The sequence below is a fragment of the Bos taurus genome, chromosome 18, assembly GCF_002263795.3.
Source record: "Bos taurus isolate L1 Dominette 01449 registration number 42190680 breed Hereford chromosome 18, ARS-UCD2.0, whole genome shotgun sequence".
Classification (NCBI taxonomy): domain Eukaryota; kingdom Metazoa; phylum Chordata; class Mammalia; order Artiodactyla; family Bovidae; genus Bos; species Bos taurus.
The window spans coordinates 60,758,040-61,045,759 of record NC_037345.1 but is presented as its reverse complement, the minus strand read 5'-3'; the positions used below and the strand labels follow the sequence as shown (position 1 = coordinate 61,045,759).

The window sequence follows — 287,720 nt, the reverse complement described above, 5'->3', positions numbered from 1 at the left end:
ATCTCCTTCTTCATCTGCTTTTTTGGTGTGTTTTGGGTGTCTCGGCGGCCCTCACCCTCATGGTGCCCTACTACCTGATTCAGCTTGAGAAGCCCCTTGCCGCAAGGCTTTCATCTATGTTGGGTGGAACTCTGCCAAATATGTCATGGCTGTTGGCACCCTCTCCATTCTTTTATACAGGTCAGTGTCATGGTTTTCTCCTCACCTACTGTCAGATGCTCGGGTATCCCCGGCCCTTGGGACTGAGAGATGAGAGAGAAAGACATCTTGCCCCAGGTAGACCAGGGAGCAAAAGCCCTGGTCCCTCTTGCTTCTGCACCTTCTCACACATTCCCATTTTCTCTTCCAGCCTTCTGAGTATCATGTTTATCATGTCTCAGTTGACCTATGCAATGGCAGAGGATGGGCTCCTTTTCCGGGGACTTGCCTGGATCCCTGTCCCACACCGATTGCCCACACCATCATTATCCGCACCACCTATGCCCGCATCATGTTCCACACCGTTGCCCCCACAGGAACCCCATCATGGCCGTCTTGGTTCCTGGAACTCTTGCAGGTGAATAAACAAAACTCACCCTTTTAAAATCATACTTCTTAACTTGTGTATTTCCAGTGGTTTCTAACTCTTCCCCCACCGTCTTTGCTCCTCATCCCAGCGGTCATGGTGTTACTCTTCGACTTCACTGACCTAGTGGGACCTCATGTCATTTCAGTCCCTGCTCGCTACTCCCAGGTGACATTTTCTGTCCTTGTCCTCAGGTGAGACCCCATGACACCTTGACTGGGGGGGCGGTCTTTGACTTGTAGGGTTGATGGGGAGGGATCATCTTCTACTTCATGCTGCCTCCTCAACGTCCTGTACCATTGATTGGGGAAAGAGAGGCATTAGACAGACTGATGTTGGATCAGCAGTAGGGGCTGTTACTAATATTGCCTTTAATATTTCAAATTCAGGTATCAACCAGCCCAGAACGGAAGCAAGAAGGAGAAAACAGAGGAGGAAACTGAGACGAAGCCTGAAGTTGAAGGAGGTCCTTTGGAATCTGAACCTGAAGCAGGAACCTCAAACATTCTACAGAGTCTGTGGTTCCCTCCCAGCACCATCCCCACCCGGAAATCTGGGCAGATTGTCTATGGATGTGCCTCCCTGGTTGGTGAGCAGTGGGATTTCTCTTTGGTCATATTCTGAAATTGACAGGATGGTACTGGAGTGTGTATTTTGTCAGTTGAGGAGTCTTGGAGATATGATGGCTCTTTCTGATGTGGGCATCCTGGGGAGGGATGTGACCTAAGGCCCTACATCTCTTCGTCTTTTGAGTCCAGCCTGTTCTCCACCTTGACCCTTACAGTTCTTCTGCTGATAATCCTGAGCCTGATCCTGTACCGTTGTCCAGCCAGGTGTTCTCTGGAGACCCCGTGCTCACAACAGTGGCTGTGCTGCTGCTGCTGCTCATCACTGGGGTCACGGTCATCATCTGGAGGCAGCCCCAACCCCAGTACTCTTCCGTTCAGGGTAGGTGACCTCATGTGCCCAAAGTGTCCACCTCGAGTGAAGGAGGTCTGCGTGCTTTAGGTCTAAACATCCTTTGCTGGACAGGCAATGAGGGGATTTGCTGAAACCAATGGACTGTTCCCTGATCCACACTCAGTGCTTTACAAACTCAGTCTCACTAAGCACTGAGCACACAGTCTGAGTAGAACTGGAGTTTTCCTGCCCACAAGGGTAGGGTCTCCCTTTCAGACATCTGGGGTGTGTTCAGGAATGAACTGACTTTGCTCACAGGTCCCTGCTTTGCCTGCCCTCTTCCTGGTGAGCACCTTTATGAATGTTTACTTAATGATTCAGATGACCACTCGGACCTGGGCCCAATTTGGCATCTGGATGGCGATTGGTGAGTGGTTTTCTGGGCTACAGAGGCCTCTGAGTGACGGAGTCCATTATTTTCTTACTACCTCTCTCCTAAACTGTGTCAGACACCATGATAGGAGCCCTATTGGCATCTGTAAGTGAGGAGAGCACCTACTTTCCCTTCTCACTGTCTCATTTCCCTACTAGGATTTGCCATATACTTTGGATATGGGATCCAACACAGCCTGGGGAGAACAATGATCAACAGCCAGCAGCCTCCACTTCTCAGACTTAACAGAAACATCCCTAGTCATGAATTGTCTTAACTAGAGGACATAGATGCTGTGTGGAAATCCCTCCATGCACTGGAAGATCTGCTGGTCGAGGGGCACTGTGAGCCTCTATGGTCGTGAAGGTGGATGCATTTACAGCCGTGTATTTATTGCTAGTGGACAAAGTGACTTTAATGCTGTAAATGCTGATGGAAACATTGAAAAGCATAATACACATCCAGAAAAGTGAATTTTCATGAAAATGTACAAAAATGTAACCAGAACCAGAGGAAGAAATAAAATATTAACTTGAACATAAGCACGGCCTCCTTGTGCCTGTTTCCAGTGAAAACACATAAACTGTCAATGGAGGAAACACAGGTAGCCATATATTGTGACAAGAAAGTCAAAGTCGCTCAGTCGTTTCCGACTCTTTGTGACCCCATGGACTATACAGTCCATGGAACTCTCCAGCCAGAATACTGGAGTGATCAGCCTTTCCCTTCTCCAGGGAATCTTCCCAACTCAGGATGGAAACCTCAGGTCTCCACATTACAGGCGGTTCTTTACCAGCTGAGCTACCAGGGAAGCCCAAGATACTTAGAGTGGGTAGCCTATCCCTTCTCCAGCAGATCTTCCTGAGCCAGGTCGAACAGGGTCTCCTGCTTGCAGGCAGATTCTTTACCAACTGAGCTATCAGGGAAGCCCATATTATGACAAGAGTTGCACTTTAGGGGTTTTCCTGGTCATCAGTGGTTAAGACCTGGCCTTCCTATGCAGGGGGTGCCCTTTGATCCCTGGTTGTGGAACTAAGATCCCACATGCCTCATGGCCAAAACCAAACACAAAATGGAAGCAATAAAGACTTAAAAATGGTCACATAAAATATATATATTGAAAAAAAATATGGACTTTATAAGCTCTGTCAGAAAAAAAAAAAGCAGTATGAGAATATGTTTAAAGTCATGACATTAAATAAAGCTGATTAGATTTTCAATTTTTTTAAAGTGAAATTCTTTCTTTTAAATTCATTTTTAATCTCTTTTTCTTATTTTTTGGTCACGTTGCACAGTTTTTAGAATCTTAGTTCCCGACTGGGGACTGAACCTGGCCAAGGCATGAAAGTGCGGACCTAACTCCTAGACCTCCATTGAATACCCTAAGTGTAACTCTTTTTCTTTTGTTTTTAATATATATATTTTTTATGTGGACCATTTTTAGAGTCTTTATTGCTTCCATTATTGTGTTCTGGTTTTTTGGCCATGAGGCATGTGGGATTAGTTCCACAACCAGGGATCAAACGGGCACCCCCTGCATAGGAAGGCCAGGTCTTAACCACTGGACGACCAGGAAAGCCCGCTAAAGTGCAACTCTTGTCATAATATGGGCTTCCCTGGTAGCTAGTTGGTAAAGAATCTGCCTGCAAGCAGGAGACCCTGGTTCAACCTGGCTCAGGAAGATCTGCTGGAGAAGGGATAGGCTACCCACTCTAGTATCTTGGGCTTCCCGGTAGCCTCAACTAGTAAAGAATCCGCCTGTAGTGTGGGAGACCTAGGTTCCATCCCTGAGTTGGGAAGATCCCCTGGAGAAGGGAAAGGCTGATCACTCCAGTATTCTGGCCTGGAGAGTTCCATGGACTATATAGTCCATGGGGTCACAAAGAGTCGGAAACGACTGAGCGACTTTGACTTTCTTGTCACAATATATGGCTCCTGTGTTTCCTTCCATGTGACAGTTTATGTGTTTTCCACTGGAAACAGGCACAAGGAGGCCGTGCTTATGTTCAAGTTTAATACTTTATTTCTTCCTCTGGTTTCTGCTTACATTTTTGTACATTTTTCATGAAAATTCACTTTTCTGGATGTGTATTATGCTTTTCAATGTTTCCATCAGCATTTACAGCATTAAAGTCACTTTGTCCACTAGCAATAAATACACGGCTGTAAATGCATTCCACCTTCACGACCATAGAGGCTCACAGTGCCCCTCGAACCAGCAGATCTTCCAGTGCATGGAGGGATTCCACACAGCATCTATGTCCTCTAGTTAAGACAATTCATGACTAGGGATGTTTCTGTTAAGTCTGAAAAGTGGAGGCTGCTGGCTGTTGATCATTGTTCTCTCCCAGGCTGTGTTGGATCCCATATCCAAAGTATATGGCAAATCCTAGTAGGGAAATGAGACAGTGAGAAGGGAAAGTAGGTGCCCTCCTCACTTACAGATGCCCAATAAGGCTCCTATCATGGTGTCTGACACAGTTTAGGAGAGAGGTAGTAAGAAGAATAATGGACTCCGTCACTCAAGAGGCCTCTGTAGCCCAGAAAACCACTCACCAATCGCCATCCAGATGCCAAATTGGGCCCAGGTCCGAGTGGTCATCTGAATCATTAAGTAAACATTCATAAAGGTGCTCACCAGGAAGAGGGCAGGCAAAGCAGGGACCTGTGAGCAAAGTCAGTTCATTCCTGAACACACCCCAGATGTCTGAAAGGGAGACCCTACCCCTTGTGGGCAGGAAAACTCCAGTTCTACTCAGACTGTGTGCTCAGTGCTTAGTGAGACTGAGTTTGTAAAGCACTGAGGGTGGATCAGCGAAGAGTTCATTGGTTTCAGCAAATCCCCTCATTGCCTGTCCAGCAAAGGATGTTTAGACCTAAAGCACGCAGACTTCCTTCACTCGAGGTGGACACTTTGGGCACATGAGGTCACCTACCCTGAACGGAAGAGTACTGGGGTTCTGGGGCTGCCTCCAGATGATGACCGTGACCCCAGTGATGAGCAGCAGCAGCAGCACAGCCACTGTTGTGAGCACGGGGTCTCCAGAGAACACCTGGCTGGACCAACGGTACAGGATCAGGCTCAGGATTATCAGCAGAAGAACTGTAAGGGTCAAGGTGGAGAACAGGCTGGACTCAAAAGACGAAGATGTCAGGGCCTTGGGTCACATCCCTCCCCAGGATGCCCACATCAGAAAGAGCCATCATATCTCCAAGATCTCCATCATATCTCCAACTGACAAAATACACACTCCAGTACCATCCTGTCAATTTCAAAATATGACCAAAGAGAAATCACCACTGCTCACCAAGGGAGGCACATCCATAGACAATCTGGCCAGATTTCCGGGTGGGGATGGTGCTGGGAGGGAACCACAGACTCTGTAGAATGTTTGAGGTTCCTGCTTCAGGTTCAGATTCCAAAGGACCTCCTTCAACTTCAGGCTTTGTCTCAGTTTCCTCCTCTGTTTTCTCCTTCTTGCTTCCGTTCTGGGCTGGTTGATACCTGAATTTGAAATACTAAGGCAATATTAGTAACAGCCCCTACTGCTGATCCAACATCAGTCTGCCTAATGCCTCTCTTTCCCCAATCAATGGTACAGAATGTTGAGGAGGCAGCATGAAGGTAGAAGATGATTCCCTCCCCATCAACCCTTACAAGTCAAAGACCGCCCCCCCCCCAGTCAAGGTGTCATGGGGTCTCACCTGAGGACAAGGACAGAAAATGTCACCAGGGAGTGAGCGAGCAGGGACTGAAATGACATGAGGTCCACCAGGTCAGTGAAGTCGAAGAGTAACGCCATGACCGCTGGGATGAGGGAGCAAAGACGGTGGGGGGAGAGTTAGAAACCACTGGAAATATGCAAGTTAAGAAGTATGATTTTAAAAGGGTGAGTTTTGTTTATTCACCTGCAAGAGTTCCAGGAACCAAGATGGCCATGATGGGGGTTCCTGTGGGGGCAACGGTGTGGACAATGATGCGGGCATAGGTGGTGCGGATAATGATGGTGTGGGCATCGGTGTGGGCAGGGATCCAGGCAAGTCCCCGGAAAAGGAGCCCATCCTCTGCCATTGCATAGGTCAACTGAGACATGATAAACATGATACTCAGAAGGCTGGAAGAGAAAATGGGAATGTGTGAGAAGGTGCAGAAGCAGGAGAGACCGGGGCTTTTGCTCCCTGGTCTACATGGGGCAAGATGTCTTTCTCTCTCATCTCTCAGTCCCAAGGGCCGGGGATACCCGAGCATCTGACAGTAGGTGAGGAGAAAACCATGACACTGACCTGTATAAAAGAATGGAGAGGGTGCCAACAGCCATGACATATTTGGCAGAGTTCCACCCAACATAGATGAAAGGCTGCAGCAAGGGGCTCTCAAGCTGAATCAGGTAGTAGGGCACCATGAGGGTGAGGGCCGCCGAGACACCAAAACACACCAAAAAGCAGATGAAGAGGGAGATCATGACAGCCAAGGGCATGGACCACTGAGGATTGCTGGCTTTTCTCCCTTCTGGAGAAGGTATTGGGTCAGTAAACACCAAACTCACTTTACTCTTCAAACTTCAAAAGCAACCTAACCTTCTACCCACCCCTGTGTCCAAGGGCAGCCCATTCTGTTCCCAAACCCCAATGGGACACACGATGCCCATGTTACCTGCATTGACAATGCCAGCAAAACCAACAAATGCGTAGAAACATGTAGCTGCTCCCTGGAGAATTCCATCAAAGCCAAAAGGCACAAACCCTCCAGAACCCAGAAGGCCCAAGCTATGGTGAGAGAAGCAAAGAGGAAGAATGTGGGTGAGCTGTGTTCAGCCATCTCTACTGGGCTCCTCCCTTAGTACCACAGGTCCTGGGCTCCAGGACCACGCTTGGACAATCACACCAGGTCTCATTAGTCCCCAGCATATTCCCAACTCTGCACACCACACACACATGCATTAATACAACCAAGGGTGCCCTCCTAACCTGTAGGCATCACCAGATCCAGCTGCAGCCAATGTGTAGTCCTGTTCCGTGAGCTTCCAGTTGTGCAAGTCTCCCTTAATGAAGCCAGAGAGGATGATGAAGCTGAGGACCAAAATGTTCAAGCCTGTGAACACTTTGTAAATCAGGGTTGACTCATAAACTCTCAGAGCCAGGAGTCCTGTGGGAAAAATGGAAAATGAGACAACAAAATAACTAAATCCAGCACTCCCCTAGCAATCCATTGGTTAAGACTCTGAGCTTCCACTACAGGGAGCATAGGTTCAATCCCTGGTCTGGGAGTTCCCCATGCATTGCAGTGAGGCTAGAGAAATCAATAACTAAATCCATAGAGACAGAAAGCAGATGAGTGGTTGCCCAGGGCTGGTGGTTGGTGGTTGGTGGCTGTGGACAGATGGACAGTGACTGCTCAGTGGGTACAGGGTTTCCTTTTGCTGTAATGGAAACGTTTGGTACTGGATGGGGGTGGTGGTTACACAGCACTGGGAATGTACTAAGTGCCGCTGAATTGGACACCTGCTGATGGATATTTTCTTACTGTGACCATCATCTCACAATATCCATGTCTATCAAATCATCTTAAACTTTTACAATGCTGTTTGTCAGCTGTTGTTGTGGTTCAGTTGCTCAGTCATGTCTGATTCTTTGCAACCCCATGGACTGCAGCACTCCAGGCTCCCCTGTCCTTCACTATCTCCCACAGATTGCTCAAACTCATGTCCATTGAGTCAACGATGCCGTCCAACCATCTCATCCTCTGTCGTCCCCTTCTCCTCCTGCCCTCAGTCTTTCTCAACATCAGGGTCTTTTCCAATGAGTCCATTCTTCTCATCAGGTGGCCAAAGTATTGGAGCTTATGTTTTCGGCATCAGTTCCTCCAATAAATATTCAGAAATGATTTCCTTTAGGATGGACTGATTGGATCTCCTTGCAGCCCAAGAGATTCTGAAGAATCTTCTCCAGCACTACAATCAAAAGCCTCAATTCTTTGGTACTCGGCCTTCTGTATGGTCCAACTCTCACATCTGTACATGACTACTGGAAAAACCATAGCTTTGACTAGATGGACCTTTGTCAGCAGTGATGCCTCTGCTTTTTAATATACTGTCTAGGTTTGTCATAGCTTTCCTTCCAAGGAGCAAGTGCCTTTTAATTTCATGGCTGCTGTCCCCATCTGCAGTGATTTGGGAACCCAAGAAAATAAAGCCTCTCACTGTTTCCATGTTTTCCCCATCTATTTTGCATGAAGTGAATTATATCTTCCCTTGTAGCTCAGTCAATAAAGAATCTGCCTGCAGTGCAGGAGACCTGGGTTTGACCCCTGGGTTGGGAAGATCCCCTGGAAAAGGAAATGGCAACCCACTCCAGTATCCTTGCCTGGAAAATCTCATGGACAGGGGAGCCTGGTGGACTGTACTCCATGGGAAAGTGTTGGGCACGACTGAGTGACTAACACTTACTTAAAGCTGGGAAAAACAATAAAATGGTTAAATTGACATGAATTTCCTCTCAGTTAAAAAAAAAAACAAAAACACATAGCTTTGATCTCAGTACAGAGGAAGAAACTTGTTGGTGTAGGTAAATGATTACCAGCTGGGGTGATTTTTTGCTCTAAGAGACATTGGCCCTGCCTGTTGACATCCCAATTGTCACAGTTTTGGGGTTGGGTGTCACTGGTACCTAGTACATAAAGATCATAGATGCTACTCAACATCCAAGAATGATTTTTTGGGGGGTACCCCTCTTGGCATGTGAGATCTTAGTTCCCTGACCAGGGAATGAGCCCAAAACTTCATCAGTGAAAGCACAGTGTCCTAACCATTTGACCACCAGGGAATTCCCCCAACAACATTAAAAAAAAAAAAAAAACAGAAAATGTACAGGACAGCAGCCCACACCAAAGAATGATCCAATCTAAGTTACCAATAGTCCAAGGGTAGAAAAAATGCTCTCTGTCTTGCCTTCCTCTCTTTCTTATTCCAAACCCTTTTTCCCAGTCTTAATTCCCCACCCTTCTGCCACCCTAAGCCTTCCCCATGCCAGCTCCCCCTCCATACCCTGTTCTTCCCTTTCTGTCTCTGGTCCCTTCTCACCTGTGAGCAGCAGCACCAGGCCCAGGGCAAGAAAGTCTGGAAATGAGGCCAGGAAGTAGGACATTTGCAGAGAGAAAGTTCCCTCTAATGCCTCAGAGATGTGGTTCCCAATCAGGCTGTCAAAGATGGAGCTCCAGGCCTGGGCTATACAGGCAATGGCTGCAGCAACAGAAGAAGGAATGTTTACAAGCAGACAGAAACTGAGCCCCTATTATGCACCATGTGAGATATTTGGGGCAGGAGGTGAGCAAAAATACACCTGATCTCAAAGAGTTTCTTCTCATGGGGTGGACAGGGGAGACCCAGGTGGTTCACAAAAGGGCCAACTATTTAATATTCTAGAAGATAGAAGTGATGGAAAACAAAGAAACACAGGTAAATGAGACTAGGAGGGACTAGATCAGAGTTGAATTTTTAAGTTGAGGTGTAAGGGAAAATCCAGGAAGGCAACAGCTCAGCAAAGACTTCACTGTGGTCAGAGGATGAGCCTAGGGATGTGCTTCCCTCTCACCTGCTCCCTACAGTTCCCTTTACTCTGGTTTCTCTGTCCATCACTTAAGGAAAGCAGGACAGACCTGCGTGCAACGAGGTTGTGCAGTTTTCCTGCCACCATTTCCCCTCTCCCAACCCTGCCCCGAAGGTGGATAACAGAGTTCTGATGAATGAGTGAAGCCCCCACTCATCTCTCCTACTTTCTCCATCTTAAGGCCCACTTCTCCCCACTCCCCATCATCTCACCAGTAATTAAATACAGTAAGAGGTTCCAGCCAGTGATGAAGGCGTACAGTTGTCCCATTGTGACATAGCTGATGAAGTACACAGTACCAGGTTTTTCTACTCCAGCTGCCAACTCAACATAACACAGCCCAGACAACAGAGTAGTCAGGCCGGCCACCAGTAAGAAAAGGATGATTGCTGGTCCAGCTACGTATTTGGCCACTCCTCCAATCAGGATGTATATGCCAGCTCCCAACATGTTGTCCAAACCTATCACCACCAGGTCCAGGGTGTTCGGAGGAGGGGTCTCAGAACTCTCAGGTTCCTCCCTGAACTGTGGCTTCCTGCGGACCAGCTTCTGACCAAACTGGCGAAGATACTGACCCAGCATCGTAGACATAGTTGAGGGGGCTACGATCTGCTGAAAAAGCAAGGCATGAAGTCATCAATGATGTCCATCTGCCCTTGACCCTGGAAGCTCAATTCCACAGAGGAATGGAGGGATGGGGAGCAGGTGGTAAAAGGACACACTGGGCAAGTTCTCTCTGTGGGAACTTTGGTTTCTTAAAATAAAGAAGATTTTTAATGTTTCAAGATTACTCGAAGATTTGCTTGAAGAGAAGTGAGGGGTACAAGAATATGTCTTCCCAAATGTGCCATTTTAACTCAAGGATTCTTTATGAGCTAAAGGTAATTAAGACCCAAAAGGCTTGGGAAAAGCTTCCTGTCACTCCCTTGTCTGTGTGTGTTAGTTGCTCAGTCACGTCTTTGCAACCCCAATAGACTTCTCTGTCCATGGGGTTCTCTAGACAAGGATACTGGAGTGGGTTTCCATGTCCTCCTCCACGGGATTGTCCTAACCCAGGGATTGAACCCAGATCTCCTGCATTGCAGGCAGATTCTTTACCATCTGAGCCACCCTTAAGCCACTCGCCAATATACAAATATTGTATGGTTCCATTTCTATGACGTATCAAGAGGATAAAAGCCATAGAGACAGAAAGTTGAATGGTGGTTTGCCAGGGGCTCGGGTTAAGGGGGAAATGGGGAGGTATTGTTAAATGGGGCACAGTTTCCATTTTACAAGATACAAAAGAGCTCTTCAGATTGGCTGGACAGCAATGTAAATACACTTAACATTAGTGAACTGCACACTTAAAAATGATGTAGGTGGGAATTCCCCGGCAGTCCAGTGGCTCGGAGTGAGAACTTTCACTACCATGGACCTGCATTTGATCCCTGGTCGGGGAACTAAGATCCAAAGAAGCATGTGGGTGTTGGGGCTGAATTTTGAAAAGAATGGTTATGATGGTAAATATGATGTCATGTATATTTTACTACCTTTTTGCTGTTGTTATTGCCAAAGATAAATAAGAGACCAGCTTCAAAGTGTTGCTGGGTGTACAAACCTTAAGGTGATTGAATACAAATCAACATAGCATTAACTTGAGCAAACTCGGGAGATAGTGAAGGACAGGGAAGCCTGGTGTGCTACAGTCCACAGGGTCGTGAAGAGACAGGCATGACTGAGTGACTGAACAACAACCTACCATCATTACCTACAGACACCAACATCTGCTGTTATGCAAGTCCTTTACAGTTCCCTCATATCAGCAGATGAGGAACTCATAGATTTAAAAGGCAGACGGTATGCAAGAGACTGAAGTGGGTGGCCCATATATCATAAGCCCTGTATAAAGATAATCTTCACTATTGTTTGAGCATCATTCAAAAAAAAAAAAAAAAAAGTGAGTGATACAGAGCCTGCCTGCCAATGCAGGAGATGTAAGAGACGCTGGTTCGATCTCTGGGTTGGGAAGAACCCCTGGAGGAGGAAATGGCAACCTACTCCAGTATTCTCGCCTAGAGAATCTCCATGGACAGAGCAGCCTGGCGGGCTACAGTCCATAGGGTCACAAAGAGTCAGACATGACTGAAGTGACTTAGCACACGTGCAAGAACCTCCAGGCACTGATCCAACCTCCCCTCCCGCTGGCCACCCCCCACCACTGATTCTCACACAAAACACAAGAGCTCCCAGCTCCTGTTTTCATCTGTAAAATGGGTCTCTCCACCCTCAGGCTGGAGCTGGACTGACCCCCTCCACTCTGGGGTTGCAGAGGTCTCTTTAGGAGGATGTGAACTCAGCACCCAGTCTCCTACAGAAGAGGGTGACCCAAGACTTACTGGATCCTTGGAGCAGAGCCTGGAGCACTGGGTCAGTCACGGAGGCTGAGGGTAAGCCGTGCGGGGCTGGAGCTGAGACATCTCCAAAAACTGAAGCAGGGAGTCCTGAGCACAGAAGACAGTCCTCACCCCTGGGTTGTTGGGGTGGGGGTGGGGTTGGGCGGGCGGGGACCATCTGTTCTGTTGCTATCAGCCCTGACTCCTCTGTGGTTACCCTCGGGGGAGGTTCTGAGAGGGTTTTGGTTTTTTTTTTAAGTAGTTAAAATGATTTTTTGTTAATTAATTAGATTACTGATTGGTTGTGCTTGGTCTTTGTGGCTGCGTGCAGGCTTTGTCTAGTCACAGCGAGTGGGGGCTACTCTGCGGCGGTGCAGGAGCTTCTCACAGCTGCGACTTCTCCTGTTGTGGAGCACAGGCTCTGGGCGGGCGGGCTGCCCTAGCTGTGCCTTGTGGCCTCAGTAGTCCCGGCTCTAGAGAACGGGCTCAGGAATTGCAGGGCGCAGGTTTAGTTGCTCCACACCATGTTCAATCTTCCTTGATCAGGGATCAAACCTGAGTCCTCTGCAGTGACAAGCAGATTCTCTACCACCAGGGAAGGCCCTGAGATGTTTTCTTTGTTGTAGTAAAGTACACACAACAAAATTTACCGTTTAATTCATGTTAAGTGTCCAGTTCAATCATGTTTTGTGTGTGTGTGCTGAGTCACTTGAGTCACGTCCGACTCTTTGCAGCTCCACCAGGCTGCTCTCCGTGGGAGTCTCCAGGCAAGAATACTGGAGTGGGTTGCCATTTCCTCCTCCTGGGGATCTTCCCAATCCAGAGACTGAATCCAGGTCTCTTACATCTCCTGCATGGGCCCCCGGGTTCTTTACCACTAGTGCCACTCGGAAAGCCCCTCAGTCATGTTAGGTATATTCATATTTTGTGCAACCAAATTCCAGAACATTTTTCATCTGTCAACGCTGAATCTCTATTTCTATTAAACAACAATTCCTTCTTTTTCCTTTTCTGGTTCCTGGCAATCACCATCTACTTTCTGTCTCTGTGAATCTGATGATTCTAGAGCCTTCACTTAAATGGAATCACACAATACTTCTCAAGTATAGTCACACTTATTTTACTGAGTATGATATCATGTGTCAGAATACCCTTCCTTTCTAGTATGATCAGTGGGCACTTGGGTTGCTTTCATGTTTTAATTATTGTGAAAAATGCTGCTATGACCATGGGTGTACTCTCAGCTCTTTTGGGTATATCCTCACAGGTAGAATTGCTAGATCATAAAGTCCTAAGATTTTTATCTGCTTGTGATGGAGAAAATGTTCACATATTGAATATTTTCAATGGGAAAGTCATTTGGCCTATACATGGTTCATCTTGAACTGTGTGTGAACTAAAACAGCCTGTCTAACCCTCACAGCTCATCTGCTTTAACCATTGAGTTAAAGAGCATCTGGTTTGAAGATAAGAATGAGCATCTCCCTTCTCATGGCGTCCATGTTAACACTCCCTCCAAGATAAGGTTCCCTTCCCGGATACCAGGGCCCTGCTGTCTCACTGTCTACATACTAAGTCTGTTTCTTTTTGAAACCTGAAAGAATACACCCTGTCGTGTGTGATGTATGTTCTCTGTTGGATGAGGCATAAGACTGTGCCGGAAACCATGCTTCAGTGGGATAGTTCTGAGAATTCCCTGGCAGTATTCTGTGTGTTCACTGCAGTGGGCATGGGTTCGATCCCTGGTATGAACTAAGGACCCTGCACACTCCCCTCCTCCCACACGCCATGCAGCAGGGCCAAAAAAGAAAAGAAAACCAGAGCAGTTCTTCAGAGTTATTTAAGAGGCTGCCTCCCAGGCTATAGTGCTCAGCTTGGCTCAAGTAAAACTCTTTTATTCCTGTTAGATTGTATATTGATTCTTTCCATGGACACTTGAACTCATTTGATCATAAAGGACCATGAGACATGTGAGCTGTAAGACTTGGGACCCGACTTACAACCCTGCTCCCTCCCAGTCCTCTTGCTGGATACCCACTGTCTACACATGACCTGAGACACTCCAGTGTGGGGGAACACACAAGCCCAGCTGGACCCCAACCAGGAGAAGGGGAGCTTAACGACTCTGATGTTAATTCAAGCAAAGCAAACATGGAACCAGCATCGCACCTGCACCCAGCCTTGCACAAAAGGATGGAAGAGGGTAAAGGGGGTGTGACTTGGACTGCTTCTTCAGGGAGCTCTGTTTGTTGGGAGAGCTGAGCACAGAGATGGAGAAGGAAAACGATGCAAGAGATCAGGAGCCCTGCTCCTCCTGGAAGGAAAACCCGAGAGTGAGAGGGAAATGTTGCAGCTTTGGAGGATGCTAGTGAAGTGGTGACTATATTCTGACCCAAGTCAAGTGACCCACATGCTAGAACACTGGGCACAAACCAGCAAAAGGAGACATAGATGCAGTACTTGATGGACTCTCACATTTGCTTCTTTTTTTAACATTGAAGTATAGTTGATTTACAATATTGTAAGTTTAAAAGAAAAGAAAAACTGCTACACAAGAAGAAAGAGGCTTAACCTATTTCAGAAAGTTTTAGTTTGTTGAGTGAGGATGCACTTGAATCCCCAGAGTTGGTTAAAAAAAAAAAAAAGTCTAGTGTTCGTCGTTCAGTCGGGTCTGACTCTGTGAGTCCATGGACTGTGGCCTGCCAGGGTCCTCTGTCCATGGGATTCTCCAGGCAAGAATACTGGAGTGGGTTGCCATTTTCTTCTCCAGGGGATCTTCCCAAACCCTGTATTTGAACCAGGGTCTCCTGCATTGCAGGCGGAGTCTTTACCATCTGAGCCATTTCTGTGTTTCTTGTTGGCTGGGCAGGGTCTTCATGCTGTGGGAGCTTTCTCCATTTGCAGTGATGGTGGGGAGGCTGCTCTCTAGCCGCGGTGCTCAGGCTTCTCTTGTTGGGAGCACAGACCCTAGGGTCACAGGCTTCAGCTGTGGCACAGGGGTCTAGAGCACAGGCTCAGTAGTCAGGGGGATTACTAAAAGAAGACATTGGAGATACAACGGATGCAGAAAGAAGCCTTCTCGGAGCCTCCCTTATCAGACTTAAAGCAGAAAGTTCTGGTAAGTACAGCTGCCAGAAAGTCCCTCTCTGAGGAGAGGCTGTGCCCAATGGCTCCCAAGAGCCCAATGGTGAGTAAAACTAGGACAATAATCGTGGACACAGTGGGGGAAGGAGAGGGTGGGACACATTGAGAGAGGAGCATGGACACATACATGTGATCATATGTAAAGCAGATGGCCGGTGGAAATTTGTATGATGCAGGGAGCTCAGACCTGATGCTCTGTGACACCTAGAGGGGTGGGATAGGGTGGGAAGTGGGAGGGAGGCTCAAGAGGGAGGGGACACATGTCTGCCCATGGTTGATTCATGCAGATGTATGGCAGAAACCAATACAAAGTTGTAAGGCAATTATCCTCCAATTAAAAACAGAGACATTTGCATTTTTTTTTTTTAAATTTTGCTCTCTGGGAGTTTTCTAGCCTGAAGAAGCTGGAAAGACCACTCATACCTGCAGACACAAATACTATTACAAAGCGTCTCATCTCTGATTTCTTAATTTATTTGTCTTTCCCAAAGAAATCCATTTATTCTTCCCATAAAAGCTATTTCTTCCTACACCCCTCTACTAAGTTAGGCACAGAAGCCTGCAGCTTTAATCACTTAGCAAGTTATACTTTCGTTGTCTCCTGCATATAATCCTTCCTCCTGGTAATTTGTCTTTTCTGTGTCTTTTTTGCAGACTTCAGTCAAAAAACCTAAGAAGATAAAGTGGGGAAGTGTTTCTGTTCCAAGAGCAGCAAAGTTTAACTGTTCCCACAATATGATGTTGCTACTGAATAAAATGTGTGGCCAGGTAAAGGAAGTAGTGGACAGAATTCAGGCATTTAACGTTGCCATAGAGACGACTATGTGCCAGGAACTAAAATAGGCATCAGAGACTAAGAAGGAAAGAGCACTGCCCACTTTACAACAGGGGGCATTGGAGACAGTTTATCTGAAATCCATTTCACACATCATATATTTTTTTAATTTTTAATTGGAGGATAATTGCTTTACAATGGCTTATTGGTTTCTGCCACACATCGTCATGAATTAGCCATAGGTACACGTATGTCCCCTCCCTCTTGGGCCTCCTCTCCCACCTCCCACCCCATCCACCCCTCTAGGTTGTCACAGAGCACTGGGTCTGAGCTCCCTGGGTCATACAGCAACTTCCCATTAGTGATCTATTTTACACCTGGTAATGGAAATGTTTCTTTTTTTTAATTAAATTTATTTATTTTAATTAGAGGCAAATTACTTTCAATATTGTATTGGTTTTGCCATACATCAACATGAATCCACCACGGTGTACACGTGTTCCCAATCCTGAACCCCCCTCCCACCTCCCTCCCCATACCATCCCTCTGGGTCATCCCAGTGCACCAGCCCCAAGCTTCCTGTATCCTGCATCAAACCTGGACTGGCAATTCATTTCTTATATGATATTATACATGTTTCAATGCCATTCTCCCAAATCATACCCCCTCCCTTTCCCACAGAGTCCAAAAGACTGTTCTATACATCTGTGTCTCTTTTGCTGTCTCCCATACAAGGTTATCATTACCATCTTTCTAAATTCCATATATGTGCGTTAGTATACTTTATTGGTGTTTTTCTTTCTGGCTTACTTCACTCAGTATAATAGGCTCCAGTTTCATCCACCTCATTAGAACTGATTCAAATGTATTCTTTTTAATGGCTGAGTAATATTCCATTGTGTATATGTACCACAGCTTTCTTATCTATTGATCTGCTGATGGACATCTAGGTTGCTTCCATGTCCTGGCTATTATAAACAGGGCTGCGATGAACATTGGGGTACACGTGTCTCTTTCAAGTCTGGTTTCCTCAGTGTGTATGTCCAGCAGTGGGATTGCTAGGTCGTATGGCAGTTCTATTTCCAGTGTTTTAAGGAATCTGCACACTGTTCTCCATAGTGGCTCTACTAGTTTGCATTGCTACCAACAGTGTAAGAGGGTTCCCTTTTCTCCACATCCTCTCCAACATTTATTGCTTGTAGTCTTTTGAATCTCAGCCATTCTGACTGGCGTGAAATGGTACCTCATTGTGGTTTGGATTTGCATTTCTCTGATAATGAGTGATGTTGAGCATCTTTTCATGTGTTTGTTAGCCATCTGTATGTCTTCTCTGGAGAAATATCTATTTAGTTCTTTGGCCCATTTTTTGATTGGTTCGTTTATTTTTCTGGAATTGAGCTGCAGGAGTTGCTTGTATATTTTTGAGATTAATTCTTTGTCAGTTGCTTCATTTGCTATTATTTTCTCACATTCTTAAGGCTGTCTTTTCACCTTGCTTATAGTTTATTTTGTTGTGCAGAAGTTTTTAATTTTAATTAGATCCCATTTGTTTATTTTGGCTTTTATTTCCAATATTCTGGGAGGTGGGTCATAGAGGATCTTGCTGTGATGTATGTCGGAGAGTGTTTTGCCTATGTTCTCCTCTAAGAGTTTTATAGTTTCTGGTCTTATGTTTAGATCTTTAATCCATTTTGAGTTTATTTTTGTGTATGGTGTTCGAAAGTGTTCTAGTTTCATCCTTTTACAAGTTTTCCCAGGACCACTTGTTAAAGAGATTGTCTTTTCTCCACTGTATATTCTTGCCTCCTTTGTCAAAGATAAGGTGTCCCTAGGTGCGTGGGTTTATATCTGGGCTTTCTATTTTGTTCCATTGATTTATATTTCTGTCTTTGTGCCAGTACCATACTGTCTTGATGACTATGGCTTTGTAGTAGAGCTTGAAGTCAGGCAGCTTGATTCCTCCAGTTCCATTCTTCTTTCTGAGGATTGCTTTGGCTACTCGAGGTTTTTTGTATTTCCATACAAATTGTGAAATTATTTGTTCTAGCTCTGTGAAAAATACCATTGGTAGCTTGATAGGGATTCCATTGAATCTCTAGATTGCTTTGGGTAGTATACTCACTTTCACTATATTGATTCTTCTGATCCATGAACATGGTATATTTCTCCATCTGTTAGTGTCCTCTTTGATTTCTTTCACCAGTGTTTTATAGTTTTCTATCCTTCTCCAGGATAGATCACATCCTGGGCCATAAATCTAGCCTTGGTAAATTCAAAAAAATTGAAATCATTCCAAGCATCCTTTCTGACCACAATGCAGTAAGATTAGATCTCAGTTACAGGAGAAAAACTATTAAAAATTCCAACATATGGAGACTGAACAACACGCTTCTGAAGAAGCAACAAATCACAGAAGAAATCAAAAAATAAATCAAAATATGCATAGAAATGAATGAAAATGAAAACACAACAACCCAAAATCTATGGGACACTGTAAAAGCAGTGCTAAGGGGAAAGTTCATAGCAATACAGGCATGCCTCAAGAAACAAGAAAAAAGTCAAATAAATAACCTAACTCTACACCTCAAGCAACTAGAAAAGGAAGAAATTAAGAACTCCAGGGTTAGTAGAATGAAAGACATCTTAAAAATTAGAGCAGAAATAATTGCAAAAGAACAAAGGTGATCATAGCAAAAATCAACAAAGCCAAAAGCCGGTTCTTTGAAAGGATACATAAAATTGACAAACCATTAGCCAGACTCATCAAAAAACAAAGAGAGAAAAATCAAATCAATAAAATTAGAAATGAAAACGGAGGGATCACAACAGATAACACAGAAATACAAAGGATCATAAGAGACTACTATCAGCAATTATATGCCAATAAAATGGACAACGTGGAAGAAATGGACAAATTCTTAGAAAAATACAACTTTCCAAAACTGAACCAGGAAGAAATAGAAAATCTTAACAGACCCATCACAAGCACGGAAATTGAAACTGTAATCAGAAATCTTGCAGCAAACAAAAGCCCAGGTCCAGACAGCTTCACAACTGAATTCTACCAAAAATTTAGAGAAGAGCTAACACCTATCCGTGGAGAAGGAAATGGCAATCCACTCCAGTACTACTGCCTGGAAAATCCCATGGACAGAGGAACCTGGTAGGCTACAGTCTATGGGGTCGCAAAGAGTCGGACACGACTGAGCGACTTCACGTTCACGTAACACCTATCCTACCCAAACTCTTCCAGAAAATTGCAGAGGAAGGTAAACTTCCAAACTCATTCTATGAGGCCACTGTCACCCTAATACCAAAACCTGACCAAGATGCCACAAAAAAAGAAAACTACAGGCCAATATCACTATGAACATAGATGTAAAAGTCCTTAACAAAATTCTAGCAATCAGAATCCATCAACACATTAAAAAGATCATACAGCATGACCAAGTGGGCTTTATCCCAGGGATTCAAGGATTCTTCAGTATCCGAAAATGGAAATGTTTCAATGCTCCTCTCTCAATTCATCCCACCCTCTCCTTCCCCCACTGTGCCCACAAGTCTGTTCTCTATGTCTGTGTCTCTATTGCTGCCCTACAGATAGGCTCATCAGTACCACCATCTTTCTAGTTCTATATATATATGCGTTAATGTAGAATATTTGTTCTTCTCTTTCCGACTTACTTCACTCTGTATTAAAGGTTCTATGTCCATTCACCTCATTAGAATTGAGTCAAATGATTTCCTGTTTATGGCTGTGGATCATACCATTTAATTGGTATAAATACTGGACCATTCTTCTGCCCTGGGGACTGCCCCTGGGACTGCCAGGGAAACCCCTGAAGTACAGCTCTTGTCACAATATATGGTTACCTCTGTTTCCTTCCCCTGTGACAATCTATGTGTCAACATTCTGGTTTTGGCTGATTGTGTTTCCAGTGGAAATGTGAATCTATCCCTTATGTTCACGATGAGCTGTAGTTGATCTAGAGGCTTGATGACTTTCTGATTCAGCTTTTCATCAGGACTGTGTTCCAGGCGGTGTTCTGTGTTGCCTGTTAACAGCACTGGGTAACACGGGATATCTGGCTGTCCCCCAGCGGTAAGGGAAGAACAGCAATCAGGTGATATCAGCCTCTTCCATCAAAGTTTCATCCAACAGTTTCAGTCTCCATTGTTTCCCAAGTCTGTATTTCAGTAGACCTTGCAAGACAGTGAACATGCAGAATTTTCCTGTTCATCGTCTTCTATTTTGAAATTCATTTAGCAACTTTGCTGCTCAGTTTCTTGACCTCCATCTCCCCTTCTCTCTACTGCAGCTGCTCATTCCCACAAACAGTCCTCTACTTCATGATTACCAATGTCTTCCATGTCCATAATCTCCGTTTCAAGCATTATTTTCTTCAGTAACATCTTTTTATTTTTACTTCTCTAGTTTCACTTCCTGTCTTTTAGTTCCACCCAGCCATAACCATTCATCAACCAACCATTACTTCCCAACCCTCTTTCCTCACTTCTGGCAATGCAGGGTTTTTATTTTTCCAATTAAAGAACTTTTCCTCATCAACTCTACTATGTAATTCTAAGAGTCTGTGACAGAAAAGTAAAGTGCTTATTACACAGTGTGATATATGTCTCAGTAAAGCTGGCAGGGGGAGAACGCAATGGCACCCCACTCCAGTACTCTTGCCTGGAAAATCCCATGGATGGAGGAGCCTGTTAGGCTGCAGTCCATGGGGTCGCGAAGAGTCAGACACAACTGAGTGACTTCCCTTTCACTTTTCACTTTCATGCACTGGAGAAGGAAATGGCAGCCCACTCAAGTGTTCTTGCCTGGAGAATCCCAGGGACGGGGAAGCCTGGTGGCTGCCCTCTATGGGGTCGCACAGAGTCGGACACCACTGACGCGACTTAGCAGCAGCAGCAGCAAAGCTGGCTGGAAAGATGAAAATGACCATTTCTCTTCCTCAGTAAAATAATCCATTTTATGTATTATTATTCTCTTTTTCTTAAATTCTCCTTCACCTGATATTAATATGGCTATGCATCTTTCTTGTGTTATTGTTTGCACAGAGTATCTCTTCCTTTCCTTCTGCTTCCAACCCATCTGCTTTCTCATATTTAAAATGCAACTCTTTTTAAAATTTACATTTATGTTTTTTTCTTAATTTTTGGCCACATTGCACAGTTTACAGGATCTTAGTTCCCCAACCAGGGAATGAACCCTGACCAACCATGGCCGTGAAAGTGCTGCGTCCTAAATCCTGGACCTCCAGGGAATTCCCTAAAGTGCAACCTTTTTTTTTTTTTTAATAAGATTTAAAAATATTTTTAAAGTCTTTATTGCTTCAGCTTTATGTTTTGTTTTGTTTTGTTTGGCTGTGAGGCATATGGGATCCTAGTCCCATGACCAGGGACTGAACCTGCACCCCCTGCTTTAAAATGTAAGTCTTAATCTCTGGACTGCCAGGGAAACCCCTGAAGTACAGCTCTTGTCACAATATATGGTTACCTCTGTTTCCTTCCCATGTGACAATCTATGTGTTTTCACTGGAAACAGGCACAAGAAGGAACTGCTTATGTTCAAGTTAATACTTTATTTCTTCCTCTGGTTTCTGGTTACATTTTTGTATATTTTTCATGAAAATCCTCTTTTCTGGATGTGTATTATTCTTGTAAATGTTTCCTTCAGCATTTGCAGCATTAAAGTCACTTTGTCCACTAGCAATAAATACACGGATGTAAATGCATTCCACCTTCACGTCCATAGAGGCTCACAGTGCCCCTCGAGCCAGCAGATCCTCCAGGGCATGGAGGGATTCCACACAGCATCTCTCTCCTGTGGTTAAGATGACTCAGCACCAGGGATGTTTTTGTCCAGTAATTGGGAGTTGGAGGCTGGTGTCTTGCTCAGTGTTCTCCTCCAAGTTGTGTCGGATCCCATATCCAAAGTATATGGTAAATCCTAGTAGGGAAATGAGACGAAGAGAAGTAAAAGCAGGCGCTCTCCTCACTTATAAATGCCCAATAGGCCTCCTCTTATGGCATCTGACACAGTTTAGGGGAGAGGTGGTAGGAAGAGGATTGGGTTCAGTCAACCAAGAGGCCTCTTGACTCCAAAAAATCACTTACCAATCCCCATCCAGATGCCAAATAGGACGCTGGTCCAAGTGGTCATGTGCACCATCAGGTAAACTTTCACAAAGATGCTTACCAGTGGGAGGAAAGGCAAAGCATGGACCTGTGGGCAGTGTCAGTTCATCCCTGAACACACACTAGTCACTGGAAAGGGAGATTCTATGCCATGTGGGTGGGACAAGTTCAGTGCCATTCAGGCTGTGTGTTCAGTGCCTACTTAGATAGTGCATGTAAAGCACTGAGTGTGGATCAGGGAAGGGTCCATAGGTTTCAGCAACTCCCCTTCTTCCCTGGTCCAGCAAAGGAAGCTTAGACCTAAAGCACGCAGACCTCCTTCACTCAAGGTGGACACTTTGGGCACATGAGGTCACCTACCCTGAAGTGAAGAGTAGTGGTGTCCTGGGGCTGCCTCCAGATGATGGCCATGACCCCAGTGATGAGCAACAGCAGCAGCAGCACAGCCACTGTTGTGAGCACGGGGTTTCCAGAAAACACCTGCTGGGCCACTGGGCCAGGATCAGGCTCAGGATGGTCAGCAGGAGAACTGCAAGGGTCAAGATGGAAGACAACAGGCTGGACCTGGAAGACAAAGATGTCAGGATTCGGGTCACACCCTTCCCTAGGCTACCCACATCAGGAACGGACATCGTATTTCCAAGACTCAATAGACAAATATACATTCCTATCCATCCTGGGAATTTCAGAATATCACCAAAGAGAAGTCCCACTGCTCAGCAAGCAGGAAGGCACATCCATAGACAATCTGGCCAGATTTCCAGGTGGGGATGGTGCTGGGACAGAACCACAGACTCTTTAAAATCCTTGAGGTGTCGGCTTCAAGTATAGAGTCCAAAGACCTTTCTTTGACTACAAGCTCCATCTCAGTTTCTTCCTCTGTTTTTTGCTTCTTGCTTAAATTCTGGTCTGAGTGATACCTGAATTAGAGGTATGATGGCAACATGAACAGCAATCCCTATTCACCCAACATCACACAGCCGAATCCATCTCTTTTCCCACAAAAGCAGAGCAGGACATTTAGAAGGCACCGTGAAGCAGAGAGGATTAGCCCCCATCAATCCCCACAAGCCAAAGACCCCCAGTCAGGGTGGATCGGAGTCTCACCTGAGCACAAGGGCAGAAAAATCGACCACCAAGTTAGCAAGCAGGGACCGAAGTGACATGAGATCCATCAGATCACTGAAATGGAAGAGTAACGCCAAGACCCCTAGAAGGAGGGCATAAACAAGGTGGGGGGATGGAGTGAGAAACAGCTGGAAATATGCAAGCCAAGGAAGATAATCCAAAGGGAGTGGGTTTTGTTTATCTACCTTCAAGGTTTCCAGAAATCATGATGATCCTGATGTGGGTACATGTACGGGTGTTGATCTGGGCAAGGACTCAGAAAAGGAGCCCGTCCTCTGCCATTGTGTAGATCAACCAAGACATGGCAAACATGGTGTTCTGGAGGCTGGAAAAGAAAACAGAGGAGTGAGAACGTGCAGAAGCATGAGAGACCAGGGCATCTGCTCCCTCGTCTACATGGGGTAAGGTGTCTTTCTTTTTTGTCTCTCAATCCCAAGGGCTGGGATACCTGAGCATCTGACAGTGAATGAGGAGAAAGCCATGACACTGACCTGGATGAAAGAGCACAGAGGATGCCAACAGCCACAGCATATCTGGCAGGGCCCCACCCAACATGGAGAAAAGCCTGTAGAAAGGGGCTGTGAATTTGGTAGTAGGGCACCATGAGGGTGAGCGCTGCTGAGACACCAAAGTGTCACAAAGTGTCACAAAGCAGATCAAGACTGAGACCATGATGCTAATGGGATGGACCGCTGGGGATTTGGGGCTTTTTCCCCTGCAGGACTGGAGGAAATACTGGGTCAGGAAACACACCAGAGTGAAAGCACAAAATCCTCTTTCCTGTTAAACCTCGAAAAGAAACCCCTATGCCCAAGGGCAGCCCAATCCATGCCCACAACCTGGATGGGACACAGGGTGACCATGTTACCTGTAGTAACAATGGAATCAAAACCAATAGACATGTGGAAACATAAAGCTGCTCCTTGGAGAATCCCATCAAGGCCAAAAGGCACAAACCCTCCAGAACCCAGAGAGTTGAAGTTATCATGAGAGAAGAAGCAAGAAAGAACGTGGGTGAGGTGTGTTCGGCCATGTATACTGGATTCCTCCTTTAATTCCTTCTCCTGCATTGCTGGAGAAGGCAATGGCACCCCACTCCAGTACTCTTGCCTGGAAAATCCTATGCACAGAGGAGCCTGGTGGGCTGGAATCCATGGGGTCACTAAGAGTCGGGCACGACTGAGCGACTTCACTTTCACTTTTCACTTTCATGCATTGGAGAAGGAAATGGCAACCCACTCCAGTGTTCTTGCCTGGAGAATACCAGGGACGGGGGGATCCTGGTGGGCTTCCGTCTTTGGGGTCGCACAGAGTCAGACACGATTGAAGCGACTTAACAGCAGCAGCTCCTGCATTGCAGGCGCATTCTTTACTGTCTGAGCCACCAGGGAAGCCAGAGATCTCTTCAAGCCCCACATTCCCAGCTTCAACATCTGGAAGTTCTTGTTTCACTTACTGTTGAAGCCTAGCTTGGAGAATTTTGAGCGTTACTTTGCTAGCGTGTGAGATGAGTGTAACTGTGTGGTAGTTTGAACATTCCTTGGAAATGCCTTTCTCTGACATTGGAATGAAAACTGATCTTTTCTGGTCCTGTGGTCACTGCTGAGTTTTCCAAATTTGCTGGCATACTAAGTGCAGCACTTTCACAGCCGTGATTAAGACTATCCCCAAGAAAAGAAAATGCAAAAAGGTTGTCTGAGGAGGCCTTAGAAATAAGTTAGAAAAGAAGAGAAAGGCAAAGGAGAAAAGGAAAGATAATATCCATCTGAATGCAGAGTTCCAAAGAATAGCAAGGAGCGATTAGAAAGCCTTCCTAAGTGATCAATGCAACAAAAAAAAAAGAAGAAGAAGAAGAAAAAGGAAACAATAGAATGGGAAAGACTAGAGATCTCTCCAAGAAAACTAGAGATACCAAGGGAACATTTCATGCAAACATGGGTGGGCACAATAAAGGACAGACACAGTATGAAACTAACAGAAGCAGAAGATATTACAAAGAGGTGACAAGAATACACAGAAGAACTGCACAAAAAAAGATCTTCATGACCCAGATAACCACGATGGTGTGATCACTCACCTAGAGCCAGACATCCTGGAGTGTGAAGTGAACTGGGCCTTGGAAAGCATCACTACAAACAAAGCTTGTGTAGGTGATGGAATTCCAGCTGAGCTTTTCTCCTCCACCAGTTCCTGGAAATTACCCTTCTCCTGTCTGTCTTGATGAATGTGACTACTTCAAATACTCCATTTAAGTGGAATCAAAGAATATTTGTCCTTTCCTTCTGGTTTATTTCACTTAGAAAATGAGTTCATGAGGTTCCTTCATGTTGTAGTATGTGTCAGAATCCCCTTCCTTTTTAATGATAAATAATACTCTATTATTTGTGCCTGCCACATTGGTTCATCTATTTCTCAGTCAGTGGGCACTTGGATTGCTGTCATGCTTTAGTTATTGTGAATAACGCTGCTATGAACATGAGTGTACAAATATCTCTTCCAGAGTGTGCTTTCAATTCCTCTGGGTATATCATCAGAGGTAGAATTGCTGGACCATGGGTTTCTAAGGTTTTTATCTGTTGGTGATTGATGAATGGAGAAAATGTTCAAATATTGAGAGGAGGTCAATTTGGCTTATACATGGATCAGCCTGAACTTTATGTGAACCAAGGTGCATTGTCCAACCCTTACAGCTCATCTACTTTAACCCCTGGGGTAAAGAAGATCTATTTTGAGGATAAGGATGAGTAACTCCCTTCTCATAGGCTTCCCAGGTGGCTCAGTGGTAAAGAATCCGCCTGCCAAGCAGAAGACACCAGTTTGATCCTTGGGTCAGGAAGATCCCCTGGACGAGGATATGGCAACCCACTCCAGTATTCCTGCCTGGAGAATCCCATGGACAGGGGACCATGGCAGGCTACAGTCCATGGGGTCACAAAGGGTGAGACTTGACTTTGTAAACACACACACCACTAAGACAGGCTTACTGATTGATTCTGAAAGAATTGAGAGAATTCTGGCTTTTACAATTCTAAGAATAAAGAAATCTCTCAGGGGGTTTCCGACTAAGTGGCCATGAATTTGAACAAACTCCAGGAGATAGTGAAGGACAGGGAAGCCTGACGTGCTGCAGTCCATGAGGTCGCAAAGAGTCTGACATGACTTGGCAATTGAACAACAACAACACGATTCTACAGAAATTCGGTACCTAGTTTTTTCCACATTGTCCAATCTCTCTGTGCCTTAATAACCTCTACCCAATCAGACCCATTGAACAAATGACAAAAGCCGTAAAGCTATAAATGCTTTAAAATATGCGATAGACCAGGCTCCAGCATTAGGCCATCCTAACTATAAATTACCATTTTCACTCTTTGCTCTTGAAGATAGAAGATTCCCCCTGAGCATATTAACTCAGAGACATGGTGACCCATATGGACCCATTGGCTATTCTGCACCCGGAGTTAGATTTGTAACCAAATGCAGGTTCAGCCACTTGCTGCTCAACTGCCAATAAATCATGGGGCAAGCTTTCATTGAGAAGAAAGGTGCTTTATTCCGAAAAGCCAGTGATCTGAGGAAAAAGTGGACTTGCATCCATGAGAGTTCTGCTCGCCATGACCACTTTAAAGGGAAACAATCTCAGTTAGTCATTAAGCGAGGAAGTCACGGTCATTTTTCCATTGGTGCAAGCCTGCTGACTTCCTCTTTTCTCCAGTACACTGTCTTGCTCGAGTGACCCACCTGCAATCGGAGATTCTCTTGCTTGTGTGGTCCACCTGCTTTTTAATAAGGGGAAGCGAGGGGAGGAAGTCAGTCATTCTTAAACCAATTTTTTGGGGGCTACACCATTGGGCATGCAGGGTATTGTTCCCCAACCAGGGGTTGAACCCATGCCCTCTGCACTGGGAGGGTGGAGTCTTAGCCACTGGACTGCCAGGGAAGTCCGTGGAGTATAACTCTTCATATAATTCATCCTCACCTGAGTTTCCTTCCAATGGGGCAGTCTCTGTGTTCTTGTTAGAAATAAGTGCAAGAAGGTGCTTCTAATGTGCCCATAATAATTTATTTCTTCCTCTAGTTGCTGCTTACATTGTGGTACTTTGTTTGTTAAAATTCATCTTGCTGCACACTTATGAAGCATGCACTTACAAGTATGTATAGTATGCTTTTAAAAGTTTACCGAAAATTGCACAATGGTCCAGTCACTTTCTCCACAAGCAACAAATACAGGGCTTTAGATGCCTCCACCTTCACACTCCACCAAGGCTCACAGTGTCCCTTGCACCAGCAGATCCTCCAGGGCATGGAGGGATTCCAGGCAGCATCTACCTCCTGTGGTTAAGATGACTCAGCACCAGGGATGTTTTTGTCAAGAGTCTGGGAGGTGGAGGCCGGTGGCTGGTGGCTGTTGATGATTGTTCCCTGCCAGGCTGTGTCGGATCCCGTATCCAAAGTATATGAGAAATCCTAGTAGGGAGATGAGACGATAAGAAGGAAATTTAGGTGCGCCCCTTGCTTACAAATGCTCAGTAGACCTTCTATGGCATCTGATACAGTGTGGGGAGAAATCGTAGGAAGATGCTGGGTTCAGTCATTCAAGAAACCTCTTTATTCCAGAAAGCAACTTACCAAAGGCATTCCAGATGCCAAACAGGGTCCAGGTTGCAGAGGTCGTCTGCATCATCAGGTAAACATTCACGAAGATGCTGACCAGTGGGAGGACAGGCAGAGCAGGGACCTGTGGGCAGAGTCAGTTCATCCCTGAACACAGCCCAGACGTCTGAAAGGGAGACCCTACCCCACGTGGGTGGGAGACTCCTGTCCTCCTCAGGCTTTGCATTCAGTGCTTACTGAGATTGTGTATGCAAAGACCCGAGTGTGGATCAGGGAAGAGTCCATTGGTTTCAGTAACTCCCCTCATTCCCTGCCCAGGAAAGGATATTTTGCCGTCAAAGGACACAGACTTCATTCACCCAATGTGGACACTTTGGACACATGAGCTCACTTACCCTGAATGGAAGAGGAGAGGGGTCCTGGGGCTGCCTCCGGATGATGACCGTGACCCCAGTGGTGAGCAGTAGCAGCAGCACAGCCACTGTTGTAAGCACGGGGTCTCCAGAGAACACCTGGCTGGGCCACTGGGCCAGGATCAGGCTCAGGATGGTCAGCAGAAGAACTGCAAGGATCAAGGAGAAGAAGAACAGGCTGGACCCAGAAAACAAAGACGTCAGGATCTCGGGTAACATCCCTCCCTGAAACCACCAATATCAGGAAAGGCCATCATATCTTCTAGACTCCTCCACTGACAAAATACACACACTCACTCCATCCTGTCAAGTTCAAAATATGACCAAAGAGACTTCCCAGTGCTCACCAAGCAGGAAGGCACATCCATAGACAATCTGGGCAGATTTCTGTGTGGGGGTGGTGCTGACAGGCAACCACAGATTCTTTAGAGTCTTTGAGCTTCCTGCTTCAGGTTCAGAGTCCAAAGGATTTTCCTTGACTAGAGGCATCATCTGAATTTTGTCTTCAATTTTCTCATTCTTGCTTAAATTGCAGTCTGGCTGGTACCTGAATTCGAGATATTATAGGAATATTAACAGCAGTCCCTACTCATTCAAAAACAGGCATCCTAATGCACCACTTTCCTGCCTTAGGCAGAGCAGGAGTTTAGAAGGCCGAAGGAGGTGGCCAGTGGGGGCTGGGGGTGGGGGGGGGGGGTTGGTGAGGCCAAGATGGCAGAGGAATAGGATGGGGAGACCACTTTCTCTGCCACAAATTCACTGAAAGAACATTTGAATGCTGAGCACACTCCACAAAACAAATTCTGAACGCTGGCAGAGGACATCAGCCACCCAGAAAAGCAGCCCATTGTCTTCAAAGGGAGGTAAGACCAAATATAAAAGATAAAAAGAGAGACAAAATAGTTAGGGACAGAGATCTGCCCCAGGAAGGGATTCTTAAAAGAGAAGTTTCCAAACACCAGGAAACCCTCTCACCGGTGGGTCTTTGGGGGAGGTTTGGAATCTCAGAGGGCAACAAAACCTAGAGGAAAAATAAATAAAACCTACATGTTATGTCCCTAATGGCAACTCCCAGCTGAGAAGTACCCCAGATGCTTTCCTCCACCACCAGCAAGGGGCGGGGTTGGGGCAGTGAATGGGGAGGAGCAGGCTGCATTGTTTAGGGTAAGGACCAGGCCTGAATGCCTTGAGGGCAATCTGAGGGAGCTAAAATGAGATACTAACCTAAACTGTGGGATAGCCAGAGAGAGAGAGAGGGAAAATGGGAGAGAGAGGGAAAATGGGGGAGAGAGAGAACTATCCCGCGAAAAGCCCGAACATAAGGCACTGCCGGCCTGCTCACAGAACAAAGGACTGAGCGAATACCAGAGGAGAGCTAGCTGGCTGCGGACCTGGCCATCCCTAGCTGGAGGCAGGTGGGGGGCAGCCAGAGCCGGAAAGAGGCAATCTCAGCCCCAGAGAGGGCATCCCCTACCAAACTGCGAAAAGGCTTCCAGTTTCTAACCAAGACTTCCTGAGATTCTCGGAGGTTAACATCCGCCAGGAGGGTTGCAGCCAGAGCTCAGCTCCCCAGAAAAGACACACCGCACACCGGAGATGGGCGTGCCCCAGAAATAGAGAGGCTAGGACCTGGGAGGTGATAAGATGCACCATACCTTAGGAGAGTGCGCTCGCCAAGCACCTGGTCACCTGAGCTGCTCGGATCACGGAAGGGCACAAAACGCGGGCCCAACCGAGTCTGTGCCTTTATGGAGTACCGGAGAAGCTGAACCTGAGCAGCTTAGACCTGGGAAGTGCATGCAACCCAGGGCCTGCTCCCTGCACAGCAACCTGAAGCCTGAACAGTGTAGACTGGGAAAGCTCACACGCCGTGAGCAGGGGCAAACCCAGTGTGTCTGGGACACTGTGAGCACTCCCCACACACGCCAGTCATATTTGTTTGCAGTGTTCCTCCCTCCCCACAGCACGACTGAACAAGTGAGCCTAAACAAGAGACCACCTTCGCCCCCTTGTGTCAGGTCAGAAATTACACACTGAAGAGACCTGCAAACACAAGAAAATTACTGGAGCTAATCAATAACTATAGTAAAGTTGCAGGATATAAAATTAACACACAGAAATCCCTTGCATTCCTATACACTAACAATGAGAAAACAGAAAGAGAAATTAAGGAAACAATTCCATTCACCATTGCAACGAAAAGAATAAAATACTTAGGAATGTATCTACCTAAAGAAACAAAAGACCTATATATAGAAAACTATAAAACACCGATGAAAGAAGTCAAAGAGGACATAAATAGATGGGAAAATATACCATGTTCATAGATAGCAAGAATAAATATAGTGAAAATGAGTATACTACCCAAAGCAATCTAGAGATTCAATGCAATCCCTATCAAGCTACCAACAGTTACTTCACAGAACTAGAACAAATAATTTCACAATTTGTATGGAAATACAAAAACCTTGAATAGCCAAAGCAATCCTCAGAAAAAAGAATGGAACTGGAGGGATCAACCTGCCTGACATCAGACTATACTACAAAGCTACAGTCATCAAGACAGTATGGTACTGGCACAAAGACAGAAATATAGATCAATGGAACAAAATGGAAAGCCCGGAGATAAACCCACACACCTACGGACAGCTTATCTTTGACAAAGGAGGCAAAAATATACAATGGAGGAAATACGATCTCTTTAACAAGTGCTGCTGGGAAAACTGGTCAACCACTAGTAAAAGAATGAAATTAGAACACTTTCTAAGACCATACACAAAAATAAACTCAAAATGAATTAAAGATCTAAATGTTAGACTAGAAAATATAAAACTCCTAGAGGAAAACATAGGCAAAACACTCTCCAACATAAATCACAGCAGGATCCTCTATGACCCACCTCCCAAAGTAATGGAAATAAAAGGAAAAATAAACAAATGAAACCTAATTAAACTGAAAAGTTTTTGCACAACAAAGGAAACCATAAGCAAGGTGAAAAGACAGCCTTCAGAATTGGAGAAAAGAATAGCAAACAAAGCAACTGACAAAGAATTAATCTCAAAAATGTACAAGCGGCTCCTGTAGCTCAATTCCAGAAAAATAAATGGCCCAATCAAAAAATGGGTCAAAAAACTAAATAGACATTTCTCCAAAGAAGACATACAGATGGCTAACAAACACATGAAAAGATGCTCAACATCACTCATTATCAGAGAAATGCAAATCAAACCACAATGAGGTACCAACTCACGCTGGTCAGAATGGCTGCTATCCAAAAATCCACAAACAATAAATGCTGGAGAGGATGTGGAGAAAAGGGAACCCTCTTACACTGTTGGGGGGAATGCAAACTAGTACAGCTACTATGGAGAACAGTGTGGAGATTCATTAAAACACTGGAAATTGAACTGCCATAGGACCCAGCAATCCCACTGCTGGGCATACACACTGCAGAAACCAGAATTGAAAGAGACACGTGTAGCCCAATGTTCATCACAACAGTTTATAATAGCCAGGACATGGAAGCAACCTAGATGTCCATCAGCAGACAAATGTATAAGAATGCTGTGGTACATATACACAATGGAATATTACGTAGCCATTAAAAAGAATACATTTGAATCAGTTCTAATGAGGTGGATGAAGCTGGAGCCTATTATACAGAGTGAAGTAAGGCAGAAAGAAAAACAGCAATACAGTATACTAATACATATATATGGAATTTAGAAAGATGGTAACAATAACCCTATATGAGAGACAGCAAAAGAGACACAGATGTATAGCAGAGTCTTTTGGACTCTGTGGGAGAAGACGAGAGTGGGATGATCTGAGAGAATAGCATTGAAACACGTACATTATCATATGTGAAACAGATCACCAGTCCAGGTTCGATGCATGAGATAGGGTGCTCAGGGCTGGTGCACTGGGATGACCCAGAGGGATGGGATGGGGCGGGAGGTGGGAGGGGTGTTCAGGATAGGGTATAAGTGCAAACTTATAGCTGATTCATGTCAATGTATGGCAAAAACCACTCCAATATTGTAAAGTAATTAGCCTCCAATTTAAAAAAAAAAAAATACTTGAAGACGATGAACTGCCATTGAGTCTTTAGGAACGTAAGTGCCCCAGTCAGGGTGCAGTGGAATCTCACCTGAGGACAAGGACAAAAAACGCCACCAAGGAGTAAACCAGCAGGTGTCCAATCGACATGAGGTCCACCAGATTACTGAACTCAAAGAGCAATGCCATGATCCCTAGAATGAGGGCACAAACGAGGTGGGGGTCGGCAGTGAGAAACCACTGGACATACCCAGATAAGGAACGGGATCAAAGGAAGAGTGGGTTCTGTTGCTCACCTGCGAGAATTCCAGAGGACACGGTGGCCATGATGGGGGTCTTCATGCGGGCATGGGTCCGGGCAAGTCCTCGGAAAAGGAGCCCGTCCTCTGCCATTTCCTGGATCACCTGAGGCACGGGGAACAAGGAGCTCTGCAGTCTGGAAGGGATGGTGGGAACACGGGTGGGGATGTTGAGAAGGAGGAGAGACCAGGGCTCTGGCTCTCTAGTCTACATGGGGTAAGGGGTCTTTCCCTCTCTTGTCTCAATCCCCAGGGCTGAAACACCTGAGCATCTGAACAGTTCATGGAGAGAAGGCCTTGACACTGACCTGTATAAAAGAAAACAGAGGATGCCAACAGCCACGACATATCTGGCAGGGCCCCACCCAACATGGAGGAAAGCCTGCGGAAAGGGGCTGTCAGGCTGAATCTGGTAGTAGGGCACCATGAGGGTGAGAGTCGCCGAGACACCAAAATATGCCAAAAAGCAGATGAAGACCGTGGACATGATGCTGATGGGGATGGAGCGATGAGGATTTGGGGCTTCTTCCCCTGCAGGGTGGGTGAACATCTCGGGTTAGGAAAACACTGATGGCACAGCACAAAATCCACTTTCCTCTTGAACTTTCAAAAGGTTTTCAAAATCTTCTATCAACCCCTATGCCCAAGGGCAGCCCAATCCCCTGATGGGACACACAAGGACCCAGTTACCTTTAGTGACAATGTCATCAAAACCCACAAACGAGTAGAAACATAGAGCTGCTCCATGGAGAATTCCATCATAGTCGAAGGGCACAAACCCTCCAGAACCCAGAGGGCCCAAGCTACAGTGAGAGAAGAGGCAAGAAAGACCATGAGAGAGATGCGTTCAGTCATCTCTACAGGACTTCACAGTTAATGCCACAAGCCCTGGGCTCCAGGACCTCGTTATCCAGATCCACCAGCCCAGACCTCTTTAGTCCCCGCCAGATTCCCAGCTCTGCACCAGCCCCAACAAGCATGACAAGGACCAGGAGCACCCTCCTGACCTATAGATGTCACCGGATTCAGACGTGTTCAATGTGTAGTCCTGTTCCGTGAGCTTCCAGTTGTGCAGGTCTCCCTTAATGAAGCCAGACAGGATGATGAAGCTGAGAACCAAAAGGTTGATGCCTGTGGATATTTTTCCAACCAGGACTGACTCACGAACTCCCAGAACCAGTACTCCTGTGGGAAAGATGGAATATGAGACATTCCAAGATAGCCAAATCAAATCCATAGACATAGAAAGCAGACTAGTAGTTGCCAGAGGTTAGGGGGCTGTGAGATTAAGATGGATAGTCTGTCTTTGCTCGCTGGGTACTGGGTTTCATTTTGCTATGATGAAAATGTTTGAAGCTAGATGAAGGTGATTGTTATATGTCTTGAATGCCCTAAGTACCACTGAATTGCATACTTTAACATGGTTAGTTTCTTACTGTGGCCATTATCATATAATATGGGCTCAGTCACTCAGTCGTGTCCGACCCCTTGACCCATGGACTGTGGCCTGCCAGGCTCCTCTGTCCATGGAATTTTCCAGGCAAGATTACTGGAGTGGGTTGCCATTTCCTACTCCAGTCACATAATACACACATCTACCAAAGCATCATGATGTTCACCTTCAGCTTACATAATGTTGTATGTCAAGTATATATCAATAAGGCTAAGGAAAAATAATAAAATGGCCAATTTTATTCTATGTTAATTTCCTCCCAATTGAAAAAAGTCTCAGGACAGAGAAGAAATTTGTCACTCTAAATAAATGATTCTCAGCTGGAGGTGATTTGGGTCCCCAAGGGACATTTGGCAATGTCTGGAGACATCCCAATTGTCACAATTTGGGAAATATGAATCACAGGTGTTTAGTAAATGAAGTCCAAAGATGCTACACACCTGACAGTGGTTGATTAAGAAAATCCTGCAGTGCCTGCATCACGCCCCAACACCAAAGGCTGTTTCAGCCTGGAAGGTCAGTAATGCCAAGGGTGGGAAACAATGCTCTACATCTTGACTTCCTGTCTTTCGTATCACAGACCCTAATTTCTAGTTCCCACAGATCTGCCACCTCATGCCTTTCCCACCCTAGTTCCCCCACCGCCCCACATCCCAGTCTTCCCATCCTAACTTGGATCCCTGTCTCACCTGTGAGCAACAGCACCAGGGACAGGGCGAGAAAGTCTGGATACTTGGCCAGATAGTAGGGCATATATGGAGAGAAAGTTCCCTCTAAGGCCTGAAAGATGTGGTTCCCAATCAGGCTGTCGAAGGCGATGCTCCAGGCCCTGGCCACGCTGCCCGTGCCTGAAGCAGAATGAGAAGAAACATTCATTGACAAATATAAATTGGACCCCCCTACACGCCAAGACCCCTTTGTGGATCACAGCCTTGTCGGGGTGAAGGGCTAGCATAGCTCAATAAAACTATGAGCCATGCCATGCAGGACCACTCAAGACGGACGGGTCACAGTGAAGAGTTCTGACAAAGCATGGGCCACTGGAGAAGGAAATGGCAACCCACTCCAGTATTCTTGCCAGGAGGACCCCATGGACAGCATGAAAAGGCAGAAAGTTATGACGCCCGAAGAGAAGCCCCCCAGGTCAGAAGGTGTCCAACATTGGAAAGATGGAAGTTAAAAAGAGAAGGGAGCGGGAGAGGATGAGATGGTTGGACAGCATCACCGACTCAGTGAACACGAGTTTGAGCAAACTCCAGGAGAGAGTGGAGGACAGAGGAGCCTGGTGTGCTGTAGCCCATGGGGTTGCAAAGAGTTGGACACAGTTTAGTGATGGAAAAACAACAACAAATACACAAAGTCATGTATGTTGGGGAAAAAATACAAAATACCAATTCTCAGAGAGCTTCTTTTCATGCAGTGGGGGAAATAGACCCAGATAATTCTAAAATAGGTTAACTATTTAATGTTAGTGGGAGATCAAAGTTATGCAAGAAACGAGGGAAGTGGGAGCAATTTGTCTGGGCGATGAGGATTAAAATTTTAGTTCAAATGCTAATGGAAACTCTTTGAAGGCAACCGCTAAGCAGAGACTTCAGTATAGTGAGGGGATAAGCCTGTGGGCCATGCCTCCCTCTCACCCACTCCCTACAGTGTCCTTGCCTCTGGGTTCTTGATCCACCATTTAAGGACAGCAGGGGAGAGCTGAGAAGAATGAAGTTGTGGACTTTTCCTGACGTTATTTCCCTCCTCTCCTCACAGAATGGATGACACAGTTCTCATACACGACCGAAGACCCAAACACCCACTCCTGGTCTTCCGAACTTCAGCCCCACAGTTACCCCCCACCCATCCCCTTACCAATGACATAGGACAGTATGAGGTTCCAGGCAGTGATGAAAGCCCACAGTTCTCCCATGCTGATGTAGCTGTAGAGATACGCAGAACCGGTCCACGAGACCTGTGTCCCAAACTCGGCATAGCAGAGCCCAGACAACACAGAAGACACAGCGGCCACCAAGAAGGAGATGATGATCGCTGGTCCAGCGATGAACATGGCCACTTCTCCCACCAGGATGTACACGCCGGCCCCCAGGGTGCTGGCCACACCGAAGGCTACCAGTTTCAGGGTGTTCAGAGGAGCCGTGGGACTCTTAGAATCATTAGTGGGCTCCAGGAGCCGCCTGCGGACCAACTTCTGACCAAACTGGCGGAGTTCCTGACACCGCATCCTAGATGGAGTTGAGGAGCTGTGATCTGCTGAGGAAACAAGACACAAAGCCATCAGCAAGGTCCACCCGCCCTTGGCCCTGGGAGTCCAATTCCACGGAGCAGTGGAGCGATGAGGGGCAGGTGGTAAAAGGACACTTGGGACAAGGTCTCCATCTCTGAGCTTTGGTTTCTTCAAACACAAAGAAATCTTCTCACATGTTTCAAAGTTACTGGAAAGGCTTTTTAAAGAGAAGCGAGGTGGAGAGGATTAGGTCTCCCCCAAAATGTGCCACTTGGAATATGGATTGTTTGGTGTGTGTATATGCTCACTCCTGTCTGACTCTGAGACCCTGTGGACTGCAGCCCGCCAGGCTCCCCTGTTGTGGGATTCTCCAGGCAAGAATGCTGGAGTGGGTTTCCATAATCTCTTCCAGGTTATCTTCCTGACCCAGGGATCAAACCCGAGTCTCCTGTGTCTCCTGCATTGGCAAGTGGATTCTTTACCACTGAGACCCCTGAGAAATCCCTGGATTGTCTTGAGTTGAGGTCAATTAAGACCCGCAGACGTAAGAAAAGCTTTCTCTCTCTCCTTTAACTGCTCAAGTGTACATGTACAAGCAGAAGCATACGTCCATTTATTGTGCCTCAGTATGCAGCCTTTAAAAAAAAAAAAATTGAACATTTGTGGCAACCATATGTTGGCAGATGATGGTTAGCAATTTTTCTTTTTACAAATACAGTGTCCTAAAATTACAGAATCTGAAGGAGTAAGGAAACCTGGAGCCTGGCAGGCCATAGTCAAAGGGATCGCAAAGAGTCAGACAAGACTGAGCGACTAAACAACAACAACAGGATTGGCGAAGCTTGGGAGAAGTTAGAAGGGGGTCATTTAGAATGTGAGGAGAGTTAACCTCAGTCCATTTTCCCATTTGGGGGCAACAAAGATCTAATTGTAAGATAGCATTGTAATCTAGAGACCCAAGTTTTAGGCCACTTTCCAACCTCCAACTTAAATAAAGGCCATTGTTAAAGCAAACCTGAGTTTTCCCTTTCTTGGCCCATCATGCCTACAAAGGGAATCCTCCCGGGTTTAGCTTCCCTGGGGGCTCAGAGAGTAAAGAATCTGCCTGCAGTACAGGAGACCCAGGTTGATTCCTGCGTGGGGAAGATGCCCCAGAGAAGGGAATGAAAACCCACTCCAGTATCCTTGCCTGAAAATCCCATGGACAGAGGAGCCTGGCGGGCTACTGTCCATGGGGTCGCAAAGACTCGGACATGACTTCATGACTAAACAACAGCTACAACAAAATGGGAATGATTTGCTAGTGGTGGTGGTAGGTGCTGAGCCTTGACTCCAGGCGTGGTTCTCTCAAAGTTGATGAGGAAGCTCTGCTTCGGTGGGGGACAGGCTGGGGGTTGTTGTTTAGGCAGAATGAGAGAAACGGGGAGAGGGGCAAGAAAAAGATAACTGGGGCTCCTTCACTGAGCAGACCTAGATCAAGGCCTGGAGGTCTTGAAAAGAGAACAAAGCAGAGAGTGAGAGCAAGTTCTCCTGGGAGAGGGAGAGTCAGAAGACTCCAGCCAGCAGTTTGGTGGAGACATGCAGTTTACCTTGAATTCCTGGGTTTCAGCCCCAAATGATCTTGGAGAGAGAGAGAGAGACAACCGTGAGCGCTGGCTTAGTTCTCTGCACAAGAATTGGGCTGCCGTCTATGGGGTCACACAGAATCAGACGTGACTGAAGTGACTTAGCAGCCACAGCCACAGCCTGGATGAAAACCAGGAACCCTAGTCACCAGTCCATCAGGGGCTAGAAACTAGAAACAAGGTTCTTCTGGCTCTAGTCCCCAGTTAAAAAAAAAAAAAAAAACATTTCTCCAGGAGGCAAAAACTAAAAATATGGTAAAAGTGTATTACTGGTATTAACTGGAGACACAGCTCAGTCATGAAGGAGGACACAGAGGAACAGTTTGTTTAGTTAAGACAGAAGCCAGGCAGAGTTCACACACATAAGAAAAGCTGTGGGTGTCCTCCCAAAGGAGGAGGAGCCCCATAAAGAGATTGTTAAATCGTCTATGTAGGGCAGTTCTTCCCGTCTTTGTTTACCTTGGCCAATTACCTGATTTTTTTTTCCACACCTGACCTGCCCTAGGACCCTCCCTGACAGATGTGTGCAGCTTTTTTTTTCTATATGGATTCCAGCAGACAGGCCTGTAGGGCCTGGACATCACCTATTATGAGATGGCACCCCTCCTTTTTGCCCCCTCAAGGAGACTTTCTGCACATGTGTGGTGCCCCAAAGATAGAAAATATGTGACCTCTTGTTCTTTTACACACACAGAGTTTAGCCCCTTTCTGTCCCTGCCATGATTGTTATAGTAACATGTCCATAGCAAGCAAAGTCCAGCTATTTACCCTGTTCCTGCTGTCTGAGGAGGCCTTACAAATAGCTGTGAAAAGAAGGGAAGTGAAAAGCAAAGGAGAAAAGGAAAGATATAAGCATCTGAATGCAGAGTTCTAAAGAACAGCAAGGAGAGATAAGAAAGCTTTTCTCGGCGATCAATGCAAAGAAATAGAGGAAAACAACAGAATGGGAAAGACTAGAGATCTATCCAAGAAAATTAGAGATACCAAGGGAACATTTCATGCAAATATGGGCACAATAAAGGACAGAAATGGTATGGACCTTACAGAAGCAGAAGATATTAAGAAGAGGTGGCAAGAGTACACAGAACTGTACAAAAAAGATCTTCATGACCCAGATAATCACGATGGTGTGATCACTGACCTAGAGCCAGACATCCTGGAATGTGAGGTCCAGTGGGCCTTAGAAAGCATCACTACAAACAAAGCTAGTGGAGGTGATGGAATTCCAGTTGAGCTATTTCAAATCCTGAAAGATGATGCTGTGCAAGTGTTGCACTCAATATGTCAGCAAATTTGGAAAGCTCAACAACGGCCACAAGACCGGAAAAAGTCAGTTTTCATTCCAATCACAAAGAAAGGCAATGCCAAAAGATGCTCAAACTACCACACAGTTGCACTCATCTCACATGCTAGTAAAGTAATGCTCAAAATACTTCAAGCCAGGCTTCAGCAATATGTGAGCCGTGAACTTCCAGATGTTCAAGCTGGTTTTAGAAAAGGCAGAGGAACCAGAGATCAAATTGGCAACATCCGCTGGATCATGGAAAAAGCAAGAGAGTTCCAGAAAAACATCTATTTCTGCTTTATTGACTATGCCAAAGCCTTTGACTGTGTGGATCACAATAAACTGTAGAAAATTCTTCAAAAGATGGGAATACCAGACCACCTGACCTGCCTCTTGAGAAACCTATATGCAGGTCAGGAAGCAACAGTTAGAACTGGACATGGAACAACAGACTGGTTCCAAACAGGAAAAGGAGTACGTCAAGGCTGTATATTGTCACCCTGCTTATTTAACTTATATGCAGAGTACATCATGAGAAATGCTGTGCTGGAGGAAGTACAAGCTGGAATCAAAATTGCCTGGAGAAATATCAATAATCTCAGATATCAGATGACCCCACCCTTATGGCAGAAAGTGCTACTGCTGCTGCTAAGTCGCTTCAGTCATGTTCAACTCTGTGCGACGCTATAGACGGCAGCCCACCAGGATCCCCCGTCCCTGGGATTCTCCAGGCAAGAACACTGGTGTGGGTTGCCATTTCCTTCTCCAATGCAGAAAAGTGAAGACTGAAAGTGAAGTCGCTCAGTCGTGCCCGACCCTCAGCAACCCCATGGACTGCAGCCTACCAGGCTCCTCTGCCCATGGGATTTTCCAGGCAAGAGTACTGGAGTGGGGTGCCATTGCCTGAGCGCTGAAGAACTGATGCTTTTGAACTGTGGTGTTGGAGAAGACTCTTGAGAGTCCCCGGAGAAGGCAATGGCACCCCACTCCAGTACTCTTGCCTGGAAAATCCCATGGACGGAGGAGCCTGGATGGCTGAAGTCTATGGGGTCAGTGAGGGTTGGACACGACTGAGCGACTTCACTTTCACTTTTCACTTTCATGCATTGGACAAAGAAATGGCAACCCACTCCAGTGTTCTTGCCAGGAGAATCCCAGGGATGGGGAAGCCTGGTGGGCTGCTGTCTATGGGGTCGCACAGAGTCGGACACAACTGAAATGACCTAGCAGCAGCACCAGCTTGAGAGTCCCTTGGACTGCAAGGAGATCCAACCAGTCCATCCTAAAGGAGATAAGTCCTGGATGCTCATTGGAAGGACTGATGCTGAAGCTGAAACTCCAATACTTTGTCCACCTCATGTGAGGAATTGACTCACTGAAAAAGACCCTGATGCAGGGAGGGATTGGGGGCAGGAGGAGAAGGGGACAACAGAGGATGAGATGACTGGATGGCATCACCAACTAGATGGACATGAGTTTGGGTAAACTCTGGGAGTTGGTGATGGACAGGGAAACCTGGAATACTGTGATTTGTGGGGTCACAGAGTCGGATACGACTGAGCAACTGAACTGAACTGAACTGTCATTTCCATCTCCAAGTGCAAACAGAAGTCTAGTGTAAATGTCTAGCCTGGACCTCACCTGCCTCGTTCCTCAGGAAATGTAAACAGAAGGCTAGTTGTAGATGGAGTTCTTTCTCCTGTTCATCTACCCTTCGTGTGTCTTCTTTGCATGGTCCAGACAGAGAACCTAGGAGGATAGAGTAAAAGAGCAATGAAGTTTAAATGCTTCAACAATATGATGAGGGCTTCCCTGGTGGCTCAGATGTAAAGAATCTGCCTGCAATGCAGGAGTTCCCAGTTCGATCTCTGGGTCAGGAAGATCTCTTGGGTAGGGAATGGCAACCCACCCCAGTATTCTCACCTGGGTAATCCCATGGACAGAGGAGCCTTGAAGGCTATAGTCCATGGGGTCACAAAAGAGCCAGACACAACTGAGTGACTAAACAACAACAAATATATGTATGTATGTATGTATGTGTATATATATATATATATATATATATACACACACACACACATACATCTGTATTCACACATGCATACAAAGGAATACTACTTAGCCATTAAAAATGAAACAATGATACTTGCAGCAGTATGGACCTAGAGATCATCATAGTTAGTGAAGTAAGTCAGAGAGAAAAAGACAAATACCATATGATATCACTTATATGTGGAATCTAAAATACAACTCAAATGAACCTATCTATGAAACAGAAAGAGACTCACAGATGTAGAGACCAGACATATAATGGCAAAGGGAGAGGGAGAAGGAAGGATTGGGAGTTTGGGATTAGCACATGCAAACTATTCTATATAGATAAACAACAAGGTCCTACTGTATAGCACAGGGAACTATAATCAATATCTTTTGATAAACAGTCATTGAAAAGAATATATCAATATATATGTATATCTGAGTCACTTTGCTGTACAGAAGAAATTATCTCAACACTGTAAATCAACTACACTTTAATAAAATGAAAAGAAAATAGTTCAAATTGAAGCAGCCAATAAGTGAGAGACTAAATTTAAAAAATAAGACATCTAAAATAGGCATTAGGGATTTAGTAGTAAGGAGCACTCCCCCCTTTCACAACAGCAGGACATTTGGAATCCAACCCACATATATTATATTGAAAAAACTTCCACATTGGTTTTAAAAAATCTGACTGTTTAAACAACTGTAATATAAAAGGAGAAAACATACAGAGTTTAAAATAATATAAGGACAGAAACTTTAGCCATGAGAATGGCATGTCTGATATCATATTGTATAGAATTTTCTTCTTGTTTAGTCACTCAGTCATGTCTGACTCTTTTGTGGCCCCATGGACTGTAACATGCCAAGTTCCACTGTCCATGGGGTTTCCCAGGCAAGAATACTGGAGAGGGTTGCCATTTCCTCCTTTAGGGGGTCTTCCTGTCCCAGGGGTCAAACCCACGTCTCCTGCTTTGGCAGGCAGGTTCCTTACCACTGATGCACCAGGGAAGCCCAGTAGACCACCCCAACTGACAGGCAGTCTCTTCCTGTTATGATTCATGAGAGAGTCACTCAGGTCCAACGTCTGCTGCTTTCTCCCCACCCTCTCATCTTTTCAACATAATTTCCCATGTTTTTAATTCATCTCACGGTGACTGCGGTAACTGTCAGAGGTATGTTCACATTCCTGTTCTTTTTCCTTTTTCATTCAACAGTTACCCTGTTTTTCCAAATGAGTGTCCTGATCATTATCCTTTCTCTAACTTCCCTGCCCTCTGACCTCTATCTCTCAAATACTAACATCTTTTCATTTTTATGTACTTCCTAAAGTGTCTGAAATTATTACTCAATTCTATAACCATCGCTGAGTTTGGGTGCTTTGTATTTACGTTATATGTGAATATTTTACATTGATGTTGAGTTCACTGTGACCTGTGATTCACAGTTGATAACCTGCCCTTCCCCCGCCCCTACCCCCTCTCCCCCCAGTCTTCAGCATGTTAGTCCTCCCATCTGTGCCTCCTCTTTCTGCCTCTTTTCTGTCTCAGATGGAAACATTTCTTCATCTCACTCTGTCTCTCTCTTGCCTTCTGCCCCCTCCACCATGCATCCTGCTTTTGACATGAATTCATCACTGTGCCTTGGGCCAGTGGCTTTCATGTCTTGGTTGCATTTGGAAACCAATCCAAATACCAAAGCCAGGCTAGCCCTGACAGAATGGAAACTAAATCACAGGGGAGTCGAGAGAAAATCATGTGACCTGGGAAGAAGATGAAAAAATTCCCAATCATGGTATCGTCAAAGATTCTTCCATTATGAGGGGACCCTCTCAGGAACACACACACACCACGAGTTTTCTCCATTATCTTGTAAACGGAAGGAGTCTAGAAATAAATGTAGTTTTTTCATGTTTGTTGATGTTCTTACTTTTTGGACTTCCCTGGTGGCACAGTGGATGAGAATCCTCCAGCTAATGCAGGGCACATAGATTCGATTCCTGGTCTGGGAAGATACCACGTGCCATGGAGCAACTAAGCCTGTGCTCCACAATTACTGAGCCTGTGCTCCACAACTACTGAGTCTGTGCTCCACAATAAGAGAAGCCACCGCAAGAAGCATGCACACCAAAGCAAAGAGTAGCCCCCTACCCACAACCAGAGAGAAAGCCCACATGCAGCAACTAAAACCTAGTGTGGCCAACATTTTAACAGTTTTTAAAAAATCAAATGTTTTGTAAAATTTGCCAGTGAAACTATCTTTTCTGTGTTGAGAGGTTTCTTATCACTGATTTAACCTCCTTACTTGTTTGTTATTGTATTATTTATTTTATCCTGATTTTCTTTTGATATGTTGACTGTTTCTAAAAATTTGGTCTGTTTCTTCTAGGTTATCCAATTTGTTGGCATATAGTTTTTCATAGTAGTTTCTTATAAGACTGTGTATACTTAAAGTATGATTTATAATTTCTCTTCCTTTATGATTTTATTTGAGTGTTCTCTTTTTTAATTTTTTAAAAAAATTTATTTATCTTAATTGGAGGCTAATTACTTTACAATATTGTAGTGGTTTTTGCCATACATTGACGAGTCAGCCACGGGTGTATTGCTTTACAATTTTGTGATAGTTTCTGCTATATAAAGAAGTGAATCGGCTTTGTTGTTGTCCAGTCACTCAGTCGTGTCTGACTCTGTGCCACCCCATGAACTGTAGCCCACCAGGCTCTTCTGTCCATGGGATTCTCCTGGCAAGAATACTGTAGTGGGTTGTTATTTCCTTCTCCAAGGAATCTTCCCAACCCAGGGATCAAACCAGCATGTCCTGCATTGGCAGGTGGATACTTTACTGCTGAGCTACAAGGGAAGGAAGCCCAGTGAATAGCTATATGTATACATACGTCCCCTCCCTGCTGGGCATCCCTGCCACCCCATCCCCCATTGCAACCCTCTAGGGCATCACAGAGCTGCAAGCTGAGGTTCCTGTGCTCTCTGCATGTTCTGTTTTGCACATGTAGTGTATATATGTCAATCCTAATGCCCCAGTTTGTTCAACCCTCTCTTTTCCCCACTGGGTCCACATGTCTGTGAGCTGTCAACTCACAGGTGTCAGAATGGTCACCATTGGAAAATCTACAAACAATAAATGCTGGAGAGGATGCGGAGAGAAGGGAACTCTTCTGCACTGTTGGTGGGAAAGTAAACTGACACAGCCACTATGGAGAACAGGATGGACATTCCTGAACAAACTGGAAATAAAACTACCATATGACCCGGAAATCCGCTACTGGGCATAAACCCTGAGAAAACCAAAGTCAAATCAAACCAAATCACAAAGATACATGTACGCAAATGTTCTTTGCAGCCCTGTTTACAACAGGCAGGACATGGAAGCAACCTGGATGTCTATAAACCGATGAATGGATAAAGAAGATGTGGTACATATAGGCAATGAGGTATTACTCAGCCATAAAAAAGGAAGAATTTCAGTCACTTGTAGTGAGGTAAATAAACCTAGAGTCTGTTATACAGAGTGAAGAAACTCAGAAAGAGAAAAACAGATATTGTATATCATGCATATGTATGGCATCAAAAAAAAAAAATAGGAAAGATCAACCTATTTGTATGGAAGGAATGGCGACGCAGATGTAAGAACAGACTTGTGGACACAGTTGAGGGAGGAGAGGGTGGGACAAACTGAGAAAGTAGCGCGGACGTTTATACACGAGTATGTGTGAAACAGATAGCTCGTGGAAGCCACTGTAGAACACAAGGAGCTCAGTCTTGAGCTCCATGGTGACCTAGAGGGATGGGGACATATACATATAATTATGACTCAGCCTCCTTTGTAAGGCAGAAACCAGCACAACATTGTAAAGTGATTATCCTCCAAATAAAAAAGTGTAAAAATTAAAAAAATAAAGTATTATTAAATTTGGGGGGAGAAAAAAAGAGAAACAGATGACCTCCCAACTGCCTGGAGGGAGAGAGGACTAATCTTTATTCTGAATCAGAAACAAGAGACTGTGTTTTCAATTCTTTGGGACATAAAATGTCTCCCCATTACACTGCTCTGCAGGGCTAGGCTGATCCAGTGAACACGAGTTAAGGTCAGGGGGGTTCTGTCCATTTTACTCTATGGTCCGAGTTTTTCGTTATGGTTGAGGGCAAGCATTCAAAGAGTCAGGAAGCTATGATTAGCATCTTGGCCCCACGAACACCTCTCTGCCCTTGAACAAGTCATATACATCTCTGGACCTACGTCTCCTTCTTGTTCAAATGCTGCTGATAAACCTTCAAACCCTGTCGTTAGGAACATAAAATGGTGCAGTTGCTATGAATAAAGTATGGTGGTTCCTCCAAAAAAACAAAACTGAAACTACCATCATGATTGGCCAATCCCACTTCTGAGTGTACACCCAAAAGAACTGAAAGTGAGGTCACAGGAGACGTTTGCATACCTATGTTTTTAGCAGCATTGTTCACAATAGCTGAAAGATGAAAGGACCATCCACGAAAAATGGATAAATAGAAAGTGATGTGTGCATACAGAGGAATATTATTCAGGAATAAAAAGACAGGAAATTCTGACCCATGCTACAACAGGGACAATACCCTTGTGGACAAGAGACTTGAGGACAATATGCTAAGTGATAAAAAGCCAGTCTCCAAAAGACAAATGCTGTATGGTTCACTTCTATGAAGTACCTGATATAGTCAAATTTACACAGACAGAAATAGATCAGTGGTTTACTAGAAACTGGGTGACAGGAAAAATAGGAAGTCATTGGTAAATGAGAATCTGGTTTCAGTTTTACAAGACGAAAAGAGTTCTGCAAATTGGTGGCACAGCTGTGTAAATTTACCCAATATTGCTGAACAGTTCATTTAAAAATGTTGAAGATGGCAAATGTATGTGTATTTTACCACAATTAAAAAAAAAAAATGATGCCAGTGATAAACAGGAGAGCCAGCTTCAGAGAGACGCTGAGCGTACAAAACTCCAAGGTAACTTAACATGAAACACCAGTGAGTCGTCCTCAGCTCCTAAATGAGGCATCAGCAGACATGGAGGGCAGAAAGGAGACAGGAGACTGAAGGCAGTGGTACCCAAATCACAAACTCTATGTGAGGGTCATCTGAATGTTGAATGAGCACCAGTCTAAAACCAGTCAAAGAGCCTTTGGACATAGATCCAATCTCTCCCAGCCCCTCCCCTTCTCACACAAACACAACAGCTCCCAGATCCTTCTACCTTCATCTGGAAAACGGGTCTCTCCACCCTCAGGCTGGAGCCGGGCTGACCCCCTGCACTCTGGGGTTGCAGAGGTCTCTTTGGGAGGATGTGAACTCAGCACCTAGTCTCCTACAGAAGAGGGTGACCCGAGACTTACTGGATCCTAGGAGCAGAGTGTGGAGCACTGGGTCAGTCAGGGAGGCTGAGGTTAAGTCGCGCAGGGTAGGAGCTGATGTTTGTCCAAAAACCAAAGAGGGAAGTGCCCGAGCACAGAAGACAAACCTTAACCTCTGGGTAGTTGGGGTGGGGAGGAGGCTGGGAGGACCGGAAGCTTCTGCAAAGTTCCTGTTAGCCCTTAACACTTCTGTGGTTACAGTCAGGGATTTTCAAAGATGTTTTTTTAACTGTGGTAACGTACAACGGACATGGACATCACCAGATGGTAAACACTGAAATCAGATTGATTATATTCTTTGCAGCCAAAGATGGAGAAGCTGTATACAGTCAACAACAAAAAAAAAAGACCAGGAGCTGACTGGCTCAGATCATGAACTCCTTATTACCAAATTCAGACTGAAATTGAAGAAAGTAGGAAAAACCACTAGACCATTCAGGTATGATCTAAATCAAATCCCTTATGAGTATACAGTGGAAGTGAGAAATAGACTTATGGACCTAGATCTGATAGATAGAGTGCCTGATGAACTATGGAATGAGGTTCGTGACATTGTACAGGAGACAGGGATCAAGAACATCCCAATGGAAAAAAATGCAAAAAAGCAAAATGGCTGTCTGGGGAGGAGGCCTTACAAGTAGCTGTGAAAAGAAGAGAAGTGAAAAGCAAAGGAGAAAAGGAAAGATATAAACATCTGAATGCAGAGTTCCAAAGAATAGCAAGAAGAGATAAGAAAGCCTTCCTCAGCCACCAATGCAAAGAAATAGAAGAAAACAACAGAATGGGAAAGACTAGAGGTTTGTTCAAGAAAATTAGAGATACCAAGGGAACATTTCATGCAAACATGGGCTCGATAAAGGACAGAAATGATATGGACCTAAGAGAAGCAAAAGATATCAAGAAGAGGTGGCAAGAATACACAGAAGAAGTATACAAAAAAGATCTTCACGACCCAGATAATCATGATGGTGTGATCACTGACCTAGAGCCAGACATCCTGGAATGTGAAGTCCAGTGGGCCTTAGAAAGCATCACTATGAACAAAGCTAGTGGAGGTGATGGAATTCCAGTTGAGCTATTTCAAATCCTGAAAGATGATGCTGTGAAAGTGCTGTACTCAATATGCCAGCAAATTTGGAAAACTCAGCAGTGGCCACAGGACTGGAAAAGGTCAGTTTTCATTCCAATCCCAAAGAAAGGCAATGCCAAAGAATGCTCAAACTACCGCACAATTGCACTCATCTTACACGCTAGTAAAGTAATGCTCAAAATTCTCCAAGCCAGGCTTCAGCAATATGTGAACCATGAACTTCCTGATGTTCAAGCTGGTTTTAGAAAAGGCAGAGGAACCAGAAATCAAATTGGCGACATCTGCTGGATCATGGAAAAAGCAAGAGATTTCCAGAAAAGCATCTATTTCTGCTTTATTGACTATGCCAAAGCCTTTGACTTTGTGCATCACAATAAACTGTGGAAAATACTGAAAGAGATGGGAGTACCAGACCACCTGACCTGCCTCTTGAGAAATCTGTATGCAGGTCAGGAAGCAACAGTTAGAACTGGACATGGAACAACAGACTGGTTCCAAATAGGAAAACGAGTACATCAAGGCTGTATATTGTCACCCTGCTTAACTTTAACTTCTATGCAGAATACATCATGAGAAATGCTGGACTGGAAGAAACACAAGCTGGAATCAAGATTGCCGGGAGAAATATCAGTAACCTCAGATATGCAGATGACACCATCCTTATGGCAGAAAGTGAAGAGGAACGAAAAAGCCTCTTGATGAAAGTGAAAGTGGAGAGTGAAAAAGTTGGCTTAAAGCTGTACATTCAGAAAACAAAGATCATGGCATCTGGTCCCATCGCTTCATTGGAAATAGATGGGGAAACAGTGGAAACAGTGTCAGACTTTTTTTTTTTTTTTTGCTCCAAAATCACTGCGGATGGTGACTGCAGCCATGAAATTAAAAGACGCTTACTCATTGGAAGGAAAGTTATGACCAACCTAGATAGCATATTCAAAAGCAGAGACATTATTTTGCCAACAAAGGTCCGTCTAGTCAAGGCTATGGTTTTTCCTGTGGTCATGTATGGATTTGAGAGTTGGACTGAGAAGAAGGCTGAGTGCTGAAGAATTGATGGTTTTGAACTGTGGTATTGGAGAAGACTCTTGAGAGTCCCTTGGACTGCAAGGAGATCCAACCAGTCCATTCTGGAGATCAGCCCTGGGGTTTCTTTGGAAGGAATGATGCTAAAGCTGAAACTCCAGTAGTTTGGCCACCTCATGCGAAGAGTTGACTCATTGGAAAAGACTCTGATGCTGGGAGGGATTGGGGGCAGGAGGGGAAGGGGACGACAGAGGATGAGATGCCTGGATGGCATCACTGACTCGAAGGACGTGAGTCTGAGTGAACTCCGGGAGTTGGTGATGGACAGGGAGGCCTGGCGTGCTGCAATTCATGGGGTCACAGAATCGGACATGACTGAGCGACTAAACTGAACTGATACTGTGTTATTGGTACCTACCACATTGGCTTAACCATGCTTTGGTCAATAAGCACTTGGGTTGCTTTCATGTCTTAGTTACTGTGAATAATGGTGCTGTGAACACGAGTGTACACGTCTCTCCCCAAATGTGATTTCAACTCTTCTGGGCTTATCCTCGGAGGTAGAATTGCAGGATCATATGTTTCTAAGATATTTTATATTCTGTGATGGAGAAAATGTTCACATACTGAGATATGGGGAAGTCAGTTTGGCTTGTCTGTGGTTCAGCCTGAACTTTGTGTAAACAAAGACAGCCTATCAGACCCTCAAAGCACATCTGCTTTAACCTTGAGGTAAAGAAAACTTTTCGAAATATTAAAAGCAGAAAGGGAAAAACAACAAATAACACACAAGGGGATTCCCATAAGGATAACAGCTGATCTTTCAATAGAAACTCTTCAGGCCAGAAAGGAATGGCAGGACATACTTAAACTGATGAAAGAGAAAAACATACAACCCATATGACTATCCAGCAAGGATCTCCTCAAATATGAAGGAGAAATCAAAAGCTTAACAGACAAGCAAAAGCTGAGAAATTCAGCACCAGCAAATCAGCTCTTCAACAAATGCTAAAGGATCTTCTCTAGACAGGAAACACAAAAAGGGTGTATAAACTAGAACCCAAAACAACAAAGTAAATGACAACAGGATCATACTTACCAATAATTACCTTAAATGTAAATGTGTTGAATGCCTCCAACCAAAAGACAAAGACTGGCTGAATGAATACAAAAACAAGACCCCTATATCTGCTGTCTACAAGAGACCCACCTCAAAACAAGGGACACATGCACACAGAAAGTGAATGGCTGGAAAAAGATATTTCACACAAATGGAGACCAAAAAAAGAAAAAAGCAGGAGTAGCAATACTCATATCAAATAAAATAGACTTTAAAACAAAGGCTGTGAAAAGAGTCAAAGAAGGACATTACATAATGATCAAAGGGTCAATCCAAGAAGAAGATATAACAATTAAAAAGGTACATACATCCAACATAGAAGCACCGCAATATGTAAGGCAAATGCTAACAAGTAGGAAAGGGAAAATTAACAGTAATACAATAATAGTGGGAGACTTTAATATCCCACTCACACCTATGGATAGATCAATTGAACAGAAAATTAGCAAGGAAACACATACTTTAAATGATACAATGGACCAATTAGACCTAATTTATATCTATAGGACATTTCACCACAAAACAATGAATTTCATCCTTTTCTCAAGTGCACACGGAACCTTCCCAAGGATAGATCACATCCTGGGCCATAAATATAGCCTTGGTAAATTCAAAAAAAATGAAATCATTCCAAGCATTTTTTCTGTTCACAATGCAGTAAGACTACAGGAAAAAACAAAACTGTTAAAAATACAAACATATGGAGGCTAAACAACATGCTTCTGAAGAACCAACAAATCACAGAAGAAATAAAAAAAATAAATCAAAATATGCATAGAAAAGAATGATAATGAAAACACAACAACCCAAAACCTATGGAACTTAGTGCTAAGGAGAATGTTCATAACAATACAAGCTTACCTCAAGAAACAAGAGAAAAGTCAAATAAATAACCTAGCTCTACACCTAAAGCAACTAGAAAAGGAAGGAACGAAGAACACCAGGGTTAGTAGAAGGAAAGAAATCTTAAAAATTAGGGCAGAAAGAAATGAAAAAGAAACAAAGGAGATCATAGCCAAAATCAACACAGCTAAAAGCTGCTTCTTTGAGAAGATAAATAAAATAGACAAACCATTAGCCATACTCATCAAGAAACAAAGGGAGAGGAATCAAATCAACACAATTAGAAACGAAAATGGAGAAATCACAGCAGACAACACAGAAATACGAAAGATCATAAGAGACTACTATCAGCAACTATATGCCAATAAAACGGATAGCTTGGAAGAAGTGGGCAAATTCTTAGAAAAGTATAACTTTCCAAAACTGAACCAGGAAGAAATAGAAAATCTTAACAGACCCATCAAGCACAGAAATCGAAACTGTAATCAGAAATCTTCCAGCAAACAAAAGCCTAGGACCAGATGGCTTCACAGCTGAATTATACCAAAAATTTAAAGAAGAGCTAAAACTTATCCTACTCAAACTCTTCCAGAAAATTGAAGAGGAAGGTAAACTCCCAAACTCATTCTAACAGGCCACCATCACCCTAATATCAAAACCAGGCAAAGATGCCACAAAAAAAGAAAACTACAGCCCAATATCACTGATGAACATCGATGCAAAAATCCTTAACGAAATTCAGCAAACAGAATCCAACAACATATTAAAAAGATCATACATCATGACCAAGTGGGCTTTATCCCAAGGATGCAAGTATTCTTTAATATCCACAAATCAATCAATGTGATACACCAAGTTAACAAATTAAAAGATAAAAACCATATGATTATCTCAATAGATATAGAGAAAGCCTTTGATAAATTTCAACATCCATTTATGATAAGAATCCTCCAGAAAGCAGGAGTAGAAGGAACATACCTCAACATAATAAAAGCCATATATTACAAACCCACAGCAAACATTATCCTCAATGGGGGAAAAAATTGAAAGCATTTCCCCAAGAGTCAGGAACAAGACAAGTGCCCATTCTCACCACTACTATTCAACATAGTTTTGGAAGTTTTAGCCACAGCAATCAGAGAAGAAAAAGAAATAAAAGGAATCCAGATTGGAAAAGAAGAAGTAAAACTCTCAATGTTTGCAGATGACATGATCCTCTACATAGAAAACCCTAAAGACTCTACCAGAAAATTACTAGAGCTAATCAATGACTATAGTAAAGTTGCAGGATATAAAATTAACACACAGAAATCCCTTGTATTCCTATACACTAACAATGAGAAAACAGAAAGAGAAATTAAGGAAACAATTCCATTCACCATTGCAACAAAAAGAATAAAATACTTAGGAATAAGTCTACCTAAAGAAAGAAAAGACCTATATATAGAAAACTATAAAGCACTGATGAAAGAAATCAAAGAGGACACAAATAGATGGAGAAATATACCATGTTCGTGGATTGGAAGAATCAATATACTGAAAATGAGTATACTACCTAAAGCAATCTACACATTCAATGCAATCCCTATCAAGCTACCAATGGTGTTTTTCAGAGACCTAGAACAAATGATTTCACAATTTGTATGGAAATACAAAAAAACTTCGAATAGCCAAAGCAATCTTGTGAAAGAAGAATGGAACAGGAGGAATTGACCTGCCTGACTTCAGACTATACTACAAAGCTACAGTCATCAAGACAGTATGTTACTGGCACAAAGACAGAAATATAAATCAATGGAACAAAATAGAAAGCCCAGAAATAAGTCGACACACCTATGGACACCTTATCTTTAACAAAGGAGGCAAGAATATACAATGGAGAAAAGACGATCTCTTTAACAAGTGGTGCTGGGAAAACTGATTAACCACTTGTAAAAGAATGAAACTAGAACACTTTCTAACACCATACACAAAAATAAACTCAAAATGGATTAAAGATCTAAATATAAGACAAGAAACTATAAAGCTCCTAGAGGAAAACATAGGCAAAACACTCTCTGACATAAATCACAGCAGGATCCTCTATCACTCACCTCCCAGAGTAATGGAAATAAAAGCAAAAATAAACAAAGGGGACCTAATTAAACTGAAAAGCTTTTGCACAACGAAGGAAACCATAAGCAAGGTGAAAAGACAGCCTTCAGAATGGGAGAAAAGAATAGCAAACAAAGTAACTGACAAAGAATAAATCTCAAAAATATACATGCAGCTCAATTCCAGAAAAATAAACGACCCAATCAAAAAATGGGTCAAAGAACTAAACACACATTTCTCCAAAGAAGACATACAGATGGCTAACAAACACAAGAAAAGATGCTCAACATCACTCATTATCAGAGAAATGCAAATCAAAACCACAGTGAGGTACCATCTCACACCGGCCTGAATGGCTGCTATCAAAAAGTCTACAAACAGGAAATGCTAGAGAGGGTTCAGAGAAAAGGGAATCCTATTACACTGTTGGTGGGAATGCAAACTAGTACAGCCACTATGGAGAACAGTGTGGAGATTACTTAAAACACTGGAAATAAAACTGCGATACGAACCAGCAGTCCCGCTGCTGGGCATACACACCACGGAAACCAGAATTGAAAGAGACACGTGTACCCCAATTCATTGCAGCATTGTTTATAATAGCCAGGACATGGAAGCAAGCTAGATGTCCATCAGCAGATGAATGGATGTGAAAGCTATGGTACATATACATAATGGAATATTACTTGGCCATTAAAAGAGTGCATTTGAATTAGTTCTAATGAGGTGGATGAAATTGGAGCCTATTATACAGAGTGAAGTAAGTCAGAAAGAAAAACACCAATATAGTATACTAACACATATATATGGAATTTAGGAAGGTGGTAACGATGACCCTATATGCAAGACAGCAAAAGAGACACAGATGTAAAGAACAGTCGTTTGGACTCTGTGGGAGAAAGTGAGGGTGGGATGATTTGAAAGAATAGCATTGAAACGTGTATATTATCATATGTGAAGTGGATCGCCAGTCCAGGTTTGATGAATGAGACAGGGTGTTCAGGGCTGGTGCACTGGGATGACCCTGGGGGATGGGATGGAGAGGGAGGAGGGAGGGGGCTTCTGGATGGGGAACATATTTGCGTCCGAGGCTGATTCATGTCAATGTTTGGCAAAAACCACTACAATATTGTAAAGTAATTAGCCTCCAATTAAAATAATTAAATTAATTTAAAAAACAAGAAAGCCTATTTTGAAGATAAGGATGAGCAACTGTCTTCTTACAGGTCCATGCCCTGGAAGGTAAAGTTCCCTTCCTAGACACAAGGGTCCTGTCGTCTCACTGTCTGTGCACTAGTTTGTCTCTTAAAACCTTGAAGGAGAGCACCTTGTCATGCGTGGTGTTTGTTCTTTGGTCAGACAAGGTATAAGACAGTATTGAAAAAGGTGCTTCAAGAAAGCAGTTCCTCAGAGTTATCTGAGCATTTGTCTCTAGAGTATAATCCTCAATTTAGCTCAAACAAAATGTTTCCCTATTCCCATTACAGATTGTTTATTGATTATTTCTTTGGCTGCTTAAATTTTTGATCACCAAGGACCCTGCAAAGTAGGGGCTGTGAAACTGGGGGTCCCACTCAGACCCTGCTCCCTCCCAGTCCTCTTACACTTCTCAACTCCCCACAGTCTGCACATGACCTGAGACACTCCAGTGTAGGGGGACCCCAAGCCCAGCTGGACCCCAACCAGGAGGAGAGGAATTTAACATCTGATATTAATTCAAGCAGCACAGCATTGAATAAGCATCGCACTTGTGTTCAGCCTTGCACAAAGGGGTGGAAGAGGGTAAATGGGAAGGTGTCCTCCTTGTCTTCTTCTTCAAGGAGTTCTGTTTGCTGAGCACACAGGCAAGGAGGGAAACGGGATGTAAGAGGTAAGGAGCTCCAGTCTTCAGGAAGGAAAACCAGGGAGCGGGAAGTGGAGTGGTGAAGGGAGTGGTGTGGGGTATTGGTGAAGGGTTGACTAGATTCTGAAATCTATCAAGTAACCCCTAAGATAAGACCCTGGACACAGACCATCAAAACAGGACTTAAATGTAGTAGTTGACTCTTACACTAACTTCTTTATTTTTTTATTGTACAAAAAAGATCTTCATGACCAAGATAATCATGATGGTGTGATCACTCATCTAGAGCCAGACATCCTGGAATGTGAAGTCAAGTGGGCCTTAGAAAGCATCACTATGAACAAAGCTAGTGGAGGTGATGGAATTCCAGTTGAGCTATTTCAAATCCTGAAAGATGATGCTGTGAAAGTGTTGCACTCAATATGTCAGCAAATTTGGAAAACTCAGCAGTGGCCTCAGGCCTGGAAAAGGTCAGTTTTCATTCGAATCCCAAAGAATGCTAAACTACCGCACAATTGCACTCATCTCACACACTAGTAAAGTAATGCTCAAAATTCTTCAAGCCAGGCTTCAGCAATACGTGAACTGTGAACTTCCAGATGTTCAAGCTGGTTTTAGAAAAGGCAGAGGAACCAGAGATCAAATTGGCGACATCCACTGGATCATGGAAAAAGCAAGAGAGTTCCAGAAAAGCATATACTTCTGCTTTATTGACTATGACAAAGCCTTTGACTGTGTGGATCACAATAAACTGTAGAAAATTCTTCAAAAGATGGGAATACCAGACCACCTGACCTGCCTCTTGAGAAATCTGTATGCAGGTCAGGAAGCAACAGTTAGAACTGGACATGGAACAACAGACTGATTCCAAATATGAAAAGGAGTTCATCAAGGCTGTATATTGTCACCCTGTTTATTTAACTTATATGCAGAGTACATCATGAGAAATGCTGGGCTGGAAGAAGCACAAGCTGGAATCAAGATTGCTGGGAGAAATATCAATAACCTCAGATATGCAGATGACACCATCCTTATGGCAGAAAGTGAAGAGGAACTAAAAAGCCTCTTGACGAAAGTGAAAGAGGAGAGTGAGAAAGTTGGCTTAAAGCTCAACATTCAGAAAACAAAGATTATGGCATCTGGTCCCATCATTTCATGGGAAATAGATGGGGAAACAGTGAAAACACTGGCTGACTTTATTTTGGGGGGGCTCCAAAATCACTGCAGATGGTGATTACAGCCATGAAATTAAAAGACGCTTACTCCTTGGAAGGAAAGTTATGACCAACCTAGATAGCATATTCAAAAGCAGAGACATTATGCCAGGGTCCAGCCCCGGTGGATCCAGGGAATTCGAAGCCAGGACGGCGTCTGTGAGGATCAGGAAACAATTGCTTAATTAAACGTTAATTAAGGATATAAAGAGTGGTTAAATAAGGAGAGCTCAGTGAGGAAATTCAGTGGAGAAAAGAGGCTGAATAATTCAGCCAGAAGGTGAGAGAAAGAACGACATGGGGAGACCAAGTTTCCGTGAACAAGGCCCACACTTTATTTTCCAAAGTAGTTTTTATACCTTAAGTTATGCATAGAGGATAATGGGGGAAGGGGTAGAGTCATGCAGTAAGCCAGGCTTTCTTCCTGCAAACTTATCATATGCAAAAGTTTAGGTGATTTGCATCATCTTCTGGCCCAGAGGCCTGTTAACATTTTAAGACCCTTTCTTCAGAAAACTTATTTTTCTCTAAAAGTGATTAGTCAAGCGCCACCCTCCAAAAGCATTAGATAAAGTTGCATTCCTATAGGGCAAAGGTGTGGTGGGCTATAACAAGAAAAAGAATTAACTCAAGGGTCCAAAGGTTACAAACATTAAAGCTACTACTTACACCAATTATATTGATCAATACACTGCCAGGGACACAGCAGGTAAGGGATATGGAGACTTAGCAGCAAACATTGGCCCAACCAGTGAAAAACCCTTCACCAATACAATTTCTAATCAATCTTTTAACTGCTCAAAGGAATCTGTATTCAGACAGTTTAGAACATCTCATGCCTCTCACAGCTGGGAGGCTCTGAGCAATCACATGTGGCCAGAAAAACCTATTCAGGCAGGCTAGAGGACTTCCAAAGGAGTTTGTACTATTACACCCAGGAACTTTATTAACTGGAGCTGTAAGTTAACTCTTTTTTTCAGAGAGAGGTAGTGGAGGACAGCCCCCCGTAAAGTCAGAGGTGTAGGTGAGAGCACAAAGCAGAAAGTAGGCAGACTCTGGTTTTGGGGGTAGATGCTCGAGAATTTCCAGGGGGACTCCTGAGGCTCGATCCCACCTTTGCGTATACCAAGCCTCCTTCCTCATGACCTTTGCCACGGGCGGAGCTCCTGCTCCCGGCAACATTACTTTGCCAATAAAGGTCCATCTAGTTAAGGCTACGGTTTTTCCAGTGGTCATGTATGGATGAGAGAGTTGGACTGTGAAGAAGGCTGAGCGCCGAAGAATTGATGCTTTTGAACTGTGGTGTTGGAGAAGACTCTTGAGAGTCCCTTGGACTGCAAGGAGATCCAACCAGTCCATTCTGAAGGAGATCAGTCCTGGGTGTTCTTTGGGAGGACTGATGCTGAAGCTGAAACTCCAATACTTCGGCCACCTTGTGTGAAGAGTTGACTGGAAAAGACTTCACTGGAAAGAGTTCACTGGAAAAGACTCTGATGTGGGGAGGAATTGGGGGCAGGAGGAGAAGGGGACGACGAGGATGAGATGGCTGGATGGCATCACTAACTCGATGGACGTGAGTTTGGGTGAACTCCGGGAGTTGATGATGGACTGGGAGGCCTGGCATGCTGCAGTTCATGGGGTCACAAAGAGTCGGACACGACTGAGCGACTGAACTGAACTGAACTTCCTTTGGCATGTGGGTTACCCGACCAGGGATGGAACCTGTCTGTTCATCATCCCCTCTCCCTACCATCCCTACCCACAGTCTCCAGAGAAGTCCCTGGCTGATGAAGTTTTCAGTTGAAATGTGAATCTATCCCTATGTCTGCTATGAGCTCATAGTTGATCTAAAGACGTGATTAATTCTGATTCAAATTTTCTTCAGGACTACTTTATGGGCAGTGTTGTGTATTGCCTCTTACAGCACATTGGGTATAATGTGAGAGTCAATAAGGTTATTCCACGTCAGTAAGGAAGAATGATAACCAGGTGGTGTCAACCTGTTCTATCAAAGTTTTACCCAAAAGATTCAGTCTCCATTAATTACATCTTAAGCCTGTAATTCATTCAGGCTTTCACTTGAAAGGTAGTGATTTTCCAAATTCTATTCATCTTCCTCCATTTATTCATAGGTTCATCTAATAACTTGTATTTGGTTTCTTGACATCCATCCTCCCTTCACTCTACTTCAGTTGTTCATTCCCACAAACAATCCTCTATTTCATTCTTACCAGATTCTTGAACATCCATAATCTTGATTTTGAGCATTTTGTTCTGTAGCAACATCTTTTTGTCTTGTCTCTCCAAGATAACTTCTTACCTTTTAGTTACAGTTTGGTTGCACTCTTTTTTTCCATTACACTAAAAGTTACTAACTTTTCTTACACTAAAAATTATCTTTTAGTTATACTTTTAACTTCTTACCTTTTAGTTACACCCATCAGTAACCATTTATCAACCAGCAATTACCTATGACTCCATTTCCCCACTCCCCAATGCAGGAGTTTTGGTTTGGTTGTTGTTTTTAATTAAGAAGTTTTCTTCATCAGCTCAACTGTGTTACTCTGAATGTGAGATAGAAAGCTAACGGGTCGCTAAGAGTCGGACACGACTGAGCGACTTCACTTTCACTTTTCACTTTCATACATTGGAGAAGGAAATGGCAACCCACTCCAGTGTTCTTGCCTGGAGAATCCCAGGGACGGGGAGCCTGGTAGGCTGCCGTCTTATGGGGTCGCACAGAGTCGGACACAACTGAAGCGACTTAGCAGCAGCAGCAGCACACTGCCTCAGTAAAGCTTGGAGAAAAGAAAAATATAATCATTTCTCATTTTATGGTGAAATAATCCACTTTATCTATATTATTTCTCTTTTTCTCAGAGTCTACTTGGATAGTAATACAGCTACCCTGACTTCCTTGTGTAACTATTTGCACGTTTACTTCCAGTTTGTTTGTGTCCTAATGTTTAAACTGTAAATCTTGACAAAATACTTAGTTACCTGTGTTTCCTTCCTAAATGGCAGTCTCTGTGTTCCTGCTGGAAAGAGGCACAAGAAGTTGTTTCTCACATGTCTGGTTAATATTTTATTTCTTCCTCTGGTTACTGGCTACCCTGTGGTAATTTTGTTGTGAAAATTCATTTTGCTGCACACTTAGGAAGCATGCACTTTTAAGTATGTCTATTATGCTTTTAAAAGTTTGCTTTAAAAGTATACAACATCCACTGGCAATAAATACAGAGCTATAAATGCATCCCATGTTCACACTCCACAGAGGCTCAAAGTGCCCCTTAAACCAGAAGATACCTCCAGGGTTTGGAGGGATTCCACACAGCATCAATTTCCTTGAGTTAGGCAGATTCAGCACTGGGGATGTTTTAATCCAGAGTCTGGGGGGTGGAGGCTGGTGGCTGTTCATGTTTGTTCCTTGCCAGTCTGTGTTGGATCTCATATCCTAAGTATATGACAGATCCTAGTAGGAAAATGAGACAATGAATAGGAAAAGTAAGTGCTCTCTTCACCAACAAATGCCCAGTAGGCTTCCTGTTATGGCATCTGACAGTTTTGGGGAGGGCTTCTAGGAAGAGGATTGGATTCGGTCACTCAAGAAGACTCTTCACCCTAAAAAGCCTCTTACCAATCGCCATCCAGATGCCAAATAAGATCCAGGTCCCAGAAGTTATCTGCATCATAAAGTAAATGTTCACAAAGATGCTCACCAGTGGGAGGACAGGCAGAGCAGGAACCTGTGGGCAGAGTCAGTTCATTCCTGAACACAGCCCAGATGTCTGAAAGGGAGACCTGCCCCATGGTGTGGGAAGACTCCAGGCTTATTCAGGCTGTGTGTTCAGTGCCTGCCCAGACTGGGTCTGTAAAGCAGCGAGTGTGGATCCAGGAAGGGTTCATTGGTTTTAGCAACTCTCTTTACTTTCAGGTCCAACAAAGAAGTTTAAAGCTCAATCACCCAGGCTTCATTCACTCAAGGTGGACACTTTGGACACAAAAGGCCACCTACCCTGAATGTAAGAGGACTGGGGTCCTGGGGCTGCCTCCAGATGATGACTGTCACCCCAGTGATGAGCAGCAGCAGCAGCACAGCCACTGTTGTGAGCACGGGGTCTCCAGAGAACACACGTGTGGGCCACTGGGCCAAAATCAGGCTCAGGATGCTCAGCAGGAGAACTGCAAGGGTCAAGGAGGAGGAGAACAGGCTGGACCCAGAAGACAAAGATGTCAGGACCTTGGGTCACACCCCTCCCCAGGCTGCCCACCTCAGGAAGGGCCATTGTAACTCCAAGACCCCTTCTCAACTGCCAAAGACACAGAATCCCAACCTATCTTGTCAATTTCAGAATATGACCAAAGAGAAATCCCACTGCTCACCAAGCAGAGAGGCACATCCATAGACAATCTGCCCAGATATCTGGGTGGGGGTGGTGCTGGTAGGGAACCACAGACTCTTTAGAATCACTAAGGGTCCTGCTTCAGGTACAGGTTCTGAAAGACTTGCTTCATGACCAGAAATCTCATTTCCCTCCTCTGTTTCCTCCCTCTTGCTTAAAATCTGGTCTGGTTGGTACCTGAAGGAGAGATATCAGGGCAGTATTCACAGCAGGCCCTACCCTAACATCAGACAGTATAATCTACCTCGTTCTTGCCTTAAGCCTAGTGAGACATATAGAAGGCAGCAAGAAGGCAGAAGAGGATCACCTTCCCATCAACCCCAAGAGTCCAAGGCTCTCAGCCAAGGTTAGTGGGTCTCACCTGAGGACAAGTATGAAAACAGCCACAAGAGTGTAAGCAGGCAGGATCCCGGCTGACATGAGTTTCACCAGATCGAGGATCCTGAGGAGTGATGCCATGAGCCCTAAAATGAGGGTTAGGGGAGGGAGTGAAAATTCCCTTGAAACATTCATGTTAAAGAAATTGGTCAAAGAATGATCCATTGATGGATGAATGGATAAAGAAGCTGTGGAATATACATATACAGTGAAATACTATTCAGTCATAAAAAGGAACACATTTGAGTCAGTTCTAATGAGGAGGATGAACCTAGAGCCTATTATTCAGAGTGAAGTAAGTTATAAAGAGAAGAACAAACATCATATATTAATGCATATATATGGACTCGAGAAAGATGGTACTGATGAACCTATTCACAGGGCAGCCATGGAGATGCAGACATGGAAAACAGACTGACGGACAAGGGCAGGAGAGAAGGAGAGGGTGAAATGAATGGAGGGTAGCATGGAAGCATATACACTAACGTATGCAAATTTGATAGCCAATGGAAATTTTCTGTATGACTCAGGGAGCTCAAAACGGGGCTCTGTAATAACCTAGAGGGGTGAGAGGTGGGAGGGAGACTCAGGAGGGAAGGTTCATAGATATACTTATGGCTGGTTCATGTTGATGTATGACAGATATCAAATCAATTTTGTAAAGCAATCATCAATCATTAAAAATAAATACATAGAATTATTTTTTTTAAAAAGTAAAGAAAAGGTTTCCTTTATTCACCTGTAAGAGTTCCAGAAGCCAAGATGGCCATGATGGGGGTGCCAGTACGGGTGTGGATCTGGGCAAGAGCTCGGAAAAGGAGCCCGTCAGCTGCCATTGCGCAGGTCAACTGAAACATGGAGAACATGGCACATAGGAAGCTGGAAGAGAAGATGGAAAATGTGAGAGGGTGTGCAGAAGCAGGAGAGACCAGGGCTCCCTCGGTTCCCAGTCTACATGGCTCCTGTCTACATGGTATCCTTCATCTTGTCTCTCAATCCCAGGGGCTGGGGTACCTGAGCATCTGACAGTAGATGGGGAGAAAACCAGGATGCTCACCTGTATAAAACAGTACACAGTAAGACAACAGCCATGACATATCCAGCCGGGTCCCATCCGACCTGGAGAAAAGCCTGTGGCAAGGGGCTGTAAGGGTATATCAGGTAGTAGGGCACCATGAGGGTGAGCGCTGCAGAAACCCCAGAGTACGCCAGGCAGCCGATGAAGACGGAGACCACCAAGCTCAAGGAGATGGAACGCTGAGGATTTGGGGCTTTCTTCCCTGCAGGACAGGAGCAAGTACTGGGTCAGGAAAGATACTGGAATGAAAGCAGAAAATCCCCTTTCCTCTCGCAAGTCCGAAAGCAGGCTTTTGTTGTTTAGTTACTCAGTCATGTATGACTCTTTGCAGCCTCATGGACTGCAGCGTGCCAGGCTTCCCTGTCCTTCACTAGCTCCCTGAGTTTCCTCAAACTCATGTCCATTGAGTCGGTGAAGTCATCCAACCATCTCATCCTCTGTGGTCCCCTTCTCCTATGTCCTCAATCTTTCCCAGTATCAGGGTCTTACCTTTTACCAACCCCTGTGCCCAGGGGCAGCCCAACCAGTGCCCACACCCCTGATGGGACACACAGTGACCATGTTACCGTCAGTGACAATGCCATGAACACCAAAATAGGAGGTGAAAAGTATAGCTGCTCCTGGACAATCCCTTCAAAGCCAAAGGGCACAAACCCTCCAGAACCCAGAGGGCCCAACCTATGGTAAAAGAAGGAAAGAGGAAGAACGTGCGTGAGGTGTGTTCAGCCATCTCTACTGGGCTCCTCCCTTCATATCACAAGTCCTGGGCTCCAGGACCCCCATCACCTGGATCCGCCAGCCCAGATATCTTTAGTCCCCACTGTGTTCCCAGCTCTGCACCAACACCACCCATGTATTACCCAGAGGACCCTCCTGACCTAAAGGTGCTGCTGGATCCAGATGTGTTCGATCTGTAGTCCTGTTCTGTGAGCTGCCAGTTGTGCAGGTCTCCCTTAATGAAGCCGGAGAGGATCATGAAGATTGGAATAAAAAGGTTCAAGCCTGTGGACACTTTGATAATCAGGGTTGTCACACGAGCTCCCAGAACCAGTAGTCCTGTGGGAAAGATGGAATATGAGACATCCAAGGTAATTAAACCCATAGACACAGAAAGCAGTCCAGTGGTTGCCAGGGCTTGAGGGTGGTGGGGGTGCGGTGGATGGGTGGATAATGACCGTTTGGTGGGTACAGGGTTTCCTTTTGGGGAGATGAACATGTTTGGAACTAGATGGAGATGATGGTCATCACACTGTGAAGGGACTAAGTCCCTCTGGACTCTACACTTTAAGGGTCTTCCCTGGTGACTCAGCAGTAAAAAGCCTGCCCGAAATACAGAAGAAGAAGATGCATGTTCAATTCCTGGATCAGGAAGATCCCCTGGAGGAGGGCATGACAACCCACTCCAGTATTCTTGCCTGGAGAAGCCCATGGACAGAGGAACCTGATGGGCTACAGTCCATGGGGTCACCAGGAGTCACACATAACTGAAATGACTGAGCACCCACGCAGACACAAGCACTTTAAGATGGCTAATTTCTTACTGTACCAGTCACCTCACAACACACATCTGTCAAATCATCACTCTGTACACCTTAAACATAGACAATGTTGTAGGTCAATTATATCTCAATAAAACTGAAAGACAATAAATCAGTTTTATGCTATGAGAATAGCCTCTCAATTAAAAAAAAAATCTGGTCTCAACACAGAGGAAGAACTTTGTCATTCTAAATAAATGATTCTGAGCTGGGGTGATTTTGTCACTCAAGAGATGTTTGACAATGTCTGGAGACATTCTGATGATCACAATTTAGCACCAGTATATAGTGAGTAAGGCTGGGGATGCAACTCATCATTCGACTATGATTCATTAAAAACAAAAACAAAACAAAACCCTACAGTGTGAAGTTCAGGACAGCCCTCAAGACCAAAAGATGAAGCATCACCAAGTGTCAAGGGTGCCAGGGTGGGAAAGCAATGGTCTGTGTGCCTTGCTGCCCTTACTCATAACTCTGATCCTTCTTTCCAGTCCTAATTTTACCTTCTGCCACCCCACAACTTTCCAACACCAGTTCCCCCTTCAAACCCCACTCTTCCCATCCCATGTCTGACCCCTTCTCACCAGTCATCAGCAGCACCAGGCCCAGGGCAATGAAGTCTGGGTACGGGGCCAGAAAAGAGGGCATGTGTGGAGAGAAAGTTCTCTCTAACGCCTTAGAGATGTGGTTCCCAATGAGGCTGTCAAAGGCGTAACTCCAAGCCCTGGTCACGCAGGAAGCAGCTGCAGTGGCAGAAGGGAGATTAATGGACAATAATTAAACCCCTACAATGCACCCTGGGATGTATTTAGGGCGGAAACAGACAAAATACTCACTCTCAAATAGTTTCTTTTCATGGGATTGGGGAGAGAAGAATAGATGATTCAAAAATAGGTCAACTATTTAATGTTAGGAAGAGATCAAAGTTTTGCGAGAAAAGAACACTTTTCTTGGAAGTGGGACCAGGAGGGCTGAGAGATGAGGACTGACATTTTAAATCAAGTGGTAAAGGAAAATCCCATGAAGGCAACAGCTGAGCAGAGACTTCCATACGGTGAGGGGAGGAGACTGTGGGAACTGCCTCCCTCTCACCCACCCCCGACAGTGCCCTTTCCTCTGGGTTCTCAGCCCATGTTTAAAGAAAGCAGGCTAGCTCAGTACAGTGAAGCTGTGGGGCTTTCTGGAGCTTCCTTCTACAAGCTCCTTAACAAAGTGTTTATGAATGAGTGAAGATCCCAGTTACCCTCCTAGTTTCCTGATCTTAAGCCCCACATCATCCCCCTCCCCATCATCTCACCAGCCACTAAATACAGTAAGATGTTCCAGCCAATGATGAAGGAGCACGGTTTTCCCATGACGATGACACTGTAAAGATACACAGAACCGGAGCGTGGTACGTAGGACCAATATTCGGCATAGCAGAATTCAGACAACACAGAAGACAGGGCGACCACCAAAAAGCAGATGACAATCGCTGGTCCAGCGATGAGCAGGGTTATGACACCAATCAGGACGTACACGCCAGCCCCCAGAGTTCTGCACACACCCACGATCACCAGGTCGAGGATGCTCGGAGGAGCTCTGCGACTCTCAGACTCCTCCCGGGGCTCCAGTGGCCACTTGCGGACCAGCCCCTGACGAAACTGGCGAACATACTGACGCAGCATCCTAGACGGAGTTGAAGAGGTTAAGATCTGCTGAGAAAAACAACATACAAAGCCGTCAAGAATGTCCATCCATCCTTGGCCCTGGGAGTCCAGTTCCACGGAGCAATGGAGTGATGAGGGGTAGGTGGTATAAGGACAGAATGGGCAAGTTCTCATCTCTGTGCTTTGGTTTTCCAAACATAAATCAGGCATTTAATATGTTTCAAAGTTACTGGAAGGGTTGCTTGAATAGAACTGAGGGGGAGTGGTTTTATCTCCCCTAAATGTGTTCTTTTGACGTGTGGGCTGTATTAAGCTAAAGATGATTAAGACCCAGCAGACTCAGGAGAAGCTCCTTGCCTCTCCCTTAACTGCTCAAAATAATGTAGATTATACTGCCTATGCCAGGAAGAGAGCTATCACCAGAGAGAACTTCTAATTTCAGGAAATCATACCTGCCTGGAGGAGCAAACATTTGTTCATCAGGCACTTGCTCTTCCCATCCTCCTGTGGGTTGTCTTCCTCCTCCTTGAAGCCCCAGATCCCTACCCACTTCTCCTTAGCCCAGGGGAGTGTATAAGCCTTAAATGCCTGAGTCTCAAGAGTTTTTTGAGGGGCTCCTGTAAATGTATTAATCTGTCTTATGTCAACTTAGTTATTTACACCAGCCAAGAAACCTAGAGAGAAAAGTTTTTCCACCCCTACAGAAGCAAAAGCCTCTAACACAGTGCCAGGTACACAGTAGATGCTTAATTGGTATAAGTTTAATGGACAGAGTGGGTTCCTCTGGTGGCTCAGATGGTCAAGAATCTGCCTGTAATGCAGGAGACCTGGGCTCAACCCCTGGGTTGGGAAGATCCCCTGGAGGAGGGAATGGAAACCCACTCCAGTATTCTTACCTGGAGAATCCCATTGACAGAAGAGCCTGGAGAGGTACTGTCCATGGGGTCACAAAGAGTTGGACACGAGTGAGTGATTAACACACATGCACACACAGAGAATTGGACAGGGGAGACTGGAGGGCTACAGTCCATGGGGTTGCAGAGTTGGACATGACTGAAGTGACTTAGCATGCTCAATGTATACTCGCACAAGTGGATAAGAATGCTTGTTTCTGAATTGAAATCAACCAGATCAGCTGGTTCAAATCCAGCTCTGCTCTGTATTAGCTTGTGTGACTTTGCACAAGCTTTGCACCACTCATTATCCTCTTTTCTTCTACAGAACTGGGGAAAATGTGTTATTATTATTATAATTTTCCCCTCCCTTCCTTTATAAGTGTGCCATGACTCTCTGAGTAATCCGAGATCTCAGACTCCATACATTGCTTTGTCAAGGATGCTGAAACCTGGCAGCTTTATACTTCACTGCCTGCAGTGTGAAAAGAAATTAGAACTCTGAGTCTGGGCAGAAGGAGACGGAATTTGTAGGAGGTGTAGCCCAGCTCAGTTAAAGCATCAAACCACACTGGCCTCCTGTCTTGCTGAACCTGCTCACAGCACCAGTTGTCTCCCTGTATCTCACTGTGCACACTCTTTGCTGAACCCAGAGTAAGCAAGGCAGGAGCAGGAAAGCTGGAAGAAGACTCAAGGAGCCAGTGGAACTGCAGACGTGTTTATTCTCTCCTGGCTGATGCGGCAGCCATAACATCATGTAACGTAGCCCTAATGTGGACATAACACAGCCATAACACAACCCCACCTCCAGGGCTTTCCAGGGGGAGCTTATCTATATACTTACAGAACAAAAGCCACTGGTGGCCAATCGAGTACCTTGTGATAGGCATGTGCAGTGCTATAAGTAATCTCTGCTGTTACATAATCATTATTTACAAAACATGGGGCAAGAGCGAGAGGGCTTGGGGTGAGAGAGACTGACTGCGCCATCTTGGCTAATTTGCTCTTTCCCTACAACTCCCAAGTGCCTAGAGGGAAGTGGGGGACTAACCTTCATTCTGAATCAGAAATGACAGGACTCTGTTTTGCTGCTCCTTTGGGGCTTGAAATGTCTCCTCACTACACTGCTCTGTAGGACTAGGCTGACCCAGTGACCACCAGTTATTGTGAGGGGGGGTCTCTGCCTAAGGGTATTCAAAAGTCCAATGTAACATTTTGGTTGAGAGCAAGTATTCAAAAATCCAGGGAACTAGGATTAGAATCTTGGCTTCCCCACCACCACTGTACCTCTGCACAAGTCGTTTACTACTCTGGACCTCTGTTTTCTTCTTTGTCAAATGCCACTGGTGAGCCCTTGGGAAGTGTTAGTAGGAATGCAAAATGGTGCAGTTGCTATGGATAAAGTACGATAGTTCCTCAAAACACTAACGATGGATTTACCATGTGATTCAGTAATTCCATATCTGGGTGTACATGCGCAAAAAAATGGAAAATAGAGTCTCAAAAAGATATTTGCACACTCATGTTTACAGCAGCATTATTCACAGTAGATAAAAGTTGGAAGCAACCCAAATGTTCATCCATGAAGGAATGGATAAACACAATTGTGGTCTATGTATACAGTGGAATATTATTCAGTCTTTAAAAGGCAGGAATTTCTGACTCATGCAACAACATGGAGGACCCTTGAGGACATTATGCTAAGCGACATAAGCCATTCACCAATATACAAATAATGTGTGATTTCATTTCTGTGAAATCAAAGGAGGAGTTAAAGCCATGCAGACAAATGCAGAATAGTGGTTGGCCAGGGCCTGGGGTGAAGGCAAATTAGGAAGTTATTGTTAAATGAAGGCACCGTTTAAAATGTTTTAGAGATTGGCTACATAAAAATGTAGATATACTTAACATTATTCAACTCCATACGTATTAAGTTGGCCAAATTTACACTATATGTATTTTACCATCATTTAAAAAATTGCTGCCCATGATAAATAACAACCAGCTTCACACAGTTACTGGGTGCAGCAAACCCCAAAATGACTGAATATGTCACCATGCCTTCATCTCCACATTTACCAAAATCTGTGGATGTTCAAGTCCCTTACAGTTGCCCCAAAGTCAACAGAACAAAAACCCATAGATTCAAGGGCCAGCAGTATGCAGGAGACTGAAATCAGTGGTCCACATCATAAGCCCTATACAAGGGTTGTGGTTGTGTAGTGTGCCTAGTCGCTCATTCATATCCAACTCTTTGCGTAATTAATCTCTAATATTATTTGAACATGAGTAAAAATTGTCTTAGAGCCTCAGAGCACTGATCCATCCCCCCTACCTTTCCTTACACACATACACACATGCATGCACACACACACAGTGCAGACACTTTCATCTAGGAAATGGGTCTCTCTACCCTCAGGCTGGAGCCAGGCTGACCCCCTGCACCCTGGGATTGCAGAGGTCTCTTTGGGAGGACATGAACTCAGCGCCCAGTCTCCTACAGAAGAGGGTAACCTGAGACTTACTGGATCCTTGGAGCAGAGCCTGGAGCACTGGGTCAGTCAGGGAGGCTGAGGTTAAGCCGTGCGGGGCTGGAGCTGAGACATCTCCAAGAACTGAAGTGGGGAGTCCTGAGCACAGAAGACGGTCCTCATCCCTGGGTTGTTGGGGTGGAGATGGGGCTGGGCGGGCGGGGAGCATCTGCAGTGTTGCTATCAGCCCTGACTCCTCTGTGGTTACCCTCAGGGGGAGGTTCTGAGAGGTTTGTGTGTGTGGGGGTGTGGTAAAATACCCATAACATAAAATTGATCATTATAGCCATCTTTAGGTTTCCAGTTCAGCTGTGTTAAATACCTTCAAATTTTGTGCATGCAGACTCCAGGACTTTTTCATCTGGCAAAACTTCAACTCTGTACCCATCAACAATTCCCCCTTCTTCTTTCCCAGTTCCTGACATTCACCATTCTACTTTCTTTTTCTGAGTCTGACCACCCTAGGTACCTCGTTTAGGTGGAATGATGTAACACATGTCCTTTCCTATCAGGTTTATATTACTTAGTAGAATACCCACTAGGTTATTCTCTGTCATAGCATGTGTTAGAATTCCCTTTCTTTTTAACACTGAAGAATATTCTCTTGTGGGTGTATACCACATTTGGCTTATCCATTTCTTGGTCAATGGGCATTTGGCTTGCTTTCATGTTTTCGTTATTGTGAATAATGCTGCAACAGGAGTTTACAAATGTCTCTTCCAGGGTATGCTCTCAATTCTTTCAGGTATATTCTCAGAGGTAGAATTGCTGGATCACAAAGTTCTAAGATTTTTATCTGCTTGTGATGTAGAAGATGAAAACATATTGAGGAATGGGGAAGTCATTCTGGCTTATCCATGGCTTAGCCCTGAACTGTGTGTGAACTAAGACAGCCTGTCTGACCCTCACAGCTCATCTGCTTTAACTATTGAGGTTAAGAACATCTGTTTTGAAGATAAGAATGAGCAACTCCCTTCTCATGGCGTCCATGTTAACACTCCCTGTGAGATAAGGTTCCCTTCCTGGATACCAGGGAACTGCTGTCTCACTGTCTCTGTACCAAGTCTCTCTCTTTTGAAACCTTGAAGAAATGCACCCCATGATGAGTTCTTTGTTTGGGTGAGGTGTAAGATGATGCTGGACACTACCCTTCAGCAGAGCAGTTTCTCAGAGCTAGAGGGACATTGTCTCCCTTGCTATAGTCCTCAATTTGGCTCAAAGAAAACTCTTTCCTATTCTTATTACAGATTGTTTATTGCTTATGTCTGTGGACATAAATTCATTTGATCATCAAGGATCCCGAGAAGTAGGGGCTGTTAACTCGGGGACCACACTAAACCCTCCTCCTTCCCATTCCTCTTACACTACTCAACCTCTCACATTCTGCACGTGACCCGAGAGACTCCAGTGTGGGGGAACTCCCAGGTCCAACTGTGTGCCAACCAGAAGATGGGGGCTTAAAATCTCTGCTGTTAATTCAAGCAACAAAAGCATTTAATGAGCATCACACCTGCATCCAGCCTTGCACAAAGGGATGGAAGAGGATAAAGGAGAAGGTGTCCTCCTCGTCCACTTCTTCAAGGAGTTCTGTTTGCTGGGAGAGCTGAGCGCCATGGCAGGGAAAGGAAATAATCTAAGAGGTCATGAGATTTTCTCTTGAGGAAGGAAAATGCCAGAGCAGGAAGTGGAGTGTTAAGGGGACAGAGGTACTGGTGAAGGGTTAACTAGATTCTGATCTGCATCAAGGGACTCTCATGCTAAAACACTGGGCATGTGTGTGTGTGTTCAGTCATGTCTGAGTCTTTGTGACTCCATGGACTGTAGCCCACCAGGCTCCTCTGTCCATGGGACTTTTCAGGTAAGAACACTGGAGTGGGTTGCCATTTTTCACTCCAGGGTATCTTCCCAACCCAGGGATCAAGTCCATATCTCTTGCATCTCCTGAATCGGCAGGTGACTTCTTAGCCACTTGAGCCACCTGCAAAGCCAAAACACTGGGCACAGACCATCAAAACAGAATTAAATGTAGTGATTGACTCCTAGAAGAACGTTTTTTTTTAATTGAGTTATAGTTGACTTGCTGCTAAGTTGCATCAGTCGTGTCTGACTCTGTGCAACCCCATAGACTGCAGCCCACAAGGCTCCCCCATCCCTGGGATTCTCCGGGCAAGAACACTGGAGTGGGTTGCCACTTCCTTCTCCAATGCATGAAAGTGAAAAGTGAAAGTGAAGTCACTCAGTCATGTCTGACTCTTAGCGACCACATGGACTGCAGCCTACCAGGCTCCTCCATCCATAGGATTTTCCAGGTAAGAGTACTGTAGTGGGGTGCAATTGCCTTCTCCTCCAACCTCTCTATGAACTACTAAATTCTACCCAACCAGACCCAACTGAATGAATGACAGAAGGAGAAAAGGCTATCAATGCTTTAACATCTGCGGTAGCCCAGGCTCCAGCAGTAGGCCATCCTAACTATAAATTGCCATGTTTAAACATTGTGCATTAAGATAGAATACTTGCCCTGGGTGTATTAACTCAGAAACATGGTGACCAGCATTGACTCATTGGCTATTCTAGCCCAGCAGTTAGATTTGTAACCAATCGCTGGTTCAGCCGCTCATCACTCAACAGACAATAAAGCAAGGAACAAGCTTCCACAGAGAGGAATGATGCTTTATTCAGAAAAGCCAGCTATCTCAGGAGAAGGTGGACTTGTGTCCATACCAGTTCTTCTCAGCCATGACAATCTTTAAAGTGAAAGTCGCTCAGTTGTGTCCGACTCTTTGCGACCCCTGGACTATAGAATCCATGGAATTCTCCAGGCCAGAATACTGGAGTGGGTAGCCTTTCCCTTCTCCAGGGGATCTTCCCAACCCAGGGATCAAACCCAGGTCTCCCACATTGCAGGTGGATTCTTTACCAGCTGAACCAGAAGGGAATCTTTAAAGGGAAGATGATAATGCCTCAGTTAATCCTTTAGGCAGGAGGTCAGATTATCTGTCCTTTATCTGTTGTTGCTGACTTCTCCTTGTCTTCCCTGGGACACTATCTTACTCAGGAGATCCACCTGCAACTGGAGGTTCTCTTGCCCTCGTGGTCCACCTGCAAATTTACTAAGGGGAACCTAGGGGTAGAGAGTCAGTCATTCTTTAACTACTTAATTCTTCATTCTTACTCCTTATAATCCAGGAATCAGCAGGTTAGGTGAGGCATTGTGCATAATTAGAAAAGCAGAAAGTTAAATGTTGCCTAATGATCTCATCCTTATGATTAAGGTCTAAGGAAAATAGGGATGAGCAAACAGAAACGGGCAAAGGAGTGGTTTATAGTGGGTATATTGGGGCTTTTTAGACAGGATTCTAAGCACACTGACTAGACTGCAGTGTAGTATAAGCATAACTTTTATGTGCACTGGGAAACCAAAAAAAAAAATGTGACTTTCTTTTATGTCAACTCTGTAGAAGCAAAAGAATCCACTTGCAATGCAGGAGACCAGGTTTGATCCCTGGGTCAAGAAGATCCCCTGGAGGAGGGCATGGCAACCCACTCAAGTATTCTTGCCTGCAGAATCCCATGAACAGAGGAGCCTGGCGGGCTACAGTCCATGGGGCCACAAAGAGTTGGACACAACTGAGAGACTAACACTTTCACATAACTGTATGAACTCATCACTTTGGGTCATATCATTTAATTGTTACAGAAAGTGCATCATTTTGCTTCCTGGAGAATTACCCACATTCTGGTTTGGCTGATTTTGGGGGTGGGAGGGAGGGGGGCCCTCACTGTGAGGCATGTGGGTTCCCCAACCAGGGATTCAACCTGTGCTCCCTTGCAACGAGGAAGTCTCTGGGTGACTAAGTTTTCAGCTTAAATGTGAATCTATCCCTAATGTCTGCTCTGAGCTCCTAGGTGATCTAGGGTGCAGGCGTGCAATGTTTAGTCACTCAGTTGTGTCCAACTCTTTGCAACCCCATGGCCTGTAGCCCACCAGGCTCCTCTGTCCATGGGATTCTCCAGGCAAGAATACTGGAGTGGGTTGCCAAGCCCTCCTCCAGGGGATCTTCCTGATACAGGAATCAAAACTGGGTCTCCTGCATTGCAGGCAGATTCTTTACCATTGGGCCACCTGGAAAGCAATTGATGTAGAGACTTGATTAATTCTGAGTCAACTTTTCATCAGGACTATTGTATGGGCAGTGTTCTGGGTTGCCTATCACAGTACGTTGGGTATCACATGATATCTGGCTTTCCCGCATCAGTAAGGGATCAACAACAATCAGGTGATGTCAACTTTTCCATCAAAGTTTCACCTGACAGTCTCATTCTCCATTCATTGCTTCCTAAGTCAGTAATTTCAATAGAACTTGCAAGGTAGTGACTTTCCTAATCCTATTCATTCTCCTCCATCTTTGTTTAAATTCATCTAATAACTTGTACTTGGTTTCTTGACCTCCATATCTCCTCCATATCTCCTTTACTCCACTTCAGTTGTTCCCACAAACAATCCTCTGCCCCATTATTACCAACTTCTTGCATGTCTGTAATCTCAGTTTCAAACATTCTGTTCTGCAGCAGCAACTTTCTGTCCTGTCTTTCGAGGTTTTAGTTCAACCTCACTGGAACCATTTATCAACCAACAATTACATATGACCCCTTCCCCCCACTTCTAACAATGCAGGAAGTTTTCTTTTCCTATTAAGAGGTTTTCTTCATGAGCACTACTGTGTGACTCGAGGACTCTGGGATAGAAAAGTAAAGAAAACCAACCATTTACACTATGTTACACTTTGTCTCAACAAAGCTTGGAGAAAATATCAAAATGATCGCTTCTCTTTATCATTATGAAATGATCAACTTTATTTTTTTTTCCATGGTAAACATTTTATTTTTCTACCTTAGTTGCTTATGGGGGTAAAAATAAAACGCCATTAGGGAGAAGCACAGATGAACTATTTATGGAGATGAGGAAAATTCACAATGGCTTGAACGTCTGTGAGCTAAGTATACTAGCATAAGTTCACTAAAGCAAAGCAATTCACAGCAGAACAAAACAAGCAGGAAAAAAAAAGCCATACAGATTTTGAAAAATAGCATCTATGAAAAAGTCTGTGGGAAAATAAAAGGAAATTAACCAATGACGACATCAAGCATCTTTAATGAGGTGAGCCAAACTGCACACATTGGGCCTAAAGGATGTGTGTGCATGCTTGTTGCTAAGTCGTGTCTGACTCTTTGTGACCCCATGGGGCCTGCCAGGCTCCTCTGTCCATGGGATTCTCCAGGCAAGAATACAGGAGTGGGTTGCCATTGCCTTCTCCAAGAAATGATCAACTTTATCTATTGCTATTCTTTTGATCAAAATCTAATTTGTCTGATAGCAATATAGCTACCCTAGTTTCTATTGTTAATATTTGCACAAAATATCTGTTCCCTTTCTTTTACTTCTAGCCTATTCATGGGCTAATATTTATGTGTAACTCTTTTTAAAAATCTTATTTGTTTCTTTATTTGGCTGTGCTGGGTCTTAGTTGTGGCCTGTGGAATCTTAGTTCCCTAATCAGGGCTCAAACCCATGCCCCCTGCATTGGGAGCCCAGAGTCTTGACCACTGGACCATTAGGGAAGCCCGTAAAGTATAACTCTTGACATAATACATAGTTACCTGAGTTTCTTTCCCATGGGGCAATCTTTAGTTCTTATTGGAAATAAGTACAAGAAGGTGCTTCTTATGTGCAGGCTCATATTTTATTTCTTCCTCTATTTGTTAGTTACATCATAGTACTTTCTTTGTAAAGATTCATCTTACTACACACTTATGAAGCATGCAATTTTCTGTATGCATATTAGCTTTAAAACATTTACTTAAAAATTATACAATAGCAAAGTCATTGTGTCCATTGGCAATAAATACTAAATATTTATACTGAATACTTTCCACCTTCACAGTCCATAGAGGCTCAAAGCGCGCCTTGAATCAGCAGATACCTCCAGTGTATGGAGGGGTCCACACAGCATCTATTTCCTTTGGCTAAGATGCTTCATCACTAGGGGTGTTTTAGTCCAGAGTCTGGGAGGTGGAGGCTGGTGTCTATGGCTCATTGTTCTCCTACAAGCTGTGTTGGATCCCATATCCAAAGTATATGGCAAATCCTAGTAGAGAGATGAGACAATAAGAAGAAAAACAGAGGCTCTCCTCACTTATGAATACCCACTAAGCCTCCTATTATGGCGTATGGCACAGTTTAGGGAAGAAGTACTTAGAAGAGGATTGGGTTCAGTCACCCAAGAAGCCTCTTCACCCTAGACAGTCACTCACCAATGGCATTCCAGACACCAAATAGGGTCCAGGTCCAAGTAGTCATCTGCATCATCAGATAAACGTTCAGAAAGATGCTCACCAGTGGGAGGACAGGCAGAGCAGGGACCCGCAGGCAGAGTCAGTTCATCCCTGAACACAGCCCAGACACCTGAAAGGGAGACCCTTCCCCATGTGGGCGAGACAAGTTCAGTCCACTTCAGGCTTTGTGTTCCATGCCTATTGAGCCTGGTTTGTAAGCACTGAGTGTGGATCAGGGAAGAGTCCATTGGTTTCAGCAACTCCCCTTTTTTCTTGGTCCAGCAAAGGATGTTTAGACCTCAAAGCACACAGACTTCATTCACTCAAGGTGGATACTTTGGCCACATAAGGTCACCTTATCCTGAACGTAAGAGGACTTGGGCTCTGGGGCTGCCTCCAGATGATGACCGTGATCCCAGTGATGAGCAGCAGCAGCACAGCCACTGTTGTGAGCACGGGGTCTCCAGAGAACACATGTCTGGGCCACTGAGCCAGGATCAGGCCCAGGATGGTCAGCAGAAGAACCGCAAGGGTCAAGGAGAAGGAGAACAGGCTGGAGCCAGAAGACAAAGATGTCAGGACCTCGGGTCACACCCCTCCCTGAAACCACCAACATCAGGAAGGGCCATCATATCTCCAAGACTACTCAACTGACAAAATACACACTCTCACTCCATCCAGTCAATTTCAGAATACAAATAAAGGGAAACCCCACTGCTCACCAAGCAGGAAGGCACATCCAGAGACAATCTGGACAGATTTCTGGGTGAGGGTGATGCTGGTAGGGAACCACAGGCTCCTTAGAATGTTTGAGGTTCCTGCTTCAGGTTCAGATTCCAAAGGACTTCCTTCAAGTACACACTCTATCTCAGTTTCTTCTTCCGTTTTCTTATTCTTACTTAAATTCTGATCTGGCTGGTACCTGAATTAGAGGTTTAAAGGCAATATTAACAGCAGCCACTATTCACACAACATCAGATTGTCTATTCCACTTCTTTCTTCTCTTGAACAATCAGAAGGCAGCATGAAGACACAGACCAGGATGACCTCCCCATCATCCCCATGACCCCAAGCCCCCCGATCAAGGTGTAATGGGGTCTCACCTGAGAGCAAGGACTGAGAAGGACACCATGGAGTAAGCGAGCAGGGACGCAACTGCCATGAGGTTTGCAATGTCGCTGAACTCAAAAAGTAATGCCATGATCCCTAGAATGGGGGAGCAAAAATGGCAGGGGTGGGATTAAGAAACCACTGGAACTGCACTTAAGGGAAATGGACCAAGGAAGGAGTGAGTTTTGTTTATTCACCTGCAAGGTTTCCAGAAGACATGATGGCCATGATGGGGATTTTTGTGTGACCATAGACCCGGACAAGTGCCCGGAAAAGGAGCCCATCCTCTGCCATTGCACGAATTAACCGAGACATGGGGAACATGTCACCTAGGAGGCTGGGAGAGAAAGTGGAGACACGTGTGAGGACGTGGAGAAGCAGGGGAGACCAGGGCATGTGCTCCCTAGTCTGGAGCAAGATGTCTTACCCTCTCATCTCTCAGTCCCACGGGCTGGGGTGCATGAGCATCTGACAGTAGACGGGGAGAAACCTGTGACACTGACCTGGACATAAGAGCACAGAGGATGCCAACAGCCACGACATATCTGGCAGGGCCCCAGCCAACGTGGAGAAAAGCCTCAGGCAAGGGGTTATAGTGATGAATCTGGTGGTAGGGCACCGTGAGGGTGAGTGCCGCTGAGACAGCAAAATATGCCAAAAAGCACATGAGGAGTGAGAAGAGGGAGATGGAGCGCTGAGGCTTTAGGTCTCCTCTCTCTGCAAAAGGGGTAGAAGCAGCAGGTCACAAAAACACCATGGGGTAAAAGCACAGAACTGCCTAAAGCAGGCTAACCTTCTCCCAGCCTCTGTGCCCAAGGGCAGCTCAATCTCTGTCCAAACCCTGATGGGACACACGGTTACCACCTTACCTCTAGTGGTAATGTCAGCAAAACCGACAAATGCATAGAAACACATAGCTGCTCCTCGGACGACCCCCTCAAAGTCAAAAGGCACAAACCCTCCAGCACCTGGAGGGCCCAAGCTGTGGTGGGAGAAGGAGCAAGAAAGAATTTGGGTGAGGTGGGTTCAGCCATCACTTCTGGACTCTTCCCTCAATACCACAAACTCTGGAAACCCGCCATCTGGATCCACCAGCCTGGGTCTCTTTAGTCCCCCCAAAATTCTCAGCTCTGACTCCCCTACACACACACAGACATTAATATGACCAAGGGTACCCTCCTAACCTATACATGAATACAGCTGTGGCCAATGTGTAGCCCTGATTCATGAGCTTCCAGTTGTGTGGGTCTCCCTTAATGAAGCCAGAGACGATGGTGAAGCTGAGAACCAAAATGTTGATGCCCGTGAACACTCTGTAAACCCAGGCTGACTCAGGAACTCCCAGAGCGAGTAGTACTGTAGGAGAGATGAAATATGAAACATGCACAGTAACGAAGTCCACAGAGACAGAGAGCAGCCTCGGCGGCTGGGGGTTGTGGGGGTGGGGTGGATGGACCGTGACTGCTCAGTGGATACAGGGTGTCTTTTGGGGGGAGATGAACATGTTTGAAACTAAAAGCAGATGATGGCTGGACAACATTGTGAATGTACTAGCGCCCCTGAATTGTACCCATAAGATAGTTAATTTCTTTTCTTATAATTTAAAAAAATTTTCATTTTATTTATATTTGGCTGTGCTGAGTCTTTGCTGCGGCATAACAGAATCTTTAGGTGTGGCGTGTGAACTCTTAGTGGCATCAGTGGGATCGTAGTTCCCTGACCAGGGGTGGAACCTTGGTCCCCTGCACTGGGAGGAGGAGTCTTGGCCACTGGACCACCAGGCAGGTCCTAATAGTTCATTTCTTATTGTGGTGATCATCTCACATAGGCAGGCCTATCAGGTCACCACTGTGGGATTTCCCTGGTGGCCCAGTGGTTGGGAGTCTGCTGGCCAATGCAGGGGACAAGGGTTCCATCCCTGGTCCAGGGACATTCCACATGCCAAAGAAAACTAAGCCCATGTGCTGTAACTACTGACCCCGAGCTCTAGAGCCCATGCTCTGCAACATTAGAAGCCCCGCAAAAAGAAGCCTGAGTATCACAGCAAATAGTAACCCATACGCTCTGTAGCTAGAGAAAACCTGTGAGCAGCTACAAAGATCTAGTACAGCCAAAAACAAAGTCACATTGCACACCTCAAACTTGCTGTGCTGTATGTCAGTTATATCTCAGTAAAGCTGGGGGAAATAGCAAAACAATAAATTTATGCTTTGTGAATTTCCTCTGAAATTTAAAAAAAAAAAATCTTTGGTCTCAGTACCAAGACTAAAATATGTCAGTCTAAGTAAATGATTTTCACCTGGGATTAAATTTTATTCCCCAAACATTTGGCATGGTCTGGAGACATTCCAATTGTCGGAATTTGGGGAGTGGGTTTCACTGCTATCTAGTAAGCAAAGGTGGGGGACGCTACTCAGCATCCAACAATGATTTTTTAAAACATCCTGAAATCACAGAACAGCCCGCCCTACCAAGGAATGAACTGGCTCAAATTGTCAAGAGGGCCAAGAGTGGGAAACGATCCTCCAGATCTTGCTTTCCCGTCTCTCATAACACAGACAGTCCTTCCAGTCCTAGTCCCCACCCCCAAGTTTTTCCCAACCTCAGCTCCTCTCCATGCCCTATTCAGTACATCTTTTAAAAAAAATATTTTATTTAATTAGTAATTGGCTGAGTTGGGTCTTATCTGTGGGATCTTTAGTTGTGACCCAAACAGCAAAGTTTGAGAATCAGTGGATAAGGAATCCACCTGCAATGCAGGAAACACAGGAGACATGGGTTCACTTCCTGGGTCAGGAAGATCCCCTGGAGAAGGATATGGCAACCCACTCCAGCGTTCCTGACTGGAGAATCCCACGGACAAAGGAGCCTATTGGGCTATAGCCCAAAAGGTCGGACATGACTGAGCAACTACACACACACACACACACACACACACACACACACACACACATTCTCCAGTTGTACTGTGCAGGTTAAGGACTTGGGCCTAGTTGTTCTGTGGCACATGGGATCCTAGTTCCCTGACCAGGGATCAAACCTGTGTCCCCACATTGCAAGGTGGATTCTTAACCACTGGACCACCAGGGGAGTCCCCTCATCCCGTCTTATATCTGACCCCTGACTCACCCGCAAGCAGCAGCACCAGGCCCAGTGCCAAAAAGTCCGCATATGTGGCCAGCAAGTAGGGCACATGCAGAGGGAAAGTTCCCTCCAATGCCTGAGAGATGAGGTCCCCAATGAGGCTGTCAAAGGCGTACCTCCAGACGCTGGCTGTACACGCAGTGGCTGCAGCAGCAGAAGAATGAACATTCACAGACAAAATTGAACACCTAGTATGTGCCATGGGACGTATTTTGAAGGAAAAAATAGACAAAACATAATCTCAAAGATTTTTTTCATGGGGTATCGAGAGCAGACTGGGATGATTCACAAAATAGGTCCACTATTTAATATATTAGGAGGAGATCAGTGTTTCACAAAGGAAGAAAACAGGGAAGTTGGACCAGGAGGGCCAAAAAGGGAGGGATGAAATTTAAATCAAGTGGCAACCCCCCAAAAACAAATCACTCAAAGGCAACAGCTGAGCAAAGACTCCAATATAATGAGGTGATGAGCCTGTGGGACACGCCTCCCTCCCACCCATGCCGTTTCCTTTCCTCCTCTTTCTTAGTCCAATTATTTAAGGAAAGCAGGGGAGAGCTGAATAGAATGAAGTTGTGGGGTTTTCCAGCTACTGTTACCCACTTCCCCTAACAAGTCAGGTAACAAAGAGCCCATGAATAAGACCGCAATCGCATCTCCCAGTTTCCTGACCTTAGCCTCCACGCCTTTCCCCCGACCTGTCCCCTGGTCCCATCACCTCACCAATTAAAAATAACAGTATGATGTTCCAGCCAACGATGAAGGCCCAGAGCTGCCCCATCGTGACGTAGCTGCAGACACACGCAGAAGAGGAGCGTGGTACCCGGGCGTCAAACTCCACATAGCAGAGCCTCGACAGCAGAGAAGACAGGCCGGCCACCAAGAAGCAGATGACAATCGCTGGTCCAGCTACGTACTTGGCCACTGCACCAACCGTGATGTACAGGCCACCTCCCAGGTATCTGCCCACACCCAAGAACACCAGTTCTGTGGCACTCAGATGAATCTTGAGACCATCAGACTCCTTTATGGTGTCTGCCCCTCGCCTGTGGGCCAGCTTCTGATCAAACCAGCGAACATACTGACACAGCGTCTTAGACATAGTTGAGGAGGCTACAATCTGCTGAGAAAACAAGACGCAGTCATCCAGATTGCTTATCCGTCCTAGACCCTAGGAGTTAAAGTCCATGAAGTACTGGAGTGATGAGGGGCAGCTGGTTAAAGGACACATCCTTTAACCATGGGCAAGTTCTCCATCTCTGAGCTTTGAATTCTTCAAACATAAAGAAGCCTCTTAATGTGTTTCAAAATTGCTAGAAAGATCGTTTAAAGAGAAGTGACGGGGAGCAGAATGCTGCTGCTGCTAAGTCACTTCAGTCGTGTCCGACTCTGCGACCCCATAGAAGGCAGCCCACCAGGCTCCCCCATCACTGGGATTCTCCAGGCAAGGACACTGGAGTGGGTTGCCATTTCCTTCTCCAATGCATGAAAGTGAAAGGTGAAAATGAAGTCGCTCAGTCGTGTCCGATTCTTAGCGACCCCATGGACTGCAGCCTACCAGGCTTCTCCATCCATGGGATTTTCCAGGCAAGAGTACTGGAGTGGGGTGCCATTGCCTTCTCCAGGGGAGCAGAATACATCTTCTCAAATGTGCCCCTTTGACTGGTTGACTGTTTTGAGCCAAAGGCAGTGAAGACCCAGCAGACTCAGGAGAAGCTCCTTGCGTCTCCCTTAACTGCTCAAAATAAGGTAATCAGCTGGTGAAGAGTCCGCCTGCAATGTGAGAGACCTGGGTTTGATCCCTGGGTTGGGAAGATCCCCTGGAGAAGGGAAAGGCTACCAACTCCAGTATTCCAGCCTGGAGAATTCCATGGACTGTATAGTCCATGGGGTCGCAAAGAGTCGGACACGACTTAGCAACTTTCACAAGGGACCTACAGCAGGAAGAGAGCTATCACCAAAGACAACTTTTTATTTCTAAAAGGATTATCTGCCTGGAGTGGCAAACATTTGTATACCAAACACTTGGGCTTTTTTGTTGTTGTCATTCAGTACTCATCATGTCCGACTCTTTGTGACCCCATGAACTGCAGCACACCAGGCTCTTCTGTCCTTCACTATCTCACGGAGTTTGCTCAAATTCACATTCACTGAGTCAAAGCTGCCATCCAACCATCTCATCCTCTGTCATCCCCTTGTCCTCCTGCCCTTAATCTTTCCCAGCATCAGAGTCTTTTCCAATGAGTCAGTTCTTCGCATCAGGAGGCCAAAGTATTGGAGCTTCAGCTTCAGCATCAGTCCTTCTGATGAATATTCAGGGTGAATTTCTTTTAGGATTAACTGGTTTGATCTCCCTGCCATCCAAGGGACTCACAAGGGTCTTCCAAGCATTTTCTCCTCCCATCTTCCTGTGGGTTCTCTTCCTCCCATTTGAAGCCCCAGATTCCTACTCCTTTCTCCTTAGCTCAGGGGAGGATATGAGCCTCAGTTGTTTGAATGTCTTGAGTCTCAGAATTTCTATGGGGCTCCCCAATGAAGCAAATTGAATCTCCTAATCTGTCTTTTTTTTGTTGTTGTTGTTGTCTGCACTGGATCTTAGTTGCAGCACGCAAGATCTTTCATTGAGGCAGGTGAACTCAGTTGCAGCATACGGGGTCTACTTCCCCAACCAGGGATCGAACCCAGGCTCCCTGCAATGTGGGCACGGAGTCTTAGCCACTGGACCACCAGGGAAGTGCCTGTTTGCCTGTCTTATGTCAGTTTAATTATTAAACCAGCCAAAGAGCTTAGAAAAGGAAATTTCTGTCCCTGCAGAAGCAAAACCTTCCGACACAGTGCCCGGTTCACAGCATCTGCTTAATGGGCATGATCTGAGTGGATAAGAATGATGATTTCTTGGTTTTAAGCAAAATCAACCAGTTCTGCCATTTCAAATCCAGCTCTGCTATTTATTAGCTAGCTGCTATTGCACGTGCTATATACCATCTTTGTCCTGCTTTTCTCTATACCACTGGGAAAACTGTCCTTATGATCATTATTTCCTTCTGTCCTAGATAGGGATGAAGTGACTAAGGGGCTTGGTGATCAGAAATCACAGACTCCACCTGTTTCCATGACAAAGATCTTAAAACCTGGTAGCTTCCTGTTTCGTTGCCTGCAGAGTGACATGGAATAGGGACTCTGCTTTGGGGCAGAAGGAGATGGAATTTGTAGGGAGGGACAGACTCAAGCTCAGCTCAGTCAAAGCATCACAGCAGAGTGGCCTCCCAACTAACTGCCTGGAGGGACGAGGAAGTAACCTTTACTCTGAATCAGAAATGAAAGGACTCTGTTTCCTGCTGCTCTGGGGTGTGAAATGTCCCCTCACTACACTACTCTGCAGGGCTAGGCTGACCCAGTGACCACAAGTCACCATCAGGGGGCTTCCACCCCTGATACTCTGAAGTCCAAGTTTAGCATTTTGATTCAGAGCAAGCATTCAAAGAGCCAGGACATTCTGATTAGAATCTTGGCTCCTCGAACACTACTGTGCCTTTGAACAAGTCATACATTTCTCTGGACCTGTGTTTTCTTCTTGCTTAAATGCTGCTGACCAACCCCTGTGCACCGTGAGTAGGAGGAATGTAAGGTTCTCTAAAAAAAACTAAAAGTGAAATTACCACATGATCCAGCAATTCCACTGCTGGCTGTACACCCAAAAGAACTGAAAATAGGATCTCAAAGAGACACTTGTGCACCTATATTCATAGCAGCATTCATCACAATAGCTGAAAGTTGGAAGCAACTCAGATGTCCATCCTCAAAGAAATGGATAAACGTGATGAGGTCTATACATGCATTGAAATACTATTCAGCCTTGAAAACACCGACATTTCTGATACACGCTACAACATGGAGGAAACTTGAAAACATTATGCTAAGTGACATAATACAAATATTGTATGATTCCAGTTCTATGAAGTACTGAGAACAGTCAAAATCATAGAGACGGAAAGTAGAACGGTGGGAACTTGCCTGGTGGTCCAGTGGTTAAGATGGCCTTGCAATGCAGGGGAGACTGGTCAATTCCCGATCTGAGAACTAAGACCCCAAATGCTGTGGGGCAGCTGAGCCTGCAGACCACAACTACTGAAGCCCGTGTGCTCTGGAGCCCTCGAGACACAACTACAGAGTCCTTGTGTCGCAACGAAGATCCAGCATGACACAACTAAGACCCGGAGCAGCCATGTAAACAAATTTTAAAAAAAGAAAGTAGAATGGTGGTTCAGCAGAGGGGCTGGGGAGAAATAGGAGTTATTATAAAATGGAGACACAATTTCAGTTTTACAAGATGAAAAGAGTTGTGGAGATCAGAACTCTTACAATGTACATAACACCTAACATTACTGAACTGTACACTTTAAAATGGTCAAAATGGTAAATTGTCTGTTATGTGTATTTTGTCACCATTTAAAAAATTGCCACTAATGCTGAATAATATAGTCAGCTTCACAGAGTTGATGGGTGTAGCAAACCCAAAAGTAATATACTATAAGTCACCATACAGTTGCCCCTCATGAATACCCAACTCCACAGAAGCTCAAGTTCCTTACAGTTTCCCCTGTATCTTCAGATGAGGCACCCACAGACACGGAGGGCAGACGGTATATAGAAGACTGAAACCAGGGGTCCACATGCCCATTCAGTGTATAAGGGTAATTATTAATATGGTTTGTACATAAGTCAAAAAAATAGGCTTAGATCGTCAGGATACAGGTCCAATTACCTCCCATCCCCTACACACACCTTTTTTTCACACACACTCCCAGCTCCCAGCTCCTGCTTTCATTGGAAAATGGGTCAGTCAGGGGCTGGGCTGACTGCCCCCTACATTCTGGGATTGCAGGGGTCTCTTTGGGAGGATGTGAACTCAGCGCCCAGTCTCCTACAGAAGAGGGTGACCCAAGACTTAATGGACCCTTGGAGCAGAGCCTGGAGCACTGGGTCAGTCAGGGAGGCTGAGGTTAAGCTGTGCAGGGCTGGAGCTGAGACATCTCCAAGAACTGAAGCGGGGAGTCCTGAGCACAGAAGACTGTCCTCACCCCTGGGTTGTTGGGGTGGAGATGGAGCTGGGCAGGCAGGGAGCATCTGCCATGTTGCTATCAGCCCTGACTCCTCTGTGGTTACCCTCGGGGGAGGTTCTGAGAGGTTTATTTTATTGTGGTAAAACACCCATAACATAACATTGACCATTTTAACCATCTTTAAGTGTCTGATCCAATCATATTAACTGCATTCACCTTTTGTGCAACCAAACTCCAGGACTTTGTTTTCATCTGGCAAAACTTAAACTCTGTACCCATTCAGCAAAAATTCCTGTTTTCTCCCTCAGTTCCTTGCAATCACCCTTCTACTTTCTGTCTCTATGCATCTGACTACACCAGGTGCTTCATTTCCGTGGAGTCGTATAGTATTTGTCCTTTCCTGTCAGGCTCATTTCACTTAGAAGAATGTCCACAATTCCCTTCCTTTCTAATGCTGAATAAACAGTACATACCATATTCCTTGCACACACTACATTGGCTTATCCCTTCCTTGGTCAGTGGGCACTTGGGTTGCTTTCATGTTCTAGTTATTGTGAATAATGCTGCTGTGAACTCGAATGTATAAATGTCTCTTCCCGAGTGTGGTTTCAATTCTTCTGGGTATATCCTCAGAGGTAGAATTGCTGGGTCACATGGTTTTAAGATTTTTATCTGCTGGTGATGGAGAAAATGTTCACATATTGAGGTATGGGGAAGTCATTTTGGCTTATCCATGGTTCAGCCTGAACTCTGTGTGAATTAAAACAGCCTGTCAGACCCTCATAGCGCTTAACCACTAAGGTAAAGAATGTCTGTTCTGAAGATAAATATGAGTAACTCCCTTCTCACAGCATCCGTGTTAACACTCCCTGGAAGATAAGGTTCCCTCCCCAGACACCAAGAAGCTTTTGTCTCGCTATGAACTAGGTCTGTCTCTTTTGAAAACTTGAAGAAATACACCCTGTCATGTTGATGTATGTCCTTTGCTTGGATGAGGTGGAAGACTGCGCTGGACACCACGCTTCAGCAGAGCAGTTCCTCAGAGCTCTAGGGACACTGTCTCCCTTGAGGGCCACAGTTTGGCTCAAAGAAAACTCTTTCCTATTTCGGTTATGTACTTTTCATTGATCATTTCTGTGGACACTTGAACTCATTTGATCAAGGACCGTGAGAAATACGAGCTGTAAGACTTGAGATCCCACTCAACCCTGCTCCCTCCCAGTCCTCTTACACGACTCAACCCCCCACAGTCTGCACCCGACCTGAGACATCCCAGTGTGGGGACCTTCAAGCTCAGCTGTGCCCCAACCAGGAGAAGGCAGCTTAACATCTCTGATGTGAATCCAAACAACGCAAGCATGGAACAAGCACCATGCCTGCATCCAGCCTTGCACAAAGGGATGGAAGAGGATGTGACTTGGTCCACTTCTTCTAGGAGCTGTTTTCTGGGAGAGCTGAGCATACACACACACACACACACACACAACACTTCCCAGGTGGCCCTAGTGGTGAAGAACCTGCCTGCCCATCTACCAGGGAGGGGATGTAAGAGACGGGGTTCTGTCCTTGGGTGGGGAAGATCCCCTGGAGAAGGGCATGGCAACCCACTCCAGTATTCTTGCCTGGAGAATCCCATGGACAGAGGAGGTTGGCGGGCTATAGTCCATGGGGTACAGAGTTGGACACCACTGAAGTGACTTAGCGTGCACACACACATGCACACACACACACATGCATGCACACACGCATATATTTGTGTGTGTGTGTGTGTGTGTGTGTGTACATAGCTGTTGTTGGCCAAAATATTGGCTTTCTCTGCCCACTGAAAAAAAACATGTGGAGACAGAGTTTGGAGGTAATATACAGGTGGCTTTAATTCTCAATTGGCAGAGAAGGAAATAAAGTAGGTTCAGGCCTCAAGGACTGTGCCTCCCCTCCTAAGATAAAGGCTTAGAAGATGAAGGCTCACAGTCAGGAGTCAGTGAAGAGGAACCAAGATGGTAGGATCTTGTCTTCTTCCTCTTGCATTCTTTCAAAAACCATCATAGGCTGGGGTCAGTAGCCCAGTGATTGAGCTGGGCAGTTCGGTGGGTCTGCGGCCTTCTTTCTGAAACGTAACAAGGTGAAGGGAGTGTCATAAGGGTAAGCAAAGGGTAATAGGTGTGAAGTGCAGCTCCTCCAGAATCAGGGGGCAGAAAAGCAAAGCCAGTTACAGACATGCAGAGTTAGGAGCAATTAAAGTTAAAAAAAAAAAAAAGGAAATGTTTAGGCCTGTTCACTGTTTTCTTTTTTCTTCTTTGTTCTCAGGAAAGGGAAAGAGAAAAACTCACTCCGCTTTTTCCTTTTCACTGCCACATACCCAGCAATGGACTTGCTACATCATATGGTAGTTCTATTTTTAGTTTTAAGAGACACCTCCATACAGTTTTTTTCTACAGTGGCTGCATCAATTTACACCCCTGCCAACAGTGTACATGGGTCCCGTTTTGTCCAAATCCTAGCCAACCTTTGTCATTTCTGTCCTTTCTGATGACAGCCTTTCTGACAGGTGCAAGGTGGCATCTCTCACGGTTTTGATTTCCATTTCCTTGATGATTAGCGCTGTTGAGCATCTTGTCACGTGTCTGTTGGCCACAGCATTTTCTCTTTGAAAAATATCTATTTAGTTCTGCTCATGTTTTAGTTGAGTTGTTTGTTTGTTTGTTTGATGTTGAGTTGTATGAGCTGTTTATATATGTTGAATATTAATGTATCATTTGCAGATTTATCTTCTCCCATTCAGCAGAAGAACTGACTCATTGAAAAAGACCCTGATGCTGGGAAAGATTGAAGATGGGAAGAGAAGGGGATGACAGAGGATGAGATGTTTGGATGGCATCACCGACTCGATGGACATGAGTTTGAGCAAGTTCTGGGAGTTGGTGATGGACTGGGAGGGCTGGTGTGCTGCAGTCCATGGGGTCGCAAAGAGTCAGACGTGACTGAGCAACTGAACTGAACTGAAGGGTTGATTGCTCTGAGTTATGTCTGATTCTGCAATCCCATGGACAGTAGCCCACCAGGCTCCTCTATCCATGGAATTCTCCAGGCAAGAATACTGAAGTGGGTTGCCATGTCTTCCTCCAGGGGATCTTCCTGACCCAGGGACCAAACCCAGATCTCCCACATTGCAGGCAGATTGTGCTTTCAACCAAATAAGAGGCCAGTAGTACATGTAATGGAGAAGGCAATGGCACCCCACTCCAGTACTCTTGCCTGGAAAATCCCATGGATGGAGGAGCCTGGTAGCTGCAATCCATGGGGTTGCTGAGGGTCGGGCACGACTGAGCGACTTCACTTTCAGTCTTCACTTTTCTGCACTGGGGAAGGAAATGGCAACCCACTCCGGTATTCTTGCCTGGAGAACCCCAGGGACGGGGGAGCCTGGTGGGCTGCCATCTATGGGGTCGCACAGAGTCAGACACGACTGAAGCGACTTAGCAGCAGCAGCAGTACATGTAAGTGCTTACCAGGTGGCACTAATGGTAAAGAACATGCCTGCCAATGCAGGAGACATAGAGATGTGGGTTCCATCCTTGAGTTGGGAAGATCCCCTGGAGGAAGACAGGGAACCTGCTTCAGCATTCTTGCCTGGAGAATTCCATGGACACAGTCCATGGGGTCACAAAGAGTCGGGGATGACAGAACAGCTAACACTTTCACTTTCTTTTTGGGGAACAAAGATACCATATGCCATGGAGCAACTGGATGGGAGAGCCACAACTACCGAGTCCAAGTGCCACAGCTACACTCCATGCACTGAAAGGAAAGATCCCATATGATAAATGAAGATCCTGTGTGCTGCAACTAGGACCCAAAGCAGCCAAATAAAAAAATGAAAAGAAAAAAAAAAAACCCACAATAGCACAGCCTTGCGGTGCGGTAGGGGCAGGATTCTGCCCTGCCCATTTGAGATATATACAACGATACTTTTGGGCTATGTTGCAGATATTGAACCCCCTAGCCAGCTGAAAAAAGTTAACTGTACACTACCCATGAACACATAGACCCCAGACCAGTTGGAATCAGAAAGTTGATGATGCTGATTCCCAGTGACCTCACACCAACCCATCAGAAGAATGTCTATTAGCTCATCATGTTCTCCTCTTTGAACAATTATAAACCTCCTCTTACCCTTCCATGTCAGGACACATGGTTTTGAGGGCATTAGCCTGCTTTTGCCCCCTTGGCTCTATCTCCACTATTCAGTTTGGTACTTGGTTACAAAGGCTGGATTTTGGCTACCCTATCACATTGTATAGCTACCCAGGGCAATCTAATAACTTGTACTGTTTCTTGACCTCCTTCACTCTACTTCCATTGTTCCAACAAACAGTCCTATACTTCATTATTACCAACTTTTTGAATGTCCATACTCTAAATTTTAGCATTCTGTTCTGCAGCAACAACTTTATATCTTGTCTTTTTACTTTCACTTCCCTATCTTAGAGCTTCACTCAACTATAACCATTTATCAACCACCCATTACCTAAACCCCTTTCCCCCACTTCTAGCAATGCAGTTTCATTTTTCAATTGAGAATTTTTCTTTATCAACTCTACTGTGTGACTCTGAGTTTACAACAGAAAAGTAAAGAAAAACAATCATTTACACAATGTTACACTATGTCTCAATGAAGTGGGGGAAGAGATTTTTTTTAAATGATCATTTTATTGATATGAATGATCTACTTTATCTGTTATTAATCTCTTTTTTAAGAGTCTACATTGTCCGAGAGTAATATAACTACCCTAGCTTTCTTCTGTTACTGCTTACACAGTGTGTCTGTTCCCTTCCTTTTACTTCCAATCTGCTTGTCCTAATATTTCAAGTGTAACTCTTGACACAATATACAGTACCCGAGTTTCCTTCCCATGAGGCAATCTCTGGTGTTTTTGCTGCAAAGAGCCACAAGCAGGATCTTCTTACCTGTAGGTTAATATTTTGTTTCTTCCTCTAGATGTTGATTATATCATGGTACTTTCTTTATGAAAGTTCATCTTGCTACACATTTGTGAAGACTGAACTTTTCATTATGCATAATATGCTATTAAAAGTTTATTTGAAAAAATGTACATATACAACACCAATGTGATTTTTTCCACTGCCAGTAAACATAGAGCTTTAAATGCATACACCATCACAGTCTGTCAGGGAACGTTTAATTTTAAGGAATCCTATATGTTGTTTTCTGTTTCTCAAGGGCCTTCTGTTCCTTATAAGTTCCTGGAAAACAGAAATGAGCAGAGCTGCACGCAGTTCTCAGGACTGAGGTCATGAGGTAGAACGCATACATGGATTCCTTTCAGTAACCTTTTTACTTTTCTGTAAAACTACTTAGTCATTTTCCTATTTCCAATACATGGATTGTCTTCTGGCCCTGTGACAATTGCTATTCCCCTAGTTACTGTTGCTATGGACCTATGACTATTGTTATTCCCTTAGTTACTGTTGTTAAGCGTCTGGTTTCAGTGTTTTTTACTCAACTTTATTTTTCTGCCTAAAGCTTCCTTGTATAACAATATATAAGCACACGCTGCCATGAATAAAGTACCCTTGTTCCAGTAGAGACTTGGGTCCCCCACTTCCTTCTTTTCTTCACCTTCTTTTTGTCGACTCCTGTCCCCAGGTTCTGTTCTGTCAAGAAGACAATAACAACAGTCCACAGACTCAAAGTGTCCCTTGAACCAGAAGATAACTCCAGTGCCTAGAGGAATTCCACACAGCATCGATGTCCTGTGGTTACAGGATGTTTTTGTCAAGTCTAAGAATTGGAGGCTGGTGCCTGTGGCTCATCATTCCCTGCCAGGCTGTGTCGGATCCCATATCCAAAGTATATGACAAATCCTAGTAGGGAAATGAGATGGTGAGAAGGGAAAGTAGGCGCTCTCATCACTTACAAATACCCAATAGACCTCCTAGTATGGTGTCTGACAAACTTTTGGGGACAAGATAGTAGGAAGAGTATTGGGTTCGGTCACACTTCTTTATCCCGGAAAGTCACTTACCAATTGCATTTCAGATGCCAAATTGGACCCAGGCCCCAGAGGTGATCTGCATCATCAGGTAAATGTTCACAAAGATGCTGACCAGTGGGAGAACAGGCAGAGCAGGGACCTGTGGGCAGAGTCAGTTCATCCCTGGACACAGCCCAGACGTCTGAGAGGGAGACCCGACCCACGTGGGTGAGAAGACTCGAGTCCTCCTCAGGCTGTGTGTTGAGTGCCTGCTGAGACTGTGTATGTAAAGCACTCTGTGTGGAACTGGGGAAGGGACCACTGGTTTTAGCAACTTCTCTTCTTCTCTGGACCAGGAGAAGGATGTTTAGATGTCAAAGCCTGCAGATTGCATTCACTGAAGGTGGACACTTTGGACACATAAGGTCACCTACTTGAAGTAAAGGGGAGAGGGGTCCTGGGGCTGCCTCCAGATGATGACCATGACCCCAGTGATGAGCAGCAGCAGCAGCACAGCCACTGTTGTGAGCCCGGGGTCTCCAGAGAACATGTGGCTGGGCCACTGGGCCAGGATCAGGCTCAGGATGGTCAGCAGGAGAACTGCAAGGGTCAAGGAGGAAGAGAACACGCTGGACCCAGAAGACAAATGTATCAGTGCCTTGGGTCACACCCCGCTCCAAAGTTGCCCACCCCAGGAAGGGACATCGTATCTCCAAGGCTTTTCAACTTCCAAAATACACATTCCCACCACCTCCTGTCAGTTTCAGAATATGACCAAAGAGAAATCCAACTGCTCACCAAGCAGGAAGGTACATCCATAGACAATCTGGCCAGATTTCTAGATGGGGATGGTGCTGGCAGGGAACCACAGACTCTTTAGAAAGTTTGACATTCCTGCTTCAGGCATAGATCTTGAAGGACTTTCTTCAGTTACAGGCCCCACCTCAGTTTCTTCCTCTGTTTTTTATTCTTGCTGAAATTGTGATCTGCCTGGTACCTGAATTAGAGGTATTAAAGCAATATTAAGAGTAGCCCCTACTGATCCATCATCACACAATCTATTCCCCACCTGTGCTGCCTTAAGCAGAGCAGGATTTTAGAAGGCAGCATATCAGCCGAAGATGACTACCTCCCTATCAGTTCCCACAAGTCCAAGATCCGCAGTCAAAGTGAAGTGGAGTCTCACCTGAGGACAAGCACAGAAAAAGCCACAAGGGTGTAAGCAAGCATGATCCCAATTAACATGAATTCCACAATATCTCGGAGCTCAAAGGGTAATGCCACGATTGCTAGAATGAGGGTGGAAGAAGGGAATGAGAAACCACAGGAAAAGTCCAGGTGAGGGGAACTGATTAGAGAAGGAGTGGGTTTTGCTTATTCACCTGCAAGAGTTCCAGAAGCCAGGATGGCTATGATGGGGCTGTGGGTACCGGCATGGATCCATCCAAGTCCCCGGAAAAGGAGCCCATTATCTGCCATTGCGCAGATCAACGGAGACAAGACAAACATGGCTCTAAGGAGGCTGGATAAGAAAATGGGAACATGTGGAGAAGCAGGACAGACCGGCCATCTGCTCTCTAGTCCATGTGAGGTGTCCTTCCCTCTTGTCTCTCAATCCCAAGAGACAGGATACCTGAGCATCTGACAGTAGATGGGGAGAAACCCATGACACTGACCTGTATAAAAGGTTACATAGGAAGACAACAGCCATGACATGTCCAGCAGGAGCCCACCCAACATGGAAAGAAGCACGTGGCAAAGGATTGTAGTGATGAATCTGGTAGTAGGGCACCATGGGGGTGAGTGCCACTGAGACACCCGAGTACGCCAAAAAGCAGATGAAGATGGAGATCACCATGCTCAAGGGGACGGAACGCTGAGGATTTAGAGCTTATCTCCCTGCAGGATGGGTGGAAGTAATGGGTCAGGAAACACACTGGGGTGAAAGCACAAAACCCCCTCCCTCACACACCTCACCTTCTACCCGTCCCTAAGCCCAAGGGGAGCCCAAACCATGTCCAAACCCCCGATGGGACATACAATGACCTTGTTACCTTTAGTGACAATGACACTCAAAGCCAAAATATGATCTGAAAAATATAGCTGCTCCGTGGAGAATCCCTTCAAAGCCAAAAGGCACAAACCCTCCAGAACCCAGAGGGCCCAAGCTGTGGTGAGAGAAGGAACGAGGATGAACATGGGTGAAGTGAGTTCAGCCTTCTCTACTGGACTTCTCTGTTAACACCACAAGTCCTAGGCTCCAGGACTGCCATCACCTGGATCCATCAGCCCAGGTCTCTCGAGTCCCCACCATGTTGTCAACCCGGCACACCCTCACCCCTCACACGTGTTACTAAGGTCAAAGATACCCTCCAGTCCTGTAGATGTCACTTGATCCAGATGTGTTTTTGTAGTCCTGTTCCGTGAGCTGCCAGTTGAGCAGGTCTCCCTTAATGAAGCCAGAGATGATCACGAAGATTGGAATCAAAATATTCAAGCTTATGAACACTTTGATAATCCAGGCTGACACAGGAACTCCAAGAACCAGTACTCCTTGGATAAGATGGAATAGGAAGCATCCAAAATAAATGAATATATAGAGACAGAAAGCAGATTAGTGATCACCAGGGTCTGGGGGTTTTGGGACCAGGGTCGAGGTGGCAGATGGACAGTGACTGCTCAATGGGTACCAGGTTTCCTTTTCAGGTGATGAAAATCTCTGGAACTAGGTGGAGGTGATGGTTGTACAACACTGTGAATTTACTAGATGTCACTGAGTGTGCCCTTTATGATGGTTAATTTCTTACTGTGGCAATCATCTCACAACAGGGGGGATCTAAAAAAACCATGACATTGTGTACCTTGAATTTAGACAATTGTTTATGTCAAATATATCTCAATAAAGGTGGGCAAGTATTAAAATTGTTAATTTTACACCATGAGAATTTCATCTCCATTGAAAAAACATCTTTGGTCTCAATAGAGAGGAAGGAACTTTTTTGGTCTAAGGAAATGATTCTGAGCAGGCATAATTTTGCCTTCCAAGGGACATTTGGCTCTGTCCGGGGACATTCTCAATACCTCAGTTTGGGGGAATGGGCATCAGGGGTATCTAGTGGGTAAAGTCCAGGGTTGTTGCTCAAAACTCTATAATGACTTGAAAAAAAAAAAAAAAAAACCCACCCTACAATGCACAGGACAACCCCCACACCAAAGAATGATCCAGCCCAGAATCTCTACTGCCAAGGGTAGAAAACAACCGGCTATGTCCTCCCTTTCTGTCTCTCATATCTCAGACCCTTCTTCCTGTTCTAAGCCCTCCACCATTCCACCACTCCAATCCTTTCCCACCCCACTTCCCCCTCCACACCTCACTCTTCTATCACTGACCCCTTCTCACCAGTAATCAGCAGCAGCGGGCCCAGCACGACAAAGTCGGGGAAAGTGCCGAGGGCAGAGGGCATATACGGAGAGAAGGTTCCTTCTAACGCCTGAGAGATGTGGTTCCCAGTGAGGCTGTCAAAGGCGATGCTCCAGGCCTTGGCCACACAAGCAGTGCCTGCAGTGATAAGAGGAATATTCAGTAACACACATAAACACACATCCTCTGCTATGTGCCTTGGGATGTATTTTTTTTTTTTAAAAATCAAGCAAAAACCCTAATCTCAAAGTTTCTTTTCATGGGGGAGGGGAGAGAGGGAAGGGGAAAGCAGACCCAAATGATTCACAAAATACATCAACTGGTTAATACACTGAGAGGAGATCAATGCTATATAAGAAAAGAAGACAGGGAAGTGGGACCAGGAGGGCAGGGAGATGAGGGTGAAATGTAAAATCTAGAGATAATGGAAAATCCCACAAAGACAACAGCTGAGCAGAGACTTCAATATGATGAGGGGGTGAGCCTGTGGGCCATGTCCCCCTCTCATCTACCCTCTACAGTTCCCTTTCTTCTGAGTTCTTGGTCCATCATTTAAGCAAAACAGGATAGAGCTGAGTAGAAAGAAGTTGAAGGGGTTTTGGCCACTATTACCAGGTTCCTGCTGCAAGGTCAATAGCAAGGGGTTTATACATGAGTATGACCCCAATATCACCTCCCTGTTTCTGGATCTTTAGCCCACATCTTCCCCCTACCCATCATCTCACCAACAAATAAGGACAAAATGAGGTTCCAGCCAATGACAAAGGCACACAGTTGTCCCATGATGACATAGCTATGGAGATACATAGAACCAACATGTGGTATCTGGGCCCCCAGCTCAGCATAGCAGAGCCCGAACAACACAGAAGACAGGGAGTCCACCAAGAAGCAGATGATAACTGATGGTCCAGCTATTAGCTTGGCAATGAAGCCAATCAAGACGTACACACCGGATCCCAGGCTTCTGCCCTCACCCAAGACAACCAGATCTAGGATGTTCAGATGAGCCATGGGACTCTCAGATTCTTCTATGGGCTCCAGCGGCCGCCTGTGGACCAGCTTCTGACCAAACTGGCGAGCATACTGACACAGCATCCTAGACATAGTTGAGGAAACCATGATCTGCTGAGAAAACAAGACACAGAGCCATCAAGAATGTCCATCCTACACAAGGTCCTACTGTGTAAACCAGGAAACTCTGTTCAATATCCTGTGATAGACCATAATGGAAAAGAATATCAAAAAGCACCAAAATACATATATATAACTGAATCCCTTTGCCATACAGCCAAAGTTAATACATTATAAATCAACTTTACTTCAACAAAATAAATGTTAGAAGAAAGAATGTCCATCTGCCCTTGGCCCTGGGAGTCCAATTCCACAAAGCAGTGGAGTGATGGGGAAGTGAGTGAATAGTGAGTCACTCAGTCATGTCTAACTCTTTGCGACCCCATGGGCTGTAGCCCACCAGGGCCAGGCCCCTCTGTCCATGGGATTCTCCAGGCAAGAATACTGGAGTGGGTTGCCATTTCCTTCTCCAGGGGATCTTCTTGACCCAGGGATTGAACCCGGGTCTCTTATGTCTCCTGAGTTGCAGGCAGATTCTTTACCATCTGAACCACCAGAAGAGTGACGGGGAGCAGGTGGTAAAAGGACACACTTGGCAAGTTCTCCATCTCTGAGCTTTGGTCCCTTAAGCATAAATACACCTTTTAATATATTTCAAAGTTACTGGAAGGGTGGCTGAAGAGAAGTTGGGGGAGCAGAAAACATCACCCTAAAATGTGTCACTTTGGCTTGTGGGTTGTTTTGAGCTGAACACAATTAAGATGCTGCAGACTCAAAAAAATCTTTTTTCCTCTCATATTATGGCTCAAAATCATTTAGATTAGGCAACCTATGCCAGGACCTATTACCAGGGATAACTTTTTATCTCAGAAAGACTCTCCTGCCTGGAGCCGCAAATATTTTTTCCCAAGCATTTGTTCTACCCATTTTCCTGTAAGTTGTCTTCCTCCCTTTTGAAGCCCCAGATCCCTACTTCCTTCTCCTCAGCTTAGGGGAGTGTATAACCCTCGATTACCTGATTGTGCCTCAGAATTTTTATGGGCCCACCATACGAAGTAATTTGAATTTGTTAACCCTGATGCTAGGAAAGATGGAGAGCAGGAAGAGAAGGGGGTGACAGAGGATGAGATGGTTGGATGGCATTGTCAACTCAATGGACATGAATTTGAGCAAACTCCAGGATATAGTGCAGCACAGGGAAGCCTGGCAGGCTACAGTCCATGGGGTCTCAAAGAGTCAGACACAGCTTAGTGACTGAACAACAACACTTTAAAAATGGCTAAGATGGTAAATTTCATGTAACTTGTATTATGCCACCATTGTTTAAATTGCTACCAATGGTAAATGATAGAACTGGCTTCACAGAGTTGCTGGGTGTGTGTGTATTCGTCATTCAGTCTTGTCTGACTCTTTGTGACCCCATGGACTATAGCCTGCCAGGCTCCTCTGTCCCTGGGATTCTCCAGGCAAGAATACTGGAGTGGGTTGCCATTTCTCTCTCTAGGGAATCTTTGAGACTCAGGGATCAAAACCAGGTCTCCTGCATTGCAAGCAGATTCTTTACCATCTGAGCCACCAGAGCTGGGTGTAGCAAACCCAAAAGTAATTGAATATAAATCATCAAACTGTCACCCCCTCATGAATACCCAAATCCATAGATGCCCAAGTTCCTTGCAGTTACTCCCGTATCTTCAGATGAGGAACCCACAGACACAGAGGGCAGAGAGTATAGTGAAGATGGAAATCAGTGGTCCACGTGTCACATTCACTGTATAAGGGTAATTATTGCTATTATATTGGAGAAGGCAATGGCACCCCACTCCAGTACTCTTGCCTGGAAAATCCCATGGATGGAGGAGCCTGGTAGGCTGCAGTCCATGGGGTCGCTAAGAGTCGGACACGACTGAATGACTTCACTTTCACTTTTCACTTTCATGCACTGGGGAAGGAAATGGCAACCCACTCCAGTGTTCTTGCCTGGAGAATCCCAGGGACGGGGGAGCCTGGTGGGCTGCCATCTATGGGGTCGCACAGAGTCGGACACAACTGAAGTGACTTAGCATAGCATAGCATTGCTATTATATGAGTCAAAAATATTCACATATTGTCAGGACACTGGTCCAATCACCCCCCTCCTCCCCCACACACCTTTTTTCCACACACACTCCCAGCTCCTGCTTTCATGTAGAAAATGGGTCTCTCCAACCTCAGGCTGGAGCCAGGCTGACTCCCCCTGCACTCTGAGGTTGCAGAGGTCTCTTTGGGTGGATGTGAATTCAGCACCTAGTCTCCCACAGAAGAAGGTGACCCAAGACTTACTGGACCCTTGGAGCAGAGCCTGGAGCACTGGGTCAGTCAGGGAGGCTGAGGTTAAGCCGTGCGGGCCTGGAGCTGAGACATCTCCAAGAACTGAAGCGGGGAGTCCTGAGCACAGAAGACAGTCCTCACCCCTGGGTTGTTGGGGTGGGTATGGGGCTGGGTGGGCGGGGAGCATCTGCCGTGTTACTATCAGCCCTGACTCTTCTGTGGTTACCCTCGGGGAATAGTTCCAAGATGATTTGTGTTCCAGTATAATATTCATAAAATAAAATTGACCATTTTAACCATCTTTAAGTGTCCAGTTCAATCATGTTAAGTACATTCACATTTTGTCCAACCAAACTCCAGGACTTTTTTTTCATCTGGCAAAACCTAAACTCTGCACCCATTCACCAATTCCCCCTTTCTCCTTCACAGTTCCTGGCAATCACCATTTTGCTCTCTGTCTCTGTGAAACTGACCACTCCAGCTCCTTTACTTAAGTGGAATCATAGAAGATTTATTAGTTGTTTCCTGTCAGACTTATATTACTTAGTAAAGTGTCCACAAGTTTCCTCCATGTTGTAGCCTGTTTAATATTCCTTCCTTTGTAATGATAATTAATACTCTATTATTGGCACATATCACATTTGACTTACCCTTTCTTGGTCAATGGCATTTGGCTTGCTTTCATGCTTTAGTTACTGTGAATAATGCTGCTATGAATAGGAGTTTACAAATAGCTCTTTCAGAGTGTGCTTTCAATTCTTTTGGATATATTCTCAGAAGTAGAATTGCTAGATCATATGGTTCTAAGATTTTTATATGCCTGTGATGGAGAAAATGTTCACATATTGAGGAATGTGGAAGTCATTTTGGCTCACCCATGTTCAGGTCCAGCCTGAACTGTGTATGAACTAAGACAGCCTGTCCAACCCTCACAGCTCATCCGCTTTAACCATTGAGGTAAAGAGCATCTGTTTTAAAGATAAGGATGAATAACTCCCTTCTCATTATGCCCATGCTAACAATCCCTGGGAGATCGAGTTTCTTTCCCTGACACTGGGGTGCTATTGCCTCACTGTCTCTGCACTAAGTCTGTCTCTTTTGAGACCCTGAAGGAATGCACCCTGTTGTGTTGATGCGTGCGCTTTGTTTGGATGAGGTGTAAGACTGTGCTGGAAACCGGGCTTCAATGGAGCAGCTTCCCAGAGCTATAGGGACACTGTCTCCCTTGCTGTAGTCCTCAGTTTGACTCAGATAAAACTCTTTCCTTTTCCTATTACAGATAGTTTATTGATCATTTCTGGGGACACTTGAATTCATTTGACCATCAGGGACCCTGAGAAGTGTGGGCTGTGAGACTCAGGACCCCACTTCACCCTGCTCCCTCCCAGTCCTCTTCTGCGACTCCAGTCCCCACAGTCTGCACGTGACCTGACACACTCCAGTGTGGGGGACCCCAAGCCTAGCTGTGCCTGAATCAAGAGAAGGGGAGTTTAAAATCTCTGATGTTAATTCTAGCAACGAAAGCATTTATTAATAACAAGCATTGCATATGTGTCCAGCCTTGCCCAAAGGGATGGAAGAGGATGAAGTGGAATGCAACTTAGTCCTCTTCTTCAAGCAGCTCTGTTTGCTGGGAGAAATGAGTAGAAAGGCAGAAGAGAAACAGAAGGTAAGGGGTAAGGATGAATACTTCACTACACTAGGCACAATTATATCCCCCATAAATTTATCCTAAATTATGTGACACATCTATATTTAATAAACAAATAAAGCTTCTTCATTGTCTATTGGAAACCCACATTTACCTTGCCACCCTGCATTTTGTCTAGCTACCCTAAACTGATTGCCAAAGAAGTTCAATGATAAGGGGAGCAAAAATTTACTTTGGCTCTGGACTTCACTGGTGGTCCAGTGGTTAAAACTACATGCTTCCGCTGCAGGTGCACAAGTTCCATCCCTGGTCCGATACTAAGATCCCACTTATCCCAAGGCCAAAAAGAAAAATCTTTTACTTTGGCTATATACAGACTTCCTAAATCAATCAGATACACTTTTATTTTATTGATTTATTTTTTAACGGCAGAACCTTCCTTAGAAATGCTATTTCTTTGTTTCTTTATTTTCGGGTGCACTTGGTCTTTGTTGCAGTGCACGGGCTTCTCACTGTGGTGGCTTCTCTTGTTGTGGAGCAAGGACTCTAGGGCACTCGAGCTTCAGTAGCTGCAACTCTAGAGGACAGGCTCAACAGCTGTGGTCCAGGGGCTTAGCCACTCCGCGGCATGCGGGATCTTCCTGGGCCGGGCATTGAACTCCTGTCTCCTGCATTGGCAGTGGATTAAGTCATCAGAGAAGCCCCTCCTCCATCTACTTTTATTTTTATTTTATTTTTTTATTTAAATTTATTTATTTTAATTGGAGGCTAGTTAATTTACAATATTGTATTGGTTTTGCCATACATCAACATGAATCTGCCACAGGTGTACACGTGCTCCCCATCTTGAACCCCCCTCCCACCTCCCTCCCCATACCATCCCTCTGGGTCATCCCAGTGCACCAGCCCCAAGCATCCTGTATCCTGCATCGAACCTGGACTGGCGATTCATTTCTTATATGATATTATACCTGTTTCAATGCCATTCTCCCAAATCATCCCCCCTCCCTCTCCCAGAGTCCAAAAGACTGTTCTATACATCCATGTCTCTTTTACTGTCTTGCATAAAGGGTTATCGTTACCATCTTTCTAAATTCCATATATATGCATTAGCATACTGTATTGGTGTTTTTGTTTCTAGCTTACTTCACTCTGTATAAAGGGCTCCAGTTTCATCCACCTCATTAGAATTGATTCAAATGTATTCTTTTTAATGGCTGGGTAATACTCCATTGTGTATATGTACCATAGCTTTCTTATCCATTCATCTGCTGATGGACATCTAGGATTCATCTAATAACTTGCACTCAGTTTCTTGACCTCCATCCCTCCTTCACTCTACTTCAGTTGTTTGACAGTCCTGTGTTTCATTATTACCAATGTCTTGAACGTCCATAATCTCAGTTTAAGCACCCTGTTCTGCAGCAACAGTTTTCATCTTGTTTTTCTAGTTTCACTTTCTTTTTGTTTTACCCAATTATGATCATTTATCAATCAATCATTATCTCTAGTGCTTTCTTATTTTTCAATTAGGAACTCTTCTTCATCAACTCTATTGCATGACTCTAAGAGTCTCTGCAATAGAAAAGTAAAGAAAAATTATCACAATGTTGCACTGTGTCTCAATAAAGCCAGAGGAAAACAAAAAAATAATTATTTCTCTTCATCATGATGAAAGGATCCACTTTATCTTTTATCATTCTCTTTTTTTCAAAGTCTACTTTGACAGTAATATAGCTACCCTACTTTTATGTAACTGTTTGCACAAGGTATCTGTTCTTTCCTTTTACTTCCAGCCTATTCATGCAATGCTGGGCTGGAAGAATCACAAGCTGGAATCAAGATTGCCGGGAGAAATATCAATAAACTCAGATATGCAGACAACACCACCCTTATGGCAGAAAGTGAAGAGGAACTAAAAAGCGTCTTGATGAAAGTGAAAGGAGAATGAAAAAGTTGGCTTAAAGCTCATCATTCAGAAAACTAAGATCATGGCATCTGGTCCCATCACTTCATGGGAAATAGATGGGGAACAGTGGAAACAGTGTCAGACTTTATTTTGGGGGGCTCCAAAATCACTACAGATGATGATTGCAGCCATGAAATTAAAAGACGCTTACTCCTTGGAAGGAAAGTTATGACCAACCTAGAAAGCATATTTAAAAGCAGAGACGTTACTTTGCCAGCAAAGATCCATCTAGTCAAGACTATGGTTTTTCCAGTGGTCATGTATGGATGTGACAGTTGGACTGTGAAGAAGGCTGAGCACCGAAGAATTGATACTTTTGAACTGTGGTGCTGGAGAAGACTCTTGAGAGTCCCTTGGACTGCAAGGAGATCCAACCAGTCCATTCTAAAAGAGATCAGTCCTGGGTGTTCATTGGAAGGACTGATGCTGAAGCTGAAACTCCAATACTTTGGCCACCTCATGCGAAGAGTTGACTCATTGGAAAAGACCCTAATGCTGGGAAGGATTGAAGGCAGGATGAGAAGGGGAAAACAGAGGATGAGATGGTTGGATGGCATCACCGACTCGATGGACATGAGTTTGGGTAGACTCCGGGAGGTGGTGATGGACAGGGAGGGCTGGTGTGCTGCGATTCATGGGGTCGCAAAGAGTCAGACATGACTGAGTAACTGAACTGAACTATTTGTGCCCTAATATTTAAAGTGTAACACATACAACACATATTAATAGTTATCTGAGTTTCCTTCATATGGGGCAGTCTCTGTGTTCTTGCTGGAAGCAGGCATAAAGAAAATGTGCCATAAGATACGATCAACCTTATGTGCAGGTTTAATATTTTATTTCATCTTCTAGTTGCTGGTTAGATTGTTGTACTGTCTTTGTGAAAATTCATCATGCTGCACACTTAATGAAGCCTGCACTTTTTGTATACATATTATGCTCTGAGAAGTTTACCTGAAGTTATACAATATTAAAGATATTTTGTCTTCTGCCGGGGCTCTAAGTGCATCCCACCTTCACAATCCATAGAGACTCAGAGTGCCCCTTGAACCAGAAGATCCTCAAGTACACGGAGAGATTCCAAACAGCCTCTATGTCCTGTAGTTAAGATTATTCACCGCTAGGAATATTTTCTTTCTCTTTACCATGATTGCTACTGCTGCTGGCTAAGTCGCTTCAGTCATGTCCGACTCTGTGCGACCCCATAGATGGCAGCCCACCAGGTTCCCCCATCCCTGGGATTCTCCAGGCAAGAACTCTGGAGTGGGTTGCCATTTCCTTCTCCAATGCATGAAAGTGAAAAGTGAAAGTGAAGTCGCTCAGTTGTGTCTGACTCTTCACAACCTCATGGACTGCAGCCCACCAGGCTCCTCTGTCCATGGGATTTTCCAGGCAAGAGGACTAGAGAGGGGTGCCATTACAATGCTTGGTCATTTTTATTTTTAAAAAATTTTATTGGAGTATAATTGATGTATAATGTTGTGCTAGTTTCTGCTGTACAGCAAAGTGAGTCAATTATATATATACATATATCCACATTTTTTAAAGATTCTTTTCCATTTCATCCATTTCAGAGTATTGACAAGAGTTTCCTGTGTTCTACAGTAGGTTCTTATTAGTTATCTATTTTTGTATGTATATGTACTACTGTATGTATATGTTCATCCCAATCTCCTAGCTTATCATTTCACCCCTTCCACCTCTAGTAACCACGAATTAGTTTTCCACATCTGTGACTCTATTTCTATTTTGTAAATAATTTCATTTGTACCATTTGTTTAGGATCTTCATATAAGCAATATCATATCATATTTGTCTTTCTCTGACTGATTTATTTCACTCAGTATGACAATCTCTAAGTCTATACACATTGCTGCCAATGGCATTGTTTCATTGTTTTTAATAGCCGAGCAATATTCAATTGTATATATGTACCACATCTTCTTTACCCATTCCTCTGCTGATGGACATATAAGTTGCTTCCATGTCTTGGCTATTGTGAATAAGCACTAGGGATATCTTCATCAATAGTCTGGGAGATGGAAGCTGGTGGCTGTTGATCACAGTTCTACCCTGAGCTGTATCGGATCCCATATCCAAAGTATATGACAAATCCTAGTAAAGAAATGAGATGATGAGAAGGAAAATAGGCACTCTCCTCACTTACTAATGCCCAGTAGACCTCTTATTATGGCTTCTGACAAAGTTTGGGGCAGACATAATAGGAAGAGGGTTGGGTTCAGTCAGTCAGTAGTAGTTTTTATCCCAGAAAACCACTTACCAATGGCATTAGAGATGCCAAATTGAGTCCAGGTCCAAGTGTTTATCTTTGTCATCAAGTAGACATTCATAAAGATGCTCACCAGTGGGAGGACAGGCACAGCAGGGACCTGTGGGCAAAGTCAGTCCATCCCTGAACACACCCTGGGTGTCTGAAACATGACCATACCCACATGGGTGAGAAGACTCCAGTTTGATTCCAGCTGTGTGTTCAGTGCCTACTCAGATTGAGGACCTAAAACACTTAGCATGGATCAGCAAAATATCCATTTGCTTTAGAAATTCCCCTTCTTCTCTGGTCCAGAAAAGAATGTTTAGATCTCAAAGCATGCAGACTTCATTCACTCAAGGTAGACATTTTGGGCACATAAAGTCACCTTACCCTTGAAAATAAGAGGAGAGGGGTCCTGGGGCTGCCTCCAGATGATGACCGTGACCCCAGTGATGAGCAGCAGCAGCAGCACAGCCACTGTTGTGAGCACGGGGTCTCCAGAGAACACCTGGCTGGGCCACTGGGCCAGGATCAGGCTCAGGATGAGCATCAGGAGAACTTAATGTGGAGGAGAACAATTTCAACTCCAGAAGCCAAATAGATCAAGAGCTTGGATCATATCCCTCCCGAAACCGCCCACCTCAGGAAGGGCCATCATATCTCCAAGATTCCTCAACTGATAAAATATATGCTCCCAACCTATCTTGTCAATTTCAGAATACCACCAAAGTGAGATCCTACTGCTCACCAAGCAGGAAGGCACATCCATAGACAATCTGGCCAGATTTCTGGGTGGGGATGGTGCTGGGAGGGAACCACAGACTCTTTAGAATGTTTGAGGTTCCTGCTTCAGGTTCAGAGTCCAAAGGATTTCCTTCAAGTGTAGGCTCCATCTCAGTTTCTTCCTCTGTTTTCTCATTCTTGACAAAATTTTTACCTGGGTGTTACCTTAATTAAAGATATGAAGGCAATATTAATAGCAGCTCCTACTCATGGAACATCATGCAGTCTAATTAAAATCTTTCTGGACTTCAGCCCAGCAGGACAATTATAAGGCAGTATGAAGGTAGATTTTTCCTCATCAATCCCCACGAGTCTAAAGCCCTCAGCCAACATGTAGTGAATTCTCACCTGAGGATGAGAACAGAAAATGTCCCGAGGGTATAAGCAAGCAGGACCCCAATTATCACGAGTTCAATGATATCACTGAGTTCGAAGAGTAATGCCATGACCCCTAGAATGAGGGCACGAACAAGGTGGGGAGGGAGTGAAAACCAGTATAAACATCCAGGTAAGAAATTTGACCAGAAGAAGGAGTGGGCTTTGTTTACTTACCTGCAAGAAATCCAGAAGCCGTTATGGCCATGACAGGGGTGCCTGTACGGGTGTGGATCTGGGCAAGATCCCAGAAAAGGAGCCTGTCATTCGCCATTTCACAGATCAACTGAGACATGACAAACATGGAGCCCAGGAGGCTGGAAGGCAAAAAACATGTGAGAGGATGTAGAGAATCAGTACAGAGGCATCTCTTCCCTGTCTACATGTCGTAATGCATCTTGTTCTCTTGTGTCTCAATGCCAAGGGACAGGATACCTAAGAATCTGACAGTAGACAGGGAGAAAACCATGATACTGACCTGTATAAAAGAGCAAACAGGAAGACAACAGCCATGATATATCTGGCAGGGTCCCATCCAACATGGAGAAAAGCCTGTGGCAAAGGACTGTAAGGATGAATCTGGTAGTAGGGCACCATGAGGGTGAGTGCCGCTGAAAGACCAAAATACATCAAAAAGCAGATGAAGATGGAGATCACCATGCTCACGGGGATGGAACGCTGAGGATTTCGGGCTTCCTTGCCAGCTGGGTAGAAGGAAATACTGGATCAGAAAAACATACTGGAATGAAATCAGAAAATCCTCTTTCCTTTTGCACCTCCAAAATCTGGGTTCACCTTCTACCAATTCCTATGCCCAGGGACAGCCCACACCCCTGATGGGACATGCCATGACCATGTTACCTGTAGTGACAATGACTTCAAAACCAAAATATGCGTAGAAACATAGAGCTGCTCCTTGAAGAAACCCATCAAGGCCAAAGGGCACAAACCCTCCAGAACCCAGAGGCCCCAAGCTATGGTGAGAGAAGGAATGAGGAAGAAGGTGGGTTAAGTGAGTTCAGCCACTTCTACTGGATCCTCCCTCAAGACCACAAGTCCTGGGTTCCAGGATCCCCATTATCTGGATCCACCAGCCCAGCTGTCTTTAGTCCCCATCACGTTCCCAGCTGTACCCACAGCCCTCACTTCCACCCAAGTGCATTTCTATGGCCAAGAGTACCCTCCAGTCCTATAGATGTCACTGGATCCAGACGTGTTCGATCTGTAGTCCTCTTCTGTAAGCTGCCAGTTGTGCAGGTCTCCCTTAATGAAGGCAGAGATGATCATGAAGATTGGAATAAAAACATTCATGCCTGTGAATACTTTGATAACCAGGGATGACACACGAGCTCCTGGAACCAGTACTCCTGTGGTAAAGATGGAATATGAAGCATCCAGAATAATCAAATCCATAGACACAGAAAGCAGACCCGTAGTTGCCAAGGGACTGGTGGGAAGAGGGTACCAAGGATGCTACTCAATGCCCAACAATGATTTTTCAAAACCTACAATGCACAGGACAGCCCCCCACACCAAGAATGATCCAGCCCGAATTGTCAATGGTGCCAAGGATAGAAGCCGTGTATGTCCTCCTCTCCTGCCACCTTTGTTTCTAGTCCTAACCCCCCTCATTCTGCCACCCAAGCCTTTCCCTCCCCAGCTCCTGCTCCACACCCCACTCTTCTCATCCTGTTTCTGTCCCCCCTTCTCACCAATCATCACCAGCACCAGGGCCAGAGCGACAAAGTCTGGGAACGTGGCCAGGAAAGAGGGCATATACGGAGAGAAAGTCCCCTCTAATGCCTGAGAGATGTGGTTCCCAATCAGGCTGTCAAGGCTGTAGCTCCAGACCTTAGCCACACAGGCAGTGGCTGCATGGAGGAAGAAGAAGGCATATTCATTAACAAAATTAAGTACTCCTCTACCTAGTACCATGGGATATCTTAAAAAAAAAAAAAAGACCAAATACTTAATCTCAAAGATTTTCTCTTTTTGAGGTGAAAAGAGCAGGCCCAGATAATTCACAAAGTAGGTCAACTACTCAGTATGCTAGGAGGAAATAAATATTATGCGAGGAAAGAACACAGTGAAATAGGAACAGAGGAACTACGAGATGAGGGTTGAAAATTCAAACATAGGGGTAAACGAAAATCCTACAAGGACAACTGACCAAAGATTTCAATCTGTTGAGGGGATGAGCCTGGGGGATATGCCTCTCTCTTATCCAGGGAACTCCCTACATTTCCCTGTCCTTTGGGTTCTTGGTCCATCATTTAAGGCAAACAGGACAGAGCTGAGTAGAATGACATTGTGGGGTTTTCCTGCCATCATTACGCACTTCACTTCTGCAGGTTCAATAACTAAGTGCTCATGAAAGAGTGAAGACCCCAATCCTGTCACCCAGTTTCCAGATCTTAAGCCCAACATTTTCCCACTCCCCATCCTCTTACCAATAAATAAGGTCAGAATGAGGTTCCAGCCAGTGATGAAGGCATACAGTTGTCCCATGGTGACATAGCTGTAGAAATACACAGAACCAGAACGTGATACCTGGACCCATAATTCGGCATAGCAGAGCCCAGACAACAGACAAGACAGGGCAGCCACCAGGAAGGAGATGATAATAGCTGGTCCAGCTATGTATTTGGCCACTGCACCAGCCACAATGTAAATGCCAGCTCCCAGGCTTCTGCCCACACCCAAGATGACCAGGTCTAGAACATCCAGATAAGTTGTGGGACTCTCAGGCTCCGCTATGGGCTCCAGCAGCCGCCTTTGGACCAACTTCCGACCAAACTGGTGAACATACTGATACAGCAGCCTCGACATAGCTGAGGAGGCTCAGACCTGCTGAGAAAGAAAGACACAAAGTCATCTAGAATGTCCATCCCTCCCTTGGCCCTGGGAGTCCAATTCCATGAAGCAATGGGGTGATGAGGGGCAGGTGATACAAGGACACATGGGGCAAGTTCTGCATCTCTGAGTTTGGTTTCTTCAAACATAAATAGGATTTTTCACATGTTTCAGTTATTGGAAAGTTTGCTTGAAGAGAAGTGAGGGGGAGCAAAATCCATTTCCCCAAAATATGCCACTTTGGCTCATGGATTTTGGGCTAAAGGCAATTTAGACACAGCAGACAAAGGAGGATTTCCTTGCCTCTCCCTTAACTGATTGAAATATTAATAATTCAGATGGGGGAGGTCTATACTAGGAAGAAAGCTATCACCAGATAAGTTTTCATCTCAGAAAGACTTGTCTGCACATTTGTTCACCAAGCATTTGCTCGTCCCATCTTCCTTGCATTGTCTTCCTTCCCCTCAAAGCCCCAGATCCCTACCCTCTTCTCCTTAGCTCAGAGTAGCCTCTGAGCCAGAACTGTCTAACTGTCTTGAGCCTCAGGGTTTTCATGGGGCTCCCAAACATAACAAACTAAATCTGTTAATCTGTCTCATGTCAATATAATTATTAGACCAGCCAAAGAATCTAAAAAGTAGAATGGTGGTTTTCCAGGGGCTGTGATGAAGGAGGAATTGGGAGTTATCATTAAATACAGACACAGTTTCAGTCTTACAAGATGAAAAGAATTCTGGAGATTGGTTGCAGAGCAATGTAAATATACCTAATTTTAGTGAACTATACACTTAAAGATGGTTAAGGCGGTCAGTTCTGTTATGTGTATTTTGCCAGTATTTCTAAAATTGCTCCCAATGATAAATAATAGAGCTGACTTCACAGTTGCTGGATATAGAAAACTCAAAAGCGATTTAATATAAATCACCAAACAAGCTTCCCTGATGAATACCGAAATCCACAGATGCTCTAATTCCTTATAGTTGCCCCGTAATACAGATGAGGAACCCACAGATACAGAGGGCAGACAATGTAGTGAAGACTGAAATCAGTGGTCCACATGTCATATCCACTATATAAGGGTAATTATTGGTTGTGTGTGTTAGTCACTCAGTTGAGTTCGATTCTCTGCGACCCCGTGGACTGTAGCCCTCCAGGCTCCTCTATCCATGGAATTCTCCAGGCAAGAATACTGGAGTAGGTTGCCATTCCCTTCTCCAGAATATCTTCCCAACCCGGGGATAAAACCCAGGGCTCCCACATTACAGGCAGTTTCTTTACCATCTGAGCTATCAGGGAAGTCCAATTGTTGGTTGTACATGAGTCAAATATAGTCCTATATCGTCAGGACATTGATCCAATCACCCCTCTCCCCCACACACCTCTTCTCACACAGACTCATATATCCCAGCTCCTGTTTTCATCTAGAAAACAGGTCTCTCCACCCTCAAGTTGGAGCCAGGCTGACCCTCTGCACTCTGGGGTTGCAGAGGTCTCTTTGGGAGGATGTGAACTCAGCACCCAGTCTCCTAAAGAAGAGGGTGACCCAAGACTTACTGGATCCTTGGAGCAGAGCCTGGAGCACTGGGTCAGTCAGCGATCCTGAGGTTAAGCCGTGTGGGGCTAGAGCTGAGACATCTCCAAGAACCAAAGCAGGGAGTCCTGAGCACAGAAGACAGTCCTCACCCCTGGGTTGTTGGGGTGGAGATGGGGCTGGGCGGGCGGGGAGCATCTGCTGTGTGGCTATCAGCCCTGACTCTTCTGTGGTTACCCTCAGGGACTAGTTCCAAGATGATTTTTGTTGCAGTATAATATTCATAAAGTAAATTTACTATTTTAACCATCTTTAAGTGTCCAGTTCAATCACGTTAAGTACATTCACATTTTGTCCAACCAAACTCCAGGACTTTTTTTCATCTGGCAAAACCTAAACTCTGCACCCATTCATCAACAATTCCCCCTTTCTCCTTTCCCAGTTCCTGGCAATCACTCTTCTGCTCTCTGTCTCTGTGAAACTGACCACTCCAGTGGAATCACAGAATATTTACTTAAGTGGAATCACAGAATATTTGTTAGTGTTTCCTGTCAGGCTTATATCACTTAGTAAAATGTCCACAAGGTTCCTCATGTTGTAGCATGTGTTAGAATTCCCTTCCTTTGTAATGATAAATAATACTCTATTATTGGCACATATCACACTTGACTTACCCTTTCTTGGTTAATGGGCATTTGGCTTGCTTTCATGCTTTAGTTATTGTGAATAATGCTGCAGTGAACAGGTGTTTACAAATATATCTTCCAGAATGTGCTTTAAATTCTTTTGGATATATTTTCAGAAGTAGAATTTCTGGATCATGGGGTTCTAAGATGTTTATATGTTCATGATGGAGAAAATGTTCACGTATTGAGGAATGAGGAAGTCATTTTGGCTTATCCATGGTTCATCCTGAACTGTGTGTGAGCTAAGACAGCTTGTCCAACCCTCGCAGCTCATCTGCTTTAACCACTGAGGTAAAGAGAGTCTGTTTTGGAGATAAGGATGAGTAACTCCCTTCTCATGGCGTCCCTGTTAACGCTCCCTGAAAGATAAGGCTCCCTTCCCAGACAGCAGGGAGCTGTTGCCTCGCTGTCTCTGTACTAAGTCTGTCTCTTTTGAAACCTTGAAGGAATGCACCCTGTCGTGTTGATGCGTGCGCTTTGTTTGGATGAGGTGTAAGACTGTGCTGGAAACCGGGCTTCAATGGAGCAGCTTCCCAGAGCTATAGGGACACTGTCTCCCTTGCTGTAGTCCTCAGTTTGGCTCAGATAAAACTCTTTCCTTTTCCTATTACAGATAGTTTATTGATTATTTCTGGGGACACTTGAATTCATTTGATCATCAGGGACCCTGAGAAGTGTGGGCTGTGAGACTCAGGACCCCACTTCACCCTGCTCCTTCCCAGGCCTCTTCTGCGACTCCAGTCCCCACAGTCTGCACGTGACCTGACACACTCCAGTGTGGGGGACCCCAAGCCTAGCTGTGCCTGAATCAAGAGAAGGGGAGTTTAAAATCTCTGATGTTAATTCTAGCAACGAAAGCATTTTTTTCATCACTTCTGCTGCAGCAACAAAAGCCTTTAACAAGCATCATGCTTGAGTCCAGCCTTGCCCAAAGGGATGGAAGAGGATGAAATGGAATGCAACTTAGTCCTCTTCTTCAAGCAGCTCTGTTTGCTGGGAGAGATGAGTACGGAGGCAGAAGAGAAAGAGGAGGTAAGAGGTAAGGATGACTACTTCACTACACTAGGCACAACCATGTCCCCAGCAAATGTATCCTAAATTACATGACACATGCACATTTAATAAATGAAGCTTATTCATTGTCTATTGGAACTTCAGATTTACCTTGCCCCCCTGCATTTTACTTGGCTACCCTAAACTGGTTGCCACAGTAGATAAATGATAAGGGGAGCAAAAATTTACTTTGGCTCAGGACCTCCCTGGCAGTCCTGTGGTTAAAACTGTGTACTTCCACTGCAGGGGGCATGGGTTAAACACACACACACACACACACACATATATATAAAGTTTAACTTTATATAGATGTCCTAAATCAATCAGATGCAGTTTTCTTTTTTTATTTATTTTTTAACAGTAGAATCCTCTTTCAAAAATGTAATTAATTTATTTATTTATTTTTGAGGGCAGTGGAGTCTCATTGCTGCACACGGGCTTTCTCTAAGTTGTGATGAGCAGGGGCTAAGTCCCTGTCCAATGCTTTGCACCCCCATGGACTGTAGCCCACCAGGCCCTTCTGTCCATGGGATATCCAGACAAGAATACTGGAATGAGTTGCCATTTCCTCCTCCTGGGGGTCTTCCCAACTCAAGGATGGAACCCAGGTCTCCTGCATTGGCAGACAGGTTCTTTACCACTGAGTCACCAGGAAGGACCTTTTGGGAGGGGGGTTGTGACTATAAGGGACACAAGGTGCTGTTCCTACTCTGCATCTTGATCTGGGTGCTCGTTGCAACTGTATACTCTATTTGAGAAAACACAGCAATGCAAAAAAACCGGTAATGACACATGCACTTCTGAAAAAGTATATGGCATTACCATTCATAAACATAAGCAAACAGATAAATAAATAGCTGTGAAATGCAAAACCCCAGTCCTCTATATTACTTTTTCTGATTCCAATCTATATGAACTCACTCGATAGACAATAAAAGCCCTTCAAGTAACAGGTCTCACCCCTCAATGGATTAACAAAGTATTTAATCAGTAAATAACAGGTTTGGGGACGGCCCTGGTGGTCCAGTGGCTAAGACCCCAGCTCCCAATGCAGGGGGTCTGGGTTCAATCCCTAGATAGGGAACTAGACTTCATCGGCATGCAGCAACAGACACAGCAGTCAAATAAAGAAGTAAATAACAGGGTTTGTGGGAGACAAGAGGAAAAACTTTCTTACAGTTGTATTTATTTATTTGGCTGCCGTGGGTCTCTGTTCCTGCATGCAGGCTTTCTCTAGTTGTGGAGAGCAGGTGCTACTCTTTGTTGCATGTCCAGGCTTTTCATTGTGGTGGCTTCTTTTATTGCCAAGCATGGCCTCTAGGGTACTCAAGTTCAGTAGTTGTGGGACAAGGGCTTAGTTGCTCCCAGGCATGTGGGTTCTTCTCGGACCAGGGATGGAACCTGCCTCTCCAGCATTGGCAGGTGGATTCTAATTCACTGGGTCACCAGGGAAGTCCTGGAAAATTCTGATGAAATATTTCTTCCACTACATACAGATAATAGCGAGCATCCAGGAGGGTGTTTATGACCAGCCGAGCCCTGTTCTAAGTTTTCCTTCATTTCCTCTTCACGACTCCCCCATGGGATGGGTACTCTTCCCATCCCTGCATTACTGAGGAGACGCCAAAGAGGCTAAGCCCTAGAGAGTCAGAACCAAACCAGGAGCTCGGCCCGCAGGCTACACACGGAACCAGCAGAGCGGACCCCCTCGGAGCGGGGCCGGGGGTGGGGCTGGTTCATGCTCCTGGGGGTCACTAGCTCCTCCCCTTCGCGGTGCTCCTTATCACTTAGGCGCTGACCCTTCTGGAAAACCTGCTCATCATCACCTTGACCCTGGCCGACTGCCGCCAGGCCATCCCCCAGGGACTCCTTCCTGCGGCCCTTCTCGCTGCTGGAGGTGGGCTTCACCTCAGCCGTGACCCCACAGCTGCTGGCCCACCGCCTCATGGGACGTGGGACTGTCCCCGGAGCAGGATGCTTCGCCCAGACGGGGCTCGACTTCACCCTGGGCCCCGCAGAGCCCCTGCTGTGGCTGGGATGTCCGCTGACCGCTGCCTGGCCACGCCGCCCGGGTGGTACCCAGCGCCCCACACGCATGCGCGTCTGCCAGGTCCTCGGACCCGGCGGCTGGGCGGGCTGCCTCCTCTTCTTCACTGGGCCCCTCGCCTGGATGTCCTCTCCCCGTCTGTGGCCCCAGCATCCTGGACCACTCCCTCTGCAACAGCACGCCCTTGCTGGAGCAGGTGTGCATGGCCACCCGACCCCTGCCGCTGGCATCCTTCCTGTGGCCGTGTGCACCCTGGCAGGCCCCGCGGTAGGGCCCGGCATGTCCTACGGCTCTGCATCATTGGCTCAGGCCTGCACCTGCCTTCCTCGAGGGGACTCCTTCTCCACCCACTCTTCCCACATCCTGGTGGTCTCCCTTACCTCCGCGAGCTGCTCAGCCTCCCCCGCCCCGCCCCTTCTCTGTGTACCTGAGCCCCAGGCAGACCACGTGGCTTGAGCTATAAAAAGGAGGGACTTTCTGCCACGCGATCATGTTGACCCTGGTGAACCCCGTCATCTGCTGCCTGAGGAATGAGCTGGTCCAGAAAGTTAGCAGGAATTTGCTGATCAAGGAGGCTGAGGTTTTCTCCCAAGAAACTCAGAGCCTAAGGCTTCCAGAGGGGCTGCTCGGTATTTAATCCATTTCTTTTTTTTTTTTTCAGTGAAGGCCTTGGAGAAAAAGTTTCCTAGTGGGAAAGCTGATGGTGGTTATTTCTGCATTGTAGCAGAATAGAAGATGAAATGGATTGCTCCTCTGCTCAGAAAGCACAGTCATTTGGCAGTAACCATGGAGACTGGACATGAGTTTGAGTAAGCTGCAGGAGTTGGTGATGGACAGGAAAGTCTGGGGTGCTGCAGTCCATGGGGTTGCAAAGAGTTGGACACGACTGAGCCTCTGAACTGAACTGATGGAGACTGCTAGTCATTCTGCTTATCCAGTCTTCAGGTTAGTAACAGAAGACTTTGAATTTTATCCAGACACATAATGTCCAGTAACATTTCCCATCCTTCCTGCAGCTCTTTTGCTCTCATGACTGAGTCTTAGAGGATGGGGTATACATGGAATGATCTGTGTGTTTCATGAACTGTGATTTCATAAGAAAATTGCCTTCTCTCCATTTTTTTCCCCTCCCATCTTCCTGCTGCCTGGGGAATGTGATCTCTGTGGAAGGACAAAAGGTGGAAGCAGCTGTCGAGAGTAGAGACCCCATCGAGCTCCCCAGATGGCTGGATGGTAAAGAATCCAGCTGCCAAAGCAGGAGACATGGGTTCGATCCCTAGATTGGGAAGATGCTGTGGAGGAGGAAATGGCTACCCGCTCCAGTATTCTTGCCTGGAAAATCCCATGGACAGAGGAGCCCGGTGGGCCATAGCCCAGAGGATTGCAGAGTCGGAAACAATTTAGCCACCAAACACCACACACCGCATCACTCTGGGTCCCTAGATGAGCGTGCGGAACAGCGCCGCCTGCTGGCCTTGCATCAACCGCAGACATCCTCTGTAAGAGAAAAGGAAAGTCTATCTTATCTCACCGCGAGGATTCTTGGTTACATCAGCTTACCATAAACTTCCCTGGTAATACAGCTATAAAAGAAAATTCTCAGAGTAAAACCCGGGCTGGAGAAGCCAAGATAAAGGGACAGAACCTGGCATTCCCTGGCCGTCCGGTGGTTAGGACTCTTTTTTCACCGCTGGTGGGTGTGGGTTCAACCCCTGGGCATGGGACTAAGATCCCACAGGCTGCACGGCCAAGGGAAAAAAAAGAAAGGAAGGAAGAAAAAGGTGGAAGAGAGAACTGCTGCGGAAGTAAAAAAGGTGTGCACTGGGGTGGAGAGGGTGTTCCAGTACAAATCAGGCTGGGCTCCAGGGACCACACTTGTTCAGGAATCCAGAAACCAGAGAGGAGGTGGGAGTTCTCCATTGCCTCCCTCCCTGTCCCCTCTCAGGTCTCACCTGTTCCCTCTGGAATAAACTTAGCTTTGTCAGTCTTACAGGTCTGTTCCTGGTGGTCGTAGGCTAATTGGGCAAGAGCAATACATATCAATAGCTGCAAAGCACTCTGTGTGCCCTGAAGGATAAGTCCAAGATCCTAGGAGAGCTTCTAAAGAGAGACATGAGCTGGTCTGTGATATTAAGAACCTGACAAATTTTCTTTAAGTACCACCCATTTTTGCTCTATGTTAATTTTTCAAATACATTTTATTTTTAAATTTATTTTTGGCTGTGCTGGGTCTTCATTGCTTTGGGGGCTACTGTCTAGTTGTGGTACGTGGCTTCTCATTGCAGTAGCTTCTCTTGTTGCAGAGCACGGGCTCTAGGGAGTGTGGGCTTCAGTAGCAACGGCCTGTGGGCTCAGGAGTTGCAACTCCCAGGCTCTCGAGCACAGACTCAGTAGTTGTGGCCCATGGGCTTATGTACTTCTCCACATGTGGGCTTTTCCCAGACCAGAGACTAAACCCATGTCTCCAGCACTGGCAGGTAGATTCCTTACCACTGAGCCACTAGGGAAGCCCTCTCAATGTTCATTTTCAATATCATCAGCAACAGGAACAGCAACAGGGCAGGAACAGTGGGAGCCTCTGGGGCAATGATCTGTTAATATCTGACTGTACCTCAAACCCACTGAGGGAGGGACCAGTCAGGCTGGGAGCTTCCTGCCAGGGTCTGTGGTCAGAGAGTGAGGACAGGGCTGAGGAAGTTGCACAACCTCGAGGGGCACAGGAGGCATGACTGGGACCTGTTGACAGCGGGGCCCTGGGCAGTGGGAGGACTGACACTGTGACAGCTTTGGGGAGCTGTGTGATGTCTGCAGGTCACTTCACTGCTTTGGCCTCTTTCAAATTGGAGCAGTAGTCTGCCGGGTTGATAAGTGCTTCCAGCTGCTAAGGGTTTAAAAGCTTGAACTATGGAGCCAGACTGACTTGAATTTGAAGGTCATCTATTTTCTAGCCCTGCTGTACAGGTCACATTCTCTGGGCCTCCCTCGGAGCCTCAGTTTCCCCATCTGTAAGCTGGGAGTGATGGTTTCTCTTTTTGGTCACTTGGTTATGAGCTGGGGATGCTGGTGGTGATGAGCATGTTTGGGCAGGGGGGAGGGGAGCGGTTAGAGCTTGATGTTTTATGTGACAACAAAGGGGGTGACAGAGGATGAGATGGCTGGATGGCATCATTGACTCAATGGACATGATTTGAGCAAACTCCGGGAGATAGTGAAGGACAGGGAAGCCTGTCTTGCTACAGTCCATGGACTCAAAAAGAGTCGGATGTGACTTAGCAACCGAACAACAAGGGTTTATGTAAGCCACCATTGTGATAGCCCATGGAGCAGCCTGTAGTCTCATTCAGTTGCTAAGAACTCAGCATTTTGTCACATCTCATGTAAAACAAGTCCAGCTTACAATGCGTTAGTGAGTAACGTAGATTATACCGATGATGGAGCTGAATGGGGGCAGAGAGAGTTTTCATCATACCGCATAGAGTAAGACAATTAAAAATTCCCTTTAATCACTGGGACTTACCTGGTGGTCCAGTGGTTAAGAATCTGCCTTACAATGCAGCGGACATGGGTTCAATCCCTGGGAATTTAAGATCCCACATGCCGAGGAGCAACTAAACCCTCATGCCAAAAATAGCCTGAGTACCACAACTAGTGAGTCTGTACATCACAATGAAACGAAGATCCTATGTGTCCCCAGCTAAGACCCAACACAGCCAAATTAAAAAAAAAAAAAAAAAAACTTCTTAAAGAAAAAGCAAGGATATGTCTAAAAAAACTAGGATATGTCTCTCCTACATGAGGGAATTTAGATTTACAGTCAACATGAAAATCGTGTCTCAGACTTCTGCCAGAGATTCTTCAGTATACTTTATCCAGCTTATGTTCAGAAGCTCAGTCCTGTCTGATTCTTTGCGAACCTGTGGACTGTCACTCACCAGTATCCTCTGCCCATGGGCTTCTCCAGGCAAGAATACTCGAGTGGCTTGCCATTTCCTCCTCCAGGGGATCTTCCTGACCCCGGGATCAAACCTGTGTCTCCAGCATTGTCAGGCAGATTCTTTACTGCTGAGCCACCTGGGAAACCCCAAATTTCTTAACCTCCTTACATTTCTTTCCACTTATTAACACACTAGGATACTTATAAATAAAGATATGGCATTGCTGGGACTTCCCTGGAGGGTCAGAGGTTAAGACTGAGCTGCTTGGGGCACAGGTTCCATGCCTGGGCAGGGAACTAAAATCTCACATGTCAAAAAAGAGAGAAAGAGACAGAGATGTCATTGTCTACAATCAGAAAATCACATCTTCTTAGTGAGAGGGAAAAGTCTCAAGAAGTATTTTATGTGTTTCCTGAATTGGCTTAAAAAAAAAAAAAAAACATTGTCCCTCCTTATCTATAGAAGCAGAAGTTGAAGTCATGCACTGGAATGGCTCTTTTCCTGTGTTTCCAGAAACAGTGCTGAGCCCCAGAAGGCCCCAAAATTGCCAAGTCTCTTCCTTCCCATGAGAAAGAAGGGTTTTCTTGAAAGAGTATTAGGAAACAGGTTAGTGATTCAGCTTCCCTCCCCTCTGAATTCCTAGAACTATGTTTTTCCCTCCTGGGAAAGGAGGGGAAGAGGTAAGGTAATGAGAGCGTCATCGGGGAAGCCCAGGTCTAACCCTTAGAGGGTGCAGACTAGCACCAACTTCTTTCTCACTCCCTGCCTAAGAACTCGTGTGACTCACCCCTGAATTCCTCGAATGCATTCCCTGTCTCAGGTCAGAGCCTGCACCATGGCTCCAGGCTGCCTTCTTTGGTTCATTGTCCATTATCACCCTGAGATATCTTCCCTGGTGCAGGTCTGACTGCATCCCTCCCATACTCAAAACCATTCCATATCGTACGAAGGAATATTGTTGCAGTTTAGTTAACAACTCGTATCCGACTCCATTGCAACCCCATGGACCGCAGTCCACCAGGCTCCTCTGTCCATGGGATTTTTCACCACTGAGTCCCCAGGGAAGTCCCACAAAAGAATATTATTCAGCCATAAAAAGGAATGAAGTGTTAGTCGCTCAGTCATGTCCAACTTTTTGCAATCCCATGGAATGTAGCCCACCAGGCTCCTCTACCCATGGGATTCTCCAGGCAGGAATACTGGAGTGAGTCGCTATTTCCTTCTCCCAGGGATCTTCCTGACCCAGGGATCGAAAGGTCTCCCACATCGTGGGCAGATTCTTTGCCATCTGAGCCGCCAGGGAAGCCCCTCCCCCAAAAAAGGAATGAAGTACTGATATATACTATTACATGCTGAACCTTGAAAACAAATATATAATATTGCCCATGTGTGGAATTTAGAAAAATGGTACAGATGAACTTATTTGCAAAGCAGAAACAGATGTAGAGAACAAATGTATGAATGCCAAGGGGAAAGTAGGGATGAACTGGGAGATTGGGATTGACATCCATGCCCAGTAGAGAACAGTGAGAACCTACTGTATACCACAGGGGACTCCGCTCAGTGCTCCGCAGTGATCTACATGGGAAGGGAATCCAGAAAAGAGGGGGTCTGTGTACATGTATGGCTGATCTATTTTGCTGTATAGCAAAAGCTAACACAACACTGTAAAGAATTTTATTCCAGTAAAATTAATAAAAAGAAAGAAATGTAGACCCTCACACCCACTAAAATAGAATTTTTATTTCAATAAGGTCTCCTGGTGATGCACATTAGGGTTTGAGAATCCCTGCCTGGAAACATGATTTTGCAATTGTAACCAGAAATGTTCACTAACCCCAGTTCCATTCCTTAACTACTAAAAAAAATTTTTGAAGCATTGTTGATTTACAGTATTGTGTTAATTTTAGGTATACAGCAATGTGATTCAGTCATATAATATATATATATATGTATATTATTCTATTTCACTATAGTTTATTACATGAAAAGCCATATTGTTTATATATGAATCCAACTTTATTCTGAGTCCAGAAAACTTGACTGGCCCTCACGAATGCCTCCCCTTTCCACCAAGCACAGGGGTCCTGTCTTTCCTTCTAGAAGCATTGGCAGTTGAAGAGGCAGACTTCCAGTGTAGATGGTGGTTGAGGAAAGAAGGAAGTGAGAACAGGACGATTAAAGCACGTCACAAGTAAGCGTCACAGCCAAACGGCTCATCTCTGAAATTCCCAGTTTACATAGACTATGGAAGGACTTACGCTGAGTCCTACTTCTTCACTTCCTCACCAAGCCTATAAAAGTTTTGGGTGAAGCTTAGAAAGCTTTTCCAAGCTCTCACTTGACCAGAAAAGCCCCAGGGCAAGGGGTTGGGGGACAGGAATGTGAAGACCATAGAGGGTGTCCACATTGCATCACTGTCCCTAGAAAGACCTAGAAACCAAAGCATTTCCCCCAAACCCCTTCTTCACCTTGTTGCTGTGTTCAAAACCATTCACTGCACTGAGGAAACCAGAAGGGAAAGAGACACGTGTACCCCAATGTTCATCGCAGCACTGTTTATAATAGCCAAGACATGGAAGCAACCTAGATGTCCATCAGCAGATGAATGGATAAGCAAGCTGTGGTACATATACACAATGGAGTATTACTCAGCCATTAAAAAGAATACATTTGAATCAGTTCTAATGAGGTGGATGAAACTGGAGCCTATTATACAGAGTGAAGTAAGCCAGAAGGAAAAACATAAATACAGTATTCTAACGCATATATATGGAATTTAGAAAGATGGTAACAATAACCCTGTGTACGAGACAGCAAAAGAGACACTGATGTATAGAACAGTCTTATGGACTCTGTGGGAAAGGGAGAGGGTGGGAAGATTTGGGAGAATGACATTGTAACATGTAAAATATCATGTAAGAAACGAGTTGCCAGTCCAGGTTCGATCCACGATACTGGATGCTTGGGGCTGGTGCACTGGGACGACCCAGAGGGATGGTATGGGGAGGGAGGAGGGAGTAGGGTTCAGGATGGGGAACACATGTATACCTGTGGTGGATTCATTTTGATATTTGTCAAAACTAATACAATTATGTAAAGTTTAAAAATAAAATAAAATTTAAAAAAAAAAAAAAAACCATTCACTGGCTCCCTGGACATCCTTGGTGGAACAGTGGATAAGGGGCTTCCCGGGTGGCTCTAGTGGTAAAGAACCTGCCTTCCAATGCTGGAGATACCAGAGACGTGGGTTCGATTCCCTTGGTTGGGATGATTCCTTAGAAGAGGGCATGGTAAACCCCTCCAGCATTCTTGCCTGGAGCATCCCACAGACAGAGGAGTCTGACAGGCTACAGTCCATAAGGTCGCAAAGAGTCAGACATGACTGAAGTGACTTAGCATGCAGGCATGCACAGTGGATAAGAATCTGCTTGCCAATGCAGGGGATGTGGGTTTGATCCCTGGTCAGTGAAGGTTCCATGTACCATGGAACAACTAAGCCCGTGTGCCACAACTACTGACCATCTCCCTAGAGCCTCTGCTCCACAACAAGAAGCCACCACAATGAAAAGCCCGAGAACCACAAGGAAGAATAGTCCCCACTCGCCACAACTAGAGAAAACCCACACATAGCGATGAAAACTCAGCACAGCCAAAACCTTTAAGAAAAAAAGAATATCCAATTATAAGATCCCTCCTTTCTCCCCATCCAACCTAAATCTTTCCCCAGCATAAACACCTGATAGCTATTTGAGCTACATCCTTCTCCAGACTGTATCTTCTTGGGGGTTGGGGATGGGGGGGTGCACTGCATGGGGTCTTAATTGTGGCAGGCTGGCTCCAGAGTCTGTGGGCTTAGTTCCCCCAGCAGGGATCATACCCACACCCCCTGCCCTGGAAGAGGGATTCTGAACTCCAGGATCACCAGGGAAGTCCTGACTATGCCCTTTTCATTCATCCGAGGGCAGCTTCCTGGTCTGAAGGAGATGAGATGTCTACCTCTGCCCTTGTTTAGCTGTGTGATGGTGGAAAATCCATGTACCCCTCTGAGTTTCTGTCTCCCTCATCAATACCTGGAAGAAAAATTTGCTCCCCTTCACCCACGTCTTATGTTCACATTTGCTCCCATGACATTGGTTAATGCAAGCGTCACAGCCAAGTCCGATATCATCGGAAAGGAAGTCTAATTCTCCCATAAGGAAGCGTGCATGCTAAGTTGCCTCAGTCATGTCTGACTCTGTACAACCCCTTGGACTGTAGCCCACCAGGCTCCTCTGTCCATGGGATTCTCCAGACAAGAATACTGGGGTGGGTTGCCATGCCCTCCTCCAGGGGATCTTCCCCACCCAGGGATTGAACCCACCTCTCTTATGTCTCCTGCATTGGCAGGTGGGCTGTTTACCACTAGCACCACCAGGGAAACGTCCCCTCACCCCCAAGGGCAGTAACTACTTTGATCGTTAGATCTACCTCGGACCCAGTGAGGCAAGGAAGACAGCAGGCAGGACAAAGAGTGTTTGGTCCAGGGAGCGGGGAAGAAGGAGAGAAGTGAAAGTTCTTTCTCACTACCACTCAAGGCCTCCTGCAATTTCCCAATCTGTCTCCACTTCCTCCTCTTCAAAATGGACCTGTTGGTGAGGTGAGGGTGTGGTGGGGAGGGGTGGGAAGGAATAGAAGGGGGAGGAGGCGCTATTTCAACAGAAGGACTGTCTGGGCGTTCACATCTCTGCCTGTGGTGATCAGAGCTGTGCATGTGGACTCGCTCCTCCCAGGTATAGAAACACCCCTCCAGCCTCTCTCCTGGAGGGCCCACAGCGCCCCCATGTCCCCAGCCCCGCTCAGGAGTGACCTGGGTCGCCTCTGCACCTACTTGGAGGAACTGGAGGCCGTGGAGCTGAAGAAGTTCAAGTTATACCTGGGGACTGCGACAGAAATGGGGGAGGGCAAGATCCCCTGGGGGCGGATGGAGCAGGCGGGTCCCCTGGAAATGGCCCAGCTGCTGGCAGCTCATTTCGGGCCACAGGAGGCCTGGCTGCTGGCCCTCAGCGTCTTTCATCAGATCAACAGGAAGGACCTGTGGGAGAGAGGCCACAGAGAGGACCAAGGGAAGGGTAAGGAGGTGGTGATGGCCCGGGCTGAAGCTGCCACCCACTGATTCCCTTCTTCTGTGTTTTTGTTTTGCTGTGTTTTTTTTCTCAAGATTTTTCTCCTGCTTCCTGTTTTAAAAATTAATTAATTTGTCTGCACCTGGTCTTACTTGTGGCATGTGGGGTCCTCGTTGTAGCATGCCAGTTTCTCTCTGTAGTTGCATGGAGGCATGTGAAATCTTAGGTCCCCCACTGGGGATTGAACTTGTGCCCCTTACACTGGAAGTCAGGTTCTTAATCACTGGACCACTGGGGAAGATCACCCTTCTCCTTCCTGATGATTGCTGGGCTCCCAAGAGCCACTCTAACCCATCCCTCTGGTGGCTGGAGTATCTCCCTCTATCTTCTTCACCTGGAAAACTCCTATTCATCCGTCAGAACCCTGAAGGCACTACTTTCTCTGTGATTCCTTTACTCATTTTCTCCCTCCCCCTGCTCAATCACCCTGGCTGGCTTGAAAACCCCACTTTTCATACTAAGTGCTTAATAAATATATATTTTGGAGTCCATGAAAGAATAGAAGATGCTCAATAAATAAGTCCTGAATTAAAAAAATATGCCAGTACACATGTATAAAAGACATTTCAAAAATGCTAGTTTCTGGTGTGGGGCTGAAGGAGAGGAGGAATCCAAGCCGACTCAGAATGCCCTGGCTGAGGGATTAATCAGATGGATGGAGGTGCCAATCACTATGATCGATACCCATGGGCAGTGAGTTATTACCATGTAGACAGTTTGATGTAATGGAAGTTACTGTCGTGAAGGGCTAGTCAGATACATGCCAGCTGATCTGACAAAATGCCTCTTCCAGACGCTCCATCTGGTGGCCCACCCTCACTGGGCAGCGAGTCAGCATGTTCTCTGGACGTCTTGGCTGCCGCTCCGAGAAAAGGTGAGCCACGAGCCATGTAAGCTTGGTGCAGCCACTATGGAAAACAGCATGGAGGTTCCTCAAAAAACGAAAACTAGAATTACCATATGACCCAGCAATCCCACTCTTGGGCATATACCCGAACAAACTCTAATTCAAAAAGATACACGCACCCCTTTGCTCACAGCAGCACCAGTCACAGTAGCCAAGACATGGGAATGACCTAAATGTCCATCGGCAGTTGAATGGATAAAGATAAATATATATATTACATCTTCTTTATCCATTCCAGCCTGAAGAAGCTGGAATGCTATTCAGCCATGAGAAAGAATGAAATCAGGCCATTTGCAGCAACATAGATGCAACTAGAGATTATTGCTCTAGGTGAAGTCAGAAAGACAAATACCATATGATATCATTTACGTGTAGAATCTAAAATATGGTGCCAATGAACCTATCCACAAAACAGACTCACAGACCTAGAAAACAGACTCCTAATTGCCAAGGGGGAGGTGGGTGGGGGAGGGAAGGACTAGTTTTGGATTATCAGATCCAAACTAGTCTATGTAGGATGGATAAACAACAAGGTCTTACAGTACCACAGTGAAGTATATTCAGTATCCTGTGATAAATCATAATGGAAAAGAATATTTAGAAAACGAATGTCTATATGTGTATAAGTGAGTCAGTTTGCTGTACAGCAGAGATTGGTACCACACTGTAAATAAATCAACTATCCCTGCCTGTGTGCTCAGTCATGTTTGACTCTTTCGAGACCCCATGGACTGTAGCCCACCAGGCTCTTCTGTCCATAGTATTCCCCAGGCAAGAATACTGGAGTGGGTTGCCATTTCCTTCTCCAGGGAATCTTCCCAAGCCAAAGACTGAACCCGCATCTCCTTCACTGGCAGGCAGATTCTTTATCACTGGGCCACCTATTAACGTAAAGTGTGAAAATCGCTCAGTTGTGTCTGACTCTTTGTGACCCTATAAACTGTAGCCCTCCAGGTTCCTCTGTCCATGGAATTCTCCAGGCCAGAATATTGGAGTGGGTAGCTGTCCCCTTCTCCAGGGGATCTCCCCAACCCAAGGATCAAACCCAGGTCTCCCGCATTGCAGGAGGATTCTTTACCATCTAAGCCACCTGGGAAGTTAAAAAAACAACAACAACAAAAAAGAATAGTTCCCATGTTGCTTCTGCTTCCCACAAGAAGGCAAGATCTGTGGTGTTGTACCGAAGTACCGAAGTTCCCAGGCTCCATCTAGAAAAGACTTCCAACGTCATCGCAAAGCAGATAGTTCACTAGACCACAGTTTGCATTAATGCATGCATTCATTAAAGGCTGCTGACCAATCTATCTTTCACGGTCCTTCATTCCTCTCCGTTAGATCCCCAGGAAACTTACAGGGACTACGTCCGCAGGAAATTCCGGCTAATGGAAGACCGCAACGCGCGCCTGGGGGAGTTCGTCAACCTCAGCCACCGGTACACGCGGCTCCTCCTGGCGAAGGAACACTCCAGCCCCAGGTGGGCCCAGCAGAAACTCTTGGACACGGGCCGGGGACACGCGGGGACCGCTGGCCACCCGGCCAGCCTCATCCAGATCGAGGCCCTCTTCGAGCCAGATGAAGAGCGTCCGGAGCCCCCGCGCACCGTGGTCCTGCAGGGCGCGGCGGGCATGGGCAAATCCATGCTGGCCCACAAAGTGATGCTCGACTGGGCCGACGGGAAGCTCTTCCAAAACAGGTTCGACTACGTCTGCTACATCAACTGCCGCGAGATGAACCGGGGCACCGCAGAGCTCAGCGTACGAGACCTCCTGGCCAGCTGCTGGCCAGAGCCCTGCGCACCTCTCCAGGAGCTCGTCCGCGTGCCTGAGCGTCTGCTCGTCATCATGGATGGCTTTGACGAACTCAGACCATCCTTCCACGAGCCGCAGGGCCCCTGGTGCCTCTGCTGGGAGAAGAAAGCGCCCGCGGAGGTCCTCCTGGGCAGCCTGATTCGTAAAAAGCTCCTGCCCGAGCTGTCTCTGCTCATCACCACGCGGCCCACCGCTCTGGCCAAGCTCCAGCGCTCGCTGGAGCATCCCAGGCACGTGGCGATCCTGGGCTTCTCCGAGGCCGAGCGCAAGGAGTACTTCCACAGGTATTTCCACGACAGGGAGCAGGCCAGCCAGGTCTTCAGCTTCGTGAGGGACGACGAGCCCCTCTTCACTCTGTGTTTTGTCCCCATGGTGTGCTGGGTGGTCTGCACCTGCCTCAAGCAGCAGCTGGAGGGCGGGGGGCTCTTAAGACGGAGGTCGAGGACCACGACGGCCGTGTACCTGCTCTACCTCCTGAGTCTGATGCAACCCAAGCCAGGGACCCCCACCCTGCCGTCCCCGCCCAACCGGAGGGGGCTGTGCGCCCTGGCGGCCCACGGCCTCTGGGAACAGAAGATCCTCTTTGCGGAGCGCGACCTCCGGGAGCACGGCCTGGACGCTGCCGACGTCTCTTCCTTCCTCAACATGAACATCTTCCAGAAGGACATCATCTGTGAGACGCTCTACAGTTTCATCCATCTGAGTTTCCAGGAATTTTTCGCGGCCATGCACTACGTCTTGGATGATGGAGCGAGCGGGTCCGGCCCCGAGCGGAACCTCAGCAGGTTGCTGACCGAGTACGCCTTCTCCGATAGGAGCTTCTTAGCCCTCACAGTCCGTTTCCTGTTTGGACTCCTGAACGAGGAGACCAGGAGCTACCTGGAGAAGACGCTGGGCTGGAAGGTCTCGCCTGGCGTCAAGACCGAGCTGCTCGAGTGGATCCGCCGCAAGGCTCGGAGCGAGGGGTCCACCCTGAAGCAGGGCGCCCTGGAGGTCTTCGGCTGCCTGTACGAGCTCCAGGAGGAGGAATTCATCCAACAAGCCCTCAGCCACTTCCAGGTGGTCGTGGTCAACAACATCACCACCAAGATGGAACACATGGTGTCCTCCTTTTGTGTGAAGAGCTGCAGGAACGCCGAGGTACTGCAGCTCTTCGGGGCTGCCTACCAAGCCCATGGAGAAGACAGGCTGAGATGGCCCCTGGCAACGTCGTAAGTATTTGCTGGGGCTCGCTCCCCGAGTTCATGTCCTTAGCCAAGTTCATGTTCTCAAAGCGGGTGACTTTTCCCTCCATCCTAGGAGATATTTGGCAATATGTGGAGAAGGATTTCGCTGTCACAGTTAGGGGAGATCAGACAGATGCTAGAGGTCTAGTGGGTGGAGGTCAGGGATGCTGCAAAAATATCCTATAATGCACAGGACAGCCTCCATCACTAACAACTATTTGGCTCCGAAGTGTCAACAGTGTCCAGGTCATTTTCTAGTTCTTAAACAACAAGAACAAAAACACTAACAGTTGCTCAGTGTGTCCAGCTCTTTGAGACCCCGTGGACTGTAGCCTGCCAGGCTTCTCTGTCCATGGGATTTTCCAGGCAAGAATACTGGAGTGGGTTGCCATGCCCTGCTCCAGGGGATCTTCCTGACCCAGGGATGGAACCCAGGTCTCATGCATTGGCAGGTGGATTCTTTACCACTGAGCCACCAGGGAAGCCCTAAGCAATACTTATTAGGACTAAATAGTGGCCTATGTCAAGGAGAATGTATCCAGTCAACATATATTATCCAGGGCCTTATATCTGTGAGCTGGGCTATCCCTTTTTTTCAGTTTTTTTTCCTTGTCCTTGCCCTGCTGGGCTTAGGAGATCTTAGTTCCCTGCCCAGGGATGGAACCTGGGCCCCTGGCAGTGATAGCACACAGTCCTAAGCACTAGACCTCCAGGGAATTCCCAGTGATTTTCTAATCTTACTATATGGTCTTTTTTTTTTTTTCTTAAAAGTTTTTTCACAATGAGGTGTAGTTGATTGACAATGCTGTGTTAGTTTCAGGTGTACAGCAAAGTGACTCAGATATATAATACATATATATATACTTTTTCAGATTATTTTCCATTATAAGTTATTATAAGATATTGAGTATAGTTCCCTGTGCTATACAGTAAGTCCTTGTTGCTGGGCATTTTTTTTTTTTTTTATAGATTGAAGACAGTATCAATAAGCCAGCCAGTGCCCCTAACAGAGCAAACAGTCAATGGAGAAGGAAGATAGACAAAGAATAGTAAATAAATCAATAGGCAAATGAAATGAAATTGATTAAGGTAGTTGCAAACAGAGTTATCTATTAGGAAGAAAGTAAAACCGGGTAATATTATATAACAGACAGTGACTTGAAGGGGGAAGGGCAACATGAAAGGAGGTGGTCCGTGAAGGAAACTCTGAGCAAGTGACATTTTCTGTGTGTTTGTTTGGCTAGGACTTTGTTTTGGTTTGGGTTCCCTGAGGAATCACCTTAGAAGCAAAGATTTCAACGTAAGTGGAGTGGAAAGGAAACATTCTTGTTCCCTCTCCTCTCTCAGGTTGTGAAACTGGGGACTTATAAATTAGACTTACAAAAGACAAGATTTACAAGCTAAAAAAAAATAGAAGTTTAGTGGCACGTCCCTTCCTACTTACACGAGAATGGACCCAGAAATGAGTAACCCTAAGGGATCTGTAGAATTTGGGCTAAGGCATATATATATGGAACCTAGAGAGATGGCACTGATGAATCTATTTGCAGAGCAGCAGTGGAGACCCAGGCAGACAAAGGGAACAGACCTGTGGGCACAGTGCGGGAAGGAGAGGGTGGGAGGAGTTGAGAGAGGAGCATGGAAATATACATTGCCATATGTAAATTAGACAGCCAGTGGGAATCTGCTGTCTGACTCAGGGAGCTCGACCTGGTGCTCTGTGACAACCTAGAGAGGTGGGATGGGGTGGGAGATGGGAGGGAGGTTCAAGAGGAAGGGAACATATATATACCTATGGCTGATTCATGTTGCTGTATGGCAGAAAGTAACATAATGTTGTAAGCAATTATCCTTCAATTAAAAATAAATTTTAAACAAAAAGAATTTGGGCTTATGTACAGTCTTAACAAAAGAACAATATGTTTGTAGGGCTATGACAAGACTTGAGTTTCTGGTGTGGCAAGCTGTGGAAAGGCATATATGTGGGAAAACTGATGGAATAATCGTTTGTGCAGTCTCACAATGATTTCATCAGCTTTGGAACTGCGGGGGAAGAAGAATCCTCTTCCTTGAGGTTAGGGTCTCTGACTGGGCCTAAGAATTAAATTGACATAAGACAGCATTATGGGGGAAACACCCAAACTTTATTAAAAGAATGAAGACCGAAGAGCAGGTGATGCTGCTGGCCTGGGGACCACACTTGGGAACCACAAGTACAGATGAAAGGCTTTAAAGACCTCCCTGGGGCTTTCCCTGGTGGTCTAGTGGTTAAGACTCCGTGCTTCTGCTGCAGGGGGCATGGGTTTAATCTTTGTTTGGAACTTAGATTCCCCCACGCTGCATGCACTGCCAAAATAAATAAACCAATAAATTTAAAGAGCTCCCTGATAGTAACTCAATCAAGTAGTGGAGCTCTATGGTTTTCTGCCCTCTCTAAGTTGCTTGCTAATGCTTTTGGAAAAAAAAAAAATTACAATGGAATATTTCAAATATACACAGAGTATTTATACAGAGATAGATAGATGAATATATATATTCATCATTTATTTGACCAGTTAGCAACATTTTGCCAAATGTGCTTCATCTATTGTTCCCTGTCTTGCTTTTTATTTTTCCTCAAAAAAAAATTTGGGGGGGATTGTTCCTGCTAGACTTGTGGAATCCTATTTCCTCAACCAAGGATTGAACCTGTGCCCCCTTCCCTCACCATGGCATCATCATTCCTAACAAAATTAACAATTCCTGGGAATTTCCTGGTGGTCCAGTGGTTAGGGGACTTCCCTGGTAGCTTGGACAGTAAAGCGTCTGCCTACAATGCAGGAGACCCAGGTTCAATTCCTGGGTCGGGAAGATCCCCTGGAGAAGGAAACAGCAACCCACTCCAGTATTCTGCCTGGAAAATCCCATGGACAGAGGAACCTGGTAGGCTACAGTCCATGGGGTGGCAAAGAGCTGGACACGATTAAGCAATTTCATTTTCACTTTCCAGTGGTTAGGGCTTCCTGCTGTTACTGCGAAGGGCCTGGGTTCAATACCGGATTGAACCCAGGAATGGATCAGCATAGCAAAAAACAAAATCAACAACCAAAAAACACAATTCCTTAATATCTTCTAATACTCAGTCCATATTCAAATATAGAGCTTCCCTGGTGCATGCGTGTGTGCTAGGTTGCTTCAGTTGTGTCCGACTCTTTGCAGCCCCGTGGACTGTAGCCCACCAGGCTCCTCTGTCCATGGGATTCTCCAGGCAAGAATACTGGAGTGGGATGCCATGCCCTCCTCCAGGGGATCTTCCCGACCCAGGGATCGAACCTCTGTCTCTTACATCTCCTGTATTGACAAGCAGGTTCTTTACCACTAGCGCTGCCTGGGAAGCCCTCAGGCTCAGTGGTAAAGAACCCACCTGCCAATGCAGGAGACACAGGAGACGTGGGTTTGATCCCTGGGTTGGGAAAATACCCGGGAGAAGGAAATGCTAACCCACTCCAGTCTTCTTACTGGGAAATTCCACGGACAGAGAAGCCTGGCAGGCAAAGAGTGGGAGACGACTGAGGGACTGAGCACACGTGCAAGGGCCAAACATCTCCGTAAACCGAACCGTCCTGTCTGTCCTTCCCGCAGCCCCGAGAGGCACGTTTTACCTGACATCTACAGCGAGCAGCTGGCTGCTGCCCTCAGCACCAACCCCAGTCTGGTGGAGCTGGCTTTGCACAGCAACGCCCTGGGAAGCCAGGGGGTGAAGCTGCTATGTCAAGGACTCAGACACCCCAACTGCAGACTGCAGAACCTGAGGTGAGTCCAGGCTGGTCTGTGAGCTTCTGGGGGCCCTACCGTTCCATCTCAAGGGGCTCCGTCAGAAAGAGCATAGGTTGGGACTTCCCTGGTGGTTCAGTGGTTAAGACGTCCAGCTTCTACTGCCTGGGGCACGGGTTTAATCCCTGGTTGGGGAGCTAAAATCCTGCAAGCCGCGTGGTGTAGCCAAAAAACAAAAAATCATAGGATGATGTTTGCTTGAGGTCCCATAAGAAAGCACCACAGGCTGGATGACTTAAGCGATGGACTTTGATTTTCTCAAAGCCGTGGAGGCTGGAAGCTCCGGCTCAGTGCGTCAGCAGGCTTGGTTTCCTCCGGGCCCCTCTCCTTGCCTTGCTGACAGCCACCTTCTTCCTGCATCCTCTCAGGGTCTTTCTTCTTTGTGTGTCTCTGTCCTAACCTCCTCTCCATAGAAGGACACCAGTCATATTGCACCAGGGTCCACCCTCATGACCTCACTTTAACTTAATTACCTTCTTGTAGTGATGGAGAAAAGAAGAGAGAATGGGGAGAGGAGGAATAAATTAGGGGGTGGAGATTAAAATATACACACTCTGTTGTTGTTGTTTAGTCGCTGAGTCGGGTCCCACTCTTTGCGATCCCATGGACTGTAGTCTTGGCAAGAATACTACAGTGAGTTGCCATTGCCTTCTGCAGGGGATCTTCCCAACCTGGGGATTGAACCCACATTTCCTGCATTGGCAGGTGGGTTCTTTACCTCTGAGCCACCAGGAAAACTCACGTATAAAATAGATAACCAACAAGGATCTACTGTAGAGAACAAGGAACTCTACTCGGTATCTTATAATAACCTACAAAGGCAAAGAATCTGATATATATATATATTCATATATGTATTCATATAATTTTATATATGTATATATTTGGTATAGCTGAACCACCTTGCCTTGCTGTATACCTGAAACTAACAGAACTTTGTAAACCAACTATGCGTGCTTAATCACTCAGCTGTGTCTGACTCTTTGTGACCCCGTGGACTACAGCCCACCAGGCTCCTCTGTCCGTGGGATTGTCCAGGCAAGAATACTGGAGTGGTTGCCATTCCCTCCTCCAGAGGATCTTCCCAACCCAGGGATCGAATCTGCATCTTACATCTCCTACGTTGGCAGGCGGGTTCTTTACCACTGGTGCCACCTGGGAAGCCCCTTTACAAAACAACCCCAAATGAAATCACCTGGCTCTTTTCTTCTTTGCGTCTCAGGTTGAAGAGATGCCAAGTTTCCAGCTCCGTCTGCCAGGACCTGACTACCGCACTGATTGCCAACAAGCACTTACTGAGGATGGACCTCAGTGGCAATGCCCTGGGGCTTCTGGGTGCACAGCTGCTTTGTCAGGGGCTCCGGCACCCCAAATGCAGGCTGCAAGTGGTGCAGTGAGTGTCCCGCCCCCCCCCCCCAGTAACACATTCTTCACCTCTGTGACCTCCTGGGACAAGCTGGTTGTGTCCCAGGGCTCGAAGCATCTCCCCAAATGCCAATCCCCAAACCCCTACCTCTCATCACAGCTGCCCTTAGACCCGTGACCTGAGATGCCACCCCTCCTGGCCTCTGCACTTTGTGCGAGTGTGCTTAGTCACTTCAGTCGTGTCTGACTCTTTTGCCACCCCATGGACTGTAGCCCACCATGTTCCTCTGTCCATGGGATGCTCCAGGCAAGAATACTGGAGTGGGCTGCCATTTCCTCCTCCAGGGGATCTTCCCGACCCAGGGTTCGAACCCAAATCTCCTGCTTGGCAGGCATATTCTTTACCACTGAGCTCAAATTAGAGCTGCCCTTAGACCCTTGACCTGAGACCCCTGCTCTGGACTCTGCATTTTGGAGAACCTGTTTTTGGCCTCTTCTGACCCCAGTCATTTCCACATGGTGAGGAGTCCCTGGGGCCACCTGCCCACCCAGAACCCACACCCTATTTATTGACCACATCCTGAGTACTCAGAACCCCAGAGGTCTCCGTGCAAAGATCCTTTTCTTGTGCAACTTCCTTTTTGTTCAGTGCCACTGTTTTCCAAAAAACACCCTGCCTTCCCCCTCTATGTCTTCATAACTACTTCATTACTACTACTCATAAGAACGCTCCATTTTTTCCCCATTTTTTAAGACTTTTTTTTTTTGAATGTGGACAACTTTTAAACTCTTTATTGAATTAGTTACAATATTGCTTCTGTTTTGTATTTTTGGTTTTTTGGCCACAAGGCATGTGGGATCTTAGTTCCCCAACCAGGGATCAAACCCAGACCCCCCCTCAATGGGAAGGTAAACTCTTAACCGTTGGACCTCCAGGGAAGTCCCCCAACACTCTACTTCTGACACTTTTATGTGTGGAGTTATCCCCACACGAAGGCATGTGACACCAACTGGGCGTCCTGGAGTTTATCTTGGTTCTAACACTATCTACCTGGAGATGGCGTCAGAGTAAGGCTTCATTACCTGGAACCTGTGTCCCCTGCATTGCAAGGCAGATTTTAACCACTGGACCACCAGGGAAGTCCCATGTTTTTGCTTTTGTTTTATCACTTAGGAAATTAGAGATTTAGGAACTCTGTGCCAGGAGCCAGAGCAGAGACCTATGTGTGTGTGTATTTTTTTTTTTTTTCTATTATCTCACTGCCCCTCATCTTATTCTTCCAAATCAACTTCTATTTACCCTTCAAGAACCAGCTCAAATTCTCCCAGAGAGCCTTCCCTCATTGCACACCACTTGCCAAAGCTGGGTGAGGAGGCCCCTCCACCAGGATGTTCAACAAACAGTAACTCACGTTGATGGAGCACTGACCATGTGTCAGGCTGGTTCTACACCCACTGCTTTTAATAAATTATGTAATCCTCACAACAAACCTGAGGCCGGCATAATTATTATCCTTATTTTAGTCTGTGACTTGAGACATGGTGGCACATGTAACAGAAAGCTGAGACCTGATGAAAACTCTCTTGAGGGAATTCCCTGGTGGTTCAGTGGTTAGGACTCTGTCCTCTCGCTGCCAAGGGTCAGGGTTCAATCCCTGGTCTGAGAACTAAGGTCCCACAAGCCACTATAGGGTGCAGCTAAACAAACAAACAAAAAACCCAAAAAACAAAACAAAATGCTCCTTTGAGGTCAAAGTATGGGGGGTGGGGAACAGGTTGTTGAACCCTAGAGACCTTGCTCTGAACTATTACTCTGTGTACACTGCCTCCATGAGACCACCTCTGTGTGTGTGTGTGTGTGTGTGTGTGTTGCTTAGTTGTGTCCGACTCTCTGCAATCCCATAGACCGCAGCCCACCAGGCCCCTCCGTCCATGGGATTCTCCAGGCAAGAACAGTGGAGTGGGTTGCCATTTCCTTCTCCAAAAGGAACTGTAGAAAGAAAGAAAGTGAAGTCGCTTAGTCATGTCTGATTCTTTGCGACCCCATGGACTGTAGCCTACCAGGCTCCCCCATCCATGGAATTTTCCAAGTAAGAGTACTGGAGTGGGTTGCCATTTCCTTCTCCAGAGACCACCTATACTGGATCATAATTACTCACTCATTTATCTTATTAGACAAGATTCTCTATCTGGAAGTGACAAAATCCTGTTTGTCTCTGTAACTTTAGGGACAATTGTAGGTTCATGTCCAGCTCTTTTGAAACCCCATGGACTGTAGCCCACCAGGTTCCTCTGTCATGGAGTTTCCCAGGACCCAAGAAAGAATACTGGAGTGGGTTACCATTTCCTCCTCCAAGGGTTCTTCCTGACCCAGGGATCAAACCCATGTCTTTTGCATTGGCAGGCAGGTTCTTTTCCATTGAGCCACAAGGGAAGTACATCAGCTGATTCGATGGCCAGGGCAGGAACCATCAGGATATGGAAAAGCAAGATGGTGCCCTCTTCAACTTTTCTCTTTCCTCCCAAGGTTGAGGAAGTGCCATCTGGAGGCCGGGGCCTGCCAGGAGCTCGCCTCTGTGCTCAGTACCAGTCGTCATCTGCTGGAGCTGGACCTGACAGGAAATGCACTGGAAGACTCAGGCCTGAGGCTCCTGTGTCAAGGTTTGAGGCACCCAGTCTGTAGGCTGCGGATTTTGTGGTGAGTTCTACCGGTGTCTCTGTAAATCTGACTCCTCCAGCAACCTCATGTGGGCTTCACTGTGGCTCAGAGAGTAAAGAATCTGCCTGCAACGCAGGAGACCCGGGTTCAAACCCCGGGTGGCAAATATCCTCAGGAGAAGGGAATGGCAACCTACTCCAGTATTCTTGTCTGAGAAATCCCATGGACAGAGGAGCCTGGCAGGGTCCATGGGTTTGCAAAGTGTCAATCACAACTGAACACACACACACACACACACAGTTATTCTTAACTTTTTGAGGAACCATCATACTATTTTCCGTAGCCACTGGACCATTTTACATTTCCACCAACAGTGCAAAGAGGTGCCAATTTCTCCACATCCTCACCAACACCTGTTGTTTTCTGTTTTTTGGATAATGTCTATCCGAACGGGTATGAGGTGATATCTCACTGTGCTTTTGACTTGTGTTTTCCTAATGATTAATAATGTTGAACATTTTTTTTCACGTGATTTGTGGCCATTTATATGTCTTCTTTGGAGAAATGTCTATTTAGGCCTTTGGCCGTATTTCGAACAAGTCGTTTATTTGCAAACATTACTTTTAAGATTGGGGGCAGCCATTTGCAGCAACATGGATGGACCTAGAGATTATTGTACTAAGCAGTCACTCAGTGTTGGGGATTTTTTCCCTGGGACTTGGAAACAACGAACCTGAAAGAATGACACTCGGACAGTCTCTTGCAAGGACTGACAAGTTTATTTCTGCAATCAAGCCTGTTTATAAAAGCAGGAACAAAGAGCTTAGAATATACAGCCAACAGAATGCATACAGGGTTAACATCTAATCAGTAAAAATATTTCAAGGACAACACGCTCTAAGTGACCCATGTGCTTATCCCGTAACTCGTTTTCTCAAATAACATCCTTAATATTTATTATTAAATCTTGGCGCCGGGCATAACCAAAGGCAGGAAATGTTTTTCTGCCCGCAGCACACCAAGCCGGGATATTTCTGGCCCTTCACCATTTTCCCAAAGACTTCCTCCAACCGGCTATTTTGTACTGTGCTTCCTAACAACACAGAAAGAGAAAGACAAATAATATCACTTACAGGTGGAATCTAAAATGCTATCACTTATACGTGGAATCTAAAATATGACACAAATAAACTTATCTATGAAACAAACAGAGTCACTGTTGCAGACAACAGACTTGTGGTTGCAAAGGGGAAGGCAGGGTGGAGGAGGGAAGGACTGGGAGTTTGGGGTTAGCAGATGCTATTATAAACTGAATGGATAAACAAAGTCCTACTGTACAGCACAGGGAACTATCTTCAATATCCTGTGATAAACCATAATGGAAAAGAATATGAAAAAGAACACATACATATAACTGAGTCATTTTGCTACACAGCAGGTATTAAGAGAACATTGTAAATCAAGTCTACTGTAATAATTTTTTAAAAAAGATTGGGGGAAGGGAGGATAGCATCAGCATTGTACAGGAAACACTCCCAAACTGGATTTTCTGCAGGTTGAAGATCTGCCTCCTCACTGGTGCTGCGTGTGAAGACTTGGCGTCCACCCTCCACATGAACCAGAGCCTGGTGGAGCTGGACCTAAGCCTGAATGACCTGGGGGATCCCGGGGTGCTGCTGCTGTGTGAAGGCCTCAGGCACCCCCAGTGCAAACTCCAGACCCTCCGGTGAGTCCCCGCTTTCCTCACTTTCCTAGGAGTCCAAAGTCACAATTCCTGCCCTCCTGCCTAGGCTCAGGGGGGCTGTCTCCCTCCCCTCCTCTCCTAACCTCTAGCTACCTCGGCCTCCTGTCAAAGGTTTTTCTGCCACAGGGCCTTTGCACAAACAGTTCCTTCTTCCTGGAATGCACTCCTTTTTTTTTTTTTCTTTTAACATTTATTTTATTATTTATTTATTTATTTAGCTGCCCCCAGGGTCTTACTTGCAGCATGCAGGATTTTTAGTTGTGGCATGCAAACTCTTAGTTGTAGCATGTGGGATCTAGTTTTCTGACTAGGGATCAAACCCAGGCCCCCTGCATTGGTAGCCTGGAGTCTTAGCCACTGAACCACCAGGGAAATCTCCCTGAGAGGCACTTCTGCTCTGATTTCTCCTTTTTTTCACCCTGATAATACCTGTTTCATCTGTTAGGATCCAAAGCAAATGCTTCTTCTTCATGCACACCTTCTCCAATCCCTAGATAAGATTACTTTTAGGATCCTATTTGACCTTATTTTTCTGTGTCACTTATCAGAATTTGTGTGTGTGTTGTTGTATTCCAGAAGTACAGGAACAACATTGTGGCAGCAACATGTTCCAGTGACTAGCATAAGATCTGGCTCAGAGATTATATTTTTAAATGATGGAACAGATGCAAAAGCAAATTTAAAAAAAAGAAAATGAGGAATTCCCTGGTGGTCCAGTGGTTAAGACTCTACACTTTCACTGCTGGGGGCTGAGGTTCAATCCCTAGTTGGGGGACTAAGACCCCAGAAGCTGCTGGGTGGGGCAAAAAAAAAAAAGCAGCAGGACTGTCAATTTCATCTTGCCCCTCCCCCATTCCCTCTCCCCACCTGTAAACACTAGTTTGTTCTTATATCTTTGAGTCTGCTTCTTTTGCATAATATTCATTAGTTAATACGGTAGCATTTTCGACCCCATTAAGCTGAAGACATCTGGGAATTCCCTTGTGGTCCAGTACTTAGGACTTCCTGCTTTCACTGCTGAGGACCGGGATTCAATCCCTGTTGGAGGAAGTAAGATTCAACCCCTCTCTTTCCCCCAGAAAACTTCAGAAGAAATGAGACAGTTCTCTCCTGTGCTTAATGTCTTCCCAGGCTCTGCATTTGTCGGCTCAGCTCTGTGGCCTGTGAGGGTCTCTCTGCTGTGCTTGGGGTCAGCTCCCACCTTCGGGAGCTGGACCTGAGCTTTAATGACTTGGGAGACCGCGGCATGTCCTTGCTGTGTGAGGGGCTGCGACACCCCACCTGCAGACTCCAGAAACTGTGGTGAGTGGCTGGGAGGCAGGACTGCTGGGTGTGATGCTGGTCCCTGGCGGGGTGGGAGGGGATCTGTCCTGATCTTTTTTTCTGTTGGACGGTTATCCTTCCATGCCTCCATCTCTCTGGAAGATACGAGACGCTCAGAGGTGGAAAGAAAAGCTGTGTGAATGAGTCGCAGAGTAATTTCATCCTCTGGAATGCAAACAGAGAGGCTAAATTTTTCCATCCAGTCATTGCCTCTAAACATGTTCTGTAAAATTCCCCTTTTCTCTGGGCATTTACTTGGGCAGATTTATAGCTTTCTGGTAACCTTTATGTAATAAAAGTTCAATCTGGGGCTTCCCAGGTGGTCCAGTGGCTAATAAGGCTCCTCATCCCAATGCAGAGGGCCTGAGTTCAATGCCTGGTCAGGGAACTAGATCCCACATGCCTCAACTAAGACCTGATGCAGTCAAATAAATAATAAATAAATAAATATATATTTTTTAATTCAGTCTGGTCCAGAATAAACTTCAGTCAAATGTTAATGAACCTTTCTTCCTTTCCCTTTCTCCCAATACCAGCCCATCCCTTCCTCCCAATCTATTTTTTTTAAATTAATTGTGTTAATTAATTATTTTTGGCTGTGCTGGGTCTTCACTGCTTTTCTCTAGTTGCAAAGAGCAGGGGCTACTCTTTGTTGTGGGGCAAGGGCTTCTCATTGCCTTGGCTTCTCTTCTTGGGGGTCTATGCTGGTGGCTCAGATGGTCAAGAATCTCTTAGAGGCTCTAGGCAGGCAGACTTCAGTAGCTGTGACTCACCGGCTCTAGAGCTCTGACTCAGTAGTTGTGGTTGCTCCCTGGCATGTGTGATCTTCCTGGACCAGGGATCGAACCCCTGCTCCCTCCATGGGCAAGCAGATTCTTAACCACAGGACCACCAGGGAAGCCCAGGCTTATCTATTTTTAATTTTCTTCCCTTCGTGAATCTCTTGCTTATCTGGGGCCCTGGGTAACTGGAAACGAAGATGAGAGCTTAGGGACAGCATGTCTCCCTTTTATTTATTTATTTTTGGCCGCACTTGGGTCTTGGTTCCTGCGAGAGGGCTTTCTCTAGTTGAAGTACACAGGCTTCTCACTGCGGTGGCTTCTCTTTTTGCGGAACACAGGCTCTAGAGCACGGACTCAGTGGTTGTGGCTCATGGGCTTAGCTGCTCCTCAGCATGCGGGGTCTTCCCGGACCAGGAGTCTAACCCACGTCTCTTGCACTGGCAGGTGGATTCTTAACCACTGGACCAAGGAAGCCCCATCTCTCCCTTCATTGGTGCGGCTAGGTTCCCTCTGGGATGTCAGTTCCACCCCCTCCCAGTCTGGCAGGTGTCCAAATGATACCTGTCTCATGGGGATCATTGTGTGTTCTCATGGGGACCCCAGAGGAGGTGCTCCTGACATGAAATGATCTGGGTCAAGCTCTTTCCACAATCCCCTCCCCAGCTCTCACCATATGTCCTACTCCTGACCCTTCTGTGCCTGTGAGGTGCGTGATTATACATCACCCACCTGGGTCTTTCTCTTCCATTTCAAGTCCTGAACTGTTGCCTTATACGTTGTTTGGAGGCACATATTGCTTCACAGCCTCAGCCAAAGATGAAAACATTTCCATCTAACATCCCAACTATAACAGCACTTCAATGCTACCTATTTTTACTGTAACAGCATGGAATACAAGAAAGAAACACAACTGAACAGAATAGAAACCAGAGAAAATCAGATGGCATAGTGTTGGGGTGGGGGGGGGGCAGGAAGCAGCCCAAATCATGCTGACTTCTTTAAAAAAAAAAAAAAGAAGAAGAAGAAGAAGATGGGGGAGAGCATTGATCAAGTTGTGTAACTGGAAGTGTAGGTTTCAGGTATGGCTTGATCTAGGCATTCAGATACTTGATCTCCATTATCTTCTCTACTTATTGCTGTATTGGCTCCATTATGAGTTAAGGTTAGCCTTGATCCAGTACATGGTGGCAAAATGCCTACAGCTCTATAGATGACTTCTTTTCAGGTGCAAATTCTGAACAAAAAAATCTCTAGGGAAAGCATGATTCTGATTCACTGTTTTGGATGGATCCTGTGCCCAGAGGGAACCACTTGTGGTGGCTGGGGACAAGGAAACCAACCAGCTTAGCCCTTGACCCTATATCTACTGCTAGAGCTTGTAGACATTAATCCCTGAGATGGGGGTTTCAATGAGAAATTGGGATAGAATTACCAGAAGGACAAATTCTTGGCTGCAGAACCAGGATATCTATTACAGATGGAGCTATGAATTCAGAAATCTTTTTTCTTTCTTTCTTTCTTCTTTTGTTTTAAAAAATTAATTTTGGGGCTTAAATGGTGACTCAGTGGTAAAGAGTCTGACTGCCAATGCAGGAGACACGGGTTCAATCCCTGGTCCAGGAAGTCCTCACATGTCAGGGAGCAACTAAGCCTGAGTGCCACAGCTACTGATCCTCAGCTCGAGAGCCTGTGAGCCACAACTACTGAGACCATGAGCTGAATCAGGTGAAACCCAAGCTCTGCAACAAGAGAAGCCACCGCAATGAGAAGCCCAAGCACCACAGCTAGGGAGTAACCCCCACTTACCACAACCAAAGCCCACACAGCAATAAAGACTCAGCACAACCAAAAATAAATAAAAATAAATAAAATTAAAAACTTGAATTTTTATTGGAGTATAGTTGCTTTACAATGTTGTGTTAGTTTCTACTGTACAGCAAAGGGGACTGTCTTTAAATGCCTTTATGAAATGCTTTCCCTCACCACACTGCCCTTAACCTGGACTGATCTGATTCTAGTCTGCTTCTTTCTTAAACTGATCCCTAAAAACGTCACTCTGATTCCCTATGAAGCTGACACTTTCCAACACAAACTGCTGACATTTTCAACCACTTCTCGTCTTCCACAGGCTCGACAGCTGCAGCCTCACAGGCAAAGCTTGTGAGGACATTTCTTCTGCCCTGGGCATCAACCAGACCCTCACAGACCTTTATCTGACCAACAACGCCCTGGGAAACACAGGTGTCAGGCTGCTGTGCGAGAGGCTGAGCCACCCGGGCTGCAAACTCCGAGTCCTCTGGTGAGAGATGGTCCCTGCCTTTGGAGGAGACAGGACCCGGGGCTTGGGGTCAGGAGTCGTGTCCGACTCTTTGTGATCTCATGGACTGTAGCCCGCCAGGCTCCTCCGTCCGTGGGCTTCTCCAGGCAAGGATACTGGAATGGGTTGCCATTTCCTCCTCCAGGGTATCTTTCCCGGCCAGGGATCAAACCTGGGTCTCCTGCATTGCAGGCAGATTCTTTACTGTTTGAGCTACCAGGGGAAGCCCTTCCGTAAGATGATTATAAATTAAATTTGTTGACACAGGCTAGGGTCTTAAAAATGGGATGTAGCTTAGAGCAAGCTTATCTCCCAATAAGATTTGATTTACAATGATGAACTACTTAATGGAATTAACATATTATAACCAAGCAGGATGTATAAGAGATTTGCTGTAAGGACTGAATGCCACCATAGTGGCCTGGAATATTTCCCTTCTTGTGTCCTCAGGTTGTTTGGAATGGACCTGAATAAAATGACCCACCGAAGTTTAGAGGCACTTCGAATGACAAAACCTTACTTGGACGTTGGCTGCTGAGTAGCTGGGCTGCTGGTTCTTCTCTTGAAGTCAGGACAGAAGAGGACCATCCCAGGACCCATGAATCAACGTTGACCTCTGTCTCTTTACTTCCTCAAGAGACAAGATGCTCTGCAGGATAATCTTTGCTGCTTGGGGTTTGTGCGATTGCTGGGCAAGAGGGTGGAATTTTAGTTTGGAGAATTGGTGCCATGGAGAGAATTCAAGGCAGGGTCCCAGATGATTCTAAAACAGAAGCTCTCAACTGAGGGTGATTTTTGTCAGCCCCCCTCCAACCTCCCCTTTCCCAGGACACCCGGCATTGTCAGAGGACACTGGGCTGGGAGAGTTGTTGGCATCTTGTGAAGTCCTGCTATAAATATCCTAGAAAATAAAAATACACCGACAGTCCCCACAACAAAGTGTTAGGGAACTGTTGACCATAATCACCCTCCTTGGCCAGGTCTGCTTGCCTGAGTTTTCTCACAACAGGAGGTCCCGATAAGGAACTTGGTGCTGCTTATTGGTTATCCATCTTAAATATAGCAGTATATTATCCATCCCAAACTACCCCTTCCCCTCTGGCAGCCCTAAATTCATGAGCAAGCTGAACTAGGGGTAATCTGACTCACTTAAAGCAATCCCTAGGCTGTCATAAGGGCTTCCCAGGTGGCGCTAGTGGTAAAGAATCCACCTGCCAATGGAGGAGATGTAAAAGACGCAGGTTTGATCCCTGGGTCAGGGAGATCCCCTGGAGGAGGGCATGGCAACGGTATTCTTGCCCGTAGAATCCCACGGACAGAGGAGCTTGGCAGGTTACAGCCCATAGGGTCACAAAGAGTGAGACTGAAGGGACTTAGCACATGCACAGGCTGTCATAAAGCTGAAGGCTAAGGAAACTTGTGGGCATACAAGTTGAGAGTACACCTTAAGGTGAAGGTATGAGTTTTCTGGCTTTGTAGTCAGAACTGCGTCTCCAGCATTACAGGCTGATTCTTTACTGATGAGCCGCCTTAGTTTAAAACTAGCAACACAGGACTCCAGGATTTAATTACTGGACACTCAAGGTTCCATGGCTGGAGTGGTTTGGGGAGGACTACAGGGCACTTCTGAGATGGGATGTCCCAATTATAATGATTTCCCACTACGAATGAGCTATAACATTTAGAAATTGTGAATCACCATTATTACACACCTATAACCATATCAACTGCATTTTAGTAGATTTCAGAATTACCTAATTATCAATAAAACTTTACATGAAGTTGTATCTCTAAATTCAATTCTAAGCACAGGAGTCCTGGCAACTGACTTTCCACATTTACCTATAGGTTAAGCATCTTGGCAAACTGCTAGCCCATTGATTCTAAGATCATAGTTCAGCCACTTGAACTTCTGAACAAATTTAATTCTTAACATTGAGTGTTAAATAGCCAGACTGTTTAGTTGCTAAGTCATGTCTGGCTCTTTTAGGACCCCATGGACTGTAGCCTGCCAGACGCCTCTGTCCACATTTTCCAGGGAAGATTACTGGAGTGTGTTACCATTGCCTTCTCCAGGGGACCTTACTGACCTCTAGGACTAAACTCAAGTCTTTTATGTCTCCTGCATTAGCAGTTGGGTTCTTTACCTGAGCCACCTGGGAAGCCACATCAGATACAAACTGCCACTGTAGGCAGATTCTTTATTCCTGAGCACCAGGGAAGCCCTAAATTAACACCATTTAGGCACTTGTTTCGGAGAAGGCAATGGCAGCCCACTCCAGTACTCTCACCTGGAAAATCCCATGGATGGAGGAGCCTGGTAGGCAGGCTACCAGGACAGTACTGAAGTGACTTAGCAGCATGCCCTTGTTTAACACTCTGCCAATCTGTGTGGAGCTTGTCAGAAAGCTAAATCCCCTTTTTAACTCCCCCTTTTTTAAAAATAACTGGGTATTTTATGTCCCAGGTGCTACTAGCCAAAACTTGGGGAAAATATGTTGAGACCACAGCAGCCATCCCTAAAACATTAGAGATGCTCCACCCCAGCTGCAAAGGGATGGAGGATCACACAGGAGGTGAGAATTAAGCAGAGCTTTATCTGCTGCTCACAATTTCTGATTCAATGAGCACATGTCCCCATCCCCGTGGTAAAACTGCACCCACAAAACTAGTCCCTGGTCCCTAGTTTGGGAACCAGGAAGTTTCTGGACATACTTTGACCTTAGTCCCCAACCCAGGGAGAGATTGCTAGAGGCCTAGAAACCACTTCCAGGGCTTAATTAATCCTATGAGGAATTAATGTTTTCCCCACTAGGGATCGAAGCTGCACCCTTAAGAATGGTCTAGGGACCCAGAGACCCCTGGAGGCACCCACTGAGATAGTCCCACTTTCCAGCAAGCCCCCAGAAACTCCTCATAGTGTTCAAGGACCAACTTTGGAAATAAATGACTGGAAAAATAAACAGGACACAATATAGGTATACTGTTTTATTAATATTTATGACATTAAAATTTGTTTTATTAACATTTATGACATAACATTTGACATTAACAATTATGATAATTGAATAAAATTATGATACGCAGAGCTTTTAATTGAGCAAGGGACGGGGGAGCCTGGTGGGCTGCCATCTACAGGGTCGCACAGAGTAGGACACGACTGAAGCGACTTTGCAGCAGCATATTCAACACGGCAAATTACAGACAAAACCCCTGGAATTGGAAGTAAAACCCACCATTGATTAAACAGAAGTCCTTGGTTGCTGACAGAATCTCCGACTTGAGTCAGTAATGAAGAGCAGGATCGGTAAACGCGAGCAGATATCGCAGATTCCAATCCTTAGATGGTTTCCCCGAGCAGGGACGCTCGAAAATGGGAGCACTTTCCAGTCACAAATCGGCAAGCACCCCCATTTTGAGCATCCCGGTCTGGGTTACTGGAACCAGTTCTGACCCTTATCCTAGCAAGGATCTCTGTTAAAGTCATTGGTGATCTCTGTAAAAGTCATTAGTGTAAGGAGACGTTAAGCAAACTTTATAGACAACTTTCATACCAGGCCCCCAGTTAGTTTTCACCAAGTGGAAGCTCCTCTCTCAACCGGTAACACTCAAAACATGGCGGCACTTCCCTTCGTAAAACGGAAGTGCCCCCACAGTTTGAGTACCACAGGCTGAGAAGTTGCGGGCCAGGATCACTAAGTAAAGGAATTAGAAGACAGAACGCTTCAAAGGATTAACACTAACCCAAACCGCAAGAGCAAGAGGGAAAGCTAACATGAAGTCCGATTATGAAGCTCGTGTTTACCCCCCGCCCCTGCACTATTACCATAGTACTTAACTTCGGTTAAGGAGAGTTAAATGCATGCTGAGGTTATTCGACTACACTTTGCCTTGGACTTCCCAACCAAGTCCTCTGCATTTGAAGCACGGAGACGGGGAAGGTACAATCCCTGGTTGGGAACTAGGACCCCTCATGCCACGTCGCGCGGTAGTGAAAAGTTCAGGCTGCCTCAATTTACGCTGAAATGAGGCAAGAAAATTCCCCTCCCTAGATGTCGCTGGCTAAACACTATACCAACTTTGGGGACACAAAAGGTCAGCTACCAGAAGAGAATACACTAGGCTGGGCGAGTCGGGGTGGGATTCTCGGTGGTTACGCCTCTGTACTTTCATTGCAGGAGACGTGGGTTCGATCCCAAGTTGGGAATATCCTGCATGCCTCCTGGCTGGAAAAAAAAAAAACACGAAAAAACTATTAGAATACATAAGTGCAGTTTAAATGAGAAAAGGTAGCTTCGAGTCAAACTAAGAGGTAACAACCCAGTGCAATTTCAGAAGACTGAAAGCAATAAAACTTACTGAAAATAGACGAGCAGCTGGAAAGAGAAAAGGGTGAACAATTTAAGGAAAAGAATGTGCAGGTGATACTCACAAAAAGCAGGATTTCATTGCTTCTCTAGCCAGGAAGTAAGGTCTCAGACCTGCCGACCTCTTTTATAAGCCAAAGACCCAGCCTTTGCGGGGAAGACCACTCCCCTCCACAGGTCTCCACCCAGACCCACCCTGCCCCATTCTGAGTGAGACCCATCCTCCAGTATTTTTTTTTTTAAAACCGTCGACTCCTTCATTGTTTATACCATCAAAAACAAATTATAAACAAACTAGGAAAATACATAGAAGTACCCCCAAAGAACATAACTGTACCTTCTGGGGACTCAGTTATTCATTCAACTACTATTTACTATTTAGCAATATTTGTTGAGCACATAAGACATGCCAAGGCATGCTTGTTAGTGTCTGGGGTGTTTGGGGTGAATCAAACGACGGATTTTATAGTCTAGAATACTGTTTTTCGACTGAGGGTATTTTTTTTCCCTCCCCAGGGGACATCTGGCAAAGTTTGGAGACACATTTGGTTGTCACAACTGGGGAAGGCAATGGAGCACCTTCAGCCTTTTGTGGATAATGCCAGGGGTCTTGGCAAACATTCTAAACTATGTACAGCGCTTTACAATGTGAATAGTGTGGAAGCTGAGAGACTGAAACCTAGAGGAAGGGTGATGGAAAAAAACAATCAAGAACACGTCTAATTCTGTTCATATTATCTCTGAATCTCTGTGTATTCATACAAAGCATTGGTGTAGGGATCGCTTCGGAGTTCTTTAAATCCAGCACCCCATTAAAAGGTATTTTAAATGTTTCTTTTTAGCAACTATGAATATTACAATTTCTCAAAATATTTTCAGTATCTTTTAAAAATGTGCAGTTTTACTAATTTATGTGTATTATTGAGATCTGAGTATTCTCCCTGTAAGAAATTCTGGACAAAGATAACAAGTCCATGGGATTTACTAAAGATTGTTGGATAAATTTCAAAAACTATATAAATAAAATGGTGAAACCAATAAATACATGTGCCTTAATGCTTAATGGCAATACAGAGTATATCTTTAGCCTATTTCATTAAGCCCCTGTTAGACATTTTCAATTTTTACAAATTTAGGATAATTTATTAATAGTGCTATAATGAGCATTTTTAATTAATATTTTTATTGGCAAATAGTTGATTGGCAATGTTGTGTTAGAATGAGCATTTTAAAGTATTTCCCTTTCTGTTTTTTCTTTAAAGAATTTTTTTTTTTTTACAATGAGCTTTTTTTTTTTTTCCCGGCCACCCTGAGAGGCTTGTGGGATCTTAGTTTCGCAACCAGGTATCAAACCTGGGCCCGTGGCAGTGAAAGCATTGAGTCCTTAACCATTGGAACATCAGGGAATTCCCTAAAATGTGGATTTTTGAGAGCAGCTTTGGTAAAAATGGAGACATTGGTTTCCACCCAGATCTAACCTCGCCACTCCTCTCCACCTGGACCCTCTGCTCTGTCCCCAAACCCAGCAAGGTCCTTTTCATCACCTTCTTTTCTCAGCCACTGACAGCTTTTTCTTCCTGCCCTTCACCCTCATGGAGCACGTTCAGGGCCGACCCCTATGTGTCTCTCACATTTCAAGGGCTTAGCATTTCTCTTTGTCTAATCACTAGCCACCAGTTCAGGTACTTGTCACAGTTGTCCTTTGAGCTCAGCTCCCACAGGGCACAGTGGTTGGTCTTATTCACCTATAGCCCCCCACCCCCAAATCAGCCTGGGGCCCGAGCTTAGTAAAAATGCAAGAAGCATTTGTTCTTAAGGGTGAAAAACTATTAATGCAATTGACTTTAAGAAATGTGAAACAAAGACTTCCATTCAAAGTTGATTTTAAGTCAATCCCGTGGAGAAGGAAATGGCAACCCGCTCTGGTATTCTAGCCTGGGAAATGCCATGGACAGAGAAACCCGGTTGCAAGAATCAGACATGACTTAGCAACTAAACAACCACCAACGTGCCCATTAAAATCTCAAGTTAATATGTTTATTAGCTGCTTTTTTCCAATTTTCCCCCAGCTTTATTGATGTACAATTGATTTGTTAACTATTAAAGTTTTATTGATGTATACTTGATTTATTAACTGTTAATGAACCTTAAGTCTCAAGTTAATATCTTTCCTCTTTGAAGGTATTAGTCACTCATTCCAATCCGACACGACAACCCCATGGAATGTAGCCTGCTAGACTTTGCTGACCATGGGGAGTCTCCAGGCAAGAATACTGGAGTGGATTCCCATTTCCTTCTCCAGGGGATCTTCCCAAACCGGGGGTTGAACCTGGGTCTCCTACATTGCAGGAACATTCTTTACCTTTCCTCTTTACTGAGCCACTTTTTTTTTCCTTCTTTATTTTTTTTTTTTGGATTAAAAAATTTCAAAGATTTAAGAAATGAGATTTGATAGCCTGGGGTGGCTGGGGGAGACTAGGACTAAATGGAAAAAGTTTGCTAAATCAAACATTCTTCCTGCAGAATTGAAAGCTCTTCATTTGCAAATCAGTAGACCTTGTTGTCATTACAATCACCTGGTCTCTCCACCGTCCCCACCCAATTCATACCTTTATCTGGCTGGTCTGCATACCAGTAAGAATAGCTTAAAAAAAAAAAAATCCTCAACAGTTTTTGAAATCCTTTTGTGTACAGAGTTCTTTGCTCAACAGTGAGGTACAGCCTGGAGGTGAATGGGTGATAATCGTGTTTTTTAAAAGGATTCCTACAATTTAATGTAAAATTACTGCTTTGTGCTGAAGTTGAGAAGAAAAAGTGGGGGGAAGGGAGGACTATTTCCAGACTAGATGAAACACTTTAGAAGACCTTACCTGACAGCTGAAATTTATTAGACATCTTTTAATATATCTGGCCACCTCATGCGAAGAGTTGACTCATTGGAAAAGACTCTGGATGCTGGGAGGGATTGGAGGCAGGAGGAGAAGGGGACGACAGAGGATGAGATAGCTGGATGGCATCACTGACTCAATGGACGTGAGTCTGAGTGAACTCCGGGACTTGGTGATAGACAGGGAGGCCTGGCGTGCTGCGATTGATGGGGTCGCAAAGAGTCAGACACAACTAAGCTACTGAACTGAACTGAACTGAATATATCAGGGCTTCGCTGGTGGCTCAAGGATAAAGAATCTGCCTGCCAATGCAGGAGACTTGGATTTGATTCCTGAGTCAGGAAGATCCCCTAGAGAAAGAAAAGGCAACCCACTCCAGGATTCTTGCCTGGAGACTCCCATGAACAGAGAAGCTTGGTGGGCTACACTGTGTCCAAAGGGTGACACAGAGAGTTGGACACCACTGAGTAAGGCGATACTCAATATGGCCTTCAAAACCAATCAAGTACGCAGTTATGTTAGAACATCAAGTGAGTGCTAAATCCCTTCAGTCGTGTCCAGCTCTGTGACACTTGGGACACAGGTAGCCCACCAGGCTTCTCTGTCCATGTGATTCTCCATACAAGAATACTGGAGTGGGATGCCATGCCCTCCTCAAGGGGCTCTTCCTGACCCAGGGATCGAACCTGTGTCTTCTGCGACTCCCATGTTGCAGGCCACCAGGCCCCATGTTGGGCCACCAGGGAAGCCCTAGAACCTCACAGGATATGGGAAAGAAATAGAGCAAACTTTTGAGAGTTGTAATGATACAGACACGAAACATAGTAGGTCTACTTGTCCAGAATTTTCCAGTTCTTTTAATTGCTTTCTTCCCTAATTTCATTGAATCATGCCTCTTCAGGGACACTTCGTCCAACCAGCTTTTCTAAAATAGCAATTCCATGGAATTTCCCTGATGGTCCAATTGTTAAGACTCCACACTTCCAATGCAGGGGGCACGGGTTTTATTATTGGTCAGGAAACCAAGATCCCACATGCCATGTGATGAGGCCAAAAGAAATACATGGAATAAATAAAATGGTACAGTTATGACTGATTCACGTTGTTGTATGGCAGAAACCGATATAATGTTGTAAAATAATTTTCATCCAATCAAAAAATAAATAAATGAGCATGAACACATGAATATATTTCAGAAAGTGTCAAAGTTAGTGCACATTTGAAAAAAAAAATTGTAATTTTTGACATTCACCTCCATGCTGTATCTGGAGTACTTGGTATGCATAATTAGCTGATATTAAAAACTCATTTGCTTATTTCTTTGTCATCTGTTTCCAAAACGAAAATGTAAGCTTGATGAAGGAAGGACATTTTCTATTTTGTTCAGAACTGTGTCCCCAGTGCTTGGTCCATCACAGACTTTTGAAAATATTCACTGAATAAGTGAATCTGCCAACTGGAAAAAAAAAAAAAAAGAGTCTGGGAGAACACTTTAGAAAATGCGAGAATCCCTGTGAATGTGAATCTGTGTAATGATAATTTTACATTTTTTTGTTTGCAAAAACAAAAAGCATTTTTTTTTACATTTTACATGTTTTTGTTTGCAAAACAAAAAGCAAACCTCTACTTTTAGTAACACCCACTGAGAACCAAGGGAGACGGCAATGGCACCCAACTCCAGTACTCTTGCCTGGAAAATCCCATGGATGGAGGAGCCTGGTAGGCTGCAGTCCATGGGGTCGTTAAGAGTCGGACATGACTGAGCGTCTTCACTTTCACTTTTCACTTTCATGCATTGGAGAAGGAAATGGCAAACCCACTCCAGTGTTCTTGCCTGGAGAATCCCAAGGACAGGGGAATCTCATAGGCTGCAATCTTTGGGGTCGCACAGAGTTGGACGTGACTGAAGCAACTTAGCAGCAGCAGCAGCAGAGAACCAAGAGGAAACCTTAGGGAGGCATTTCAAATGTTGATCACAGTCACTTAGGATGGGGTGTGCTTGGAGTCACATAGCCCTCATTGAGAATATTTGTCAGGCATCTTAAGAGTTGTGTCCTGGTTTTCACCTTGATTATTTTGCATTTCCTTCAGGGTTCTTTACACTGTGTGGATAAGAAATTCATTTAAATAGTATATGTTTTTATGACTTTTGCCTAATTTAACCATCTATATTCAAGCTTTGTGAGGAAGAAAGTGTTAGTCTCTCAGTCATGTCTGTCTTTGCAACCTCGTGGACTGTAGCCCACCAGGCTCCTGTCCTTGGGATTCTCCAGGCAAGAGGACTGGAGTGGGTTGCCATGCCCTTCTCCAGGGGATCTTCCTGACCTGGGGATTGAACCTGGGTCTGACTCATTGCAGGCAGATTCTTTACCATCTCGAGCCACCAGGGAAGCCTGTGAGGATGGCCATTCTAACTAATATTGGTGATGGAATGAATGTAATTGATAAGAGAGAGGAAGGTATGAGAGTCATGAGCTTCCAAGTGTCAGAGGTGTTCGAATGTGTCTGACACTGTTGTTAACACCGAGAAGACATGAGTTTGCCTCAGCTTTAGATGGAAGCAAAGTCACGAGTTTTAAGTTTTTTTCTTTTTTGGCCACCCACGTGGCATGCAGGATCTTAGTTCCTAACCAGGGATGGAACCCATGCCCAGAGCAGCGGAAGTGTGGAGTCTTAAACACTGGACCAGCACCAGGGAAGTCCCAGGGGTTTTAATTCAGGGGATTCTGAAGGTGAATCTTGTAAGATCTTGCAAACCACTTCACTAATCAATTTCTCCAGTAGACACACAGCCACATAGTTTGGGGTGGCCTGTTCTGAGTTCTTTCAGGGTACAAATTTTCTCAATAGGGGAGATGGATTGAGAGAATATCTGATTACAAGTTCAGTTTTTAAGTCGTGTCTTTGTGACCCCATGGACTGCAGCACTCCAGGCTTCCCTGTCCTTCACTATCTTCTGGAGTTTGCTCAAATTTATGTCCATTAAGTCGGTGATGCTATCTAACCATCTCATCCTCAGCCGTCCCTTTCTCCTTTGGCTTTCAGTCTTTCCCAGCATCAGGGTCTTTCTCAAGGTGAAATGGCGATTTACAGCCAGAGTGTTGAGTGAGGGGGTCAGTGGATGCAAAATCCTTGGGAAGAGATATCAAAGTGAAGAGGGGTCTTACCAAGTGAGTCTAATAGGATTCTCATTAAGGCAGGTCAAGGACTCAGAGATTAAATGGAGGGAGAGGAACTTGATCTGGCATGAGAGGTGATTAGCTCTCAAGGGTCAGGGAAAAGATTTAGCAGGATTCTTTGCTAAGACCCGGAAGGCAGGCTCAGGGTCAAGGGCAAGCTCATTATTCCCTCAATTACAAATTCTACCTGTGGGGCAGAAGGACAGATTTCATGGGGCCAGGCTGCGGAAATTGATGCAAAAGCTAATGGCGATGGATGGGGGTGGCAATCTGAAAGGGAAAAGGGGACTTAAGGGCAGAAATTCCTTCCTTCTCCTCAGGAAAGAGGTTCAGACCCTCATTCAGCACAAATAATGAGATTTGATAGCTGTTTCAGAGAGTATTTTGAATATCACCAGCACACAAAGAGTAGGCAAACATCTGTCTAATAAAGGCAAATTTACTATGAAAGCCCTAGGGGTGGGGACTTGACTAGGTGGGACTTACTCTCATTCTTTGGATTTCTAAGAAATGACTGAGCCAGAACAGTTTTTTAATTTACGGCTTTTTTTCTTTTTTTAAAAAAGAAACTTAAGAAAAATTAAATAATGAAACTTTTCCTTTGGGAACAAGTTTAGATTTACAGAGAAACTGCAACATGTAGAGTTTCCACTATGCCTACCCCCAGTTTCCCCTATACATGAATACATTATAACTCCAACAAGGACTGAGAAACCCGCGCAGCCAAAGGCAGAAGTGGAGCCTAAGAAAACAGGACAGCTGTGTGTAATGCGATGTTCTGAGTGGGATGCTGGAACAGAAAATGACATTAGGTTAAGGTTAAAAAAAAAAAAAACTAGGGAAAGCTGAATTAATCATGGACTGCAGCTAATAATGGGATTCCCTGGTAGCTCAGACGGTAAAGCGTCTGCCTGCAATATATTGGCTTTTTAAATGTAACAGAGCACAGAGAACTGGGTACTCTATAATAACCTAAATGGTAAAAGAATTTGAAAAATAACTGATACCTATAAAATTAAATTTTAAAATACATCATTAGTACATTGGTAGAACACACGTGTTACAGTGAATAAACCAATATCATTACTGTTATTAGCTGCAGTCTATCAGTTCAGTTCAGTCGCTCAGTCGTGTCCGACTCTTTGCGACCCCATGAATCGCAGCACGCCAGGCTTCCCTGGCCATCACCATATCCTGGAGTTCACTCAAACCCACGCCCATCGAGTCGGTGATGCCATCCAGCCATCTCATCCTCTGTCGTCCCCTTCTCCTCCTGCCCCCAATCCCTCCCAGCATCAGAATCTTTTCCAATGAGTCAACTCTTCGCATGAGGTGGCCAAAATACTGGAGTTTCAGCTTTAGCATCATTCCTTCCAAGGAACACCCAGGGCTGATCTCCTTTGGAATGGACTGGTTGGATCTCCTTGCAGTCCAGGGGACTCTCAAGCAGTCCATAGTTAATTTATATTTCCTTAGCTTTGCTATTAGAACATTAGTACAACAAACTTGTTACATTTAATAAGCCAATATTATTATCAGCTGTAATACATGGTTAATTCGGTTTCCTTAGTTTTTTTTGGGGGGGGGGCGGTTACACTTGGCTGGGAGGGTTTCTCAGGCTTTTATTTTGGGACAGTTTTGAGGCCTTCTGCTCAGGTCTTATAGAATGTGCTTCAGCTGGGATTATGTGCTCAGTTGCCCAGTTGTGTCTGTCTCTTGGGAACGCCAGGAACCCTAATCTGCCAGCCTCCTCTGTTGGATTGGTCTCCTGTTTTTCTCATAATTAGATTAGGAGCCTGGTGGGCTGCAGTTCATGGGGTCGAAAAAGTCGGACACAAGTGAACGGCCTTAAGAGTTTACATAGAGAGCCTGGGGACTTCCCTGGTAGTCCAGTGGTTAAGTGGAGAAGGAAATGGCAACCCACTCCAGTGTTCTTGCCTGGAGAATCCCAGGGACGAAGGAGCCTGGTGGGCTGCTGTCCATAGAGTCGCACAGAGTCAGACATGACTGAATCGACTTAGCAGCAGCAGCAGCCAGTGGCTAAGACTGAGCTTCCAATGCAGGGAGCACAGATTCGATCCTACATCCCACAAGGTGCTGCCAAAAATTTAAGAAATTTACACATTAAAAGAAAAGAGAGAGACAACCTGTTCCCAGAATAAAGCTACCACCAGCGATGTCTACAAAGAATATGTGGCAAGTATGTGTGTTGAGAAGGGGGAGAACCTGGAGGCCTGGAGATCAGACTCCCCTCTGAGTCCCATGGTCCCAGCCAGGCCCTAGCAAATGTTTGTTTACCAAACATTTGCTTTCATCTCCATGTGAATTGCCCTTCTCTCAAGTCCCATTCCACCAGCCTCAGCATCTTCTTTTGTCTTAGCTGAAGGTGGCATTTTAAGGCAAAGGTTTGGGCCAGTCTGGCTGTTTACTCCATTTTCCTCAGGCTCCCTCACATATTGTTGTTCAGGCACTCAGTCGCATCCCAGTCTTCCCCCTGCAGTGGTAGCGCCGGGTCCCAGTCACTGGTCCATCAGGGAATTATTGATCTCATGTCAATTTCGAACAAGAGAACCTAGAAGAGGAGAGGCACATTTCTTCCTTCTGGACAACACTGACCAAGACTCTGTCTTTGACTTAAGCCTGATTGAGTCAGGCTCCCCTGTAGCCTCTTAACTACACCTTGACCTTGACTTGCCCGTGGCCCTCCCAGTCCAATCTTGGCAAAAAAATATGCCTGTCTCCACCCCACCCTTGTTAACCGATAACTTCTGATCTCTGATCAAATTCCTCATCCAACACCCCTGATGTCTAAACCCTTGGCTGGCTTTCAGCAAGAATCCTGTTAAGCGAGTTTAGTAAGTATCCCCCCACCATGAGGTCTCCTCCTGGTAATTTTCCAGCCACTCACTCACCTTTACTCCACTGTTCAGGCTCTGACTCCCTAAATTTGAGCCCAATCTCAATCCCCCTGGGCTTCCCTGGTGGCTCAGATGGTAAAGAATCTGCCTACAATACAGGAGACCCAGGTTCAATTCCTGGGTTGGGAAGAAGCCCTTGGAGGAGGAAATGCCAACTCCCTCCAGGCTTCTCCTCATGGACAGAGGAGCTTGGTGGGCTCTAGTCTCTGGGCTCACAAAGTATCAGACTCAACTGGGCACAGCACATATTCTTTTCCAAATTCTTTTCCAATTTAGATTATCATAGAATTTTGAGTAGAGGTCCTTGTGCCATACAGCAGGTCCTTGATGGTTACCTGTTTTAGAATAGCAGTGTGTACGTGTCCATCCTAAACTCCCAGTCTGTCTTTCCCCCTTTCCCCCCCTGGAAATCATAAATTCCTTCTCTAAATCTGTTAGTCTGTTTCTGTTAAGTCTTGTCAACTTAAAAAAGAAAGAAAGAAAGAAAGCACTATGTGAGAGTTGCGAGTTAAGTTTTCTTTGGGACAAAATGAGGACTGCAGTCTAGAGACAGACCTCAGATAGCTCTGAGAAACCGCTCCAGAGAGGCAGGGGGAAGGTCAATCTGTATGTGATTTTTGGGAAGAGAAGTTATGCAATCAAGCACTTTTTTTTTTTTTCTGCAGAAGGTTTCTGCTAATCACGAGGAGGAGCAGATATCACCAAAAAGGATTTTAGTGCTTTCCTAGATATGAGGAGATACAAGAATTGGGCTCATAAAATCAGTTCCTGAAAATATCTAAATTTCTGAAGACCTGTCCTGCCAGTTTTTCCACTGAGCACAGCGTGCCTCCTTTCTGTGAGCTCCTTTGAAGGGCAACAGCTGCCACAGCTCACGATTTAGCCCTTGTAGAGTCAAGTGCGAACTTGCAGTTGATCGTCTGTACCTTTTTTTGGCTTCACAGTGCCACTTATGGGATCTTAGTTCCCTGACCGGGAATTGAACCTAGGCCCTCAGCAAAAAGTGTTACCAAAAGCGTGTGTGGGGTCTGGCTGCCTGCCACTCAAAAGCAAATAATCAGGCCAGGTTGGTGGGAAGGAACGTTTGCTTTATTTCAGATGCTGGCAACTAGGTTGGGGGAGGATGGTGGACATCAATCCAAAGGCCAACTCCACCCCACCCCAAAAGGGGATGAGAGCTTTTATAGACAGGGGGAGGGGGGCTACAGGCGGAAACAGCACAGTCCTCTCCAACAGTCATCTTCAAATTGGTCATCAGTGGTCTGAGCAGCATCAACTTGATTGTGTTAGGTACAGTTAACCTTCAGTTTCAGGGTCCATTTTTTCGCATTTCTTTCCAGTCAATTGTCTGAATTGTGGCAGCTCATGTCCAGGGTGCAGTCCAGTCGCCCTGTAGTTAACTTCTCCACCTGCTGCTTTGGTATCTATAAGACAGCTCACAGATACGGCTCAGAATATTGTCCATAGCTCTTGAGAGGGAACTAAAGGTCCTTGACTATGTTGAATGACTACATTATTATTTAGTCTCCTTTGATTGTTTTCCTTTGTTTCAGCATTTCTCCTTCTCTGATCACACTTATTCTTTGACTAAAGTCTTCCACGGGCAAAAGGCAGGCAGAAGATACGGTGTGGGGGGCAAGGACCAAAGCATGGAGTCCTAATCACTGGACCACCTGAGAATTCCCAAGTCTTCACCAACTTTTAACAAGTGTCCAGTGGATTTTTTTTTAATACTTGTTCCAGAACCCGCACGGTTAAACACTCAGAACCATACCATTTATTCTAGGATTCTACACTCAGATGGGTTTTACTGATGATGTACTTTAAGAAAAAAGAGAGAGAACATGCTACAGTGATGAAGGTTTGGAGATAAGGGAGGGAAGGGATGGGCCATGAAGGACCTCTCTACTCAGCCCTGGGAATCATCTCAATAATTAGGTCCTGTTATCTGCTCTCTGGACTCATTTTTACCATCAACTGTGTTTCCAACACAATAACCATTAGCCATGTGTAGCTCTTTAAAATTTAATTAATTAAGAATTCAGCTCCTCACAAGGTCCTACTGAATAGCACAGGGAATTGTATTCAGTATCCTGAGATAAACCATAATGGAAAAGAATATTTTAAAAATTTATATATATGTATAACTTAGTCATTTTGTTGTACAGCAGAAATTAACACAACATTGTAAATCAACTTTATTTCAATAAAAAAAAAAAGAAACAGGTGGGGAAAAAAATTCAGCTCCTCAGTCTGGAGTTGCCAGGCAAAATACAGGATGAACAGTTATATCTGAAGCTTCGGAAATTCCCCAGGGGTCCAATGGCTGTGACTACACGTCCACTTCGAGGGGCATGGGTTTGATTCCTGGTGGGGGACTAAGATCCCGAAAGTCTTGCAGCAAGGCAAACAAAACAAAACAAAAAAAAGAGGATTCCTTCGAGATCTTGTAAGGGGTCACAGGAGCCACCAAGGTTAGTCTTGTACGTGTGTATGAGTTGCTTCTGTCCAACTCTTTGCCAGGCTCCTCTGTCCATGGGATCTCCCAGGCAAGAATATTGGAGTGGGTTCCCATTTCCTTCTCCAGGAGATCTTCCTGACCTAGGGATCAAAGTTGCGTCTCCTGCATTGCAGGGGCATTCTTTATATTCTGAGCCCCGCTGATCCTCAAATTCAGCTAGAATAAAGTTTTCTGTTTTTTTCTTGGATTGACTGATTTTTCATTGACAGAGAAGAGGTCTAGAAAATATTCCAAGGTATTACAGCTCCTGGAAAAGAGATTTCAGATGTTCAGCTCATTTCAAAGAACTGAGTCTCCTGAGCTAGATGCAAAAAGATATTTTTAACACAAAGAAGATAGCTTACTTAGCAGGAAATTCCTCTTGGATGACTCTAGAATCCTGAAGAGGTTTGAGGGTAGGGCTTAATCTCATTTTCTTTTGCATCTGTTTAGGATTTGCTAGGACACTTTTTTAGTTTCAAAAATCCAATTTCACTGAATATTCCTGAAGATTTCTTTTGAGCAATTTATTTGTTCATTAGGTATTAGTTGAAATCTATTTTCTGGGTCCTAATTCACTAGTAAGAAAGGGAGATATAATCCCTTAGTACTTGGGGTCCATGCTCAAAAGCTCAGAACCTGAGCTATGGCCACTGGGTGGAAGGGACAGTATGGGGTGACTCCTGTGGTCTGAGATCCTATGAAAGACATTCTAAAGAAAGCTGTGGGAGAAAACATTCCTCTTCCAAATCAGGTCTAGTAGGTGAAGGCCAGAAAACTAACAGTAGCAAGATTAACAGGAGAAAAGAAGCTTATTAACAAGTGCATGAGGGACCTCCCAGTATGGAGAAACTAGAGAAACTTTTACATAAGGCTTCCCTGGTGGCTCAGATGGTGTAGAATCCGCCTGCAATGCAGGAGACCTGGGTTTGACCCCTGGGTTGGGAAACCCCCTGTAGGAGGGCATGGCTAATCCAATCTAGTATCCTTGCCTGGAGAAGCCCATGGACAGAGAAGCCTGGTGGGCTACAGTGCACCGTGTTGCAAAGAGCAATTAAGGCTTTAACTGAAGGGGAGCGCATAAGGGCTTCAGTGGGAGGGTATGGAAAGTTCTATGGGGCTTTTTGATGCTAGGGCTATGGGCCTTCTGCCTTGGCAACTGAATTTACAGGAAACTTCCCTTGGAGGAAGTGGTTGAGGGCAGCTATTTTGGGGGGAGGCAGATGAAGCTTATCTAAGATTTCTTTCTGCACTTTCAGCAGCTGAATTGTTTTTATTTTGGGATAAATATAATTTTGGGACAAAAGGAACTTCCCTGGTGGTCCAGTGATTAAGACTGCTTCCACTGCAGGGGTGCGGTTAAAATCCCTAGTTGGGGAACTCAGATCACATTTGTCTCACAGTACAGTCAAAACAAACAAACAACACACACAGGAATAAGGATAATTTGGGGATTAAAGATTATTTTACGTGAACTCTGGGATTCCATGTGGGCCCCCATTTCAAAGGGAAGTAAGACAGGCAAGCATAGTAGGGTGAGGGGGTATGTAAAGGTGTTATAAAAACTCACATCCACAGGATAAAAAGTTTAATCTGAAAAGCTTTGTTTTGGAGCCATTTCTATGCTATGCTATGCTATGCTAAGTCACTTCAGTCGTGTCTGCCTCTGTGTGACCCCATAGACAGCAACCCACCAGGCTCCCCCGTCCCTGGGATTCTCCAGGCAAGAACACTGGAGTGGGTTGCCATTTGCTTCTCCAATGCATGAAAGTGAAAAGTGAAAGTGAAGTCGCTCAGTCGTGTCCGACTCTTAGCGACCCCATGGATTGCAGCCTAACAGGCTCCTCTGTCCATAGGATTTTCCAGGCAAGAGTACTGGAGTGGGGTGCCATTGCCTTGTAATGGGTACAGAAAGAGATAAGAATATTTTATGGAAAGTGGACCCCAAGGGAAGAGTTTTGTGCATAAATACAAGTTTTCTTGAGATGTTGAGCTGCCTTTGATACTGGATTTTAAGTTTCTTTACCTCTGAAGGGATCTGTTCTGTTTACCTTTGAAATCTTTGTTACTTTGGCTAAGTGAATATAGTCTCCCAGTGATCTATATGATTGTATCTGACTGAGTGTTATAACCCCTTTTGAAATTTGTCCACAAAACTTCCTGCTGCTGCTGCTGCTGCTAAGTCGCTTCAGTCGTGTCCGATTCTGTGCGACCCCATAGACGGCAGCCCACCAGGCTCCCCCATCCTTGGGATTCTCCAAGCAAGAACACTGGAGTGGGTTGCCATTTCCTTCTCCAATGCATGAAAGTGAAAAGTGAAAGGGAAGTCGCTAAGTCGTGTCAGACTCTTAGCAACCCCATGGGCTACAGCCCACCAGGCTCCTCCATCTATGGGATTTTCCAGGCAAGAGTACTGGAGTGGGGTTCCACTGCCAAGGCCTGTGGCTTCTAGCACCCTGGGCAGTGAAAGCCAGAGTCCTAACTACTGGACTGCCAGAGAATTTCCTCTTGAATGTTTTTCCAGATTTTATGAGGCTGGAATGGTGGGGCTGGTGAGTAAAGCTGAAACTTCATAGTCAGGAACCCGATTTCTGAAATAGAAGCTCAATGAGAGCAGAAGAAGTGGGTGACAGAGGATGAGATCGTTGGATGGCATCACTGACTCAGTGGACATAAGTTCGTGCAAACTCCAGGAGATGGTGAAGGACAGGAAAGCCTAGCGTGCTGCAATCCACAGGGTCGCAAAGAGTCAGACATGACTGGAAGTGACTTACAATATAGCAGATACCCATTTCACAGATGGGCACACTGAGACCCCAGCAAAATGTGGTCCCAGCTGACAAATCAGCTAACTGAACAGGAAAGCAAATTTGGGGTGAATGTGGAGAAAGAAGAGGGGTTGAGTAGACTAGAAACAAATTTTGAGGAAGAGGTGTAACCCCCCAGGAAGACACATGTCTGCAGTTATCCCAGGACTTTATTTTGGAGTGAAAACTTCTGTTTAGTGAGTGAAATCTGTGACTCAACATGCTTCAGCTACAAATTGGCACTTGCCATCCACCTCTACAAGGATTAAATCCGAAGCTACTGCAGCTGCTGACCTTCAACACCCCCTGAAAGGAGCTCAGGGTGCAGAGCAGAAACTGTTGCAGAGAGGAGGCCAACTCTGACTCCATGTTGGAAACTGTTTCTTTGGCTTGCCTTTGTTATTATAATCATACTTAATGGCTTGCCTGGAGGACCCTGCCCTTCTGCTTGTCTGTAAACTAAAGTGCCTTTGTTCAGCTCAAGGAGAGATAATGTGCTCCTCCCCACCTGTGAACAGAACAGATTAACACACCCCTTCTGAAGGCTGGACCCCCCCTTGGAGACGTTTTGCAGGCCTGAAGACCCTTCCACTACTTCCTCACTGCCTCTCTGTCTCTCACGCCTTTTGACTTTAGTCCCTCATTGCTTCTTTCTCTCTGATCTGGAAAGGAACCTGGCATCCAGACCCCAGTAAGATGGTGATTTTGAGGCGCTAGCCTGCCCTCTTCTCCGTCTGCCGGCTCCCGATTAAACTCTCTTCTTTGCTTCAACACCTCGCCTCTCCGATTCACTGGCCTATTATTGTGCAGCAAGCAGAGCAGCTTGGACTCAGTAACAAAATGAGGTAGTCTGTACTCCAGGAAAAACTGGCAGGACAGGTCTTCAGAAAGATATTTCCAGGAGCTGATTTTATGAGCCCAGGTCTTGTATCTTCCCGTATCTAGGAAAGCACTAAAATCCTACATGGTGATGTCTGCTCCTCGTGACTAGTAGAAACCTGCAGGGAGAAAAAAAAAAAAAATTGCTTGATTGCATATACTTCTCTTCCCCAAAATCACACACATAGCTGACCTTCCCCCTGCCTCTTTCGAGCAGTTTCTCAGAGCTGCCTGAGGTGCTGTCTCTCCAGCGGCAGTCCTCATTTTGCCCCCAAATAAATTTACTTGGGGGCTTCCCTGATGGCTCAGTGGGTAAAAAATCTGCCTGCAATGTGGGAGACCTGGGTTTGATCCCTGGGTGGGGAAGACTGCCTGGAGGATGGCATGGCAATCTACTCCAGTATTCTTGCCTGGAGAATCCCTATGGACAGAGGAGCCTGGCAGCTACAGTCCATGGGGTCGAGAAGAGTCAGACATGACTGTGCGACAATCACAAGCACACAAACGTCCTTGGCTCCCAACTCTCACTACGTGCGTGTTTTTAAATCAACACAAGCAATCCATTGTTTGTGCCACCTGGGTTGTGACTGTCTTCTCCATCAGAGTGGGAGCACCTCAAAGCCAAGAACAAGACAGACACGTCTCTGGATTCAGCGTGGGTGCTGATCTGCAGAGAGCTTGCTGAGTGGCTGAAATGGACCAGTGAGTGATTTCACTGAGCCCTGGTTCAGAAGATCTGGCGGAGGAGCTCAGATTATGGCTCCATTTAGCAAATCTGCATTCCCAGTGCGTAAAGAGCATGTGCTTACATTTATTTACCCCGGACATGGCTAACGCAGTTCTCATAGTGACTTCAGGACTCAGAGATGTCAAGCCCCTTGCTTAAAAATCTAGAAGCTCCTACAAGCCAGGATTTACACGCTGACTCCAGATCTAATTTGTGTTATTACCCCATCTACTGGAAGCTTCTGGTATTTTTTTTGTTTTTGTTGGGATTTTTTTTTTTTTTGGCCTCAGGTTGTTAATTGTCGTTCAGTCACTAAGTCCCGTCTGACTCCTTGCAACCCTATAGACCGCAGCACACCAAGCTTCTCTGTTCTTCACTATCTCAAGTTTGCTCAAACTCATGTCCATTGAGTCCATGATGCTATCTAACCATCTCATCTTCTGCCGCCTTCTTCTCTTTTGCCTTCAATCTTTCCCAGCATCAGGGTCTTTTCCAAAGAGTCCACTCTTTGCATCAGGTGGCCAAAGTATTGCCTCCCAATTAATGAGATAAGGTTAATGTGATAAGATTATCACAAGTAAGCCATGATGTCAGTCACTTTACATAGATTTCCCACTATGCCCAATTTCATTTTTTTCAATGATGATATTGAAAATTGCATTTTCTTTCTGTAAGGTATATAAATTAGGATTTAGGATTAACATATGCACACTACTGTATATAAAATAATCAACAAGGACCTACTGTATAGCACAGGGAATTTTATTCAATACTCTGTAATAACCTATATGGGAAAAGAATCTGAAAAAGAATAGATACATGTATAACTGAATCAGTTTGCTGTACACCTGAAACTAACACAACATTGTAGATCAACTATACTCAAATAAAAAATAATTTTTAAAAAAAATGGAGGTGAGGGGGCATGGGGAAAGGAATGGAATTCTCTTCTGGTCCTATGGTTAAGACTTTGCTTCCACTACCAAGACAGGGTTAGAACCCTGGGTGGAGACCTCAGATCCAGCATTCCACACAGCACAACCAAAAAAAAAAAAATTCCAATGTTATGGTGTTATAGTCAGGGTGAGTGAGAGTGGCATAAAATAAGGGGATGCTAGATCATTCAGATCAGCCCTTGTGAACAGAGAGGACTGGGGTACATCCCAAAACAAATGATCAAATATCTTTGGAAATCTGTGCCCCCAAGTGGGCAAAAGATATGAACAAATAGTCCATGGAAGTGAAACTCGTTCTGCTGAAAAAAACCAGTGAGAAACCAAACTGCTGAAACATTGAGGCTGTACTTCAAAGTGAAAAATCCTATGGCAACAATTAAATCCAAAAAGCATTTGCTGGCTTCCCTGGTGGCTCTGAACTGTGGTGCTGGAGAAGACTCTTGAAGGCCGATTGGACTGCAAGCAGATCAAGCCAGTCAATCCTAAAGGAAAGCAACCCTGAAGATCCATTGGAAGCACTGATGCTGAAGCTGAAGCTCCAATACTTTGGCCACCTGATGCAAAGAACTGACTCATTGGAAAAGACCCTGATGCTGGGAAAGATGGAAAGCGGGAGGGGAAGGGGACAACAGAGGGCGAGATGGTTAGATGGCATCACCGACTCAATGGACATGAATTTGAGCAAACTCCGGGAGATGGTGATGGACAGGGAAGCCTGGCGTGCTGCAGTCCATGGGGTTGCAAAAAATCGAACACAGCTTGGGGACTGAGCACACACAGAGACGTGTGCAGGTCACTTTGGATAGAGGTCAAACTTGGCTTGTTGATCTTCATCCATTACCTGTTGTATACCGTCCCGTTCCTTTCATACACACTCCCATTCCTCAGACTTAAAGGCCTTGATTCCAGCTGCTGAAGGATCCAGCCTGCAAACAAGCCCCTTCCTCCTGCTGCGTCTCACTGGGCGGCAGCATCTCACCCAGAGGAGGATGCTCTGTGAGTATCCCTTTTTGCACTTGCCCTGCATCCACTCTGGCCTCTCCAGGATTTGCTCTGGAGCTAGACCACAATGTTCTTTTCAAAACGCACATAATTATCCTGACCTAAACCCAGCTCAAAAAAAACGTTAATGGAACCAAAGTCCTTGTAAAGGCAAATTCTTACCAGCCCTTACAGGGACTTAAATAACTATCCCTGCAAGCTCTGAATCATCATTACCCCTCTCTGTCTCATTAGATGTCAACCCCGCTCACTGTGCTTTGTTGCTTTTCTGAAGAGGGCTGTCAGCCTGATCCACTCTGCCTGGAATGCTTTTAGCTAGCTAATCACCACCCTGTGTGTCCTTTTAAAGGTAAATGCCATTTCCTCAGAAAATATGTTCCTGGCAAGACCAAAGTACCCTCTCTTTTTCTCTGCAAAACAGACCACATTTTTTTTTTTTTTTTTTTGCAGGGTGTGGTGGGTCATACTCAGAAGCTTCTATTGTAATGATTTTTTTTTTTGAAGATGGGAACTTTTTTAAAAAATGAAATAAAATGTTACAAAATGAACAGGAAGCATACCAGGTATAAGCATCTGAACCAATTCCAGATCTTACTGTCAACTGGCAGGAAATAAAGACCAATGGTCATTGCACCAGGAAGATTTGGCCAGAAAAATCCAGACCATGGGACACCCTTACAGGTCAAATTGCTCAAGTTCTACAATATAGACTAGAACAAAGGGAATATAATTTATGGGGAAGAGTCTGGGTGATGGGGAAGCAGCAGAAAAGGGAAGATTGTTCATCGATCTCTATTTCATTTCATGATGTGATTTTCTCTGCTCTGCTAGGACCATAAGTTCCTTGAGAACTGTTGTCATTCTTGAGTTCACCCATCCCAACAGTAGTAGTGTTTGATGTAGCTTCTTGCCCCCAAACATGTTTCTCAACCAGAAATGATGTCTTCCAACGTGGGACTTAGAGCTGTCTGGCCACATCAACAAAGGTGAAGAGATGGTTCTGTGAGGCAAGTGCACTCACAGACCTCTGGGTGGCAGAAGAGGTGACCACATAAAATACAGGATGTTAAAAACAAAAAAAACACAGGATGCTCAAGACTTCCCTGGTGGTCCGGTGGCTCAGACCCTGCTCTCCCAATGCGAGGGGCCCGGTCTCGATTCCTGGTCAGGGAACTAGATCCCACATGCTGCGACTAAGACCTGGTGCAGCCACATAAATAAAAATAAATAGCAAAAAAAAAAAAAATACAGGATGCTCAGTGACATTTGGATTCCGAGTAAACAATGAATCGTCTACTATTCAAAGAAGTATTCTCACATATTACAGGCTTAAATAACAGACAATTTCCTCACTTCAATAGCAACTCATTTTTTTCCCTACAAGAATGTCCCAAATGAGGGCTTCCCTGGTGGCTCAGATGGTAAAGAATCCGCCTGCAATGCAGGAGACCCAGGTTTGATCCCTGGGTCAGGAAGATCCCCTGGAGAAGGGAATGGTAACCCACTCCAGTATTCTTGCCTGGGAAATCTCATGGACAGAAGAGCCTGGCTGGCAGGCTATACAGTCCATAGCATTGCAAAGAGCTGGACACGACTGAGCTAACACTTTCAAACATTTTCACATGTCCCAAATATTCAATATATGGGACATTTATATTAAAACATCATCCATTGTTTATCTGAATTTCAAATTGTACTGGATATCCTATAGTTCACTTGTTCAATCCAGCATGCTATCAGGGTAAGCTCGTCTGGGGAATTCAGTGAGGCATCTTTCCAGAAGGTTTGTATTTTCAGCAAAAACTTGGAATGTGGAAATCTCACCAAAGGGATTGTATCGTCATGGCTCTTCATCACTTTCAGAAACCCTGCCAGATCCATGAATTCTCCACAAGGTCTAAAATATGGGCAGGAAGGACGGTTGGACTGGAGGAACTGGCTGGGTTTGGGCAGGTCGTCTGTCCAGAGTGTGCATCCTGCCGGGCTTCTGACCTTCTGTACCAAACTTCTTCATCCACCTCCCCCCACTCCACCCCATATCAATCTCTTTCATTCTCAGCCTCCTTACCATCATTGTTGTTATTGACCCCATGGACTGCAGCACGCCAGGCTTCCCTGCCATCACAAACTCCTGGAGCTTGCTCAAACTCGTGTCCTTTGAGTTGGTGATGCCATCCAGCCATCTCATCCTCTGCTGCCGCCCTTCTCTTCCTGCTTTCAATCTTTCTCAGCTTCAGGGTCTTTTCCAGTGAGTTGGCTCTTAGCATCAGGTGGCCGAATTATTGGAGTGTCGGCTTCAACATCAGTCCTTGCAATGAATCTTCAGGTATTTCCTTACCATGGTTACACGTCTTACTTTATCAAGGGCTCAGCTCCAACGCTGACAGGACATCCAGACCAACCCAGCCAGGACAGCTGCTCCCACACCCATCCCAGTTTCCTCTGTGCCTGGGTGAATTTTCATGGTACTCGTTACCAGACAAACCATTTATACCTGACTACATGCTAATGGGAGCTACCCAGGTGGTACTGGTGATAAAGAAACTGCCTGCCAATGCAGGAGATGTAAGAGACTTGGGTTCGACCCCTGGGATGGGAAGATCCCCTGGAGGAGGAAGTGGCAACCCACTCCAGTATTCTTGCCTGGAGAATCCCATGGATGGAGGAGCCTGGTGGGCTACAGTCCATGGGGTCACAAAGAGTCAGACACGACTGAGCATGCACACACATGCTAATGAGCTGCACCGGAACTGGGAGCTCTTTCATTTAATGTTGTAAATGAGTAAAACAAAAATGAACCCAAGCTTTTTAGGGCTGGTGATTCATAGCATAAGGGTTTGAAAAGAGTGGATTATGGCCGTGCTGCAGAAGAAGCGTATCTGTTTGAAGATATGGTCTAGAACACAAACTAAAAGGAAAAGGGAATCAACGAATCTTCAAGCGGAACACAATTTTACTAACAAGGTGTTAGTGTAAACGGGAAATTTTCATGGAATAAGTATGACCCATATAGAGGAGTTTAAAAAAATTTGTTTGTTTTATTTGGCTGAGCCAGGTCCTAGCTGTGACATGCAGGACCTGCACTTGTGACATGTGGCATCTCGTTCCCCAGCCAGAGACTGAACCCAGGCCACCCACATTGGGAACATGGAGTCTTAGCCACTGGACCACCAGGAAATCCCTAAAGGGAATATTTTACCTCCCTTGGTTCCCAGGATGAGCAGTTCTTGGAATGTAACTCCAGATTCCAATAATGTTGTTAACTGAAGGGCAATTCTGCTTTTTTTTTTTTTTGGCTCAGAAAAAAATGCAATGTATTAGACATGCATGGTTTGTACCCAACAATTAGGTTAGATTTAACAATCTCTATGGGCTTCCCTGGTAGCTCAGTAGTTAAACGTCTGCCCACAATGCGGGAGACCTGGGTTCGATTCCTGGGTTGGGAAGATCCCCTGGAGAAGGAAATGGCAACCCACTCCACAATCTATGGAGATAGACATAGAGGTAAGTGATTACTCAGCTTCAGTGTATCATTTGTAGTCCAGGTGAGATCATCCATAATAGAATCTGAGATGTTTCAGGGGCTTCACTGGTGGCTCATTAATAAAGAATCTGCCTGCAATGCAAGAGGCCCGGGTCTGACCCTTGGTTGGGAAGATCCCTGGAAGAAAGGAATGGCTACCCACTCCAGTATTCTTGCCTGGAGATTCCCATGGACAGAGGAGACTGGTGGGCTACAGCCTAGTGGGTCGCATGCTGCAGGATGTGGCCACAAAAAGAAAAAAAGAAAAAGAATTAAGTAGTTTAAGAATGCTTGATTCTCTGCCCCTAGCTTCCTCTTGGTAAACTTGCACGTGGACCACAGGGCAAGAGAGCCTCCAGTTGCAGGTGAGTCACTTGAGCAAGACAATGTCCCAGGGAAGACAGAGGGAATCAGCAGGCTTGTGGCAATGGACAAATGACAGAGAATCTGACCTCCCGGCTTAATGATTAACTGAGACTGTTTCCCTTTAAAGATTGTTTTGGCTGAGGGGAACTGTCACGGACAAGTCCACGTTCTCCCCAGATTGCTGGCTTTTCTGAAGAAAGAATCTTTCTTCTCTATGGAAACCTGTCACTTGATGTATTGTCTGTTGAGCAGTAAGTGGCCAAACCTGCCGTCAGTTACAGATCTAAGTGCTGGGCTAGGATAGCCAATGAGTCAATGCTGGTCACCTTGCCTCTGAGTTAATATACCCAGGGTGAGTTCTCTCTCCTCATGCATGAAGATTAAACGTGGTAATTTATAGTTAGGATGGCCTACTGCTGGAGCCTGGGCTAATGCAGATTTTAAAGCATCGATAGTCTTTTCCGCTTATTCATTCAGCTGGGTCTGGTTGGGTACAGTTTAGTAATGCATAGAGAGGTTGGGTAATGCAGGAACATCTAGGCACCTAATCCTCTTGATGTCTGGTTAGACTTAGAAATGCCCTGAGATATCAGGAACTGAGAAAGCCAGGGTTCCCTTAATTCTTTCAGAATCAATCAACATTCTTCCTTAGATATGAAATGACTTAAATATTTCACAACTGGTGAGTAGAATTGTAGTTTGTCTGTGGAGGTATCATTCCACTTAGAGGCTAATTCCTATAACAGATGGATAGTGTCTAAACTCTCCATGACAGCTTAAAGTGAAAGTGATAAAACTCAGGGTGCCTGCATTGTAAGCAGACTCTTTATACCCTTTGAGCCATGAGGGAATCCCCTACTTTGTGTGGTTGCCTTTAAAAAAAAATTTACAATATTGTAAGTCAACTATACTTCAATTAAAAAAACACAGTCAATATAAGAGTCAACTACTACACTTAAGTCCTGTTTTGATGGACTGTGTCCAGGATCTTACCTTATGGGTCACTTGATAGATTTCAGAATCTAGTCAGCCCTTCACCAGGACCCCCACCCTCTTCACTATTCCACTTCCTGCTGCCGGATTTTCCTTCCTGAAGACCAGAGCTCTTTGTCTCTTATCTCCTATTTTCCTTCCCTGCCTGTGCACTCAGCCCTCCCAGCAAACAGAGCTCCCTGAAGAAGGGGACCAAGTCACATGTCCTTTGTCCTCTTCCATCCCTTTGTGCAAGGCTGGATGCAGGCATGAGGCTCGTTAAATGCTTTTGTTGCTTGAATTAATATCAGAGATCTTAAGCTCCCCTCCTCCTGGTTGGGGTCCAGCTGGCCTTGGGGTCCTCACACTGGAGTGTCTCAGGTCAGGTGCAGACTGTGGGGAGCTGAGAAGTGTAAGAGGACTGGGAGGGAGCAGGATCTGAGTGGGGCCCCCAGTTTTACACCCCTTCTGAGATCCGTGAATTCAAGTGTCCAAAGAAATAATCAACAAACCATCTACGATGAGAATATGAAAGGGTTTTGTTTGAACCAAACTGAGGACTGTACTGTGGGTGAGAGATGCTCAGATAGTTCTGAGGAACTGCTTCAGTGAAGCAAGAGTTTTCAGCGCAGTCTTATACTTTATCCAAACAAAGAACATGTATCAAACATGACAGGGTGTATTCCTTCAAGGCTTCAGAAAAAGACTTAGTACATAGTGAGACAGCAGGACCCTGGTGTGAGGGAAGGGAACTTTATCTTCCAGGGAGTGTTAACATGGATGCCATGAGAACAGAGTTGTTCATCCTTATCTTCAGAACAGATTTTCTTTACCTCAATGGTTAAAGCAGATGTGCTGTGAGGGTTGGGCAGGCTGTCTTAGTTCACACAAAGTTCAGGCTGAATCGTGTATAAGATAGACAGACTTCTCCACTTCTCAATATGTGAACATCTTCTCCATCACAAGCAGCTAAAAATCTTAGAGCCATATTATCCAGCAATTATACCTCTGAGGATATACCCAGAAGAGTTGAAGCCACACTCGGGGAAAGACATGTGTACACTCAGTGTTCACGGCACCATTATTCACAGTAACTAAAACATGAAAGCAACCTCAGTGCTCATTGACCAAAGGATGGTTAAGCCAATGTGGTAGGTACCAATAGTAGAGTATATTCAGCATTTAAAGAGAAGGGAACATAACACATGTTACAACATGGATGAACCTAGTGGATATTACACTCAGTAAAATAAACCCGATAGTAAAGGACAAATATTGGATGATTCCACCGAAGTGAACAACCTGGAGTAATCAGAGTCATTGAGACAGAAAATAGAAAGGTGATTGCCAAGAACTGGGAAAGGATAAAGGGGGATTTTTATTGTTGTTGTTGAATGTGTAGTTTCTGTTTGCCAGAGGAAAAATGTCCTGGAGTTTGGTTGCACAAAATGTGAATGTACTTAACATGGAGATGGAGTAGGACCCTAGGGTCCTTGACCCCCATGTCCTCTGCCTGCCTTCTGTCTGTGGGAAAAGCTTAGCCAAAGAATAAGTTTAATCCAAGAAGTGAGAGCATGCGGAAACAAAGGACAGCAGCCAGAGGAGAACAAATAATAATAATGTCGTGACTAAGCATAGTCACGGACCTATAGTTCCTTCTCAAGGGCTCCAGACAATATTCTGAGAGTGTGTAGAGACGGACACCTCCACCAGGTGCAAGAGAGTAACTAGCTGAGGACCAGAGTGTAGCCATGACAACAGCTGCCCCAATTCTGAGAACCGCCTCAAGGAAATGGGAACAAATGGCCTCAAGGAAATGGGAACACACTGACCTTATGACTGAAGAGTAACTGTACCTAAAACAATCAAGATGCTGCTGGTCCAACCATCCATGACCAGTTGCAAGATGACTGTCAGAGCTGACCATGCTGTTTCTCCATGTAGCCCCCTCCCTCTGTCTAAACCTCTTACCCACTGCCTGTTGGGGTGGGAGGGGAGTCGACCTTTGGCAGGAGTGTAACGCCCTCCCCCCACTGCCGGTATCCAAAATAAAGCAAACTTTCCTTCCACCAACCTGGCCTCCTGAATGGCTTTTGAGCAGCCAGCAGCCAGACTTTGCTTTCGGTTACAAAATGACTGAACTGAATACTTCAAGACGGTTAAAATTTCCTGTTATGTGTATGTTACCCCAGTTAAAAACATCTTAGAAAATCTAGCAAGGGTAACCACAGAGGGCTGTGGTTAAGGGCTAACAGGAACTTTGCATAAGCTTCCGGTCCTCTCAGCCCCATCCCCACCCCAATTACCCAAGGTTAAGGGTTGTCTTCTGTGCTCAGGGACTTCCCTCTTTAAATTTTGGACAAACATCAGCTCCAGCCCCGCACGGCTTACCCTCAGCCTCCCTGACTGACCCAGTGCTCCAGGCTCTGCTCCAAGGATCCAGTGAGTCTCGGGTCACCCTCTTCTGTGGGAAACTGGGTGCTGAGTTCACATCCTCCCAAAGAGACCTCTGCAACCCCAGAGTGCAGGGGTCAGCCCGGCTCCAGCCTAAGGGTGGAGAGACCCGTTTTACAGATGAAAGTAGAAGCAGCTGGGAACTGTCTGTGTTTGTGTGAGGAGAGGAGGGGCTGGGAGAGATTGGATCAATGTCCAGGGGCTCTTGGACTGGTTTTAGTCTGGTGCTCACACAACCCTAAGATGATCCTCACATGGAGTTTGTGATGCGGGTACCACTGCCGTCAGTCTCCTGTCTCCTCTCTGCCCTCCACGTCTGCTGATGCCTCCTCTAGGAGCTGAGCATTCTGCTGAAGACAATTCAGTGGTGTTTTGTGTTGAATTACCTTGGAGTTTTGTACACTCATCAACTCTGTGAAGCTGGCTCTCCAGTTTATCCCCAGCATACAATTTTAAAAGCTGTGGTGAAATATACATAAATTTGCCAACTTCACCATTTTTAAATGAGCCTTCAGCAGTACTGGGTAAATTTACACAGCTGTGTAACCAGTTCGCAGAATTCTTTTTGTCTTGTAAACTGAAACCGTGTGTGCATTGAACAATGACTCCCCATTTCCCCCCTCACCCAGCACCTAGCAAACCAGCATTCTACTTTCTGTCTGTGTAAATTTGACTGTATTAGCTATTTTATAGAAGTGGGATCATACAGTACTTGTCTTATGGTGACTGGCTTATATCACTTAGCATATTGTCCTCAAGTTTCCTCCATGTTACAGCATGGGTCAGAATTTCCCATATTTTTAAGGCTGAATAATATTCCACTGTAGGTATAGAGCACATTGTTTTTATCCATTTTTCATGGATAGCCATTTGGGTTGCTTTCATCTCTCAGCTAATCTGAATAATGCCACCATGGGTGTACAAACGTCTCCTGTGACCTCACTTTCAGTTCTTTTGGGTGTACACTCAGGAGTGGGATTGCTCAACCATGATGGTAATTTCACTTTTGGTTTTTCGGAGGAACCACCATACTTTACCCACAGCAACTGTACCATTTTATGTTCCTAAAGACAGGGCTCAAAAGTTCATCAGCAGCGTTTGAACAAGAAGGAAACACAGGTCCAGGGAAGTATATGACTTGTTCAAGGGCAGAGAGGTGGGGCCAAGATCCTAATCATGGCTTCCTGACTCTTTGAATGCTTGCCCTCAACCATAATGCTCAACTCGGACCTTAGAGTAACATGGACAGAAGCCCCCTGCTCTTAACTCGTGTTCTCTGAGTCAGCCTGGCCCTGCAGAGCAGTGTAATGGGGAGACATTCTATGTCCCAAAGGATAGAAAATGGAGTCTTTTGTTTCTGATTCAGAATGAAGATTAGTCCTCTCTTCCTCCAGGCTCTTGGGAGATTGGTTTGGTTTTCCTTTTTTTCGATATTCAATAATAATTAATTAGGAACTTTTTTTTTTTTTTTTTTGCTTTTTCATTGGAGGATAATTGTTTTACAATGTTGTGTTGGTTTCTGCTGTATGATAAAGTGAATCAGTCTTAATTATAAATATACTTTCTCCCTGGTGAGCCTCCCTCCCCCTTCCCATCCCGTGTGTCTACATCCTCACAGAGAGTCAGGCTGAGCAACCTGAGCTGTGCAGAGGCTTCCCACTAACTCCATTTTACACATATAGTGTATACATGTCAATGCTACTCTGTCAATTCATCCCACCCTCTCCTTCCTGCGCTGTGTCCACAAGTCCAATCTCTATGACTCCATCTCAATTCTGGCCCTGCAAATAGGTTCATCTGTACCATTTTTTTAGATTGCATGTATATATATATGTATATGTATATATACACACACATTAATATACAATATTTGTTTTTCTCTTTCTGACTTACTTTACTCTGTATAACAAGTTCTAAGTTCATCCACCTCACTACAATTGACTCAAATTCTTTCCTTTTTATGGCTGAGCAATTTCATTGCCTATATGTACCACATCTTCTCTATCCATGCATCTGTCTAAGGACATGTAGGTTGTTTCCATGTCCTGCCTGTTGTAAACAGGGCTGCAAAGAACATTCACATACATGTATCTTTGTGATTTGGTTTGATTTGACTTTGGTTTTCTCAGGGTTTATGCCCAGTAGTGGGTTGCCGGGTCATATGGTAGTTTTATTGCTAGTTTGTTCAGGAATGTCCATCCTGTTCTCCATAGTGCCTGTGTCAGCTTACTTTCCCACCAACAGTGCAGAAGAGTTCCCTTCTCTCCGCATCCTCTCCACCATTTATTGTTTGTAGATTTTCCAATGGTGACCATTCTGACATCTGTGAGGTGACAGCTCACTGACATGTGGACCCAGTGGGGGAAGGAGAAGGTTGAACAAACTGGGGGATTAGGATTGACATGCATACACTACATGTGCAAAACAGAAAGCTAATAGGAACCTGCAGAGAGCACAGGAACCTCAGCTTGCAGCTCTGTGATGCCCTAGAGGGTTGGGGTGGGCGACGGGGTGGGAGGGAGGCCCAGCAGGGAGGGGACATATGTATACATATAGCTATTCACTGGGCTTCCTTCCCTTGTGGCTCAGTGGTAAAGAATTGGCCTGCCAATGCAGGAGACACAGTTTTGATCCCTGAATCAGGAAGATACCCATGATTAGGAAATGGCAACCCACTCCAGTATTCTTGCCTGGGGAATCCCATGGACATAGGAGCTGGTGGGCAACAGCCCATGGAGTGGCACAGAGTCAGACATGACTGAGTGGCTAAAAAACAACAACAAAGCTGATTCACCTCTTTGTGTCGCAGAAACTAACACAACATTGTAAAACAGTTATACGCCAATAAAAAATCAAAAAAGAGAACACTCACATAAGTAAAATCAGAAATGAAAGAGGAGATATTGTAAATGGTACTTCAAATATACACTGTCTTATACACATTTCTTATACTATGAAAAAGTATTCGCCAACAAATTGGATAACCTGGAAGGAAAAAATAAACAATCTGAATAAACCAATAACTAGAAAGGAGGTTGAATCAGTGATAAGAAACCTCTCAACACAGAAAAGATAGTTTCATCGGTGAATTCTATAAAACATTTGATTTAAAAAAATTTTTAAACAATTTTGGCTGCACTCGGTTTTTGTTGCTGCTGGAGGACTTTCTCTCCAGTTGCAGTGATCCAGGGCTACTCTTCATTTTGTATGCATGCTTCTCCTTGCAGTTGCTGCTGTTTTTGTTCAGTCCCTCAGTCTTGTCTGGCTCGTTGCAACCCCATGGACTGTAGCATGCCAGATTTCCCTGTCCTTCACTGTATCCCGGAGTTTGCTCAAAGTCATGTCCATTGAATCATTGATGCCATCCAACCATCTCATCCTCTGTTGCCCCCTTCTCCTCCTGCCCTCAATCTTTCCTAGCATCAGGGTCTTTTCCAATGAGTCAGCTCTTCACATCAGGTGGCCAAAGAATTGGAGTTTCAGCATGAGCTCAGCAGGTAGATTCTCATCCACTTATACCACCAGGGAAGTCCAAATAACTAAGAATTTTAAAAAACACAAAAGACTACATTTATTTCTAGACTCCTTCCTTGTATAAGATAATGGAGAAAACCTGAGTTGTCAGTGTGTATTCTTTGGAGGGTCCCCTCATAATGGAAGAATCTTTGATGATACCGTGATTGGGAATTTTTTCATTCTCTTCTCATGTCGCATGGTTTTCTTTCAACTCCCCTCTGACTTAGTTTCTGTTCTGTCAGGGCTAGAGATTTGGATGGTTTCCAAATGCAACCAAGGCAGGAAATCTACTGGTCCAAGGCACGGTAATGAATTCATGTCAAAAACAGGATGTATGGGGGGAGGGGGCAGAAGGCAAGAGAGAGAGAGTGAGATGAAGTGTTTCCATCTGAGATAGAAAAGAGGCAGGAAGTGAAGTGAAGTGAAGTTGCTCGGTCGGGTCCGACTCTTTGCAACCCTGTGGACTGTAGCCAACCAGACTCTTCCTTCCATGGGATTTTCCAAGCAAGAGTACTGGAGTGGGTCGCCATTTCCTTCTCCAGGGGATCGTCCCTACCCAGGGATGGAACCCAGCTCTCGCGCATTGTAGGCAGACGCTTTACTGTCTGAGCCACTAGGGAAGCCCAAAAGAGGCAGGAGGAGGAGGCAAAGACAGAAGGATTAAGATACTAAAGACTGGCGGTGAGAAGGTAGGAGCAGATTATCAATAGTGAATTACAGGTCACCATGAATGCAACATCAATTTAAAATATTCATATATAATGTATATGCAAAGCACCCAAACTCAGCAATGGTTATACAATTGAGAAATAATTTCAGATGCTTCAGGAAGTACATGAAAAAGAAAAGGTGTTAACATTTGAGAGATAGAGGTCAGAAGGCTGGGAAATTTAGGGGAGGGGTGATGATCAGGACACTCACCTTGAAATACAGGGTGGCTGTTCAATGAGAAAGGAAAAAGAAAAGGAATGTGAGCATATCTGTGATATCTCAGTCTCTGTGAGATGAATTAAAAACATGGGAAATTATGTTGAAAAGATGAGAGGGTGGGGAAAAAGCAGCAGAAGTGGACCTGAGTGACTCTCTCATGAATCATAACAGGAAGACAGTACCTGACAATTGGGGTTGTCTACTGGGCATCCCTGGTGGCTTGGTGGTGAGAAGCCAATGCAGGAGAAGGTGGTAAGCCAATGCAGGCGGTAAGAAGCCAATTGGTCTCCTGCCAATGCAGGAGGCATGGGCTTGATCCCTGAGTTAGGAAGATCCCCTAAAGGAGAAAATGGCAACCCACTCTAGTATTCTTGGCTGGGAAATACCATGGACAGAGGAGCCTGGCAGGCTACAGTCCATGAGGTCGCAAGATTCAGACACGACTGAGTGACTAAACAGCAACAAAAGCAAAAGAATTCTATACGATGTGATATCAGACATGCCATTCTCAAGGCTTAAGTGTCTGTCCTCACATTACTTTAAACTCTGTATGTTTTCTCCTATTATATTATAGCTGTTTGAAAAGTCAGACTCTTAAAAAATGATGTGGAATTTTTTTCAACATTTGTATGTGGACTTGATTCCAAATGTCCTTCTGTTATTAAAGAGGGGAGTGCTCCTTACTTCTAAATCCCCAATGCCTATTTTAGATGTCTTTTTTTTTTTTTTCTTCTACATTTATACTCTCTTGTTTGGCTGCCTCAACCTGAATTATTTTTTTTTAATTTATTGAAGTATAGTTGATTTACAGTGCTGTGTTAGTTTCTTCTGTAAAGCAAAGTGACTCAGTTATGCATATGTATTGATATCTTCTTTTTCATTTTCTTTTCCGTGACTGTTTATCACAAGATATTGATTATAGTTCCCTATGTTATACAATAGGAACTTGTTGTTTATCTAGTCAAGGCAATGGCAACCCACTCCAGTACTCTTGCCTGGAAAATCCCGTGGATGGAGGAGCCTGGTGGGCTGCAGTCCATGGGGTCTCGAAGAGGAGGACACGACTGAGCGACTTCACTTTCACTTTTCATTTTCATGCATTGGAGAAGGAAATGGAAACCCACTCCAGTGTTCATGCTTGGAGAATCCCAAGGATGGGGGAGCCTGGTGGGCTGCCATCTATGGGGTCGCACAGAGTCAGACACGACTGAAGCGACTTAGCAGCAGCAGCAGCAGCATACGATAGTTTGCACGTGCTAATCCCAAACTCCCAATCCTTCCTTTTCCCTCCTCCTTGGCCATCATAAGTCTGGTCTCTATATCTGTGAGTCTGTTTCTATTTCATAGATAGATTCATTTGGGTCGTATTTTAGACTCCACATATAAATGATATCATACAGTATCTGTCTTTCTCTTTCTGATTTACTTCACTAAGTATGATAATCCCATTATCTAGGTCCGTCCATACTGCTGCGAGTGGCATTGTTTCATTTTTCATGGCTGAGCAGTCTGTCAGTATGTATGTATGTCTGAATATATATATTTGTTGTTGTTTAGTTGCTAAGTTCTGTCTGTCTCTTTTGCGACCCCATTTACTGTAGTTAGCCACGTTCCTCTGTCCATGGAATTTCCCAGACAAGAATACTGGAGTGGGTTGTCATTTCCTTCTCCAGGAGATCTTCTTCTGCAGGCAGATTCTTCACCACTGAGCCACTAAATATTTACACACACACACACACACACACACACACACACACACATATATATATATCACATCTTGTTTATCCATTCATCTATTTGTTGCAGGAAGGGGGACCTCTTCCAGGGCCCAAAACTGGACTCTTGTCTAACACTTGGAAATGAATTGTGCAAGGAGACACGTGTGCTGACAAAGCAAGAGATTTTATTGGGAAAGGGCACCCAGGTGGAGAGCAGTAGGGTAAGGGAACTCAGGAGAACAGCTCTGTCTCATGTCTTGCAGTCTCGGGTTTTATGGTGATGGGATTAGTTTCCGGGTTGTCTTTAGCCAATCAGACTCAGAGTTCTTTCTCGCAGTGCACGCCTTGTTCAGCCAAGATGGATACAAGAGAGAAGGATTCTGGGAGGTGGGTGGACAGGTGGTGTCTCCTTTTGACCTTTCCCAAATTCTTCTGGTTGGTGGAGGCTTATTAGTTACCTGTTCCTTACCAGGACCTCCTGTCATAAAACAGCTCATGCAAATGGTTATTATGGTGCATGGCCAGGGTGGGCGGTTTCAACCAGTGTACTTCCCCTAACATATTGATGAGTTTTAGGTTGTTTCCATGCCTTGGCTATTGTAAATAGTGTTGCTATGAACATAGGGATGCATGTATCTTTTTGAATTATAGTTTTCTCTGGGTATACAGTCCGAAGTGGATCCTACATCAACTCAATTTTTAATTTTTTGAGGACCCTTTATACTGTTTTCCATAATGACTGCACCACTTTACATTCCCACCAACAGTGTAAGAGGGTTCCCTTTTCTCCACACCCTCTCCAACATTTATTATTTGTAACTTGTTAATCATAGTCATTCTGAACAGCATGGGGTGGTACCTCATCGTTGTTTTGATTTGCATTTCTCATGGCATCTGGTCCCATCACTTCATGGGAAATAGATGGGGAAACAGTGGAAACAGTGTCAGACTTTATTTTGGGGGGCTCCAAAATCACTGCAGATGGTGATTGCAGCCATGAAATTAAAAGATGCTTACTTCTTGGAAGGAAAGTTATGACCAACCTAGGTACCATATTAAAAAGCAGAGATATTACTTTGTCAACAAAGGTCTGTCTAGTCAAGGTTATGGTTTTTCCAGTGGTCATATATGAATGTGAGAGTTGGACTGTGAAGAAAGCTGAGCACCAAAGAATTGATGCTTTTGAACTGTGGTGTTGGAGAAGACTCTTGAGAGACTCTTGGACTGCAAGGAGATCCAACCAGTACATTCTAAAGGAGATCAGTCCTGGGTGTTCTTTGGAAGGAATGATGCTGAAGCTGAAACTCCAATACTTTGGCCACCTCATGCGAAGAGTTGACTCATTGGAAAAGACTCTGATGCTGGGAAGGATTGGGGGCAGGAGAAGAAGGGGACAACAGAGGATGAGATGGCTGGATGGCATCACCGACTTGATGGACATGAGTTTGAGTGAACTCCGAGAGTTGGTGATGGACAGGGAGGCCTAGCGTGCTGTGATTTATGGGGTCGCAAAGAGTCGGACAAGACTGAGTGACTGAACTGAACTGAATAATTATGAATGATGGCCATCTTTTCCTGTGCGAGTTGGCCATGTTTTATATGTCTCTTTTAGTGCCTATTTTAGGGTGCCTTTTGGCAATATTGTAGGTCTTCATAGAACCGTTCAACTTCAGCTTCTTCAGCATTACTGGTTGGGCATAGACTTGGATTACTGTGATATTGAATGGTTTGCCTTGGAAACGAACAGAGATCATTCTGTTGTTTTTGAGACTGCATCCAAATACTGCATTTCGGACTCTTTTGTTGACCATGATGGCTACAACTAATAGAGTTTTGCCAAGAAAATGCACTGATCATAACAAACACCCTCTTCCAACAACACAAGAGAAGACTCTACACATGGACATCACCAGATGGTCAACACCAAAATCAGATTGATTATATTCTTTGCAGCCAAAGATGGAGAAGCTCTATATAGTCAGCAAAAACAAGACCAGAAGCTGACTGTGGCTCAGATCATGAATTCCTTATTGCCAAATTCAAACTTAAATTGAAGAAAGTAGGGAAAACCACTAGACCATTCAGGTATGACCTAAATCAAATCCCTTATGATTATACAGTGGAAGTGAGAAATAGATTTAAGGGCCTAGATCTGAGAGATAGAGTGCCTGATGAACTATGGAATGAGGTTCCTGACATTGTACAGGAGACAAGGATCAAGACCATTCCCATAGAAAAGAAATGCAAAAAAGCAAAATGGCTGTCTTTGGAGGTCTTGTAAATGGCTGTGAAAAGAAGAGAAGTGAAAAGCAAAGGAGCAAAGGAAAGATATAAGCATCTGAATGCAGAGTTCCAAAGAATAGCAAGAAGAGATAAGAAAGCCTTCTTCAGCGATCAATGCAAAGAAATAGAGGAAAAGAACAGAATGGGAAAGACTAGAGATCTCTTCAAGAAAATTAGAGATACCAAGGGAACATTTCATGCAAACATGGGCTCGATAAAGGACAGAAATTGTATGGACCTAACAGAAGCAGAAGATATCAAGAAGAGGTGGCAAGAATACACAGAAGAACTGTATAAAAAAGATCTTCATGACCCAGATAATCACGATGGTGTGATCACTGACCTAGAGCCAGACATCCTGGAATGTGAAGTCAAGTGGGCCTTAGAAAGCATCACTACGAACAAAGCTAGTGGAGGTGATGGAATTCCAGTGGAGCTCTTTCAAATCCTGAAAGATGATGCTGTGAAAGTGCTGTACTCAATATGCCAGCAAATTTGGAAAACTCAGCAGTGGCCACAGGACTGGAAATGGTCAGTTTTCATTCCAATCCTAAAGAAAGGCAATGCCAAAGAATGCTCAAACTACCACACAATTGCACTCATCTCACACACTAGTAAAGTAATGCTCAAAATTCTCCAAGCCAGGTTTCAGCAATATGTGAACAGTGAACTTCCTGATATTCAAGCTGGTTTTAGAAAAGGCAGAAGAACCAGAGATCAAATTGCCAACATCTGCTGGATCATGGAAAAAGCAAGAGAGTTCCAGAAAAATATCTATTTCTGCTTTATTGACTATGCCAAAGCCTTTGACTGTGTGGATCACAATAAACTGTGGAAAATTCTGAAAGAGATGGGAATACCAGACCACCTGATCTGCCTCTTGAGAAATGTATATGCAGGTCAGAAAGCAACAGTTAGAACTGGACATGGAGCAACAGACTGGTTCCAAATAGGAAAAGGAGTACGTCAAGGCTGTATATTGTCACCCTGCTTATTTAACTTATATGCAGAGTACATCATGAGAAACGCTGGACTGGAAGAAACACAAGCTGGAATCAGGATTGCTGGGAGAAATATCAATAACCTCAGATATGCAGATGACACCACCCTTATGGCAGAAAGTGAAGAGGAACTCAAAAGCCTCTTGATGAAAGTGAAAGTGGAGAGTGAAAAAGTTGGCTTAAAGCTCAACATTCAGAAAACGAAGATCATGGAATCCAGTCCCATCACTTCATGGGAAATGGATGGGGAAACAGTGGAAACAGTGTCAGACTTATTTTTCTGGGCTCCAAAATCACTACAGATGGTGACTGCAGCCATGAAATTAAAAGACACTTACTCCTTAGAAGGAAAGTTATGACCAACCTAGATAGCATATTCAAAAGCAGAGACATTACTTTGCCAACAAAGGTCCGTCTAGTCAAGGCTATGGTTTTTCCTGTGGTCATGTATGGATGTGAGAGTTGGACTGTGAAGAAGGCTGAGCGCCGAAGAATTGATGCTTTTGAACTGTGATGTTAGAGAAGACTCTTGAGAGTCCCTTGGACTGCAAGGAGATCCAACCAGTCCATCCTAAAGGAGACCAGTCCTGGGTGTTCATTAGAAGGACTGATGCTAAAGCTGAAACTCCAGTACTTTGGCCACCTCATGTGAAGAGTTGACTCACTGGAAAAGACTCTGATGCTGGGAGGGATTGGGGGCAGGAGGAGAAGGAGACGACAGAGGATGAGATGGCTGGATGGCATCACTGACTCGATGGACGTGAGTCTGGGTGAACTCCGGGAGTTGGTGATGGACAGGGAGGCCTGGCGTGCTTGGATTCATGGGGTCGCAAAGAGTCGGACACGACTGAGCGATTGAACTGAACTGAACTTTGGCAATATTAGCTGGATGAATCTGTACACTGCTTCTTTCCTTGGCCACATATTTTATTAGTGAAAGAAAAGTGAAAGTGTTAGTTGTTCAGTTGTGTCCAACTCTTTGTGACCCCATGGACTATAGGGTGCCAGGCTCCTCTGTCCATGGGATTCTCCAGGCAAGAACACTGGAGCAGGTTGCAGTTCCCTCCTGCAGGGGATCTTCACTATCCACATCTCTATGTCTCCTGCATGGCAGGCAGATTCTTTAACTGTCTGAGCCACCAGAGAAGCTTATATCATCTTGTTGAAGCATTTAAACTTTATTGCTGTTGGGGCAGAATATCGTGTCCTCTATCCTCTTAGGTTCTTTGTCTGGAGCCTGCAAAGTAGACACATGAAGAGTAGATAAACAGGAGAAAGAAGCCTTCTGTTTACATTTCCCAAGAAAGGAGGCAAGTGGGCTCTAGGCTAGATATTTACAATCTGCCTTCTGTTCCCACTGGGAGACGGAAATGACAGGAACAGAGTAAATAGCTGGACTTTGTCTGCTGTGGACACGGTAATATAACAATCATGGCACGGACAAAGAGGGGCTAAACCCTGTGTGTGTAAAAGATCAAGGGGTCACATATTTTCTATCTTTAGGGCACCGCACATGCACAGAAAGTCTCCTTGGGGGGCAAAAAGATGGGAGTGCCATCCCGTAATAGGTGATGTCCAGGGCCCCCAGAGGCCTGTGTGTTGGAATCCATCTAGGAAAAAAGGCTGCACACACTTGTCAGGGAGGGTCCTAGGGCAGGGCAGATAATTAGCCAAAGACAAACAAAGACAGGAAGAACCACCCTGTACAGATGATTTAACAGTCTCTTTATGGGCTCCTCCTCCTTCGGGAGGACGCCCACAGCCTTTCTATTGTGTGTGAACTCTGCCTGGCTTCTGTCTTAACAAACCTCCTCTGTGCTCCCCCACGACTGTGCTGTGTCTCCAGTAACGCACGTTTATCATATTTTTAGTTTTTGCCTCCTGGAGAAATGCATTTTTTTACTGGGGGCAAGAACCAGGAGAACCTTGTTTCTAGTTTCTAGCCATTGGTGGACTAGAGATTAAGATTCCTGGTTTTTCACCCAGGCCACCCGGGTCCAATTCCTGGGCAGAGAACTAAGCCACTCCTCACGGTTGATCTCTCTCCAAGATCATTGATGCTGAAGCCTGGGATTTCAAGGTAAACTGCCAGTCTCCCCAAACTGCTGGCTGGAGACTTCTGACTCTCTCTCTCTCCCATGACAACTTGCTTACTCTCACTCTCTGCTTTGTTCTCTTTTCAAGACCCACAGGGCTGAATCTAGGTCCGCACAGTGAAGGAGCCCTGCTGCTGCTGCTTAGTCGCTTCAGTCGTGTCCGCCTCTGTGTGACCCCATAGACGGCAACCCACCAGGCTCCCCCGTCCCTGGGATTCTCCAGGCAAGAACACTGGAGTGGGTTGCCATTTCCTTCTCCATTGTATGAAAGTGAAAAGTGAAAGTGAAGTCGCTCAGTCGTGTCCGACTCTTAGCGACCCCACGGACTGCACCAGGCTCCTCCGTCCATGGGATTTTCCAGGCAAGAGTACTGGAGTGGGGTGCCAATGTTTTTCTCTCTCCTTTCCTCTTTCTCTTGTCTGCCTGATCTACAACTCCCAGCATGTCCCTTGCCCAAGCAGTGCTTCCTCATCAACTTTCGAGAAACACGCTGGGAATCAGAGCTGGGCGCCTACCGCCACCACCAGCAAATCGCTCCCTGCTGTGTTGCTGTTGCTCAGCTGCTCAGTCGTGTCTGAGTCTTGCGACCCCAAGGACTGTAGCCAGCCAGGCTCCAAGTTTTCTTGCTCTTTCAGATTCTTCTGTAATTTTAAGATACTATATTTGTAAAAAGAAAAAATGCTAACAATCATTTGACCATCACATGGTTGCCACAAACCTTCAATTTATAAGAAAAGGCAGTATCTTTGAGGCACAATAAATCAGTGCATGATAGTGCTTGTACATGTATATGTACGGATTTAAAATATAAGTATAATTAATGCACAAATATGCATTTATATAAAAGCTGTGTATTGAAATATATATTTGAATATTCACTCTTTGTCTGAAATTCAGTATATCTAGGTGTTTTGTATTTTTATTTATTAAATCGCTCACTCCTTGGTGTCCATGTATACTCTCTGTATTCTACTCTCTTCTTAGAAGAGCATTAGTCATGTGGGGTTAGGAGCCACCCTAATAGCACAGGTATAGGAGTAAGAAGGTAATCAGTTAGCACCAAGCAGTCAGGGTTGCTGTCATCTTGAGGTGCTGGAAGGAAAATTGCAAGGTTCAGACGATTATATCAAGCCAAAGTGACATTGGGTGAAGGGAGTTACGGTACCTCCTAAGAGGCCAGTTGACTCAGAACAGTGTCGAGTATGACAGAATTTAAGAGATTCAACTGGGTGGGCAACAGAAATAGTCAGAGACCACAGTTACAAGTTCTTCAGGCAGCAGGACACCATCTGGGAAGGGAACCTTGTCTTTTCATGGACTCCATAAGAAAGGAGTTGTTCATTCTTATTTTCCAAACAGATGTTCTTTATCTCAGTGGTTAAGACAGATGAGCTGTGAGAGTCAGACAGGCTGTCTTAGTTCACACAAAGTTCAAACTGAACCACAAATAAGCCAAAATGACTTCCCCATTCCTCAATATATGAACATTTTCTCCCTCACAAGCAGATAAAAATCTTAAAACCATATGATCCAGCAATTCTGCTTCTGAGTATACACCCAGAAGAGTTGGAGAGAAGCACAGTCTGGAAGACATATGTGTATACCTGTGTTCATAGCAGCATTATTCACAATAACCAAAGCATGAAAGAAACCCAAGTGTCCATTGACCAAGAAACAGATAAGCCAGGTGTGGCATGTACTTATAATACTATGGAGTATTATTCAGCATTAAAAATGGAATTCTAACACATGCTACAACATGGATGAATTTTGTTGACATTGTACTAAGTAAAGCCTGACAACAAAAGAGAAATAGTGTATGAACCTACAAGAATGAAGTACCTAGAGTGGTCCCAAAGAGTTGGACATGACTGAAGCAACTTAGCACTAGCTCTAGAGTGGTCAGGCTCACAGAGACACAGGGTGTAATGGTGGTTGCCAAGACTGGTGGAGAAGAAAGGAAGAATTTTGTTGTATGGGTACAGAGTTTCAGTTTTAAAAGATGAAGAAAGTTCTACAGTTTGGTTGCCCAAAATGTAAATGTACTTAACTAAACTACATACTTAAAAAAGATTAAAATAGTTAATGTTACGTTCTGGGTATTACAACACAATTAAAAAAAAAAACAAAAAACAAACAAAAAAACCCTCTCAGAAGCACCACCTGAGGTAACCACAGAAGAATCAAGGGCTGATAGCAACTCTGCAGATGCTTCCTTCCTGCCCCCAACTCCATCCCCACCCCAACAAAAAGTTGTCTTTTGCTCACAGGGACTCCCCGCTTCGGTTCTTGGAGATACCTCAACTCCAGCCCTGCATGGCTTAACCTCAGCCTCCCTGACTGACCCAGTGCTCCAGGCTCTGCTCCAAGGGTCCAGTAAGTCTCGGGTCACCCTCTTCTGTGGGAGACTGGGTGCTGAGTTCACATCCTCCCAAGGAGACCTCTGCAACCCCAGAGTGCAGGGGGTCAGCCCGGCTGCAGCCTGAGGGTAGAGAGACCCATTTTCCAGATGAAAGTAGAAGGAGCTGGGAGCTGTTGTGCTGTGTCAGAAGAAGTGGGGGGGGGGGTTCATCATCTTGATGGCTTTGCATCTTGTTTCCTCAGCAGATAGTAGCCTCGTGACCTCCGTCTAGGATGCTTCAGGATGCTCGCCAATTTGGTCAGAAGCTGGTGCGCAGGCGGCCACTGGGTCCCAGAGAGGAGACTGAGCATCACATGGCTGGTTGTCTGAACACCCTAGACCTGGTGATCATAGGCGTGCGCAGGATGTTGGGAGCTGGCGTGCACATCCTGGTTGGTACAGTGGCCAAGTACATCGCTGGACCAGCAATCGTCCTCTCCTTCTTGGTGGCTGCCCTGTCTTCTCTGTTGTCTGGGTTCTGCTATATAGAATTTGGGGCCCGGGTACCAAGCTCTGGTTCTATGTATCTCTACAGCTATACCATCATGGGTCAGGTGTATGGCTTCATCATCGGCTGGAATCGCATACTGTCCTTAACTGTTGGTGAGATATTGGGGTACAGGAAGGGGTGGGGCTTCAGATCAAGAGACTAGGAGATATGAATGGGATCTTTGCTCATTCACAAGCAGATGTTATCCACCTTGTGGGGCTGTGCTGTCCTTAGTCACTGCAGTCGTGTCCAACTCTTTTTGACCCCATGGACTGTAGCTCTCTAGGTTCCTCTATCCTTGGGATTTTGTCAGGCAAGAATATTGGAGTGAGTTGCCATGTCCTGGTTGCCATGCCCTCCTCCCGGATCTTCCCAATCCAGGGATCAAACCCCACCTTGTGGGGGGAGATGGGTAATAGTGACAGAAAGGCTCTACAACTTCATTCTACTCAGTTTGATGCCATTGTTGATGTTCAGTCTCTGAATTGTGTCTGACTCTTTGCAACCCCAGGAACCGCAACACGCCAGGTTTCCCTTCAATCCTGCTTACCTTAAACGATGAGACTAAGAACCTTGAGGGCTTCCCAGGTGGCTCAGTGGCAAAAAATCTGACTGCCAGTACAGGAGACTTGGGTTTAATCCCTGGGTCAGGAAGAATCCCTGAAGAAAGCCATGGCAACCTACTCCAGTATTCTTGCCTGCATAATTCCACAGACAGAGGAGCCTGGTGTGCTGCAGTCCATGGTGTCACAAAGAGCTGGACACGACTTAAGGGCTAAACACAGTGACAACAAATAACCCTGAAGGAAAGGGAACTCTAGGGAGTGTGTGTGTGTGTGTTAGTCACTCAGTCTTGTCCGACTCTTTGCAATCCCATGGACTATAGCCCTCTCGGCTCCTCTATCCATGGAATTCTCCAGACAAGAATACTGGAATGAGTTGCCATCTCCTTTTCCCAAGGATCTTCCCAGGCAAGGGATCGAACTCCGGTCTCCCGCATTGCAGGCGGATTCTTTACCATCTGAACCACCCCCTGCACAGGGAGTGGGTAGAGGGAGGCAAATTCCTCAGGATTATCTCCTCATCGTAGTGAAGACTTTGGTTAGCTGCTGACTTCCCGGGATTTTTCCTGACACTCTGATTTAAAATGCCAATTCCGATCCCACCATCCTGGTCCCACCTCCCTGTGCTTTTTGTTTATTTTCTGTAACTTTGATCTCCTAGCATATTAAAGAGTTGACCTATGTTGTGAATCATCTGGGCCTGCCCTCCCCACCTGATGAGAAGAAACTCTTTGAATCCCTAGATATTATGGGTTTTTTGTTGTTGCTGTTGTTCACTCCTCTCCCTAGATCATTGTGGTTCAATTTCTGTTTGCTCATAAACATTCCTTCTTCTGCTGCTGTAGGCACTGCCTGTATAGCCCGGGCCTGGAGCTACACCTTCGACAGCCTGACTGGGAACCACATCTCTCGGGGGTTAGAGGGAACTTTCTCCCTGTATATGCCCTACTACCTGGCCAAGTACCCAGACTTTTTCGCCCTGGGCCTGGTGCTGCTGCTCATGGGTGAGTCAGGGGTCAGAGTTAGGATGGGAAGAGTGCGATGTGAAAGGGAAGCTGGGTTGGGAAAGCCTCAGGGTTACTGAATGGAGAGGGGATTAGGACTGGGAAGGAAGGTTTGGAATAAGAAAGAGAGGAAGGCAAAACAAAGACCATTTTTTCCCTACCCTTGGACTATTGAAAATTTGGGCTGGATCATTCTTTGAGGTAGAGGTAATAGGTGGCTCAGATAGTAAAGAATCTGCCTGCAATGCGGGAGACCAGGGTTCCATCCTTGAGTCTGGAAGATCCCCTGGAGAAGGGAATGGTTACACACTCCAGTATTCTTGCCTGGAGAATCCCACGGACAGAGGAGCCTGGTGGGCTACAGTCTATGGGGTCGCAAAGAGTCGGACATGACTGAATGACTAACACTTTTGTTCTTTGGGGTTGGGGGCTGTCCTGGGCATTTCAGTATTTTTTTTTTAAATCATTTTTTGGGGAATTCCCTGGTGGTCCAGTGGTTAGGACTCTGTGCTTTCACTAATAAAGGTGCAGGTTCAATCCTTGATTGGGGAACTAAGATCCCACCTGGCAAGCGGGTCACCCCTCCCCCCAAAAAAGATCATTGTTGAATATTGAGTAGCAACGCTGAACTTTATGTACTATATACCAATGATACCCAGCTCTCCAAACTGTATCAATCACAATGTTTCCAGACAGTGCCAAAAGTCCCTTGTGGGATAAAATTACCCCAGTTGAGAATCAAAGTTGTTTTTTTTCTTCCTGGCCGCACTGGGTCTTCTTGTGTGACCTTCAGGCTCTTCATTGCTGTGCTTAGGCTCAGCAGTTGCGGCATGAACATGGGATCTTAGTCCCTGGACCAGAGATCAAACTTATATCCTCTGCAATGCAAGGCAGTTTCTCAACCTCTGCAACATTAGGGAAGTACCAAAGATTTTATAAAATTATTTTTTATTATTTTTTTACTTTATTATTTTATTGGAATATAACTATTTTACAATGTTGTGTTAGTTTCTGCTGGACATCATTGTGAATCAGCCATATGTACACATATATCTCCTTCCTTTTGAGCCTCCCTCCCACCCCACAAAGATTATTTTTAACTGAGAGGAAACTTTTCCAGTTTACTGAGATATAATTGACATATAACACTGTATAAGTTTAAGATGATTTGATAGACATGTATATTGTGAGGTGATGGCCACAATAAGAAATTAACCACCTGAAAGTGTACAATTTGGTGGCACTCAGTACATTCTCAATGTTGTGTAACCATCACCTCCTTCCAGTTCCAAACATGTTCTTCACAACAAAAGGAAGCCCCATACCCACTGAGCAGTCACTGTCTGTCCACCACCCATAACCACCAGTCCTAGGCAAAAATGTGTTTACTTTCTATCTCTATGGATTTAGTTATTTATTTGGCCTCATCATGAGCATGCAGAACTTCCCCAACCAGAGATCAAACCTGTGCCCCCTGCCATGGAAACTTGGAGTATTAACCACTGGACTACCAAGGGAGTCCTGGATTTAGTTATTTGGAAAGTTTCATTTTCCAATTTTACCCCACAGGACTACTGGTTCTGGGAGTTCATGTGTTACCCCAGGTTAACAAAGTGTTCATGGGCATCAACATTTCGGTCCTCAGCTTCATCATCGTCTCTGGCTTCATTAAGGGAGACCTGCACAACTGGAAGCTCACGGAACAGGACTACCCATTGAACACATCTGAATCCAATGACATTTATAGGTTAGGAGGATGTCCTTGACCTTAGTAAGGTGTGGCGTGAGAAAGGGTACCCATCTGGGAATCTGGGGGTTGAAGAGATCTTGGGCTTCTTTGGTGGCTCAGATGATAAAGAATCCACCTGCAGTGCAGGAGACCAGGGTTCAGTCCCTGGGTCTTCCTGATCCTCTGGAGAATAGAATGGCTAACTACTCCAGTATTCTTGCCTGGAATATTCCACAGACAGAGGAGCCTGGTGGGCTACAATCTGAGTTTGAAGTTGGACACAACTGAGAAACTAACCTAAAGAGATCCAGGTGGAGGGGGTCCTGGAGCCCAGGACTTGTCATATTAAGGGAGGAGTCCAGTATACATGGCTGAACACACCTCACCCACGTTCTTTCTTGTTTCTTCTCTCACCATAGCTTGGGCCCTCTGGGTTCTGGAGGGTTTGTGCCTTTTGGCCTTGATGGGATTCTCCGAGGAGCAGCTTTATGTTTCTACATGTTTATTGGTTTTGATTCCATTGTCACTACAGGTAACATGGTCACCCTGTGTCCCATCCAGGGTGTGGGCACGGATTGGGCTGCCCTTGGGCATAGGGGTTTCTTTTGGAGGTTCAACAGGAAAGCGGATTTTGTGCTTTCACTCTGGTGTGTTTCCTGACCCAGTATTTCCTCTAATCCTGCAGGGGAAAAAGCCCAAAATCCTCAGCGGTCCATCCCCATCAGCATCGTGGTCTCAGTCTTGATCTGCTTTGTGGCATATTTTGGTGTCTCAGCAGCGCTCACCCTCATGGTGCCCTACTACCAAATTCACCCTGACAGCCCCTTTCTACAGGCTTTTCTCCATGTTGGTTGGGGCCCTGCCAGATATGTCGTGGCTGTTGGCATCCTCTGTGCTCTTTCATCCAGGTCAGTGGCATGGCTTTCTCCTCGTTGACTGTCAGATGCTCAGGTATCCCAGCCCTTGGGATTGAGAGACAAGAGAGAAAGACACCTTACCCCGTGTAGACGAGGGAGCAGATGCCCTGGTCTCTCCTGCTTCTGCACATTCTCACTCCTCTCTGTTTTCTTTTCCAGCCTCCTGAACACCATGTTTGCCATGTCTTGGTTGATCTACACAATGGCAGAGGACGGGCTCCTTTTCCGATTTCTTGCCGAGATCAACGCCCGTACACGCACTCACATCAAGGTTATCATGATTTCTGGAATCCTTGCAGGTAGATAAACAAAACCCACTGCCTTTGGATTATCTTCCTTGGCTTGCATATTTCCAGCTGTTTCTCACTCCATCCCCCCACCTTGTTTATGCCCTCCTTCTAGGGGTCTTGGCGTTACTCTTCCATTTCAGTGATCTGATGGATCTCATGTCACTTCGGTCCCTGCTTGCTAACTTGGTGGTCGATTTTTCTGTCCTTGTGCTCAGGTGAGACTCCACTCCACCCTGACTGGGGGTCTTTGACTTGTGGGGATTGATGGGGGCTAATCCTCTCTGCCTTCATGCTGCCTTCTAAATGTCCTGCTCTGCTTTTGTGGGAAAAAAAGATGGATTCGACTGTGTGATGTTGGGTGAGTAGGGACTGCTGTTCATGTTGCATCATACTTCTAATTCAGGTATCACTCAGACCAGAATTTAAGCAAGAACCAAAAAACAGAGGAAGAAAGTGAGATGGAGCTTGTAGTCAAAGAAAGGTCTTTGGACCCTGTACCTAAAGCCAACATCTCAAGGAATCTCAAGAGTCTGTGGTTCCCTGCCAGCACCATCCCCACCCGGACATCTGGCCAGATTGTCTATGGATGTGCCATAGTGCTTGGTGAGCATTGGGATCTGTCTCTGGCGGTATTCTGAAATTGACAAGATAAGGTGGGAATGTGTATTTCATCAGTTGAGGAATGCTGAAGGTATGATGAGCCTTCATGATGTGAGAAGTTTTGGGGAGGAGTGTGACCCAAGGTCTTGACATCTTTGGCTTCTGGAGTCGAACCTGTTCTGTTCTCCTCCACCTTGACCCTTGTAGTTGTCCTGCTGATAATCCTGAGCCTGATCTTGTACCGGTGGCCCAGCCAGGTGTTCTCTGGAGACCCCGTGCTCACCACAGTGGCTGTGCTGCTGCTGCTGCTCATCACTGGGGTCACGGCCATCATCTGGAGGCAGCCCCAGGACCCCACTGCTCTTCACTTCAGGGTAGGTGACCTCATGTGCCCAAAGTGTCCACCTTGAGTGAAGGAGGTCTGCGTGCTTTAGGTCTAAGCTTCCTTTGCTGGACCAGGGAAGAAGGGGAGTTGCTGAAACCTATGGACCCTTCCCTGATCCACACTCAGTGCTTTACATGCACTAAGTAGCCACTGAACACACAGCCTGAATGGCACTGAACTTGTCCCACCCACATGGGATAGGGTCTCCCTTTCAGATGCCTAGGATGTGTTCAGGGATGAACTGACTCTGCCCACAGGTCCCTGCTCTGCCTTTCCTCCCACTGGTGAGCATCTTTGTGAACATTTACCTGATGGTGCACATGACTACTTGGACCTGGGTCCTATTTGGCATCTGGATGGGGATTGGTAAGTGACTTTCTGGAGTAAAGAGGCCTCTTGGATAAACGAACCCAATCTTCCTACCACCTCCCCCCTAAACTGTGTCAGATACCATGATAGGAGGTCTATTGGGCATTTATAAGTGAGGAGAGTGCCTGCTTTTACTTCTCACTGTCTCATTTCCCTACTAGGATTTGCCATATACTTTGGATATGGGATCCGACACAAGTTGGAGGAGAACACTGAGCAACACACTGGCCTCCACCTCCCAAATGCTGGACAAAAACATCCCTAGTGATGAATCATCTTAACCACAGGTGAGAGATGCTGTGTGGAATCCCTCCATGCACTGGAGGATCTGCTTCGAGAGGCACTGTGAGCCTCTATGGACTGTGAAGGCAGAATGCATTTATAGCTGTGTATTTATTGCTAGTGGACAAAGTGACTTTAATGCTGCAAATGCTGAAGGAAGCACTTAAAAGCATAATCAGTTAAGTTCAGTCGCTCAGTTGTGTCTGACTCTTTGCGACCCCATGAATCGTAGCACGCCAGGCCTCCCTGTCATCACCAACTCCCGGAGTTCACTCAAATTCTTGTTCATCGAGTTGGGTAATACACACCCAGAAAAGAGAATTTTCATGAAAAATGTACAGAAATGTAACCAGAAACCAAAGGAAGAAATAAAATATTAACTTACACATAAGCAGTGTCCTTTTATGCCTGTTGTCAGTGAAAACACACAAATTGTCACAGGAGAAGGAAACACAGGTAACCATATGTGCAAGAGCTGTACTTCAGGGGGTTTCCCTGGCACTCCAGTGGTTAAGACTTGCCTTCTAATGCAGGGGGTGCCAGTTCGATCCCTGGTCGTGGGGCTAAGATCCCACATGCCTCACAACCAAAAATCAAAACATAAAGCAGAAGCAATAAAGACTTTAAAAATGGTCCACATTAAAAAAAAATTTTTTTTTTTTTTTTTAAAAGAGTTGCACTTTAGGGAATTCCCTGGAGGTCCAGGATTTAGGACCCAGTGCTCTCACGGCCACGGCCAGGGTTCAATCCCTGGTTGGAGAACTCAGATCCTGCAAACTGTGCAGTGTGGCCAAAAAATAAGAAAAAAAACAAAACAAAACATAAATGCGAGTTTAAAAAAAGAGTTGCATTTTAAACATGAGAAAGCAGATGCATTGGAAGCAGAAGGAAAGAAGAGATACACTGTGCAAACAGTAACATAAGAAAGATGCATAGCCATATTAATATCAGATGAAAGAGATTTTAAGAAAAAGAGAATAATAATAGATAAATGGAATTATTTTACTGAGAAAGAGAAATGGTCATTTTCATCTTCTCCCCCAGCTTTACTGAGACATATATCACACTGTGTAATAAGCACTTTACTTTTCTGTCACGGACTATTAGAGTTAGATAGTAGAGTTGATGAGGAAAAGTTCTTTAATTGGAAAATAAAAACCCTGCATTGCCAGAGGTGAGGAAAGAGGGTGGGAAGTAATGATTGGTTGATGAATGGTTACGGTTGTGTGAAAATTGTTCAAGCATGTCCGACTCTTTGCAACCCCATGGGCTATACAGTCCATGGAATTCTCCAGGCCAGAATACTGGAGTGGGTAGCCTTTCCCTTCTCCAGGGGATCTTCTTATCCCAGGGATCGAACCCAGGTCTCTTGTATTGCAGGCAGATTCTTTACCAGCTGAGCCACAGGGAAGACCATGGTTATGGCTGGGTGGAACTAAAAGATAGGAAGCAAAACTAGAGAAGTAAAAATAAAAAGATGTTACCGAAGAAAATAATGCTTGAAACAGATTATGGACATGGAGGACATTGATTATTATGAAGTACCCAACTATTTGTGGGAAGGAGCAGCTGCAGTAGAGAGAAAGAGGGATGGAGGTAAAGAAATTAAGCAGCAAAGTTGTTAAATGAGTTTTTAAAAAAATAGATAGAAGAGGATGAACAGAATTAGGAAAATCCTGCAAGTTCACTGTCCTGCAAGTCTACTGAAATACAGGCTGGGAAACAATGGAGACTGAAACTGTCGGGTTAAACTTTGATGGAAGAGGCTGACATCACCTGATCGTTGTTCTTCCCTTACCGCTGGGGGACAACCAGATACCCCGTGTTAGCCAGTGTGCTGCAACAGACAACACAGAACACCGCCCGGAACACAGTCCTGATGAAAAGCTGAATCAGAGTGTCCTCAAGCCTCTAGATCAACTACAGCTCATCGTGAACATAAGGGATAGATTCACAGTTTGAGTAAAAACACAATCAGCCAAAACCAGGATGTTGATAATTCCCCAGGGCATAAAAATGATCCAGTATTTATACCAATTAAATAGTATGACCAATAGCCATAAAAAGGAATGCATTTGACTCAGTTCTAATGAGGTGGATGGACATAGAGCCTTTAATACAGAGTGCAGTAAGTTAGAAAGAGCAGAACAAATATCCTACATTAACACATATATATAGAATCTAGAAAGATGGTGGTACTGAGGAACCTATCTGTAGGGCAGCAATAGAGATGCAGACATAGAGAACAGACTTGTGGGCACAGTGGGGGAAGGAGAGGGTGGGACGAATTGAGAGAGGAGCATTGAAACATATCCATTACCAGGTGTAAAACAGATTGCTAATGGGAAGTTGGTCTATAACTCAGGGAGCTCAGACCCAGTGCTCTGTGACAACCTAGAGGGGTGGATGGGGTGGGAGGTGGGAGAGGAGGCCCAAGAGGGAAGGGACATACGTGTACCTATGGCTGATTCATGGCAATGTATGGCGGAAACGAATAAGTCATTGTAAAGCAATTATCCTCCAATTAAAATTTTTTTTAAAAAGGTGTGTGAAATGGATTCCAGATAAACTGTCTCCAGTACCCCCTGTTGTTAAAGTGGGAGTGCTCTTTCCTTCTAAGTCTCTGATGCCTATTTTAGTTCCTGACACATAGTCGTCTCTATGGCAACGTTAAATGCGTGAACGCTGTCCACTACTTCCTTTACCTGGCCACACATTTTATGCAGTAGCAACATCATATTGTGGAAACAGTTAAACTTGGCTGCTCTTGGAACAGAAAAACGTCCCCCCCTTTATCCTCAGGTTTTTTGACTGGAGCCTGCAAAAAAGACACAGAAAAGGCAAATTATTAGGAGGAAGGATTATATACAGGAGACAACAAAAGTATAACTTGCTAAATGATTAAAGCTACAGGCTTCTGTACCTAACTTAGTAGAGGGGTGTAGGGAGAAAAGTCTTTTATGGGAAGAACAAATGGGTTTCTTTGGGAAAAACAAATAAATTAAGAAACCAGAGATGAGATGCTTTGTAATTTTGTTTGTCTCTGCAGGTATGAGTGGTCTTTCCAGTTTCGTCAGGATAGAAAACTCCAAGAGAGTGAAATTTTTAAAAAATGTAAATGTCTCTGTTTTTAATTGGAGGATAATTGCCTTACAACTTTGTGTAGGTTTCTGCCATACATCTGCATGAATCAGCCCTGGGTAGGCATGTGTCCTCTCCCTCTTAAACCTCCCTCCCACCTCCCACCCCATCCCACCCCTCTAGGAATCACAGAGCATCAGGTCTGAGCTCCCTGCGTCATACGGCAAATTTCCACTGGCCATCTGCTTTACACATGATCACGTGTATGTCTCCATGCTACTCTCTCAATGCGTCCCACCCTCTCCTTCCCCCACTGTGTCCACAATTATTGCCCTAGTTCTACTCACCGTCCTTCTCTTGGGCACAGCCTGTCCCCAGAGAGGGACTTTCTGGCAGCCATACTTACCAGAACTTTCTGCTTTGAGTCTGATAAGGGAGGCTCCGAGAAAGATTTTTCTGCATCCGTTGCATCTCCAATGTCTTCTTTTATTATTTTTTTTTATGTGTGTGTAATAAAGTTTTATTAAAGCATAAAAGAGATAGAAAAAGCTTCTGACATAGACTTCAGAAGCGGGCAGAAACAGTGCCCCCCTGCACGTCTTTAGCCAGATGTTATATAGCTACTAGCAGGCTGCTAATTAGAGAAAGGGAATTCTCAAAACTCAAAGACTAGTACCAGGCCCTCACCCACAACATGCATTTTGAGATAACATTGGCACAAGGCGAGCTGTCCTGGGCCATAAAATGATTGACATGAATCTTGAAGAAAGGCAGGTTTCCAAGTAAATATATAGTTTCATTAACATAGATTAGGAGAACAAGGTATGAGCAAAACATACTGGTTTGTTGAGCCCCTAATTGACTTGGAGAAAGACAGAGTCTGGGGTAAATACATAGTTCTTCAACATGGCTTAAGACAAACATTTCCATAAGAAAAACGCATTGGTTAGCTCAAAGTTTGATACAAGTTCAGGTAGAACCAGGTGTCATCATGGCAACACAGAATTTTAAGAGGAACCTCCTTTTAATTTTGTATAGAGAAGGGGAAAAGAGGGACACTTGTAGTTTCTTTCCTCCTGCCACTGAAGAAAGAGACATCTCAATCCCTGGGTTGGGACGATCCCCTAGAGAAGGAACTGTCAACCCACTCCAATATTCTTGCCTAGAGAATCCCATGGACAGAGGAGCCTGGCAGGCTAAAGTCCATAGGGTCACAAAGAGTCAGATGTGACTGAGCAACTAATGCACACAAATTGCTTCTATTAAGAATAATCATATTTTGGTAGAGTAATCTTTTTTTTTCTTTTTTTAAATTTTATTTTATTTTTTAACTTTACAATATTGTATTGGTTTTGCCATATATTGAAATGAATCTGCCACAGGTATACATGTGTTCCCCATCCTGAACACTTCTCCCTCCTCCCTTCCCATACCATCCCTCTGGGTCATCCCAGTGCACCAGCCCCAAGCATCCAGTATTGTGCATCGAACCTGGACTGGTGACTCGTTTCATATATGATATTATACATATTTCAATGCCATTATCCCAGATCATCCCACCCTCTCCCTCTCCCACAGAGTCCAAAAGACTGTTCTATACATCAGTGTCTCTTTTGCTGTCTCATATACAGGGTTATGTTACCATCTTTCTAAATTCCATATATATGAGTTAGTATACTGTATTGGTGTCTTTCTGGCTTACTTCACTCTGTATAATAGGCTCCAGTTTCGTCCACCTCATTAGAACTGATTCAAATGTATTCTTTTTAATGGCTGAGTAATACTCCATTGTGTATACCATAGCTTTCATATCCATTCATCTGCTGATGGACATCTACGTTTCTTCCATGTCCTGGTTATTATAAACAGTGCTGCGATTAACATTGGGGTACACGTGTCTCTTTCAATTCTGGTTTCCTTGGTGTGTATGCCCAGCAGTGGGATTGCTGGATCATAAGGCAGTTCTATTTCCAGTTTTTTAAGGAATCTCCACACTGTTCTCCATAGTGGCTGTACTAGTTTGCATTCCCACCAACAGTGTAAGAGGGTTCCCTTTTCTCCACACCCCCTCTAGCATTTATTGCTTGTAGACTTTTGGATCACAACCGTTCTGACTGGCGTGAAATGGTACCTCATAGTGGTTTTGATTTGCATTTCTCTGATAATGAGTGATGTTGAGCATCTTTTCATGTGTTTGTTAGCCATCTGTATGTCTTCTTTGGAGAAATGTCTATTTAGTTCTTTGGCCCATTCATTGATTTACTAAATTAATTGATTTACTAATCAATGAATATAGTAAAGTTGCAGGATATAAAATCAACACACAGAAATCCCTTGCATTCCTATACACTAATAATGAGAAAATAGAAAGAGAAATTAAGGAAACAATTCCATTCACCATTGCAATGAAAAGAATAAAATACTTAGGAATATATCTACCTAAAGAAACAAAAGACCTATATATAGAAAACTATAAAACACTGATGAAAGAAATCAAAGAAGACACTAATAGATGGAGAAATATACCATGTTCATGGATTGGAAGAATCAATATGGTGAAAATGAGTATACTACCCAAAGCAATTTATAGATTCAATGCAATCCCTATCAAGCTACCAATGGTATTCTTCACAGAGCTAGAACAAATAATTTCACAATTTGTATGGAAATACAAAAAACCTCGAATAGCCAAAGCCATCTTGAGAAAGAAGAACGGAACTGGAGGAATCAACCTGCTTGACTTCAGACTATACTACAAAGCCACAGTTATCAAGACAGTATGGTACTGGCACAAAGACAGAAATATAGATCAATGGAACACAATAGAAAGCCCAGAGATAAATCCATGCACCTACGGACACCTTATCTTTGACAAAGGAGGCAAGAATATACAAGAGATTAAAGATAATCTCTTTAACAAGTGGTGCTGGGAAAACTGGTCAACCACTTGTAAAAGAATGAAACTAGAACACTTTCTAACACCATACACAAAAATAAACTCAAAATGGATTAAAGATCTAAACGTAAGACCAGAAACTATAAAGCTCCTAGAGGAGAACATAGGCAAAACACTCTCTGACATACATCACAGCAGGATCCTCTATGACCCACCTCCCAGAATATTGGAAATAAAAGCAAAAATAAACAAATGGGACCTAATTAAACTTAAAAGCTTTTGCACAACAAAGGAAACTATAAGCCAGGTGAAAAGACAGCCTTCAGAATGGGAGAAAATAATAGCAAATGAAGCAACTGACAAATAACTAATCTCAAAAATATACAAGCAACTCCTACAGCTCAATTCCAGAAAAATAAATGACCCAATCAAATAAATGGGCCAATGTCTTCTTTTAAAGTAATCCTCCTGACTACTGAGCCTGTGCTCTACAGCCCCTGTGCCACAGCTGAAGCCTGTGACCCTAGGGTCCGTGCTCCCCAACAAGAGAAGCCTGAGCAAGGCGGCTAGAGAGCAGCACCCACACCACCCCCCATCACTGCAAATGGAGAAAGCCCCCGCAGCATGAAGACCCTTCCCAGCCAACAAGAAACACAGACGTGGCTCAGATGGTAAAGACTCCGCCTGCAATGCAGGAGACCCTGGTGCAAACACAGGGTTTGGGAAGATTCCCTGGAGAAGGAAATGGCTACCCACTCCAGTGTTCTTGCCTGAAGAATCCCATGGACAAGAGGAGCCTGTGGGCTACAGTCCATGGACTCACAAAGAGTCAGACAGGACTGAGACACTGCTTTTTTTAACCAACTTTGGGGATTCAAGTGCGTCTTCACTCAATGAACTAAAACTTTCTGGAATAGGTTAAGCCACTTCATTTCATCTTGTGTGGCTGTTTTTTTTTTAATTTACAATATTGTAAATCAACTATACTTCAATGTTAAAAAAAAAAAAAGTTAATGTGAGAGTCAGTCAAGCATTTATGTCTCCTTTTGCTCCCTGGTAGCTCAGTTGGTAAAGAATCACTTGTAATGCAGGAGACCCCGGTTCAATTCCTGGATCAGGCAGATCCTCTGGACAAGGGATAGGCTACCCACTCCAGCATTCTTGGGTTTCCCTTGTGATTCAGCTGGTTAAGAATGCGCCTGCAATGCAGGAGACCTGGATTCAGTCTCTGGGTTGGGAAGATCCCCTTGAGAAGAAAAAGGCTACCCACTCCAGTATTCTGGCCTGGAGAATTCCATGGACTGCATAGTCCATGGGGTCGCAAAGAGTAGGACACAACTGAGAGACTTGCACTTCACTTTACTGGTTGGTGCCCAGTGTTTTAGCATGTGGGTCACTTGACTTGGGTCAGAATCTAGTCACCACTTCACTGTCATCCTCCAAAACTGCAACATTCCCCTCTCACTCTTGGGCTTTCCTTCCAGGAGGAGCAGAGCTCCTGATCTCTTACATCATTTTCCTTCTCTGTCTCTGTGCTCAGCTCTCCCAGCAAACATAGCTCCCTGAAGAAGCAGATCAAGTCACACCCTCTTTACCCTCTTCCATCCTTTTGTGCAAGGCTGGGGGCACGTGAGAGGCTGGTTCCATATTTGTGTTGCTTGAATTAACATCAGAGTCTTTAAGCTCCCCTTCTTCTGGTTGGGGTCCAGCTGGACTTGTGTGTCCCTCCACACTGGAGTGTCTCAGGTCATGTATAGACAGTGGGTATCCAGCAAGAGGACTGGGAGGGAGCAGGGTTGTAAGTCGGGTCCCAAGTCTTACAGCCCACATGTCTCATGATCCTTTATGATCAAATGAGTTCAAGTGCCCATGGAAAGAATCAATAAACAATCTAACAGGAATAAAAGTGTTTTATTTGAGCCAAGCTGAGCACTATAGCCTGGGAGGCAACCACTTAAATAACTCTGAAGAACTGCTCTGGTTTTCTTTCTTTCTTTTTTGGCCCTGCTGCATGGCATGAAGAAGGAGGGGAAGGTGGAGGGTCCTTAGTTCTCAAACCGGGGACTGAACCCATGCCCCCTGCAGTGGAAGCACAGAGTACTGCCAGGGAATTCTCAGAAGTGTCCCACTGAAGCATGGTTTCCAGAACAGTCTTATGCCTCATCCAGAGAATATACATCACACACGACAGGGTGTACTCCTTCAAGGTTTCAAAAGAGACAGACTTAGTACATAGACAGCAAGACAGCAGGACTCTGATGTCTGGGAAGGGAAACTTATCTTGGAGGAAATGTTAGCATGGATGTCATGAGAAGGGAGTTACTCATCCTTATCTTCAAAACAGATGTTCTTTACCTCGGTGGTTAAAGCAAATGAGCTGTGAGGGTTAGACGGGCTGTTTAGTTCACACACAATTCAGGGTGAACCATGGATAAGTCAAAATCACTTCCCCATTCCTCAACATGTGAACATCTTCTCCATCACAAGCAGGTAAAATCTTAGAACATTATGATCCAGCAATTCTACCTCTGAAGATGTACCCAGAGAATTGAAAGCACACTTGGGGAGAGATATTTGAACAACCATGTTCATAACACATTATTCACAATACTTAAATCATGAAAGCAACCCTAGTGTCCATTGACCAAAGAATAAGTAAACCAAATATGGTATGTACCAATAATAAAGTATTATTCAGCATTTAAAAAGAAGGGAAGAGACTTCCCTGGTGGTTCAGTGGTTAAGAATCTGCCTTGCAAGGCAGAGAATGTGGGTTCATCCCCTGGTCAGGAAACTAAGATCCTACATGCCATAGAGGAAGTCTGAGAGTTGCAACTAAATGAAGCCTGCCCACTGCAACAAAGACCCAGCACAGCCAAAATTTTTAAAATTTTCTTTTAAAGAAGGAAATATAAGCTACAATGCCCCTGACCTTGTGGACATTGTACTAAGTAAAAGAATTGTGACAAAAAACGACAAAAGCTATTTGATCCCATTTAAATGAAGTACCTGGAGCAGTCATATTTATAGAGAGAGAAAGTAGAGTAGTGATTTCCAGGAACTGGGAAAGAAGAAAGGGGAAATTTTGTTGAATGGGTAGAGTTTCAGTTTTGCCAGATGAAAAAAGTCCTGGAGTTTGGTTGCACAAAATGTGAAATACTTAACACGACTGAACTGCACACTTAAAGATGGTTAAAATGGTAAATTTTATGTACTATATATTACACAATAAAAAAAATTCAGAATCACCCCCCACCCTGAGGGTAACAACAGAAGAGTCAAGAGCTGATAACAACATTGCAGAAACTCCCCTCTGGCCCAGCCCCATCTCCACCCCAACAACCCAAGGGTGAGGACTGTCTTCTGTGCTCAGGACTCCCCGCTTCAGTTCTTGGAGATGCCTCAGCTCCAGCCCTGCATGGCTTAACCTCAGCCTCCCTGACTGACCCAGTTCTCCAGGCTCTGCTCCAAGGATCCAGTAAGTCTCCGGTCACCCTCTTCTGTAGGAGACTGGGCGCTAAGTTCACATCCTCCCAAAGAGACCTCTGCAACCCCAGAGTGCAGGGGGTTAGCCCGGCTCCAGCCTGAGGGAAGAGAGACCAGTTTTTAGTTGAAAGGAGGAAGAGCTGAGAATTCTTGTGTTTGTGAGTGAATGGGTAGGGGTCGGGATTTGGATCAAGTCTGGAGGTTGGGAAACTCTTCTTAGACTGATGTTCAAACAATATGAAAGAATACCTTTAGGATAGGGGGAAGGGGTATAGCTAGTGAGTTTGGGATGGACATGCACACACTGCTATGTGTGGTTAAAATGAATAACCAACAAGGATCCACTGTATAGCACAGGGAACTCTGCTCAGTGTTATGTGGCAGCCTGGATGGGAGGGGAGTTTGGGAGAGAATTAATACATCTATATGTGTGGCTGAATCCCTTTGCTGCCTACCTGAAACTATCACAACATTATTAATCGGCTATACTGCAAAATAAAAAGGTTAAATTACTTTTAAAAAAAGATTACTTTTATCTAGGGTTTCCATTATGTGAATCTGATCTCAGGCTCCTGTATACTGTTGGCCCTCCAAATCTATGGGTTCCTCCACTGCAGATATTGGGGCAACCGTATCAACATGAAAAACTATGGATTTTGGTAAGTGTGGAGGACAACTGTGTGGTAACTTATATTAAGTCAGTTTTGGGTTTGCTACATCTAGGAACTCTGTGACGCTGGCTCTGTTGTTTATCATTGGCAGCAATTTCTTTAATGGTTGTAAAATACACATGGCATAAATTAACCATCTTAATGATTTTAAGTATGCAGTGGGGGAAGGAGGGGAGGTGGAAAGTTGAGAAAGCAACACTGACATGTATACACTGTCATGTGTGAAATAGATAGCTAATGGAAAGCTGCTGTATATCATGGGGAGCCCAGTCTGATGCTCTGTGATGATCTAGAGGGGTGGGATGGGGGGATGGGAGGGAAGGTCAAGAGGGAAAGGAACACATATATAGTTACAGCTGATTCCTTTTGTTGTGTGGCAGAAACCAACACAACATTGTAAAGCAATTATCCTCCAATTAAAAAACTTTTTGAGTACACAGTTCACTAATGCTAAGTATGTTTACATCGTTGTGCAGCCAATCTCTAGACCATTTTTCATCTTGTAAAACTAAAACTTTGTCCCCACTTTACAATAACTCTCCACTTCCCCCTTCATCCCAGCCCCTGGAAGATCACCTTTCTGCTTTCTGTCTCTATAATTGGATAACTCTCGGAGGTTCATAGACGTGAAATCATGCAGTATTTGTCTTCTTGTTACTGGTTTAGGTTACTTAACATAATATCCTCAGGTTTCCTCCACCTTGTAGTACACATCAGAATTTCCTGTCTTTTTAAGGCTGCATAATATTTCACTGTATATACAGACCACACTGTGTTTATCCATTCTTTGTGGAAGGACATTTGGGTTGCTTCCAACTTTCAGCTATTGTGATAATTCTCTTTTGAATATGTGTGTACAAATATTTCTTTGAGAATCTCTGTTCTGTTATTTTGGGTATACACCCATAGGGTGAATGGATCATATATTAAATCAATCCACTTTTAGCTTTTGGGGAAATTATCATACTTTGTCCATAGCAGATGCACCATTTAACATGCACAAGGATTCATCTGCAGAACATAAAAAAGAGGAAAACGGAGATCTGGAGAAGTAAATGAGTTCTTCAAGGCCATAGGAGTGGTGAGAAAGCCAACATTCTAATAATATTCTCCTGGGTTCGTAATCCTTGCTCTTTTTTAAAAATATAAATTTATTTATTTTAATTGGAGGCTAATTACTTTACAGTACTATATTGGTTTTGCCATACATCAACATGAATCCGCCATGGGTGTATACGGATGACCCAGAGGGATGGTACAGGGAGGGAGGTGGGAGGGGGTTTCAGGATGGGGAACACGTTGTAATCCTTGCTCTTAACCCAAATGCTGAGCTTGAGCTTAAGAGCATGGGAAGAGAGAGCCCCCTGAAGGTAACTTGTGGTCACTGGGTCATCCTAGCCCCGCAGAACAGTATAGTGAGGCAACATTTCAGGCCTCAAAGGAGCAGGAAACAGAGTCCTGTCATTTCTGATTCAGAATGAAGGTTAGTTGCCCTCCCTCCAGGCAGTTGTGAGACCTCTCTGGTTTGATGCTTTGACTGAGCTGGGCTAGAGTCTGTTCCTCCTACAAATTCCATATTCTTCTGTCCCAAAGCAGAGTTCCTATTTCATGTCACTCTGCAAGCAATGAAGCAGAAAGCTATTAGGTTTCAGGATCCTTGCTGAAGAAATGTATGGAGTCTGAGCTCTTTGATTACCAAGCTCCTAAAAGAGTCATTTCACACATATCAAAGAGGGAAGGGAATAATGATGATAGCAATTTTCCCTGTGTTATACAGGACAGGAGGGCAAAGATGTTAGGTAGTTTGTGAAAACTCAGAAAAATTTATATGTTCCAGAGCTGGATTTGAACCAGCAGAGCTGGTTGATTTCAATTAAAAAAAATATATTCTCACCCGCTCATTCATTCATGCCTGCTCAGTCACTCAGTCATGTCTGACTCTTTGTGACCTCATGGACGGTAGCCCACCAGGCTCCTCTGTCCATGGAACTTTCCAGGAAAAGAATACTGGAGTATGTTGCTATTTCTTCTTCAGGGCATCTTCCCAATGCAGGGTGAACCTATGTCTCCTGCGTCTCCTGCATTGGCAGGCGGAATCCTTACCACTGAACCACCTGGGAAGCCCCTCTTATGCACTCAACTTATACCAGTTAATTACCTACTGTGTGTCAATACTGCATTTGAATCTTTGGCTTCTCAAGAAGCAGGAAACCTTTCTTTCTAGGTTTTTTGGCTGGTTTAATAATTAAGCTGACATGAGACAAATTAATAAATTTAATTTGTTGTGTTTTGAGAGCCCCATAAAAACTTGAGGCTCAAGAGAGTCAGTCAGTGGAGGTTCATATGTACCATTAGTTTAACAGAATGAGGTAAGGATCTGGGGCTTCAAAAGGGAGGACATCCATAGGGTGATGGGAAGAGCAAGTGCTTGGTGAAAAAATGTTTGCCACTCCAGGAAGGGAAGTCTTTCTGAGGTTATAAGTTCTCTCTGGTAATACCTATTTTCTTGCCATAGGTCCACTAATCTAATTATTTTGAGACTTAAGGGAGAGACAAATCAGGAAAGGAGTACATCAAGGCTGTATATTGTCACCCTGCTTATTTAGCTTATATGCAGAGTACATCATGCAAAATGCTGGGCTGGATGAAGCACAAGCTGGAATCAAGATTGCGGGACAAGTATTAATAACCTCAGATATGCAGATGACACCACCTTTATGGCAGAAAGCAAAGAGGAACTAAAGAGCCTCTTGATGAAGGTGAAAGAGGAGAATGAAAAATCTGCCTTAAAACTCAAACATTCATGGCACCTGATCCTATCACTTCATGGCAAATAGATGGGGAAACAGTGGAAACAGTGACAGACTTTATTTTGGGGGGCTCCAAAATCACTGCAGATGGTGGATGCAGCCATGAAATTAAATGATGCTTGCTCCTTGGAAGAAAAACTGTGACAAACCTAGGCAGTGTATTAAAAAGCAGAGACATTACTTTGCCAACAAAGGTCCGTCTAGTCAAAGCTATGGTTTTTCCAGTAGTCATGTATGGTTGTGAGAGTTGGACTATAAAGAAAGCTGAGTGCTGAAGAACTGATGCTTTTGAACTGTGGTGTTGAAGAAGACTATTGAGAGTCCCTTGGACTGCAAGGAGATCAAACCAGTCCATCCTAAATGAAATCAGTCCTAAATATTCATTGGAAGGACAGATGCTGAAGCTGAAACTCCAATACTTTGGCCACCTGATGCGAAGAACTGACTCATTGGAAAAGACCCTGATGCTGGGAAAGATTTAAGGCAGGAGGAGAAGGGGACGACAGAGGATGAGATGGTTAGATGGCATCACTGACTCAATGGACATGAGTTTGAGTAAGCTCCGGGAGTTGGTGGTGGACAGGGAAGCCCAGTGTGCTGCAGTCCCTGGGCTCACAAAGAATCGGACACAACTGAGCAACTGAACTGAACTGAAATGAACTGAAGGGAGAGACAAGGAACTTCTCCTGAGTCTGCTGGGTCTTAACGGCCTTCAACTCAAAACAGTCTACCTGCCAAAGAGGCACATTTGGGCAGAGATAATCCACTTTATCTCACTTCTCTTCAAGCAACCCTTCCAGTAATTTTGAATCATATTAAAAGATGTATTTATGTTTAAGAAACAAAAGCTCAGAGACAGAGAACTTACCCAGTGTGTCCTTTTACCACCTGCTCCACATCAGTCCATTATTCCATGGAATTGGATTCCCAGGGTCAAGGGCAGATGGAACCTTTTTTTTTTTTTTTAATTGAAGTAAAGCTGTTTACAGTGTTGTATTAATTTATACTGTACAGCAAAGTGATTCAGTGATACATATATATACATTCTTTTTCATATTCTTTTCCATTATGCTTTATCACAGGATATCGAAAAGAGTTTCCTGGGCTACACAGTAGAACCTGTTGTTTAGGATGGACATGCTTAATGACCTTGTGTCTTGCATTCTCAGCAGATCGTAGCCTCCTCAACTCCATCTAGGATGCTGCGTCAGTATGTTCACCAACTTGGTCAGAAGCTGGTCCGCAGGCGGCGGCTGGAGCCCAGAGAGGAGACTGAGAGTCCCGTGGCTCATTTGAACACCCTGCAGATGGTGATCTTGGGTGTGGCCAACACCCTGGGAGCTGGCATATACATCGTGGCTGGTATAGTGGCCAAATACATAACTGGACCAGCGATTGCCATCTCCTTCTTGGTGGCCACCCTGCCTTGTGTGATGTGTGCTCTCTGCTACACTGAGTTATGGGCCAGGGTACCACGCTCCGGTTCTGTGTATCTCTACAGCTTGTCACCATGGGACAACTGCGTGCATTCATCACTGGCTGGAACCTCATCCTGACCTTACTCATTGGTGAGGTGATGGGGCGGAGGGGCATGGGGAGGAAGGCCTGGGACTTAAGATCAGGAAACTAGGAGAGAGGAGGATTGGGGTCTTCTCTCATTCACAAGCACTTTGTTATCTACCTCGTGGGTGAGGTGGATAATAGTGGCAGGAAAATTCCACTTCATTCTACTCAGCTCTATCCTGTTTTCCTTAAATGATATACCAAGAATTCAAAGGACAGGAAACTGTAGGGAGTGGGTTGCATGTCCCACAGGCTCATCCCTTCACCATATTGAAGCCTCTGCTCAGCTGTTGTCTTCATGGGATTTTCCTTTACCACTAGATATAAAATTTCCACCCTCATCTCCCAGCCTCCCTGGTCCCACTTTCCTGTGTTCTTTTCTTGCATAACATTGATCTCCTAATTATATCAAATAGTGACCTATTTTGTGAGTTATCTGGGTCTGCTCTTCCCACTCCAAGAGAAGCTCTTTGAGATTAGGTATTTTGTCTTTCTTTTTTTTAATGCATCCCATGACACATAGTCAAGAATCAATTTATGCTTGTTACTGAGTATTCCTTCTGCCTCTGCAGCCACTGCCAGTTTGTCCAAAGTGTGGAGCATCACCTTTGACAGTCTAATTAGAAACCACATCTCTCAGGCATTAAAGGAGACTTTCTCTCCGTATATGCCCTCTTTCCTGGCCATGTTCCCAGACTTTGTCCCTCTGGCCCTGTTGCTGGTGATGATTGGTGAGAAGGGGACAGAGACAGTATGAGAAGAGTGGGATGTGGAGCAGGAGCTGGGGAGGGAAAGGCTTGGGTGGCAGAATAAGGGGGGTTAGGACTAGAAACAAAGGTGCCAGGAGGGGAGAACATAACTGTTTTTTTTATCCTTGGCACCATTAACAATTTGGGCTGGATCATTCTTGGTGTGGGGGGGCTGTCCTGTGCATTATACGGTTTTTAAGAAACCATTTTCAGGTGTTCAGTAGCATCCCTGGCCTTTACTCACTAGATACCAGTGACACCCATCCCCTCAAAAAGCTGTGACAATCAGAAAGTCTCCAGACAGAGCCAACTGCTTGTGGGAACAAAATCACCCCTGCTCAGAATCTTTTACTTAGACCAACAAGTTTCTTCCTCTGCATTGAGACCAAAAGTAATTTTTTTTTCAATTTAAAGGAAATTCTCATAGCATAAAATTAAAAATTTTATTATTCTCTCCCAGCTTTATTCAGATCTATATGACATCCAGCACTGTATAAGTTTAAGGTATACAACCTGATGATTTCATAGACATGTATTGTGAGATAAAAAATCAACCATCTGAAAGTGTACAATTCAGTGGCTCTTAGTACATTCACCATGTTGTGCAACCATCGCCTCCATCTACTTCCAAACATGTTCATCTCCTCAAAGGAAAGACTGCTTCCTGTACCCACTGAGCAGTCACTATCCGTCCACCACCTCACTGCAGTCTGCCAATTATCCACCTCTAGCAACCATTGTCTACTTTCTCTATATATAGTTTTTTTTTTTTTTTTTAGTGTTTCATATTCCTTTTTTTCCCCATAGGAGTAACACTTCTGGGACCTCATATGTCACCCCTGATTATCAAAGTGTTCACAGGCATCAAATTTTTTGTTCCAATCTTCACGATCATCTCTGGCTTTATTAAGGGAGACCTGCACAACTGGCAGCTCACAGAACAGAACTATAGACTGAACACATCCGGATCCAGTGACATCTATAGGTTAGGACGCTATGACCCTTGGCCAGAGTAATGCTTGTGAAGTGGGGGAGGGGGCAGTGCTGAGCTGGGAATACTGTAGGGACTAGAGAGATCTGGGCTGGTGAAGCCACATGATCAGATGATGGGGGTGCTGGAGCCCAGGACTTGTGGTATGAAGGGAGGAATCCAGTAGAGACAGCTGAGCACATCCCATCCATGTTCTTTCTCATTCCTTCTCTCACCATAGCTTGGGCCCTCTCAGTGGTGGAGGGTTTGTGCCCTTGGGCTTTAATGGGATTCTCTGAGGAGCAGCTTTATGTTTCTACCCATGTTTTGCTCTTGAAGCCGTGGTTGCTACAGGTAACATGGTCATTATGTGTCCCATCTGGGGCTTGGGCACAATTTCCACTGCCCTTCGGCACAGGGGTTGGTAGATGGTTAGCCTGCTTTGGAAGATGCAAGAGGAAAGGGGATTTTTTTTTTTTTTTCCTTTCATACCAGTGTGTTTTCCTCACCCAAGACTTCTACTCACCATGCAGGGAGAGAAGCCCGAAATCCTCAGCATTCCATCCCCTTGAGCATGATGATCTCCATCTCTGTCGGCTTTTTGACATATTTTGGAGTCTCAGCAGCACTCAGCCTCATGGTGCCCTACTACCAGATTCATCATTACAATCCTTTACCGCAGGCCTTTCTCCAAATCGGGTGGGCTCCTGCCAGCTACATCATGGCTGTTCTTTTCCTGTGTTCTTTTTTATACAGGTCAGTGCCATGGTTTTCTCCCTGTCTACTGTCTGGTTTTCAGGTGTTCCAGCCCTTGAGATTGACAGACAAGCGAGAAGACACCTTACCCCATGAAGACAAGAGAGGAGATGCCCTAGTCTATCCCTCTTCTCCACGTCTCCACACGTGTTTCTATTTTCTTTTCCAGCCTTCTGTTTAGCATATTTTTCATGTCTTGGTTCACCTGTGCAATGGCTAAGGACGGGCTCCTTTTCCGGGGCCTTGCCCAGATCCATGCCCACACAAGCACCCCCATCATGGCCATCATGTCTTCTGGAAGTCTTGCAAGTGAGTAAACAAAACCCACTCTTTCTCCAACCAATTTACTTAACTTGGATTTTTCTAGTGGTTTCTCACCCCCTTCTCTACCTTGCTCCTGTCCTCATTCTAGCCATCAAGGTGTTACTCTTGGACCTTGGTCATATTGTGGAACTCATGTTACCTGGGATCATGCTTGCTTACATCCTTGGGACTTTTTCTGTGCTTGTTCTCAGGTAAGAGTCCCCTATACCTTGGCTGGGGGTCTTGGACCCCTGGGGGTGGATAGAAAGGTAATCCTCTTCTGGTTTCATGCTGCCTTCTATATGTCCTGTCCTTCCTTAGGCAGGAAAGAGACAAATAAACTGTCTGATATTGGATTAGTAGGGACTGTTGTTATTATTGCCTTAATACCTCTATCCAGGTACCAGCTAGACCTGAATGAGAAAACAGAGGAGGAAGTTGAGATGGAGACTAAAGTTGAAGAATATCCTCTGAACTCTGTACCTGAAGCAGGAACCTCAAACATCCTAAAGACTCTGTGGTTCCCTACCAGCACCACCCCCACCTGGAAATCTGGCCAGATTGTCTAGGGATGTACCTTCCTGCTCTGTGAGCAGTGGGATTTCTCTTTGGTCGCATTCTAAAACTGACAGGATAGGGTGGAATTCTGTGTCTTTGTCAGCTGAGGAGGAATCTTGGAAATATGATAGCCATTCCTGATGTGGGGAGCCTGGGGAGGGGTGTGGCCCAAGGTCCTGACATCTTTGTCTTCTGGGTCCAGGCCGTTCTCCTCCATCTTGACCCTTGCAGTTCTCCTGCTGATCATCCTGAGCCTGATCCTGGCCCAGTGGCCCAGTTAGTTGTTCTCCTGAGACCCCGTGCTCACAACAGTGGCTGTGCTGCTGCTGCTGCTCATCACTGGGGTCACGGTCATCATCTGGAGGCAGCGCCAGAGCCCCTCTCCTCTTCACTTCAAGGTAGGTGATCTTACGTGCTGAAAATATCCACCTGAGTGAATAAAGTCACATGCTTTGAGGTCTAAAATCCTTCAATGGACAAGGAATTGAGGGGAGCTGCTACAACCAGTGGACTTGTCCCTGATCCACACTCAGTGTTTAAAAATCCAGTCTCATGGAAGCAACCTAGATGTCCATCAGCAGATGAATGGATAAGAAAGCTATGGTACATATACACAGTGGAGTATTACTCAGCCATTAAAAAGAATTCATTTGAATCAGTTCTAATGAGGTGGATGAAACTGGAGCCTATTATACAGAGTGAAGTAAGTCAGAAGGAAAAATACTAATAAAGTATACTAACGCATATATATGGAATTTAGAAAGATGGTAACAATAACCCTGTGTACGAGATAGCAAAAGAGACACTGATGTATAGAACAGTCTTATGGACTCTATGGGAGAGGGAGAGGGTGGGAAGATTTGGGAGAATGGCATTGAAACATGTAAAATATCATGTATGAAACGAGATGCCAGTCCAGGTTTGATGCACGATACTGGATGCTTGGGGCTAGAGCACTGGGACGACCCAGAGGGATGGTATGGGGAGGGAGGAGGGAGGAGGGTTCAGGATGGGGAACACATGTATACCGGTGGCGGATTCATTCTGATATTTGGCAAAACTAATTCAATTACGTAAAGTTTAAAAAAAAAAAAAAAATCCAGTCTCAGTAGGGACTTAACACATGGGCTGAGGACTAGTGTTCTTGCCTACATGGGGTAGGGTCTCCCTTTCAGACGTCTGGGCTGTGCTCAGGGATGAACTGACTCTGCCCACAGGCCCCTGCTCTGCCTGTCCTCCCACTGGTGAGCATCTTTGTGAATGTTTACTTGATGATGCAGTTAACCCCTGCAACATGGGCCCAATGTGGAGTCTGGAATGCCATTGGTAATTTGCCTTCTGGGCTAAAGAGGCCTCTTGGGTGACTGAACCACTTCCTTTTACTTCATCCCCAAACTGCGTCAGATGCCATAATAGGAGGCCTTTTATGACTTAGTGACTAAAGAACAACTGGGCATTTGTAAGTGAGTAGAGCACCTAATTTCCCTTCTCACTGTCTCATTTCCCTACTAGGATCTGTTATATACTTTGGATACGGGATCTGACACAGCCTGGAGGAAAACAATGAGCAATAACCACCAGCCTCCACCTCCCAAACTCTTTACAAAAACATCCCCGGTCCTGAGTCATCTTAACCACAGGAAACAGCTGCTGTGTGGAATCCCTCCACACACTTGAGAGTCTGTTGGTTCATGGGACACTGTGAGCCTTGATACAGTATGAACACAGCATGCACTTATAGCTGTGTATTCATTGACAGAAGATAAAATGACTTTAAAGTTGTATAAATTAAAAATATACATACAGAAAAGTCCATGTTTCATAAGCATACAACAAGATAAAAGTTCACAAAACAATGTACAAGAATATAAGCAGGAACTGGAGGAAGAAATAAAATATCAATTAGCACATAAAAATCTCCTCCTTGTGCCTGTTTCCAGCAAGAGGAAAGAAATTCACATAGGAAAGAAACTCAATCAGTGTATTGTGTCATGGGTTGCACTTTATGGAGGAGGGAATGGCAACTCACTCCAGTATTCTTGCCTGGGAAATCATATGGACAGAGGAGCCTGGTGGGCTACAGGCCATGGGGTCACAGAAGAGTCAAACATGACTTAGTGAGTAAACAACAATGAGTCCACAATAACGAAAGACAATACCTTGGGGCTTCCCTTGGGGGCTCAGTGGTAAAGAGTCCACCTGCCAATTCAGGAGACATGGGTCCAATCCCTGATCCAGGAAGATCCCACATGCCGTGGAGCAACTAAGCTGGTGCACCAACTACTGAGCCTGTGCTCTAGAGCCTGGGAACCACAAGGAAAGGCACCGCAATGAGAAGCCTAGACACTGCCACTAAAGAGTAACCCCTGCTCACCACAACTAGAGAAAAGCCTGCACAGCAAAGAAGACCTGCCACAGCCAAAAAGAAATAAGTGAAAAAAAATTTTTTTAAAGAATTGCATTTTAAATATGAGGATGCAAATGTGTCAGAAATAAAAGGAAAGGAGTGTATACATTGTGTCAACCACAATATGAGAAAGCTAGGCTAGCTATTTACTATAAAAATGGACTTTGATGAAATGAGAATAATAATAAAGTGGATCACTTCGTAATGCGAAAGAGAAATGATCATTTGTATCTTTTCCCCTAGCTTTATTAAGGTGTAGTGTAACATGGTATAAATGGTCTTTTTTCTTTTCTTTTCTGTAGGAGACTCTTAGAGGTATGCAATAGAGTTGATGAGGAAAAGTTCTTAAAAAAAAAAAAAAAAAACCTGCATTTCCAGTGGTGGAAGAAGTGGGTGGGAAGTAATGGTTAGTTGATAAATAGTTGGTTGGGATTAAAAGGTAGTAATTGAGACTGAACAGACAAAAGTCTTCCCTGGCGGTCCAGTGGTTAAGAATCTGCCTTCCAAAGCAAGGGATACAGGTTTGATCCCTGGTTGGGGAACTAAGATCCTACAAGCCATGCAGTATGCCCCCGCCCCCCCAAAAAAGTACATACCTTAATTTTAAAATACTTTATTGCTAAGAAATTCTAACCATTATCTGACAACTCAGGGTTGCCATGAACCTTCAATTTGCAAAAAAATGCAGTATCTGTAAAGCATAGTAAAATTATATATGCCTGCACCTGTGTATGTATACATATAAAAATAAGTATAATTAATATGCATAAGATATGTGTATATAATATATGTATTAAAATATATGTGTTCATTCTTTACCTAAATTCAATGTATCTGGCTGTCTTGTAATATTATTTGCTAAATCTCTCACCCCTTGGTCTCTGTGTATGTTCTCTGCATTCTAATATCCTCTTGGTATAAGAACATTAGTTTTATTTCTTTAGGGCTCACTCTTATGACCTCATTTAACTTTAATTACCTCGTTTCAAGATAATTTTCTTCTTTTGAAGTGTGAAGTGTTAGTCGCTCAGTCATTTCCGACTCTTTGCAACTCCATAGACTGTACCCTGCCAAGCTCCTCTGTCCATGGGATTCTCTAGGGAAGAATACTGAAGTGGGTTGCTATTCTCTTCTCCAAGGGATCTTCCCAACCCAGGAATCGAAGCCAGGTCTCTCTCATTGCAGGCAGGTTATTTATCTGCTGAGCCACCAGGGAAAACCTTTCTTCATTTAAGTCTCACCTTTATTTATTGGCTACATCAGGTCTTAGTTGCTGTGCTTGGGCTCAGTAGTTGCCATTTGGACTTAGTCTGAACAAAAGATCGAACTCACATCCTCTGTATTGGAAGGTGGATACTTAACCACTGGACCACCAGGGAAGTCCCTTCATTCCCTCGTTAAGTCGCTACCACCACATACAGTCACAATCCGAGGTTGTAGGGGTTAAGACTTCAACCTATGAATTCAAAAGTGGGGAGAACTTCAGACCATAACACTTGACCCCCGCTTTTGCTTCCCAGTAGCTAAAATAGGGTCTGGAACACAGTAAGTGCTCAGTTACATTTGATGAGCCATATAATGAAAGAATCTCACCTACACATAATATTTTACATGACCCAAGATGAGGAACCTTTCATTTACCAGAAATTATCAAAGGGAGACCACAGTATTTGATTTGTAGAGGAAACATTTTGTTAAACTACTTGGAATACAAAATGAGCCTTTAAAGTCATGTCTCGTTTATCAATGGTGAGGCCTAGATTGTATTGCAGGAGGAAAGAAATGCAGAGGGAAATTGGGGCAAGGAGAGAGAAGAGGGAGTGAAGAGAAGGTGATGAAGGGACTCTGTGAGATGAGAACTTATTCCCTGATCTGGCCTCACTTTCATATGAAAATTATGAAGTGATGGATGAGGTCATATCTTTTTGCCTTTTCATACTCTTCATGGGGATCTCAAGGCAAAAGTACTGAAGTAGTTTGCCATTCCTTGTCCAGTGGACCACTTTTTGTCAGGACTCTCCACCATGACCCATCCATCTTGGTTGGCCCTACGTGGCATGGCTCATAGTTTCATTGAGTTAGACAAGGTTGTGGTCCATGTGATCAATTTGATTAGTTTCTGTGATTGTGGTTTTCATTCTGTCTGCACTCTGATGGATAAGGATAAGAAGCTTATGGAAGCTTCCTGATGGAAGAAACTGACTATGGGGGAAACTGGGCCTTGTTCCGAGGGGGGCCATGCTCAGTAAATCTTTAATCCAATTTTCTGTTTATGGGTGGGCCTGTGTTCCCTCCCTGTTGTTTGGCCTGAGACTATGGCCTGGGTAATGAAGATAATGGCAACCTCCTTCAAAAGGTCTTGTGCACGAACTGTGGTATTCAGTGCCCGTGATCCTGAAACGGGCCACTGTCGACCCACGCCTCCACAAGAGACTCCTGAACTTTCACAGGCAAGTCTGGGTCAGTCTCCTGTGGGGTCTATAGTTCAGTCCAATTCAGTCACTCAGTCATGTCTGACACTTTGTGACCCCATGGACTGCAGCATGCCAGGCCTCCCTGTCCATCACCAACTCCCAGATTATACTCAAACTCATGTCCATTGAGTTGGTGATGCCATCCAACCATCTCATCCTCTGTCGTCCCCTTCTCCTCCTCCCTTCAATCATTCCCAACATCAGGGTCTTTTCCAATGAGTCAGCTCTTCACATGAGGTGGCCAAAGTATTGGAGTTTCAGCTTCAACATCTGTCCTTCCAATGAATATTCCGGACTGATTTCCTTTAGGATGGACTGGTTTGATCTCCTTGCAATCCAAGGGACTCTCAAGAGTCTTCTCCAACACCACAGTTCAAAACCGTCAATTCTTTGGCACTCAGCTTTCTTTATAGCCCAATTCTAACATCCATACCAGACTGCTGGAAAAGCCACAGCTTTGACTAGACAAACCTTTGCTGGCAAAGTAATGTCTCTGCTTTTTAATATGCTGTCTAGGTTGGTCATGACTTTTCTTCCAAGGAGCAAGCATCTTTTAATTTCATGGCTACAGTTACCATCTACAATGATTTTGGAGCTCCCCAAAATAAAGTCAACTACTCTTTCCACTGTTTCCCCATGTATTTGCCATGAAGTGATGAGACCAGATGCCATGATCTTAGTTTTCTGAATACTGAGTTTTAAGCCAACTTTCTCACTCTCCTCTTTCACTCTCTCCTCTTTCACTTTCATCAAGAGGTTCTGTAGGTTCCTCTTCACTTTCTGCCGTAAGGGTGGTACCATCTGCATATATGAGGTTATTGATATTTCTTTCCTTGTGACTCAGCTGGTAAAGAATCTGCCTGCAGTGTGGGAAACCTGGGTTCGATCCCTGGGTTGAGAAGATCCCCTGGAGAAGGAAGAAGTTACCCGTTCCAGTATTCTGACCTGGAGAATGCCATGGACTGTACAGTCCATGGGGTTACAAAGAGTCAGACATGACTGAGGGGTCTATAGCTGCCACCCAAATGCACAGCCTCCAGTATTAAATGTGAGGTTTTCAGACAAAGATGCTTCAAAAAAAGAAAACTACAGGCCAATATCACTGATGAACATAGATGCAAAAATCCTTAACAAAATTCAGCAAACAGAATCCAACAACATATTAAAAAGACCAAGTGGGCTTTATCCCACGGATGCAAGGATTCTTCAATATTCACAAATTAATTAATATGATACAGCACATTAACAAATTGAAAGATAAAAACCATATGATTCTCTCAATAAATGCAGAGAAAGCCTTTGACAAAATTCAACATCCAATTATGATAAAAACCCTCCAGAAAGCAGGCATAGAAGGAACATACCTCCACATAATAAAAGCCATATATGATAAACCCACAGCAAACATTATCCTCAATGGTGAAAAACTGAAAGCATTTCCCCTAAAGTCAGAAACAAGACAAGGGTGCCCACTCTTACCACTACTATTCAACATAGTTTTGGAAGTTTTAGCCACAGCACTTAGAGAAGAAAAAGAAATAAAAGGAATCCAGATTGGAAAAGAAGTAAAACTCTCACTGTTTGCAGATGATGTGATCCTCTACATAGAAAACCCTAAAGACTCCACCAGAAAATTACTAGAGCTAATCAATGAATATAGTAAAGTTGGAGGATATAAAATTAACATACAGAAATCCCTTGCATTCCTGTTGAGGTCCTTTAATGGACCAGAACCTGGTGGTCAGGAGTCAACTATAAGAAAGTAAAAAAGAGAAAGAAAGAGGCTGATATTTCCTTGGTTTATGCAGAAAACTAATAACACAGGGCTTTGTGTCGCTCACGAAGGCACCTGATGCCCTATTTAGTGGGTGAAGCCTGGGCAGGAGAATGAGCACGACAGGTCTCTGTGCTCCTAAAGAATTAGTCTGAGAGAGAGAGAGAGAGAGAAAGCAAGACACAGGGACCAAAGCTCTGATGGAGCAAAGGTGTTTTAATTAACATGGTGTGGGCATTTATACTGTAGTTATTCTCAGCAAAGATAAAGATTAAAATTCCAGACTTACAAAACATAGGCGATCCATATTAAAAAGAGAGAGAGAGAGTTGTAAACAATCACTTTTATGGTATGGTTCATAAGAAGGAAGAGGGTACTTATCACCATATTGAAAAACTAACTAAGGAAATGCCTAAGAAAATCCAGGAGAGGCTTGCCTCTCCTCTTAATTCCTGAATATTCAGGAATTAATAAGGTACAGAGGATTCCTGAAAGATCTGAAACAGCACACAGAAAGCCTCCTGTTAAATGCTTCCTGACACATTCCTATACACTAACAAATGAGAAAACAGAAAGAGAAATTAAGGGAACAATTCCATTCACCATTGCAATGAAAAGAATAAAATACTTAGGAATAAAACTACATAAAGAAACAAAAGACCTATATATAGAAAACTATAAAACACTGATGAAAGAAATCAAAGATGACACAAATAGGTGGAGAAATATACCATGTTCATGGATCAGAAGAATCAATATAGTGAAAATGAGTGTACTACCCAAAGCAATCTATAGATTCAATACAAACCTTATCAAGCTACCAATGGTATTTTTCAGAGAACTAGGACAAATAATTTCACAATTTGTATGGAAATACAAAAAACTTCCAATAGCCAAAGCAATCTTGAGAAAGAAGAATGGAAGTGAAGGAATCAACCTACCTGAACTCAGGCTCTACTACAAAGCTACAGTCATCAGGACAGTATGGTACTGGCACAAAGACAGAAATATAGATCAATGGAACAAAATAGAAAGCCTAGAGATAAATCCATGCACCTATAGACACCTTATCTTTGACAAAGGAGGCAAGAATACACAATGGAGAAAAGACAATATATTTAACAAGTGGTGCTGGGAAAACTGATCAACTGGTTGTAAAAGAATGAAACTAGAACACTTTCTAACACCAAACAGAAAAATAAACTCTAAATGGATTAAAGACCTAAACATAAGGCCAGAAATTATAAAACTCCTAGAGGAAAACATAGGCAAAACACTCTCTGACATAAATCACAGCAGAATCCTCTATGGCCCACCTCCCAGAGTAATGGAAATAAAAGCAAAAATAAACAAATGGGACCTAATTAAACTTAAAAGCTTTTGCACAACGAAGGAAACTATAAGCAAGGTGAAAAGACAGCTTTCAGAATGGGAGAAAAGAATAGCAAACAAAGCAACTGACAAAGAATTAATCTCAAAAATATACAAGCAACTCCTGCAGCTCAATTCCAGAAAATTAAACAACCCAAATCAAAAAATGGGCCAAAGAACTAAACAGACATTTCTCCAAAGAAGACATACAGATGGCTAACAAATACATGCAAAGATGCTCAACATCACTCATTATCAGAGAAATGCAAATCAAAACCACAATGAGGTACCATCTCATGCCAGTCAAAATGGCTGCTATCAAAAAGTCTACAAACAATAAATGGTGGAGAGCGTGAGGAGAAAAGGGAACCCTCTTACACTCTTGGTGGGAATGCAAACTAGTACAGCCACTATGGAGAACAGTGTGGAGATTCCTTTAAAAACTGGAAATAGAACTGCCATGCTGCTGCTGGTGGTGCTGCTGCTGCTGCTAAGTCGCTTCAGTCGTGTCCAACTCTGTGCGACTCCATAGACGGCAGCCCACCAGGCTCCTTTGTCCCTGGGATTCTCCAGGCAAGAATACTGGAGTGGGTTGCCATTTCCTTTTCCAATACATGAAAGTGAAAAGTGAAAGTGAAATCATTCAGTCGTGTCCAACTCTTCACGACCCCATGGACGGTAGCCTACCAGGCTCCTCTGTCCACATCCATGGGATTTTCCAGGCAAGAGTACTGGACTGATTTGCCACTGCCTTCCCTGAGAATTGCCATATGACCCAGCAATGCCACTGCTGGGCATACACACTGAGGAAACCAGAATTGAAAGAGACACGTGTACCCCAATGTTCATCGCAGCACTGTTTACAATAGCCAGGACATGGAAGCAACCTAGATGTCCATCAGCAGATGAATGGATAAGAAAGCTGTGGTACATATACACAATGGAATATTATTCAGCCATTAAAAAGAATGCATTTGAGTCAGTTCTAATGGGGTGGATGAAACTGGAGCCTATTATACAGAGTGAAGTAAGTCAGAAAGGAAAACACCAATGCAGTATACTAACACATATATATGGAATCTAGAAAGATGATAATGATGCCCCTATATGTGAGACAGTAAAAGAGACACAGATGAAAAAGAACTGTCTTTCAGACTCTGTGGGAGAAGGCGAGGGTGGGATGATTTGAGAGAACAGCATTGAAACATGTATATTATCATATGTGAAACAGATCACCAGACAAAGTTTGATGCATGAGACAGAGTGCTCAGGGCTGGTGCACTGGGATGACCCTGAGGTATGGGATGTGGAGAGAGGTTGGAGGGGGATTCAGGATGGGTAACACATGTATATCCATAGCTGATTCATGTCAATGTATGGCAAAACCACTACAATATTATAATTAGCCCCCAATTAAAATAAATAAATTTAAAATAAATACATAAATGCGGGGTTTTAATCTGCTGCACCTGTCACTTCCAGAGTGGTCCCCCCCTTCTTTGTTTATTTTGGCTTCCTCTGTTTGCAAGTCTCTTCAGTGTCTAATTTCTGCCCTCACACAAGGGGATGAAGGTGACTATTTAATTAGGGTCACTTGTTCAGTTGTGTTGTGGGGAGGGAGGGACACTGCAAGCAAATACCACAGGCATTGTACAGGAGGCAGTGATCAAGACCATCCCCAAGAAAAAGAAAACCAAAAAGGCAAAATGGTTGTCTGAGGAGGTTTTACAAATAGCTGAAAAAAGAAGGGAAGGGAAAGGCAAAGGAGAAAAGGAAAGATATATCCATCTGAATGCAGAGCTCCAAAGAATAGCAAGGAATGATAAGAAAGCCTTCCTCAGTGATCAGTGCAAAGAAATAGAGGAAAACAATAGAATGGGAAAGACTAGTGATCTCTTCAAGAAAATTAGAGATACCAAGGGAACATTTCATGCAAAGATGGGCACAATAAAGGACAGAAATGGTATGGACCTAACAGAAGCAGAAGATATTAAGAAGAGGTGGCAAGAATACACAGAACTATACAAAAGAGATCTTAATGACCCATATAACTATGATGCTGTGATCACTCACCTAGAGCCAGACATCCTGGAGTGTGAAGTCAAGTGGGCCTTAGGAAGCATCACTTACAAACAAAGCTAGTGGAAGTGATGGAATTCCAGTTGAGCTATTTCAAATCCTAAAAGATGATGCTGTAAAAGTGCTGCACTCAATATGCTAGCAAATTTGGGAAAACTCAGCAGTGGCCACAGGACTGGAAAAGGTCAGTTTTCATTCCAACCCCAAAGAAAGACAATGCCAAAGAATGTTCAAACTATTGCACAACTGCACTCATCTCACATGCTAGCAAAGTAATGCTCAAAATTCTCCATGCCAGGCTTCAATAATACGTGAACTGTGAACTTCCAGATGTTCAAGCTGTATTTAGAAAAGGCAGAGAAACAAGAGGTCAAATTGCCGACATCTGTCAGATGATCAAAAAAAGCCAGAGAGTTCCAGAAAAACATATACTTCTGCTTTATTGACCATGCCAAAGACTTTGACTGTGTAAATCACAACAAATTGGAAAATTCTTAAAGAGATGGAAATACCAGACCACTTGACCTGCCTCCTGAAAAATCTGTATGCAGGTAAAGAAGCAACAGTTAGAACCAGACATGGAACAACAGACTGGTTCCAAATTGGGAAAGGAGTGTGTCAAGGCTGTATATTATCACTCTGCTTATTTAACTTATATGCAGAGTACATCATGTGAAATGCTGGGCTGGGTGAAGCAGAAGCTGGAATCAAGATTGCCAGGAGAAATATCAATAACCTCAGATATGCAGATGATACCACCCATACGGCAGAAAGTGAAGAGGAACTAAAGAGCCTCTTAATGAAAGTGAAAGACGAGAGTGAAAAAGTTGGCTTGAAACTCAGCATTCAGAAAACTAAGGTCATGGCATCTGGTCTCATCAGTCAGTTCAGTTCAGTTCAGTCGCTCAGTCTTGTCCGACTCTTTGCGACCCCATGAATTGCAGCACGCCAGGCCTCCCTGTCCATCACCAACTCCCAGAGTTCACTCAGACTCACGTCCATAGAGTCAGTGATGCCATCCAGCCATCTCATCCTCTGTCGTCCACTTTTCCTCCTGCCCCCAATCCCTCCCAGCATCAGAGTCTTTCCCAATGAGTCAACTCTTTGCATGAGGTGTCCAAAGTACTGGAGTTTCAGCTTTAGCATCATTCCTTCCAAAGAAATCCCAGGGCTGATCTCCTTCAGAATGGACTGGTTGGATCTCCTTGCAGTCCAAGGGACTCTCAAGAGTCTTCTCCAACACCACAGTTCAAAAGCATCAATTCTTTGGCCCTCAGCTTTCTTCCCAGTCCAACTCTCACATCCATACATGACCACTGGAAAAACCATAGCCTTGACTAGACAGGCCTTTGTTGGCAAAGTAATGTCTCTGCTTTTCAATATGCTATCTAGGTTGGTCATAACTTTCCTTCTGGTCTCATCACTTCATGGCAAATAGATGGTGAAACAATGGAAATAGTGACGGACTTTATTTTCTTGAATTCCAAAATCATGGCAGATGGTGACTGTAGCCATGAAATTAAAAGATGCTTACTCCTTGGAAGGAAAGTTATGACCAACCTAGACAGCATATTAAAAAGCAGAGACATTACTTTGCCAACAAAGGTCTGTCTAGTCAAGGCTATGGTTTTTCCAGTGGTCATGTGTGGATGTGAGAGTTGGACTGTGAAGAAAGCTGAGTGCCGAAGAATTGATGCTTTTGAACTGTGGTGTTGGAGAAGACTCTTGAGAGTCCCTTGGACTGCAAGGAGATCCAACCACTCCATCCTAAAGGAGACCAGTCCTGGGTGTTCATTAGAAGGACTGATGCTAAAGATGAAACTCCAGTACTTTGGCCACCTCATGGGAAGAGTTGACTCATTGGAAAAGACTCTGATGCTGGGAGGGATTGGGGGCAGGAGGAGAAAGGGATGACAGAGAATGAGATGGCTGGATGACATCACCGACTCGATGGACATTAGTTTGAGTGAACTCCGGGAGTTGGTGATGGACAGGGAGGCCTGGCGTGCTGCAATTCATGGGGTCGCAAAGAATCGGACATGACTGAGTGACTGAACTGAAGTGAACTGAACTGAAAACAACCAAGATGATTCTGGTCAGACCAGTGATCACCTATTTAAAGATGACTGTTAGAGATGACTGTGCTGTTTCTGCATGGAACCCCCTACAACTCTGTCTGTAAATGCCCTCAACACTGCTTGTCAGGGCAGACTCGGAATTGGCCTTTGGACAGATGTCTGCTACCCTCCTCCTGTCCCCAGTTGCTGGCATCTGAAATAAAACCAACTTTCCTTTCCACCAACCTGATTTGTTTATTAGCTTTTGACCGGCAAGCAGCCGAATGACCCCACATGTACCTTTCGGTAACACCATCTTACATAGGTTATGTAAGGACTCATCCTTTGTCTTATTTCTCCACTTCTTTGCCAAACCTTTAGAGGGTTAGAGGGAAGGTTAGGTGACTTTTCTAGGCTTATGTGGCCAGTAAAGTGGGAGGCTTGTGGTGGGAGAAGAGGAATGTATAAAGCCTGGAGGGTGTCCACGTTGCACTGCAGTCCCTGGAAAGACAGCAGATCCTCAGTCATCTCCCAAAACCCCTTCTTCACCTTTTTGCCCTGCTCACAACCATTCACTGACTCCCTGCCCTGTGGGAACCACCCATCTTTATGAATTTCGGTGGAATAACACGTTCATGAATCGCTCCGTCTCCTGCTTTTGCCAACTATTTTATCCCCCTAATCAATCTACACCAAGAATAAATCATTTTAAAAATTCTTCACAGCTTTCCATGAGATGCCCACCTCATCCATCAGTTCAGTTCAGTCACTCAGTCGTATCTGACTCTTTGTGACCCCATGGACTGCAGCAGGCCAGGATTCCCTTTCCATCGCCAACTCCTGGAGACATAGTTCAATGAGTACAATAATAAAAATCCACTTTGTGCTATTTTTTTTCCTTAATGATTAAAGCAGATATACAATATATGTTTAAGAGGCCACAAACAGGCTGTTTCATTTAGCCTCAAGTTTAAATTAAATCATGTATAGGCCAGAATGACTTCCCCATACCTCAAAATGTGACTATTTCTTCCCTCATTTTTCACCTTTTAAGTTGTTAACTCTTTCCATGGAGAGCAATGATAATCAATATGTTTTTTCTAACGCTGCCAGAGTGGTTCATTTGCCTGCTCTGGGTCCATCCACATCCCTCGGTGCTAGACCTCCTTTTTATGTTTGTATTTGTCTAGTTAACTAATCAGATATCATGAACAGACTCGGAGGTTAATAGGGAAATGCTATACATTTTATCCGGAGAAGGCAATGGCACCTCACTCCAGTACTCTTGCCTGGAAAATCCCATGGACGAAAGAGCCTGGTGGCCTGCAGTCCATGGGGTCACTAAGAGTTGGACACAACTGAGTGACTTCCCTTTCACTTTTCCCTTTCATGCACTGGAGAAGGAAATGGCAACCCACTCCAGTGTTCTTGCCTGGAGAATCCCAGGGACGGGGGAGCCTGGTGGGCTGCCGTCTATGGGGTCGCACAGAGTCGGACACGACTGAAGCGACTTAGCAGCAGCAGCATACACTTTATCATTCACATCCATACCTGCGCTTTAAGCAGTACACTTAAAGCCAGTAGTGCTACACATCATGAGCAGTTACTCTGAGACAGCTTTACTGGACAACTTTTCCATCCTGAATCTTGGGGTCAAAAGTATGATTAGAAACAAAACTATTACTTCCCGTTAGAAGTCTCTGTTACCAAAATCAGATCAATATTCCAGAAGAACTTTGTTTTCTTAACAGAGAAAACCAACTTCAGTCTTGCATCAGTTTTCTGTTAGTAACAAAATTCATTTACCTAATTAAAGTCATTCTAATCTTAATCCTGACAACATACAAATTTTTTTTTCAAAATTCCTTTTTCACAAACCTTTTGCCACTTTCTAGATCCAAACAAATTTGCCCTGCATTTCTTCATCCAGAAATAAACAAGTAGAGGACAAAATTATTATCATCATTTTTCCTCAACAAAAATATCTCCATTCTTTATATCTTCTCTTTGTCTACATGTATCCTACTTGCTTTACATACCGAAATGTTTCACTTATCATTCTTACATATCACAGTTTTTAACCCTTGAAAAATTTAACAACACCAAGAAACGAGTGATTGAAATGTTACATCAGCATTTTCTGATTGACAACTTAAGAACATATTTCATAACCTCAAAAAACATACATTTTTTTCGTAGCGTGATTTTTCTTCAGTGGTACGGCATGTATGATAAACCCAAACATCTTTAGTTTTCCTCTTTGTCTTAGAAAAAGACAAAAGTAGGTAATCAGTTTATGGAATAGAGCCAGAATAGCCAAATTATACATTTAATTTTAAAGGCTTTTCTCCTTTTTTTCTTTGATTTGAAGTTTAACAATTTACCCAAGGCTGAAGATCCAAGCAAAGTGGATGGTGTTTGTATTTCAAGGACATGATAAGCATTAACTTCAAATTTTCTCCTAGGCATTTTTCTATTTCCTCAGGGTCTGAAAAAAGTGTTTTATCAAGCTAGATTTCACTAACTGCATATGCAAAAAGAACTGTTTTTTTGAATTTCAAGACCTTCATCTTAACCAATTTTCTCTGGAGTCTAAAGAATACTGTAGCCATACATTGTCCAAAAAAATCATCTTTCTTTTTCAGTCATAATTTCACAGCTAAATTTTTCTTAATGAATTGAATCTGAATTTCCCATTTTACATAAGGCAACAGGAGTACCAGTCACACAAATGGAATATACACTCACACACCAAACGACAGATCTGTCATAAACCCTCTCTGAGAGTGACCAGTACAGAGTCCCAGAGAAACACTTCCCTGACACAAACAGTCCGCAATCATACTCAGATGTCAGAATCAATTGGCAAAATGCCCAAATAACACCTCGTGTCCCAAACAGTTCTCAACATCAGACACACATCAGAAGCAACTGGCAAGAATGTCCAAACAGCACTAGCACTCACAAATAGGAAGGCCATCTGTGTGCACACCAGTGGACTTACCAGGTCTTGGAGCTCATCCACTTATTCCAAATGCAAGTTTCCATCCCACCAAGAAGAGCGTAAGTTGTCAGCCAGTGCCAAGCAGGAGAGAAACAGGGAGTATCCTCAAAACAAATGGTTTTGGCAGCTTCTAGGAATGTCTCCCAAATCCCCTACTCCAGGCTAGCTAGCCATGAGCAGCAGGCTGACTCACTGTCATAGACATAGTTCTCCCCTGGAAGACCCAGAAGAGTCAAGCATCATGAAAGCTCAGGTGCCAGTCATAGCCAGCAGTAGCTGACCTCACGTTGGGCACCCAAATCTGTTACTGAAAGGTATGTATGGGGACGGGGGGTTGGGGGAGGGGTCTGGCTGCTCACTGCTCAAAAGCCAGTAAACAGGCCAGGCTGGTGGAAAGGAAAATTTGCTTTATTTCAGATGCTGGCAACTGGAGAGGAGGGTGGGAGGGGAGGGTGGCAGACATCTGTCCAAAAGCCAATTCCCCCACTCCCCTAGCTGACAAGCAGAGTGTAAGAGCATTTATAGACAGAGTTGGGGGAGGGGGTTACATGCAGAAACAGCACAGTCATTTCATATCTTCAATTGGTCTTCAGTGGTCTGACTACCATCATCTTGGTTGTTTTCAGTCAGTTCAGTCACTCAGTCATGTCCGACTCTTTGTGACCCCATGGACTGCAGCACACCAGGCCTCCCTGTCCATCACCAACTCCCGGAGTCTGCTCAAATTCATGTCCATGGAGTCAGTGATGCCATCCAACCCTCTCATCCTCTGTCGTTCCCTTCTCCTCCTGCCTTCACTCTTTCCCAGCATCAGGGTCTTTTCCAGTGAGTCAGTTCCTCACATCAAGTGGCCAAAGTATTGTGGTTTCAGCTTCAGCATCAGTCCTTCCAATGAATAGTCAGGACTGATTTCCCTCAGGATTGACTGGTTTGATCTCCTTGCAGTCTAAGGGACTCCCAAGAATCTTCTCCAACACTACAGTTCAAAAGCATCAATTCTTCGGCTCTCAGCTTTCCTCATAGTCCAAATCTCACATGCATACATGACTATTGGGAAAAGCATAGCTTTGACTAGACTGACCTTTGTTGGCAAAGTAATGTCTCTGCTTTTTAATATGCTGTCTAGGTTGGCCATAGCTTTGGTTGTTTTAGGTACAGTTTATCTTTAGTTCTGGGGTGCACTTGTTCCCATTTTTGGGGGTCAATTCTCGGAATGGTGGCAGCTCAGGTCCTGGGTACAATCTGGCCATCATGTAGTTAATTCTCCACCTGAGATTTTAGTATCTATAAGACAGCTCACAGGATGTGGCTCAGAATATTATCTACAGCCCTTGAGAAAGGACTGAAGATCCTTGATTGTGCTTAATGACTATATTATTATTATTTAGTCTCCTTAGACTGTTATCCTTTGAAAATTTCAGCATTTCTCACTTCTTCTTTGACTAAAGTGTTTCACAGGCAAAAGGCAGGCAGAGAACATGGTGGGGCAGGGGGGCAACGATCATAAGAGTCCTCCTCTGTTTCAAGAGAAAGAAATAAAGTATTAACTCGCACGTAAGCAGTGTCTTCTTGTGCCTGTTTCCAGGGAAAACACATAGATTGTCACATGGGGAGGAAACACGGGTAACCATATATTGTGACAAGAGCTGTACTTTAGGGGATTTCCCTGGCAGTCCAGTGGCTAAGTCTTTGCCTTCTAATGCAGGGAGTGCTCTTTCAATACCTGGTTGTGGAACTAAGGTATGTGGGCATACCTCACAGCCAAAAAACCAAAACATAAACAGAAGCAATAAAGACTTTAAAAATAGTCCATGTTAAAAAAAAAAAAAGAGTTGCACTTTAGAGAATTTCCTGGAGACCCAGGAGTTAGGACTCAGCACTTTCACTGCCATGACCAGGGTTCAATTTCTGGTCAGAAAACTAAGACCTTACAAACTGTGCAGTGTGGCCAAAAAATAAGAAAAAAAATACATAATACATTTTAAAAAAGAATTGCATTTTTATATGAGAAAATTGATGGGTTGGAAGCAGAAGGGAAGGAAGAGATATATTGTGCAGTCAGTAACACAAGAAAGCTAGCACAGCCATATTAATATCAGATAAAAGAGATTTTAAGAAAAAGAGAATAATAATAAATAAAATGGGTTATTTTGCAATGAGAAAGAGAAATGGTGATTTTTATCTCTTCCCCCAGCTTTACTGAGATATATATCACATTGTATAATAAGCACTTTATTTTTCTGTCACAGACTCTTAGATTTATATAGTGGAGTTGATGAGAAAAAGTTCTTTAATTGAAAAAATAAAAATCCTGCATTGCCAGAGGTGAGGGAAGAGCGTCGGAAGTTATGGTTGGTCTATGAATGGGTAGAACTAAAGACAGGAAGTGAAACTAGAAAAGTAAAAATAAAAAGGTGTTACTGAAGAATATAATGCTTGAAACAGAGATTATGGACATGAAAGATATTGGTAATCATGAAGTAGAGGATTGTTTGTGGGAATGAGCAACTGCAGTAGAGAGAAGGAGGGATGGAGATCAAGAAACTGAACTGCAAAGTTGCTAAATGAATTTAAAAATAAATAGAGGAAGATGAACAGAATTAGGAAAATTCTGCAAGTTCACTGTCTTGCAAGGTCTACTGAAATACAGACTGGGAAAACAATGGAGACTGAAACTGTCGGGTGAAACTCTGATGGAAGAGGCTGACATCACCTGATTGCTGTTCTTCCCTAACCGCTGGGGGACAACCAGATATCCAGTGTTACCCGGTGTGCTGTAACAGGCAATACAGAATACCGCCTGGAACACAGTCCTGATGAAAAGCTGAATCAGAAAGTCATCAAGCCTCTAGATCAACTACAGCTCATCGTGAACATAAGGGACAGATTCACATTTCAACTGAAAACACAGTCAACCAAAACCAGAATGTTGACAATTCTCCAGGGCAGAAAAATGGCTCAGTTTTTATACCAATTAAATAGTATGACCCACAGCCATAAAAAGGAATGCATTTGACTCAGTTCTAATGAGGTGGATGAACTTAGAGCCTTTACTACAGAGTGAAGTAAGTTGGAAAGAAAAGAACAAATATCCTACATTAACGCGTGTGTATGGAATCTAGAAAGATGGTGGTACTGAGGAACCTATCTGTAGGGCAGCAGTAGAGACACAGACATAGAGAACAGACTTGTGGGCACAGTGGGGGAAGGAGAGGGTGGACGAATGGAGAGAGGAGCATTGAAACATTTCCATTACCAGGTGTAAAACAGATTGCTAATGGGAAGTTGGTCTATAACCCAGGGAGCTCAGACCCAGTGCTCTGTGACAATCTAGAGGGGTGGATGGGGTGGGAGGTGGGAGAGGAGGCCCAAGAGGGAGGGGACATACGTGTACCTATGGCTGATTCATGGTGATATATGGCAGAAACCAATAAGCCATTGTAAAGCAATTATCCTCCAATTAAAAATTTAAAAAAAAAAAAAGGATGTGTGAAATGTATTCCAGATAAACTGTCTCCAATGCCCCCTGTTGTAAAGTGGGGAGTGCTCTTTCCTTAGTCTCTGATGCCTATTTTAGTTCCTGACACATAGTCGTCTCTATGGCAACGTTAAATGCCTGAATGCTGTCCACTACTTCCTTTACCTGGCCACACATTTTATGCAGTAACAACATTATACAGTGGAAACAGTTAAACCTCGCTGCTCTTGGAACAGAAACACTTCCCCCCTTTATCCTCTTAGGTTTTTTGAGTGAAGTCTGCAAAAAAGACACAGAAAAGGCAAATTACCAGGAGGAAGGATTATATACAGGAGACAACAAAAGTATAACTTGCTAAATGATTAAAGCTACAGGCTTCTGTACCTAGCTTAGTAGAGGGGTGTAGGGAGAAAGGGTTTTATGGGAAGAACAAATGGGTTTCTTTGGGAAAGGGAAATAAGAAACCAGAGATGAGACGCTTTGTAATAATGTTTGTCTCTACAGGTGTGAGTGGTCTTTCCAGCTTCTTCAGGCTAGAAAACTCTGAGAGGGTGAATTTTTTTTTAATGTAAATGTCTCTGTTTTTAATTGGAGGATAATTGCCTTACAACTTTGTGTTGGTTCCTGCCATACATCCTCGTGAATCAGCCCTGGGTAGACATGTGTCCCTCCCTCTTGAGCCTCCCTCCCACCTCCCACCCCATCCCACCTCTCTAGGTGTCACAGAGCATCAGGTCTGAGCTCCCTAAGTCATACAGCAAATATCCACTGGCCATCTGCTTTACACATGGTCAAGTGTATGTCTCCATGCTCCTCTCTCAATGCATTCCACCATCTCCTTCCCCATGTCCACAATTATTGTCATAGTTTCACTCACCGTCCTCTTGGGAGCAGCCTCTCCCCAGAGAGGGACTTTCTGGCAGCTATACTTACCAGAACTTTCTGCTTCAAGTCTGAGAAGAGAGGCTCTGAGAAGACTTCTTTCTGCATCCATTGCATCTCCAATGTCTTCTTTTAAAGTAATCCCCCTGACTACTGAGCCTGTGCTCTACAGCCCCTGTGCCACAGCTGAAGTCTGTGACCCTAGAGTCCATGCTCCCCAACAAAAGAAGCCTGAGCACCGCGGCTAGAGAGCAGCCCCCTCCCCCATCACTGCAAATGGAGAAAGCCCCCGCAGCACAAAGACCCTTCCCAGCCAAAAAGAAACACAGAAGTGGCTCAGATGGAAAAGACTCCGCCTGCAATGCAGGAGACCCTGGTGCAAACACTGAGTTGGGAAGATCCCCTGGAGAAGAAAACAGCAACCCACTCCAGTAATCCTGCCTGGAGAATCCCATGGACAGAGGAGCCTGGTGGGTTACAGTCCATGAGGTCACAAAGAGTTGGACATGACTGAGTAACTAACACTACACTTTTCCTACCAACTTTGGGGTTTCAAATGAGTCCTCACTCGACCAACTAAAACTTTCTGGAATAGGTTAAGCCATTTCATCTTGTGTGGCTGTTTGGGTTTTTGTTTTGTTTAATTTGCAATATTATAAATCAACTATACTTCAATGTTAAAAAAGTTAATGTGAGAGTCAATCAAGTACTGCATTTATGTCTCCTTTTACTCCCTGATAGCTCAGTTGGTAAAGAATCCTCCTGCAATGCAGGAGACCCCAATTCAATTCCTGACTCAAGAAGATCGGTTGGAGAAGGGATAGGCTACCCACTCCAGTATTCTTGGGTTTCCCTTGTGTCTCAGCTGGTTAAGAATCCACCTGCAATGAGGGAGACCTGGGTTTGATCCCTGGGTTGAGAAGATCCCTTGGAGAAAGAAAAGGCTACCCATTCCAGTATTCTGGCCTGGAGAATCCCACGGAATGTATAGTCCATGGGGTCACAAAGAGTCAGACACGACTGAGCGACTTTCATTTCACTTTGCTGGTTTGTGCCCAGTGTTCTAGCATGTGGGTCACTTGACTCGGGTCAGAATCTAGTCACCACTTCACTAGCATCCTCCAAAACTGCAACATTCCCCTCTCACTCTCGGGTTTTCCTTCCAAGAGGAGCAGAGCTCCTGATCTCTTGCATCATTTTCCTTCTCTGTCTCTGTGCTCAGCTCTCCCAGCAAACAGAGCTCCCTGAAGAAGCAGTCCAAGTCACACCCTCTTTACCCTTTTCCCTCCTTTGTGCAAGGCTGGGTGCACGTGAGAGGCTGGTTCCATGTTTGTGTTGCTTGAATTAACATCAGAGGCTTTAAGCTCCCCTTCTCCTGGTTGGGGTCCAGCCGGGCTTGTGTGTCCCCCCGCACTGGAGTGTCTCAGGTCATGTGCAGACAGTGGGTATCCAGCAAGAGGACTGGGAGGGAGCAGGGTTGTAAGTCGGGTCCCAAGTCTTACAGCTCACATGTCTCATGGTCCTTTATGATCAAATGAGTTCAGGTGTCCATGGAAAGAATCAATAAACAATCTAACAGGAATAAAAGAGTTTTATTTGAGCCAAGCTGAGCACTATAGCCTGGGAGACAACCACTTAAATAACTCTGAAGAACTCCTGTGGTTTTTTTTGGTTTTTTTTGTTTTTGGCCCAGCTGCATGGCGTGTGGGAGGAGGGGAGTGTGCAGGGTCCTTAGTTCTCAAATCAGGGATCGAACCCATGCCCACTGCAGTGAGAACACAGAGTACTGCCAGGGAATTCTCAGAACTGTCCCACTGAAGCATGGTTTCCAGCACAGTCTTATGTCTCATCCAACAGAGAACATACATCACACATGACAGGGTGTACTCCTTCAAGGTTTCAAAAGAGACAGACTTAGTATGTAGACAGTGAGACAGCAGGGCCCTGGTGTCCAGGAAGGGAACCTTATCTTGGAGGCAGTGTTAACTTGGACACCATGAAAAGGGAGTTACTCATTCTTATCTTCAAAACAGATGCTCTTTACCTCAATGGTTAAAGCAGATGAGCTGTGAGGGTTAAACAGGCTGTTTTAGTCCATGCACAGTTCAAGATGAATCATGTATAAGGAAAATGACTTCCCCATACCTCAATATGTGAACGTCTTCTCCATCACAAGCAGATAAAAATCTTAAAACCTTATGATCTAGCAATTCTACCTCTGAGGATATACCAAAAAGAACTGAGAGTACACCCATGGTCACGGCAGCATTTTTCACAATAATTAAAACATGAAAGCAACCCAAGTGCCCACTGACTGTACTAGAAAGGAAGGGAATTCTGACACATGTTGGATGCACCTTGCAGATATCATACTCAGTAAAATAAGTGTGACTACACTTGAGAACTATTGTGTGATTCCATTTAAGTGAAGGCTCTGGAGTCATCAGATTCACAGAGACAGAAAGTAGATGGTGATTGCCAGGAACCGGAAAAGGAAAAAGAAGGAATTGTTGTTTAATAGAAATAGAGATTCAGCATTGACAGATGAAAAATGTTCTGGAATTTGGTTGCACAAAATATGAATATACCTAACATGACTGAGGGGCTTTCCGAGTGGCACTAGTGGTAAAGAACCCGGGGGCCCATGCAGGAGATGTAGGAGACCTGGATTCAGTCCCTGGGTTGGGAAGATCCCCAGGAGGAGGAAATGGTAACCCACTCCAGTATTCTTGCCTGGAGACTCCCACGGAGAGCAGCCTGGTGGAGCTGCAAAGAGTCGGACGTGACTCAAGTGACTCAGCACACACACAGAAAACATGATTGAACTGGACACTTAACATGAATTAAACGGTAAATTTTGTTGTGTGTACTTTACTGCAACAAAGAAAACATCTCAGGGCCTTCCCTGGTGGTAGAGAATCTGTCACTGCAGAGGACTCAGGTTTGATCCCTGATCAAGGAAGATTGAGCATGGTGTGGAGCAACTAAACCTGCGCCCTGCAATTCCTGAGCCCGTTCTCTAGAGCCGGGACTACTGAGGCCACAAGGCACAGCTAGGGCAGCCCGCCCGCCCAGAGCCTGTGCTCCACAACAGGAGAAGTCGCAGCTGTGAGAAGCTCCTGCACCGCCACAGAGTAGCCCCCACTCACTGTGACTAGACAAAGCCTGCGCGCAGCCACAAAGACCAAGCACAACCAATCAGTAATCTAATTAATTAACAAAAAATCATCTTAACTACTTAAAAAAAAAGAAAACCCTCTCAGAACCTCCCCTGAGGGTAACCACAGAGGAGTCAGGGCTGATAGCAACAGAACAGATGGTCCCCGCCCGCCCAGCCCCATCTCCACCCCACCAACCCAGGGCTGAGGACTGTCTTCTGTGCTCAGGACTCCCTGCTTCGGTTTTTGAAGATGTCTCAGCTCCAGCCCCGCACGGCTTACCCTCAGCCTCCGTGACTGACCCAGTGCTCCAGGCTCTGCTCCAAGGATCCAGTAAGTCTTGGGTCACCCTCTTCTGTGGGAGACTGGGGCGCTGAGTTCACGTCCTCCCAAAGAGACCTCTGCAACCTCAGAGTGCAGAGGGGTCAGCCTGGCTCCTGACTGAGGGTGGAGAGACCCGTTTTCCATGGAGATGAAAACAGGATCTGGAAGCTCTTGTGTTTTATGTGAGAATCAATGGGGTGTTTGGGGGCAACGGGAGGGAAGGTTAGATCAGTGCCTGGAGGTTCTTGTGTGTGTACTAAGTCACTTCAGCTTGTCTGACTCTATGCGACCCTATGGACTATGCCTGCCAGGCTCCTCTGTCCATGGGATTCTCCAGGTAAGAATACTGGAGTAGATTGCCATTTCCTCCTCCAGGGGATCTTCCCAACCCAGGGATTGAACCAGCGTCTCCTACATCTCCTACATTGGCAGGCACGCTATTTATCACTCTTTTTTTGTGGGGGATGGTGGTACTTGTGCTCAAACAATAGTGAAGATTGTCCTTACACAGGGCCTATAATATGTGGGCCACCAACTTTGGTCTCTTGTATACCGTTCACCTTTTGAGTCTATCCTCATCTGCTGATACAAGGGAACTGTAAAGGACTTGCATGTTGGTGTCTGTAGGGGATGATGGTAAGTTGTTGTTCAGTCACTCAGTCATGTCCATCTCTTCACGACCCTGTGGACTGTAGCACACCAGGCTTCCCTGTCCTTCACCATCTCCCGAGTTTGCTCAAGTTAATGTTATGTTGATTTATATTAAATCACCTTAGGGTTTGTTACACCCAGCAACAATTTGAAGCTGGTCTCTAATATTTATCATTGGCAACAACAGCAAAAAGGTAATAAAATATACACAACATAATATTTACCATCATAACCGTTTTTTGAAAAATTCAGCCCCAACACCCACATGGTTCACAATTCCCCCTTGGGGATCTGTGGGTGGGGGAATTTTAGTTCCTCCACCAGGGATCAAATGCAGGTCCATGGCAGTGAAAGTCTCACTCCGAGCCACTGGACTGCTGGGGAATTCCCATCTACATCATTTTTAAGTGTGCAGTTCACTAATGTTAAGTGTATTTACATTGCTGTCCAGCCAATCTGAGGAGCTCTTTTGTATCTTGTAAAATGGAAACTGTGCCCCATTTAACAATACCTCCCCATTTCCCCCTTAACCCCAGCCCCTGGCAAACCACCATTCTACTTTCTGTTTCTATGGCTCTGACTCCTCTTGATACTTCATGGAAGCAGAACCATACAATATTTGTATATTGGCGAGTGGCTTAAGGGTGGCTCAGATGGTAAAGAATCTGCCCACAATGCAGGAGATCTGGGTTGAGACGATCCCCTGGAGGAGGGCATGGCAACCCACTCCAGTATCCTTGCCTGGAGAACCCCATGGACAGAGGAGTCTATTGGGGTTGCAAAGATGTGACTGAGCAACTAACACACACGGACAAGGGAGTGACAGGAACCTTTTCCCAAGCCTTTTGGGTCTTAATTACCTTTAGCTCATAAAGAATCCTTGAGCTAAAGTGGCACATTTGGGAAGACATATTCTTGTACCCCTCACTTCTCTTCAAGCAAATCTTTGAGTAATCCTGAAACATTAAAAATCTTCTTTATTTGAAGAAACCAAAGTTCCCACAGAGAGAACGTGCCCAATGTGTCCTTTCACCACCTGCTCCCCACCATCCCTCCATTCCTCCGTGGAACTGAGCTTTCAAGGTCAAGGGCAGATGGACATCATTGATGACTTCATGCCTTGCTTTCTCAGCAGATCGTAGCCCCCTCAACTATGTCTACGATGCTGGGTCAGTGTCTTCGCCAGTTTGGTCAGAAGCTGGTCCACAGGAAGCCACAGTTCAGGGAGGAACCTGAGAGTCCCGAGACCCCTCCTCTGAACACCCTGGACCTGGTGGTGATAGGTTTGGACAACATGTTGGGAGCTGGCATATACATCCTGATTGGGGGAGTGGCCAAATACGTAGCTGGACCAGCAATCATCCTTTTCTTACTGGTGGCCGGCCTGACTACTCTGTTGTCTGGGCTGTGTTATGTCGAGTTGGCAACCGGAGTAAAAGTACCTGTTTCTGGGTATTATGTCAGCTATGTCACAATGGGACAACTGTACGCCTTCATCACTGGCTGGAACCTCTTACTGTATTTAATTATTGGTGAGATGATGGGGAGTGGGGAGAAGTGGGCCTTAAGATGGAGAAAGTAGGAGAGATGAGTGGGGGCTTCACTCATTCATCAGAACTCTGTTATCCACCTTCGGGGCAGGGTTGGGAGAGGGGAAATGGTGGCAGGAAAACTGCACAACCTCGTTGCATGCAGGTCTATCCTGTTTTTCTTAAGTGATGGACCGAGAAGCCAGAGGAAAGGGAACTGTAGTGAGTCCCTAGGCTCATCCTCTGACCACAGTGAAGTCTTTGCTGAGCTGTTGCCTTCCTGGATTTTCTCTTACACCTCAACTTAAAAATTCAACTCTGATCTAGTCCCTCCTAGTCCCATTTACCTGTGTTTCTTTGTTTTCCATCACTTCTATCTCCTAACATATTAAATAGTTGGCCTTTTTGTGAATCACCTGGGTCTCCCCTGTCCACCCCATGAGAAGCTCTTTGAGATCAGGTGTGTTTTTGCTCACCTCCTGCCCCAAATATCTCACACGATGCATAATACGGGTTCAGTTTCTGTCTGCTTGTAAACTTTCCTTCTTCTGTTGCTGCAGCCACTGCCTGTATAGCCCGGGCCTGGAGCTCCACCTTTGACAGCCTGATTGGGAACCACATCTCTGAGGCATTAGGGGGAACTTTCTCTCTGCAAATGCCCTACTTCCTGGCCTCATTTCCAGACTTTCTTGCCCTGGGCCTGGTGCTGCTGCTCACAGGTGAGAAGGGACCAGAGACAGAAAGGGAAGAGCAGGGTATGGAGGGGGGGATGGCATGGGGAAGGCTTGGGGTGGAAGAATGGTGGGGAATTTGGACTGGGAAAAAGGGTTTGGAATAAGAGAGAAAGGAAGGCAAGACATTTTTTCCTACCCTTGGACTATTGGTAATTTAGGTTGGATCATTCTTTGGTGTGGGGTGCTGTCCTATGCATTTCTGCTTTATAAATAAATCATTTTTGGGTGAATTCCCTGGTGGTCCAATGGTTAGGACACTGTGATTTCACTGCTGAAGGTTTGGGTTCAATCCCCGGTCAGGGAACTAAGATCCCCACAGGGAACTAAGAGGAGTACCCTCCAAAAAATCATTGTTGGATGTTGAGCAGCATCTGTGATCTTTATGTGCTAGATACCAGTGACACCCAGCCCCCAGATTGTGACAATTGGAATGTCTCCAGACAGTGCCAATATCCCTTGGGGCACAAAATCATCCCATCTGGGAATCACTTACCTAGACCAACAAGTTTCTTCCTCTATACTGAGATCAAAGATTTTTTTTTTTAACTGAGAGGAAATCCACATAAATTTAACCATTTAATTATTTTTCCTAGCTTTATTAAGATATAATTCACTTCATGGCAAATAGATGGGGAAAAATTGGAAACAGTGAGAGACTTTATTTTCTTGGGCTACCAAATCACTGTGGATGGTGACTGCAGCCATGAAATTAAAAGGGACTTGCTCCTTGGAAGAAGAGCTATGACAAACCTAGACAGCATATTAAAAGCAGAAGCATCACTGCTGATAAAGGTCCATATAGTCAAAGCTGTGGTTTTTCTAGTAGTCATATACAGATGAGAGAGTTGGACCATAAAGAAGGCTGAGTACCAAAGAATTGATGCTTTTGCTTGTGGTGCTGGAGAAGACTCGAGAATCACTTGGACTGCAAGGAGATCCAACCAGTCAATCCTAAAGAAAATCAGTCCTGAATATTTATTGGAAGAGCTGATGCTGAAATAGAAGCTCCAATACTTTGGCCACCTGATGAGAAGAACTGACTCATTGGAAAAGACCCTCATGTTGAGAAAGACTGAAGGCAGGAAGGGAAGGGGATGACAGAGGATGAGATGGTTGGATGGCATCACCGACTCAATGGACATGAGTTTGAGCAAACTGTGGGAGATAGTGAAGGACAGGGGAGCCTGGCGTGCTGCAGTCCATGGGGTTGCAGAGAATCAGACATGACTGAGCGACTGAACCACAACAACAGCTGACAAACAGCATTGTAAAAGTTTAAGATGATTTGATAAACATGGATATTGTGAGATGATGGTCACAGTAAGAAAATATCCATCAGCAGGTGTCCAATTCAGTGGCACTTAGTACATTCCCAGTGCTGTGTAACCACCACCCCCATCCAGTACCAAACGTTTCCATTACAGCAAAAGGAAACCCTGTACCCACTGAGCAGTCACTGTCCATCTGTCCACAACCACCAACCACCAACCACAAGCCCTGGGCAACCACTCATCTGCTTTCTGTCTCTCTGGATTTGGTTATTTATTTCTCTAGCCTCACTGCAATGCATGGGGAACTCCCAGACCAGGGATTGAACCTCTGCTCCCTGTAGTGGAAGCTCAGAGTCTTAACCAATGGATTGCTAGGGGAGTGCTGGATTTAGTTATTTTGTTGTCTCATTTTCCATTTTTCCCACAGGACTCCTGGCTCTGAGAGTTTATGACTCAACCGTGATTAACAAAGTGTTCACAGGCTTGAACATTTTGGTCCTCAGCTTCATCATCCTCTCTGGCTTCATTAAGGGAGACCTGCACAACTGGAAGCTCATAGAACAGGACTACACATTGGCTGCAGCTGGATCTGGTGATGCCGATAGGTTAGGAGGGTACCCTTGGTTGTAGTAATGCATGTGTGTGTGGTGTGCAGAGTTGGGAACATGGTGGGGACTGAGACCTGGTGTGATTGTCCAAGCTTGGGGGTTCCTGGAGCCCAGGACCTGTGGTACTAAGGGAGGAGCCCAGCAGAGATCGCCGAACACACCTCATCCATGTTCCTCCTCTTTCCTCCTCTCACCATAGCTTGGGCCTTCTGGGTTCTGGAGGGTTTGTGCCTTTTGGCTTTGATGGAATTCTCCAGGGAGCAGCTACATGTTTCTACGCATTTGTTGGTTTTGCTCACATTGTCAATGCAGGTAACATGCATATCTTGTGTCCCATCATGGTTTGGGAACAGAACAGGGTGCCCTTGGGCACAGGGGCAGGTAGAAGGTTAGGCTACTTTTGAAGCTTGAAGAGTAAAGTGGGTTTTGTGATTTCAACCCAGTGAAACCCCAGTGACCCAATACCTCTTCCCATCCTGAAGGGAGAAAAGCCAGAAATCCTCAGTGGTCCATACCCTTGGCTGTCATGATCTCCTTCTTCATCTGCTTTTTGGTGTGTTTTGGTGTCTCGGCGGCCCTCACCCTCATGGTGCCCTACTACCTGATTCAGCTCGAGAGCCCCTTGCCGCAGGCTTTCGTCTATGTTGGGTGGGAGTCTGCCAAATATGTCGTGGCTGTTGGCACCCTCTGCATTCTTTTATACAGGTCAGTGTCATGGTTTTCTCTTCATCTACTGTCAGATGCTTGGGTATCCCCGGCCCTTGGGACTGAGAGATGAGAGAGAAAGACATCTTGCCCCAGGTAGACCAGGGAGCAAAAGCCCTGGTCTCTCCTGCTTCTGCACCTTCTCACACATTCCCATTTTCCCTTCCAGCCTTCTGAGTATCATGTTTATCATGGCTCAGTTGACCTATGCAATGGCAAAGGACGGGCTTCTTTTCCGGGGACTTGCCTGGATCCCTGCCCCCACCAATGCCCGCACTGATGCCCCCACCGATGCCCGCATCATTGTCCGCACCATTGCCCTCACAGGAAACCCCATCATGGCCGTCTTCGTTCCTGGAACTCTTGCAGGTGAATAAACAAAACTCACCCTTTTAAAATCATACTTCTTAACTTGCATATTTCCAGTGGTTTCTCACTCTCCCCCCACCGTCTTTGCTCCCTTATCCCAGCGGTCATGGCGTTACTCTTTGACTTCACTGACCTGGTGGACCTCATGTCACTTCGGTCCCTGCTTGCTTACTCCCTGGTGACATTTTCTGTCCTCGTCCTCAGGTGAGACCCCATGACACCTTGACTTGGGGGAGGGGGGCGGTGCTTTTCGACTTGTGAGTGTTGATGGGGAGGGAATCATCTTCTACCTTCATGCTGCCTCCTCAACGTCCTGTACCATTGATTGGGGAAAGAGAGGCATTAGACAGACTGATGTTGGATCAGCAGTAGGGGCTGTTACTCATATTGCTTTAATATTTCTAATTCAGGTATCAACCAGCCCAGAACGGAAGCAAGAAGGAGAAAACAGAGGAGGAAACTAAGGTGGAGCCTGAAGTTGAAGGAGGTCCTTTGGAATCTGAACCTGAAGCAGGAACCTCAAACATTCTAAAGAGTCTGTGGTTCCCTCCCAGCACCAACCCCACCCGGAAATCTGGCCAGATTGTCTATGGATGTGCCTCCCTGGTTGGTGAGCAGTGGGATTTCTCTTTGGTCATATTCTGAAATTGACAGGATGGTACTGGAGTGTATATTTTGTCAGTTGAGGAGTCTTGGCGATATTATGGCCCCTCCTGATGTGGGCAGCCTGGGGAGGGGTGTGACCCGAGGTCCTGACATCTTTGTCTTCTGGGTCCAGCCTGTTCTCCTCCACCTTGACCCTTGCAGTTCTCCTGCTGACCATCCTGAGCCTGATCCTGTACCAGTGATCCAGCCAGGTGTTCTCTGGAGACCCCGTGCTCACAACAGTGGTTGTGCTGCTGCTGCTGCTCATCAGTGGGGTCACGGTCATCATCTGGAGGCAGCCTCAGAGCCCCTTTCCTCTTGAACCTACATTCAGGGTAGGTGACCTCATGTGCCCAAAGTGTCCACCTCGAGTGAAGGAGGTCTGCGTGCTTTAGGTCTAAACATCCTTTGCTGGACAGGCAATGAGGGGATTTGCTGAAACCAATGGACTGTTCCCTGATCCACACTTAGTGCTTTACAAACTCAGTCTCACTAAGCCCTAAGCACACAGTCTGAGTAGAACTGGAGTCTTCCTGCCCACATAGGGTAGGGTCTCCCTTTCAGACATCTGGGGTGTGTTCAGGAATGAACTGACTTTGCCCACAGGTCCCTGCTTTGCCTGCTGTCTTCCTGGTGAGCACCTTAGTGAATGTTTACTTAATGATTCAGATGACCACTCAGACCTGGGCCCAATTTGGCATCTGGATGGCAATTGGTAAGTGGTTGTCTGGGATAAAGAGGTTTCTTGAGTGATGCAGCCCAATATTCTTTCTACTTCCTCTCCCCTGAACTGTGTCAGACACCATGATAGGAAGCCTATCAGGCATTCGTAAATAAGGAGAGCACCTACTTTCCCTTCTCACTGTCTCATCTTCTTCCTAGGATTTGCCATATACTTTGGATATGGGATCCAACACAGCCTGGGGGAGAACAATGGGCCATAGTCACAAGCCTCCACTTCCAAGACTTAACAGAAACATCTCTAGTGATGAATCGTCTTAACCACAGGAAAGAGATGCTGTGTGGAATCCCTCCATGCACTGGAGGATCTGCTGGGTCAAGGGACACTGTGAGTCTCTATGGAGCATGAAGGTAGATGCATCATTGCCAGTGGACAAAGTGACTTTAATGATTTAAATGCTGAAGTTAACATTTAAAAGCATAATACACATCCAGAAAAGTGAATTTTCATGCAGAATATACAAAAATGTAACCAGAACCAGAGGAAGGAATAAAATATTAACTTGAACATAAGCACTGCCTCCTTGTGCCTGTTTCCAGTGAAAACACATAAACTGTCATGTGGGAGGAAACACAGGTAGCCGTATATTGTGACAAGAAAGTCAAAGTCGCTCAGTCATTTCCGACTCTTTGTGACCCCATGGACTATACAGTCCATGGAATTCTCCAGACCAGGATACTGGAGTGGGTAGCCTTTCCCTTCTCCAGGGAATCTTCCCAACCCAGGATCAAACTCAGGTCTCCCACATTGCTGGTGGGTTCTTTACCAGCTGAGCCACCAGAGAAGCCCAAGATATTAGAGTGAGTAGCCTATCCCTTCTCCAGCAGATCTTCCTGAGCCAGGAATCGAACTGGGGTCTCCCGCATTTCAGGCAGATTCTTTACCAACTGAGCTATCAGGGAAGCCCATATTGTGACAAGAGTTGCACTTTAGGGGGTTTTCCTGGCAGTTCAGTGGTTAAGACTTTGCCTTCCTATGCAGGGGGTGCCTGTTCAATCCCGGGTTGGGGAACTAAGATCCCACATGCCTCAAATCAAAAAACCAAAACATAAAACGGAAGCAATAAAGACTTTAAAAATGGTCCATGTAAAAAAAATACATATTAAAAAAAAAAAGACAAAGTGTTACACTTAGGGTATTCCCTGGAGGTCTAGGAGTCAGGACTCAGTGCTTTCACTGCCTTGGCCAGGGTTCAATCCCTGGTCAGGGAACTAAGATTCTAATAACTGTGCAATGTGCCCCAAAAAAAAAAAAAAGAAAGAAAAGAAAAAATGATTAAAAAATGAACTTTAACAATTTCATTTAAAAAATTGAAAATCTAATCAGCTTTATTCAACTATTCATGAATTTAAACATGTTCTCATGCTCCCTCTTTTTCTGACAGAGCTTATAAAGTGTTCATATTATTTTTTCTTTATATGTTTGATAGAATTTAATCAGAGAAGTCATCTCAGCCTGGGCTTTGCTTTGTGGGAGGATTTATAATTACCAATTCTCGTTCCTGTTATGAGGCAACTCAGATTTTTCTTTAGAAAAAAGAGCTGCAGTTTAAACATGAGAAAAGAGATAGGTTGGAAGTAGAAGGAAAGGAACAGATACACTGTGCAAAGAGTAACATAGAAAGCTAGCATAGCCATATTAATATCAGACAAAGTAGATTTTAAGAAAAAGAGCATAGTAACAGATAAAGTGAGTTATTTTACAGTGAGAAAGATAATCGGTCATTTTCATCTTTTCCTCCAGCTTCCCTGAGATATAGAATCACACTGTAATAAGCACTTTACTTTGCTGTCACAGACCCTTAGAGTTACACAGTAGAGTTGATGAGGAATAGCTCTTAACTGAAAACAAAACCTCCTGCATTGCCAAAGTGGGTGAAGGGGATGGGAAGTAGCAGATGACTGATAAATGGTTACAGTTTTGTGGAATTAAAAGATGGGACTAGAAACTGGAAAGTCAAAATAAAAAGGTGTTGCTGCAGAACAGAATGCTTGAGATTATAGACATTGAAGATGTTGGTAATAATGAAGTGGAGGACTGTTTGTGGGAATGAGCAACTGAAGTAGAGTGAAGGAGAGTTGGAGATCAAGATATTGAGTAGCAAAGTTATTAAATGAATTTAAAACTAGATGGAGGAGGATGAATAAAATTAGACAAAGTCACTGTCTTGCAGGGCTTCCCTCATGGCTCAGACGGTAAAGCGTCTGCCTGCAATGGGGGAGACCGGGTTCAATTCCTGGGTTGGGAAGATCCCCTGGAGAAGGAAATGGCAATCCACTCCAGCATTCTTTCCTGGAAAAGCTCATGGACAGAGGAGCCTGATAGGCTACAGTCCATGGGGTCAAAAAGAGTTGGACACGACTGAGCGACTTCACTTTCACTTTCACTGTCTTGCAAGTTCTAATGAAATCAGATTTAGGACAGATGAACGTGAGTCTCAGTGAACTCCGGGAGTTGGTGATGATCAGGGAGGCCTGGCATGCTGCGATTCATGGGATCGCAAAGAGTTGGACACAGCTGAGTGACTGATCTGATCTGATCTGATCTGAATGTGACTGATTCTGTTAGGTGAAACTTTGATGAAAGAGGCTGACATCACCTGATTGCTGTTCTTCCCTTACTGCTGGGGGACAACCAGATATCCTGTGCTACCCCGTGTGCTGTAACAGGCAACACAGAACACCACCCAGAACACAGTCCTCATGAAAAGCTGAATCAGAAAGTCCTCAAGCCTCTAGATGAACTACAGCTCATCATGAATATAAGGGATGGATTCACATTTCAACTGAAAACACAATCAACCAAAACCAACATGTTGACAATTCTCCAGTGCAGAAAAATGGTCCCCTTTTTATATCAGTTAAATGGTATGACCCACAGCCATAAAAGGGAGTGCATTTGACTCAGTTCCAATGAGGTCGATGAACTTAGAGCCTTTAATACAGAGTGAAATAAGTCAGAAAGAGAACAAATATCATATATTAACACATAAGTATGGAATCTTGAAAGATGGTTCTGATGAACATACTTGTAGGGCAGCAACAGAGACGCAGACTTGTAGACACAGTGGAGGAAGGAGAGGGTGGGACGAATTGAGAGAGGAGCATTGAAACATTTCCATTACCATGTATAAAGCAGATCGCTAATGGGAAGTTGCTCTATGACCCAGGGAGCTCAGACCCAGTGCTCTGTGACAACCTAGAGAGGTGGATGGGGTGGGAGGTGGGAGAGGAGGCCCAAGAGGGAGGGGACATTCCTGTACCTCTGGCTGATTCATGGCGATGTATGGTAGAAACCAACATAATATTGTAAAGCAATTATCCTTCAATTAAAAATAAATACATTTAAATATAATTAAATAAATAAATGATATGACTCAAAGTGAAGGGCTAATACAGGTGTATCTTGAGATATGCTAGTTTGGTTTTAGATGGCCACAATACAGAGAACACAGTAATAAAGAGTCACACAAGTTTTAGTTTTCCAGGGCATGTAAAAGTTGTGTTTACACTACAGTGTAGTCTATTCAGTGTGCAAAGCATTCTGTCCGAAAGGACAACATACACGCCTTAATTTAAAAGCACTTGGGACTTCACTGGTGGTCTAGCGGCTAAGCCTCTGCACTCCCAATGCAGGGGGCCCAGGTTCGATCCCTGGTCAGGGAACTAGATCCCACATGCCACAACTAAGAGCTGGCACAGTCAAATAAATAAATAAAAAGAAAAGTTAAAAAAAAGCATTTTATTACCAAAAACCAGATGCTGGGACATCCCTTGTGGTCCAGTGACTAAGATGCCCTGCTCCCAGTGCAGGTGGCCTGGGTTTGATCCCTGGTCAGAGAACTAGATCCTGCATGTCGCAACTAAGATCAAAGATCCTGAATGCCACAAGTAAGACCCAGGACAGCAAAAAAAAAAAAAAAAAAGAGCTAACAACCATCTGATAACCTAGGGTTGCCGCAAACCTTCAATTTGTAAAAAATGCAGTATCTCCAAAGGGCAGAAAAGGGAGGTATGCCTGTCCATGTGTACGTGTTGTTCAGTCACCATGTCACGTCTGACTCTTTGTGACTCCATGGGCTGTACTCCTCCAGGCTTCTCTGTCCTCCACTACCTCCCAGAGTTTGCTCAAGTTCATGTCCACTGAATGTATACATGTATATGTATGTATACATATTAAAATTTGTATATGTATAATTAATTGGAGAAGGAAATGTCAACCCACTCCTGTAATTTTGCCTGGGAAATCCCATGGACCGGGGAGCCTGGTGAGAGTCCATGGGGGTTGCAGAGAGTCAGACATGCCTGAGCCACTGAACATGCATCAGACGTAAAAACACACACAGCAGAATGAGGAACACGAAACATGTTAGAATGGTTGCCTCTGGTGGGAAAGAGAATGACAGAAAGAAACTGGAATTCTCTTAGGCCACCTCTAGTGCAGGGTTGCAACTAAGAGGGAACTTGCGGGTGGGGAGTACACATTGAGGAGAGGGCTGGAAAGCAGGGAGGTGAAGCCCACTCACTGTTATGAAGCTCCTGTGTGGATTAGAAATGACAAAATCTCAGCACATCAACTATAGTTCACCGCCCCCCCCCCCGAAAAACACAAAAATTAACCCCAAAACTTCAGCACTGTAGACACACAAATGTAGGATGCATTTGTGAGACAGGTGCGCAGGGCTATCAGTGTCTACCTGCAAGAGTGCCATGTTCAGGTCTGACACATGCTACCTGCATCACCAACTCCATGGACACGAATTTGAGCAACCTCTTGGAGATAGGGGAGGACTCTGGGAGGTAGTGGAGACAGAGGAGCCTGGCGGGCTACAGACCACGGGGTCGCAGAGAGTTGGACATGACTGAGCAACTGAACAACAACAGCAAGTACAAAATCCTACAGGTTCATGTCAAAGTACATGATTTGTCGATCACGCTTTACTGTATTCATAAATGCCCAACATGCAGGGAGAGGGGTTAGTAGGAAGGAATCAAGAGCCTGAGAACTCTTTGGAAGATTTTCCAGTGTTGCATTGTCTTTGTGGGTGGGCAGGCATGCCCCACACAAGCTTGTGGGATCTTAGTTCCCCAACCAGGATCAAGCCTCGGCCCCTTGCAGTAGAAGCTGGGAGTCCTAACCTCTGGACTGTCAGGGAAGTCCCTTCCATTGTCTTAAGAAAAGTAGAGGGAGAAGGGGGAAAAAAGAGCAAAAGAGAAAAGAAACATAAATGTTGGGAGACTGGAGATATTTGGGTTGTCATCAGATATAAAATAATTGGGGAGGTGACCAAAGTGTAGGAAGTAGAAAAGCCAACACCAACTAATTTTTTTAAAATTTTTGTCCATTTATTTGGCTGTGCTGGGTCTTGGTTGTGGCACATGGGATCTAGTTCCCTGACCAGGGACTGAACCCAGGCCCCCTGCGTTGGGAGCACATCGTTTTAGCCACTGGACCACCGGGAAAGTCTCATGACTAAATCTTATTAGCTGAACAATACTGAAGGGAAAAAAAAAAAAAAAACAGAAACAAAATCAAAACAAAGAAGCAGGAAAAAAGATAACTGTCCTTACTAGTCCTATTATATATTTATTTTTTATCAAGGTATAAATTATGCAAAATAAAATACACAGATTTTATTTAAAATTTGTTTCTCCAGTTTTATTGAGATGTAATTGACATATAACATTGTATAAGTTTAAGGTGTACAGCATGGTGATTGGATATAATTATAAATGACAAAATGATTCCTGCCATGGCATTAGTTAACATCTCCATCCCATCACACAATTCTCGTTTCTTTTTTGTGATGAGGACATTTTCCCCCATCTATTTGCCATGAGGTGATGGGGCCGGATGTCGTGATCTCAGTTTTTTGAATGTTGAGTTTGAAGCCACCTTTTTCACTCTCCTCTTTCACCTTCATCAAGAGGTTTTTTAGTTCCTCTTTGCTTACTGCCATAAGGGTGGTGTCAACTGCACATCTGAGGTTGTTGATACTTCTCCCAGCAATCTTGATTCCAGCTTGGGATGGGAATCATGACATATCATAACATGTGACTTTCTGGGCCTAGCTTCTCACAGAGCTTTGTGGCAAAAAAAAAAAAAAAAAAAAGAGCCCAAAGAATTAGAATTGAGGTTTGTAGAGACAGCTCAGGATTCTCCAATGGGATAGAGGTAGTATATATTCGGGTCTTGGCAACAGCCAAAGTGGACCATTTTGTGGCCCAGTGAATGGTCTGTGAGAGACTTCAGGGCAGGCCATATGCTGAGCTGGAAGGAAGGTATCAGAGGATCTGCACAAACTAGGGATTCAGGGGTGGCGCCAGAGAGGACCTTGGAGGTGCAACCACGTTCTCCTTGGCGGAGCCGATCTTGACCATGACCTCAGCGAATGGCTGTAGAACTTTTCGCTGTTCTGATGGGAAATCCTCATCTTTGGCTTTCTTGGATTTCACTCTACAATTCTTGAACCAATCCTGAGGAGAGGATTTCAGAAGCATTTTTATTTTACTCAATCATTTAATTGATGTTTCTAGCTGAGGACGGCTCTTGTTCCACATCTTGGCTTGTGGAACCCCTGCCAACCTATGGCCAGGGAGAAGCAGGAATGAGGCTATGGGCACAGAAAGTGAAGCAAGGATCTGAACCCCCAGAGCAAGATATTTGCTGCTGTTGTCCAGCCCCTAAGTCGTGTCCCACTCTTTGGATCCCATGGATTGCAGCACCAGGCTCCCCTGTCCTGCACTATCTCCTGGAGTTTGCTCAAACTCATGTCCATTCAGTCTGTGATGTCATCCAACCATCTCTGTCGCCCCCTTCTTCTCTTGTCCTCAATCTTTCCCAGCATCAGGGTCTTTTCCAATGAGTCTACTCTCTGCATCAGGTGGCCAAAGTATTGGAGATTCCGTTTCAGCATCAGTCCTTCTGATTATTCAGGGTTGATTTCGTTTAAGATTGACTGGTTTTATCTCTTTGCCATCCAAGGGACTCTCAAGAGTCTTCTCCAGCACCACAATTCGAAAGCATCCATTCTTAGGTGCTCAGCCTTATTTACGGCCCAGTTCTCTCGTCCCTACGTGATTTCTGGAAAAAACTATAGCTTAAATTATAAGGTAAGGCAAGGTATGGGAAAGCAAAGTGGTCAGCACTAGGGGGTGCCATAGCACGGATATCTGTACACGGTCCACCGCTGGGCCAAGTCTGACCATCACTTGTTTTTGTTTTCCTTTTTTGGTTTGTTTTGTTTTAAATTGCCTGGAAAATTGTACTTGAAAATGTAAAGTTGAAAAAAAAAAACATGTAAACTTAAAAGTTATATTCTAAAACAAAAGGATTTGAGTCAGATTATGAAGGACCTTTGGAGAAGGCAATGGCACCCCACTCCAGTACTCTTGCCTGGAAAATCCCATGAGCAGAGGAGCCTGGTGGGCTGCAGTCCATGGGGTCGCTAAGAGTCGGACATGACTGAGCGACTTCACTTTCTTTTTTCACCTTCATGCATTGGAGAAGGAAATGGCAACCCACTCCAGTGTTCTTGTCTGGAGAATCCCAGGGACGGGGGAGCCTGGTGGGCTGCCGTCTATGGGGTCGCACAGAGTCGGACACGACTGAAGCGACTTAGCAGCATGAAGGACCTTAAAGGCTAAGTGACAAATTTTTTACAAAGATGTTTTGATGTGGACCGTATTTAAAGTCTTCATTGAATTTGTTACAATATTTCTTCTATTTTATTTTCCTTTTTTTCTTCTTCTGTTTTATGTTTTGGTTTTTTGGCCCCAAGGCATGTGGGATATTAGGCCCCTGACCAGATTGAACCTGCACCCTCTGCATTGGAAGGTGAAGTCTTAAGCACTGGACCACCAAGGAAATCCCTTAAAAAAAAAAAAAAAAAAATATATATATATATATATATATATATATATATATATATATATATATTTTGCTGCACTGCTCAACCTGCAGGATCTTAGTTCCCCGACCAGGGGTAGAATTCACGCCCCATGAAGTGGAAGGTGGAGTCTTAACCACCGGACGGTCCCTAAACAATTTTTTTTTTCCCCAAAAACAAACTTCTAAGCAAAACCATTAATAACTGATCTGATGGCATGTTCCAAGGTTGACTGGAGATGAACTGATGGTAAGGAGAGCTTTGTGAAGGCCACTAAGTTAGATAAGAAAAGTGTTTACACAATCTAGGACAAAGCATTGACCTTGAAATAAAGACAAGGGGCAGAATTCAGGAAATACTGCTAAAGAGATTGTGAAAAGAGTATTGGTGAAAGGTAAGGAGAAAACAGACCACCTGACCTGCCTCTTGAGAAATCTATATGCAGGTCAGGAAGCAACAGTTAGAACTGGACATGGAACAACAGACTGGTTCCAAATAGGAAAAGGGGTACATCAAGGCTGTATATTGTCACCCTGCTTATTTAACTTATATGCAGACTACATCATGAGAAACGCTGGACTGGAGGAAACACAAGCTGGAATCAAGATTGCCGGGAGAAATATCAATAACCTCAGATATGCAGATGACACCATCCTTATGGCAGAAAGTGAAGAGGAACTAAAAAGCCTCTTAATGAAAGTGAAAGAGGAGACTGAAAAAGTTGGCTTAAAGCTCAACATTCAGAAAACGAAGATCATGGCATCCTGTCCCATCACTTCATGGGAAATAGATGGAGAAACAGTGGAAACAGTGTCAGACTTTTTTTTTCTGGGCTCCAAAATCACTGCAGATGGTGACTGCAGCCATGAAATTAGAAGACACTTACTCCTTGGAAGGAAAGTTATGAACAACCTAGATAGCATATTCAAAAGCAGAGACATTACTTTGCCGACAAAGGTCCATCTAGTCAAGGCTATGGTTTTTCCTGTGGTCATGTATGGATATGAGAGTTGGACTGTGAAGAAAGCTGAGTGCCAAAGAATTGATGCTTTTGAACTGTGGTGTTGGAGAAGACTCTTGGGAATCCCTTGGACTGCAAGGAGATCCAACCAGTCCATCCTAAAGGAGATCAACCCTGGGTGTTCATTGGAAGGACTGATGCTGAAGCTGAAACTCCAGTAGTTTGGCCACCTCATGCGAAGAGTTCACTCATTGGAAAAGACTCTGATGCTGGGAGGGATTGGGGGCAGGAGGAGAAGAGGAGACAGAGGATGAGATGTCTGGATGGCATCACCGACTCGATGGACATGAATTTGAATGAACTCAGGGAGTTGGTGATGGACAGGGAGGCCTGGCATGCTGTGATTCATGGGGTTGCAAAGAGTGGGACACGACTGAGCAACTGAGCCGAGCTGAGGGAGAAAACATGGCTTCCTTGGTGGCTCAGTGGTAAAGAACCTGCCTGCCAATGCAGGAGACATGGGTTTGATCCCTGATTTCAGAAGATCCCCTGTAGGAGGGCATGGCAACCCACTCCAGTATTCTTGCCTGGAGAATCCCATGGACAGAGGAGTCTGGAGGGCTATAGTGAAAGTGAAGTCTCTCAGTCATGTCCGACTCTTTGTGACCCCATGGACTGTAGCCTATCAGGCTCCTCCATCCATGGGATTTTCCAGGCAAGAGTGCTGGAGTGGATTGCCATTTCCTTCTCCAGGGGATCTTCCTGACCCAGAAATCAAAGCTGGGTCTCCCGCATTGCAGGCAGACACTTTACCATCTGAGCCACCAGGGAAGCCCTGGAGGGCTATGACTGAATGACTAAACAATAAATGGCAATGGTACAAACACTGCAGCTGGAATTTGGAGACATAAAGAGAGAGATTAAAGATAAGCCACTTAAAGGTAATTCTGTGATCCACCATCTGTTTCAGTATGGCCCATGAGTTAAGAGCTTTTACATTTTGAAATGGTTGGGAGGAAAGAAAAAAAAAAACCAGCACAAGAAGAAGAAGAATTGATGACATGTCAATAACATATGAACTTCTAATATGCGTCCATGAAGTCATATGGAACACAAAATATCCATGGAATTCTCCAGGCAAGAATGCTGGAGTGTTTGCCATTTCCTTCCCTAAAGGATCTTCCTGACCCAGGAATCATACAGGTGTCTTTTGCATTGCAGGCAGATTCTTTGCCATCTGAGTCACCAGGGAAGCCCATTTGAGAACACAGACACATCTATTTGTTTTCACAACCTCGATGGCTGCTCCTATGCTGCTATCAAGGCAGAATTTAACAGTTGTGGCAGAGACTGTATGGCTCACAAGTGTTTATTATCTGGTCCTTTACAAAAAATTTTGCCCATCTTGCTCTAGAGGTTAGGAGAGCATGTAATAGGGTATGAGTAGTAGTCTGGGTCTTCAGAGTCTTGGGGATTGCAATGGTATCAAGCTTCAGGAATTATCCCAGAAATCAGCCCTGGTTATTCATTGGAAGGACTGATGCTGAAGCTGAAGCTCCAATACTTTGGCCACTGGATGCAACAAGTCAACTCATTGAGAAACACTCTGATGCTGGGAAAGATTGAAGGTAGGAGGAGAAGGGGGCGGCGGAGGATGAGATGTTTAGATAGCATCACCGACTCAATGAGGATGAATTGAGCAAACTCTGGGAGATGGTGAAGGACAGGGGAGCCTGGCAGGCTGCAGTCCACAGGGTTGCAACATGAGTTGGCAACTGAAGAAGAACAACAAATGAGGTGGCCTGGTGAGATGGGGCTTGTTTTCTGACCTGCAGGACTGTTAGGTGTAGCTCCATTTTTGAGGCCATTTCTCTCTGGAGGCCAAGGATGGGGTATGGGTTTTTTAATTTTTAAGAAAATTTAAATATGCCAACTGTTTCTCCGTGAACATGGTTTGTTTCCTTTTTGAGTGCTTGCGGTACTTTCTAGGAAAGAGAGAAAGGCAGGAATGAGATGCTAAAGTCAGTTTCATTTTCAAAAGCCTGATTTTCCCCCTTCCTCTCGCCACAGGTCAAGCCTGCCTCTCCAGCGACTGAAATGCCCAGATATTCATACACAATGTGGATGATGTTGGCTAAAAAAAAAAGATGTACAAATTGAGAGTTCTGAGTTAAGTTTTATTTGGGGCAAAATGAGCACTGCAGCCTGGGAGGCAGCATGTCAGATAGCTCAGAGAGACTGCTCCAAAGCAGCAATGGGGAAAGTCAACATATAAGGTTTGGTGAAGGGGTAGTTCAATGTCACAGTTCAGTTCAGTTCAGTGGCTCAGTCGTGTCTGACTCTTTTTGACCCCATCAATCGCAGCATGCCAGACTTCCCTGTCCATCACCAACTCCCGGAGTTCACCCAGACTCAGGTCCATCGAGTCAGTGATGCCATCCAGGCCATCTCATCCTCTGTCATCCCCTTCTCCTCCTGCCCCCAATTCCTCCCAGCATCAGAGTCTTTTCCAATGAGTCAACTCTTCAAATGAGGTGGCCAAACTACTGGAGTTTCAGCTTTAGCATCATTCCTTCCAAAGAAATCCCAGGGCTGATCTCCTTCAGAATGGACTGGTTGGATCTCCTTGCAGTCCAAGGGACTCTCAAGAGTCTTCTCCAACACCACAGTTCAAAAGCATCAATTCTTCGGTGCTCAGCCTCCTTCCCAGTCCAATTCTCACATCCATACATGACCACAGGAAAAACCATAGCCTTGACTAGACGGACCTTTGTTGGCAAAGTAATGTCTCTGCTTTTGAATATGCTATCTAGGTTGGTCATAACTTTCCTTCCAAGGAGTAAGCGTCTTTTAATTTCATGGCTGCAGTCACCATCTGCAGTGATTTTGGAGCCCCCCCAAAATAAAGTCTGACACTCTTTCCACTGTTTCCCCATCTATTTCCCATGAAGTGACGGGACAGGATGCCATGATCTTCGTTTTCTGAATGTTGAGCTTTAAGCCAACTTTTTCACTGTCCACTTTCACTTTCATCAAGAGGCTTTTTAGTTCCTCTTCACTTTCTGCCATAAGGGTGGTGTCATCTGCATATCTGAGGTTATTGATATTTCTCCCGGCAATCTTGATTCCAGCTTGTGTTTCTTCCAGTCCAGCGTTTCTCATGATGTACTCTGCATATAAGTTAAATAAGCAGGGTGACAATATCCAGCCTTGACGTACTCCTTTTCCTATTTGGAACCAGTCTGTTGTTCCATGTCCAGTTCTAACTGTTGCTTCCTGACCTGCATAAAGTTTTCTCAAGAGGCAGGTTAGGTGGTCTGGTATTCCCATCTCTTTCAGAATTTTCCATAGTTTATTGTGATCCACACACTCAAAGGCTTTGTCATAGTCAATAAAACAGAAATAGATGTTTTTCTGGAACTCTCTTGCTTTTTCCATGATCCAGCAGATGTTCACAATTTGATCTCTGGTTCCTCTGCCTTTTCTAAAACCAGCTTGAACATCTGGAAGTTCACAGTTCACGTATTGCTGAAGCCTGGCTTGGAGAATTTTGAGCATTACTCTACTAGCGTGTGAGATGAGTGCAATTGTGCAGTAGTTTGAGCATTCTTTGGCATTGTCTTTCTTTGGGATTGGAATGAAAACTGACCTTTTCCAGTCCTGTGGCCACTGCTGAGTTTTCCAAATGTGCTGGCATATTGAGTGCAGCACTTTCACAGCATCATCTTTCAGGATTTGAAAGAGCTCCACTGGAATTCCATCACCTCCACTAGCTTTGTTCATAGTGATGCTTTCTAAGGCCCACTTGACTTTACATTCCAGGATGTCTGGCTCTAAGTCAGTGATCACACCATCGTGATTAGGACCCCATGCCCGAAGGGCGGCGGCCGAGAGGAGTTGCCCCGCGTCCGAGGTCAGGGGCATCGGCAGAGAGTGCCGGACTGTGACTGCTCAGGAATGGCCGAGGGGAGCTACACCGCGTCCGAGGTCAGTGGGGTCGGCCAAGAGGAGATGCCCAGCGTCTGAGGTCAGGGGTGGCAACGAGAGGAGTTGCCCGGCGTCCGAGGTCGGGGGAGGCGGCCTGAAGGAGCACCCCACATACAGGGAGCCATGGCTGCGCGGGCGCAGGAGGACCTAGAGGAGCTATCCCACGTTGAAGGTTAGGAAGGGCAGCAGTGAGGATATACCCCTCTTCCAAGGTAAGGAGCAGCGGCTGCGCTTTGCTGGAGCAGCTGTGAAGAGATACCCCACGCCCAAGGTAAGAGAAACCCAAGTAAGATGGTAGGTATTGCAAGAGGGCCTCAGAGGGCAAACACACTGAAACCATACTGACAGAAAATTAGTCAATATAATCACACTAGGGCCACAGCCTTGTTTAACTCAATGAAACTAAGCCATGCCCGTGGGGCAACCCAAGATGGGCGGGTCATGGTGGAGAGATCTGACAGAATGTGGTCCACTGGAGAAGGGAACGGCAAACCACTTCAGTATTCTTGCCTTGAGAACCCCATGAACAGTGTGAAAAGGCAAAATGATAGGATACTGAAAGAGGAACTCCACAGGTCAGTAGGTGGCCAATATGCTACTGGAGATCAGTGGAGAAATAACTCCAGAAAGAATGAAGGGATGGAGCCAAAAGAAAAAGAATACCCAGCTGTGGATGTGACTGGTGATAGAAGCAAGGTCCGATGCTGTAAAGAGCAATATTGCTAGGAACCTGGAATGTCAGGTCCATGAATCAAGGCAAATTGGAAGTGGTCAAACAAGAGATGGCAAGAGTGAACGTCGACATTCTAGGAATCAGCGAACTGAAATGGACTGGAATGGGTGAATTTAACTCAGATGACCATTATATCTACTACTGCGGGCAGGAATCCCCCATAAGAAATGGAGTAGCCATCATGGTCAACAAAAGAGTCCGAAACGCAGTACTTGGATGCAATCTCAAAAACGACAGAATGATCTCTGTTCATTTCCAAGGCAAACCATTCACTAGCACAGTAATCCAAGTCTATGCCCAAGCAGTAACGCTGAAGAAGCTGAAGTTGAACGGTTCTATGAAGACCTACAAGACCTTTTAGAACTAACACCCAAAAAAGATGTCCTTTTCATTATAGGGGACTGGAATGCAAAAGTAGGAAGTCAAGAAACACCTGGAGTAACAGGAAAATTTGGCCTTGGAATACGGAATGAAGCAGGGCAAAGGCTAATCGAGTTTCACCAAGAAAATGCACTGGTCATAGCAAACACCCTCTTCCAACAACACAAGAGAAGACTCTACACATGGACATCACCAGATGGTCAACACCGAAATCAGATTGATTATATTCTTTGCAGCCAAAGATGGAGAAGCTCTATACAGTCAACAAAAATAAGACAGGGAGCTGACTGTGGCTCAGACCATGAACTCCTTATTGCCAAATTAAGACTTAAATTGAAGAAAGTAGGGAAAACCACTAGACCATTCAGGTATGACCTAAATCAAATCCCTTATGATTATACAGTGGAAGTGAGAAATCGATTTAAGGGCCTAGATCTGATATATAGAGTACCTGATGAACTATGGAATGAGGTTCATGACATTGTACAGGAGACAGGGATCAAGACCATCCCCATGGAAAAGAAATGCAAAAAAAGCAAAATGGCTGTCTGGGGAGGCCTTACAAATAGCTGTGAAAAGAAGAGAAGCGAAAAGCAAAGGAGAAAAGGAAAGATATAAGCATCTGAATGCAGAGTTCCAAAGAACAGCAAGAAGAGATAAGAAAGCCTTCCTCAGCGATCAATGCAAAGAAATAGAGGAAAACAACAGAATCGGAAAGACTAGAGATCTCTTCAACAAGATTAGAGATACCAAGGGAACATTTCATGCAAAGATGGGCTCGATAAAGGACAGAAATGGTATGGACCTAACAGAAGCAGAAGATATTGAGAAGAGATGGCAAGAATACACAGAACTGTACAGAAAAGATCTTCATGACCCAGATAATCACGATGGTGTGATTACTGACCTACAGCCAGACATCCTGGAATGTGAAGTCAAGTGGGCCTTAGAAAGCATGACTACGAACAAAGCTAGTGGAGGTGATGGAATTCCAGAGCTCTTTCAAATCCTGAAAAATGATGCTGTGAAAGTGCTGCACTCAATATGCCAGCAAATTTGGGAAACTCAGCAGTGGCCACAGGACTGGAAAAAGTCAGTTTTCATTCCAATCCTAAAGAAAGGCAATGCCAAAGGCTGCTCAAACTACCACAAAATTGAACTCATCTCACATAGTAGTAAAGTAATGCTCAAAATTCTCCAAGCCTGGCTTCAGCAATACGTGAACCTTGAACTTCCAGATGTTCAAGCTGGTTTTAGAAAAGGCAGAGGAGCCAGAGATCAAATTGCCAACATCTGCTGGATCATGGAAAAAGCAGGAGAGTTTCAGAAAAACATCTATTTCTGCTTTATTGACTATGACAAAGCCTTTGAGTATGTGGATCACAATAAACTGTGGAAAATTCTGAAAGAGATGGGCATACCAGACCACCTGATCTGCCTCTTGAGAAATTTGTATGCAGGTCAGGAAGCAACAGTTAGAACTGGACATGGAACAACAGACTGGTTCCAAATAGGAAAAGGAGTACGTCAAGGCTGGATATTGTCACCCTGCTTATTTAACTTATATGCAGAGTACATCATGAGAAACGCTGGGCTGGAAAAACGCAAGCTGGAATCAAAATTGCCGGGAGAAATATCAATAACTTCAGATATGCAGATGACACCACCCTTATGGCAGAAAGTGAAGAGGAACTAAAAAGCTTCTTGATGAAAGTGAAAGTGGAAAGTGAAAAAGTTGGCTTAAAGCTCAACATTCAGAAAACGAAGATCATGGCATCTGGTCCCATCACTTCATGGGAAATAGATGGGGAAACAGTGGAAAGAGTGTCAGACTTTATTTTGGGGGGGCTCCAAAATCACTGCAGATGGTGACTGCAGCCATGAAATTAAAAGATTCTTACTCCTTGGAAGGAAAGTTTTGACCAACCTAGGTAGCATATTGAAAAGCAGAGACATTACTTTGCCAACAAAGGTCCGTCTAGTCAAGGCTATGGTTTTTCCTGTGGTCATGTATGGATGTGAGAGTTGGACTGTGAAGATAGCTGAGTGCCGAAGAATTGATGCTTTTAAACTGTGGTGGGTTGGAGAAGACTCTTGAGAGTCCCTTGGACTGCAAGGAGATCCAACCAGTCCATTCTGAAGGAGATCAGCCCTGGAATTTCTTTGGAAGGAATGATACTAAAGCTGAAACTCCAGTAGTTTGGCCACCTCATGCGAAGAGTTGACTCATTGGCAATCACTCTGATGCTGGGAGGGATTGGGGGCAGGAGGAGAAGGGGATGACAGAGGATGAGATGGCTGGATGGCATCACTGACTCGATGGACCTGAGTCTGGGTGAACTCCGGGAGTTGGTGATAGACAGGGAGGCCTGGCATGCTGCTATTCATGGGGTCGCAAAGAGTCGGACATGACTGAGCTACTGATGTGATCTGATCTGTGTATTCTTGCCACCTCTTCTTAATATCTTCTGCTTCTTTAGGTCCATACCATTTCTGTCCTTTATCGAGCCCATCTTTGCATGAAATGTTCCCTTGGTATCTCTAATCTTGTTGAAGAGATCTCTAGTCTTTCCGATTCTGTTGTTTTCCTCTATTTCTTTGCATTGATCGCTGAGGAAGGCTTTCTTATCTCTTCTTGCTGTTCTTTGGAACTCTGCATTCAGATGCTTATATCTTTCCTTTTCTCCTTTGCTTTTCGCTTCTCTTCTTTTCACAGCTATTTGTAAGGCCTCCCCAGACAGCCATTTTGCTTTTTTTGCATTTCTTTTCCATGGGGATGGTCTTGATCCCTGTCTCCTGTACAATGTCATGAACCTCATTCCATAGTTCATCAGGCACTCTATCTCTCAGATCTAGGCCCTTAAATCGATTTCTCACTTCCACTGTATAATCATAAGGGATTTGATTTAGGTCATACCTGAATGGTCTAGTGGTTTTCCCTACTTTCTTCAATTTAAGTCTTAATTTGGCAATAAGGAGTTCATGGTCTGAGCCACAGTCAGCTCCCTGTCTTATTTTTGTTGACTGTATAGAGCTTCTCCATCTTTGGCTGCAAAGAATATAATCAATCTGATTTCGGTGTTGACCATCTGGTGATGTCCATGTGTAGAGTCTTCTCTTGTGTTGTTGGAAGAGGGTGTTTGCTATGACCAGTGCATTTTCTTGGTGAAACTCGATTAGCCTTTGCCCTGCTTCATTCCGTATTCCAAGGCCAAATTTTCCTGTTACTCCAGGTGTTTCTTGACTTCCTACTTTTGCATTCCAGTCCCCTATAATGAAAAGGACATCTTTTTTGGGTGTTAGTTCTAAAAGGTCTTGTAGGTCTTCATAGAACCGTTCAACTTCAGCTTCTTCAGCGTTACTGCTTGGGCATAGACTTGGATTACTGTGCTAGTGAATGGTTTGCCTTGGAAATGAACAGAGATCATTCTGTCGTTTTTGAGATTGCATCCAAGTACTGCGTTTCGGACTCTTTTGTTGACCATGATGGCTACTCCATTTCTTATGGGGGATTCCTGCCCGCAGTAGTAGATATAATGGTCATCTGAGTTAAATTCACCCATTCCAGTCCATTTCAGTTCGCTGATTCCTAGAATGTCGACGTTCACTCTTGCCATCTCTTGTTTGACCACTTCCAATTTGCCTTGATTCATGGACCTGACATTCCAGGTTCCTAGCAATATTGCTCTTTACAGCATCGGACCTTGCTTCTATCACCAGTCACATCCACAGCTGGGTATTCTTTTTCTTTTGGCTCCATCCCTTCATTCTTTCTGGAGTTATTTCTCCACTGATCTCCAGTAGCATATTGGCCACCTACTGACCTGTGGAGTTCCTCTTTCAGTATCCTATCATTTTGCCTTTTCACACTGTTCATGGGGTTCTCAAGGCAAGAATACTGAAGTGGTTTGCCGTTCCCTTCTCCAGTGGACCACATTCTGTCAGATCTCTCCACCATGACCCGCCCATCTTGGGTTGCCCCACGGGCATGGCTTAGTTTCATTGAGTTAAACAAGGCTGTGGCCCTAGTGTGGTTAGATTGACTAGTTTCCTGTCAGTATGGTTTCAGTGTGTCTGCCCTCTGATGCCCTCTTGCAACACCTACCATCTTACTTGGGTTTCTCTTGCCTTGGCCATGGGGTATCTCTTCACGGCTGCTCCAGCAAAGCGCAGCCATTGCTCCTTACCTTGGAGGAGGGGTATCTCCTCACTGCTGCCCTTCCTGACCTTCAACGTGGGATAGCTCCTCTAGGCCCTCCTGCACCCGCGAGCCACCGCTCCTTGGACGTGGGTTTGGTCCTCCCGGCCGCTGCCCCTGACCTCGGACATGGGGTAACTCCTCTTGGCCACCGCCCTTCGGGCATAGGGTCCTCCCAGCTTAGCACTCATTTTACAAAAGGATTTTGTTAGTCATGAAGATCTGATGTCACCATGAAGGGATTTATTGCTTCCTTAGGTATGAGGAGATGCAAGGATTGAGATCATAAAGTAAGTGTGAGTAGTTCAGTTGTGCCCAACTCTTTGGGACCCCATGGACTGCATCCCACCAGGCTCCTCTATCCATGAGATTTTCCAGGCAAGGATACTGGAGTGGGTTGCCATTTCCTTCTCCAGGGGATCTTCCAGACCCAGGGATCGAACCCATGTCTCCTGCACTGCAGGCAGGTTCTTTACCAACTGAGCTACAAGGGAAGCCCTTGACTTCATAAAATCTATTCTTAAAAACATCTAACTATCTGAAGACCTGTCCCACCAGATTCCCTGGAGCACGGAGTGCCTCACTGTGCCCTGAACTCCCTCAGGGATTGTTGAAGGTCAACAGCTATAGCAGCATTGGGTTCAATCTCCGAAGGGGCAGATGGCAAATGCCTTTTTCGTTCAGTCACTGGCAGTGCTCTTGGTAAGTGCCAGTTTGTAGTTGACAATGACTTTCTTACTGGTTTCTCTAAAGCCTCCTCTGTTGTCACTGTTGCTATCTAAATACCCACCACAGGAAACGTGAAAGTGAAAGTCACTCAGTCGTGTCCAACTCTTTGCGGACCCATGGACTATACAGCCCATGGAATTCTCTAGGCCAGAATATTGGAGTGGGTAGCCTTTTTCTTCCCCAGGGGATCTTCCCAACCCAGGGAGCGAACCCAGGTCTCCCACATTGCAAGCAGATTCTTTACCAACTGAGCCACAAGGTAAGTCCCACCACAGGAAAGGGTCATCTAAATATAGATTCCTTGAATCCCTAGTTTGGATTCTTTTTTTTTTTTTTCTGCAAGTAGGGAATACAAACAACTCAATCCAATGTACGTCATTTTATCCTTGTCATTCATCCCATTTTTACTAATAACTTTTCTCAAATTCAGGTATTCTTTTAGGAACACCAGCAATGAAATGGGAAAACAAGATCACTGCTCTCCTAAACCCATAGAATGAACCCTATAGATTTTGGATGATTGTGACCTACTGATATAGGTTCATCAACAGTAATTCCAGTGGTCATGTATGGATGTGAGAGTTGGACTGTGAAGAAAGCTGAGCACCGAAGAATTGATGCTTTTGAACTGTGGTGTTGGAGAAGACTCTTGAGAGTCCCTTGGACTGTAAGGAGATCCAACCAGTCCATCCTAAAGGAGATCAGTCCCGGGTGTTCATTGGAAGGACTGAAGTTGAAGCTGAAACTCCAGTACTTTGGCCACCTCATGCGAAGAGTTAACTCATTTGAAAAGACCCTGATGTTGGGAAGGATTGGGGGCAGGAAGAGAAGGGGATGACAGAGGATGAGATGGCTGGATGGACGTGAGCTTGAGTGAACTCCGGGAGTTGGTGATGGACAGGGAAGACTGGCATGCTGTGATTGATGGGATCGCAAAGAGTTGGACACGACTGAGCAACTGAACTGAACTGAATATATGTACCACTCAGTGTGGTATCTTGCTACAGGGAGGAGCAATGCCTGTGTGGGCACAGGAGGTTTGAGAGAGATCTCTGTCCCTCTGTTCAATTTTTTCTGTGAAGCTAAACCTACTCTAATAAAAGTCTAATAATGATAATATTGTTTTCATGGACATCACACTTCAGTGGAACCACACATACACAGACTATTAAAATATACACTATATTAGGGACTAACCCTGATGCTTCGGTGTTAAGACTCCACATTTCCAATGCAGGGGCCACAGGTTCAATGCCTTGTTGCGGAACTAAGATCCCACATGCCACATGGTACAGCCAATAAAATAAAATATTTAAAATATATATACACACGGTATTAAATACTGCTAACGTAACCAAGGAGGGCTCTATGGGGCTTGCCTGAGGAGACTCTCCCCCATATCCTCTCCTTTAGCTCTTCTCTGAAGTATCAAGATAATAATATCGCATGCACATTTCTTGAGTTGTTGTACAGAAGGTAGAACCACCCCCCCCATTCAAATGGAAGATTTTAACTACTTGATGACCATGAGCCTGTAGCCCCCAGACCTACTGATGCCTAAGGATGGATAATGTTAATCCCTGTGACGTCACCCTCTTGTTTAGTCACTAAGTCAGGTCCAACTCTTTGCAATCCCATGGACTGTAGCCTGCCAGGCTCCTCTATTCAGGAGATTTCCCAGGTAAGAACACTGGAGTGGGTTGCCATTTCCTTCTTCAGGGGATCTTTCCGACCCAGGGATCAAGCCCGCATCTGCTGTATTGGTAAGTGGATTCTTTACTGCTGAGCCACCTAGGAAGCCCCGTTACTCCACCATTAACCAGAAAATTGTACATAAGCTAACCAGGGAGCCCCTCTCTCTTCTTGTCTTTAAAAAGGCTTTGCTGGAACTTCCCTGGTAGCCCAATGGTTAAGAATCTGCTTTGCAATGCAGGGCACATGGATTTGATCCCTGGTTGGCGAACTAAGATTGTTGCAAGGAAGAGCCAATTCTGACTCCATGTTGGAACTGTTTCTTTGACTTGCTTTCATTGCTGTTGTTATTATGCATGCGTGCTAAGTCTCTACAGTCGTGTCGGACTCTTTGTGACCCCATGGACTGCTGTAGCCCTCCAGGCTCCTCTGTCTATGGAAATTCTCCAGGCAAGAATGCTGGATTAGGTTGCCATGTCCTCTCTAGGGCATATTCCTGACCCAAGGATTGAACACGAGTCTCCTGTGTCTCCTGCATTGGTAGGCAGGTTCTTTACTGCTCAGTTCAGTTCAGTTCAGCTGCTCAGTCATGTCCGACTCTTTGCGACCCCATGAATAGCAGCACCCCAGGCCTCCCTGTCCATCACCAACTCCCAGAATTCACCCAAACTCACGTCCATGGAGCAGGTGATGCCATCCAGCCATCTCATCCTCTGTCATCCCCTTCTCCTCCTGCCCCCAATCCCTCCCAGCATCAGAGTCTTTTCCAATGAGTCAACTCTTCGCATGAGGTGGCCAAAGTACTGGAGTTTCAGCTTCAACTTCAGTCCTTCCAATGAACACCCGGGACTGATCTCCTTTAGGATGGACTGGTTGGATCTCCTTACAGTCCAAGGGACTCTCAAGAGTCTTCTCCAACCCACCACAGTTCAAAATCATCAGTTCTTCGGCCCTCAGCCTTCTTCATCGTCCACCTCTCACATCCATACATGACCACAGGAAAAACCATAGCCTTGACTAGACGGACCTTTTTTGGCAAAGTAATGTCTCTGCTTTTGAATATGCTATCTAGGTTGGACATAACTTTCCTTCCAAGGAGTAAGCGTCTTTTAATTTCATGGCTGCAGTCACCATCTGCAGTGATTTTGGAGCCCCCCCAAAATAAAGTCTGACACTCTTTCCACTGTTTCCCCATCTATTTCCCATGAAGTGACGGGACAGGATGCCATGATCTTCGTTTTCTGAATGTTGAGCTTTAAGCCAACTTTTTCACTCTCCACTTTCACTTTCATCAAGAGGCTTTTTAGTTCCTCTTCACTTTCTGCCATAAGGGTGGTGTCATCTGCATATCTGAGGTTATTGATATTTCTCCCGGCAATCTTGATTCCAGCTTGTGTTTCTTCCAGTCCAGCGTTTCTCATGATGTACTCTGCATATAAGTTAAATAAGCAGGGTGACAATATCCAGCCTTGACGTACTCCTTTTCCTATTTGGAACCAGTCTGTTGTTCCATGTCCAGTTCTAACTGTTGCTTCCTGACCTGCATACAAATTTCTCAAGAGGCAGATCAGGTGGTCTGGTATTCCCATCTCTTTCAGAATTTTCCACAGTTTATTGTGATACATACAGTCAAAGGCTTTGTCATAGTTAATAAAGCAGAAATAGATGTTTTTCTGGAACTCTCTTGCTTTTTCCATGATCCAGCAGATGTTTCTTTACTGCTAGAACCACCTATAATCATACATAATGGCCAGCCTCAGAGAACCCCTCCCTTCAACCTGACTGTTGAAGACTGAAGTCCTTTGTTCAGCTCACAGGGAGATGCTTAGCTGCTTCTCCAAACCAGATTTCTTGGTGGAGCCTATATACCGTGACATAATCATCCTCCTAAGGGTTGCCCTGGTGGCTCAGAGGTGAAGCGTCTGCCTGCAATGTGGGAGAGCTGGGTTCAGTCCCTGGGTTGGGAAGATCCCCTGGAGAAGGAAATGGCAATCCACTCCTGTTTTCTTGCCTGGAGAATCCCATGGACGGAGGAGCCTGGTGGGCTACAGTCCACGAGGTCACAAAGAGTGGGACATGACTGAGCAACTTCACTTTCACTTTCAAGAGGGATCAGAGTGCCCATTTCTCAAGGATCAGAGGAATCATGAGTTAACAAAGGGGAGATCTGGAATTCAGACTCAGACTTGGCATTGCCTCTGACTGGATTTGCCCTCAGATGACAGCTACTAAGCCGTCTCCACCAGCCTTGTCAATTGTGTTCAACTTCTTCACATACCTTTCCTTCAGTTCTCTCTCCTCTGACTAACCTTTTTTTAAAAAGTAATTTCATTTATTTGTTTATTTTTGGCTGTGCAGTGTCTTCCTTGCTTCACAGGCTTTTCTCTAGTTGCAGCGAGCAGGGGCTACTTTTTGTTGCAATGCGTGAGCATCTCCATTCAAGGGCTTGTCTTATTGCAGAGCATGGACTCTAGGGCATGCGAGCTTCTATAGTTGCAGCACGTGGACTCAGTAGTTGCAGCTCATAGGGTGGGTCTAGAGTACAGGCTCAGTAGTGGTAACACATGGGCTCAGCTGCTCTGCAGCATGTGGAATCTTTTCAGACCAGGCACTGAAGTCATGTCTCCTGCATTGGCAGGTGGATTCTTTACCACAGACCCACCAGGGAGGCCCTGACTTACCTTCTGAAGTGTCGTCTGCATCTGACATCCTGTTATCCAAATGTGCTTCTAGTAATAAGAACGGGCAAAACTCGCATCAAGACTTAAATACATCCCTTGACAGCCATACCCTAGTCCCGCCCGCTCCATGTCTTCCATCCTCATCCACTAATCTGATCCCTGGTCTTCTGGAGCCTGTAGATCTTTCCCATTTCTGTCATTAATCTGATGTTTTTTAAGCACAGATTTGAAATGGAGCAGGACCCTATGATCCTCCCCTCTCCAACCTCATCCTCCACCTGTCTGTTGTCTGTGGGGAAACCTCAGCCAAGGAATAAGTTTAGTCAGAGAAGTAAGAAGATGCAGACACAAAGGAAGACAGTCAAAGGAGACCAAATAATGCCAGTTTAGTCATTAAGCAAAGTCAAGAACCTTTAGTTCCTTCTCCAGGTCTATAGACAGTATTCTGAGCCATATCCTATGAGCTGTCCTGTAGAGACTGAAACCCCCACCAGGTGAAAGAAGTTAAGGACATGATGACCAGACTGCAGCCATGACAACAGCTGCCACAGTTCTGAGAACTGGCCTTAAGGATATGCTAATGCTAAGTCACTTCAGTCGTGTCCAACTCTGTGTTACCCCATAGATGGCAGCCCACTAGGCTCCCCCGTCCCTGGGATTCTCCAGGCAAGAACACTGGAGTGGGTCACCATTTCCTTCTCCAATGCATGAAAGTGAAAAGTGAAAGTGAAGTCGCTCAGTCGTGTCCGACCCTCAGGGACTCCATGGACTGCAGCCCTCCAGGCTCCTCCGTCCATGGGATTTTCCAGGCAAGAGTACTGGAGTGGGGTGCCATTGCCTTCTCTGCTTAAGGATATGGGAACCATCCAATCCTGGAGCTGAAGACAAACAGCACTGAAAACAATTGAGATGATGCTGATCTGACCACTGATGGATGACCAATTAATTTCAAGATGACTGTCAGAGCTGACTGTGCTGTTTCTTCATGATGGCTCCCTCCCCCCATCTAAAAAAGCTCTCACCCACTGGTTGTCAGTGGGGTGGGGGTAGCTGGACTTTGGGGCAGGATTCCACATCCCACCCTCTCCCCCCCATTGCCAACATCCAAAATAAAGCAAATATTTCTTTCCACCAACCTGGCCTCTTTATTGATTTTTGAGCAGTGGGTATCTGGAAAACAATTTTCATTACAGATTAATTTTCCTTTTCAAAGTGAAACCCACAAACCAACCTCATGGCATCACCCAGGAGCTTGTTAAAATGCAGAATCTCTGCCTGTTGTTCAAAGGGTACAAATTTCCAGCTACGGGATTGATGAGTTCTAGGGATTTAATGTACAGCATGATGATTATAGCTGATAATCCTGTATTGTGCATTGAAAGTTGCTAAGGCAATACATCCTAAATGTTCTCACTACCAAAAAAAAAAAAGGTTAAATATGGGATGCAGGTGCTAGCTCATGCTGTGGTGGTAATCTTTCTGCAATATATAAATTTATTGAATCAACATATTGTCTTCCGTGAAACTGGTCCCTGGGGGCAAAAATGTTGGAGACTGCTGATCTAGTCGGTAGAAGTCAAGGATGCTCTAAACATTCTACAGCGCACATTACAGTGTTCACAGCAAAGAACTATCAGTCTCCAAATGTCAATAGTAACAAGGTTAAGAAGCCCTGCCTTAGCTGTACTTATGGAGGCTCTCTCTATGCTTATCTTGATGACTTCTCCCTATAGGTTGAAGGCTAAAATGTCCTTCTACCAGATAGTTACATGGCTTCTTCTGTCACTTCATCTAAATCTCTAAGATATCATCTCCCCAAAACAAAAATACCCACCGAAACCCACCCCCAAACCCCCAAGCCAAAACAAATACTATCCTAAGCATATTACCTTAAAAAGCACCCACCAGGACTTCCCTGGTGACTCAGTGGCTAAGAATCCATCTGCCAACACAAGGGACATGGGTTTGATCCCCAGTCTGAGAAGATTCCACATGCCGCAGGGCGACTAAGCCCGTGTGCCACAACTACTGAGCCCATGCTCCAGAGCCTGTGAGCCACAACTACAAGAGCCCATGCTCTGCAAAAAGAGAAGCCACCGCCATGAGAAGCCTAGGCACCTCAACCAGAGAGTAGCCCCTGCTCACTGCAACTACAGAAATCCAGCACACGGCAACAAAACCTAGCACAGCAACCCCCTCCCCTCTCCGCAAATAAAATAAAAGTACCCATGAGTCTCCATTTCTCTAGAGAAACAGAAGACACAGGCCAACCCATAAGAGTTTATAGTTTAAGAAGATTACAGTCTTTTCAGATGGAATGCAACTAATACACTGAAATGTTTTAAGCTGATTCAAGCAATCAACTAATAGCCTCATTCATTTGATCTTCAGTCATGAATTGAGCTTCTTATGTCTAATCTCTGCGAATATAAGGATGAAAAACAATCTTTGCTCTCAGGGAGGCTGCTTTTCCCGTGGAGGGGCACTCCAAAAACATTAGTAAACATACACAAATTAATATTTTTAGATGGTGAGACGTGGTGCAAATATACGTGTGTGCTCAGTCGTGTCGGACTCTTTGCGACCCTATAGACTGCAACACGCCAGGCCTCCCTGTCTTCCACTATCTTCCAGAGTTTGCTCAGACTCATGTCCATTGAGTCAGTGATGCCATCCAACCATCTCATCCTCTGCTGCCTCCTTTTAGCCTCTTTCTAAAACGAATCCGCCTGCAATGCAGGAGACCGGGGTTCAATCCCTGGGTTGGGGATGGCAACCCTCTCCACTACTCTTGGCTGGAGAATCCCCAGGGACAGAGGAGCCTGGCTGGCTACCGTCCATGGGGTGGCAAAGAGTCGGACACAACTGAGCGACGAAGCACAAAACAACAGACAGAACAAAAGCGGGCGCCTGTGAGACCTAGCGCCACGTGTCAAGGAACCTGGGAGGAATCTCGCCTATCTGTGCATCTTAGTGCCAGGCAGATGGACCTCTGCATGGGCTGCAGAACCTGCAGGGCCAGTGAGCCTGCCCCCATCTCCCTTGCGGTGGTGGCGGTGGGGAAAATTGACCTGGGCAAATTCCGACACACAGAGAAAGTAATCACAGAAAGTGAGTTTTCCCTGGGGGAGATTCCAGCGTGCCAAGACAATGTAGTCACAGCAGAGGGGGCCAAGAGAGGATTTCTCAGCTTTCAGCCTGGCCCTCTTTCCCAGGGAACATCTCCGGGGGCTGATCTACCCAGAGACCACCTCTCCCACCAAGGAGAAGAAAAGTGGTGAGTAAGTGCTCTGCTCCCCGAGATAGGCAAGGCACCGCTGGAGACACCGGTTTGTCTACAGCGCCACCAGCTTCCGGAGGCGGGACCTCCATGATGGAGACAAAGGATCTTGGGAAAGAGGCAGACAGGCATTCCAAAGGGCACTAAAACAATTGCTTTCAACGGTGAGTCCAATCACGAGCCTCTGGGAGCAGCACACAGGGGAATCTCCCTACAGGGTCCACGGGCGCCCTCAGTGCCCCAAGGGCTGGACCCACACCTGCCCCCTCTCTCCAGGGGCTCCTTGTGGGACCCTCCACCTGCAGTGCCCATAGGAACTCTACAGACAAGAAGCAGGCTCAGCAAACCGGCCCCTGCTCTGGGCGAGGGCGCCCACAGACTGGAGCTCTAGAGCCACCTTCTGGGAATCCAGAGGCAGGCTTCCAGGAGGCAGCCTGGTGAGTTGTCAGAGCAGAGAGACAGAAAAGCTTAAGAACTCTCCCACAGAGGGAGCAAGAAAAGTGGAGCAAGTGTAGGGAGAGAAAGAGAAAGCCCCAGATAATACACCACTATCATTAAAAAGAATACCCCACTGAATGTGGCTAGCAAAGGCTTAAGGAGGTGCTTGCTCCTTAAAATGAGAAAGCACCAATGGAAAACTACCAAAAAAAGAAAAGAAAAATCAAAGAAACATGTCATTACAAACAGAAAGTGACACTTTCCCAATAATCGATCTGAAAGGCACATAGGCATACAAACTTTTTCTTTCCTTTTCTGCCTGCTCTGTTTGTGGGATCTTAGTTCCCCAACCAGGGATTGAACCTGGCCCCCCGACAGTGGAAGCACAGAATCCTAATCACTGGGTTCCTCAAGACACAGAATTTTGTGAACAAGCAAATAAGCAATTCAAAAATGCTGTTTTGAAGAAACTCCATGAGAAAACGCCAAAGGAAAATTCAATGAAATCTCAAAAAAATAAAGTGGAATTTTTGCCAATGAGATGCAGATCTTAAAGAACCAAACAGAAATTCTGGAGCTGAGAAACTCAATGGAGGAGAAGAAAAATACAGTAGAGAGCATCTGTTGTTGCTGTTCAGTCTCTAAGTCGTGTCCGACTCTTTGCCACCCCATGGACTGCAGCATGCCAGGCTCCCCCTGTCCTACAGTATCTCCCAGAGTTTGCTCAGATTCACGTCCACTGAGTCACTGATGCTATCTAACATCTCGAGAGCATCTGTAGGAGAGCAGAGAAAATGGAAAAGATGATAAGTGAGTTAGGGACTTCCCTAGTGATCCAGTGGTTAAGATTCCAAGCTCCCAGTGTAAGGGTGCGGGTTCAATCCCTGGTCAGGAAACTAAGATCCTGCAGGCCAACCAGCCTGGCCAAAAATAAATAAGTAATAAGTGGATTAGAGGATAGGAATTTTCAATAGTGTGTACAAAGGAAAAAGAATGAAAAGAAGCAAAAATTAAAAAGTCTACATGATTTATGGGTACTCTGTGACATTGCCATGTTTTTCCCTTTCAGCCTTACTAATATGCAATTGACTAATAGCCCTGGGTAGGTTTAAGGTGTCCAATATGATGACATGATGTAGGACCCTACTGCCGTGATGAGTAGGGGTCATCTTAGCCTCATGCAACAGTCCCGCAGAAGGACCTGCAAACTCAAAACGGAGTGAAAGAAACCAAGCCAAAAAGAGCACATGGCCTGAGTCCATTCATCTTTTTTACTTTTTAAAAATATATATATTTATTTGGTTGTGCTGGATCTTAGTTGCGGCATATGGGATCTAGATTGCTGACCAGGGGTCGAACCCAGGCCCTGTGCATTGGGAGCTTGGAATCTTAACCATTGGACCACCAGGGGAGTCCTGAGTCCATTTATGTAGTACAGGATGTGAGACAAAATCAGTGTATGCCACGGGGGACAGGTCTTCTGCTTGTGAATCACAGGCCAGTGTTTTCAGGGTCAACTTAAAATATTCATATTTAATGCAGAGTCAGACACAACTGAGTGACTGAACTGAACTGAATATATACACAAAGTACCCAATCTCAACCATGATTACACATCTGAGATTTAATTTCATAAACTTGGAGATGTATATGAAAAAGAACAGATGCTACTATTTAAGAGATAGAGGTCATGAGGCTGGGAAACCAGCGGAGAGAGTGAGCCATCTCGTAAGGGTAGGGCTTCCCTGGTGGTTCAATAGTAAAGAATTCCCTTGCCAATACAGGAGACATGAGTTCAATCCCTGGTCCAGGAAGATTCCACATGCCACAGTACAACTAAACCCATGTACCACAACTACTGAGCCTGTGCTCTAGAGCCCGTGAACCACAACTACTGAAGCCCATGGGCTCTACAGCCGGTGCTCCGCCAGCAAGAGAAGCCACCCCAGGGAGTAGCTTGCCCACTGCAACTAGAGAGCAGCCATCACTCATCGCAACTAGCGAAGGTCTGGGCAGCAACAAAGACCCAGCACAGCCAAAAATAAGTAAAAATTAAAACAAAAAAAAAGGGTAATTGTTGAATGAAAATGAAAAAGCAATGTAAGCATCTGTCTTACATTTTTACAGTAACCGTGAGATGAATGCAAAGGTAAACGACACTGTAGAGATGAGAGGGTGAGGAGAAAGCGGCAGGGATGGATCTGCATTGCATTTTCCTGAGTTGGGAACTCCCCGGAGGTCCACTGGTCACGACTCTGTGCTTTCACTGTGGAGGCCCTGGGTTTGATCCCTGGTTGGGGAACTAGGGTCCCACAAGTCTGCAGCAAAAAAAAAAAGCTCACATGAATCATAACAGCCTGACAATTGGGATCTTCTAAATTCTGTACAATGTGATCTATGTGATATTGGACATAAAAATTCTCAAGGCTTAAATATCTGTCCTAATATAATCCTAAAAGTAATCAAACCTGAATATTCACTGGAAAGACTGATGCTAAAGCTCCAATACTTTGGCCACCTGATGGGAAGACTTTACTCACTGGTAAAGACCCTGATACTGGAAAAGACTGAGGGCAGGAGGAGAAGGGGGTGACAGAGGATGGGACGGTAGGATGGCATCACAGACTCAATGGACATGAGTTTGAGCAAACTCAGGGAGATGGTGAAGGACAGGGAACCCTGGCGTGCTGCAGTCCATGGGGTCACGAAGAACTGGACTCTACTTAGCGAGGGAACGGCAACAATTTCAAAGAGTTATTTTAAATGCTTTGTGTGGGTTCTCCTATTACGTTCTTGTTGTTTTGAAAAGTTATCATCTTTAAGGATTTCCATGGTGGTCCTGTGATTAAGACTCTGCACTTCCAGTGCAGGAGGTGTGGGTTTGATCCCTGATCGGGGGACTAAGATCCCACATGCTGTGCGGCATGGCCTAATCTTTTAACCATGTGAAATTTATTTCAGTATAAGGTGTCTCCAAATGTCCCACTGTTGTTAAATTTGACAGTGTTCTTTGCTTCTAAATCCCTGATGCCTAGTTTAGCGTCTAGCACAGAGAGGTCCCTTTGGCACCGTTAAATGGATGAACTCTAGACTCTACTTCCTAAACTTGACCACATATTTTATTCTTTTTTTTTTTTTTTAAATATTTATTTTTATTTCTTGGGCTATGCTGGGTCTTAGTTGCGGCATGTGGGATCTAGTTCCCTGACCAGGGATCAAACCCGGGCCGCCTGCACTGGGAGTGCTGAGTCTTAGCCACTGGACCACCAGGGAAGTCCCCCACATATTTTATTCTGTAGCACATTACATTGTTGAAACATTTAAATCTTGCCGCTGTTGGAGCAGAAAAACATTTCCTCTCTCCTCTTAGGTTCTATGACTGAACCTTGTCAAAAAAAAAAGAAGACAGATTAACAGGAGAAAATGATTCTGTATGGAAGCTAAAAGAAGGTATAACTTGCTAAAATGATTAAAATTACAGGCTTATATATCCAACTTGGGCTTCTCAGGTGGCTCAATGGTAAAGAACCCACTTGCCAATGCAAGAGACACGGGTTTGAGCCCTGCATTGGGAAGATCCCCTGGAGAAGGAAATGGCAACCCACTCCAGTATTCTTGCCTGGGGATTTCCATGGACAGAGGAGCCTGGTGGGCTGTAGTACCTGGGGTCGCAAGGAGTTGGACACGGATACAGCTGAGCGAGTAAACAAAAAACAACACCCAGCTCAGTAGGGAGCAGGGGAGTAGGGGATGGGGGTAGGGAGAAAAGGCTTCTATGGGAAAAACAAATGTGTTTCTTTTTTTTTCAATGAGTTCCTTGAGGAAAAACAAATAGGTTGAGAGAGCAAACATGAGGTCAGATACTTTGTGATAATGCTATCTCTGCAGGTGTAAGTGGACTTTCCAGCTTCTTCAGGCTAGAAAACTCCAAGAGAGCATAGTTATTGTCATAGTTTAACTTACCATCACCCTCTCGGGAGCAGCCTCTCCCCAAAGAGGCAGTTTCTGGCAGCCGTACTTAACCAGAATTTTTTGCTTTGAGTCAGAAAAGGGAGGCTCAGAGAAGGCTTCTTTCTATGTCCCTTGCATCTCAAATGTCTTCCCTTAAAATAATTGTTTCAACCAGCTCTGGGGTTTCCCGTGAGTCCCCACACAACCAACTAAAACTCTGCACAACAGCTTAAGCAATTTAATCTTGTGGAGCTGACTTTTCAAAACCTGATGTGAGCATCAACATTATAATGTAAGTGTGCATGCTCAGTCGCTCAGTTGTGTCCCACTCTGCGACCCCATGGAGCCCATCAAGCTCCTCTGTCCATGGAATTCCCCAGGCAAGAATACTGAAGTGGGTTGCCATTTCCTTCTCCAGGGGATCTTCCCCACCCAGGGTTGAACTCGCGTCTCCTGTGTCTCCTGCATTGGCAGGAGGATTCTTTATCACCCAGCCACCTGGGAAGCCCTATAAGAGTCAATTCTGGCATTTAAATCCCATTTCAGTGGTTTGTATCCAGGGTTTTTGATGTGTGTCCAAATCTTCTCAGCCCCTCACCAGTGACCCACCTCACTTGCTCCTGGGTTTTTGCTCCTTCTCTTATGTGTAGAGCTCCTGACACCTTACATCCTGTTCCGCTTCCCTGCCTCTGTGCTCAGCTCTCCCAGCAAACTTGAAGAAGGGAACCAAGTCACATCCCCTTTATCCTCTTCCAATCCTTTGTGCAAGTCTGGACGCAGGCCCAATGCTTGTTCCATGCTTGTGTTGTTTGAATTCACATCAGAGATGTTAAGCTCCCCTTCTCCTGGCTGGGGTCCAGCTGGGCTTGGGGGTCCCCACACTGGAGTGTCTCAAGTAATGTGCAGGCTGTAGGGAGTCAAGTAGTGCAAAAAGATAGGGAAGGTGGGAGCAGGGTCTTCAGTTTTATAGCCCCTAATTCTCGGGGTCCTTGATGAACAAGTGAATGCAAGTGTCCATAGAAATAATCAGTAAACAATCTCTGATAGAAATAGGAAAGAGTTTTATTTGAGCCAAACTGAGGGTTGTAGTCTGGGAGGCACCTTCTCAGAGAGCTCTGAGGAGCTGCTCCATTGAAACATGGTGTCTGGCACAATCCTGCACCTCATCCAAGCAAAGAACACACATCACACATGACAGAGTATGTTCTTTCAAGCTTTCTTAAGAGACAGACTTCGTACACAGATAGTGAGACAGCAGGACCCTGGGGTCTGGGAAGGAAACCTTATCTTCCAGAGAGTGTCAACATGGACACCATGAGAAGAGGGGGTCCATCTTTACATGCAGGACAGACATTCTTTACTCCAACAGTTAAAGCTGATGTGTTGTGAGAGTCTGACAGGCTGTCTTAGTTCACATAAAGTTCAGGCTGAACCATGTATAAACCAAATCGACTCCCCCATACCTCAGTATGTGAACATTTTCTCCATCACAGGATATAAAAATCTTAGAACCATACAATCCAGCAATTCTACCTATGAGGAAATACTCAGAAGAATTGAAAGCACACTCTGGTGCCTTGTACACCCACGTTCAGAGCAGCATTACTCACAGTAAGTAAAGCATGAAAGCAATTCAAGTGCCCATGATCAAACAATGGATAAGCCGGTGGGGCAGGCACATATACTAGAGTATTATTCAGCATTAAAAAATAGAAGGGGGGACTTCTCTGTGGTTCTGTTGTTAAGACTCCCAAATTTCCAAAGCAGGAGTCGCAGGTTCGATCCCAGGTTGAGGAACTAAGATGCCAGGTGTCCGGCAGCTAAAAAAAAAAGAGAACGGAAGGGAATTCTAATACATGCTACAGTGTGAGTGAATCTTATGGACATATTGGTAAGTGAAATTAAGTGATTCTACTTAAACGAAACACCTGGAGTGGTCAGATTCATAATGACAGAGAGTGGAAATGAGATTGTCAGGAGCTGGTGGAGGAGAAAGAGGAAATTGTGGTTGAATGGGGACAGAGGTTCCATTTTGCCAGATGAAAAAAAGTCCTGGGGTTCCATTGCACAAGATGTGAATGTACTTAACACGACTGAAGCGGCTAAATTTTACGTTCTGTGTATTTTTACCACTTGCAGACTCAAGAATCCCAGAACTGTCCCCTGAGGGCAAGCTCAGAAGAGAAGTGGCTGATTGCACCACTGCAGATTTGCCCCTCCCATCCCCGCCCATCCCCACCCAGGGCTTAAGAATTGTCTTTTTGTTGTGGGAGGGTTCCCAGGTTTGGTTTTTCCAGATCTATCAGCTCCAACCCTACACAGCTTTAAACTCAACCGCACTGACGGATATCCGTGCTCCAGGCTCTGCTCCTAAGATTTGGTAAGTCCTGGGTCACCCCCTCTTCTGTCGGAGACTGGGTGCTGAGTTCAGATCCTCCTAAAGAGACCTTCTAAAAGCCTAAGCGCTTCCCATGTGGCTCAGCAGTCAAGAACCTGCCTGCCAATGCAGGCGACACTGGAGACCACTCCATCCCTGGGTTGGGAAGATCCCTGGAGAAGGGAATGGCAACCCCCTTCAGTGCTCTTGCCTGGAGAATCCCATGGACAGAGGAGCCTGGCCGGCTACAATCCACGGGGTCGCAGACAGTCGAAAACGACTGAATCCTCACCTAAGGAGACCACTTCAATCCACCCACGTGTGCAGTTGGCTCCAGCTGGAGGGTGGAAAGACCCATTTTCCAGATGAGAGCAGAAGGAGTTAGGAGTTGATAGGCTTGTGTGAGGAGAGGTGGGCAGGGGAGGAGATTGCATCAGATCTGGAGGCTCTTAGACTAATTTTTTCACTGGTATTTAAACACTAGTGAAGATTGCTGTTATTTGGATTTATGACACGTGGGCCACTGATTTCAGTCTCCTGTGTACTGTCCATTTCTATAGGTTCCTCCTCTATGGATCTTGGGGCAACTATAAGGGACCTAATCGTCTAGCGTTTGGTACCTATGGAGGAGGGCTGTGTGGTGATTTACTTTAAACCACTTTCAGGTTCCTTACACCCAGCAGTTCTGTGAAGCTGGCTCTATTATTTATCATTGGCAGAATTTTTTTAAACATTTTAAAAATACACGTAGGGGCTTCTCAGGTGCCTCAGTGGCAAAGAATCCGCCTGCCAATTAGGAGATGTGGGTTCGATCCTTGGATTGGGAAGATCCCCTGGAGGAGGGCATGGCACCCCGCTCCAGTATTCTTGCCTGGAGAATCCCATGGACAGAGGAGCCTGATGGGCTACAGTCCATGGGCTTGTACGTGATTTTGCAACTAAGCAACAACAGAAATACACGTAATACCGTGTGACGTAAAATTTGCCATCTTAACTATTTTTAGGCTTTCAGTTCAGTAATGTTAAGTATAGTCACATTACCGGGCAGCCCATCTCTAGAGCTCTTCTCTTCTTGTAAAACTGAAACATGTCCTCCCTTAACAATTACTCTTTATTCCCCTCTCACCCAGACCCTGGAAAAGCACCATTCTGCTTTCTGTCTCTAGTCAAGTAACTTTAACTAGGTACTTCATAGAAGTGGAATCATACAACTTTTGTCTTAGTGCCTGGCAAACATCACTTAGCATAATGTTCTCAGGGTTCTTCCATGTTGTAGCCTGTGTCAGAATTTCCTTCCCACCCCCTCATTACCCCCACTGCACCGCCCAGCACGTGGGATGTTAATTCTCAGACCAGGGATCCAACCTGTGTCCCCTGCAGCGGTGGCCCAGAGTCTCCACCACTGGATCACCAGAGAATTCCCTTTCCTGTTTATTCTTTGTTGTTGTTATTCAGTCACTCAGTTGTGTCGAACTCTTTGTGACCCCATGGGCTGCAGCACGCCAGGCTTCCTTGTCCTTCAGTATCTCCCGGAGTTGACTCAGACTTATGTCCATTGAATTGGTGATGCCACCCAACCATCTCATCCTCTGCTGTTCCCTCCTGCCCTCAACCGTTCCCAATATCAGAGTCTTTTCCAATGTTGACACCAGGTGGCCAAAGTATTGGAGATTCAGCATCAGTCCTTCCAATGAATATTCAGGGTTGATTTCCTTTAGGATTGACTAGTTTGATCTCCTTGCTGTCCAAGGAACTCTCAAGAGTCTTCTACAGCACTACAGTTCGAAACATGAATTCTTCAGTGCTCAGCCTTCTTTATGATCCATTCATGACTACTGAAAAAACCATAGCTTTGACTAAATGGACCTTTGTCAACAAGCTGATGTCTCTGCTTTTTAATATGCTGTCTGTGTTTGTCATAGCTTTTCTTCCACGGAACAAGTGTCTTTTAATTTCATGGCTGCAGTCACAGTCTGCAGTGATTTTGGAACCCAAGAAAATAAAGTCTGTCACTGTTTCCATTGTTTCCCCACCTATTTACCATGAAGTGATGGGACTGGATGCTATGATCTTAGTTTTTTGAATGTTGAGTTTCAAGCCAGCTTTTTCACTCTCCTTTTTCACCTTCGTCAAGAGGCTCTTTTTAGTTCCTTCTTGCTGCTGCTACTGCTGCTAAGTTGCTTCAGTCATGTCTGACTCTGCGACCCTATAGATGGCAGCCCACTAGGCTCCTCTGTCCCTGGGATTCTCCAGGCAAGAACACTGGAGTGGGTTGCCATTTCCTTCTCCAATGCAGGAAAGTGAAAAGTGAAAGTGAAGTCACTCCGTCATGCCCCACTCTTAGTGACCCCATGGACTGCAGCCTACCAGGCTCCTCCGTCCATGGGATGTTCCAGGCAAGAGTACTGGAGTGGGGTGCCATTGCCTTCTCAGAGTTCCTTCTTGAGGCTGAGTAATATTTCATTGTCTGTATAGTGTTTATCCATTCTTTTGAGGATGAACTTCTGGGAGGCTTCCATCTTTCAGCTACTGTGAATACTGCTGCTATGAACATAGGTGTACAAATATCTCTTTGAGACCTTATTTTCAGTTCTTTGGGGTAGACACCCATAGGAGAAGTTGCTGGATCATAGTGATAAATCCATTTTTAGTTTTTGAAGGGACCACCATACTTTTTTTTTTTTTAAAGAAAGATTCGAATGAACTCATTGGGAAAGACCCTGATCCTAGGAAAGATTGAAGGCGAGAGGAGAAGGGGACGACAGAGGATGAGATGGTTGGATGGCGTCACTGACTCGATGGACATGAGTCTGAGTAAACTCCGGGAGTCGGTGATGGACAGGGAGGCCTGGCCTGCTGCAGTCCATGGGGTCACAAACAGTCAGACACAACATGGGGTCACTGAGCGACTGAACTGACTGAATTTATTTTTTGGTTGTGCTACACAGCAGGGCATGTGGGATCTTATTCCTTGACTACGGATTGAGCCTGTATCCCCTGAACTAGAAGGTGGACTCTTTTAACCACTGGACAGACAGCAAAGTCCCTGGAAAAAACATACTTTATCAGGAGCAGCTGCACCATTTGTATTCCTGCAAACAGGGCTAAAGTATTCAGCAGCAGCATTTGAGCAAGAAGGCAATGCAGGTTCAGAGGAGTATATGACTCCACAGGAGTGTTTGAGGAGCCAAAATTCTACTGAGTTTCCTGACTCTAAATCAAAATGCTAACCTTGGACTTTGGAGTATCAGGGTGGAAGCCCCTGACGGTGACTCGTGGTCTCTGAATCAGCCTAACCCTGTGGAGCCATGTAGGGAGGAGACGTTTCAGGCCCCACAGCAGCAAGAAACAGAGTCCTGCCATTTCTGATCCAGAATGGAGGCTAGTTCCCTCTTCCTCTAGGCAGCTGGGAGGGCACTCTGGTTTGATGCTTTGACTGAGCTGGGCCACAATCTGTCCCTCCCTGTGAATTCCATCTGCTTTCTGCCCCAAAGTGAAGTGAAGTCGCTAAGTCGTGTCCGACTCCTTGCGACCCCATGGACTGTAGCCTACAAGGATCCTCTGTCCATGGAATTTTCCAGGCAAGAATACTGGAGTGGGTTGCCATTTCCTTCTCCAGTGGGTTGCCATTTCCTTCTCTGCCCCAAAGCAGAGTTCCAATTCCTTGTCAACTCTGCAAGCCATGGAGGAGAAAGCTTCAGATTTTAGGATCCTTGGTGGAGAGATGGGTGGAGTGTGAGACTTGTTGTAGAATCTTGTGCCTGATGATAGTCTGCTTAGTCACTCAGTGGTGTCTGACTGTGATCCCATGGACTGTAGCCCACCAGGCTCCTCTGTCAACGGGATTCTCCAGGCAAGAATACTGGATCAGATCAGATCAGATCAGTCGCTCAGTCGTGTCCAACTCTTTGCAACCCCATGAATCACAGCATGCCAGGCCTCCCTGTCCATCACCAACGCCCAGAGTTACTCACACTCACGTCCATCGAGTCAGTGATGCCATCCAGCCATCTCATCCTCTGTCATCCCCTTCTCCTCCTGCCCCCAATGCCTCCCAGCATCAGAGTCTTTTCCAATGAGTCAACTCTTCCCATGAGGTGGCCAAAGTACTGGAGTTTCAGCTTTAGCATCATTCCTTTCAAAGAAATCCCAGGGCTGATCTCCTTCAGAATGGACTGGTTGGATCTCCTTGCAGTCCAAGGGACTCTCAAGAGTCTTCTCCAACACCACAGTTCAAAAGCATCAATTCTTTGGCACTCAGCCTTCTTCACAGTCCAACTCTCACATCCATACATGACCACAGGAAAAACCATAGCCTTGACTAGACGGACCTTTGTTGGCAAAGTAATGTCTCTGCTTTTGAATGTGCTATCTAGGTTGGTCATAACTTTCCTTCCAAGGAGTAAGCGTCTTTTAATTTCATGGCTGCAGTCACCATCTGCAGAGATTTTGGAGCCCCAAAAAATAGTCTGCCACTGTTTCCACTGTTTTCCCATCTCTTTCCCATGAAGTGATGGGACCAGATGCCATGATCTTCGTTTTCTGAATGTTGAGCTTTAAGACAACTTTTTCACTCTCCACTTTCACTTTCATCAAGAGGCTTTTGAGTTCCTCTTCACTTTCTGCCATAAGGGTGGTGTCATCTGCATATCTGAGGTTATTGATATTTCTCCCGGCAATCTTGATTCCAGCTTGTGTTTCTCCCAGTCCAGTGTTTCTCATGACGTATTCTGCATATAAGTTAAATAAACAGGGTGACAATATACAGCTGTGACTTACTCCTTTTCCTGTTTGGAACCAGTCTGTTGTTCCATGTCCAGTTCTAACTGTTGCTTCCTGACCTGCATACAAATTTCTCAAGAGGCAGATCAGGTGGTCTGGTATTCCCATCTCTTTCAGAATTTTCCACAGTTTATTGTGATGCACACAGTCAAAGGCTTTGGCATAGTCAATAAAGCAGAAATAGATGTTTTTCTGGAACTCTCTTGCTTTTTCCATGATCCAGCGGATGTTGGCAATTTGATCTCTGGTTCCTCTGCCTTTTCTAAAACCAGCTTGAACATCAGGAAGTTCACGGTTCACATATTCAGAATACTGGAGCCGGTTGCCATTTCCTCCTCCAGGGCATCTCCTTGACCCAGGCAGGGAAGTCCTTCATTGGCAGGTGGATTCTTTACCCCTGAGCCACCTGGGGAGCCCAGAGAAGGGATGGTCTTTGTGATTTCAGCTTCTGGATAAGATCTCAGTTGCAGACATCCTGTCAGCATTTTTGTGACTCAATGGGTCATTGGCGATTGTGATTGATCTGTGTGTTGCTGCAAGATAAACTAGCAAATCAGGATCTCTGGGATCCCTCAACTTCTTTCCAGGAGTGCAAAAACAATGGTTGAGGCACTGTGTTATTTACTTAGAGCCTGGGGAACAAATAAGAACATCAAGCTGTTTTTCCCTTGGAGACTATTTGGTGCTACTTTTTCTTTGTTTCTGTCACTTCTTTAATTAGTACTGTGGACTCTGCATTTTGGAACCCAGGTAAGACCTTGGAGATTAAATCTTTTGTCTACAAATAAATGAGAGGATGGAGAGACTTTTGTACCGGAAGGGTCCTGCAGGGTCCTCTTTGAGTTGAATCCCTCCTTTTTTCCTTTTTTAAGCTTTTTTATTGGAATATAGCTGATTAACAATGTAATAGTTTCAGGTAGACAAAGGGACTCAACCATATACATACATGTATCCATTTTTCCCCAAACTCCCCTCCCATCCAGGCTGCCACATAACACTGAGCAGAGTTCCCTGTATAGCAGAGTTCCCTGCTATATAGTAGATTCTTGTTGATTATCCATTTTAAATACAGCAGTGTGTGCATGTCCATCCCAAATTGCCTAACAATCTCCTCCCCCTAGTCTTTCCCCCACCCCCAGCCCTCTTTTTTTGGATTCCCCGAGGGGAATAGGACTGGGACCAGAAAGGGAATACAGTTTTGGATGGAGAGATGAATCATAGAGTCAGCAAGTGAACTTGGTTACTGGCAGACTTGGTTTCATTGCTCTGATCACTGAGTCCCTTCAGCTGTCATATCACACATAATAGGGAAGGGGGGAATAATGCTGGTAATAATTAATCTCCCTGTTTTATAGGAGAAAGGAGGACACAGCAGTATGTAGCTTGTGGGAAGTCACATAAGCCACACATCACAGTGCCAGATTTGAACCAGCAGAGCTGGGTGATTTTGCTTTAAAAATCAACATTCTTGGGGCCTCCCTGGTGGTCTAGAGGTTAAGACTCAGTGCTACCAGTGAAAACGGCATGGGTTCGAGCCTTGGTCAGGGAACTAAGATCCCACAAACTATGCTGCAGGGCCAAAAGATTAAAAAAAAAAAATCCAGCATTCTTACCCATTTAGCTAATACCATTTAAGCAGCTACTGTGTGCTAGGCTCTTTGTTGAAAGATTTTGCTTCTCTGTGTGTGTGTGTTAGTCGCTCAGTCATGTCTGACTCTTTGTGACCCCATGGACTATAGCTCACCAGGTTCCTCTGTCCATGGAATTTTCCAGGCAAGGATACTGGAAGTGGGTTGCCACCATTTGTTCAGTGCAGGGGTGGGAAGCTTTTCTTTCTAGGTTCTAATCATTAAACTTATATAAGACAGATTAAATAAACTCCTATGTATGGGAGTCCCATAAACGCGCTGAGGTTCAAAGACAAGCAACTGAGGTTTAAAGGCTCCCCTGAGCTAAGGAGAAGGTCGGGGGCCGGGGGTGGGGGTGGGGTGTGGGTTGGGATCTGGGGCTTCAAGGAGAAGAGAACCCGCAGGAAGATGGGAAGGTTGGTAAATTAATGTTTGCCACTCACTGCAGGTAAGTCTTCCTGAGATAAAGAGTTATCTCTGGTAACAGCTCTCTTCCTGCCGTAGGTCCCCTAATCTAAATGATTTTGACCAGTTAAGGGAGACTAACTTAAGCCTAAGCAAGGAGATTTTTCTGAATCTTTTGGGTCTTAATTGCCTTCAGCTCAAAACAACCCACAAGCCAAAGAGGCATGTTTACGGAGACGTATTCTTCTCCCTCTCACTTCTCTTCAAGCAGCTCTTCCAGTAACTTTGAAACATATCAAAAGTCTTCTTTATGTTTGAAGAAAGCAACACTCAGAGATGGAGAACTTGACCCATATGTCTTTATACCACCTGCCCCTCACCACTCCATTGCTCTGTGGAACTGGACTCTCAGGGCCAAGGGTAGATGGACCTTCTTGATGACTTTGTGTCTTGTTTTCTCAGCAGATCGTGGTCTCCTCAACTCCATCGAGGATGCTGCGTCACTCTGTTTGCCAGTTTGGTCAGAAGCTGGTCCGCCGGAGGCCACTGGAGCCCAGAGAGAAGTCTGAGAGTCTCCTGTCTCGTTGTCTGAACACCCTCGATCTGGTGGCTTTGGGTGTGGGCAGCACCCTGGGGGCTGGCGTGTACATCCTGGCTGGAGACGTGGCCAAGGATAAAGCTGGACCAGCGATCATCATCTGCTTCCTGGTGGCCTCCCTGTCTTCTATGTTGTCTGGGATCTGCTATGCCGAGTTTGGGGCCCGGGTACCAGGCTCCGGTTCTGCGTATCTCTACAGCTACGTCACCGTGGGGCAGCTATGCGCCTTCATCACTGGCTGGAATCTTATATTGTCCTATGTCATCGGTGAGTTGATGGGGAGGGGGGAGGTGTGGGGCTTAAGATGAAGAAACTGGGAGCAGGGATTTAGGTCTTCACTCATTCATGGGAAACTTTGCTACCATCCACTTTGGTGGTGGTGGGGAGACGTGGGTCATAGCAGCAGGCAAACCTCATAGCTCCCTTCTTCTCAGCTCTCTCCTGTTATCTTTAAAGGATGGACCCAGAACAAAGAAGGGAAGGGAACTGCAGAAAGTGGGTGAGAGGGAGGCAGGGCCCACAGGCTCATCCTCTCACCGTATCGAGGGTCTTTGCTCAGCTGTTGCCTTTATGGGATTTCCCTCTGCTACTTGATCAAAAATTTCAACCCTCATCTCCCAGACCTCCTGCTCCCAATGACCTGTTTTCCTTTTTTTTTTCACATAACATTGATCTCCTAACATTAAACAGTTGATCTATTTTGTGGATCATCCTAGTCTACTCTTCCCAACCTGTGAAAAGAATCTCTTTGAGATTAGAACATTTTGTATGTTTCTCCCTAGCCCCTTCCCCTGCCCAAAGACATCCAGTGACACCAGGTAGGGGTTCAATGAATGTTTGCTAATGAATGTTCTATCTTCTGCTCCGGCAGGTACCGCCAGTGTGTCCAGGGCCTGGAGCTCCACCTTTGACAGCTTGATAGGGGACCACATCTCTCAGGCATTACAGGGAGCTTTTTCTCTGCATGTGCCCCACTTCTTGGCCGAGTACCCAGACTTTTTTGCACTGGGCCTGGTGCTGCTGCTCACGGGTAAGACAGGGATCACAGATAGGATGGGAAGAATGGGGTGTGGAAGTGGGGACCTGCAGTAGGAAAGGCTTGGGATGGAAGAACGGTAGAAGAATTACAACTGGATTGAAGGCTCTAGGATATGAGAGACAGGAAGGTGAGACATAGACCATTGTTTCCCACCATTGGCACTACTGACAGTTTGGGCTAGATCATTCGTAAGTGTGGCAGTTGTCCTTTGCATTTGATTTTTTTTTTTTTTTATTGTGCTGCAATGCATGCTGGATCTTGGTTCCCCTGTGCATGCATGTGTATGTGCTAAGTCTCTCAGTCGTATCTGACTCTTTGCGACCCCATAGACTGTAGCCCGCCAGGCTCCTCTGTCCATGGAATTCTCCAGGCAAGAGTACTGGAGTGAGTTGCCCTTCCCTTCTCCAGGGAATCTTCCAGACCCAGGGATTGAACCTGCATCTCCTGCATTGACAGGAGGTTCTTTACCACTAGTGCCGCCTGGGAAGCTCCTTAGTTCCCCTGTGTGCATGCGTGCCAAGTCACTTCAGTCACCTCCAACTCTTTGCAACCCTATGACTGTAGCCTGCCAGGCTCTTCTGTTCCCTGCTACTGCTAAGTCACTTCAGTCATGTCTGATCAGGGGTCAAACCTGTGCCCTCTAAGGTGGAGGCACAGAGTCTTAAGCGCTGGACCACCAGGGAAGTCCCTGGGTTTTGTTTTTGTTGTTTTAAATCACTGTCGGGTGTTGAGTGGCATCCCTGGCCTTCACTCACTAGACACCAGTGATGCCCGCCCTCCCCTCAAACTGTGACAATAAGAATGTCCCCAGACAGTGCCAACTGCTTGGGGAACAAGATCACCCCGCTGAGAACCATCCACTTAGACCAACAAGTTTCTTCCTCTGTATTAAGATCAAAGATTTTGTTTTTAAATTAAGAGGTAATTTACATAGCATAAAATCAACCATTTTATTATTTTTCCCAGCTTTATTCAGATAAAATTAACATCCAACATTGTATAAGTTTAAGATGTACAACCTAATGATTTTATAGACCTGTCTACTGGGAGATGATAGTCACAGTAAGAAATTAACGATCTTAAAGTGTGCAATTCAGTGGGACCTGGTATATTCACAGTGTTCTGTAAGCATCACCTCGGTCTAGCTCCAAACATGTTCATCACAACAAAAGGAAACCCTGTATCCACTGAGCAGTCACTGTCCACCTCCTCAGGACCCCAGCCCCACGTAACCACTTTTGGATGTCTCATATTCCATCTTTCTCACAGGAATACTGGTTGTGGGAGCTGGTGAGTCAGCCCTGGTTAACAAAGTGTTCACAGGCTTGAACCTTTTGGTTCTCAGCTTCGTCATCATCTCTGGCATCATTAAGGGAGACCCACACAACTGGAAGCTCACGGAAGAGGACTACAAACCGAACATATCTGGATCCAATGATTCTTCTAGGTTAGGAGGGTTCTCTGGGCCTTAGTAATGCACGTGGAGGAGGGTGCAGAGATGGGAACGTGGTGGAGACTAAACAGACCTGGGCTGATGAATCCAGGTGATGGGGCTCCTGGAGCCCAGGACTAGTGGTGTGAAGGGAAGAGTCCAGAAGTGATGGCTGAACACACCTCAACCACATTCTATCTTGCTCCTTCTCTCACCATAGCTCAGGCCCTCTGGGTGCTGGAGGGTTTGTGCCTTTTGGCTTTGATGGGATTGTCCAAGGAGCAGCTACGTGTTTCTATGCATTTGTCGGTTTTGATGTCATTGCTACTACAGGTAATGTGGTCATGGTCCCATCCAGGGTGTGGACACAGATTGGGCTTCCCTTGGGTGTAGGGGTTTCTTTTGCAGGTTCAACAGGAAAGGGGATTTTGTGCTTTCACCCTGGCACATTTCCTGACCCAGTACTTCCTCCAATCCTGCAGGGGAAGAAGCCCGAAATCCCCAGCGGTCCATCCCCTTGGGCATCGTGATCTCACTCTTGATCTGCTTTTTGGCGTATTTTGGTGTCTCAGCCTCACTCACCCTCATGGTGCCCTACTACCAGATTCACACTGGAAGCCCCTTGCCTCAGGCTTTCCTCCACATTGGCTGGGGCCCTGCCAGCTACGTGGTGGCTGTTGGCACCCTCTGTGCTCTTACATCCAGGTCAGTGTCACGGGTTTCTGCCCATTGACTGTCAGATGCTCAGGTATCCCAGCCCTTGGAAATGGGAGAAAAAGAGAGCAAGATAATCTTGCCCCGTGTAGACGAGGAGTGGATGCCCTGGCCTCTACTGCTTCTCCACGTCCCCACACATGTCCTCGTTGTCTCTCCCAGCCTCCTGGGTGCCATGTTCCCCATGCCCCGTGTGATCTATTCAATGGCAGATGACGGGCTCCTCTTTCGGGGACTTGCCCGCATCCACGCCCGCACCCGTACCCCCGTCATGGCCACCTTGGCTTCTGGAATTCTGGCAGGTAAAGAAATAATGGCCATGCCTTCTTTGATTAATTTTCTTAGTTTGGATATTTCTCCTGGGTTCTCACTCCCCTTCCCCACCTTGTCTGTGCCCTCCTTCTAGGGGTCATGGCATTACTCTTCGAGCTCCGTGACCTGGTGGACCTCATGTCCATCGGGACCCTGCTGGCTTACTCCCTGGTGGAATTTTCTGTCCTTGTCCTTAGGTGAGACCCCACGACACCTTGGGTGGGTCTTGGATACTCGGGATTGATGAGGAGGGAATTGTCTTCTGCTTCATGCCGCCTTCTTAATGTCTGCTCTGTTTAAGGCAGCAGAGATTTGGAATACGCTGTGTGAGTTGGATGAGTAGGGGCTGCTGTTAACATTGCTTTAATATTTCTAATTCAGATATCAACCAGATGAGAATTTAAGCAAGAAGAAAACAGAGGAAGAAACTGAGATGGAGTCTGTAGTTGAAGCAAGTCCTTTGAACACTGCATCTGAAGTGGGAAACTCAAAGATTCTCAAGAGTCTCTGTCACCCTGCCAGCACCATCCCCACCCGGACCTCTGGCCAGATTGTCTATGGATGTGCCTTACTGCTTGGTGAGCATCGGGATCTCTCTCCAGTGGTATTCTGAAATTGACAAGATAAGGTGGGAATGTGTATTTCATCAGTTGAGGAATGCTGGAGATACGATGAGCCTTCATGATGTGGGAAGTTTTGGGGAGGAGTGTGACCCAAGGTCTTGACATCTTTGGCTTCTGGAGTCGAACCTGTTCTGTTCTCCTCCACCTTGACCCTTGCAGTTCTCCTGCTGACCATCCTGAGCCTGATTCTGTCCCGGTGGCCCAGCCAGGTGTTCTCTGGAGACCCCGTGCTCACCACAGTGGCTGTGCTGCTGCTGCTGCTCATCACTGGGGTCTCGGTCATCATCTGGAGGCAGCCCCAGAGCCTCAGACCTCTTCACTTCAAGGTAGGTGACCTTACGTGCCCAGAGTGTCCACCTTGAGTGAAGGAAGTCTGTGTGCTTTAGGTCTAAACATCCTTCACTGGGACTTCCCTGGTGGTCCAGTGGCTAAACTCTGAGCTCCCAATGCAGGGGGCCTGGGTTCCCTCCCTGGTCAAGGAGCTAATCCCACAGGATACAACTAGAGATATGTGAGTGCAACGAAGATGAACGATCCCACCCACTGCAGCTAAGAGCTAGTGCAGTCAAATAAAGAAATACTAAAAAAAAAAAAATCTGTCTAATCATCCTTTGCTTTACCAGGGAAGAAGAATTGTTAAAACCCTTTCCTGGACCACCTCCCTGGTCCACATTGTATATGTGCTTTACATATACAGTCTGAGCAGCCACTGAACACACAGCCTGAGGACTGGTCTTCTCGCCCACCTGGGGTCAGGTCTCCCTTTCAGACGTCTGGGCTGTGTTCAGGGATGAACTGACTCTGCCCACAGGTCCCTGCTCTGCCTGTCCTCCCACTGGTGAGCATCTTTGTGAACATTTACCTGATGATACAGATGACCTCTAGGACTTGGGCCCAATTTGGAGTCTGGAATGTGATTGGTAAGAAGTTTTCTAGGATAAAGAGACTGCTTGAGGGATTGACCCAATATTCTTCTACAGCATCTCCCCTAAACTGTCTTGGCCGCCATAACAGGAGGCCTTTTGGGCATGTGTAACTGGGTGCAGCTCCTACTTTTCCTTTTCATCGTCTCATTTTCCTCCTAGGGTTTATCATATACTTTGGATACGGGATCCGACACAGCTTGGAGAACAGTGAGCAACATCCAGCAGCCTCCGCTTTCCAGACTCTTGACAAGAACATCCCAGGTGCTGAGTCATCTTAACCACAGGACATAGATGCTGAGTGGAATCCCTCCAGGCACTGGAGAATCTGCTGGTTCCAGGGGCACTTTAAGTCTCTATGGACTGTGACGGTGGGGGTGAATTTAGGGCCCTTTACTCATTGCTAGTGGATGAAATGACTTATCTGTTGTCTAGTTTTTCAGTAAATGTTTCAAAGCATGATAGATATGTACAGAAAAGTGCATACCTCATACCTGTGCAGCAAGATGAATTTTCATAGACAGTACAACAAGCTAACCAGAAAAAAATAAATAAACTACTAACCTGCAGGGAGAAGTATCATCGTGTGCCTGTTTCCAACAAAAGCACATAGATTGCCACACAGGAAGAAAATGCGGGTAACTATATACTGTGTCAAGGGTTGCACTGTGTTTATTTAGCTGTCTGTGATGTGACTCTTCATTTCATTAATCTTCTTTAATGTCATTCATTAACTCTTTGTTTTTATTTCCCAAGAACTCTGTGGAAATTGCTCCTAAATATTAAAAAAATGTTGAGGGACTTCCTTGGTGGTCCAGTGGTTAGGAGTCCGAACTTTCACTGCTGGGTTCAGGTTGGATCCTTGATGGGGGAACTAACGTCCTTCAAGCCATGTGGTATATCCAGATCTTTTTTTTTTTTTTAATTGATGCTGTTGTGATTTCTTTTTCTTACTGTTGAAATGAAACACAATTTTGTGTGTTTATTTAAAATTTTCTAAAAAAACCCTAAATATATACAATTTTAAATTTACTATTATATCTCAGTAAAGCTGGAACCCAGATAAAATAGGGAAATTGAATGACTTTAGCACATTCATCATTCATTTTGAAGATGATATCATCATACAGTGATTCTTAAACGTTGGATTTTTGATGTCTATATTTCCACTGGAATGTTTTAATACACCATTGGCTGTCTTTACCCATTCATTCATTCATTTTTTTTTTAGATTGAGGTACAGTTGATTTACAATATTATATTAGTTCCAGGTGTACAACACAGTGACATAATTTTATAGATTGTATTTCATTTAGAGTAATTATATATTAATATAATGGCTTTATTTTCCTGTTCTGCACCATATATCCCATAGCTTATTTTATACACAGTAGTCTGTATCTCTTAATCCTCTACCACATTTGTCCCTAACCCTTCTCTCATCTGGCTGGTAACCACTAACTAGCTTATTCTATCAGTGATTCTGCTTCTCTTTTGTTAATACAGAGTCATTTATTTTTTAGATTTCACATGTAAGTAATTTGTCTTACTTTATTTTACTAAGTATAATAACCTTCAGGTACATCTGTGTTGCAAATGGAGAACTTTGTTCTTTCTTATGCCTTCGTAGTATTCTATTGCATACATATACATCTTTTTTTATCCATTTGTCTTTTGGTGGACACTTGAGTTGCTTCTGTATCTTGACTATCGTAAATAATGCTAATAATATTGGGCTGCATGTATCTTTTCAAGTTAATTTTTTTCCCTCAGATATATAACCTGGAGTGGAATTGTTGTTCTGTGGTAGTTACTTTGGTTTTTTGAGGACCCTCCATACTGTTTTCCATAGCGTCTGCAAACCAGCTTCTCCCCTCACCTCATCTGTTTGCCAGCAGCCCTGAAGTACAGCTGTACTGTGTTTTCCACGTCCACAAAGATCCTGCCTGTAGGCCAGTTTAGTTCATTTCAGCTGAGTATTTCAGTTAACTTAAATACTGTAAGTTTTCATCTTATTTGAAATTTCACAATTGGCCAGGTCATTCATTACATAAAAGTTTAAAGAATGTGAGTCCTGCCTGACGCTTTCCAACCCTGTGGACTGCAGCCTGCCGGGCTTCTCCATCCATGGGGTTTTCCAGGCAAGAATCCTGGAGTGGGTTGCCATTTCCTCCTCCAGGGGATCTTCTAAACTCAGGGATCAACCCCTCTGCATTGTCAGGTGGATTCTTTACTACTAACACCACCTGGGAAGCCCCCAAAAATGGTGAATTCTGTCTAGGAGAAGACAGCCTCCAGCAGAACCTAATGGATTTGTGCATGAGTTCTGCTTCTCCAGTGGCTCAGATGGTAAAGAATCTGCTGGGAATGTGGGAGACCTAGGTTAGATCCCTGGGAAGATCCCTGGAGAAGGAAATGGCAACCTCCTCCAGTATTCTTGCCTGGAGAATCCCAAGGACAGAGGGGCCCGGCAGTCCATGGGGTCACTAAGAGTCAGACATGACTGAGTGACTAACATACACACTTTCTGCTTCATACAAATACTGTGATATTCCCCACACTCTGCAAACAACCAAAAACAAATCCCTCCCCAACAAGAAAACAAAACAACCCTCACTCCACAAAATCAAAACATAGCCAAAACAAAACTCTCCAAAACAAAACAAAACAAAAAAAATCCCCAACTCCACAGAAAGTCAACGATTGTGGATCCCTGGGTCAATGTGAGCTCCTGAGGATAAGAGGAGGTTCTTTGGGAAAGGTGATAAGTGTCCATGTATATGTCATGGGCAAGTTTTTAATTAATGTATAAAATAGTGTATATCTTATGTGGGACTGTTGAGTCAAAGGCACATTTTAAAATTTTGACAAATTGCAGAAGAGGATAGTGCTGTCTAAGCAAATATGAAATCCATGTATATAATTAAAATTTTCTTAGTATCACATTAAAAAAGGAAAAAGAAACAACTAATTTTAATGATGTATTTAGCTCAGAGTATACAAATTTTATCATTTAAACATATAATGTAAAAATCACTAATGAGATATTTTATCTTCTTTCTGAACAGTCCTCAAGTCTCAGTGTACATTTTACACTTATTTCCCACCTAGCCACATTTCAAGTGCTCAAGACTATGTACCATACTGGATAATGCTGATCTAGAATTTTTCTTCCCCATCCTTACCTATTGGTTCAGGGGAGCAGTCAGGTAAATTCTGGTCCATAGCTCAAATCTTGCCTGTGGCCCTGATTTTGTATGGGCTAGAGGCTGAGTGGTTTTTATTTTCAAAAAGTTGTTAATAAAGATACAGAGGAATATGTGGTCCAGAGCATATGTGGCCTGAACAACCTAAAATATTGACTATTTGGCTCTCAAGAGAAACACTTTGGCAAGCTCTGGTCTGGTGCAACTCAGGTTTGTTCATCTGCAGCGTCAATGTACTCGTGTTTCTTTGCTTTTGTGAGGCTTCACCTTAGCCGCACACACACCTAGATGAGACTAGAAGCATCTCTGACTTTGACTTCTTGCATAATCAATTCTTCTTCCCCTGCCCCGGTCAATCTAGCTAAAGATTTTCCCATTTTCAAAGAACCAACTTCTAGCTCCATTGATTCCTTGTATCACTTTAAAAATTCCTTTTTTTTTTTTTTTTTTTTTTGCTATGTCCCTTGGCTTGCAGGATCTTTGTTCCCTGACCAGGGATTGAACCTGAGACCTCAGCTGTAAAAGAGTCCTAACCACTGGACTGCCAGGGAATTCCCATCTGCTTCACTTTTCCCCACCCTAATCCCTATTATATTCTGCCTTCTTGTTTTGGTTGTTTGCTTTTTTTTTTACTTTTTTTTTTTTAGTTTATTTTATCCACTTGAGGTTTTTTCTTTTTGAAATTTTTTGGCTTCTTGATTTTTCTATTACTCAAAAAAGCTTCACTTCCCCACCCTCCCCCCTCCCCACCCAGCTTTCTGACTTTGTGCTTGTGCTCTCAACACTTTCACAATGATTTTCTGCTTCTCAATAAGGAAAGAGCACCTGATCCTGTCATGGACAGATTTAGCCCACCTGGAACCCCACAGGCCTGGCTGACACAGTGTTTTATTTTGTTTAGTCGCTCAGTCATGTCTGATTCTTTGCCACCCTATGGACTGCAGCACGCTAGGCTCCCCTGTCCTTCACCATCTTCCAGAGTTGGCTCAAACTCATGTCCATTGAGTCGGTGAGGCCATCCAACCAATCTCATCCTCTGTCTCCCCTTTTCCTCCTGCCTTCACTCTTTCCCAGCATCAGGGTCTTTTCCAGTGTGTCGGCTCTTCGCATCAGGTGGCCAAAGTATTGGAGCTTCGGCTTCAGCATCAGTCCTTGCAATTCATTTCCTTTAGGACTAACTGGCTTGATCTCCTTGCTGTCCAAGTGACTCTCAAGAGTCTTCTCCAGCATCACAATTTGAAAGCATCAATTCTTCGGTGCTCAGCCTTCTTTATGGTGAACACAAAGACAGGGAAGTATTCAATATTTCATGAAGCATATCAATTCCTGCTATAAATTTCGAAGCAGCAAAGAAAAATAACAGGACGTTGAATTCGTCCAAAAGTTTCTGTTTTGTTATGTTAACTTCCTTCCCTGTTTGTGAGCGCATGCTAAGTCGCTTCAGTCATGTTTAACTCTTTGCGACGCTATGGACTGTAGCCTTCCAGGCTCCGCTGTCCATGGGATTCTCCAGGCAAGAATTCTGGAGTGGGTTGCCATGCCCTCCTCCAGGGGATCATCTCAACCCAGGGATCAAACCTGTGTCTCTTTCAGCTCCTGCTTTTGCAGGTGGTTCTTTAACACTAGCGCC

At 45.0% G+C, this 287,720-nt stretch overlaps 10 protein-coding genes, 1 long non-coding RNA gene, 1 other non-coding gene and 2 pseudogenes across 40 annotated transcripts; 6 read left to right on the top strand and 8 right to left on the bottom strand.

The window, feature by feature from the left end:
- Nucleotides 1-4,167: 4,167 nt before the first annotated feature.
- LOC112442412 (cationic amino acid transporter 3-like) lies at nt 4,168-10,602 on the bottom strand. The gene is given in 12 exon segments (XM_059877331.1): nt 4,168-4,204; nt 4,206-4,287; nt 4,455-4,563; nt 4,835-5,001; nt 5,183-5,403; nt 5,604-5,706; nt 5,808-6,013; nt 6,183-6,405; nt 6,553-6,665; nt 6,867-7,044; nt 8,978-9,136; nt 9,716-10,602. Coding segments are annotated over 12 exon segments (1,977 nt in total). The 5' UTR covers nt 10,095-10,602.
- An 11,070-nt stretch (nt 10,603-21,672) lies between these two features.
- On the bottom strand, nt 21,673-46,621 carry MGC157082 (uncharacterized LOC788038). Of its 9 annotated transcripts, none has more exons than XR_009491182.1 (15): nt 46,489-46,621; nt 40,701-40,808; nt 35,777-36,175; nt 34,606-34,764; nt 33,471-33,648; nt 33,154-33,266; nt 32,772-32,994; nt 32,461-32,600; nt 32,256-32,358; nt 28,453-28,652; nt 28,088-28,254; nt 27,708-27,816; nt 27,259-27,545; nt 23,058-26,854; nt 21,673-22,870 (listed from the first exon to the last, which is right to left on the bottom strand). XR_009491182.1 is itself a non-coding variant. In XM_024978650.2 (13 exons), the coding sequence occupies exons 3-13, from the start codon at nt 36,144-36,146 to the stop codon at nt 27,448-27,450; spliced, it is 1,860 nt and encodes a 619-aa protein (XP_024834418.1). In that variant the 5' UTR covers nt 36,147-36,175; nt 40,701-40,808; nt 46,350-46,621; the 3' UTR covers nt 27,120-27,447.
- A 12,674-nt stretch (nt 46,622-59,295) lies between these two features.
- LOC515600 (cationic amino acid transporter 3-like) lies at nt 59,296-65,197 on the bottom strand. The gene is given in 11 exon segments (XM_005219661.5): nt 59,296-59,479; nt 59,749-59,915; nt 60,117-60,313; nt 60,498-60,600; nt 61,254-61,393; nt 61,572-61,794; nt 62,159-62,215; nt 62,218-62,270; nt 62,471-62,648; nt 63,715-63,873; nt 64,428-65,197. Coding segments are annotated over 11 exon segments (1,986 nt in total). The 5' UTR covers nt 64,990-65,197; the 3' UTR covers nt 59,296-59,332.
- A 9,111-nt stretch (nt 65,198-74,308) lies between these two features.
- LOC615600 (cationic amino acid transporter 3-like) lies at nt 74,309-79,895 on the bottom strand. Its single transcript, XM_059877330.1, has 11 exons — nt 79,517-79,895; nt 78,779-78,937; nt 76,847-77,005; nt 76,519-76,650; nt 76,153-76,366; nt 75,847-75,986; nt 75,643-75,745; nt 75,271-75,461; nt 74,903-75,072; nt 74,519-74,630; nt 74,309-74,352 (listed from the first exon to the last, which is right to left on the bottom strand). Exons 1-11 carry the CDS (start codon nt 79,893-79,895, stop codon nt 74,309-74,311), a joined length of 1,803 nt encoding a protein of 600 aa, XP_059733313.1.
- A 9,764-nt stretch (nt 79,896-89,659) lies between these two features.
- Nucleotides 89,660-94,368, bottom strand: LOC504704 (cationic amino acid transporter 3-like; annotated as a pseudogene).
- An 8,424-nt stretch (nt 94,369-102,792) lies between these two features.
- Nucleotides 102,793-104,049, bottom strand: LOC506868 (cationic amino acid transporter 3). The gene is made up of 2 exons (XM_059877249.1): nt 103,292-104,049; nt 102,793-103,101 (listed from the first exon to the last, which is right to left on the bottom strand). Exons 1-2 carry the CDS (start codon nt 103,434-103,436, stop codon nt 102,893-102,895), a joined length of 354 nt encoding a protein of 117 aa, XP_059733232.1. The 5' UTR covers nt 103,437-104,049; the 3' UTR covers nt 102,793-102,892.
- A 15,550-nt stretch (nt 104,050-119,599) lies between these two features.
- Nucleotides 119,600-145,718, top strand: NLRP12 (NLR family pyrin domain containing 12). Of its 4 annotated transcripts, XR_003030181.2 has the most exons (11): nt 119,600-120,917; nt 121,765-121,845; nt 123,214-124,897; nt 128,534-128,704; nt 129,948-130,118; nt 132,618-132,788; nt 134,305-134,475; nt 135,625-135,795; nt 138,727-138,897; nt 139,366-139,590; nt 143,799-145,718. XR_003030181.2 is itself a non-coding variant. In XM_024978272.2 (10 exons), the coding sequence occupies exons 1-10, from the start codon at nt 120,629-120,631 to the stop codon at nt 139,451-139,453; spliced, it is 3,168 nt and encodes a 1,055-aa protein (XP_024834040.1). In that variant the 5' UTR covers nt 119,600-120,628; the 3' UTR covers nt 139,454-143,520. The 4 variants fall into 4 exon arrangements, 3 of the variants coding, with proteins under 3 accessions (XP_024834040.1, NP_001179480.1, XP_059732736.1); XM_024978272.2 differs by lacking the exon at nt 143,799-145,718 and having other exon boundaries at nt 139,366-143,520; NM_001192551.2 differs by lacking the exon at nt 143,799-145,718 and having other exon boundaries at nt 120,152-120,917; nt 135,625-135,792; nt 139,366-139,854.
- On the bottom strand, nt 142,511-142,589 carry MIR371 (microRNA mir-371). The gene has a single exon (NR_031316.1). It is a non-coding gene; the product is annotated as a microRNA mir-371 (primary transcript).
- Nucleotides 145,719-168,312: 22,594 nt separating the features above from the next.
- On the top strand, nt 168,313-203,221 carry MGC139164 (uncharacterized LOC509649). Of its 15 annotated transcripts, none has more exons than XM_059876592.1 (14): nt 168,313-168,441; nt 180,086-180,220; nt 182,268-182,373; nt 182,602-183,001; nt 184,297-184,455; nt 186,025-186,202; nt 186,604-186,716; nt 186,870-187,092; nt 187,261-187,400; nt 187,504-187,606; nt 187,795-187,994; nt 188,199-188,365; nt 188,634-188,742; nt 188,907-189,418. In XM_059876592.1, the coding sequence occupies exons 4-14, from the start codon at nt 182,632-182,634 to the stop codon at nt 189,008-189,010; spliced, it is 1,866 nt and encodes a 621-aa protein (XP_059732575.1). In that variant the 5' UTR covers nt 168,313-168,441; nt 180,086-180,220; nt 182,268-182,373; nt 182,602-182,631; the 3' UTR covers nt 189,011-189,418.
- On the top strand, nt 203,171-210,101 carry LOC132342740 (cationic amino acid transporter 3-like; annotated as a pseudogene).
- Nucleotides 210,102-231,682: 21,581 nt separating this feature from the next.
- LOC532048 (cationic amino acid transporter 3-like) lies at nt 231,683-235,753 on the top strand. The gene is made up of 6 exons (XM_024979355.2): nt 231,683-232,061; nt 232,619-232,777; nt 234,491-234,668; nt 234,871-234,983; nt 235,154-235,376; nt 235,546-235,753. Exons 1-6 carry the CDS (start codon nt 231,683-231,685, stop codon nt 235,751-235,753), a joined length of 1,260 nt encoding a protein of 419 aa, XP_024835123.2.
- A 96-nt stretch (nt 235,754-235,849) lies between these two features.
- Nucleotides 235,850-237,139, top strand: LOC132342741 (uncharacterized). The gene is made up of 3 exons (XR_009491228.1): nt 235,850-235,949; nt 236,156-236,725; nt 236,997-237,139. It is a non-coding gene; the product is annotated as an uncharacterized lncRNA (long non-coding RNA).
- A 6,143-nt stretch (nt 237,140-243,282) lies between these two features.
- Nucleotides 243,283-248,026, bottom strand: DPRX (divergent-paired related homeobox). The gene is given in 4 exon segments (XM_024979480.2): nt 243,283-243,461; nt 243,464-243,608; nt 247,811-247,885; nt 247,888-248,026. Coding segments are annotated over 4 exon segments (525 nt in total). The 5' UTR covers nt 248,014-248,026.
- Nucleotides 248,027-270,284: 22,258 nt separating this feature from the next.
- On the top strand, nt 270,285-283,453 carry LOC504861 (solute carrier family 7 (cationic amino acid transporter, y+ system), member 3-like). 4 transcript variants are annotated; one of them, XM_005219653.5, is made up of 12 exons: nt 270,288-270,431; nt 277,709-278,108; nt 278,713-278,871; nt 280,150-280,327; nt 280,533-280,645; nt 280,795-281,017; nt 281,189-281,328; nt 281,433-281,535; nt 281,720-281,916; nt 282,121-282,287; nt 282,773-282,881; nt 283,047-283,453. In XM_005219653.5, the coding sequence occupies exons 2-12, from the start codon at nt 277,736-277,738 to the stop codon at nt 283,163-283,165; spliced, it is 1,881 nt and encodes a 626-aa protein (XP_005219710.1). In that variant the 5' UTR covers nt 270,288-270,431; nt 277,709-277,735; the 3' UTR covers nt 283,166-283,453. The 4 variants fall into 4 exon arrangements, with proteins under 4 accessions (XP_010813755.1, XP_015313845.1, XP_005219710.1 ...); XM_002695344.7 differs by having other exon boundaries at nt 277,706-278,108; XM_010815453.4 differs by lacking the exon at nt 280,533-280,645 and having other exon boundaries at nt 270,285-270,431; nt 277,706-278,108; nt 280,226-280,327.
- The last annotated feature ends 4,267 nt before the right edge of the window (nt 283,454-287,720 follow it).

Excerpts from the sequence above, each read along its gene's own strand:
- MGC157082 (XM_024978650.2), bottom strand. The coding sequence starts at position 36,146 with ATGCGGTGTCAGGAACTCCGCCAGTTTGGTCAGAAGTTGGTCCGCAGG. Across the intron at positions 32,359-32,460 it reads GTCCTCTGGAATTCTCGCAG|GGATCATGGCATTGCTCTTT; the intron begins GTGAGCAACAGA and ends CCCTCATTCTAG. Across the intron at positions 27,817-28,087 it reads CCTCTCCTCTTCCATTCAGG|GTCCCTGCTCTGCCTGTCCT; the intron begins GTAAGTGAGCTC and ends CTCTGCCCACAG.
- LOC615600 (XM_059877330.1), bottom strand. The coding sequence starts at position 79,895 with ATGTCTAAGACGCTGTGTCAGTATGTTCGCTGGTTTGATCAGAAGCTG. Across the intron at positions 76,367-76,518 it reads TGCTGACATTACCACTAGAG|AGAGAGGAGACCTAAAGCCT; the intron begins GTAAGGTGGTAA and ends CCCCTTTTGCAG. Across the intron at positions 75,073-75,270 it reads GATTGTCTCTGGATGTGCCT|CCCTTGCGGTTCTTCTGCTG; the intron begins TCCTGCTTGGTG and ends CCTTCTCCTTGA.
- LOC506868 (XM_059877249.1), bottom strand. The coding sequence starts at position 103,436 with ATGGAGCCTACACTTGAAGGAAATCCTTTGGACTCTGAACCTGAAGCA. Across the intron at positions 103,102-103,291 it reads TGGATGTGCCTTCCTGCTTG|TTCTCCTGATGCTCATCCTG; the intron begins GTGAGCAGTAGG and ends CTCCACATTAAG.
- NLRP12 (XM_024978272.2), top strand. The coding sequence starts at position 120,629 with ATGTCCCCAGCCCCGCTCAGGAGTGACCTGGGTCGCCTCTGCACCTAC. Across the intron at positions 124,898-128,533 it reads AGATGGCCCCTGGCAACGTC|CCCCGAGAGGCACGTTTTAC; the intron begins GTAAGTATTTGC and ends TCCTTCCCGCAG. Across the intron at positions 128,705-129,947 it reads TGCAGACTGCAGAACCTGAG|GTTGAAGAGATGCCAAGTTT; the intron begins GTGAGTCCAGGC and ends TTTGCGTCTCAG.
- MGC139164 (XM_059876597.1), top strand. The coding sequence starts at position 182,632 with ATGCTTCAGGATGCTCGCCAATTTGGTCAGAAGCTGGTGCGCAGGCGG. Across the intron at positions 187,401-187,503 it reads GATTTCTGGAATCCTTGCAG|GGGTCTTGGCGTTACTCTTC; the intron begins GTAGATAAACAA and ends CCCTCCTTCTAG. Across the intron at positions 188,366-188,633 it reads CCACTGCTCTTCACTTCAGG|GTCCCTGCTCTGCCTTTCCT; the intron begins GTAGGTGACCTC and ends CTCTGCCCACAG.
- LOC532048 (XM_024979355.2), top strand. The coding sequence starts at position 231,683 with ATGTCTACGATGCTGGGTCAGTGTCTTCGCCAGTTTGGTCAGAAGCTG. Across the intron at positions 232,062-232,618 it reads CTTACTGTATTTAATTATTG|CCACTGCCTGTATAGCCCGG; the intron begins GTGAGATGATGG and ends CTGTTGCTGCAG. Across the intron at positions 235,377-235,545 it reads CTCTGCATTCTTTTATACAG|CCTTCTGAGTATCATGTTTA; the intron begins GTCAGTGTCATG and ends TTTCCCTTCCAG.
- LOC504861 (XM_005219653.5), top strand. The coding sequence starts at position 277,736 with ATGCTGCGTCACTCTGTTTGCCAGTTTGGTCAGAAGCTGGTCCGCCGG. Across the intron at positions 281,329-281,432 it reads GGCTTCTGGAATTCTGGCAG|GGGTCATGGCATTACTCTTC; the intron begins GTAAAGAAATAA and ends CCCTCCTTCTAG. Across the intron at positions 282,288-282,772 it reads TCAGACCTCTTCACTTCAAG|GTCCCTGCTCTGCCTGTCCT; the intron begins GTAGGTGACCTT and ends CTCTGCCCACAG.